A 215934-nucleotide genomic window follows, 5' to 3' on the forward strand; every position below is an offset into this window, starting at 1 on the left:
GTGCACCCCTTACAAACAAGGCACCGTTTTATTCCTCTGCACAGTGCTCAGCACAGAATTGTCTGTTACTGCTCCAGCCCAAAGCCAGCTCCATCTGACCTGCAGTCCCTTTGCCAACAGCAAAAGACCCCACGCATGAGCTAGCGTACATGGGGCTGCACTGGTCGGGTTTTGCAAGGATTTGTAAGAAGACAGTTGCATCTAAAGATGCAACAGCATTGCTTACCTGCCAGGTAACGATTTGCCTCTGGGCTGTTGGAGCCTGCCAGGAGCAATGACTTTCCCATGGGGAACCTGACTGAGTCACCACAGCTGAGCAGGGCTTTGCAGCTTGCCCATGCTGTCGTGGATGGGATATTAGCATCATGTGAGTGTACCCAGGGATGTGAAGAAACACAGAGTGCAACTATGGTCACACTGAGAGATCCCAGTGTGCTGGCCATGCTGGGACTAGCTCCACACCATCCTGGCTCTGAGGTGCTTCTGCCTAAGGAGACAAGTCACAGAAAGAGTGAGGAAAGTAAGAGTTGCTTGGTTTTGACACTCCCTTCCCTTTTTATTGGAAAAGCAAAACTCTTTCTATGCCAGCCAGTCTCCAGGAAGGAGGGAGATGGCCGGAGATGGCCAACAGCTCCCTGGCCGCAACCCGTATGTGGGCAGGGGATACAGGGGCAGCTGTCAGGAAAAACACACCCAGCTGCTGGGCAGGGAGTGCACGAGCAAAGCCTGGGTGCATTCGGCATCAGTTTGCTCTCCTAAGCAGGCTGCTCATAGCCAAACAGTGCTAATGGTCGGGAGAAGTAACTGCGTTATTAACAGCACGAGCTTTTGGCAGTAAATTAAAAATCTTGGCTGCCGCCCTTGGCTCTGCTCTTGCCTCTTAGGAGACATTAATATCACAGCTCCCCAGCATTCCCATTATCACTTCATTAAGGATCCAATAATGATAAATGTGGATGGTTTTATTTTGCACAGAGCCTGATTAATGGCTAATATTTCACTAGGTGTTAATGGGGCCCTTCCTTTATGGAGGGTTTGGAAGGGGGCTGCCTTTCATCTACTCCACAAGCTGGGTAATTTTCACTATTTTCGCTAATGTGACAGATTTAATGCAAACCTTGAAAGAGCTGCTGAGGCCTCTTGAGAAACTTTGAAGAGCATCGTGCTTGGGGCAGCCCTTGCTGCCATGGCCGTTCCCCAGCTCCTTTCTTCTTCTTCTTCCTCCTTCTCCTTTGTCCTGCCAGCAGCCTCCTTCCAGTGCACACACCCAGATGCTTCCCAAGGCTGTCACCCATCTCTCAGGATAGTGGGGGCCAAAAGCAAACCAGGGGTCTCCCCACGGACGACCCCACCAGCACAGCTGCCAGGGCTCTCCACAACAGATGTGGTGCAGAATCAGGCCAGCCCTTGCAAGGGGGTGCTGGCCTCACCCCAGAGCAGCTTGGCACCCCTCATCTGCCCCGCCTCCCCCCCCCCCCGGCCCCGAGAGGGCTGGGGAGCCTGCGATGCAGGACAGAGCCTGGGCTGAGGCCAGTGGCACTCCTCCAGCACCCCAGGGGATAGCTTTGGTGGCTCCTCCAAGGCTGGCTTCCATAGCACAGGGGCTGTTCTCCGCCGTAGGACCCTGGCGTATTGCACGGCTTCAATCCCTATATGAAGTGGGATGTATAATCACATAGGAATAAAAAGCCATACATGACGGCAGGCTGTGAGTTGCTCCACGCTGGCAGGGCAACGGGCCAGTCCCTCTGCAGTGGCTGCCACAGCCCTCACTGGGATGAGGCTGGGCCCCGGTGAGCCCCCAGGACACCCCCCCAGCCCCTGTATCAGTCTGTGGGGAGACAGAGGAGCCCTGCATCAAACAGAAGAGAGGCGACGTTGCAGCCAGGAGAAAGCATGGGAGGCCCCAGAGCCTCGGCAGAGGGACACCCTGCAGGTCAGCACTTGCTCCCAGCTCTCCCAGCTAACAGGGGGCCTCCCACCCCAGGCACCTCCTTGGAGCTGAGACAAGACTTGCCCTGTGGTACACCCAGAACTGCCCATCCCTGTCCCAGAGCATCAGCTCCAGGAGCTCTTCCAAACTGGTGACCCTCTGCTTGCACCACTGTCACCCCCAGGGCTTTATCAACACCACAAAGGCAATGGGTTGTGGTACCTCCAGCACAATTGCAAACACCTGGTGGGGGAGAAAAAGGCACCAGCCCCCTCCCTGTGGTGGCTGGAGTGTCCTCTGCCATCTGACCAGAAGAGGAGAGCCCAGCAGGTGAAGGGAGCAGTCGCAAGGAGCTGTCAGCGGCCGGCTGTCAGAGCACAAATCCCCTGGCAGCCCATTAGGAGCAGCTCCCGGCTGCCTGCAGGAGCTCTTGACAGGGGGCCAGGCACTGGCGCGAATCCTCCGCTAAGAAGGTGGACGTGGGTGGAATGAAACCAGGGAGCTATTGCTCTGGTGAACGCTTACTGGGCAGCACTGGCACAGCCGCTGCGGGCAACCCCATGTACTGGGGTGAGGGGGGCGACCTGGGCAGGCTCCTGCAGGAGCCCACCCAAGCGATGCTGGGGCTAAAGCCAAGTGGTGGCCGGCAAGAAAGGGGGGTTTGTGCTGCCTACTCTGCTGCCTTTCTGCTCACATCCCAGTGGCGATTCTGGCATCCTCAGGATGGGAGACCCAAGCAGCCCCTGCAGCCAGAGTGGATGTGTGGCATGTGCAGGCTCATGCAATGCAGCCCGGACGTGCACCGAGAAGGGAAGAGCTTCCTTTAGCTAAAAAAAAAACCCCCAAAAAACCAAAAAACCCCAAAACAAACCTCAAAAAAACACCCAGCAACAAAAGAACCCCACACAACACTACACAAAGCACGATGCAAACTCTGCTTGCCACGTGGCACCAAAACCCCTCTTTTTTGCTGGCCCGGGAGACTGCAGCCAATTGCCAGCCCCTGGCTGAGCACTGTGGCATTCTTGGGCAGCACCGGAGGGGCTGAGCCACCTGAGAGCCATCACCCCGGGCTCCCCTGAACCCATGAGGAAGATCTTCAAACTCCAGGCTGCCTTTCCAAGCCACATGGCAGCACTGGGGACATCAACACCCTTCAGAGCACTCAGGGAAACCTTCCTCCATCCCCAGGCTCAGGAGCAGCTCAGCAGGCTGGACTCTGCACATCATTCCCCATTGGGATGCTCCTGCCCAGCCCGACCCTGCACAGTGGACGGCCAGGAGTCCCTAGGTGAGGGTCCCCACATGTCCTCTCCCTGGGACAGCACAGGCAGGGGGCTTCCAGACCCCAAGGAGCAGGGGGGAACATCCCTTGCCGCTGCCTCACACAGAACAATCTAAGCAAGGGGCCTTTTTTTGGTGCAAAGCCTGGAGGATTTGGCTTTCCACATCAGTATTTCCTAAACTCTCACCCACCTGCTCCATGAGCTGTGAAGAGCTGAGGGTTGAGCCATGTCACTGCCACATTTTGGGAGGATGGAGGGGTCATCCCCTCCCTGGAGAGGGGCAGCCACGACTCTCCCTCAGCTGGGCTGTGCCACAGCAACTGCTGGATCAGGCACTGTGGCTCCTCGAAAAGCACAAATCCTGCAGCGCGAGGGGCTTGACCCAACCGAGACCTCCAGCAAAAGCCATGCAGGAGGCGAGCGGTGACAGCCATCGGTGCAGCAGGAGGGAGACGCACATGAGCAACCACACCACCGGAGCAAACCGGGTGTGGAGATGGTACTGCCAGGTCCTCGGTAGCTCCTTAACCGCCTCCAAACCAAATCAGCAATTAAGGGATCGTCATTTGATGAATTGTACAAAAAGATGCATTTGTGAATCACCGTACCCAGGCTGGGTAAGAACACTGCCGGTGCTGTATTTGGGAGTAATTACTCTCCACGAGCATGTGAATCATTAGGTATAATTACCCTAATAAATAAAAGGAAGATAACTCCAGTCTCTAGCCTAATCTAGCACAAGCGATTTTCGGGGCAAACTGCGCAAAAGAAAACTGGGAGTGCGAGGCAAAGGGAAAGCAGGAAGAGGAGAGCTTCAAAACCTGGACCGTTAATCCCTCCCGCAGCAATCGAAGCTGGCCAGCAGCGATGGAGCCTGTCCCACAGGTCCTCGACGGAGTTTGGTGGCAAAGAATTTGCCGCAGAGGGCTGAGGTTTGGCTGCAACAGGGTTGTCCCTTCCCAGGACAGCATCCCACTGGAGCACAACTTCTCCTGGCAAAAGTTTCCCTGCTACAAAAATGCAATTGGGTTAAAAAAATATTTATTTTTGAGGTGGCTGGGGGCAGGGGGGCAACGGTTATTTGAGTCTGATGAAACCATTTTGCTTTTTTCCCCTGGGAAATGCTGGAATAAAATAAATAAATAAATAACCCCCACCCCACTCAAAGTTGACATTTCAAAACGAAGCAGCAATGTTCTTCTCCACTTAAAATGTCATCACAGACTTTTGCTTTAAAAAAAAAAAAAAAAAAAGCAGCCTTCTGAGTGACATTTTAAGGGGAAATGTTGACTTAAAGCCAGAAGGAAACCCCCTAACCCATGCAACAAAACGCTTTGAGCTACAGTGAGACTCGCTGCAGGAATATTGATATTTTTTGCAGGGAAAAAAAAAAACCCACCAAATTTGCAAGTAACTGCAGATCTTTTGCAGATTGAATTTCCCACAGGGCTAACCCATCCTCGAGGAAGCAAGACTTTGGACCATTGTACCAGACCTGCATGGAAAAGGATGGAGCAACACCACTGCCCTGTCTCAGAACAAACAGCATCCCCAATTCTGGGCATATTTTCTCAAAAGCGCTGCAAAGCAAAGCAAATAATTGGGAGTGGAGGCTGGTTTTCTCCTAGAGAGGTGGCAGGCGAGTGGCGCTGGCTCTGTGCTGTCCCCGCAGGATGCCAGCACAGGAGCTGAGGCTGGACAGGGGCAGTAGTGGGGAAGATGCTGAGGCCGGGGGATGCCGGCACCAGGGTGGGGAGCACGAGGTTTATCCCACCTCCTCCAGGGTTCCCCACAGGCAGAAACAGGTTTTAGTCTGTGATTCATGGGAATCCCTGCTTGCTCCCCAGGGAGCAAGAGACTTGCAGCTTGTCCCTTCTCCACCTGCAAGAGGGGCTAACCCCTGCCGAGAGATGCTCCACAAGATCCAGCTGTGCCTAGCTGCCTCTGCCTGTGGCTCTTCTGCTGCGTGGGGTCTGACCGAGAGCAATCTGTGCTTGGGCTCTCCCCAGGCCACTGTTATTGCTGCCTGGGTTTGTTTTTTTTTAATAACTCGTAATATGAGAAGCCTGCCCAGGAGAGCAGAGGGATTACTGGCAACTACCACATCCCATTTACTGGGCTTCGAGGGGCTTGAGCCAGGTGGATTAGCCAGGAGCAGAGAGGGGGACACAAACCACCAGGCTGGGACAGACCATGGCTGAATCCTTTTAACACAGGGCTGCAGCAAAATCCCGCAGACAAGTATCTTCCAGCCTCTGAAGGAGAGGGCCAGGTGGGAAGGGCTGTGGAATCCTAATTAGCTTTTTGATATTAATGAATTGGCACTGAAGCAAACAAACCGGCAACAGTGGTTGGCACAGCTCCTGCCACCACCTCCCAGTCCCAGCACCGGGCTGCCTGCACAAGGGGGCTTGGTGGCATAGCCCCTGCCGGGGGGGAACAACTGCCAGGAACATGTGGACCCAGAGAAACAGAGGGGGACACATGCCACTGTGGGAGAGGAGCTGCTTAGGCACAACAGCACAGGGAAGACGCAAAGCATCCAGGACCCAAGGGCACATGGCAGGGCACGCTGCAGTCTCCATCGCCACAGCTGACACTGGGAGACGCCACCGCTTGCACGGGGACACCCACCTTGCCAGGGGCTTTCTGCGAGACCAAGGCCGAGTCACTTTGTCCTCCCCGCCAGCAGCCAGGGAGGGGGCACTCCATCACCAGCTATGCTGACAGGTGCCCACTGGCTTGGAAAGCTAAAAGCCAGCAGCTGGAGACACAAGGCACACAAATAAATCCTCACACTGGACATCCGTGCCTCAGCCCCTATTTCAGGGCTCCAAAAGCCTAGAAGACACCCAGCAGGCAAGCCAAGAGGAGCCACAGGTGCTGGGGACATCCTGCAATATTAATTAGCACTATTAGTTATTAAATTTTGCCCAGGGAGAACCAGAACCAGACAGCTCCTTTCTTGTCTCCAAGACTAATATCTGCTAATGGGGAGGGAAGGGGCTCCCCACACACCACCCCCAGCACCCTGGGTGCAAACCTGGGAGTCACCTATTGGTAGCTGCTTGGATGCACAACCCAGCCACAGCCCCACTACTAACAGAAGGCACCCAAAGAGCCTGAAGGTCCTGGCCCAGCACAGGCTACAGGGGTAAGCCCTGCAGAAAGTCCCCCTCACCCACCCCCAGCTCAGGGTGATACCAAAAGCAAGCAACACCCTGGGCACAGCCCTCGAGCCCATCTCACCTCCTGCCTGCACCAGCAGCTCCAACAAGTCCAGCCTGAGAGGACACCTGAGTCTTGTCCCAGAACACAGCTAACGTGACTCTACTTGCCAACAGACTACATCCCATCCCTCCTCAGCTGCTTTAACCTCTTGTAAGCCCTCCTGGAAAGGCAGGAATCACTGTGTGCTGTGCTGAGCCACCAGAAGTTGATTAAGCCCTAATTAATTGCATTAAGGTCAGCCAATGTACTCTGTTAAGGAAGAAAGCCAATAATTAAACTCCACGTGGGGCATGCTTCTGCCATTAGCTCCCCCGGCTGCAGCAGCAGAGTTGGGCTCGGCAGGGTCACAGCCAGCGCCACTCGCCAGCACACAGTGGTGGCAATCGGGGAAATAATTAAGTGCCAGGCATAAAACCATCAGCACTTCAATGGCTGGTTGACAAAACCCACCCAGCACGGCTGGCAGTAGTGGGGCTGCCTGGGAAGGCTCAGAGTGGAGGGGACCATGGGGGGGACACTGGCCACATGGAGAGCATCCTCTGCAGGGTGCCCTGAGGAGTGTGCAGCCATGTCTGGCCAGGCTGAGCCGCATCCGTGGCAGTGCTGGGGTGAGGAGAGCAGCAGGGGATGGCACAGGTCCCTGTGCAGGGAGGGAAGCCCTGTGGGTGCCGGCAATAGGGTTTTGTGTAGCCCAGAGGAGAGCACTTGCTCCCGCACCGGGTGGGAGGCAGCTGGGGGCACTGTACAGAGGTGACCTGCCCCTTGCTGTAGTGGTGCCATCTCTGTGTGGGGCCAGCCTGGCCAGGGATGTGGCCCCTGGCGTGGAGATGAGCTTGGGTGCTGAGCTGTGCAGGACTGGGCCATGCAAGCCCTGCCTCTGCCCACTGCCAGTCCAGCCTGAAAGTGCAAACGCCAGGCATAGAGGTGATGGGTATGAGCATCAGGTTGTTCCTGGCCCCCAGAAACCCAGGTGCTACGTGCCCTGAGAAGGCGAGGGTGCTGCAGGGGAGCCCCAGCGAAGACCCTCACCTGGCCCTGGGGCTCTGCAGCAGAGCAGGGAGCGACGGGGCAGCATGAGCCATTCCTGGGGTGAGGGATGGGGTCCTGCCACTTCTGGGTAGGGGAAGGAGCACAGGGCGCTTGGGGCTCTGCCCATGCAATCCCTCCCCGGCAGCAAGCTCATTTAAGGCTTTGCTTTGCTCCCAGCTGAAAAAATAAAGGACAAGGTAATCTGCCTGCCTGTCCCTCTTTGTCTCGGGGATAATAGCAGGCAGCACAGTGTGGAGCCCCCCAGGGCTTTGCAGATTACAGCTTTCAGAGATGTCTATAGTGCCTGGACAAAAATGAGAGGTGGTGGAGCAGAGCAGGACAGCAGGGACGTCACAAGGTCACCCGCTCCCTGCCTGCCTAACTGCATCTCCCCTCTTCTTCCCCTGCCACCGGCCAGGCAGGCGATGGGACGGTGGCCGGGCGATGGGATGGCAGCAGAGCTCTCCTCTGGGCTTCCCAGCTCCAAAGGCTGACCCTTCACTGACGGCAGAGTCATGAATATTTCACGGAGGCTTTTTGCTTTATAACTTACGCTTCACCAATTCTGATAATTACACATCTGATCTGGGGGGGCGTGAAACAGAGACAAAACCATGTAACCTGCCACAATAACCACAACAGTGTGAGCTACCGCTCCCATACTCATGATGACTTCTTTGCAAATCACCTACAGACCCAAAATGACTAGCTGGAGACACACAGGAATCACTGCACGGGGCTGAGCTGCAGCTGGCTTTTCAATAACTCCAAGGGTCAAGACACCGGAGGGAAAAAATCCCAAACCAATTCCCCCATTTCCCATTAGTTTTGTCTGGCAGGAGGCGTCCCAACCCCGGCAACAAATATCCGCCCAGGAATGCCTCATGTCTAAAAGCACACAAAAAAAAGGGGAGGTGGGAGGAAACCCTAGGCCTGGCCTTCTTTCCCCCTGGCCGAGTTCAAACAGCTTTGGGAGGGCAGGCAGGGGCAGGCAGGGGCTCGCAGCACCTTGTGCTGGCGCTCGGCAGCGCGGATGCGGGCAGAGGGGCAGGTCGGAGGAAGACGCCATCCCTTGTGCATCCCTCTCCCCAGCTCCTCGTCCCTGCTGCGGCTGCCCACGCCAGCCCCAGGTCGTGGCCAGGCTCCGGCTCCTGCTCATCCCCTGCTCGCCCTCCCTTCCCTCCCGTCACCACACACGTCATCCCTCCAAACACAGCCCACGTCGCTGGCGCAGCGGTGCCAACAGTGAGCCGGAGGGGGCCCGGCCAGCGCACACCATGGCGTGCGGCTCTGCACCTTCACGTGCGGCTCCTGCACAGCCCGGGTTTATTTAGTTTATTGAAACCAGGGGGGGCTGAAGCCGCAACAGCATCCTCCAAAAAAACTTCTGGGGACAAGGCATCTGTGTGGGCATTTTGTAGGCCCTAGTGTGTACACACACTCCGAAACACCCCGCATGCCCTCTGTGTGCCACCCACCCTGACCATCACCTCTTTCCTGCCTTTGAGAGCCAGCCCCGAGACAGAGAAGGAACCAGACAGAGCAAAGGGGAGAAAGGGGCACCAGACAATAAAACCATGGCTAAACCCACAGTCCTTGACATCCCAGTTCTGGGCTTCACAGATCTTGTGGCTCCTCTGACCCACTCTGGCAGGCCCACACCTTCCCTGGGCACCCGGTCCCCTGGGGGTAGCACCCACGCCAGCTGCTGCCCAGGGCGAACTGCAGCATCCCATTGAAATTCTAGCTCCGGCCTCTGTAGCGGATGGAGATAAGGACAAAACTACTCTCCTGCTTATAAACAAGGGGCCAGATTCTGCCGCCAGCATCTGGCAGGCGATACCTGAGCCAGCGAGGCCAAACCCAGCCACAAAGCAGCTCCATGCAGGGATCACAACCAGGATCCAGCAGCTAGCCCACAGTATGGGGAGCGCGGATCAGTCCCAGCTTCTCCTTTTACCTGGGGCCGGCAGTGCAGGAGGAGCGATGTGAAGCAAAGGCAGCTTGGGGAAACAGGATCCCCTCCTGGGGACAGTATCAAAGACACATGCAAAAGGAAAAATAAAAGACCAACCCCCCTGGCCCCCATCCTCGTCCCTGCTCCAGACAAAGGCAAACCTAGGCATAGCAGCACAGACATGAAACAACGCCCCCCCACCCCCTTCCCCCCCCCCCCCCCGAGACCCCAGGCCGGCTGAGGCCCCCCTAGCCCTGTGGGACCCCAGGGACCAGCACCACATACAGACCGGAGTGATGGAGATGCCCAAACCGAGAGACAGGGCCCATGATGAAAATCGTGCCGGGAGAAACACCCACCCTGGGGAAAGCAACGCCAGGGAGGTACCTGTACGATCCCCAGCCAAACCGTCGGTGGCCCCCAACCGCAGGGCATCCCAATGCCGCCTTTCCTGGGAGGTGACAGGTATTTATTGGGGCGAGTGGCTGTCCCCCCGCACTGGGGACCGGGGCTGGAGGGCGGCAGGGGCTGCCATTGGCTCCCGCGCCGCCCGGGCAGCATCGCTCTCCAGGGGCTCGCTCTGCCAGGGCCAACTTTACAAGGGAAGCAATTATTTCTTTTTTTTTCTTTCCCCCAGCTGAAACAAAGACAAGGGCTAGAGCAAGCAAGAGCACAGATGAGAAAACAGGGGGGGGGGGGGGCGGCTGGAAAAAAACCCACACAAACCCACGGATCTTGAAACAAGAGGGAAGGATAAAAAAGAAACTGGAGGCTGCAGAGGTAGACGTCGAGATGGGAGGGTAAAAAATTGCAGAGAGAAGAGGCGGCAGCTGGGAGCTGAGTGGGGAGCTCGGCCGTGTCACACGTTATCGCACCCCCAGGGAGCCACCAGCCACCCCGACAGCCCTGCAAGGCCACCCAGGGGGATGCCGTGCCCCACAGAAAGCCAGTCCCTGGTGGGCCAGGGCTCTGTGGGGCAAAGAGGGTGCAGGGGAGACAAGGGCTCTCCCCCGCAGGGCACAGCTCCTGCATCCCAAGGTTGCTCCCCACTCGGGTGGGCTCTCCACCAGGCCCCCGGGTCCCCACCACGGTGGCCAGAGGAGCGACCGCTGAGCACATGGGGGAACACAACGAGCGGCCAAGGGGTCCCACCGAGTGCTCCCCCGGATCCACCTGCCATCAGGCAGCCGGTGCCCCCAGCCCACGCCCACGCCAGCCCCAGCATCCCACGACCCCGCTTTCCGTGGGCCACCCAAGAAGCCCCCCATCACCCCGAGAGGTCCCCGGGACGACCAACCCTGCATCCTGGGAGCCTTTTCCCCCCGGCCGGCGAGGCAACCGCCTCCGTCCCCGCTGGCTCCCGGCGGCAGGATCCGGCCCCGGCCCCGGCCCCAGCCCAGAGCCCCCGGCCAGCGGCAGCCGCGGCGCGGGGGAGCAGAGCCACGCGGCTCCGCTCCGCGTCCCGGGGGCTGCTCCCGCCACCGTCCCGGGGGCTGCTCCCGCCACCGTCCCGGGGGATGCTCCCGCCGGGGCCGGTACCGGCCGGGCAGGGGCCGGCCCCGCTCCCCGCCCTCACCCTGCGCCCGGCGAGCCCAGCCGGGGCGCACCCGCCCGCCGCCCGCTCCTGCCCCCGCAGCGAGGCCCCCCCGCCCGGCCGCGGGGCCGGGGCCGGTGCCGGTCCTACCTGCGCGGCGCCGCCGCCGTCCCCGTCTGCAGCCGCCGCCGCCGCCGAGTCGCGCTGCCGCGGGGGCGGGCAGCGGCAAAGGGGGGGGCGAGCGCCCCCTCCCCGCCCCCAGCCTCCCCCCGGCACCGCCGGTCCGCCCTGCCCGGCCCGGCCCTGCCCGGCCCCGGCCCCCAGCCCCTGCCGCTGCCGGGGCTCCCCGCCCCCGCCGCAGCCTCCCCCGGCCCCCTCCCGCGCTGCCCGACATCCCCCCGGGACCCCCCTCCGCGGCTGCACCGGGCCCGGGCCGCGGCACAGGGGAGCCCAGCCCGGGATGGGGAGCACGGCCCGGGATGGAGGGTGCAGACCGGGGTGGGGGGCACAGAGGGAGAGCAGCCCGGGATGGGGGGCGCAGACGGGGGTGGGGGACACAGAGGGAGAGCAGCCCAGGATGGGGGGCGCATTCTGGGATGGGGGATGCAGACCAGAGCGGGGGGAACAGAAGGAGAGCAGCCCAGATGTGGGGCACAGCCCAGATGGGGGTTACAGGGGACCCCCAGGCCAGGATGGGGGGCACAGCTTGGGATGGGGGAGCAGAGGGGGAGCGCAGCCTGGGACAGGGATGCCTGCACTGGGAGAAAGACCAAAACCACCTCAGCCAGGACAGAGCATCATCACTGGCCTCTTCCCTGCTTGCCCCGCACTGAGCTGTGGCAGGTCCAGGGAAGGGGCTGGCACTGTCCCCAGGCACTGGGGTGCTGCAGGGGCATCCCACATCAGTGCTCCCCAAAACCATGCAGGTGTGGGCACCCCTCCATGTCCTCAAGCTGGGTACCACCACTTCTGCCGGATGCTTCCAGGCAAGGGAGCTGCTACCCACCCTCCAGGTGATGCCAGGTCAGTGGGGACACTGGGGGTAGTGTTGCACCCCATCCACATTCACGCCTCCTCCTTTGATGCCTCACAACCAATTTGCCTCCCCCTTCATCTCTGAGGGCTGGGGCCAAGCCGGCAGAAAACCAGAGGGAAAGCGCAGATGGCACCCAGGCTCAAGGACACCAGCCTGGAGTGCTCCCCTTCATGCCAGGCAGAGAGGGGATGGTGAGAGGGGGACACCAGGCTGCAAGATGTGGACCCTGGGTTCCCTTTTGCCCATGCCAGTCTAAGGGCAACAACTTCATCCAAAACCATAAGGGAAGGTGGCCCTTGGGTCTGAAGCATGGCTTAAGATGCAGGTGGTTTGGACCAATATCCCTGCTTGGTGACTTCCAAAAAAGTCCCTTTTCACCCTTTCACAGTGTCCCGCCTGCTCCCACCCTCACAGCACTGCTTGCCTGGAGCATGGCACAGCTGCTGGACTCTGAGCTGCGATGGCAGAGGTGGCCCTGGGGCTGTCACTGGAGAAGGATGGGGACAGGGAGTGCGTGGGAGCTGTGTCCCACCCATGGTGACCCCCTGAGACTGCCCTGAGCTTCATCTTCACACCCTGGATTCACCCAAGCTCCCCTACCCCTCCTGTCCATAGCCCCTGGGTGCAACCTGTGCCATTCCTCTAGCATTAATAAAGCCATTAATTAATTAATAGATTGGAGAGACAGCTCAGAAATGCTGCTTTGCAAGCGAGCTGGAAGCGCCTCAATTCGGATCATGGCAATAAGTGGGCTCAAGGAGGCAGAAGACATTTTAACGCCGGGGAGGCTGTTTCATACAGACAAATCCTTCCCTGGTCGCTTCTGACGCCCCGTGCACACCAAGCATAGGCCCACAAAGAAAAAACCCACGATGGATGAGCTGGGTTTCCCAGGAGAAAAGCCCCAACTGGGAGCAGAGGAGCCTCGGCCACCACGCCACAGAGCCGCCTTTCATTACAAAGGGCCGGGAAGCGGCGCGGAGCTGCCAGCAACACCGACACAGTGCAAGAGGGGATTTTTCAGGCTGATGCAGCAACAAAGGCAGTTAAATCTAACCAGGTAAGAGGCTTTCGAGGTTAGCTGGCCATTCCCACAGCACAGGCTTTTTTTTTCTTTCTTTTTTCTTTCTTTTTCTCTTTCTTTTTTTCCCCTCCTTTTCTAGGGGGAATTATTTTTGGTAATCCATGCGTTGCTGCTCATTGGGCGCTGGAGCAGAAGTAAGCAGGTAAGCGGTGCTTTCATCCCCAGCCCGGCTTCCCACCACAGCCGGGACTCCAGCGAGGGGCTTTGAGCCTCAAAGAGAAGCGGCGAGGCTGGGCCAAGGCAGCTGGAGCGGCGCTAAGCTTGTGGCAGCTGGGAATTGCTTATTTTTTTTTATTGAAGTGATGGCAGCAGAAAGCTACCTGGAGATGAGCAGCTTTCACACCAAATGCCTGGCGCACCGGTGGAGGCTGGGTGACATAAGGCATCGCTGGGTGATTTGGGGTGCTGGCACCCACCCGGAGGCAGAGAGCAGGGTGCACTCGCCACCTCCTCCTGCCTGGAAAGGTCGGGGGGACAGGGGCATCTCCGGCACCGGGGTGGGCAGAGAAGTGATCTTGCACTGTAACTTGGACCCGGATGCTGCTTTGGCTGGCACCCACTGCCCAACCCCTCCTGGCAGGGCAGAGGGGTCCTAGGAATGGGAAAGCCACCCATGACACCCATGTCCATCACCCTGCAGGGAACCCAGCACCCTTGTGTGGGGAGAGGTGGGTGCTGTGGTCCTAGGGCAGGAGGAAGCTCCCATTGCCAGCTCTGCAGGGAGCCCAGGTGGTTCAGGCCTGTCAGTGAGATATTTTGGGGGTAGACTAGGATGGAGCCCAGACCCTGAAGCCTGTTGGAGGCCAGGAGGGTGTTTCTGAAGGGATCTGTGTCACTGAAGACCTGCATGCCTGCCCTGGCCCTGCCTGGGGAAACACCCTGGGCCAGAGTGGGCTTCGCCCTGGGCAGCCACCTTGCTGTGGTTCAGCCAGAAGGATGTGCCAGTGGCCCATGACTCAACACCTCCTGGCGCTTCGCATCAGCAGATGGGATGTGAAGTGAACCCAGAAGCTGTAACGAGCCGTGTCGGTGGAGGCAGCACTGGCTCAGTGAGCTGTGCTGCCGTGTGGGGACCCACGGCCCCCTGCCATGCCGGGGTTGTGGCTGTGATGGGGGGTGGCCACAATTCATCTCCCTGATAGAGCATGTCATCTCATCCTTCTTCTGGTGAAAGCCCCTCAGATGTCACCCCACCGGGCCCAGAAGACCCTATACTGATCCATCTGGTGCAATGATGTTGCAGACTCCATCCATCCTCTCGTATCGCCTTTTGGATCACTCCAGGCCACGTGCCGTGCAGGTGCTGTGCAGTGCCGGTTGCTTCCCACAGCCTGCACCCTGCTCTGGTTAGCGGTGCAACGAGAGCACCCACCGCACCGCACCGAGCTGCCCGGCACCCTGCCTGTGGACCTTGCAACCTGCCTCTAGCGTGGGGCCATGGCAGTGGGGGATCCCTCTTCCTCCTGATCATCCTCCTCCTCCTCCTCTCCCTCTGCCCAGCCGGCATCTGCTGCCACAACAAGATTAAACCAATTGCACTGTTATTTGTTTCATATTTAATAAGGGCTTGAGGAGCAGATCTCCCAGCAAGCCCCTGCTATCAATCAAACCCGCGCAGAGTCCCCCTTTGCGCCCGCCTTTCCAAGAAGAAAGAAAACAAAATTGGACTAATTTATTATTCATTCGTTCATTAAGTCTGTATTAACCAGATATATTATAAAGGAAAACAGGATTGCTCCTTTTGATCAGCAAACTCTCTGCTCATGAATATTCATGAGGCCCCACCCCACCCCAGCGCCTCTCCTGTGTGTGGAGCGAGCCCACGGTGGGTGCCGACGGCGGGTGCTGATGGCAGGTGCCGGTGCTGGGCTGGGTCCTGGCACACACTGGGGCTGGGAAGCTGCTCTTGACATTCTCTGCTTGCACAGCACTGGGGAGCGGCTGTGCCACCCCACGGGTCTCCAGAGCTCAGGCCACCCGTGGGTGCCCACGGCTGGAAGGGGGAGGCTGGGAGCAGGGAGCTGACAGGGCTGTCCCGAGGGGCACCGGGGTGATGGGCTCCCCTCCCGCCTGCCTGGGGCTGAGCAAGAAGCCGAGCAGGTGTTGTTTCTGCGGCGTGAAAAAGCAGCATATGTCCCTGGTTCCCCAGTACGCGGCAGCGGGTGGCAGTGCCCGCGGCTCCCCGACGCTGTGGGGAGGCAGAGCGGGACCCCAGGGTGCCAGCCATGCCCTGTGGGACCAGCACAGGACTGGGGCAGCCTGTTCCCCAGCACCCTGGGGCACCATCCACAAGCCCCTTCCTCCAGCCCAGGAAGGATGGGCCAGGGCAGTACTGGGGCCCCAGCAGGCTGTTGTAGGGACCGGCTGGCACCAGGCTGTAAGCTCGCGGCGACGTGTGCCCGAGCCAGCCAGCAGCACCTCAGGCAGCGGCGGAGTGCGGGAGAGCCGTGTCCCAGCCCAGCGGGCGGTGGATCCTGGCCGTGCCCAGCATCCTGGGGCAGCAACAGGCGCACGCAGAGAGATGCCGGGCGGCACATCCGCACAGATGTCCGTGCACCCATGCAGTCCAGCCGGACCCAAAAATAGGTTGGTTTAAAAAATGCATCGCTTTGAAGTTATGTAAATTAAAAGCAGTGGCAAACAGCATGCTGGCGAAAGGTTTCCTATTTTATTCTTTTTCTTTCCTCCTCACCAGCTTCCTCCAGTTAAAATTGGGTTGCAATTCATTAATAAAGGAACAGTTGTACCGAATAAGCTCCCGTGCTTAAATCAGGACAGAGAAGCGTAATTAACCCAGCTCCAGTCTGATGTGGTGGAGGAGGAAAATGCTCTTCTGTTTTGGTCCCTTCTCTTAAAAGCCCGCTGCGTTCTCCTGGCCTCTTGGGAACGGAGTCGAGCTTCTTATTTAAAAATGAAGCTTGCAGCCTGGTGGAGTGGGTTCATGTATATATATAAAAGCTGTCATGATGATATTTTATTCATACCCCTCTTCCCCTTCCCTTTGCTTGGAAAATCCAGGAGCAGCCAGCAAGCAGCTTGGAGAGAGAAAGCAAGAATCCCCTTTTAAAACTAAATTACAGATGCAAGTCACATTAGTTGAAGCCCCACGAGGCGGTGGATTCCCGAGCACCGGAGCTGGCACCGGTGGCTTGGCCGGCCCAGACCGGGCACTGCAGCTTCCCCCCCAGAATGCCAGCCCCCAGGAGCAGGAGGGGACAGGTGGGGTGGCTTCGGCACTGGGGTTACACCTCTGATTTATGCCAGCTGAGGATGTGGCCTTGCTTCTCTAATTGGAGCTAGCACCTAAATTACAGCTTAATTACAGTCAGGGCCACGAGGAGCTCCCGCTGGCAGGTCCCGCGGGTGGGATTCAGCCCACTGTCCCTGGCTCAAGGTGAGAGGGCTCCTTCTCCACCATTATTCTTGGGGCTGAATTTGCCACCTTTTCCCACAGCAGTTTGTCTGGGCGAGCTAGACACCGTCCGGCCACCATCGAGCTGGCACACTGCTCTGCATGTTGATGCAGCATCCCTGCAGCTCAGTGCTGCTCTGCCCGGCCTTGCTCCCCCCTCCTCCAACGCTGCTTTCTCACTCGCCATAAAAATACCAGCTGGCTATTCCCTGCATGGGAAGGCAGATTGTATTTTGGGTGGTCTCGGGGCGGGGGAAAGCTACCCGCAACGAAGGGGTTGGATTTGCTGTGAGGGGCAGTGGGGTCCTGCAAGGCAGAGCCAGCCAGCATGGTCCATCTAAACTGGGGGTGCTGCGGGAGGATCCTGGCATGCTGTGAGAGGCGGGAGCTGCTGAAGTCCCGTGGGAGCAGCCATGGCCCCATCAGCATCTCGTCTGCCCCTGTTAGAGCCACGCTGGTCCCTGTGTCACCTGGGGTGAGCTGGGGTGAACGCCTGGGGGGATGTGCCCAGCCAGCACCAGTGCTCCAGGAGCATCCCCATGGTGGGGACATGCAGGAGAGCCCTGAGATGGGGACATGCACAAGCACCTCTGCAATAGGGACGTGCAAGAGCACCCCTGGGCCAGGGATGTGCAGCAGTATCTGTAGGCCCATGCTATGGGGCTGCCCAGATTCCTGCTGCAGCCTGTCTAATTGCTTTGCCCTGAACATTGAACTGGAGCAGGGATGGCACTGCCCCATGGCACTGCTCCCCCCACCTCCATCAGGGACCTCCCTGGGGACCTTCTCCATATTTCTTCTGCTTCACTCACAGTGTCCTGTGCCTATTTCCTCCCCCCATAGCCATAAGGGATTTCAAAGCTGCAGTAGTTTTGTTATCCATGTTGATTCCCAGTGCATGGGGGATGCTGGACCCTGCCATGCCATGAACCCATCATCCACCCCATGAGCGGATGGGCTGGCACTGCTGGGTACCAGCGCGGAGGAGTAGGAGCCCCACTGGGGCTCATCTTCCCCTGCCACACAGCAGCAAGCCTGGAAATCCTTGTCGGGGCACACTGGGACCCCAGGGCTGGAGAAGGTGCAGGGTGATGCTGGCCAGCCCTTTTGTGGCAGAGGTGCTTCTGGTGGAGGAAGACAAAGAGAAATCAGTGTTTGTTTCTTTTGGAGAAGATTGCTCTCTGCACGCTCCTTGTATTTAGTTATTATTAAAGGGTTGTTTTGCTGTCAGTGAAAGCCTGCAATTACGGGCTCTCTGTTTTTTTCTGGCTGTCACTACTATTCCCCATGAATGCATTGCCCACAATTTTAGCCTTTCTGCATTTCAATGTAAAAACACAAAATAATTTTGTGATTAAGGCCGAGATTTTCATGTGCACAGGGCTGGTTTCAAACTCCCCCAATTGTCATGTCTGTCTGTGTGTCGTGTCGTGTGTCCCCCCCCCCCCCCGAAAAACATTATTTTTGGGGCTCAGAGCAGAGCAGGATATAGCTGTGGACTACTAGGGGCTCATTGCTCTTTTACCCCCACTTGCTCCAGCCATATACCCATAGGCAAAAAGCTCGCAGGAATCCCCCCGATGCCAACACCACAGCCCCGTGAAGCCAACACCACCTTGTGCCCTGCTCCCATGAATGCTGACGGGGAAAAAACATGCACTATTGCCATTGAAGATCCTTATACATTTCCCTTTGTCAAATAAATAACAGCTGATGGCTGGAAATATGCTTCATGCCCTGCATCTGCCTGCAGCAGCTATGCATCATACCTCCTGAGTCCTACGTCCCTTCTCCAGCCCCATGCAGCATGGCACATTCCCAGCCAGAACCAGCATCCCTGCAGGAGCCAGGGATGCAGCAGATGGGGCAGACCCGGCTCTACCAGACCCCGAATCCTCGATGTGCCTGGAGGAATTCCCCCAAAGTTCATGGGGACGCAGCTCCTCTCTCCAAAACCCTCCTCCCCAGCTGTATCACCACTAATCTAATGTGGCTAATTTTAAACGAAGCTGCCCTCCCTTGACATGCATCTCCCCATGGCATTGAAATTAAATGTAGGCTGTAATTTGGCATTTGAGAAGCGAAAGGGATGGTGGCCCTAAGGGAAAAGATAACAGCTTGGCTGTTTGTGTTAAATAGCTGTCTGCGAGCTTCAAACTGCAGCCGGAGATCCAGCCCGCCGGTGGGCAGGCTGCCAGCCGCCGGCCTCCTTTTTGGCTACAGCTTCTTTGCAGCAGGAAGCTTGGGGGGGGGGGGATGTCAGCCCTGACCCCCCGACTGCATCTCACAGGGCATCTGCTTCTTCCCCACCCTCCATGGCTTCTATTAAAACTGTCTGATGGGCTCCTTGCTCCGGCAAGGGTGGGTGTCCAGGGGGCACGGCCACAGGGGAAGCACCAGGGATGGATGCCCTCCTCCGGGGCATCCAGCAACCTGGCATGGGGCAACACAGCCTGGCAGGGATATCCCCACTGCAGGTGGCATATTGCATGTTGCGGGTTGTATTTGCACGCTGCGTGTTGTACGTTGCATGTTGTATGGCCCCATTGCACCTTGCACGTTGCATGTTTCACATTGTACCTTGCACATTGCGTGGTAGTGGCAGCCCGTCAGGGACATCCCTGTTGCACCGTGGGTGCTGTGTGGCCGAGGAGGAGGAACACACAGAGCGACACAGGGTGGGAGCACCCTCGATGGCACTGTCCTTTGTGAGAGCACCAGGCAAAGATGATGGCTGATGTTGCCCTGAGCAGGGAGGAGCTGCCACCAACCCAAGCATGCCTGAACCCTACTTGCCTTAGGAAGCGTAACCCTGGCTGCCACCAAACACCTCACCAGCATGGATGTGCGGCTGGTGATGCTGGGATCTGGCCTCAGCGTGGCACAGAGGTCCCTAGAGTGGCTATAGCCCCTGCACTCCTCAAGGAGGAAAGCTGCCTGGCACCCAAGGATTTTGCTTTAAACAAAACTTTGTTTTGCTCAAATCACATGTTTCTCTTGGCCTGAAACAAAAATTAATTCTAATTTCAAGCTCGTGTTTGTTGTTTTTTTTAATGGATGTTGTTAATAAAAGGGAGACTTTGAGATAGTCATTTCCAGCAGCAGAACATGCCTGTTTGGGGGGCAGTTTGTTTTAAACTGGAGAAATTTCCCAAGCTGGTGGGAATTGGCCTGTGCTCCCTTTGCACAAGGTTTCTTTCTGGCCGGGAGGTGCCTGCCTGGGACAGGGACCCCTGCCCCCAAAAAACCTTTGCAGGGGCCGCTGCAGCAGGCAGGGACTGGCAGTGGATGGGGAAGGGGCAGATGCCCCCACGGCTGGAGCTGGCTGCGGGCCGGGGCTCCGCAATGTGGTGGGTTACCTGATGTATGCCGCAGCCCCTTGACTCTCACAGAAGACCCAACCCACCCACCATCCACCACCCACATCCGTCCCTCTGCCCTTCTCTTCCTCACCCACACCCAGCTGCCATTTCCCAGGAGCCACTCATCCCTCCCAGCCCTTTGTACCACTCTCCTCCATCCTCCCCTTTGTTTAGCATTTTAATTATTTTAATTACCTTGTTTGCCAGCTTATCGCGGCGCTCAAACCCATCTGTGCGTGCAGGCAGACACACAGACTTTTATCTCCAGCCCGCCGTCAGCCCGATTAGCATTTTTTGCTTTGGTGTTTGGTGGAGGAAAAGAGAAATTAGCATTTCTCCCTAGGCCGGTGGGGCAGGCATCGCCACCATCCCTCTCCTCGCAGGGTCACTTCATTCTTCCCAGAAGAATGGGACTAATTTATCTCTCCCCTCCTTGTATCCATTTCAAATGAGAGATTAAAAAAATAATAAATATAAAGCCCAAGTGGGGGGCCATGCCTGCACCCTGCGTGGGGTTTTCCCTCCCCAGGGAGGCAGCGGTGCCCAGGTGAGATGGGTGCTGTCCCTGGGGAGCACTGCTGGGTTGCCAGGAGCAAGGTGTCTTTGGAAAAAAACCTCTTTCTATTGAATTTAGATGCCAACGTGCTGCTTGGTGAAGGAGGTGGGGGTCAAAGGCGGGGATGCCAGACCTGACAGCGAGCAGAGGGCATGGGAACATGGTCGGGGGCTTCAGTCCGCAGTTAAAGCAGCCATGTTGCTACAGCAGCAGGAGTTTTTCAGGTGGGCTGCATGGCTGGAGCCCCTCACTCTCCTTTGGGGCCGAATGACAGATTTCACTGCTGGAAATGGTTTTCCAGCATCCTCTTAGCACTACTTAAATGCGTCTCCCAAAGAGACCTGGCCACCAATAAATCTGTATCAGCTCACCTTCAAATGCACTTCAGTGCCCTAATTTCTCTCCACAACAACAAAATAACAGCCCCAGTTCTGGAAACGACTGCCAGTCCCCCCCGCCGGGCTCCCCTAAGTGATCTGAGACCCCTTTCTCCCGCAGCAAAGCATTGTTATAAGCACCCCACGAGCTGCCCCCGGAGGACCTGCCCATGGGGAGGGGTGTAGTGAGGATGTTGTGGGGGCAAGGCTGGGTGAGTGGCAGTCCCTCAGGGACGAAGGGGTGCCTGGGGGACTCATGGGTGCCTAGCTGTGCCATAGCTGTGCATGGTGTGAGCAGGGTGAAAAATGTCCCACCACTGGGCTGGGAAGCCAGAAGCTCCATCTCAGCCAGGACATCCATGGGGACAGGACAGCTCATGGGGACGGGATGTTCTGTGAGGACAGAAAACCCTTTGGAGAGAGGACCCTGATCCAGGGAAGAACGACCCTTGGGGACAGGACCCCCATCCAGGACAGGATGTCCCCTGGGGACAGAAATCCCCCTGGGGCAAGGACACCCCTTGGGAACAGGATGCCCCTCAGGGACATGATGCCCCCAGGCGACAGGCCAGCCCCTTTGCTGCCAGGGGGTGCTGGACAGTCCCCCCACCAGCGACCCTCAGAGCACTCCCCACTCCTGCCACCTGCTTCTAAACCCTCCTTTAAACACACAACACACTTACGTATGTGAATAAATTAACCAAATTCTGCATCAGAAGAAACCTCCCAAAAGCCTGTGCACCTTCCCTGCCTTCAGCAAAACCCCTTAAGACCCAGGAAAGGCAACAAAGACCAGTTTATTGGTCCTAAACCCGTTAAACAAATGAGCCAGAGGTGCAAAATCATCTGTCAGCCTGGAGAGGCTTGAGGGAGGCAGGTGGGGGTCCCATGGGACAGGGCGCAGGGATAGTGGCTCGGGCAGCTGGGGACCTGCCACAGCTCTGTACCACAGCCTGCACCAGGAAAGCAACAGGCAAGTGATTTGCTGATGTTTGATCACTTAACGAAGAAGAAATTAGAAATAGAAACTTCATTAAAGTAGCATTAGGACATCATCCCACCAAAGCAATAGGATGAGGAGCAACGGAAGGTGTAGGGACAAAACCCAAGGGAAGCTAGCATCTGAGACAGCACTGTTTGCTGAATCTGCTTAGGTGAGGAGGAGGAGGGTGAGGAGGAAGGGCTGCCTGACCAACTTGGTGGAGCCCAGCGCCACTGGCTGACAAGGGTGGGCTTGGCTGTGCGGTGATGGTGGTGGCAGGACAGGTGGGAGAAGAGCACCAGCCCCAAGGCGTCCGTCCAGCTGTGCCATGCCATGCTGCGCTGTGCGGTGGGGGACAGCCACTGCATTCACAAGCACGTCACGAGCTCAGCTGCTCCACTGCTGCTGGAAAGCACAGTGAATTTGATCTATAATTTACAGAGATGTCCGTCTGGGGAGCGGCTTGACGAGCCTGGGAGAGCAGCGCTGCCCTCTTGGCGCTCACTTGTCTTTTAATTTAAAAAATCTTTACATTGAGGGACGGTGTGAATAAGGGCTGGTGACAGGTGCCTCCTACCTCCCTCCGTACCCTGCCACCGCCACCCCACCTTGGCTTGCAGTAGTGGGTTCCCACACCCCACTTTCAGCCTCCCTGGAGCAGAGCATAGTTCGGAGGTGTTGGCTCCTGCATCTTTAACTCAGGCCATCAGGATGCATTTTCTTAGGAAGCCCCCAGAGAGATGTCGCATCTACCAGGGCCAGGCTAGATGATGCTGGTTGCTGTGGAAACAGCAGGGCCAGATCCAGGGACCGCATCCTTCCTGCGCCCAGGACCAGCTCCTCTCACCCATTTTGTGGCTGGAGAGCATAGGATGTGGGAGAGCAATTCTGGTGGCATTGGTCTGTCCCTGTCCCCAGCTTGCTCCAGTCCTGTTTTCCCTGGGGACCAGTGTGGTCACCTTGTCTCACCCCACCTGCGTTGTGCTTGGGGTCTTTCCTGGGATGGTAGACAATGCGCAGGACCTTGGCCATCACCTCTCCTCCCAGTCACCTGGGGGCTGGATCCAGCCATCCCACTGGGCACCACATGGCATAACCTGGCACCTCCAGGCCATAACACCCCCAGGAAAGCTTTTTGCACTGGCACCAACACTTCACTTACCTGGTGCACCACCACAGGTTCTCCTAAATGCCACCCAGAACCTGCGGGAGGTGAGATACAGTCACAAGCCACAGAGGGTCCCCCATCAGCATAGCCAAACCCTGCCACTTGCCAGGCAGGTGCCCACCGGGTGCCAGGCTCACACCCATCCCAGGCTTATCCCTCCTCCGCTTATGGGCAGCTCAGCTCGTTAGGGATGCTGGGATGATGGAGTATCCTGCTGGAGCAGAGGAAGCCAGGCAAAACCTCTCCATCCATCAGGGCCCCCACTTTCTGCCAAGTGCATTAGGGGATAATTAAGTAAAAATAGGCCTTCCGACCAGTGTAGCTCATTAAGGGCTAATTAAGTTAATTAGTGCCAGGTGTGGATTGCAGCGCTTGCGCGTGTGGCTGTTGTTTGCTGTAATTGCATTTTCTCAGCAGCTTCCTCCGCCAGGCTGGAGCGCAGCCAACAAGGAGGGTATTCAGTGCCCTGCTGTTGGTGCAACATGGAGCGGCTGATGGGCACCCAATGATGGCACTGCACAGCGGGCAATTAACACTTCTCTCCCTGCCCCCCCTGCCCCCCCAAGGTGGGTCTCCCACCCCAAAGCCAAGGCTTGGTGGTGGGGCAGCATGTGCAGCTCCTGCCCATCCCTCTCGGTGTGCTACTGCTGCCAGCACACAGGAGAGGGATGAGGAAGTTTGCCATAGCGGTCCCCAAAAGCAGCCAGGAAGGCAGAGGACAGCAGCAGGCACATTCCCCAGGCCCAGCAGCGTCTCCAGGACCGAAATCTCTGAAGACATTTGAAGACAGATACAGGCAGGGATGAAGCAACAGAGACAGCTGAGTGCACTGATCATATTGGTGCTGGTAAAGGAAAAGGGGATGGCAGAGAAAAGGGTGGAGAGGATGAGGGAAAGGCGAGAAGAAAGCATGAGAGGGTGAGGAGAGAGCTGCCGGGCTCTGATCTCTGCTCTCCGCACCCGGGAGCAATTAGAGCTATTCTGCCTGTGCCCCACAGAGACACTGGAGGGATGAAGATGTGACAAAGACCAGGCTATTTTTTGCTGAGGTTACTGTCACTAATAAATGGAGACTGTCCCTTGGCACGTGTTCCTGCTCCTTCCAGTGTCTGGGCATTTGGCATCCTCCTCCGAGCACAGCTCCACTGGTAGCAGCCTTGCTCGGAGCTGACCTGCGCTCCCTCTGGAGAGGCGAGATTCGGAAACAATCCCCTGAAATACAGCTGGCAGACGGACAGGGGACGGAGAGGCCGCACAGGGACCAGCAGCTCTCCCCACATCCCTCTCCTCATGCCATGAATCAGCCCCTGCAGAGGCAGGATCCAGACAGAGAGCCCCATCCATAACCCAGGATGGATGATGGGGAGCACAGCCGGCATCCCGGGGGGCTGCCTTGCCTGCACCCTCCGGCCGATGGAAAGTTACTGCTGCTTGCACCGCTGTGGCAAGCACGATGGAGAAAAGGGGGCTGGAGGCAAGGCAGGAGGAGAGCTGGGTCCTTGCATCCCCACTGTGAACTCTCAGTGCTGAGATAATTGCCTGCCAGTGACAGCTGAGGTCAGGCATGACGGATACCTTGGGAAAAGCTCCCAGTTCCAAGACCTCCCTGCAGCAACCCAGTTCAATACTGGGGTTGAGAAGTGGTTTTCCCCACCTCCCTCCTCCAGCACAGGCTCTCTCTGGGTGGATCAGGGTCCAGGTGGTGATCTTTTGGGCATCCCTGCCTTCAAACCACATGCAGCCACATCAAACAGCCTGATGCATGGCTGTGACCCTCGGGGAGGGATGGGGAGTAGTAGGGTACCAAGCCTGAAGCCCTAGAGCTCACATGGGGTATGGTGAGAGCACCCAGGCAGCAGTGCCCACCTGGGGGTCAGTGGGGCACAGATGGACCGGCTCCTGCCCTTTATCCCTCTATGACCAAAGGAGGCTTTTCCATCTTCCTCTCCCCTCTCCCTGCCACTCCAACCTGATGCACCAGGGATGTGCAAAGCACCAGGAAACCCCATGTCATGTGCCACGGGGAAGGAGCTGGGGAGAGGGTGTCCTGCAGACCCCTCAGATGGCTGGGAGACTAGTGGGCATGTCCTGGCACTGGCAAGGGCTTCATCCCTCCCTCTGTGCTGGGGTTGCTGCAGGAGGATTTTGCTTTCCTGTCCCCGTGCTCCAGCAGTGTGAGCGGGACAGGGCAGGAGAGGTGCATGTTGGGCATGGAGAGGCCAGGATGAGGCACAGAGCATGATGCCACCAACTTGGCACCTGCGGGAGCGAGGATGTGCCCAGGCAGGCAGGAGCAGGCAAGGAAGCAGGCAGGCAGCGTGCACTGAGGCAGCAGCGCAGCACCCTGGCTGCCCTCTCTTCGGAGCCGGGCATGGAGGCTGACAGGATCATTACAGCCGCTATCTGGGCTCACCAGCTCGTCCCTCTCCCCTTTGCCTTTTGCATAATGGATAGGCTGTGAGTAATGGGAAATGGCAGCCCAGCCGCGCTTGCTGGCAGTCCCTTAATGAAGAATATGGAAATCTCATCAGTCCAATCAGGCCAGCAAATGAAACTGCTTTCCCCTGCCGATGTGAGCAGAAGGCTAACGACCCGCACTCCCCGGATCCATCCCTCTCCTAGGAAGCCCCCCCTTCCCCTTTCTGTGTTGACAAGCAAGCTGTGAACTTCATTTTTCCTGGCAAGCAAAGCCCCAGCTCGTCTTCCTTGCCCCCCTTCCTCAGGCCAGCAGGTATTCCTGGCCTGAGCCTTCCTCTGGCTCCTGCAAGGGTTTTGCTCCCCACCCATGATGGTGTTGCTGGATGGGTAACACCATCTGCAGGTGTCACCCATCCCCGTCCCCTGGTCCTCCCTTTTGTCCCTCTGCTGTGCCTGAGCCTCCCAGCATCAACTTTGCCACAGTTGAAGGTGCAAGTCTGTGTTCCATGGTGGGGATGTGGGACACACGTCCTTCCCACAGCCACAGCCACCCGACATTAGTGTGTCTGTGCAAGCGCTGAGGTCTCTGTCGGTCCCCTGTCCAATGAGTCCCAGCACGACCAAGCTCTATGGATTTGTGTCTTCTCCTGCAGGGTTACCTGCAAAGAGCTACAGCATGGAGGAACCACTGTTTCCTCTCTCATCTCCCTTGTCCATCACCCATAGCCTTGAATCTGGTGTAGAGAAGACAGGCCCATCTCCACTTACCACTGCAGCATGCACCATCTCCCAAGAAAGATCTCGAGCCGTGACACCTGCTCAGCGATGCCTCCTGTTTTGTCAGAATTGGAGCATCTTTCAAGAAACCATATACCTCAGGGAACACACTGGTAGGAGCTGGAACCAGCACCTCCCCTCCAAATACTGCCCACTTTGGTGTCATCTGCAAACTTGATGATGTACCTTTTGTCTCCTCCTCCCCATAAGCACCTTCTTGAGCAGCCTGGAAGCGCCTCCAGTTCACGTCCCACAGCTTTTGGAGTTGCTCTGAGCTTCTGAGCTGTTGTCTCCATGGAGCTGTGAAACACTGTCCTTCAACTTGGCTACCATGGTGGCCTAGTAGTTTGGCTTGTGCATGTTGGTAGGACGTTTGGCTGAGAAAGCCTGGCCGTGTCTGTAGTGGGACACAAGATGTGGTCAGTACTGGTATCTCAGGCCACTGCGGGATCTGTACGGGGATGGTCGCCTTGGATAAGGAGCTAAGGGATGCAGGCTCAGCTCTGCTTTGGGCTCCCTGAACTGGAAAATCTGCACCAAACTGGACTTGCTGGGTCCAAAACATGGCTGAAAACAGGTGTTTGCACAGCACCTCACACCGCCAGGTCCTGACCTCCACGGCAGCATCCTCTGGCCTTTGCAGCACTTTGGGCAGGGGAGAACAGCATCCTCCTCCCCTGCACCTGTCTGCTCCCTAGGCAAAGGCAAGAGGCTGGCAGGGAAATGGCTCACTGTTTTGGGGGAATATTTAATTGCTGGCTTTCACAGCCAGCATGTAGCTCCTAAACTGATGGTGTACTTCAGCTGTGAACTTGCCCAGAAGCACTGAGATGGGTATATGTTTTAATAAAGTCCCAAGCTATGTATACACCCAGGGCATTCATCCACGCATAAATATATCCGTAGCGTACACTCTTTGTACAGCAGTGGATGCTAGCTCAAGGCTGCAGGAAACCATTCGTTTTCATGAGTTATAAGTTCATATCTGGAAACACCTCTAACAAGCCAAGATCAGTGCAGTGGCTAAGCTGGCACTGGTCCCCAGTGCAAGCTGTTTGCACACACCAGCAGTGATGTGAATGGGCTGCCGTTCAACGGGCTGATCAATATCAAACCATTGAAATTAAAGGCTGAGGAGAGGCAGAGCCATAAACATTTATTGCAACACTCTGAGTATCATCAGCTGCTGATTTGGAGGCAGTGGAAATGTGCAGCTGAAATAATAGGATTTATCAGAGGCTGAGATGAACTGTCCTTGATGGATGGTTGTGGAAGGGAAACAATGTGCCATCTCCAGCACAAGGCCATTCCTAAAGTAAAGCAAGGGGATGCGGGGGTGTTGCCTTTATTAACAGTAATCTTTCACGATTTTAGAGCCCGCACCAGCCGTCAGACTCAACCGCAGCTGAATGAGAAAGCCAGCTAGAAGATGATGTGCTAGAATATCCCGGAGGACTGGAAATCAAAGTTGTGGTCTCTAAACGCCGAGTGTGTAATTTGCTGGAAAGCTGACACCATTTCTGCTTCATCTCGTTTGATCCCCTTTACATTTTTATCTCTGTTCTTTGGACAGAAAAAGCAAATCTAGGAATTTCTATTGCTGCTAGTGACACAGCTCAAGTTCATTCATAATGACACTGACAATTCACCTTGTAAACCAGAAGCATCTCCATCTCCTGCCACCCACCGAAGCAATGGATGCCCACCTTTGGCAGGGGAGACGCAGCTGCTGTGCTCCTGCAAACAGCAGGTTAAGGCAGGAACCGATGGCACTCAGAGCTCGGAGCTGCTGTAATCAAATTGTCTCCTGTCACCTCGAAGCACCCTGTAATACTCCTCTAGCTAACGGGCTGGGAGGAGGAGAGTGCTGAGAAAAGCAGTGTCAGAAGAAAGCAGGAAGAAAATAATTTGATGGATTTTTTTTTTTTTTTACATTGATCTGAAAATTGAGGTTAAGGATTGTTTTTTAAAAGGGAACTTCAGATAAAATCTCTCTGTCTCTTTCTCTGCTAGAAGTGACCCCAAGGAAATATTTCCATGCAAAAGTCTCTGACTTACAGATCATCCAAGGTGTTTTATGCACATCAAAGTGCCTAATACTTGAAACAGGAGACAAACCCCGTTTGACTTCATCAGATTTACAAATGGTTTAGCTTTGGCTGCACTGAACATCTGCCACAGGCCCTGTGGAGAAGATCTGTCTTGTACCCCTGCACCCAAACTTCTCCTGGGGACCCCGGGCATGGCTGGATGCAGAAAGGCTGCTGCTGCGACCAACTAGCCCTAACTTGACCTCTAAAGAGGGTGGAACAGCACTACCGCCGACACCTTGCCTCTACGCACTGACAGGACAAACCCATCAGGACTGAGGCAAGAGGGAATGCAATGATGTTCCTGTCCCATCTGAGACATCCCTGACAGCCCAAAATTTAGTGCGAGATTCATACCTCATCAGTCTCTTTTCTACCCCCTCGACGCCAGCATCTCTGATAAAACAAGCCTCCCCAGGAGTCTACTGTACCTCATTTTTCTTGCTTGAATGGGTTGCAGAAGGGACTTGCTTTTGTTTCCACCAACACAAAGCCGAAAAAAAAATCCCGAAGGCTACATCAGTATGGGACGTGGGTGGCTGGAGAAAAATGGGTTTCCTGCTGCTTTGTATGTCCTAAAGCCTATTAGCTGGTACTCTGTTCCGACCACTTCTTGTTTTCCCTGACAGATTAAGCCCGCGTTGGCTTGATGGGACATTAGCAGCAGAACGTCTCTTGTCCCAGCCTGCCATGGTTCCTGCTCCTGCAGCTCCGATGTGCGGTGGTTAGCCCTGCTGAAGTCACTGCACCACAGCTCCTCACTCAAACCAACCCCATAGCCCTCTGAAGATTGCTGTGAACTACGCAGAAACAAAATTGGCTTCTTCGAGATGAGGTTGCATGCAGCTAGTGATCAAGGCAGTGTGGGGGTGCAGGGGCATCTAAGTAGAGATTTTCTGTCTGTTTTGCTGCTTTGGGCATTTGGCTTCTTGATGCTCAAGGCCCTGTATGCACAGGGGTGCCCGCAGCATCCCCTCCTCCCTGGGGCATCTCTGCTTCACTGACCTCTCAGAAATGAAGCTGGCCATCCCACCTCTTGGTGAAGGTGAGAAGCAGCCCACAAGATATCCAGAAGGGCTGGGATGAAGTCTGGGCAACCTCACTTTCAGGGAAAGCCTCAGATCAGATGGCCCACGTTTCCCAAGAGGAATCCTGTCTCTGGATGTCTCTAGGAATTACTGGGGAGCCTTTCTGCTGGGCTGTGTGCCGGTTGGAGGAGAAGGGGTAGCTGGAAGTTGACATCTTTCTCTCCAACATTGTCCTGGCTCCTGTGCTGCTACTGGGTGAATAGTTGGAGGGAAGCACACAGGGCCACTTATCAAATTGTGCACCATGGCAGTTCTCCCTGTGCCTCAAAACCTTCTCTATCAGGACTGCTTTTTCCCCTCCCTCTTGTGCTTTAAGGATCCCTGTCTCAGCCTTTGCTTTTCCTCCTGAGCTGGTCTTGCCTCCTCCCAGCCTTCCAAGAGCCCTGTTCCCATCAGCAGTGAGAACTTCAGTCCTCATTCCTTCTTCTCATCCAGAAGCAGGTTTCTTCTGCTGCACTTCCTAATAGAAATCTGTTTCTGAGTGCCCCTGAGCCTGCTTCCTCCTGCCTGCCCTGAGCCCTGTGCAGTCCGATGAGGAGGAAACAAGAAACATGAATGCTACGCACCTACAAATGCAAGAAAAAGGACCTTTTCAGTGTGGCTTCATGTCTCAGAGGTTGTTCAGAAACTGTTTTCAAGCACTTAAATAGTACGATGAAATTTGCAGCTCTGCACCTTTTGAAAAGGAAAATCAGTGCTAAGGTAACCTGCCCAAAAATGAGGGGTTGGCAGGCTGGTGTGAGGGAGGCACAGGTGATGGAGGAGCAACAGGAGAGTGTCTCCAGGTGGTGATCCCTCACTGCAGCCAAATCATTAACCACTGGAACACATATATCAAACCCAGCTCGGGGTTTATGCCTGTGGGAATGCTGTTTGGTCCAGGAGGGCTCACCTTTGCAGCAGCTTTTGGAAGGATCTTGCCAAGACTAGCCTGAAGGGCTGCCATGTGTTTTTGTTTGCGTTGACACATTTGCCCCATTATTCATGCTGGTGTGCAGTTTGTTTCCACTTGGTTCCCAGCTTACTTTATAGCTGGGTTTTCATGCCTTCGAGGCAAGCAGCATTGAAATGATGCCAGAGCGATAGTCCTTTGCTAAGAGCCAACTGATAGTGATAGTCCCAGGAGAAGGTGTCTGTGGTCATCCACTGTCTGTTTTGCCTCTCCTCTGCCCTGCCCAGCTCACTGATCAGTTTTTAAATCTGCCAGCTGATAGATGTGATGGAAGAGTAGGAGTCTCAAAGACAAGTGTTATGAAAACAGGTGTTCAGGTCTTTTTCCTTCATCTTCTTGCAGCACCAGCTGAAGGGAAAGGCTACAATGTATGAGCTCACCTTTAATTAGACAACAGATAATCCAACTGGGAGAGAGCAGTACTATATAAATTCATTCAGGGCTAAAGAAAATCTTCCACCGGTACCTCTCACCAACCATAAGACTCAGTGTCTCTGCCAAAAGTTGCAGGCTTTTTGCCACCAGATCAGCTGGGGCAGAGGCCCCTGGGATGGCTGAGCGCTGGGGGAAGGAGGACAGCCATGGGACATGGCCCACAGCAGGAGCCACTTGCTTCCCAGTGGGTCCTTGACTTGGACTTTATTTGCCATTTATGTCCCTAGAAGAACTGAAGAAAACCCAACGCCCATCCTGCCCAGCATCTCATCTCTGCCCATGCCTTGCGCTTTGCACAGTTACCCTGAAAACAGAGCAGCATGGGGCAGAGTACCTTGGAAACAGCACTGCCTTGCCAGTTACAGGTCCTCAAAGCCTCCTGCCCAGACCGTGGACTTATTTGCCTTCTCCTAAGACACTATGAGGTCTGAAGGCCAGGAAGAGAGTGATGCTATGGGGTCCACCTCTGAAATGAACCCAGGCACAGGTCTGCACAAGACAGGCAAGAGTTTCTCCAGGAGGTTTTGGCTGCTGCTGGAGCTGCTCAGCAGCGCAAGGGGATGAGGTGAAAGACTTGCTTGGCTTTCCTCCACAAAGGCACAACTCAGGCTGCGCCCGCATCGCTGCTCCCCTCCGACACAGTGCCGGGAAGGTGCTGCTGCTCTCCCAGTGACTGGCATGGGGAAAACAAACTGGCTGTCCTCCACATTTGATATAAGGCTTTCCACAAACACCAGCTAATGGGAATTCCTCAGTGGTGTCCCTGGGAGCTTCAATATTGGATGTCAAGGCAGCCTTTTGTCTTCTCAGCAGGCAGTCAGACCTGATGTGCTTAACCCTTTCCAGCCAGAACCAGAGGGCGAGGGACTGAGTGTGGCAGGATCTCAGAGCAGGCTGAAGGTCCCGCTCCAGCTCTCTGCTGTGTTTGCCCACTCCACGGCCTGGCCTCAGCTGCACAGCACTTCTGCTCCTGCAAACTCAGTGCACATACAGCTTCACTTTATCGGCAAGGTGCCTCGGAGGATGGGGATCCGGGAGGATTGAATGTCTTGCAGCTTGGAGCTGGCAGGCACACGGCCATGCTAAAGGGTTTTGTTTGTGCCCAGTGAGAGCAGCTGTAGGCAGGAGTGGGTGAGCGGGGAAGTTACAGAAAGAGAAATGGGGAAACAAAAGGCGCGTTGGGGCAGGGGGGGTATGTTTGCATGGGGGAGGGCAGGAATTTCTTTTCTTTGCCTGAAAGTCTAAAGTGCCTTTCTTTAGTGCCTCTGTCGCTGCATGGGGCCTTGGTCAATAACATTCCTCCCTCACCCTGCGGAAGGAGACGGGCCAAGCAAGACGTGGCTGAATGAAATTCCTCTCACCTCACCCCGTAAACATCCCGAGAGTCTGGCCCCATTATGGCTGGGTACAAAAGTCTGGGTCCGAGGCCGAACAAAAGGATGGGGAAGAAAGTGCAGGTTGCCAGGGCAACGCTGTCCAGGCCTCCTGGTTTTATCAGCAAGGGGCCTGGGTTTTCTGCCTGAGTTACAGGAATCTGAGGCAATTTATTTCCACCACAAGACAGAGGCTTTAGAGGGCAGGCACGGTGAGGCTCCAGCTTTGCTTTTGGTTTTTGCAGCAGGGCAGGTGAGGTGGGAGCAGCCAGCAGGGTCTCCGGGGCAGCTGGGTACCCAGGCAGCACGCAGCATCCCGGGCAGTGAGGGGAGCAGAGAGATGCCCAGGGTGTCTCCTGCAAAGGTTAACACAGAATGGTGACCTCTGCTGGGTCCATCCCGCCTGCCCATTACAGGAGGTGGGCTCTGTCCCAGCCTTTTCTACCACACGTGGAGTCCGTTCATCCCTCTGTTCACTGAGTCCATTCGTCTCTGTTCACTGAGGATGGATTTACCCCTTTCTCCCTGCTTGGGGATCCCAGTGCCCCAGCAGGTTGGATTAAATTGGAAAAGTTGGTTTTCAGTGGCTTGATGGAGAGGGTTTTCCAATTTAACCAGGACACACTTTGTTATTTTCCTTCCGGATGAAGGCTGGTGACTCCCAGATTTAACGTTGTCCCCACTAGAGAGGACCTGGTCTATACCCAGAGAGCACCAGGGCTGCCTCTGAGAGGCCTGGATTGCAGCAGGAATATCTAGGACCCAGTGCCTGAAGGTCAGAAGAAGTGGGACTACCAGGTCCCCTGGTATGGCGTTTAGCAAAGCCAACATAAGACTTTAAAGCATTGACATTGACAAGGAAGAGTTCAGCTACGGGAAATCCAGTTCTACCTGATTCATCATCCTCACCTACCAGTCTGGGTGACAAGAGAGATGGTACTCTAGAGACCTGGAAGCAGTAAGGATAACATGGCAAGTTGAGTTGAGATAAATCTTACAAAGAGTGTTATGACACAGGGGAAAATACCATTCAGGCATCAGTTCAACACAGTCAGTCTATTGGGTGGCAAAGATGTTAGTGATGTGGCCCCCAACCAGTCTGAAGGAGATGACAGTGCTGAGTATAGGGTCAACATGCAAGATAGAGAATGACAGTATAAAGACTGAATGGTATAATAAAATAAGAGACAAAAGTCAGATCCGTTGATGCACTGCAGCCAGGGCAAGCAGGTATTTGTGGTTTCCAAACAAACTAATGTGCCAAACCGCAGGTGTGGTGGCAAGGTTTCCAGAGGCAGAACCTCTTGCAGAAGAGAAAGAACCACACTGCAGACTGTGAATGTAATACCCTTTGTTTTATTTTTTTTACTGTGGGGCTTGGGGAGTTTGTCAGATGGGTCAGTAGCAGGCAAAGACCTGGAACAAAATTTGCAGACCAGTGTGGTTAAACGGTTGGAGAAATAACAGCTCGACATGCCACGGAAAGCGTTGGGCCGAGACAGCCTGTTCATCTCAATTTATCTAGACAAATTTCTAGACAAATGTAGCAAGCTGTGCTCAATGGAGTAACAGGGAAATTGCTAATTAAACTGAAGATGATGGGATTGGTGGAAAAAATAGAAGTTGGGTACAGAAGCTGTACCTCTGGACAGATGCAGTAGCAGGCTAGACAGAGTTCACCACTGGAGTTTCTCCGGAATCGATCCTGGGATCAATCTTGTTTATTCTCTCCATGAATGATGTTGTCATAAGAAGTGGAAGCACTTAGGTTAAGCCAGCTGATGACACAGAAGAGGGAGGCATTGTGAATGCAGAGGAGACGGGACGTCAAACAGAAAGCAGCAGACAACCTTGAGCGCAGAGACACAGGAACGAGTTGAAATTCAACAGCACAAAATGCAAGACTAATCACAGGGTTGGTTTTTTTTGTGCTAGACAGGGAGTGTGTCAGTTGGACATGCCTGAGGAGGAGGTGAACTTGGTTGTAGCAGTCATGAGTGATTATGAACCACCAATGAGCTAAAAGCACATAAAGGCGAACAAGACCTGAGGGGCTTGGGATATTTCCAGTAGAAGCAGAAAATTATTAATAGCATTTGCAAAGTACTGACAAGACCTTCTCTAGCACTGGGTAGAGTCCTGGGCAGGTAGGCTGAATTCACACCAGAGGCAGTGCAGAAAAATTCTCCAAGTATGATCAAAAGACCGGAGGTTGTATTTCACCAGTAAAAGGAAGGCTGGAAGGAGTTATCTCCTCCAACGGTTTGCTAGCCAAGGTGGTGGAAAGAGCACATAGGAGGAAGAAAAGCTGCATAAAATAATGGGTGATGTGGGCAGAAGAATGAGTGATATCCAAGCACACCAGAAAAACTCAGTAATTAGAAAGCAAGGATCTTGACAAGCCCAAAGGCCCTGCATCCATCCCTGTGTTTCCAGCCCACCTGAAGCCACCTGTGCTTGCTCTTGCCTTCCAGGATCTCTTTTGTTGACCTACTGTTTGCCCCCTGCTCCTTCCCCCTCCCCACTTTCGTGTCTGGAAACTGATCCCCACTTCAACTTTAAAGAAGGAAAAAGAAAAGGAAAGCCAGTAGACTGGGCCTTTTGTACAGCAAAGCAGATTAGGGGCCTCCCAGGGACTTGCAGCTTGTGTTCAGAAGAGGGAAGGGCTGGGAGACGGAGGGAGGGAGGGAGGGAGGGAGGGAAGGAGGGAGGGAGGCTCGGCTGGGCTCTTGTCTCGCAGCCAGTGAAATTCAGACCTGCCTTTGGTCTGCTCCCTGCAAACATTTTTGTCCACCTTTCCTCCTTCCCACTTGACACTTTGGATCAGAATTTTGGGGACTAGGATCTTTTCAGTTCCTGCAACAGGTTTAATTCCTGAAACGTGTGTTGTGTTACCCTGCTCCCAAGCTGAATCAGGAAAGCATTTGCCCAAACAAAAGCCAAATCCCTCTCCTAGGGGAAAGCAGGAAAAGGGGTCCCTGCAGTGGTCTCTGGTCTGATGACAAAAGGTTCCTTGGACTATAGACAAGCAGGTTAGTGCTGCAGTGGATTAAAGAAATGGCTGTGGACAGCAGGGATTAGCTACCACCTGTGTAACGAAGGCTACGTGTCTGTAGTCCTAAAGCAAGGAGGACATGCCAGATGCTTTGTGCTACCTGTCTGCCCAAGCTTGACCCTCAAGATTTTTTTTTGTTTCCAACTTGCCCCCCAAAATGCAAAGCGCCTAGGTTAGAATAAGCCAGACTTGCCTAGACCCGGGTTTGGACAATCTCAGTCTCTCTTCATTTGAAATGGCTGATACCCTCTTTGATTCTGGGCTGTAGGAGATGATTTGGCACCAGCAAGCACGCTAAGGTGCAAGCACGCTAAGGCGGTGCAACGCTTGGGTATGGTGCTAGCACAGAGCCCACCGCTCCAGCCAGGCACAGAGCTTCTCCTCATGCAGCAGCTTGGTTAAGCAACCCCTTCCACACTGGTGTGTGCTTCATTTTCCAGGTGTCTGCCACGGGGCAGCTGGCTTTCAGAAAGTCTCCCCTCCTGAAGGAAAGCTGCTACACTTTTCTGAGTGCTCTGTAATGTCCCACCCGAGGTGTGTCCGTGAAGTGCTCCAGAAATCCCATCCCTTTAGCTCTTCTGGTCTCAAGTTTTGTCCTCTGTGAAACAGCCATAGTGCAGACCAATCCTCTGGCAGGGGAGTTGCAAAGCTAAAATCATTAACAGGTTCAAAACATTTTAGCAAACTCGATTGAAAAGCTTTTTAAGAGACTAATAATCTCACCTCCCTAGCAGAGACTGAATAACGTGCAGTAAATCCTGCCTAAGGCTTCATGCACTGAGCCACATGGTGGAAACGAAGTATTGCGGGACTTTTTGCTAACCGTGCAAAGTTTGTCCTGTGTGCAGAATGAACTGGGGTCCTCTGGAAAATAGCTCAACTGTGTAATTCACGTTAAAAATTAAAAAATCTGTGCAATAATAAAAAAAAAAGATCTGTGCAAGTGACTTTGTCCTAGTGTTTCTCATGCTGCAACCAGCATGGCCTTTGGACAATTTGCATGTGTATATGCATGCATGTTTTGTTCCATAGTAGTCACCCATACAGTCCATTTTGCCAAAGAGTTTTTGATTTTGGCCAAATTTGAGTGTTTCACAGGGACAGCAAGAACTTGAAAGAACAAAGTTAAAGTTAAACAAAAAACCTTCCCACAAGGGTGATGGAACACTGGAACTGGCTGCCCAGAGAGGCTGTGGGGTCTCCATCCTTGGAGATACTCAAAACCTGATGACATGCCTCCTGATCAATTTGTTTGAGCTGACTCTGCTTTGAACCAGGTGGTCAGACAACACGGTCTCCAGAGGATCCTGCTAACCTCAACTATTCTACGATTTTTAAGTAGGTGTAGAAGGTGACAGAGTAAATATATGCATACATTTCCCTCAAACTTAAGAAGTAGATGCCCCATAGAGAAAACTCATTGAAAACAATGAAGCTGGGCAAAATTCTAAGTAGCTGAAAAATTGGTCTTATGTTGGGAAATGTTGAGCAACCCTAACTGATACTTAAGACCCTGCTGGCAATGGGGTTGTTTCTCCTGTTCTAATTATTTTCTGCAAACTCTAAGGCTACTTTAGGTGTTTGGAGCTGCGGTCTGCTATAACAAGATAGGCACAGCAACAGAAGCTTGAATTTTGACAGGATATGTGAAGAAAGTAGTTTCACCGATCCTTTTTCAGAAGATCTTAATTGAGTTTATTCACCGTATCGGGTCAGACTGAAGACTCACCTCACCTAGCACCGCTCCTGCTGGCAGCCGTGGGGAGGTGTTTGGAGGAGAGACGGTGTGTGACCCTTCCCTCAGGCTCCTGACAACCAGCAGTTTAGGATGTCAGCAGGTTGGGAGAAGATGATTTAGCTGCTAACCTTCAGGACATGAGGTTTGCCATGGGAACTGACCATGCATGATGCAACGGCACTGAGCCTGCAATCCCATGTGAGCCAAGGGCAAGGTGCTACCCACAGAACACAAAAAGCCTCTTTTTGCTTCTTCCATTCGGTCAGGAGAAAAAGACAGTGGTGGTGGCCTGAATTATGGCACTTGTGGGTTTTTGCTGTTGCTGACAATAATGGGAGGCATCATTAGTTTCCATGCAACTGATCTTGTGGCTTTCCAAGGGCATCTGGCGGGGCGGGGGCGGGGGGGAGGTTCACTGAGGACCCTGTTTTCTTCCCTTTCCCTGGTAAGCATTACGCCTTCACCCAAACCACACAGACTCCACTCTCCTGGTTGCAGGTTTTTTGCCACCCCTTGACTTTGATTTTCAGATCCTCACAGTTCTTTTTGAAATATCAGCCAACACGGGCTCTCCTCATGGACACCCCCAAAGGGGCTAGATCAGGGGCAGAGATATGAAGTGAGGATGGCAGACATTAAAGAACTGGGCTGGTGGGTCTGGCAGAAGAAGACACAGTGGTAAGGTATAGCCCCACATAAGGGCATGTAAGCTTGGTGCTTCTTATAGCCTGGGGTGATTAGACTAGGGAAAGACAATGCACTGGGCTCAGCCCACAGCTTTGACAGGCCTTCATACCTACAAACCCTACAAAGCCACCCAAAAGAGTGAACTCAGCTGAGTCCTCATCTCAGGTCATGGTGCTGCTGCAGCAGGACCTAAGGCAAGAGACGACCGTGATGTTGCTAAATGCCACAGCATATTCCCTGCTAAAATCAGGGCTATTTCACTGCTGAGCCTGCAGCTTCTGAAGAGGAATAAAGCTAAAATACCAGTCTTTACCAAATAAAGCTGAATAAAGCTGGGTATTTCAAGGAACAAGGGAAATCAGACTCTCCATACTGCATTGTAGAAGTGGTGCCCAATGTTCTCTGGCTCCAAAACGTATATAAATGTAGATATGCTTCTTTAAGCCAGAGAACCAGAATGGTGGGCACTTTTTTCCTGGACCTATATTTTTTGTCTTTAAAATGTGAAATACCAGAAGAGAAGGAGAGCTTATAGGTTTCTAGGAACAGGAAGGATCAACTGTTTCCTAACAGAAGGCAAACCAGGAGCCAAAGGTGACCCCAGTAGAGGCATTGCCCAGTCAGGGCACAGTCCCACAGCATCGGACCCTGGCAGGCAGAGTCAAGTGCTGGTAACATGGGCCACAGACAGTCCCAGGCAAGGAAAAATGATGAACCAGCTCCAGGGTCCATCCATGGAGTCCTGTTAGGAGCACAAGGGCCAGAGACAGAATTGGAGACAAGGCTATGACATGGGTCTAAAGTCGACCCAGGAGGCAGGGCCAGAGATGGGGCTGGAGATGGATACACCTGTAATAATAGTTCAGGCAAGAACTGGGGGTCCAGGTCTGAGCTTAAATGGTGCTCTTGGAGCAGAGTGGCAGGAGGGACACCCTAGGTGAGGCTGGTCAGGGCCACTAAAGCCTACTGCTGCCCTCAGGGCCCTAACAATACAAGATTCACAGCCTCACTGGAAGCAATAGAAATACCTTAAAACCCTACAAAACCCAACAGGTAGATCCCACTCATGCCTCTGCTAATGACCACTTGCATTTTTCCTGGTGCCCTCTTGTGTATCATTTGCATCTCGGGAAGGGGGAAAACTGGAGCCAGGAATCAGAGTGTTCAGATCAACCCCAGGGACAAGGCAAACATACCAGACATGCCCAACATGAAATGGGATCTAAGAGGGAACAGGAGAGGAAAGGTGAAGGTGGATCCATTATTCATGAAGGCAACAGTACTACAACACAGCCTCCACAGACCCATGCAGCATCGGGTAAGGTTACTGCAGAAACAAGGGTTGGTAACGGTACGCCAAAGCTCTGCTTCTTGGGTGCAGAAAGCAGAAAGGCGTTGAGTTCCTCCTTTCCTTTCCCTTCCCTTCCCAGCAGATAACACTCTCCTGGAGTGTATGACAGCAGAAATAAGCTTCCTTGGAAAGCGCTGCTTGTGGCCCTTTGAGGAAGAGTTGGGAAGTTAGAAGTCCATACAGCACAGGAAAGGGAGAAGCAGCTCCCCAGAGAGGCGGGAGACAAGTGAGATCAGGGTAGCAGAGAAGCAAAGGAAGTGTGAACATGAATCAGACGGCCGGCCAGCCTCAGAGGATGAGGTCCAAGAGCTTTGGTGCAGGCTCCTGGGTGGATGTAGCAAAGTTTTCTGTCTCCTTGTGTCACCTGTTCCCCTTCTCCACCTCTCACCAAGGCTGATCCCTATTTCTTTGGAAAACCTATCGGGGCTTGGCATTTGTCTCAAATTACAGCATGCCTTTGCTACAGCTCTACTGTTTTTCACAAAACAATGATTTCTATTACATCTCCTAGACATCCTTCTTCCCCTCCCCGCCCCCCCCCCCCATTTGCTGCTTTCTTTCTTTCTTCCCCTTGCAACCAGAGACAATAGCTCCTGTTTGGCAGGCTGGCTACAGGGCACCTCTTATATCTGGATGGGTGAACCAGGTAGCTGTGTAATGCCAACCGTTACAACACAGAGGATACATCCCAGCAGCTGTCTGGGGAGTTAAACTTCCCTGGCTGTTTGGACAGGAGACCAGGCTCTGGCTTTGCACCACTTGGCCTGGGAGCATCCTGAGAGTACGCCAGAGCGTTTGTCACAAAGAGGGGAAGCCACCAGCTCACAAGAAGATGGAGGTTAACCAGCTAGATTGATTTGCAGAGAAAGGGCTGTAGCCTTTATAGCTCATTTCCCCTGGAGTGGCATCACCTGCAGTGGTTTCTTTACCAGGGCTACTTAAATTTTGCACGATGAGCTGGATCTAGTTCCTCTTTCAAGCAGCAAATGGTGATTATTTTCTGCATCACTGTAGCTGCTGGAACTCGATCAAGCCTGTGGGGCAAGCAGAGGGATTGCTTCCTGGGCAGTTGGTGGTGTGTCTATATATAACACAGGTGTTGGGTAGGACAAACATTGAGGCATTTTGCTCAAACCGGTGTGCTCCTGCTCACCTTTTGGGCCTGATGTCTAGGGGAGAGGCAATGAGGAAGAGAATTATATATTAAAAGAACAATCAGGTGCTGAATGCAAATATGGACTATCATCCAGGGGGAAAAAAAATTCATCACTCACTGCAATGCTTTTGTTTTGCCTTGAACAGAATCAGACCTGAAATCCTAGTGGTGATAGAAAATGAAGCATTTCCTACCCTGGGTAGGTTGTGCAAGGCAGAAATGTGTGCAGGCATGAGAAGTGAATGGGATCTCTCAACCTAGCAGGTGAGGAGGCAGCAGCAGCTCTAAGCTTACGCTGATGGTGTGGTGGCCCTGGGACTGCAACACATCTGTAGGGGCCTCTTTGGTGGACTAGAGTGCAGGCTGAATCGGCCCCTTGTGCAAAAAGAGCTCTTATGCAGCTGAGGAAGGCTTTGCAGGATCAGACCCTGTTGGTGTTGCAGGAGGTGCTAATATCAAATCTCTGTGTGTCATCATTAGGCTACGCCTGGAGGGACGTATGGCTCGAGCACGCTGGCTTGGATCATGTCCCAGGTATAGTATTGAGGCTGCCAGACACTGCAGCCAGGAACGCTTAGCTCTCACCTGGAATACGTTGCATGATATATTTAGAAACCTTTTTTTTTCATTGTTTTTAATTACATTCAGCTTTTCTGATATTCCTGCCGGTGGTCGGCCACATGGTTTTGCACAAAAAAAAAAAAAAAAAAGCCACCACCCAGCAGTGTGTGGGCCCTGTGTCTGCCTGTGAGCCAGGTCCCATCTGGCTGTAATTACTAGCTTCACATCAGCAGAATAGGGTAATATTTAAACACAAATGTTCGATGTTTGCATAGCAAACCTCAGGATGGAAAGCTCTTGATAATCAGCCTGCAGGAGAAGAGGTGGGCCTGCTGCAGGTGCGCACGGAGGTGTATGGGTTGTAGCAAGACTTTGTGGGTTTTCAGGAGAATAGTAGGAAAAGCAACACTGAGTCCAGGAGCCCAGGAGGACTTCGTGCCTCACTTCAGGGAGAAGCTCCGTGCAGCCTCATAATCCTCATTTCTTGCTTAGACATAGAGGAGCTGCAGGCAGAGGAGCTCCAGCCACAGGCTACAAGCTGTGCAGAGCGGTGCAGTATGAGGCAGCTGTCCCTGGCAGGGGTCTCCTGTCTCATTCAATACTTGTGAGGTGGTCATCAAAGCTTGCAAGATGGTAGAAGAACTACTGAAACCAGCACAGGCTCCTTGCCCAGAGCAGCAGCCATCAGGATGGATAACAACATCTGGTGCAGCTCAGCAGCTCAGTGACCAGCCATTCCCAAAGAGAAGCGCAGGCTATGGCATGTTCCTTGAGTACCCAAGCTCGCAGAAACACAGAATATGTATTGCACTGGCCTCTAAAAAGTGATACTGAAAGCACAGCAAGCATTAGCTGCTACAGGGTGGACCTTATCTCTGCCAGAGAAGGCGGCTGATGGTGAGCCCCGGCCCTTCCAAGGGAACCTCCCTACCCACACAGGACCCAGTCTGACCTCTCTGGTGTACAAGACTTCACCTCCCTACCCTTCCCTGCTCATCCCTTGGGGAAGGGAAACAATAAGCTAGTACTTCACCCTGCTCCAAGTGGGATGACAAGTAAGAAAACAGCTTTATTCACTCCCAGACACCTCTGGAAGGTGACAGAGACACTCATGCTGTCTGCAACATCCTACTTTTAGCATTAAGGTCCAAGGGTGACCTGGCACACCCAGCCAATGACAGTCCTGGAGCTGCTGGTCCATGGGCCACCTCTGTAGGGTAAACAGCACGCTCGGTTTGCTTTCCTGATGGGGAAGGAAAGGCACGCCTGAAGATGGCTTTCATTCACGATGCCATCGTGTGGCTAGTGGCTATCTTTTCCTGAGCTTGTCAACCTGTTGCAACCTGTCATTTCATATCAGCAGGAGGCTAGAGCAAAGGTAGGATAACAAATGGTTCCTCGTCGTCTCACGGGGGGGTTGAGGCCTCTTCTCTGCAGCTTGTGCACCCAAGGTGAGCCAGCCCTACTGTCGTCATTGCCTCTGAGAAGCATTGCTCATCTCGGCAAACTCTAAAGCCGCATCCTGACAGACCAAAATAAATCAATCAATAAATAAATCGTCCGTCTCGTCTACTGGATTCTGCAGTTTATTTCCTTGGTGCTGATGAAAAATAGTTGGATGCTCAGTAGCTTCATGAGACTAATTATGATAAACGGCCCCATCGCTGCTAATATCCGGCCATTAATTCCCAGATGGAGCTGCAGAAAATGTCAGGAATGGAAATGTCAGCTCTCTAAAAGGACCTGGCAGGTATTGAAGTGGGGACTGGAGCGTCAGCAGAGGAGGGAGCAGGGGGAGAGCTGGGAATTAGCAGGATGACGATACACATTTGGAAGATATAATTCTTCTGACTTGATTGCTCAGTTTCTCCCAGTCATGTCTCTCTAAAGTAATGCCATGACCATGGCTTCCTTCAGATTTTGCCTACTCTGAGCTCCGCTCCCAGCACCAAGGCAAAAGATTTGGCACTCACTACGTGGGTGACACTTCCTTTGGGTAGAAGCAGCTCAACATTAAGCTTCAGCAATCTCCTCCCTGCTGAGATCCCCAGAAATGTCACCCTGTTTTGCAGGATGGGCACACCAGTAATTGCCTTTACACCAAGTGCAGGGTAGGCAGGCTGACTTGCAACAAAAGGTCACACACAAACACAGCTTCCATTCTCCTCTGGGTTTCATATTTGTGTTTGCATTCATATTTACACTGCTACAATAATCAGATGCACACAAAAATCAGATGGAAAACAGCAAAAAGCACTTGGGTTATTTTGCTTTCCACTGATAGTTTTTAATGGTTTCTCTGTGTTGGAGAGGGCTCTTTACAGGGAATATTCACTGCTAAGTGAGAAGGTACTTCAAGAGTAGATGAACCAGCCAGATAAATGATATGAATGCCCAGATATTGACAGTGCTGTGTTAATGATGGCAGGAAGTCAGGCTGGCACCTGGTGCAATAAATCAGCTGATGCACAAGTGTCAAGAAGGTATGTTTTGAAGCCATTCTAAATCCAAAAATGTTGGATTGTCCTCTCGTGTGGAGAGACGCTGCTCTGACACATTGGCATGCTTGAACCTCTGCTTCTGACGGTGTTACGCTTCTAAGGCCTGATGCAAAGAAATTTGTTGATTTTGTTGCTGTGTTCAGCACAGTGGCTCAGGCCCTGCTCCGTACAGCTTCTGAAATGCTGATGTTCAGGTGAGGATCTACCCCAGCTTTTGGCACATGCCTTCTAGCTGTAAAAATCTGAACAGGTTGGGGATCCCTTAATCAAATGCCAGTTGGCTGAAAGAAAGGCTTTTCACAGGAATCTGTTACTGTTTGTCAGCAAAGGATGGAATTTTTGCTCAAACCCAGATGATTTCAATGCTTACCTGCTGAGAGGAGATATAACATTGAGCCTGATGGGTCTGGTCCAGACCACAGATTTGAACCAGAGCTCCCCACACCCCCCAGCAAGTGCCTTTATGGTAGGGAGCCAAGATTTTTCCATCTCATGGAAAGCTTGATGTTCCCCTGGAAGCTTCAGGGAAAATTTCCATCCTTTCTAGAAGCGGCCAAGTAATTTCTCCTCAGCTTATTGAAAAAAAGCATACCCCTGCACTCCTGTGAGCATTCAGAATTAATTGGCTGAGGACCTTGATCCCTGTATGTTGTCTGGGAATGCCTGAGTTGTAAGACTGCTAGCAGCTCTTCAGAAACGGCTTGCAGTTCTTTTAGGATTGTTTTCACCAGTGTTGGGCGATAAATTTCCTTGAAGACAGCAGGCTCTATCTATAGCTTCCTAAGTGCTGTGTTTGCATGCTTGAAGAGTGTTTATATGTGAATCTCTGAAATTTCGGAAAAGTGCCAGGAAATGTCACCTTTCAGGCTACATCCTCCAAGTACAGACTTGGCATATTGTCTTCCTTGTGAGGCAGACCCTGGTACTCTTACCTGGGATGACTCGTGTCCCAGCTGTCAGCGGCCCCCTCTCAGCAAGAGCAAAGCTACAGCCACCTACTTTTATGCTCCTGGGTGCCAGTGTTTAGACTGATAGCTCCATTTTGATGATTTCGCCTAGGAAGATGGGGAAATGCCTGCACCATATCTGCCAGAAAAGCTACAGCGCTCCAAGCCTTCCGTGCATGTCCTGACAAATGACCTATCAACATGTCATCTCAGGCTGCATGAAATCTGGCCATTTATGTGGCTGGGGCTTCTGAGGAATTTAAGAGTCTAACCCCAGGGGATTTGGGAGACAGAGGCTGGGATACTCAGGAGCACGCCTGCCACTAACCCTCTCTGAAATCAAGGTTCCTATAAAGTACATACAGGCTCTTCGAAAAAATCTCTCAGCTCACTGCTGGCTGACAGGTTCTTTCTACCTGCAGCCCCATGGAGGAGATGGCAGCATTGTGTTTGAGACAGTTCTGGCCAATTCAGCTGAACCAGTTGTGTAAAAAATGCCTGCTGCAAGCTTCTCTGCCCACCACTGCTGAGATCTCATCACTGAGGCTTTCTTAGCTTCTCCATCGCCACCACTCCCTGCCTGCTCAGGCTTGTCCCTGGAACCCTTACTGTCATCTTCCTACTTCTGGCCAGCATCACACTTTCTGCACACCTTCCTTGGTGAACCAACCTCTACCTGCAAATTCCATGGGGAAGCCTTCTGGCTGAGCTGATGGTGTGATCTCAAATGTGAAAGAACGCACCCTGGGGAGATGATCCACTGCAGCACAGTGGTGGAGACGAGGAAGAAAGCTAATCAACAAAAATGTCACTATCGGGGTCAAAGCCTTACTCATTTTTTGAGCCTGCAGTGAAAACTGTGGTTGGAAGGCACAGAACTTGCAGCTGGCTGCCACAAACCTGCCTGAATCCAAGGTAACAGCCTTGCAATGAGAGAGATGTTGAAAGTAGTAGGAACATAAGTTGAAACTGGCTTCATATTGCCTTCCCAGAACCAAGCTGCCTCTTCAGGAGAAGGGCACAGGCAACGTGAAGCCAGACCTTGTCCTGACTCTTCCTGCTTTATGACTTTCTCGTGGGTTTGCATTTTGGGGTTCAATTTAAGGAGTTTCTGCCAAATGTTCTGCTAGCATCGTCAACACGTGGTGTTTTACTCTACATTAATGCTGTGTCTTGTGTGTGGGAACACATGTAGGTGTGGAGACAGAGAAATCTAGGGCCTTTTTCTCCAGTGGCCTTGTGCTTTGAGGATCATTTACACCTTCAGCAAAATGTGTGTGGGGTGGGTATAGAAATACTGGCAAATCTGAAAGGGCCTGCCACCCACATCGGGTAGGTGCAAGTGATAAAACAAAACAACCAGCATATCATCTCTGAGGTCCACAGAAATTGGGATTTTTGATATTTTGTTATCACTGCCATAACTAGAGGAAGGCCACTCTCTGTAGAAGCGAGCTTTGGTGAGATACGCTGTCCTGGCAATGGTGTTTTCTCAGCTGTTGGTTTGGGATAGATGCATGAGAGCCAAAGGAGTGAAAGTGGAGGGCAGGAAAGGTGGCTCCAACAGCTCCTGGACAATACAAGAGAAGCTGTGCTCTTCAGCCAGAAAAGCGCCTCAGAGACAGAATGAACCATCAGCATATTTCATGTATTTCCCCTTCCAGTGCCAGCTCACATTCTAACACCTATGAAACTGGTTCGATTCTCATGTCTGGTAACTGGGTGAGACGAGCACTTTCTCCCTCATTGTGTGTGCAGACTCTGCTAAACCCTGCTCATGTTTTCACCATGACAGTGGTCTGGCTGGTTAGATAGGCAGAACAGTGTTTTCCTTCTCCCAAAACAGCCTCGCACTAGGGAAAATCCTGGCTAAGTCACTGATCAGCTTGTTTCAGCACAGCCTTGGGAACCTCTTCTTGGAGAACCGTTTTCTTGGGAACTCAGCATCACATGTAAGCACGGGTGGATCTGTGACCTCAAGAGTCCCTGGCAGAAAAGGAGCAGGAAGAACTGTCAAAGGAAAGACAACCCTAAACTTTTTCTGCTGGCCCAGCTGGGGACAGCATCTCAGCTTGGACTGATACAAGAAGGAGAAAGCACAGAGATGCTCAGCTGTGCCAGCTGCTGCCACTGCCGCTCTGAACCTGCCTTTTGCAAGTGATTAGGTCTTACACTCCCCTGCCTGGCTATCCTGGGGTAAAGGAGCATCTGTGGAAGCAGGACACAGTGTTGGTGCACCCTACTGCAACCCCTGGGAGTGAGTCTCTGGGGAACCAGAAAGCCCTTTTGAAGGCAGGTCAGAAAATGAATCAGTCATGGCAGCACATGGATGGAGACCAGGGTTGCTCACACACCTGTCTGCATTCTGTTCTGGCCTGGTGGGTTTGTGAAGGCCCAGCCAGTCAAAACAGCTCATTTTCATCTCCTGACTCGTTGAAGTTGAACTTTGAAAGCCTGGTCAAAAATGAAGCACAACTAATTTCAGGGACAGCAAGACCTGCTATGAATCCCAACCTGCTGCAGAGGAGACAAAGCCAATATGAAATGTACAGGTATTTTTCCCATGCAAAGGGTGAAGGGGCTCCACCATCCCGTCCTTCTGGCCAGAGGAACCATCTGGGAAGTGACTCTAGGGGACTCCAGCAAAAGCTGAAATTATATCAAACCTAATTGAGGCAAGCCAGCACGGGCTCCTTTCGTAAGTAAAGCAACAGGGCCGGGCAGTACGGCAGAGAACCTACACCTGGGAGTTCCTCCAGCAACCACTGCTTTGAGAAGGGCCAGGGGCAGTCCAGCATGGGGTGCGAATCCACACAAAGACAGATGCTGTGTGCATGGGGCTGACCCAGAGAACACCTTGGCAGGAGTTGAGCATTGCTGGGAGGGGGATTTCTTGTGTGAAGAAGCTTGTGCTTCTTCCCTGAGGCTCTGCCTGCCACAGCCTCCACCCCTCTCTGCCCAAACCTCACATCCCCTTGCCTGCAAATTTTTGGATGGCACAAGCGCCTCTTCCCGCCTTGACTCCCAGGCCCTTTGTACCCAGTGCCAACCCAGCTGCTGGAGCAGGTGCCAGGGTGGAGCAGGTGCCCAGGCATGGAGCAGAGCCGGTGCTCATCACCTGGGCTCTGGTGCCTCCCCGTGGCATGCCCCTCCACCCCGGTGCCAGCCTGCCTGACCCTCTGCCCCCAAGCAAGGCCATGCTGGCATCCCATGGGCCAGCCTGCCGCTCTTTTGTCCTCAGGAAGCCCTGCAGAGCTCTGCTCCTCTGGCCCTGCTTTCCCGGACTCTACCCCTCCTGGGTGCAGAGCTGTGCAGCAGCAGGACTTGCTCTCAGCTCTCTGCCTGCCTGGCCAGGGCCAGCAGGTGTGGGGGGTCGAAGGGGCTGTGAAGCAGCCCCTGCCCATGGGTCCCCTCCAGCAGGAGCCTCCACTCTGGTCTCCTGCTTCATCCTTTCCTCCTCTGCCCTTTGCACTCACTCACACTAGATTTCTTACTTTTATGGCTTTTTTTCCCCTCTTTAAATCCTTTCCTCTCTGCTTCTTCCACCTCCTTCCTCTCCCCCCAAATAATCCAAACCTGTTCTTCCTCACTCCTCTCTGGGGCTGGTACTGCTTGTTCCTTCCCTGCCATCCCCTCCCCAGGGAGAACCTGCTTGTTGGGGCCTTCCCAGCAGGACTCCGTGCCACTTTTCCTTCTGTAGGGCATGACATGTTCTCCAGGGTCAGAGCACACGGTGGCAGTCACCAGCCGACATGACCTCCCAGGTGTGACTGCTCAAGACAAGTACATAAGCTGGGTCATAGACAAGCCATTAGGCAGTTCTATAGCCTGCAACCTGCCTGCCTACGATGGTTTTGGGGGTAGGATGAAGGAGGGATCTGCTGGACCTTCCTGGCCAGCTGCTGGTGAGATGGGAACCGGCTGCCATGGCAGGTGGCACTGGAGCGGCAGGTGCCCAGCCCCTCGCTGTCCCCGCACAGGGAATGGGGGCTGGCAGTGGTGAGGGCCAGCTCCTCGAGGGAATGGCTCAGCACGCACACCCTGGGGCTGGCAGCCCTGGAAGGCAAGGGCTGATGTGGTGGTGACTTGGTGGCAGTGGCTCCACGGCAGTGGCCTTGGCCTCTGGTGGCAGCTCTGCGGTGGCCCTGGGGTAACGGTGGTGGTTGGGTGATGACTCTGAGGCAGCGGTGGGGGCTCTGTGGCGGCGGCTCTAAGCTGCCACTGGGGGCTTCGTGACGGCGCTGTGGTGGCAGCTGTGAGGCGGCAGCAGCAGCTCTGCGGTGGCAGCCGGGCCTCCGCGGCGACCCCGCGCTGCCGACAGCGGGCCGAGGCGAGAGCTCCCCGCCCGGGCCATGCCGCTGCCCGGCCCGCGCTGCCTGGCGCCTCCTCCGGACCAGCCCAAGTGCCCGCGGGGGGAGCCGCCCCCTCCAGCGGGATGGTTGCGCCCGCCCCCTCTTTCCGTAGCAACGAGGCCGGCGTCGGGTACCTGCAGCCGGGGCGGTGCGGGCCGGGCGGTGCGTAGCGCCCGCCGGGAAGGGCCGGGCCGGGGTCCCGCCGCCAGGCTGCCGCCCCCCGGCCCGGGCAGCGCCGCCGCGGCCGGGAGCGGGCCCGGGGCTCCGGGGTCTACGGAGGGGCCGGGGGGGCTGGAACGGGCCCCGCAGGGCCCGGCCTAGTGGGGCGGCAGAGGGAGGCCCGGGCGGGCCGGGGCCGGTGGGCGGCTGCGCGGACGGGCGGTGGGCGCTCGGGTGTGGGTGGTGAGGGAGCCCCCTCGTTGTCCAGACACTGGAAATGTCGGGCAGGGTTTGGATCCCGTTGGAAGTGGGGTGCCCCCCCGCCACTGCTGCAAAGTGGAGGGCCCGGGTAGCTGTCCCCCGGTGCCTCGCCCTGGCCCTTCTCCACAGCTAGTGTGCCGCTGCCTTGGGTGACTTCTCTGGCCCTCCGGTAGCAACAGGAGTTGCTGTTCTTCCTAAATGAAACGAACGTTGTTGGAGTCACGGTCTAAATATTTTGTGTGGTGCCTTGTAACACCCGCCATGGCTATAACCTCAAATCGTGTGGTGTAACCTTGTCGTTAAGGCGCTCTGTGTAATGAGCAGCGCTGTTCACCATCAGTCTTGCTGTTCCCCCCTGCGTCCTCAGGTTCTAGTGGTGGTTGTGTGGAGCTTTCCCATGGAGAAAGGAATGCATTTAAAAACCCAGAGGAAAATCAATTTTAAAACCACGCAAATTGTTGGAGGGAATGGGCTGCTATAAAACTCGAAATTACTTTCAACTCCCTTTCTAAAGTAGAGGAGATTTGAAGTAGAGGATAATGTTTAAGCAGTTTGTTGAGAGTGCATCACCTTGTCTGAGCTTATATTATATGGCTTAAATTACAGGAAGAAGGAATTTCTACGTGTTGGCATCCGGATGGTGTAGTAGTTGGGGTTCTGGCTATTCACAGATAAATAGATTTCCAATAAATGACTACTGGATTTCAATCTGCAGTTTTGCTTAGGGGTGACATTATTTTTAAAGTACTTTTCTCTTTTTCTGTTGCATTTTTCAGCTGTTTTGAAAGAAAAGAGTCCATTTTGTCAAAGCTTTGGATCAAAGAATCAAAGTAGAGGCAGTAGATCAAAAAGCTCGTATCAGATATTGAGCAAGACATGTAGGAGTTTGACTTGGATATGTAAAGCCTGGATTTACCATGAAATTGTAATTATAGTTTTGCCACAATGACACACAGACGCTAGCTAATGTTGTGTCAGCAGTGCCATTAGAATATGCTCTCATTTTGAATAGTTCAATTTAGCATAGACAACGTACCTGGTATGTCTAGGAAACATGTTTTTCAGGTGTGAGAGTGCATGACTGACCTGTTAGAAAGATAGGCGTTTCAGCAGTCGTGAAAAGATTTTGAAAGCTTACTATTGCCAAAGCTGGGATGGCTGGTGCCAGGCAGATGTTTGCCATTGAAGAATGGGGAGGCGCTCCCAGGTGCATAGGGGCAGCGAAGGGTTATTGAGGTGGGCAGAGGATCTGCTTTCAGGAAGACACCTCATCTACTTGTGATGAGTTGAACTCCTTTTTCCCGCACTTTTGAAGCGCTCCTTGTTGAAGGGGAGCTTCAGCCCTGAGGAAAGTGTTCTGAGTAGAAAAGGATCGAAAATTGTGAACATGGCGTGCAGCCGGCCTCCTGCCCACAGCAGCCAGAGTGTGACACTAAGAGGACTCTGGGTGATTTTACTGCTTTTCTTAGAGTTCCTCAGGCAACCAAGAAATCCTCAAGTGTGAGCTACTTCACACCATTGGTAGTTGCTCTAGCGTAGCTGGCTGAAGGCTTGGGCTGCCGTTATGTTTTCGCTGCAAAGAGGAAGGCAACATGGCATTCAACAGCCTTGGCAATGCCTGTCAAGCTCTGCTGCCCAGGGATGAGGGTCTGGGGTCACCATTGAATGGAGGGTGGGGAGGACAGCCCTGGAGTTTACATGCTGCCTGTTGTTTTGTGGGGAGTGGGAAGGGCCTGTTAGTGGAGTTGGAGGCTGGGGAATAGTGAACTGCTCTTCAGTAAAGCCCTTGGCTCAGCAGCTAGGCTGAATAAAAGACAGGGTCTCTTTTGTCATCTTTTAAACCAACCTGGAGACTGTTCTTGAGAGCTGAATGTGAGCACCAAACTAGCTGGAGGCTGGCATAAGAGCAAGCTCCCTACCATGCCCCAGGAAACCAGTTTGCTGGAAACCCTGACCACATCACGACAGCTGGGGTGGCAGGACAGTCGGATTGTCTTTGGTCTTAGCAGTTGTCCCATCTCTGTATCAGCTTTAGCACACTCAGACTAGCTGTTGTACTCATCTGTCTGGGGAATTGCCAGGAAAACTTTGGAGGCCTGGTTTTGTTCTTTTTTTTTTTGTTTGTTTGGTTTTTTTTTAGTTGGTGTGTGTCAGGTTTTTTTGCAGTTGCAAACACTAGACCTTCCCTCTGTGCAGCTGGGAGAGCATGACAGATGGATGGTTTTTAGCTGGACACTGAGTAGGGGTTTGTTTTATTTTGAGATAAGTTCTCAGGAAGGGCTTTACGGAGGTGTGAGTGAGTATACAGGGAGCAAAGTAGTGAAGAATTAGGCCTGCTGTGGGCAGGCTTGGTGCACACTTCCCCCACCACGGGAACTCAGCCATCGTCTACAGCAGACACATTATTTTGGTTTTAGGCAGAGATTGCTAATCCTGCTAAATTGGCAGTGGGCTCAGTCACTCACCCTACTAAAGGTTCAGATTAACCTTGCATCCTGGAGGTAGCTTTTCTGAATCGGATGGGTTTAGGATTCTGGTCCTAAGAGGTAAAACAGCAAGTCATCTTGCCACTTTGCCCCTGCTCCCAGGAAGAGGGTGCTCAGGTGACATATCAGGAGAGCCACCACAGGGTCGTTCTGCCTTGCTGCTGCTGCTCCCTGTGCTGGTGCAGCAGGCACGAAGGAGTCCAGCAGTGATTCATCAGGAATCCTTGGATCTTGGCTGATAGCAATCATTCCTGCTGGGCTGCTAAAATAGATATGGCCAGAGCATAAAATAGCTAATAAAAACAAAATCCTCCATGGAAAATTCATTCTTCAGGGTATGAAGTTCCAGTTGCCACGCCAAAGAGAAGCTGAGAAGAGAAAGATTTGAGATTTTCTATCTTGAAGGAGGGGAGGGGGTGTTATTGATCTCATCTCCCAGGTCTCTCCAATCTGTTCATTTACTCCATTTCGCTTAAAGGATTCGCATCATGGTAACCTTGATTTATTATCTGTTTTCTTTTTTGATTCAACCTCTCAAAATTGTGCACTGGCTTGAACCTGCAGTAATAAACCAGCACAGTTATTCCCTCTTATCTCCGGCATGCATGTAATGCCTTCTGTGCTGTGTGTAGCCAATTCATTCTTGCAGACAGGCAGCAAGGTGAAATATAGAAAAAATTGCCCTCCCTGATCAAGAGTATAGGATGGGCAGAGTTTTCACTCTGTTCAAGTGCGGAACAGAGGGCATGGCAGGAATGTGGTGTTGTCTCCATGTCAGGATGAGACTCCAGACAGGTACCGTGCCAGCTGTGGCCTGTAAGACCAGGCAAGGCCTTTCTAGCACTTAGCTGCAGCAAAGCCGTAAGAATCCCATGTAGCAGCTTCTTGCAAAGGCTTGGCTTCCAGAAGCAAGCAAGGCAGACATGTGGGTCCTAGCAAGGGTGCAGGACACAAACCGTTAGTCGTGTGGGGCTGGATGAGGATTCTGGGTCTAACCCTGAGTAGGAATTGATGAATAAGCTGTATTGCACTTGGAGTAGCCTTGAGAGATGCTATGGAGAGCTTTGACTCATAATTTGTAGGAATAAGCTGTGTGGGTATGTGTACATCATTATATTGGCACATGTGTGTGCAGGCCGGAGGGGCTTGTGTCACTTTAGCTGTACTAATTAGTTACAGTAGTCATCTCTGTGTTTAGACAAGCCTAAAATCAAGGGTTGCATTATCATCATGCCAGAAGTCCAAGGGCAGCTCTTAATTACTATTTCTCAGTGTGCAAAGGTTTTTATAAAATAAAGCTGTATAGCTGTGATGTTTGCCTGGACTTGTGTCTCCCGAGATGGAAGAGTAGAAATTATCTGTGAGCTGACATCACCAGCAAAAATATCCCCTGCAGGAGGAGAGAGAGGGGAGCTTCTAGCTTTATTTTAATATGCGTTAGGCAATGCTTAAACATCTCTCCTGAATTGTTTACATGAAAGAGTCAGACTTTACACCTGGGAGTAGCTGTGTTTGTATCTAGGCTGTAGCCTGCTCCCACTGGAGTCAAGTGTGACGAGGTTTTTAAGGGATTTGGGTACAGCAAAAGTAGCACTTCTTTTGTAGTCCCAGCTTACTCAAATTCTCCTGGTAGCCTTTTGAATGCCGCCACAGATCCGGGAAGCCCCTGCTGCTTCAGAAAAGCAGCTTTTAATGTGTATACTGCTGGTTTTCCCCCTCCAAAATCCATCCAGAGTAATAAAGCACTCCCTTTCCCCAGGGTTAGTGAGCCATCGAGTCAGCCACATGAGACCAATGGCCCCCAGGTTATGAAGGCAGCACTTGGTTTCGAAGCAGGAGATCGAACCTACCTTGTTACCCACTTATCTTTGACTTGCTAAGATACCCAGCACAGCAGGAGGGTGCGGAGGAATGCCAAAGATAGCGTTTAACAGTCTCCAATGTCTTTCCCTTCTAGCCAGCCTAGGGTTGCATCACAGCATTGTCTCCCTAAGAAGATGGATAAAGCAAAGGAGTATCTGAGGAATTCTCTGGGTAGGAGCCCCAGTCCTCCTGGTACCAGCAATGAGGCTTCATGCTGGGACTGCAGTCCAGGAACAAGTTTGTTGCTTCCTGATAGCTGCAACCAGGGGCCAAAAGAATACTCAGCCTTTAGACAAAAGACATCTTATGCTGATGTCCTCACTCCAGGAGCCTCCAACATGTTGGGGGTAAGTGCAAAGAGCAATTCTTTTTCTACCGCTGTCCTAAAATGAAAAGACCTATGGTACACCTGGGTGGAGAAATACAGCTTTCGCCTCAGGTCCTAGCCCTTCATTTTGGTCAGAGATTTTAATGAAGACCTTGACCCGTACAGAGTGAAGCCATAAGGCTCTTCCTGATCATAGTTGTGCTGCCTTCCTCAGCAACCAGTACTACCACTGTCATGGTGTCCACCTTTAGGACATCAGTGTGGCAGGGCAGGTGTGTGGTTGTGACTGCAAATGGTATTTAGAAGTAAAACCCTAATGACTGCCTAATCAGCCCCCAATCTGCATCTTAAACTGCACTCTGCTGACAAATCCCCTGCCTCTCTGTACACTGGGCAGAACTTTGCAGGTATTTGTGTCTCTTTGAGCCTTTTCTGACCATTACTCACAGTCTCAATTGTCCCTAAGGCTCTGGTAAAGTTGGTCTTACAGTCTCACTTTCTCTCCGGACCTCTATAACGCACCCTCCCACTGTGCTAGAACTGTGCTTTGTTATCTCTGACACTTCCCTCACATGCTGCATTTCAGGATGTTTGTGCTGGCCCCCGTATGTACCACGCTTTGCTAAGACAGGCAGACCTTGAGCAGCACACCCCTAAAGGTAAATATATTGAGAGGGAAATTGATGTGGCAGGAAATGGGGCCATCATTCTTAAGGTTGCTTATAGTGAGCATGTTGGGAACTAAGCTGATAACTCTAGGTTAGTGCTTTGCTTTCATTCTCCTCTCGGTGCTCGGGAATGGTGCAGAGCTGCTTGAATGTCCTGTGAAAAGTGAATTTCATGTGGAGGTGGAGCAAAGTGATCTGAATGGGTGGTAAACCAGTGCTCCCTTGTCTCCTTGATATATCCACTCCCCCCAGCGTGTTCAGGGTGGGCTATGTTGCTGCTTATGGGAGTTTTGGTCCCATGAGCCAGGAGAGCACTGAATTTGCATGTGCTGTCATTGAGTATGGAGCCAGCAGTGTCCCTTTCCTAAGAAAACAGGACCTGCCTGAGAGCGCTGTATCGAGTTGTAGGTACCCATAGCCAAAGTCACGGCACTCTTTCATTTATTCATTCTGTATCCAACTGCACCCCAGAGTGGCCTGTTCTCCCTAGATGCAAGAGGTCTGTGTATACAGAGCTGCTAGTCCCACCTGCTTACAAGAGCTTGTTGTATCATGGATACTCAAATACAGGAGCAGAGCATGGCTGAAAGGTTTGCCAGCACTCTCCTGTCCCCTAGAGCACCCCTGGGGATACAGATCATAGACTGGCAGCAGGTGAGGAGAAAGTGTGCATGTGAGAGGATTTTAGTCTTAGGGAAAGATGGGAACTATATATACCACCTTCCTGTGCTTAGAAGTGACATTTATTTTCATGAGTGAGGACAAATGACTGCATCCTCAAGTGAATCTTGACAAGCTAGACTCATCTCTAACAAGTGGAGACAGATCTCTATTTATGATCTGCTGCTTCTTCAAGGGGGAAGAAGCTATCAAGCTGGAAATGTAAATGCAAATGAAACGCTAAGTATTGACATAAATAGTTGATAGTGCACAAAGTGCCATAATGGATGGTGCCATGGATTTTGCAGCAATGAAGTGACAAAATTGGAACAGCTGTGCTCCCTGACAACAAATATAAATCAGGGCCATTTTGTAAGGACCCCAAGCAAGAGATAGACGTGAGGCTAAGGAGCTGCATCTTGGGGATTCCTTGAACTTACCGTAAGCATGCATGTTGGTATGAACAACGCAAATGCTTAGGATCATATTTGTTCCAGGCTAGGTGCCCTTCCTAAGAGAGGGGAGGAGAGAGAGAGAGAGAGGAGCCATTTCAACAGCCATTTCCTTTAGTCCCTAAGCAGACAATGTACAGCTACAAGGGTTCAGTTGGGGGCCATTTAAGAAGGGCAAGGGAATGACCTCTTAGAGGACCCTTTCTGTACCTGATCATCCTGAAATGTGTCTGGATTCAGCATTATTGGCTGCTCTGCACAATTGCTTTGAAATCAAGGGGTTGCATCCATGATACAAGCAGAAGCACATGGAGCAGGGTGAAGGACTGGGTCCAAAGCTTGACGTACAAAATACCCACTTACAAGCCAGAACCTTAAGTTTCTCCTTGGTAGAATGTGAAAGTTCATCAAATGAAAAGCTCTCACTCCACTAAGATCCATTTATAGTTCAATGCTTAGCTCTGTCTAGGGAATAGGGCTTTTTAAAGCTTGCATGCAATTACTTAATTTAGGTTAAGCTTCAAATTCCCAGTTTGCTGCTGTTCTATTATTTGTGGCTTGTTTAGCAATATAAACAGTTTGGTTTATTTATGGGGTAAATGACATAGTTTAATTTCAGCCAATTCTTGGAAATGTATGCTTTCTGCTTAGTCCAAATTCCCATTGAAAACATTTGGCCAGATCGTTAGATTGTTAGCTGTTCAACTAAATTTTTTCTCACACCATTGTTGATGTGAGTGGGAGGTTCGCTTGAGCAAAAACTGCAGAGAGGTTTGTCCCAAGTAAGGTGTGAATAGGGAATTCAGGACGTGAAGATGCCCTGGGCACCTCACTCTCTCCTGCAGTATTCTTAAGCCCTTTATCACCATCTTGACCAAGTTCCTCCCAGCTACAACTGACTCTTGGTCTCGGGGCACTTCAGGAGGGCAGGGAAATCCCATCTCTTTCTGAGAATGAGGGAAACCATATGCTAAGAGACAGTAACTTGCCCATGGGCATGTAGAGAGTCTGTAGCAAAGCTGGAAACGGAACAGAGCTCCATAAAGCCAGGTCAGTGTCCTACCTCCTAATAAGGTGCATGACAGTAAGTCTCAGTGGAGGCTTCTTCTATGCCATCATTTTAATACTGGAAACCCATAATGACATGTTGCAGCAGGAAAAAAGGTCTTCCTTTCTGTTTCCTGTTTGATGTCTGCTTGATTTCTCTCACAAATCTAGTGAAGTGACTTCTGCAGACAACTCGGGAGACAGCACAGTCCTCCTGTGTGTGTGAATGTAAAGCAGAGTGATGTCTGGTGGTTTCAGATGTGTTTTGCTATGTCTCTTAGTCACAACCTTCCAGATGCCTGAGGACTTCTTAAGTGTCCTGGATAAGCAAGTGATTGGACCAACCACTGAGAACCTCATCAAGTCAGATTTCCCAGTACAATCATTTCAGCCCAAAGTGCAGATTCCTTTCCAACGGCTTCCAGGACAATGCCCTCGGAAGGTTGAAGTAGAGAGGTAAGTAACCAGAAGGTGGCTAGAGACATAATTATGGAATGGACACAGCAGTTCAGGTGTTGCTTTTTGCTTTCAAGACATGGCATGTCAAAAATCTCTAGGAAAATACTGTCCTGTAAAGCAATGGTCTCCAAAGTGGGGCATGCGCAATGCAGCTGGTATGCAAGACAACTCACTGGGATGTGGGAAGAAAATAATTTTTAAAAATAGTGTTTTATTTCATTTTTTATCATCCTTTTTTAATTTTTATTTTTTGTATGCTCTATAATGTTCATAATATATTACTACAGTAGTACATGTATATAATTTATAAATTGGACTAGATTATCATTGTAGGTCCCTTCCAACTGAACTATTTTATTCTATAAATGAAGAAATAGAGATGTGTGCAGTGTGTGCTCAAAAACTTTTTTACTGATAGGGGTGCACAATCCAAAAGTGGAGTTGTAGGCGTGGGAGCCCTTCTAGGTGCTTTTAGTGGTTATTTCCCCATCTGATTCAAAACAGGATGAGACGGTTATATCTCACCTTTGATATTGCTGAGCTCTTAGCCAGCGAGGGGATAGACTCCAATCAGCTGATGCCAAGGCACCATGATCCTGACAATATGCCAACTGTTGAGGAGAAGAAAGATCCTATCTTTCCCATCTACCTCCCGTTGAAGGTCAGAGAGCATGTTTGGCACTTGTGATCTGTCTTATTGCTTATACCATGGGATGTTTCTGAAAACTGCGGGACACTTAGCGATCACTGAATCAACAGGCAATAAAAAAAGGAAATGCTTTAAAGCAGGTTTGGGCCCTGAAGGGTCTCTGCAAGATGCTGAGCATCTTCTGCAGGGTGCCCACTACTTCCATCAGAACTAATAGTCCTTGAGGGTGCTCCTCACTGTCATTTGTGTATCCAAAGAAAAGATGTTGTCTCATGTTTCCTTCTGAGTGCAGTAGTTAGCAGTATTATTGCATGAGACCTCTCTAGGTGGTGGTCTGCACTCCCTAGGGAAGGGCTAGATATTGCTGTTTGGGAGAAGATTGTTGATCAAACATCAGCACAGCTTTTGCACCTGGACTGTTTTGCATTTTCGTAGCCCATTTAGGAACTATATGTTAATTTCCCTCTCATGAAATGTTGTATTGGCTACTTCCGTCTCTCTGAAGTAAGACTTAATTTTACTCATGTCCTGGCTTTTTAGATATTTGACAATGATGAGTATGACTGTCGAACTCCAGAAGAGTGGATCTCGCTAGGACTGGAGCCAGGATCTCAGGATAGAAAGCCAGTGCCTGGAAAAGCACTTTTACCTACAGATGATGTACTTGGACACGGTAAAGCTTGAATGAGTTACTGCTCAAGCAAGGCAACGCTAACAGTTACAGGCCCATTCAGCAGAAGAGAATGTGTAGATTCTGATGAATGTGGCTCTGAATAGCAGAAAAGCAATATCTCATTCTGACCAGGCTCAGGCAGTCAGAGCAAGAGACCAGGGGTCTCACTGACAATGACTCCTGCCCTGGACTGACTATTTCCACTGTTTTAGAAGTAGCCTTTTAACTTTTGCCCTCCTCTTTCTGTGCCTGGAAGTCAGTACTGTCAAAATTTTGCTTTATTGATATATAGGTGTCATCATGAAGTTTGTTAGCTTGCACACAGCATGTTCTGCCTGGATTTCACAGCAAGTGCAGGATCAGAAGTCAAGTTCAGACTGCAGTGAAAATCCAAGTAGTAAATCTAGGGCAAATTAAGTGATGTGGGTGTTGTTTTCCTGTCACTTGGAGCCTTTGCAATAAGAAGGCATCACTAGGTACAGCTGATCTGGTGTCCAGTTGTGGCTGCAGGTCATATCAACACATCTGCACTAGCTTTAAATCATAGGAACTGACACGTGTACTGACTGTAGCTCTGGGGCAACCTCCAGAAGCTTGGCTGTCTGCAAAACCTAAGCGTAAAACATAAGCTGTGTGGATCTGCAGGCAGCCAGCACATGATGGCTGGGTTCTGCTTGCAGGTGGCTTGGGGAACACTACACCTGATCACTCTCCAGGTTGAATGGACTGTTCTGCACACAAGTAGTCAGACCCTCTGGGCCCTGGGGAGGGTGAGACCACTGACATCTGTGTACTGCCAGCACTGTTCCAAATTCCTGTAGTTCAGACTACTGTAGTTAACAGCATCCATTTTATATCTATACTGATATTGATACAGATATATACATCTGGGTAGCACCTCCCGGTATTTTAGAGGATCTGAACACTTAAGAGTTAGATGCCCTGGGAATGACCCAAAGAAATAATAGGTCTGGGGAGAAGGTACAGGGTTTTACATCTACTCCCAATTAGAAGAATGAGGACTTATGTGGAGGGTGACACAGGGCTAGACCCACACATGGGAAAGGAGAATGGGAACCCCACAGAGCTCATGTGGGTAATGAGGGTCCTGGATCAAGGGGTGAAGGAATTGGAGGCAGAGGGGTCCCTAGGTATGGGCTGAAAGAGGATGTAGGGGCATATGGGATCCAGATGTAAGACTATGGCTTCAAAGAGTGAGTGGGAGTGCCTGAAGCAGGAGGTAGGAGGATGGTCCACAGGGAACCTATATCGGTAAGAGGAGGGGAATGGAGAGCTTTGGTGTGTGCAGTTGGAAATGCTAAGCAGTAAGACCTCAGTTCATTATTTATTTTATCACAGCAGAAATTATGTGAGATTGACTAAGAACTAAACCAGTAAATGGATTTGACTGTAGCGTCACCCCCCTTATCAGGAAAGTACATTTGCTCTAGCTTCCAGGAGAATGGACTAACTCCATTTTAATCATTGATTCTCTCAGAGGACCCCAAAAGCCAGAAGTTAATCTACAAGTGGATTGATGTTGGTGTTCTGGATTATGACAAGGAGACAGGACTCTACTTGGTCCATAAAACAGATAAGAATGGGCTGGTGCGGGATGAAGAGGGGAGACCCATCCTCAATGGAGGAGTAACTCCAGAAGGTGTGTTTTGAGTAAGGCCTTTTGGGACCTGGCATATACTTTTGAGGGCAGTTCATTTCCCATGCTAGTTGGTCCTAGGTAGAGATTGGAAGGACATCAAGAAGTCATTCAATTCCTCTCCCCGTTACCACCCTTGACATGTGTCTGTTTAACCTGTCTGGAAAAACCTCCAGGGGAGAGAAGTCCACACCTTAATTTGACAACCTATTTGAGGCCTTCCCTTTGGAGATACCTTTCTTTTTTCTGTCTCTCATCTTTCCTGCCTTCAGGACGAGTTAAATGATGGTCTTTCTGGGTCAATGCCATTTTGAGGGGGAATGTGGACATCTTAAGATGAAGTACACCCCTCTTGAAAGGTTTGGAGCTGCTGTTAATTCCATGTTCCTTGTCTCTTGCTGTCCTCAGTTTTGGTCCCTCATTTTTATCTCCAGTAAACCAGCCCTATTATATTGTCCATCAAAAAGCTGCTGTCAGCATTGCAAGCCATTCTGTTTTCCCTGTAGACTCTTGTAAGCTTTACTTTCATTTCCCAGGAAGAGCCCCATTGTTGTCATGTCAGTACTGGGTGCCACGAGTTTGCCTGCTGTTTGTGGCTGAAGATCCCCAGGTGTTTGCACAGCGGATAGTTTCTGCCAACAACTTGCGTAAGAAGACACAGGCGCTGCTACTGTACCATTTGTATGTGGACTGCATGCCCACAGATGGACTAAACAGCATCAGCGAGAAGAGCCTGCAGAGAATGAAGCTGTTGGCTGTGCATACACCCAAACTGAGGAAAGGGAAGAGGTAAAGCATTAAGTACATGTCTGGGTCTCTGCCTTCAGTCCATTAACATTGTAGGACCTCACAGGGCTACAAAACAAGTGCCAATGGAGGCAGATCTTGAGCATCCAACTCATAGACTGTGGATCTGATCTGCCTTCCAGCCTGTGCACATGCACACCACCCCCTGGCCCAGAGTGTCATCAGAAGTAGGTTGGACAGGAGCCCCAGGGGCACGTGTACAGGATGGGTGGTTTGTCAGTGTTCCCAGATGAAGGAGGTGTACTTCATGTGCAGATCCACTGAGCCATGCATATGCCTACAGTTAAGTGGCCTTTGACAGCAGGAAAATTGGACAGAAATGACATGATTGACCTTGTCTTCCTGTGCTTTTAGGGAACAGATCAGTCACTGCTGATATGCAGGCCGCCAGCCATCTCTAGAGAGTTGGCTGTTGTCTGCTGGTGACTCTTCTACCTATTAACAGCTGCTAAAACAAATCAAAAGAAGATCTGCACAGGGTGATGCAAACAGGACAGATCTCCACCTGGATATAATTCAGTGTCTCTTTGAGATGCAGTTCATATCAGGAAGGTGTTTTAAGAGTCCCTGGGCTGGTGAATCATGAGCTGTTGGTGGTGTTGCTGGGAATCAGCCATACTGCCCTGCTCAGAGACAGGAAGGTGTGAAGGGGTGCATGGTCTGCCACCTAAACTAGAGAGTAGGAGAGTATTTAGTTGCTGTGAGAAGAAATATAGGCATAAAGAAAAGTACTCTGCCTGCTTGAGATGAAGGTTGATAATTTCCTAGGACAAACAGCAGGGTTTCAGCACTTATACATGTTGGCTGCCGAAACAAATGTCAAGAGGTGTTCAGCAGGAGGCAGTTGGGATGACAGCTCAGATAGCCCAACTTTTCCAGAGCTGCCAGCTAGCTTCCTAAGTTCTTGCTTATTTCCCCTTCCCTCTGTAATCCTTCTTCCCAGTGGAGATTTTGCTTTGATCTGAAAAGACACTTGAGAAGACTGCAGTCCTACTCCCAGGTCCCTGCATGCCTCTGTTATTAAATGTCCGGTTGATAGCTTTGCTAGCTGCTTCATTGTCTGCACAGCTCTCCTAATGTGTTCAGTAGTAGGTGAGCTTTTGGGTTAGCAAATCCAGAAGGGAGTGAGCAAAGGATGGTTTTTGCAGTAAAGCTGCAAGCATACTTCTGCTCAAACACTATGGGTTATTATTATTTCCATGTCTTGTGGCAGGGTATTAGACCATATGTGCTGCCTGGAGAAAGAAGTAAGATTAGACTATGAACGCACCATGAACAGGATAAGCTTTGACACTGTCGTCACTTCCAAACCTGAGATGTTTTCTTATGTCACCCTGCCAGACAAAGAGGAGAAGAAAGTACCAGAGAAAGGTAGGGACACAGTGAAACAGTCTGAATTAGGCATGGTTATAGGACCTCTTGTCTTTGATCGGATTCAAGCTTTGTTGCAGAAACTCTCAGGTTCACGTTAATTGTTGGAGCTCAAAAGGGGCAGCAGCAGATTATATGAGACTTTTGAGTGTGTCTGCTCTTTGTTAGGCTATATTTGCATGTTCATGTTACGTCAGTATAACACATTACCATCCGCCAGCTAAGCTGCAGTACCTCTGCAAGTGTCCCCTTAATGGCACCAAATGGATGGCACTGCAATTAGCTTAACTGCCTTCCACTCTGCACTGTGCTGGGACTTGCTGCCTTCCATTTGCTGGGCTGGGCTGTGGCATACCTCAGGTGTGAAAGAGGACTCGGGCTCTTTCAGAGTCCCAAAATGGCAGAAAATGACTGCAGTAAAAGATAAAGGGGGGAGCCAGTATATTGTGTACTTGGATCTTCCAAAGGTTGGAATGCCTTGAGGTGGTTCACAAGTGGCTTGTCACAGATGAGATGACTCAGCTGTGCCTTGAAGCCTCAGTGGGAAGATTCTTCAAGTCCAATGTTTTCTCATGGAAACTTCACGGGCCAAAGCTTCAGGGAGGTCAGGCACTGAGACAGTCCCTCAGCCACTAAGGGGAGGCTGCAGAAAGTCTCTGCTGCAGAGAAGAGACTTTCTTTCATCCAGCCATCTGCTGAAACTGCTACATGATAATAAAGTCTGTGCAACAAAGGGGAGTCCCTCTCCCACGTGCTGTCCTGAAGGGAGCTGTAGTCTCCCTCTAAAACAGAAGCTGGGAATAACGTTGCAGGCAATAATGTTGTTGGTGTGTTTTTTTGGGTCAGGTCTCATCTGGATCCCAGACTATCCTTTTGTTGAACGACAGGCAGATTTCAACTTTGTCTCGCTCCTGAGCAGGCCAGAAGTCATCCTCCTCCTCACACAGGTGCAAGATGAGTGTAACAGGGCAGCCACCATGTCTCTGTTTAACTCAACCTTAGCCAAGCACGTCTGCTTGGAGGAGTTTGAACAGATCCAGATACAGACCTTCACTCAGGTGAGCCGAGGAAGCGTGGGGGGATGAACACAGGGAGCAGCAAAGCAGGCTGGCAGTGCGTATTAGACAGTGCAGCAGCTGCAGGTCGATTCCCTGGAAAGGGATGAGCTTTCAAAGGAGACATTGTGGGTGGGGCAGGGAGGAATTTGCATGTGGGTGTCAAATGTATTGGAATGTGGGGAGAATAGGCTGAAAGAGCCATAGGCCCCTAGTTAGCATCAGCTATTGCTGACCATGCTTTTAGTCATGGGTTGAGCAAGTGGCCACATAGGGCTGCAGCCCTTCCTTCCCCATCCTGGTCTCCCTGCAGATAACAGTCCTGGCTGGCACTCAGAAGTGTCCAGGTTTTTTTGGCTTTATTTCCCCATCCATCCAGATGCAAGACACAAGAGCTTTGGTTCCCCCTGAAGCACTCATAGGGTAATGCTTTGCTACACTCTATGTTCTTTATGTACTTAATTAAATTACTCGGCTTGCAATGTCAGCAGACAGACTAGGACAAAAATTTGCAACTCTGTGATAACTCTTGCTGGAAGATCTTCGTGCCCTCTAAGTGAAGGCAGCACATTGCACCCTGGATGTGGCCACATGCAGTAACTTGCACAATTACATGCTAAATCAGTGGCAGAGGGCATGTGCTGGTCCTTCCCAGTCCCATGCTGTTTCAGCTAGGCAGTGCTGTCATCCACTCAGTGACTGAGGTTGTTTTATTACACTCAAACAGCAGCTGCCTGTGGAGCAAAAGTAACACTTGGTGGTATTTTAATAAATTAAAACACTGCAGACTGCTGCTGCCCTTGGCTTCTTCCCCTCTTTCTCCTCACTTGTCAAGAGAAGACAACATTCTGTCCTTTACTTGCTCATCATACTGTCTACACAGCTTTTTATGAGGGACCCTGACACAGGCAGCTCCAGGAATACTGTTCTATAGAAAAGAGAACAAAAAGGAAATGCTGTATATAAAATGAAAGAATAGAGCACTCCTGCTTTTTAATATCAGGCTTTCTTTTTGTAGGTCTTCTGTCAGTGAAGGAGATGTATGGCCAGGTTCACGTGCCACACGTGTGTGTGCATGAATTTGAGAGCTACTGTTTAGCTGTCACAGCTCTGAGAGAACAGTTGCCTTTCACAGCAGAGAAAGGTCCAGCAGTCCCAGCTAGCAGCTAACCTTGCCATACTGCTTTCCCGTCGGCCCTTGGAGGATTACACACCTTTCTTTTTTCTTTGCCCTAGGTTCAGATGTTTCTCAAGAATACTTGGATAAATACTCTAAAGATTGCAGTAAAAAACAACCTGAAAGATGCAGGCAAAGACTGGTACAACCTGCAACAGAGCCACTGGGATGTCTACCAAATGTCCAAACTCCATAAGCTGATGAAGCGCATCAAATTCATGCTTCAGGACTCTGTGCGGTATCTGGTGCAGAACTCATTGATCAGCTTCACCTGTTTTTTGCTGGATGGTTGCCATAGTATCCTGAATTGCTCAGAGGACATGGAATGGGGAGATGACCTCATCAATAGTCCCTACAGGTAAGGAAAGGAGAGGGAGAAAAAAAAAAGGGTGGAAAGAGCAGAAAAGTGCAGTGCCATTGTCTTTCTATAACTAGTGTTTTTGCAAGTAAAATTTGCACTGTATGGCATCTTTTGGCAGGGCTGTTTCCTCCAGTCCTCCCCTTGAGGCATTTGCTTGAGTATGGAAGAATGACACAGAGCTGGCTGCTCTGTTCAGGTTGCTGTTAGAGATAAGAAGCAGCCCGTCAGAACCAAGGTCTGCTACTTTGACATACTGGTCTAAAGATTAGCTATTTCCAGTATGCTTGGGGGAGCAAATAATGACTACTAGCTTTTTTTCTAGAGACTAGGAAGAAGAATACCAGGAGGCATGGCTGCTTAATTCCATTCTTGGATTAACCTCAGGAGTAGGATCTGACCTGGGATCTCTAAGAATACCAAATTTTGGTTGTCACAGTGCCTAGAGTTTTATTCTGTTGGGTATTGATACAAGGATTTTTATTCTTTGTGATATTAAAAAAAAGAGGGTTTAGAAATTGAAAACAGGACAAAAAAGAGGAAAAAAATGGCTACTCACATGAGGCTTTCGCCTTGAAATCAGTGGAAGTCTTAACATTGACTTGAGCTGATCCTGAGCCATGCCGGTAACATACAAGATTGGAAGATATTGAATATAACTTCTAGAAGGTGCATTTTAGGAGTATATTGGAGATGCTGAATGCCTGGTTTGAAGACCATCTGCAATTTTTCTTTAAAGCAGCTCCAGTTCTCAACATAAGGTTATGACTTTTGGGGATCCTGGGATGCCATGATTAACACTTCCTTCACCTTTGATAGACAAGAGTTCTCAATGTCTTTACTGATAAATTCAGAATGCAGTTTGATACCTTCATGTGCATGGGACAGTCCTGCTCTCCTCTGCTTTCCTCTCCTGTCCAGTAGGTGTTTTAGTGTCAGCACCAGAGCGATATAGTTGTGTGCCTTTGTCTCAAAAAACATCCCTGTTCTTCCTTATCTCTTCCCACTGCAGGCCTCAAAGGAATCCGCTCTTTGTAACAGAACTTGTGCTAGACAGCAGTGGCATTCACTTCAGCCCCCCTGTAGAGAGCTTTGAGAAGTCCCTCATTTCTCTGTTCAACAAGGGAATCCTGGTGACTCACACTGTCCCACAGCTGGAGAAGGTGAACTCTTCTGCATCAACAGTCTTGTAACTGTGCAAGTCTCAGTGCATTGCAGCTTGGCATAGACACCCCTGAGCTTGCACTGAGGGAGAGAGTTACAGAAGTAGGTAGTTGGGAATCCAGTTAAATTAATTTGGGCACAGCACTGTGCTAACGCAGTTCTATTCTGACAGGATTTCTTCAAGCTCCCCAACCCTGTAGCTATTTTATCCGGTTGCTATCTCTGTTTAGTGCTGCAGGTTCTGTGGAGACATGTCCTACGTAGCCCGGTTGCCCTAAGTGCATGGCAGCTGACAAAAGCAGACTCAAAAAGGCAATAGCACCTCTTCCAGTGCTGTCAGTCTGGTGCAGATCTCTTCTGTGTATGCATTCTTCTGCCTGTGACTGTGAAAGACCTGTCTCCCTAGATCCTCCTTCTTTGGGGGGGCAATGTAAAACTGATAAAACAATTTCTGACACAATGTAGAAGGATGGACTGCATGACTTCCCAAGGGTGCCACTAGTGATTGTCTTGCCCCTCTCCTGAGGAGTCATGGTTAGCTCTGCTAGTCCTGAAAGACCTCTCTCCTTTCTCTTCCAGTATGTGTTGGAAAACATCGTTATCACAGACACACCCTTGCTGGACTCCGTGGGCTTGCACGAACCAGAAGTGGAAGAACTTCGTGAGGCTGTGCGGTCTGCCATTCAGAAGGCACTGATCCCTCTCCAAGCCTATGCCAAGAGATATGAGAAGTTCTTAGAGCTAAATAACAATGACATCCAGTACTTCCTACGGTAAGTGGCTTCTGACAAAGGCACCTCTAACCCAAATGGCAAGCCTTTTCACAAGCTGTAGTGTGGATTTGTCTGAGAATGCAGGATCTGTTCTGGGACCTCGAATGTGTGTGACATGCCTCAGATGTGAGGTCAGGCCTCCATCAGAGGCAGCCTTCAGCCGTGGGCAATGGTCCATGCTTTTAGAGGACATTGGTGGTAGCAGTGAGAATTTCTTCCTGCCTCTGACAGCAGCCACATTCCTGTCATGTTTGTAAGTGTAACTGGAGATATTAATGGCCCTAAAAATGACTCATCCTGTTTGAAAATCCAGTTAGAATACTTGACACTGACCTCCTTCAAATAACGTCTGCTCAGGCTGATAACATTCTATAGAAAGTATTGTTTTCTTTTGTTTCAGCCTCATTGTTTTCACTGACAAAACTCTGCACCTAGGCTGTCCTTTAGCCTCTGTTGCTTTAATGATCTTCTTTTTAGACCTCATTTTTTCTCCAACCAGTGGGAATGAAGTCCTTTTTCTCTTTTGTTATTCTAGCTTAATCCCATTTGACAAATTCCTGTCTCTTCCCAGAAGATGCTGAATTGCCTGCCCTCCTGCAAGGTGCCTCCTGATCTTGCCCTGTTTACACCAGTGCTTTCATTTTATCTCTCCCTCTCCTCTTACCTTATTATGTCTTTCATCTCTTTCTTCCATTCCCTTTCTGCAGCTGAAGTATTTCGTCCTCTTACTCTACACCTATTGTGCTCTAAAGCCTGTTGTAGATTTGAATCTGTCCTTTCCCTTGCTCCCCAGTAATGTTCCTCAGCTACATACCAGTTCCATGTCTTTTCATATACACGTCTTCTGAAACTGGGGGCCTGTCTACACCACTGCATGGGTGTAGCCTGGCTTCCTCTGCTTGGCATTGGTAACCGTAGCAGTGAAGACACTGAAGCAGAAGCTTTGGTGCAAGCTGGTCACCCAAATAGATGGACTTTACATGATATGTCTTTCCTACTGTAGCTTCCCATGTTCGGTGAAAGCTAGCGCTCATTTATTTGGCTGTGATACAAACCCCCCTCACTTCCTATGTAGGTATATCTTTGGTTGTAAGGTCTAGAAGCTGTTGGTTACCCTCTCAGTCTGTGCTTGCAGAAAGTTGAATATATTTGAATAGATGCATGTTTTAATAACACTAAACATACTCATTAATTTAATGTCTTGATCCTTTGGGTAGACACCTGTGGACATCCTAGGAACAGCCTGGGTGCTCAAATAACATTAAGGTCTACTTTACCTTTTTTTTTGTTGATGTTTTTATTTATAGAGACTATGAAGAGCAATGTCCATCAGCCCAGGAGGTGATGAGTATAGTAAACGTATACTTTTCTGAAAAGGACAACCTGGACAACACTCTACCAAGTTCTATTGTCATTGGTCCCTTCTATGTCAGCATAGAAGGTGTTAAGCGAAATCTGTCTGAAAAATACAAAGTGCTTGCCACTTCCATGTTGGACATACTGGCTAAAAACCTCCATTTGCAGGTGGAGAATGTAAGTTACCTGGTTCAATAGATTATCTGTCAGTGTCTTGTCCTTCTGCTTTTGAAGTCATTGTGTTTGTGAAATGGCCAAGACAGCAACTGAGGCCACATTAATGAGGACATATTAAAGACCTCATTGGAGTGATTATTTAAAAAAAACACCAAAAAAAAACCCCCAAAAAACAACTAGAGGGGAGATACGCAGACTCAACCAAATCAAGTATTAAATTTAGTTAATAAGTTAGGTTCCTGAAAGCTGTATCTCCTGAGACAAAATTTTTCAAGACCTTGCCATCTTATAAAAATGCCTTGGTGGATTGAAAAGATCTGCCTGCTGCAGGCTCTGAGGATAACTGGAACGTAGGCAATTGCTTCTGCTGGGCCAGAGGGTAGTCTGAATCTGTTATTATCATCATTTTGACTACATACCTGCAGTTCCTCTTCCTCTTTTTTTGGCAGTCTCATTCCCTTTGAGCTCAAATGAGATGGATGGAGAAAGACTGTGGAGAAAAAAAAAAGGAACGGGACTGTGGAAAGGAACAGGACTGTGTATTCATCACTTTTGACCACCTTCAGAATGGGAAGTGGGTGGATCATGGCAGGTTTTCCAGTTTGCCCATTAGCAATTAGTGACTTTTTGATGGTCTTTTCTCTGCTGTGTCTTACTGCAGATCTGTGATGCATATAAAGTTGTCAGCTGCAAAATGCATGAGAAACCAAACAGTATCGAGGAGCTGGCTGAGCTGCAGGAGTGGATGAAGGGAGTCCCTGAGCAGCTGGCTGTGCAGGAGGTAGGGCATACCCTCCTTACAGACAGGGGACACCAAGGGAAGTAAGAAGGAAATTTGTCAATGCAATGTGTGGTGTCTCAGAATTTTTTTGCTTGCATGTCTTTGCATGCAATGCCATAAGATTCCTGGCTCTGTATTTGTGTAAGTCCTAAGATTGGTATTTTTAAATACACATATCATGAATCTAAATAACTATGCAAAACAAAATAGCAGTTAAAAATCTTGCCTAAAAGACTTACATATACTTTTTGCTACCTTCATGATCCATTCTGCATTTGTATACTGAATAGCTGTCTTCCACAAATGAATGTTGTTTTCAAGAAAATATTTCTGCTACCAATTGCTCATGTTGCTATTAACGTATTTCTTTTACTAGGACACTCTAGTGCTGGTTATTTCAAAGTTATTTGAAGTGTAGGTCTTCCCAGCTGATTCAATGGGGAACAAAGGCTTGAAGCTGTAAGCTGACTTGTCCACGCCAAGGAAAAAACCTGGAGGATAACCCAAAACACTCAAATTTTGTCCAGCACTTGATCCACTAGGTCACACTTCATTCATACAGAACAGAGGGCAATGATGGCGTGATCCTTCGCAGAACAAGGGGTTGTAAATCCATTCCCACACAGCGGAGGAGCAGCCTACATCACGTTAAGCTTGTGTGACTAACGCCCTTCAAAGGCACCTCATGAAAATGAGGTATACACCAGAGAGTTGGAATTAGTATGGTCTAAAGGTGTCTATTTCTTGTCTCTTTCTTTCACCCTGTGCAGGAACTGATTCGTGAAGTCATGGAAGATTACAAGGTCATGGAGGGATTCCTTTACACTCTTACCGAAGAAGATTTCAATGACAAGTGAGCATCCCACTGTCAAAGTGGGACACTTTGCAGCAATTACCATTCTCAGTGCTTCAGGGGCTATGTGTCTGTCAGGGACTCCAGCAGAACTTCTAAGTGCCTCTCAGGCAATATAAGCACTGAATTCTTGAAATGAAGTTTATAGAGAAGAAGCGTGGGTTCATGCTGCCTTCTGGCCTGGGGCAAGGCAAACTGGTAGCTATTAACCTGTTTAATGTATTAAAGCTCTTTTCTCTTGGTTTTTTTTGAGACATTTACAAGGTCTCAAAGCATACATTTTAGTCTGTGTCTGAAAATTAACAAACATTTGCAGGGTTTTTTGGGACTAGGAAAGAACCTGAACCCTGTATTATTACTGCATTTCTTTTCCATGCAGTCTCCTCTTAGTTTTGTCTTTGGGTCTGTTGTTCAGATTGGGGCCTGACTATGCCCCAGTAGCAGAGTCGGCTCACACACACAGTCACACAGCTTCTGAAGTCAGCTCAGCCCTGGAAGCACCTCTTATATGACATGGGTTTGACCCAGTGTGCAACCTGAGTGAGTTTCTGCAGAGTGCTCCTAAAACTAGAAACATGGGATGCATGCTGAAAAAAAACCCCACAGAAGTTGCAGGAAAGAGCTCAGCTCTAGGGCAGCTTAGCATAGAGGTAGCTGTATGCTTACTGACCAGAACAGGCAGATGCAGAACTAGTAGGAGACTGCTGCATCCCCAGGTGCTGGGAGTGGTGTGATCTAATGCTCCAAAACCTGCGTCTGGCATGGCACACAAGCTAAGAAGTCCAAATGGAGGAATGGGTGGACTATGGCTGAGCAAGAACCAAGAAACCTGCCCTGGTGTGAGCAGTCACTTTGTGCAGCCTTCCCTGTGTCTGCATTGCCCTCCCCAGGGCACGCCGCAGAAGCCTTGCTATCCAGAGCTTCACTGTATCTGGGTTAGCCTGGCCCCTCGCTGCCCTGCTTAACAGGAGACTGGCTTTTTCAGTAGCCCTGAAAAGCCACAAGCCAAGACTGTGACCCCCTTTTTTTTCAGTTCCTTGTGAATGCATTCAAAGACAGACATTCCCTCTGGATGCCAACTGTTATTTTGCTGTCTCCTAGCTTTTCAGCAACATAGTGGATTTGTTCCTTTTAAAAAGGCCCTCCACTTCTCCCCAGCCCTCTCCAATTGAATAGCCTAGTCACAAGGACTGCATATCAACAAGACAAGCTGGAAAAAAAAATGTTTTGTTGAAACCACATGTGTTTCTGTTGTTGTAAAGCTTCCTTGTTTGGTGGGATTTGGCTTTCTCATTCTGTTATTTTCAGCATTTCAAACATATGCTCTAAAAGCTTCTCTCTCCCTCTCCTCTTTTTTTTCTTTTTGTTGGTTGTTTTTTTTTTTTTTGTTTGGTTGGTTGGCTTGGTTTGTTACATCATGTGAGTGCAGGTGGGCTGCAAGTTACTGGCCGCTGAAAATAACTATGCAAGCTGAGTCCGTTCGGCTCCAGCACCTGGAGGATGAAGACAAATTTCGCAAAATCCACATCGTGGATCAGAATGGCTTTCAAGACAAACTGGAGGAGATGCAGGTATTAAGCCCCTGACAATATACTGCCCAGAGAAGGGAGCCTTGAAGCTCCTGTGGTCAGCCAGGTGGGAAACTTTCAGATGAGATTTTAGTCAGATGAGTTTTTAGGTCAATGTACTGTTGGACCAAAAATTACCACACTCCCCCTGGTTTTTATTGGAAGTTGGGCTTTTGACTGAGTTCTGGTTTTGTGTGAGAGACAATACTCTTTGGAGAAATACTGATTTTTCACTGGGAAGTTGTTCACTGAGATACAGTATTCTGATTCTTGGTGCTTGGGCAACAGATGCATCTCCTATTTTTTCTTGTGTACTCAGTGCCCTGCAGAGCATCTCCCGTGATGTGTTGTCATCAAGGGGAAAAATACAGCATTCAGTCATGGACTCATCTTGCATGAAAGACCCTGAAACCATAGCAGAGTTCTGGAGCTGAGATACCTCTGGGTTCTGCTGAAACAGTTTGAGTTTTATTTTTCAGCAGAAACTCTTAAATACAGAAAAAAAGTGCCATCTTGGAAAGGCTGCAATCGGTGACCTAGATTATCTTAGAAGTAGCCTCCCAAAATGATGATACCCCACTGCTGGATTAAAAAAAAGCAACTAAACAAACAGCCCAAAACAAACAAAGAAAACCAAACCACCAAAACAAAACAGAAAGGTTATTAGAGAAGCTCTGGACATGTGTTGTTAAACAATTCTTGAAAACAAACTGAGTGACCTAGTAGAGCTATCATTTTCACTTCACCGGTTCTGTAACTAATGACAGTATAAATTCAGTAGCAAGAAATCTGGGCACAGACTTACTGCTCCTACTCCTCAGGGATTAACTATTGTCAGGAAAATGAAAAGCAGCTAGTCATCACATTTGCACTTTCAACCACCTGACCAGAGCTTATTGCTTCTCCTCACCACTTTCATTGTGGTCCAACAGACGTGGAATTGGACTGGGGGAGGTGAAATTGTGAGGATAAAAATCATGCCTTTGATTGTAACAAAAGAGCACACTGGGAAGCCGAGATCTCCAGAGGCACCACTCAGCTTCAGAGCTACATCTTATGCCTGCCCTTTCTCTTCCAGCTGACTGTAGGTGGATTTTCCATCCAGGCAGATGTTAACCAAGCTCATGAGTTGGCTAAGAAAACAAGGCAGGTCAGGAAGCAGCTGAAGGAGCTTCAGAATTTGGCAATCCTCTACAACAGCAGGGAGAGAATCTTTGGGATGAAAGTTACTAATGTAAGTGTCAGGTCCTGTACCTACTGGACCCTAATCTTTGTTGGGACTTCTAGGTGGTAGGTAGAGCAAGTAACGAGACACAGTTCCTCAGGAAGGAGTCCTTCAAGCTCCTTTGGTTTATCTGGTGAACTGGTCCGTGGTCCTGTAGTGTGACACAGTGCTCCGTTACACCACTGTGCTGCAGAAGAGCTGATCCCAGGTGGATGTGGAAGGCTGCTCATGGGCCTGAGCTTCTGTGAGAGATTTTGTGTGCCCACACTTAGATCTGAGTGATGTTAATGAGGAGGAATTGGATGGGGAAGGTCTTGAAGCAGCAGTTGAGATGCATCAGTTTCTGTAAGGCTGTTACTGCAGTTATTTAGACGTGAATGAGACTGTTTGCACAGTGGTGTGCAGCAGCTGCCTGGGCTCCGAGTATAGCCTGCTCTCCCAAGGCAAGAGTTTATGTAGTTGCAGACACTCGTTTTGCCTGTAGCTGTTCAGCTGCCAATGAATCCTTGTCATCCATGTCCAGCCTAGTCTGGATGCAGAGTGGAAGTAGGAGTTCACATGATCCTTTCCTGCCTCTCAGTCGGTGGTTACTCCTTCCTGTAAGGAGCCAAGTTTCAGCATGATGTGCCGTGTGTGTTTTCACTGATTGTGTGTGGACTGCTTATCAAAATCTCCCCATTCTGCAGCAGAGCATTTGTAGAGGCAAGTGGGGAGAGTGCTTTCCATGCCAGACGTGGTGCAGGCACAGCTCCAGTGGATGCTTTCAGGCCTGAATGCATAAAGCTTAGCTCTGCTAGTTGCTCTCCCTTGGAATCTGTGTTGTGGTCCCAAGAGAAGGTAGTCTGACACACCTTCTTGAAGTACACGTCACATTGCTCGCTTGAGATTCAAAAAAAGATTTGTGCCTTTTTTGGCCTTTTGACATGCAAGCTGTCATCCAGAGAAGAATACGCTTGCTGCTTATGCTTCCTTTTTCTCTTTTTCCAAAGTACAGTAAACTATCCAGGATGGTTAAGGACTTCCAGCCATACTATGACCTCTGGACTACAGTGTCAGACTGGATGCAGTGGTACGAGAACTGGATGAATGATCCTCTCGTGCAGATTGAGGCTGAGCAGCTAGAAAAGAATGTCAGTGACTCTTTTAAGACAATGCAGAGATGCGTGAAGCAGTTCAAGGATTCACCAGGTAGATACGCAGTCTGGGAAAGTTGGTGCCTATCAGTATTTTGATGTGAGGCATGTCACAGAGTGCTCTGAACAGGGATTGTTAGGTTGTCACATGGATGTGTTGTGTATATTAGAGCCAGCTGAGAAAATGCTAGCAAAGTTATTTTCCACTTTTTTTTCTGGAACTATGATGATTCACATCTAGATGCTAGTTTGCTGCTTGAAGTACCAGTTTGGCATGGAAACAACCAGGCTGCAAATCCCTTTTATACCTAATTCCCAAGACAGTACTGAAATAAAAGCCACCCTCTTATGTTGCCGTTAATATTTACTCATTTATATAAAGTAAAATGATCCAGACTAGTCATAGAGAATTACTATCTAGCCCAGTGGCTAGACATGTGGGTTTAAGCCCTTGTGCAAGTCAGGCAGCAAAGGAACTTGAATCTGCGTCTTCCAGGTGCTGTTTTCTTGGCCAATCTTATTTTCTCTATTGGCCAATGAATTTAATGGAAAACCAGAAGAGATCTTGATTCTGTTATGAGTAAAATGAAATTGCAAAATCTGGAAATGATCTGTGGAATGTAACAACAATTTTCCTTCCTGCCTGAATGTGTGTGAAGTTTAAATGATCACATCCACCCTTGCAATTCATGTGAAGGTCTTCTCATCATGCCTCCTAGTAAAGCTGGAATTGAGACTTCATTTGGAGCTTAACCTCCCATTCCACGATTCTCAGAGATGTGTTGGTCATTCTTTAGAGCTAATTCTAAAATCTCCTGCCAGATGGCTTAGATTGAAATATATTTTGCAGTGGGAGATTTTTGATTCATCCTTTTTAACTTGAACTTGCTCTTAAACAATGCCATGAATCAGCCCCAATGGAGGAGGTGATGAGTGGATGCGTGAGTAACTATGAATCATTATGGTAAACAGAAATACTAAGAATACCTGCTCATATTCATTGCAATATTCCCTGACACCTGGTAAAATATACGCTTCGTCCTTGAGTCTGCCTTGTCTTTGCATACCACCCGGCAGGGAGTGTGAGATGGTCACATCCTTGCTGTGAGTGTGCAGTGTGACCACGCAGGGTGCAGTAAAAGGAGGCACATGCTGTAGCTAGATTTTGGAAAGGAAGCAAGTCCTATGCTTTTTGCCTGTCCATTGCTTTGCTTACAATAGCACAAGCTGAAAAAGGGCAGGATGTGAACAGTGCAGAGACATGGGCTTCCAGGGCGCCCCCAGAGAGCAAAGCTCTTTCCTTGACTTTGTCCTTCCTATGAGGCAGAAGTACCTTTGGCTCTAATGCGGCCACAGGCTGGCAGAGTCTCTCCTGCACTTTCCATTTCCACAGCTGGCTATGATCCTAGCCTGCTTCTAGCTCCTTTGTGCAGTGTCCATCCGTTTAACATGGCCAGAGCTGGGGCATGAGATAACTCACAACCCAGTCTTGTTAAGGAAGTGTGAAGATCTTGTAATGGTGACCAGAGCTTCTAAAATATCTGTTGGCAGATGGAGCTTCAAATAATTAAATTAATGCTTCTCCTTTTCCAGGGAGCTCTGGGCTAAGGAGCACTTAATCTTAGCATGGAATTACCTCTTACAGACTTTTGGCTAATGGGTCTGCTTCTGAGAGTGGGCTTGAATCCTTGCTTAGTAGCCACGTAGAGAGTGCCTTTGTGTCCTCATTACTTCAACCTGCATTCTCTAGTGCTCTCTCCTGCTGCTTACCTACCCCATACCATGTGTCTACAAGCAAATCAGGCTTTAGACAACTTCTTGTAAGTTCCTTAAGGTGACTTCCTCACGCACTGTTGTTGCTGATGTTCTGTTTTTCTCCCTGAAAGCCTGCCAGGGTGTGGCAATGGACTTTCGAGACAAGATCGAAGAATTCAGACTATACATCCCCTTAATTCAAGGGCTGTGCAATCCTGGCATGAGAAACCGGCACTGGGAAATGCTGTGGGAAGACACAAACGTCGATATCAAGCTAGAACCCAGCCTGACAGTTGGCCACTGCTTGGACATGAACCTGCTGGACCATTTCAAGAGCATTACCAAAGTAGCTGAGATAGCTGGCAAGGAATATGCTATTGAGAAGGTGAGGGGAATGGGACTTGCTGTGTCTTTGGTTGCTTCTCAAATACGTTGAGCAGGCAGTCATTGCCCTGGGTAATGTTCCTGTTGTTCCAGAGCATTAGACACATTCTGCAGCATAAGTAAAAAGGCTGCTGCCCTTGGAGAGGGGAGCAATGGCCACGCAACTGAGTTCAAACACTAGAAGAAATCATTTTGCTTTGTGTGGAATTTCAGTGTTCAAATTCAGAATTTGATAACTGCGCTGCCTGACAGTTATGCTAATCCACTGGTTGGCTCTCACACCACACTGTGGGATTAGTGACTGTTTAATTTAAAATAAATTGATTGTCTGCATTCTGTTATGTCAGGGAGAGGAGCTGTGACTGGAAACAGAGGTAGCAAATTCTTTAGCACAGTAAATGTGCAGGGAAGACTTGCTGTCTCTGGAGGTTCATAGGTTAGATAGTCTTTCAGCTTCAGTTCACCAGTTCAGATGTGGCCTAAGATGGTCCTGATTGAAAGTCATTACCTTCTGGCAGCTTTTGTTCTCTGAAATCTTAGGTGAGTTCCTAATGGACAGCTACACCTTTCACAAAGCCATCATTAACCATAATCATTAATAGGCACTTTACTGGCAGCCTCTGTACATCTAGGAGCATATATGGGCCTGGGGATGAAATTGCCCTTTTTTCCCTCCAGGTGTTCCTTTCAGGACAGCATTGAGGTGTTGAGTCCATAGGCAATGCGGAGGAAACATGCTGTTGCTGAGTATGTCATGTATAAAATACCCAGCTGCAGATTCCAGTGGAATCAAAGAGCAAAAATCTGTCACTTGCTAGAGAGGGGCATTAAGAAAGTTGTGGAAACTGAGATAACCATTGTACAGTTGTATCTGAAAATTAAATTGTTTGTCCCTCTGTTTCAGGCACTCGACAAGATTGAGAGTGAATGGAGTTCTGTCTTATTTACTGTGGTACTTTACAAAGACACAGATACCTTTATTCTGAGAAATACTGATGAAGCTTCTCAGCTCCTAGATGATCACATTGTCATGATTCAGAGCATGTCCTTCTCACCATTCAAGAAACCTTTTGAGGAAAGGATGAGCACGTGGGAAAATAAACTGAAGATGACACAGGTATCGGTTTCTTAACCGCACATGGTGAAGGCAGGCAGCTGGGCTGCGCTGGGCAGCCATGCTTGAACATGGGCACTGTGTAGTTGCTGCTAGGGAACTGGGAGGACAACGATGAAGAAAACATCAGTCTTTAGTGGGGAAAAGGGCCTGTCAAAAGCCCTCTGACTCTAGTAGAAGAGGGGGTAGACTCAGAGCCTTATTCTGCAAACAGTAGTGATGAAATTCCAGCTCTTTTGCTGCCTATTGCAACACTTTTTGGTGGGGCCATGACTCTCCCATTGTTGTGAATAGTCCTGTTCTGGCGTCTGTAATCATATTAAACTAAGTGGACCTTACAGATTGTTACAGGCCCAGTAAAATCCGTGCTAATCATTCACATCTCAGTGTAGGAACGCATGTGGAAGACTGCTGTTTAGGGCAGGATCTGGCAGACCGTGCCAGCACTACTTCATCAAACCAGAGACTGAGTGCTCAGCACCCAACAGGACTCAGCCAGCAAAATAGCATTTTGCTGCAGGAGGAGAATTCCAATACAAGCATCTGTCTGGAGAACTCTGTGTAGATGCTGGTGTTTGCACAGCAGCATTGTTATCTGTTATTCATAACTACCTTATTCTGTTTATTGGTGCTTACCATCTGGGTGTGCTTGGGCCTTGGGCTACCAGATGCTAGCCTTGCCTCATGAGGATACAGAAAATCTACTCTAAGCCCTAAGATGGTAGGTGACATGGGGGAAACCCAGTTATTTACTTTGTGGGTTTGGCTGTGGTGATGTCCATGTATTCATCCTGCCTTTCCTGCCCATTCTTTTGATTTCATTCATTCCTATCACTAAAGGCCCATGAATCAGCTTCTGAGAAGTGGCTTATCAGGTTAGCCGATGGAGTATGGCAAACACTGTTGTCTGTATTGCTGGAAAACCCCACCTTTTGCTAGGTCAGGTGGCTGCCTGTGCTCAAGGAACTGTAGTGCTGTGTGACTAAGGGAGTCAAACACTTGCACTGCTTTGCAATGCTGGGCAGGTTCTCCGTACCTTCCAACCTCCCATGCCTGAAAATGGAGGAGGAAGATGTTCTTCCAACCTAATTTTCTTGCTCCTTGGAGTGCCTGACAAACAGGATTTCCTGTCTGATGTCTAAATTAAATGTTTAGCTTTTCATTCATGCTCTTATTTCAGAGTGCTGTTCAAAGATCTTTTCATGGGTTATTTCATAGTCAAGACTGAGGCTGAGGTACATCAGGCAGGAGAAAGGATATGACAGAACTGCAGAGTCTGGCATATTTTATTTGTCATTATTCTTCCCCCAAAAAGCTCTTTTAAAATCCCCATCTTAACTGTGTGCTCACGTTGTGCCATCTTTTGTAAAATGCAGAAACACTAGCCACAGCAATTTGACTAGCACCACAAAGACCCTTTGAGCTTTAGTATTGGCTTGCACATGTTTCTAAACTACCCCCATTAAACTAGTGAGTGTTGATTTTGGTGCCTGCTGACAACAGTTAGCAAAGGAGACTAGGAGATTGCTAGGAAATTGTTAATTATTTGGGAAGGAAATTCCAGCCTCTGTTGCTGCAGATAGATTTTAGAATTATGAAAGGTCTTAAGTGCAGCATCACCTCTTCCCCCCCTCCCCCCACTCCCCCTCTTTATTTTAAATCCATTTTAGTGCACAGTTTGAATGGTTTTATTGAACATCTTCATAGCGTGGTGTCCTGATACGCTTTTCTTGCTTCCCACTAGGATGTCCTAGAGGAATGGCTGAAGTGCCAGCGTTCTTGGCTCTACTTGGAGCCAATCTTTAGGTCAGAGGACATCAAAAGACAGCTCCCATTGGAAAGCCAGCGCTACCAGGCCATGGATAGGGACTGGAGGAACATCATGAAGAATGCTAACGAAAACCCTGAGGTATGTGCTTTGATGAAAGCCAGTGCAGGTATCCCAAACTCCTTGGAGTTGTGCTCACACAAGGACTGCCTTTGAGTCATCATTTTTGTAGTGGTGTGGGCCTGAGCAGCACTGTATAAACCATGCATCCTTGCCCAGGGCAGTGTGCTAGGTCTTTTCTCTTGGAACTTGGCCTGTCGTTCCGGTGTCCAAATGGACAGAGTCATTCCCTGAGATGCCTTGCGCCAAGCTGTCCACCCCACCAGATACCTTCTCCTCAGCACACAGACTCCCTGCCTCCTATGACTCTTGTAACCAGCCCTGTTACAATCATAATCCATAAGGTAACTCCTTCACCTCCTCAAGACTGACTCTTTAAATTGAGAGCCATTGTTTTCACAATGTTCTGCTTTCCTCTGTTCTCCAGTCTCTGCTTCCCAGGACTCCATCACCACTTATATTCCATATTACACATTTTGGTATTTAGGAGAACCCAGAAATGTGCTTGTCGCATCCATAAACACTGTTTCCCCCCCTTGCCCACAAAGCTCACACCTCTCCAAATCCCTGTGAAAGTACTCCTGTGAGTGACTCATTTAAATCTTATCAGCAACATCACTGGGCAGCCCAATTATCTCCACTGCCCTATCTCCCACATGCTCAGAATAGTGATTCTCCCTCTCTTCTCCATTCTGTTTATAGGTGATTTCTTTGTGCCCTGATCCTGTGCTACTGGAGAACCTGCAAAAATGTAACAAACTACTTGAACTTGTGCAGAAAGGGCTGAGTGAATATCTGGAGACTAAGAGAAGTGCTTTTCCCAGGTAATCCCAAATTTTAGTGGGCTGGACCACATTCTCTGGTTTAGAAAATATGAAACGAGAGGCTCACTCCAGTTAACTCTGCCAAGAAAGAGGAAAACAATCTAAGCTTAGGATATTGTCACGAGACTGCAAATATAAGTAAGGCTGTGCCTTTCAATGCTGCCATCTGATGGGGAGAAAACGAGGCAGACACAAATGTGAGTTAAGGGCAGCCTGGTAGCATCGTTGCGTATCTGTGCCTCTCATTTTTGTCTAGAAAGGATGGGGTGCAATAAAATCCTCCATGTAACTCAGTCCCTTGTTCCTGAAGGAATGCTTCTGTTGTTTGATACTCATTTAAACCCACCCTGCATGGGAATAACTGACTTCTGCAGATGGAGAAGTCTGTCTCTACAGAAAGGTAGATGGCTGGACTGTGTCTGCTAATCTCCTACACAAATACAAAGAGATCAGTGGGCAGTCAGAAACAGTGTCTCTAGCCATAGTCTTGTTCCTCAGCTTGCCAGCACGTAGCCCCTGATGCTGCAGTGAAGAGAGCCTCCCCTCATGGTTCCCTCTTGTGTTTTTAGGTTCTACTTCCTTTCAGATGATGAGCTGCTAGAAATACTGTCTCAGACGAAAGACCCCACGGCTGTACAACCTCACCTCCGCAAATGCTTTGAGAATATTGCACAGGTAGGCAAAGCAAGCATGCTAGGGCTTGGGCCATCTTTGAAAAGCTGGTGTCATGGGAACTTGGAGGTGTTCTGAGGTCTGGAGGAGTGTTCACATTCTGCTGTGTGGATGTGTATTTCCTGGAAACCTGTAACTGTATGTAGGCATTGAAAGGTACTCCCTGCCCTAAAGTGAGATTCAAGCAACCTTACTTTAGACATTTCAAACCCAGATGTCTGCCCATGAACTGAGCACCCTCAATTGCCCTTAAGACAACGTGGAGGAAATGGGCATCTGCAAAGGGAAACTTGGAGAAATTCCCTGAGCTACCTATCTTAAGAAGAGAGGACACTCCCTCTGGACGTGTCTGTCCATCTCACCATGGAGGCCAAGAGAAGTAGCTCAGACTTAGCTGTCTACTCACAGGCACCTGGTTGGGATGGAATCCCACTCTTGCTGAAAGCCTCAGGAGGGAGAGAGCGAGCAAGCCTGAACTAAATTAAGTTTCTGCCTTCATCCCTACTTAGGAGCTGGGCTTAACCCGGCTATCTTTCCTCTTTATTATTCCTAATAGACTTCAGACTCCATGGCTAGTCACAGATCACACCACCACAATACTCAGACACTAAAACCAATCTCCTAGTCATTAGCTGGGAAAATAGAAAGGAAATTGAGCTAGAAACCTGGTGCAAAGCCATTGGAATAAATAAGGAGACTTTCAGTGATATGCTGGGGCACTGAAGAAGCTGTTAAAATTTTACTCTTAAAACCAGGCACTGTGACCTCAAGGGAAATGATTTGAATCTACAGAATTGAACAGGAATCAAGGGTTTGAATGCTAGACAGGCAATGCGAAATGCTCATCCTACCTATAATTTGATTTGCTTCACTCAAGTTAAACCAGTGGTGTGAATTTCTGTTTTCATACAATCATCCTCCATTTTTTGGAGAGGTCATTTTGCACATCTGTCGCACACTTTATTATCACTACTGACAGCCAAGTTTAGCAGTGGATTTATAATGTGCGTACACCGCTATAGCCTCGCTGTCCTCCAGTGGCAGGGAGGCAAGGATAGAAAGGAAATCCTCCATTCACATCTCCTGTTGTGCTTCTTCCATTAGCTACTGTTCCAGGAGGACCTACAGATCACACACATGTACTCTGCCGAAGGAGAAGAGGTGAAGCTCTTTGTTCCCATCTATCCCACTGACAATGTGGAGGACTGGCTGCTGGAAGTGGAGAAATCCATGAAGGCCAGTGTACGGGACAACATAGAAAGATCAATTGGTGTTTATCCAGAGGTAAGAGTTTTTTATCACAGACTGATAGGTCTCTGATGGTTCCAGGCTTGCCATAGAGGTCACCAGTGATGATGGGGCTGGTGAATTTGTGATAGTCTATTAGTTTTAAAATACAATCTTCAATCCAGTTGTGTGTGGGTCCAAGTGCAGAATGCGCACCTGAGCAAGCACCTAACTGTCCAGAAGAATGCACACTCACTCAGTGGCCACAGAGCACTGCCCAATATCATAGAACAACCCTGTACAAATCCACATCTATTTCTCTCTCCAGGCAACTTCCTCGTTATAAGGATCTTCTTCTTCTCTCATGTCTCACACAGTGTGCTAGGGGCTTCTAAAAGTAACCAAGGCACATGAACTATTGGTTTCAATCAATGCATAGGGGTTGCATCTTGGCTCTGGTTTCTGTGTAAAAGCTATGCTGCTAGAAAATGTAAATTTTTCTTTGGGTCTAGGAGGCAGAAAGGCTAAGAAATGAAAAGGCCTCAAATATTTCTGTTACTGTTTTCTACTCGGTCTGAAAATTTGAAACTAGGAAAGTCAGAACAGGTCAGAGGAGGGGAAACATTCTTTTGGGTCTCACAGATTCCTGTTCTTCACCTGCTGCTGGCCACTTGTTACTGGTTACTAACCTGCAGATGGCACAGTGGAGAGAAGGTACCTGCTGTACCCAGTGTCCAGAGAGCCTCTGCCTGAAGATTTCTTCACAGCAACTGGAGGAAAAACAAAGGAAAGCGTCTCAGACAGGAACTCAGTTCTTATTTGTGAATCACGCATCTCAGAGCAGGGAGATGTAGATATAAAACCAAAAATCATTGTCTTACCACCTTGGTGGGGGGGGTTGGGTTTTTTTTTCTTTTTTAAGGCTCCACGTACTACATGGGTCTTGCAATGGCCTGGCCAAGTGGTCATTGCTGGCTGCCAGATTTTCTGGACAAAGGAAGTGTCTGAAGCTCTGGAAGCTGGAGATTTGTCCAACAGGCTTTTCCCACAGCTGAGTACTCAGGTATGAAAATGAATATAAGGGTGAGATTTTGCCAGATGGAGATTTTTTCAATCATCAGACCTCAGATAACTTATAAATGTAGCCAGGACAGTACTGTGGGAGAAAGAGACACGCAGTTCTGCATAGTGCAGCTCAAAACCAGCCGAAAAAACAGGTTATTTATCATCTTAATCATTAGAATATTTGTCATCATAAACCTCCAATAAACCACAGGACTCCTAATGTGATCATTACTTGAAGACAGAAACAAGGTGAAAGGTAACTTCTCCAGGGTCACCGAAGAAGTCAAAGGTAGGAGAACTGAAGTGTTGGACAGTAGACATCAAATCAAAACTGCATCCTTCATATCTGTTCTGTACATCTAATCACATCTAATACCTGGGAGGTATTAGCTCTGGGCTTCATGGTGGCTCTAACTCTTTCTTTTCACCAGATCATGGTAACAGTGTAGGTAAAAGTCAGCTCTGAGCCAGCCTTGAGCAGTGTTTGCTTTCTGAGCAGTCATTTGTATCTCTGACAAGAGAAGAGGCAGAAGTTGCCTGGACATAGCCTCTGATCTGGACTTAGCATGCCATAAGTTTGATTGCATTGTGTTTGTACAGCCTGGGTCTTTGGGATATGGATTGCTTCAGAGCACTTTCTTTTCCTTTCCCAGCTGGGCGATTTGGTTGCCCTTGTCCGTGGAGAATTGTCCAAGATGCAGCGAGCAGTATTGTCAGCTCTTATCGTGATTGAAGTCCACGCCAAGGATGTTGCAGCAAAGCTCATTGAGGAGAATGTGACAAGCGTGAATGATTTTGAGTGGATCTCCCAGCTCAGGTAGAGAGCGTAACTGTTGAATCTCATGTAGCTACCCTGGCCAGTCTTCATTCTCCTTACCCATCAGCTGTGTCCAAGACATATGGAAACAAGAGTTTCATAGTCTGTAAACAGTATTCCTGAGTCGCCTCTAACATCCCTATGAGGAGTGGGATTGAAGTCTGCTAAGGATGCCAGGATACATCCGAGACAGACCATGCTCCTGCCCAAGGAGTGTGGTGTTTGATACAACACCTAATTTCAGGTTCTGTGAGATCTCGTCCACCCTGTTGTGTTACCTTACCCTTTCTTCTCTCAAGAGGGAAATCTCTTGGCATGCAGGTCTCCAAACCTGGCTGTAGTCTTATGAGCTGCTGTATTGTCGCCAGCCAGGGTTTATCTTTCTGATGTCGTGTTCACTCATCATTAGATACTACTGGGAGCGGGAGGATCTGTACATCAGGGCGGTCAATGCTGAATTTATCTACGGCTATGAGTATCTGGGGAACAGTGGCCGTCTGGTTATCACACCCCTCACTGACAGGTAAGGGGATTGTTTTCTGGGTAAGAAGTGTATCTTTTTTTTCTTTTTTCTTTTTTTTTTTTTTTTTTCTTTTTTCTTCTGGATGAACAAACCTCACTGAGGATTAAACCAAGGATCTGACCATGCCGGTCTTACTGCTTAATGTATGTAAATAGAAACCATTTGTACAGTGAAGGACTACCTGAGATGAGGGCATAGAAACACCTTGGCATTGGTTCTACTGTATTCCTAGTGATCAGTGCTTGGACTGATTGCTTTCACTCTCCTAATTCTTAATGTTGTGCTCTGACTCTTATAAAATGCCCACCTGATACCTAAGGAGCTGTTCCACAAACCAGTAGACAGGGGCATCTAATACTCTAGAATATGCAGCGGTAATAACAGTTTTACCCTTTTTCAACTGTCCTTTTTCTGGAGAGTGAATTTGTAGCCAGTGGCAGAAGGATTTATCCATGCAGGCCCCCATGAATACTAACCAAGGCCGCTTAGCTAACTCCTTTGCAGAATGCTGCATATCTAAGTGCTTCTGAAGAATAATAAAGGATGGATTCCTGCTTGTCTCCAGCTGGGTAGATCATATGTCTCCCTTACTGAAATCAGTAGCAGAAAGGCTTTTCATCATCTGGTCTCTTCTTTGTTGTAGGTGTTATCTGACGCTTGCAGGAGCTCTGCACCTGAAATTTGGAGGAGCACCTGCAGGACCAGCAGGAACAGGCAAAACAGAAACAACAAAAGACCTGGGCAAAGCACTAGCAATCCAAACTGTAGTGTTCAACTGCTCTGACCAGCTTGACTTCATGGCAATGGGAAAGTTTTTCAAGGGATTAGCCAGGTATAAGGAAACGCTGTGTATCGTTATCAAGGAGTGGGTAGGATACAGGGATGCTGGCCACTGGGAATTGGTGGATATGTTTTGTAGCAGCCCAGAAGAACAAGCAAAGCCCTAGTAAGGGGGTTACTGTGTTCCAGAATGAGCAAAGTTACAAAATTCCTGCCAGAAGGGAGGAACAATTGAGCCAATTAAAAAAAAAAAAAAAAAAAGGATTCTGTTCATTTAAGGCAAAATTAAAATGCTTTGCACCAATCCACTATGCAGTAATCCACCTGTGCAAATGTTTGCAGCTCTGGCCTTTGTTTTAATATCATACACATTGGACTGAGATTCAGCCCACAAGCTGCTTAATCTTGAGAAGGAGAGAATCTGCTGAGTGTATCCAAAATTGAGCAGCCAAGAGAGACTGCTCTAAGCCCTGAGGGATCCTCTCAGAGAAGCTTCTCTCTTCTCTACATTTCAAACAGAGCTGGTCCAATTAGTCTGTTGCACACTGGTGAATCTGAATTAGTTACTCCAACAAAAGCTGTTACTCTTTTCTCAGATGTTTTCTTTGTAAGTAATTTAACTTCTTTCTTAAACTGTGCCTTGTGGGAAGATCACCTTCCTCATATACATGCTTCCAGCTTTATACATAGTCTTCCAAGCTCCAAAAAATGGACTTAAGAGGTGTCTAAGTTGTATCTGCTACACTTACAGCTCAGGTACAAAACAGGAATTCAACATGACAACTCTTTCAAGCCCGAATTTGTAACATGCGGAATTTGTCCCATACTGTAGGATCAGACATTGCCATCATCTTGCAGGGACCATGCACCTTTTTACTCATCACATGGCCTGTCGTGCATAGTCAGGGCAAGGGGCTGCAGCCCTTTCTGCTCTACCAGTACACTGTAACTGTGTCTACCTGCTGTGGGGCATTAGGGGCCTTTTAGGTTCGCTTCTTGTCTCTGTGCTGCCTCCCCAGTGTATATATATTTAAGTTTATATATATATATTTTTTTTTTTATATATATATATATATATGTGTAAGTTTTCTCCTGTGTGATGTTCCTGACTCACCTCATTTTTCCCTCCTCGCTCAGCTGTGGTGCATGGGCTTGCTTTGACGAGTTCAACCGCATTGATATTGAGGTGCTGTCTGTGGTGGCCCAGCAGATCACAACCATTCAGAAAGCACAGCAGCAGAGGGTATGTAATGAACATGTGAATGCAAAGACAGACAAACAAATCCTCCACTTGAGCTAGTCAAGGCAAGTCCTCGTCTGCGTGCATCTTCATGGAGGACTAGCTTCACTGCTCAGGGGCAGCTCAGACAGACATACTTGAGCTGCAGGGCCATGAGTAATGCCCTAGCTGTGGTGCATCATATCAGGCCATTACATAGTCGGCATCCTGAGTGGGTTTTGTAATTTTACCCCAGTCTGTGCTGCCACAGTTGCCCACACTCTTGCAGGCTGAAGTACGTCTCAGCTTGAGCTGCAGTGCCAGCAGACTTTGGTGTGGGAGACGCTCTGATACAGATCCACTGAGCTGATGCAAATTGGAGCTGTGATAAGGCAGCCAGCATTCTGCCATGAGCTGCTCAGCACCACATTTGTCTAAATGTGTTATCTAAGCTTTAGTGGATTCACAAAACCCAATATGTGCAAAAAAATGCATACTCATGCACACACAGGGTTGCAACGTAAAGCGAATTGTTGGTTTTACACAGAGACTTAGCTAGCAGCCAGTCTAGCAGCCAGCCTCTGCTTTGTTCTCCGGAGACTCAGAGGGGTTAAGACCTGAATCTCCTTGACTTTGGCTTGGAATTAGAAACTTGCTCTCTGTGAATTCTTCTGCATTGCTTTATCCCCCATCTGAAATCACTACCTACACAGCTTTAAAAAGGATTTAGGTTTCTCTTTGCCCTCTCTGCCATGAATTAATTCAGGTCCAAACTCTACTGCAGAATAAATGGAAAGATGTTGTTTACAGCTGGAGGGATAGAAGTCTGTCCAAGAGCCAAAAAAAAAAAAAAATTTATCAGTAAATCTCCCCTGAGCCCAGTTTCTTAAACAGGGAAAAATATTGCTGGTAATACTGGATTCCTGTATAATCCTGGACCAGATTGAGTCACTGCAGTTGTGGGCAGCTCTGTGTGTCCATGCTTTATAATTTAACTACTGAAAGCCATTGTTTTCCTCTTGGAAGATTCTGCTACATTATTTAATTTGCAGGTCAGGCTCTGTTCTTTGAGGATGATCATGGTTTTTTTATTTTCTAGGTGGATCACTTCATGTTTGAAGGCACAGAGATCCCACTGGTCCCATCCTGTGCAGTCTTCATCACAATGAACCCAGGGTATGCTGGGCGTACTGAACTGCCCGATAACCTGAAGGTAAGGAGCGCAGACTGCCTAGACAAAAAGAAGGGCAACACAGGTGCTGGATGCTGCTCAGACCAGCAGTGTGTCCATGACAAGGGTTGGGATGTGATGCTTTTGGAAAGTTTCTAGAATAGTTTTGAGATTTGAATCACATCTGTAAGCAACCGGCGCTCTTCAGGTTGCAGTCTGCAGGGATGCTACCCTGAGAGGTGCCAGGCACACTCATGCTGGTGTCCTCTGAACAGTCTAGGATTGATACTTAGTGTTTTCAGTTTGCTGGAAAAAGCAAGAAACAACAGTGTTTTGATCTCATGTTGGAACTGCATGTTTCAGGCTCTTTTTCGTCCCGTGGCTATGATGGTCCCAGATTACTCCATGATTGCCGAGATCTCACTGTACTCCTTTGGGTTTAATGAAGCCAAAGCCCTTGCAAAGAAGATCACCACAACATTCAAACTATTGTCAGAGCAGCTCAGCACCCAGGTAGATGCCTTAATGTCCATATTGTTTTTTGAATGTGAGGCTTTCTCAACACAGGCACAAAGTACCTGGATGATTCTCTTGGTGCCTCATGATAACGTATCACAGAAAGGTCACAGTAGCCATTCTTCATCTGCCTCCCTCCTTTCTAATTCTCATTTCTCCTCCTGTGGCCAGAATTTCATTCACTTGCAGTCCTAGTTAGATTACAATGGCAGAACAGTTGAGCCAAGCAGCCCTGCCTACTTCTCTCTCCATCTAGGATTTTTTGTCATCCAGTTATTCCCCTCTTCCTCACCCATAGTCTGTACAGCTGAGGACTAGTTAGCTGTTTGAAGGATCCAGACAGCAGACTTGGATGGAAAGGACAGTTGTTTTGAAGGCATAATTCCCTCATTTTTCTTCTCTGCTGAGTGCATGTGTAGGTTCAGTCTTTTTTAGGTGATGCTCCTGTATCTGATGACATTGTTTCCCCTGTGCCTTCTCCAGGACCACTATGACTTTGGGATGAGAGCTGTGAAGACTGTTATCTCAACAGCTGGCAATCTCAAAAGAGAGAATCCTACTATGAATGAGGTAAATGTGCTTATACTTCACACTGTCATAGACTTCTGTGGCCTTTTCTGCAGCCTTATTAGAGAGGCAGGATCTTTGAAGTCTGAGTTCTTAAATCTTTGCAGGAGCTGATCTGCCTGCGGGCTATCAGGGATGCCAATGTACCCAAATTCCTGCAGGATGACCTCAAGCTCTTCAATGGTATTGTCTCAGATTTGTTTCCCAAGATCAGAGAAAAGCCTGTTGATTATGGTATCCTGGAAGAAGCCATTCGCAAATCCTGCATCAGAGAGAATCTGAAGGATGTTGATGGTGAGAGGAAAGGCTCTCTACCAGCTCCTTCTGGGCCTGGGCTTTTAGTCCAGTGCCCTGCCCTAGGAAAAAGACAGCTGGTCCCAGACCCACTCTGTATCATCTTCCTCTACAGGTTTTGTGACTAAGTGCATCCAGCTCTATGAAACCACTGTGGTTCGTCATGGCCTTATGCTGGTGGGGCCAACAGGTTCTGGGAAGACAAAGGTATGGATGAGACACTGTGCTGGCCCCAGAAAACCATTACCTACCTAGTGATGCAGAGCACTGAGCTTCACGGAAGACTCACGCTCCAGCATTTCCAGCTTTTCTCAGATAGAAGTCAGGGCACCAAGATGCTGCCTTTTAGTATTGATTTATAGCCACGGGGAAGTATATTACCAGCTCACTCTTTTGAGTTGGAAGATTAGACTGAGGCTTATTAACTCTGCTGCAGATTTCTAAGGCTGAAGCATACTTTGACATCTTGAGATGCTTCAGGCCTCTTGCATGGGAGATCTAACCTCTTCCCCTCCTGCATCTAGAATGCTTCATTTCTGTGAATACAGCCAGGTATCTCCTTACTATGACATTATCCTTCACTGTTTCCTTTCTTACTGCCTTTTGAGTGCAGTTGCTGTGAGAGCAAGTGGCTTTGTTGTTACGGAGCCATGCCAGTTAACTCTCTTGCTTTCCTGCTTTTGCAGAGTTATGAAGTCCTGGCAGCTGCAATGACATCACTGAAAGGTCAGCCTGCAGCCAGTGGTGGGAATTACGAAGCAGTCAGCTACTTTGTACTGAATCCCAAATCCATCACAATGGGCCAGCTATATGGAGAGTTCAACTTGCTAACGCATGAGTGGTAAAGTACAAAACCTACTTTCCCTCCTCCCAGATGGGAAACACTTTTCTTCTGGTCTTGAGTGTCTTCTCTTCAAGGCTGAGAACTGTTTAGGATAGTGGCATAAAACCAGAAGCGATCAAGTCCTTATCCTCACCAAGCTACAATAGCCAGTCACAGCGATTTAAGCTGACATCTTTTATTGTGTGCTCGGCCCGGCTGCCAGCACATGCCCAGACAGTTACTGCAGCTCAGCTTGCAGCATTAACTGTGTAACAATAATTCAATTGCTTTGGAGCCCATGCCCCTGCTTTAAGATACAGCAGCTTAAAAACACTTGCTTTGCTTCTAAAGAAAAGTGACCTCTGTACTGCGCACTTGAATTGTTCTGTATAAATACACTGGTGGCCTTGACTGATGAGGAGTGACTTTCAGGCATAAAGAGGCATTTCATTCCTGTTACCAGGGCTCCTGCTTGCTTACATGGTTTGGAAGCGAGAACCAATAGCCCATTTGCCCTCTTGACAGCCAGGTCCTACTGCTTATGTTTCCATATGTGACCGAAGGTTGACTTGGCAGCTCACTTTATGCAGAAGCTAAGGTGCGAGAAGCAGCGTGAATCTCCCTTTGGCCCTGTCACCCACCATTTGCTCAGGGGCAAAGCTAAAGACTGTGTTGTATAAAACAAGAGAAACTAAATGAATATGAAACTAACTGCCTCTAGGAAAAGTGCAACCAAGTAAGCATTACTGATGCTGAGACCCAGAGCTTCCCAACCTGGGCTCTAGTGCATATTTACTGAAGGACATTTTATAGGATATTCCAGCTAAGCTCTGACAGTTTATTTATGGTGTGACTCTATCCAGGGGCAGCACACAAGCACATCAACATGACAAAAAGAAAAATACAGCAGCCATGTAAAATGTATTTACAGACAAATCCATCTGTTTTAATCAGCTGAGCTTTAGAACAGACTGTTTTCCCTTGATCTCAGTAACAATACCCTGGAATTCACTAGCTCTGTAAAAACAACGGACAATTATTTAATAATAGGAGTAGAATCCAGAGCCTGAATGGAAATTGCACTCCAGGTTTCCATGTACAGATTAAGTTCGTGCTGTCAACAGCCAGTAAGTATTTCTTACGTGTCTGCTCTCCTGCTCACCAGTGCCAGCACCACCTGGGTTCACAGGCATCTGGGGATGGGGAGCTTCAGTTATAAAGAGGGGGTAGAGTCATGCTCTTTAGCCTGGATTCATCCTTGTGACCTATAGTTACCCAACTGAATTAGCAGAGTAGCTGTTCTGTCTCCCTTTACGCTTGGCAGAGAAAAAGAGGCACCTCCAGAGAGCAGATAACCTGCCTATGACCCAAACTGGATGCTAGCAAGGCCTCTTTGCTTTTCACTGAGGACAGAGACGTTAAAGGGAAGCCTGGCATTTTATAGTTAGTTGACATGAAACCCAGATCCTAATGCCCAAAGAAATTGTTTCATGGTGTCACTCAGGCTGAAATATATCTCAGTAAAAGAACGAGATGGACTTCTATGTAGCTCATCAGCAAGTGAGGTATAGGTATCCTTGGGCATATGAACCAGAGTAAGATTTTGGTTCTGTTGCCTTATACGGTGGAAGCTTTGCCATTGATTTCAGCAAAACCAGAATGGGCCAAGCCCTGCCTTCCTCCTACCTTTCAGGACAGATGGGATCCTTTCCTCACTCATCCGGCGGGGAGCTGCAGCCACTGACACCAGCAAGAAGTGGTACATGTTTGATGGGCCAGTTGATGCTTTGTGGATTGAGAACATGAACACGGTGCTAGATGACAATAAGAAGTTGTGTCTCAGCTCAGGGGAAATAATCAAGCTGACAGAGGTAACTCATCCCTCCTGCTTTTGCTACCTGTTGTTTTCCTTCCCTTTTCTTGGAACAGATTTGCCTTTTATTTTCCACTTGATGTCGGTGATGGCCTTGTATGGAAATTTGTGTCTCAGTAGCATCCCTGTGTTGTCCAGACCTCTGCTGCACTACAGCAAAAAGAGGGCTTCTGCAACAAAGGAAAAGATTTCAGCTCCACCAAATTATGCTGAAAGATATATCAGCAATGATCAAATCCTTATCCTCCTTTCTTTCCTTTTGCAATTTCCAGAGCATGACCATGATGTTTGAAGTCCAGGATTTGGCTGTTGCTTCCCCTGCCACAGTCTCCCGCTGTGGCATGGTTTACCTGGAACCCAGCATCCTGGGACTAGAGCCCTTCATTGAGTGCTGGCTGCAAAAAATCCCAGACATCATGCAGCCCTTTTCACAGCAGCTAGCATCTCTCTTCAGGAGATTTCTTAAGGTGAGCTACCATGCTGTTCCAGCCTTTCCATGGCTTGGAGCTTGTCAGCTCAGATATCAACCAGCCCAAACTTGTCAAGGCCTGAATTTAAGTGCCATGGTGGGAATACTTCAGACTACTAGTATACAAACTGCTCTGTGAATCTCCTGGGTTGAATAGAGGTTATTCACTGATCCCTATAGATGTGGCTTAGTCTTACTGGTCATTATAGTTTGTTTTGTTTCATTTTAAAATTATCTTCTGGACAAAATCATCCCTGATGCAGCTGCATTGCTTACAGTGGAGTAACTCCAGGGAGAAGGTTGTAAGAATAAGTCTTGTTATTTCTACTCTGCTCCTAAGCCACTATTTTAATGAATAACCTGGAGCTGCAAAGGATGGCTCTGAAGGGAGCAAACCGTTTAACAGCAGTGATGGCACAAGATGCGCAGAACCAAAAGGCAGGCCTAGAGGTTTCTTGGGTTTAAGACTGAACCAAGGGGTTTGACTTGCTTCTCTCCAGTCAAAACAGTGGTACTTGGGATGCATTCTCAGTCACACTGTCCCTGCTAAACATACCCTGCAGGGAGGCAAGGAGAAAGCAGAACCGTAGAAGGTAAAAGCAAAGTCACATGTGTTAGATGGTGACGCTGAGCTGTTCCTGCCTTTCCTTACAGGAGGCCATTGGCTTTGTCCGGAGGTTTGTGAAGGAGATAGTTGCCTCAACGGACAGTAACCTCACAAGGAGCCTCCTTACGCTCTTGGAAAGTTTGTTTCAGCCTTTCATTCCCATTGAGGTAGGATTTTGCTACCTCTATCACTTGTGCCGGTAACTTCTAAGGGCACTAAGTCATGCAGAGGTTTAGTCACCAGAGAACAAGGTGTGGGTACAGAAAGGTCATGCTACAGCTCATCTGTGTGGAAGAAGGTAATACAACATCCTGCAAAGCACAGGTAAACCTGGAAGGATTATGCTTTGCCCACTGAAAGAGCAAAAGATAAGCTCCGTGCCTACCAGGCTGGAGGGAAGAGGTTCACTTATATTTATAGCAGAGGGGATTGGAGAACGAGTGGAAAGCAGAGATCAGAGCTAAGCAGTGATGCACTTCAGATTGCAGGTCCTTTGAGAATTAGTATTGAAGAAGGCTGGACAAGTTTCAAATTAAAACCAAAGACTAAATTCTTCTCCCAGCTCCTGTTGAGTGATATTAGTTCAGCAAGGGGAGTCTCTCAAGTACACCAATGAAATAGCAAGTTTTAATCCACAGAATACATTAACAAGGCCTGTGAAAAACTGGCTGGAAAAAGCTACATAGAAGCTGAATAGAATTACAAGCATATTAAGAAGAGTCTGGATTTTGTGTATCTTAACTGTATCTGAGAATTTTACTTCCGCCCTTCTCTGATTCTCAGGGAATTAGGATGATTCCCAAGGAGAAAGCAGCTCGTATTGGAGAGCTGATTGAACCCTGGTTTATATTTGCCCTGGTCTGGAGTGTGGGTGCTACTGGAGATTCCCAAGGTCGCATGGCCTTCAGCTTGTGGCTGAGGGAGAAGATGGCAAAGGAAAAGGTGAGTAAAGGAAAAGCAGATCCTCTCTCATTATGGAGGAATGGGGGTCAGAGCTGTTTGAATGCCATGGGTGGGCTGCTGCACCACATCTACCTCAAACTTTAAGGGACCCCTGGAGCTGGAAGATCTGGGAGAGAGACCTGAGCCCTCTGGCCTGGGCAACATCCCATTAGTAAAATTTTCCTTGCGGTAGTGCAGATCCTCCTGTGAATTCAGCTGAGTGGCAGCCACATTCACCACAGCTTTATTCTCACAGATCCAGCTACTTTTCCCAGAAGAAGGACTGGTTTATGATTATAAACTGTACGATGCTGGACTTAGCAGTGCTGAGGATGATCTGGATGAGGTCGCTAGGGAGGTAAAATATTTCACTTTCAACTCCAAGCTGGGAAATTTAGGGGGAGGGACCAGGAAGCAATACAGTCCTGCAGGATTTGTAGGATTTCCTCATCAAGGGCAAATAAGAAAGGCCTACAGGAACCAAGTGAGAATGTTTAAAGTGAAATCAAGCTTTTCATTAAAGGAAGAAGGCTGTTTCGTGCCCTCGGGTTTGTAAAGTAGATTATTCATGTCTGAGCCAAGGGCTGGTCAGTTCAGACCCAAGTGCCTGTGCCAGTGCTCAGGAAAGTGGGAGGGCTCTACAAGTGTGGCAGCTGGAGGAGGACAGAGAGAAGCTCAGATGGAAAGGTCTGTGTTAGAAAGCAGTGCACAACAGCAGAAGAGCTGCATGCAGTAGAGGCTGGAGGAGGAGCAAAGCAGACAAATATGCCATCTTTTCACAGGAGACAGCAGAGCAGTAGGGTATGGAAGGCCCATCTGGTTGACAGTCACCAGCCCCTGGGCTGAAAAAAAGGGAAAAAAAAAAAGAGGAAAATGCTTCCCCTTCCTGAAATCAGAGCAGAACAAAGAGCCCTACATGAGGCTTAGCAGAAGCTGCTAGAGTTGCCTCTGTGGGAAGGCCACATGGGGCGGTCAGGAATGCACATTTTCTCAGTGTTCTCCAGCACATCCCTGACAAAAACCTCCATCTCACTTGTATAGTGGCCCCTGGGAGTTTAGTTTGTGACTTAATTCTAGCACAAGTCGTCCATGTCTTATACAAGTACAAAAACCTCCATGTGCCTCTGAGTGCAACACAGGTAATAGCACCAAATGTGAAGACAAGATCCCAGCTAAGCCCTCTGCCATGGGGGCACCTAAAGGGTGGGTCAGCTTAGGACAGAATTCCAGTTCTTCCAAATATCACGAGTATTCCATTCCCTTTTGATCCCAGTTTTCAGAAGGGAGTGCAAGTGTGTTGCTGCTGGGGCAATAATCTTATTCTTGAGCTACCTCGCTCCTGAAAGAAATGAATCAGACACTCACAGCAGTGCCATATAGAAAGGTAAGGCTGGCAAGACTAGGCAGAGGGGCTGGAAACCTGAATTCTTCATCAGAATCTGAGGGAAGACACAGCAGAAATAGTTTTCCTTTTCCCACAGGGGATAGCTACAACTGCTCCCTCTAAACACACCCATACCTTTCAGGTGTGCTGGGAGAAGTGGCTGGACTCTACCGCAAAGTTCACCATGGTTCCTGACACCAACTTCTGTGACATTATTGTGCCCACGATGAACACAGTCCGAATGGCCTATCTGCTGGAGCTGTTGCTCACCAACCATAAGCCAGTACGTGCCCAGCTTTGTCTTTGATGTCTCACTTCAGCCTTGGTCTCATCAACAGGAGCACCTTTTCCTCTCGCACTGCAGTCAGAACCTAGTTTGAGATTATTTCCCATTCCCATGGATTGGTATTTCTCTGCTCAGAAGCTGTGCCTAAGTGACAGGAGTTCTACATTCAGTCCTCAGACACCATGCCAGTGCCCCAAAGGAATATCAACGTTCCATTGTTCAATCAAAATGCAGCAGTTGCTAGATAGCCCATTACCATCCCTCTTTACCCATTTCTTACGGTTCCATTTCATACTTCTCTGGTCTGATTCCTTCCACACCAAGAGATCTGTTGAACAGCTGTCCTGTCCTTTCCCAGCCTTTGAATGTCTAAGTGAGCAGTAACCTGCATTTCTTCCAGCAAATGTCAGGGAGCTGGGAAACAGACTGTATGCCTATGGTTATGCTGCATTGCTGATTATGCTTCTAGGTTCTCTGCATTGGTCCCACTGGCACAGGGAAGACTCTCACAATTACAGACAAGCTTTTGAAGAACTTGCCTCTCAGATACATCACCCACTTCCTGACATTTTCAGCACGCACCTCTGCTAACCAAACCCAGGATCTCATCGACAGCAAACTGGAAAAGAGGCAAGTTCCTTTTCTATGTTTGAGAAGGCAGTATCCCTACGCTTAGTGTGTCTATCAACTTGGCCATCTAGTTTCATCCCAAGACCTGAAGGGGCCCCAAAGACACACAGCTGTGGATAGCAAATAGGACACACAGCTGTGGATAGCAAATAGGACACACAGCACATCTGAGCTGGGGTTGTGAGAGCCAGTAATGACTTCATAGAATGGCAAGAAAGTGAGGATCATTAGTGAGGGTCTGTAAAAGTTGCTCCAATTCTAGTTATTCCAGAAATACTACATTTCACAGCACAGGTGTTTGCAAACCCTGGTGTGGGATTTTTATAGAAACTGATGAGGGGAGAAAATGTGGCTGCTGACTCCCAATCCTACTCCCCATGGTTAACAGTTTCCCTCTTGCCTCCCTGGTCAGCCACTGTGGTTTGAAGTTTCCAACAGATTCATGGGCTCAAGCTTTGCTTTTATTCGTATGCATTTATTCATTGACATTGTGCATAAGTAGGCAAAATTTCACTTGTGTTTGGAAAGAAGCCAGTGCCTCAAACATTTCTCTGAATCTTTTCTGTGCAAAGGCCCAAATAAAGGGGTATACGGAGTGTCAAGCGGAAGGATAGGTGAAACTGCTGTCCTAGGAAGCCTCTGGAGAAAAAACTGCTTTGGGATCAAGTTAAGAGTATCTTTGCAATAGGAGTTGTCCTGCATCCTTACACGGCTTCTGTCTTTACAGGCGGAAGGGTGTGTTCGGGCCTCCAGTTGGGCGGTATTTCATATTTTTTATTGATGACTTGAACATGCCCGTGCTGGAGAAATATGGTGCTCAGCCACCTATTGAGCTGCTTCGGCAGTGGATGGACCACCAAGGCTGGTACGACAGGAAACAAATAGGTAGGATGCAGATCCTTTGCCTAGTACTCTTGGCAGAATTGGCCCTGTTAGGTAGATGTGCATACCTGCTGCGGAGATTTGTGGCGAGGGTTTTTAGCTACAACTTCACATTCATTCGTGATTTTTGACTCTTCAAGGTACTTTTAAGAAGCTGGTAGATATTAATTTTGTCTGTGCCATGGGACCTCCTGGAGGGGGAAGGAATGCTGTCACTCCACGCTTCACTCGCCATTTCAACTACCTCTCCTTCACTGAGATGGAAGAAAGCAGCAAGAAGATTATCTTCTCCAGCATCCTCAGCAGCTGGATGGGTAGGTTCTGCAGACAGCTGCCGCCTCCTCATGCTGCGAGTCAACCTGATGATAATGGAGATTGGAAGGGGAGCAATTAATAGCGATGGTCTGATCAAAGTGTTGGAAGCTGGAACTTGCAGTAGTTGCTTGAAGATGCTTTTGGGAAAGTTTTGTTTGAATCTTGACAAACAGAGAATTCATGCACTGTTTAGACTCGGGGCCAAACTGCTGGTGCAAATCAGCAAACTTCAACTTTGGCTCTCACAGTTCCATAAGGTATCCTATAGCCTCGGCCTTTCAAAGAGGATTTTGTTTGTGATGAATGACACAGATATCTTTCATCTCAGTATGTAAATCTGTAACTCAGTTTTTTTGCCTTTTTCTAGCTGGACTCCTAGGAGAAAGAAGTTACAGAGTAACTGTGCGTAAGTAAGAGCAGAAAGATAAGAGAGAGAGGGAGAGACTGTGAATGGAACAAGCTGATGGGCACAGCATGGCATAGCTTACCTGTGCTTTCAGCAGGCAGGCACTTGCCCAGACAACAGCCTTCTGTGGAAGCAGAGCCTTCTGTTACTCTCCATCTGCTGCTGCCTGTGGACAGCTGAGCAGGGTGGATCTAAGCATGGTGCTAGAGCCACCCAGAAAAAAGGGTTCATTTGGAGTGAAATGAGTCCTCTCATAATTGACAAGGTGGGAATTTAGGATCATCTTTGCAAATGTGCTCTCATCTGCAAACTGCCAGTAGGAAGGAATGAGAATAGTGAGCTATGAGAGAAGCAAAGCAGAGCTTTCTGAGTGCTTCCAATATTCACAAGCATCAGTACCTGACTATGAGCTTAGGGGCATACTGAGGCATCTAGCTGTGATTTAAAAAGAAATTAAAAGAATTTTGGAAATAATGCAGAAACATACAAAATACTAAGTCACAGGGCTCCAAGTTTGTTACAGACACTCCTTGGGAAGTAATTGAGGGGGGGGGGAAGTATTTTATGCTCTAAAACTGGCAGCTGTGTTTAAATCTTGCTAGACTATTGCATAAGAAATTATTCCTCAGTGACTTTGCATATGCTAAGCAAAATGAATTGCGAGGTGGTTTAGCTAAGAGGGCACTCACACCTTCTAGCTTAAAACTATCTGAGACTCTACTGTAGGAGTACAAGGAGGGAGCAGGAAAGCTTGTCTGGAATATTTCAAGTAGGCACCAATTACCTGTCTGGCAGTGTTTCCTCTCTCCTTGGGGTGCATGAAGTCTTAACACTGCAGAACTGTTGTGATACATTCTCTTCTCTCCCCAAAGTTGATTCCTTTGGGTTGGGAAACTCATTGGCAAACTGTCCACTGCAGTGAGCAGGTGCTTGGTCAGGTCCCCACAGTCTCTGCATAAGTAAGCAGAAGAAAAGTGTGTTCCTGGCCAAGCCCTAGCAACACCTCTGCCACTCAGTGCCACCTGTCTGCACTGCTAGGACCTTCTCAACCCAGAGTCACCACCTTGACATCCTCTCCACCTTCCTCTGTCTCTACAGCAGGAGCATTTGCAGTTAAAGACTTAAACGAGCCCTTGGTTGATGCCAGTATCCGCTTGTATTTGACCATCACATCCCAGCTGCTGCCCACACCAGCGAAGTCACATTACACCTTCAACCTGAGAGACCTCTCCAAGGTGTTCCAGGGCATGCTCATGGCTGAGCCCAGCAAGATTGAGGTGAGTCCTTCCATCAACACAGCCATGCCACTCGGGGGAAGACCAGAAATGTTCCAGTTAAGGGTCTCATTGACAGGCCTGCAAACAGGCCTCGATTTCTTGTTGAAGCTGCATTTTGGTACTGTTCAACGAACGTGGTGATCTTCCCTTTGGCTATATTGCCTAGTACCAGTAGTGAACAGACCTGTCACGCCACCCCAGCCCTGCCTTGGCGTGGAAGCAAGCACAGGGAGCCAGTATACACAGCCTGGCCATTCAGAGCTGGATGGAGTCATAGGGGACCAGACAGGAGGCCACACAGGAGCAGAAGTGTTTTCCTGTTACCAGCTTGTAGCAATGGAGGCTTCTGCCCCTTCAGCTCTCCTGAGGGACCTTGTTCTGGCTCCGGTCTAGCTGGTAGACATTGTCTTATCACAAGAAATACTTGGGACCCTGGTTCTGTGCTACACTGGAATAAAAGGATCTTTCCAAAAAGAGACAAGAACTTCTGAAAACAGTAAAAATTAAATCAAACTGGGGGAAAGATAAGGACAAACAACATGAAATTAAAATCTCTCAAAGAAAGCCTGACATATGGACAAATAGAAGGGGGATTAGCCAAAGCTGTAATGAGCTCCCTGCAAAGCAGATGTTTTGACAAGAGTTGATTTTGAGAAGGAGAAGGGAATGCAGTTTCCTCCGCCCAGTTCTTTCCCCACTCCAACAGCTTTGTAGCAGGAGTGGAGCTGGCCCCACGCCACGCAGGAACCAGCTTTCCTGACAGCAAGGCTCTTAATAATTCTCTGCTTCTCTCATGGGGGCTGTTTTGCTGGGATCTCTTAACAGAACAAACTGCACCTGCTAAGACTGTGGTACCATGAGAGCTGCCGGGTCTTCTGTGATCGCCTGGTCAGCAAGGAGGACCGGGCTTGGTTTGACAACCTGATGAAGAGTATGATGGAGGAGCTAGGCAGCACTTTTGATGAGGTTGTCCCCTCCCAGCCAGTTCTGTTTGGAGACTTCATGGAGCCAGATGCCGATATCAAACGGTACAAAGCCATTGACAGCCAGGAAAAGGTAAGGGCCCTGGGAATCGTGATGTAGTGAACTATGTTCGCATCTTCCAAGTCTTCTGTAAACAAAACAGTTAATAGCAACCATGGGGCTGCTTGAGTTGAAGGTGTCTGGAATCACAAACCCTCTCAGGGCTCTCCTGTGAAATCCTACCCCAGATATGGATACTGGCTGCATTTGGTGTGATGAGAAGTTGAGGTGGAACAAGCTGTCTCTGCATTGCCATCCTGGGGGCAGCCTGCTAGGCCAAATCTCCCAGATGAGCTGCTCTTGGGACTGAAAAGTGAAATTGGCTGGAAAGAAATGGCACATTACTCCCAAACAATACTACTTTTGCTATTAAAGACTTCACAATTGACCTTTACAAGTAATTAATGTTACTGCCAGATTCCCTGTTGAAAAAGATACTGCGAGTACTTTGGTAGTGATAATTAAGCAAAGGCAATGAGCAGTGCGTTTTGCAGTCATTATCAGAAACAGATGATTATCCTGTCGTCTCTCCTCTTGTGATAGCTGTGTGACAAGGACTGGTAATTAACTGAGCTTTCCAATCTCTTCTGCAAAGTAGGTAGGCCTGTACCCCACTGAGGTGAGCACAGCTGAGGCAGCCAGACTTACCGAGCTGCTGTACAGTCCACTGATGCGCATAGGACTTTGGCGTCTAGGCAGGGATCTCAGTACTGTATGAATGCCAGCTGATGTTGCTTGCCCAGGTTCACAGTGAGATTGCTGAGGGGGTAGGACCAAATCCCAGATGCCTTGGTGCTTCATCTCATGCTCTGGCCCAAGGTTACTGTTAGAGAGCCCTGGAAAAGGCAGGAGATGCTGCTCCTGCAGCTATTCTGTGTGATGGCTGGACTGGGAGAGGAACATGCTTCTCTACCTGTCCACAGCCAGCAGTATTTTCTTCCAGCACTTGCCCTTTCCAACCAGGATCCTAGCTACAGCATGCAGCGGTCAGCTATAGGGCAAGGAAGCTTGCTCTCCCAGAGGGAGGCCCTGGAACAGTGTGGATCAGGCAGCCATAAACTACTTTATTTTGAACTATGCCTTGCTGTTTCTCCAGGCAAACAGCACTGTTGGGAACAGCAGACCTTAGGCACTTGCCTGAATTAGTTTAAGATCACCATCCAGCAGCTGCTGCCACCACCCCTACCTAAATTCAGCCTAGTGCAATGGCAGCTCCTATAGGAGCACAGAGTAAGGAGAACCATCACCTCACCACAGGCAGCTGCTCCCAGACCCTGCTGAGCACCAGGCTCTGCCCTCCTAGAGCCTTAGGTGTGCTTACAGGCAACCGCCCCCTTCCTCACAATTGCTTTTATCTGGTAGCCACAATTGACTGTTTCTGCCCACAGCTGAAGCTTGTGATTGAGGATTACCTGGAGGAGTACAATCAAACCAACACCCCAGAGCTGAAGCTTGTGCTCTTCATGGATGCGATACAGCACATCTGCCGAATCAGCCGGATTCTGCGGCAGGCTCCGGGGAACGCTCTTCTGCTGGGTGTTGGGGGAAGTGGGAGGCAGTCTCTCACCAGATTGGCATCACACATGTAAGTAATGCACCCCTATGCGCATAATGTGGAACAGCTCCACTGGAGCTGCCTCCAGAGAATCTTTTCCTGCCCTTCCTGCTACTGGTTACATGTTTTTCTGGTTGCTGACTTCAGATTTCACACTCAAGAGCTAGGGCTCAGTTAACATGGACATCTACACTGGAAAAATTGGACTCTTTCACCTGCTAGTAGCTTGGGTTACTTCTCCCAGTTTCTAGCTAGCTCAGGTATCTCTGCCTTGAGTAAAACATGCCCTTGGGTTGGTGACCGAACATGCACAAGGGCAGGTGTGTGCTCAGGACTCATTGCAGGAACACAACTTGTTTGGGTTGCCTGAGTCCAAAACACATACTCGGGAATGACAGAAGAGGAGATTTTAGTTCAGTGTAACTCCACAGGCTTCTTTTTCCTTTAGGGCAGATTATGAGTGTTTCCAGATCGAGCTGTCCAAAAACTATGGCATGACCGAATGGCGAGATGATGTGAGGAAGATCATGATGAAGGCAGGCCTTCAAAGTCTACCCAAGACATTCTTATTTGTAGACACACAGGTACAGGAGTATTAGCTTGGTGGACTCCATCTCAAATGGAGTCAGAAACACATCTCTAAGCTCAATAAATTGCCTTAAAAGGGATTGCGGAGCTTGATACAAACCAGGCACCACTTGTACTTCTGAAGTAGCCCACCTTCATCATCTTATAAAAAAGTCCCCGGGAAACTAAAAGTGGTACATTTGTTGCTAGAGGGACTGTGGAGCTGTGAATGGGGTGATTCTTCTGTTGCTCGAGGAAGACTCTTTCAGCTCCATCCAAGGGTTTTGTGGGATCAAAGATTTTAGACCCAGGTGCCTGAAGCTAAGCACTACACTGACCGCTGATACTAGTAGTCCTAAGTCACATCATTCTCTTTCTTTTCAAAGATACCCATAGATTTAGGACCTTATGCCTGCTGGTTCCACAGGATAATGTCGGCTTGTTACTGTGAACTGTTACTTGCTAATGACAAGGCCAGCTTCTGGAATTCACAGTTATGTTCCCCATAGGCTTTTTGACTGCCTTCATTATCATAGGAACCAAGTCCCTTCTGGCAGTGCCCTAAGCAGTGAGATGAGCATCTGTCAAATGCTGCTTGCTCTTGCATCCTTTTCCCTGCAGTGAGAAGCATATGTGGGAGAAGAGGAGCATGGGAGGGTACATTTAGGCAAGTAGATGGATTCTGTGTATCTCTGATTTAGCAAAGGTGGAGAGGTGAGTGTAGCTCTGGAGGGATATAATCCCACAAACTGTGACACATCCCTACGATTACTCTGTCTCCCACATCGATGAGATTTATCCTAATAGTGAAGTGCTCTGTGCTGGATGAATGAAGACCCAGAGCAACCTGGTGTCTGGGATCTGCTTGCAGATTCACTGCAAGGCAAGGAGCGAGGCCCTGAGCTCAATTTGTCTGTAAGGAGACGGCGAATGGGCAGAAGGATGTTTGTCCCCAGACACACAGCCTCATCCCTGAAATGGCTGAAGATGGCTGTTCAATTGGAAATGCTGGACAAGGGTCAGGGTGTGCTTTGGTGGAGCTGAGTGATCACAGAAATTATTTCTTATAACAGAGGCAGAGGGCTGTATTTATCCAGAAGTGATCTCTGTGGTATGTGGAGACATGACTGTCTTATGACGTACAAAACTGCTTTATTTCCTCCCCTCCCCCCATCCCCATCACCTACTTAGATTAAAGATGAATCCTTCCTTGAGGATATCAACAACCTGCTCAACTCAGGTGACGTTCCCAACATTTACGACCCTGATGATCAAGAACAGATCATGACGGCTATGAAGCCCATTGTTCGAGATCTAGGGCAGCAGCCCACCAAGGCCAATTTGATGGCCGCATACACAGGACGAGTTCGCAGCAATATCCACATGGTCCTGTGCATGAGGTATGGTTCAGGCGTAGGACTCCGTACTGTCAATGTTAATTACTCCCTCCTTGTCCTTTGCCTTGCATCACTTTGTCATGGCACCTTTGTTTCCAAGCCCCTGACTTTGGAGAAGGAATACCATTTGCATACCACCTTCCCATAGGACTGGATACTTTTTTTTTAATGCTTTGCTGGTTTCAAGATGAAATTTGAAAACTTTAAGAGTATGATTGTATGTGATAAAGATTAAACATAAGCTTCCTCCTCCCTCATGCACCATTGAGCTGTTTGTTACAAAAATATCTTGCTTGAATTTGGGGCTCAGTTGCACCATGTTTACTCATGAATCTAGTGCATAGTCCATGGGCAGCTTGCTTGCTTGCAGGAGGGCTGCCAGAAGGTATAGGGCATTCTCAGTGCAAGTGGAAGCATCGGGGCTGTGATTTTGGTCGGGTGATGGATGCAATCTCTGAATTCACCTTGAAATAGAATTCAGATCACATTTATTTCTTATACGAGAAGTGTTCTTTCTAGGGAAGGACTCGTAAAACATCACCCCACTACCATCTTAATATTTCCAGAATATACCCAGGACTTCCACAGAGTATGTTGTGATGTGTGCCTTAGGACATGCAGCTCACTGCCGCAACTTTCATTCCCCATTTCCCCTCCCACCTTCTTCCTTGGGTATATTCCACTCCTCCTTACTCTGTTAAGAGTTCAGGAGGGTTCTAGGGAACTAGGAAAGCTATTTTATCCCTCTGTTTATAGCTAGTTGTAACATCTCTTTTCTGCATTTTTCCCTCAGCCCTATTGGAGAAGTCTTCCGTGCACGCTTGAGACAGTTCCCCTCCCTTGTGAACTGCTGCACCATTAACTGGTTTAATGAGTGGCCTGCTGAAGCCCTGCAGTGCGTTGCCTTCTCCTTCTTGCACGAGATCCCCCATCTTGGTGCCCGTACTGAAGATGTCAATGGGATGGTAGGTGCCACACTCAACACACAAAACACAGCTCCTGTATGCTCAACATGCCATGTCTCTAGATGCACGTAAGCAATAGATGCAGGGCATACCTGCAGAAAGGTCCTACACTGTAGCAGAAACATTTAACGGCAGGATCATTCAAATACAGAACTGGTTAGCCTTTGTATGCCTTGAAATGAGCATGTCCCTTTGTCACCCTCTCTGTGGCACTGAAGCCCACATGCATATATAAACAGTGCTGTGACTGTATACTTAGGCTCTTTGTAAGCCTTTTGTGCTCTCTATGGGCATCACATAGACTTACCTACATGTTCAGTAACGAGTAAGATTGTTTCTGTCCTTTCTCCTTGTAGGTTGAAGTATGTGTAGAAATCCATCAGAGTGTGGCAAAGAAGTGCCAAATGTACCTAGCAGAGCTGGCCAGACACAACTATGTCACTCCCAAGAGCTACCTTGAGTTCCTCAGCGTCTTCAGTTCCCTGATTGGAAAGAAGAAACAGGAACTAGAGATAGCCAAGAACAGGATGAGAAGTGGCCTGGACAAGGTTTGTCCCTCACACCCAGGAGAGCTTTGGGCCCCCCTTATCTGCTCTGAGCAGTGTATTTGTAGCTGCAGAGATACAGTGAGATGCCCTACACATCTCCTGTGTAACAGGAGAAAACTCTTGCTAAAGCAAATGAGAACTATGCCTTCTGCCAGGGCCAGTCTTTCTGAAGGTCTGAGACTGTAACAGCTCGAAAAGAATAATGGTCCCCAGTCTTTGAGGACCACAGACCTTTCCTGTAGCTCATCATCTCTCAGGATGTTCCTTATTAGCCTTTTACTTGAAAACCCTGTAACAGCAACGTTGTTCTGCTGACTGATTGCCACGAGCTTATGTAGTAATGCCCATTGTGTGCAGGCATTACCATTAGGTACTACTGTCTATAAGCACACCCAATGCCAGATGGTTGCTTAAACAGGGGCCAGGGCAAGAGCTGGTTTGTACAGCCTGACACTGCGCAGGGAGCACCTATCAGGGCAGCGCAGCCCTTTCCTAGGGCTTTCCGTGGCTGCTGTCGGTCCTCTTGCTCTGGTCTGCTCCCACAGCTCCTGCAAACGGCAGAGGATGTAGCAGGGATGCAGGAGGAGCTGGAGTCTGCCCGCCCTCTCCTGGCACAAGCAGCCAAGGACACACTGGCAACCATGGAGCAACTGCAGGTACAACTTGCACTTTGCAAGTCTGACTGCTCAGACTGAGGACAGCTCAGGGAGGCCGTGCGGGGACTGTACAAAACCTGCTTGATGTAGCAGTAAGAAGGTCTCCGATTAACACAGCAGGTATTTATGCAGAGCAGCACTGCCAGCAAGAATGGCCTTCTGCTGGGGTCCCTGGTGTTGTTGGGGGCTAGTCACAACCAACCAGCCAGTTGCTAGCAGAAGTGATGGCTCACATGCTTCTATCTGCAACCACAACCCAGGGATCAGTCAGGCAAGCTACCAGCTCCCTTTTCTCACTGGTTTAGATCCTTGCATGAACTAGCATCAGTACTACACAATCATTGGGTGGCCCGAGCAGCTCTTAAGCCCAGACTGTTGTTGCTGAAAGGAATCATTCCCCCACGTCCCATTCCCAGTGAGTTGATCCAGCTGCAGCCTGCCCCTGCTAGCCCAAACCTCAGGGATCACCACACACAGTCACTCATGCCATTGCAGAAGAGGGAACTGTCCTGTGTTGGTTGTCACTACCTTCCCTCTTCATTGTGTCCCTTCCTGCCCATCTACTGTGGGATGGCCAGACTGAGACAGAGGGAGCAGCAGAGGCAGTAACATACAGCTCTGCAAGCAAAGGGGAAGGAGTCTGTACATAGCAGATAAAGATTTGGCTATATACCACATTCCCTTTACACCTCCTAGTAGTGTTTTAACCCTGGAGTTAGGCAAAACCAACAGTTTTAGAAACAAAACCATCAGCATATCTTCTTATTCCTCCATCTCCTTATGGATTTCCATCTCTGGGCATCCTCTCCCTGTGCCAATAGGGAAAAGGGCTAGAGCAGCTAATTCCTGCAGGACTAACACCATTCCAGACACAGCCAGGGCTTGTGGATGATCTCTACAGGCTGACAAAAGCCTCCTGCTGGTATAACACATGAAGGGAATCCACTCCAGCAGTTAGGCCCCAGCATGTCTCTGCTGGAAGAAAGCACATGACCTGCCAAGGCAGTTGTGATATTTACCTAGCAGTGCTCAGCCAAGCCAAAGGTGTGCTCCAACTCCAGCATGCTTCTGAGGCTGTCTCTTTGCTGCAGGTAGACACAGCTGTGGCTGAAGAGACAAGAAGTGCTGTGCAGGCTGAGGAGATGAAAGCCAAAGTGAAAGCTCAGACAGCCCAAGCCATTGCAGATGATGCTCAGAAGGACTTGGCTGAAGCCCTCCCAGCTCTTGACGCTGCTCTCGCCAGCCTGAGGAACCTCAACAAAAGCGATGTTACAGAGGTAACTGGGTTGAGGGGGAGGGTGGCAGAGCTGGGTCTGGTCTTGGACAACCTCTCACTTTGCAGCAATTCCCCTTCTACAGGCTTGCAACATACCCAGCCTTTTCCAGTATCTCCATCCATCCCCCTGGGCTCACAGTCTGGGCAGCTGCCCACGCAGCTTCTCAGCTCCAGTCCTTCAGAAGCAAAGAGCTTTGAAGGGCAGAGGCAGCAACTGGCTCCTGGGTGTTTCTACATGTTGTTTCCAACTTGTGCCGGAGAGGTTATCAAAGAGGGCTCACCCCACAGTGCCTGTCCATGGGAGTAGAAAACAGGCAGTACCACAATGCAGCCATGAGTACTGACCGCACAGCACAGGGACAGATCTAGCAGCCCACTGTCTGAACCAGCAGGTTCTTTTGAAAGGGGATCCACCACAGGCAGAGAACAGGCAACAGCTGGTGGGCTGACTTCAAGGAGTACTGGCTTGGAATAGTATAGTCGGAGAAAGGAGGGCAATTCTGAGCCTGGCAAGTATCACAGCCCACAGCTAAGAAAGCAAACTCGGCAAGTACAGGACTTCACCACACAGGGGCAGGCTTATTGCTCTACAGTTGTGAATGACAGACCTTTTTATTCCCCACAAAAGATACAAAACTCCTTTCCCCAGAAGGAATCAGTCCTCTAGCCCCCAGCACCCATCCTCTTGTAGAATTGGCATGAAAAGTCTCCTGTCTATACAAGCCTTCCAGTGCCAGCACACAAGATGCATCGATTTCTTAGACGTCATTTAACCCACCCACCAGCTTTGGGCAACTCTTCCTTTAAGAAATGAGCTCCGTGCGTCTTTTGAGTTCAGCTGCTGGGCCATGTCCCAAGTAACCTGTCACTGGAGCCAGGACCACCAGAGTTCTCTCCCAGTCCAGTATTGATGACCCAGCCCAACCAAAAGAGGACACCACTTCTGTGGCAGGGAGCGAGCATCCCTTTGACCTACTCCCTTTGCGCAGGGCAGCTCCATCAGCGGTCCCTTGGAGGAAGCTGACACCTGCTTCTCCAGCTCTTCCACCACCTGTCTCAGCTGATCCTCACTGCTTCTAGGTCCATATGAGCCTTCCTTAAGTCCTGCTTCACCACTTGCTCCTGCTCTTCTGAATACCTCAGCTGCTGCCACAGTTTGGCTGTCCAAGCCTGCAGCTTGCTGTGCCACCAGAGCTGACGGTCACGATAGTCCTTCACCTCCTGCTGCAGGGCCTCCAGAGAGGGACCCTCATCCTCCAGTATCATGCTTAGGATCTGTGGGACCCGACAACACATCTGCAATGCCCGCCTAAGGGCTTCTCCGTCCTGGATGGTCTTGCCTGCAGCCAGCAAGGCATCATAAGCCTCCACCTTAGCTGAGCTCAGCGCTCATTCACTGCACTGCAGAACGACTCAAGGAACTGCTTTGTCTGAGGGCAGTCAAAGTCCTTCTCACAGAGGGTGTCTGCATGAGGGTAGATCAGCCTCAGCGTCACCATAAATTGTGCTCCTCTGTTGACTGTGTCCAGTGGGAAAGTCTGGGAGTGTCTCTGGCTGAGCGTGGCAAGGACAGTCAGCACCAGAAGGGAAAAAGCAGGAGACATCCTTAAGGGTTCTGACACCCACAGCCATCTCAAGGGTGCTGCAGCAGCACCCCTAGCTGCCTGCTTGAGGAAACACTCAAGCAGTCCCTCCACAAGAGCTGCAGCCCGGCTCATGGGGTGTAGCACTGCTACAGTAGGGTACAAGACAAATGAGAGCCCACAGAGCAAGGGAAAAAGCCTGCCCATACCCCATTTCCATACAACCTCCTCCGCCGGGCCATACAAATCTAGCTGCTTTGCTAAGACATCTTCAGCCTGTCAGAGCAGGCTTTTTCAGCCTACCTAGTTTGTTCCATGCCCTTTCTGATAACCAGGTTTCCCTTCAAATACCTCTGTCCTTCCTGCCTGTGCATTGCATCCTCTAAATGTCCTGCCTGTGATCCCAGTCTCCCCTGAGCCAGCTGAGGGAGGAGCACCCCATCTCTCCGAGAACCAGGCCAACCCACTGTCTCCATTTGGGTTTTGAAGGTACGTGCAATGCAGCGGCCTCCCCTCAGTGTGAAGATGGTGATTGAAGCAGTCTGCATTATGAAAGGAATCAAGCCCAAGAGGGTGGCAGGAGAAAAGCTAGGCTCCAAGGTGGATGACTACTGGGAGCCAGGCAGAAACCTTCTCCAGGACCCAGGGAAGTTCTTGGACAGCTTGTTTAAGTTTGATAAGGTAAGTGGTGGCAGAGGGAGGCTGCAAACAGGGATCAGGTATTGCCTCACAGAGATCCTTCTCACAGCAATGAAGCCTAAAGCTCCTTGTGGGCAACACCCTTCAGCAACACAGAGGATAAGGACATGTTTGGCCCGGAAGCCCTCGTGTCAGCTGGCTACGCTTCATTGCCTTGAGCGATGGGACCCAGATGTACAGGTCTTGCCCCTCTGCCCTTTCCATGTGGATGGAATGTGGGCTGGATGGCAGTGGTATGGGAAGGGATTTACCCAGTCCCACACCCATGCCTCCCAGGCCTCAACATGCAGCAATTTGACCTGTCTTGCTCCAGTGCAATGCCTTAACCACCCAGCCAGATCCTGGGCCAGGCTGCAGCCACTGGGGAAGCCCTTTGAGACCCTCCTCAGTCAAATCTCTAGCACCCTCATTACCAAACTCCTTTGTCCTACCATTCCTTGCAGGACAATATTTCAGACACTGTGATCAAGGCCATCCAGCCCTACATTGACAGTGAGGAGTTTCAGCCACCTGCCATTGCCAAGGTCTCAAAAGCTTGCACCTCCATCTGCCAGTGGGTGCATGCCATGCACAAGTACCACTTTGCAGCCAAGGCTGTGGAGCCCAAGCGGGTAAGAAGCAGTGTGACCCAGTTGCTGTAGGTGTTAGGGAACACAATACTAGCAGCCCCCTTCTGCAGGAGGTGCATGTTCTGCAGGTCAGGACAATGTTCAGACCAAGCCTTAGCAAAGCCAAAGCCTCAAAACCCATTAACATAATAAATTAGTAGAAATCAGCTTAGAATATGCTGGGCCGGAAGTGATACCTTGTTCTTTATGCTGAGTTCCTGGCTCAGCAGAAACTGTGCTTGGAGAAGCATTCCCACATCTCACTAGTGTTTCAACCTGAATCCTCACCAAGCCAGGCTATTTACTTACTATTGTTTTGGGACAAGCAGAGGAACTTTTCCTCCTGTTCACCAGTGGGCCACATCTTGAAAAGCCAGAAGGCTCCTGGCTTTTTGGAGTTATGCAGAAATGCCCTCTTCACCCTTACTTTTGTTCCTGGGCTTGCAGAACATCCCCCTGGAGTTAGGCAGGTCAACCTTTGTCATACTGGGACGGATCTCAGTATCACCTAGTGCTTTTATGGAAAAACAACTCTTGCTCCAAGGTCTGTGTCTTTTTGGGGAAGAGTCTGGCCACCTACCCCACATACCCACTTTTTCCTTGTGCATCTCCCCAGCGAGCCTGGCAGGAGGCAGAAGAGGACCTGCGTGCCACTCAGCAGGTCCTTGAGGAAGCCAAAAAATGCCTGAGAGAGGCTGAAGGTGGCATTGCCATGCTGCAAGCCAAGTACAAGATCTGCATAGCCAAGAAGGAGGAACTGGAGATGAAGTGCGAGCAGTGCCAGCAGAGACTGGGCCGTGCCGATATGGTAAGGGACAGAGCTGGGTTCTCCCTGCTTACATGAGACAACCTGATTTCAGGTCAGGCAGCACAATGATGAAAACATCTATGTGCCTGCAACTCATGACAATCCTCAGTTGAAGCTGCCTGGCCAGATCTCAGCATCACAACAGGGCTGGGGAAGCTAAACTAGCCAGGCACTGGCGTGAAAAGCAGCTGTCCTGCGCACAGCTTCTTCAGCCAGCAATGGGTCCCCAGGACAGCTGAGAGCAGCCCACTAATCCCAGGATTAAGTGCTCAAAGCTGGGGACAGAATTCAGGATACGGCAAGGGCCACCCTGCAACCTCTGATCACCAAAGTTACCTGCGGTATTACCCAGAGACCAGGTCCAGGACACAAGGTTAGACCACACAGCAGCTCTCATGTGTACAACCTATCCCACAGCTCATTAACAGCCTGGCTGATGAGAAGGTGCGTTGGCAGGACGCTGTAGAGAACCTGGATTACAAGATCAACAACATCACTGGGGACATGCTGGTTGCCGCTGGCTTTGTGGCGTACCTGGGCCCTTTTACAGTAAGTGTTCAATGTTCCCTGCAAGGGGCTCAGTTAGCTGCTCCGCTCTCCTGGCTTCTTGCTGTCGCTGGCCAGATCCACTGGGAGAAAAGAACAGGGCAGAAGGGTGCAAGACCCTCCTGAATCTCTCTCCATTTGTGCCAGAGGCTGCACAGGATCCCATTTGAATTAGAAAGCGGAGGATTAGATGCTCGCAGCAGACTAGCTGCAACTAGAAGAAAAGCTATGATGGTGCTTCTCTCGGCAGGGACACTACCGTGTAGCACTATGCAACGAGTGGCTGAGGCAGCTGTCAGAGAACAACATTCCTCACACCAAGGAGCCAAACCTTATCAGCACCCTTGGAGACCCCATGGAAATCCGCTCCTGGCAGGCAAGTTGCAGAAAAACCTAATGCTTCAGGCTGAATGTGCCTCAAGCAAAGGCTAAAACACTTGGCTCACCACTCACTGGGACCAAAGGACAGACCCTGAACCAAACGGCTCAATGATGACCAAACGCATCCACACTGCGAGAACAGGAGTTGCTGCCAGGACTCCTTGTGGCATGAGCAGGAGAGGACCCAGCAGCATCCAGGGCCACGGCTCTGAGGGCATCAGCCTTAACCCATAAGGCTTCCCCTTTACAAGCCACAGGCTTAGAGCAAAGCCCTGGCCTTAGCCTGGCCAAGCCTAACTGTGCCAGCACAGCTCTGTCCCATGGCTCAGCCACTCGAGGCAGAGCTGCAGCTCTGGGCTCAGCTGCTGTTGGAGGGAGGTACCCTCACCACCATCCCTATCCACACACAGGGACCAGGGCAGCAAGGGCTTCTCTCTGGTCAGCTGTGTTGTGCTACCAGGTGTTCCCAACAGCTTTTTCTATCCCATTAGATTGCTGGTTTACCCAATGACACCTTGTCTGTGGAGAACGGGGTAATAACACAATTTTCGCAGCGCTGGACTCACTACATAGATCCCCAAGGACAAGCAAACAAGTGGATCAAGAACCTGGTAAGAGTTGTGTGGGGTAGAGCTAGGTCTGCCAGGGTAGGTGAAGCAGCTTTCTGTTAGGAGCTGCACAGAGCAGCCTCAGGATTTGGACTCTAGAGCTGGAAGACCCCCGCGCTGTCCTAGCCCGGCCTCCCCAGCACCAGACAGGCTCCACATCTGTATTCAGCCCAGCTGGATTTCCCTGCTTAGGGAGATCAGCACAGGGCAGGAGGAGCCCTACTGTAAGCGAGGCATCAGGTTCCCACGCTGGTTCTCCACTAGTGTCCTAGGGGCCTTGCATCCTTCACCACAGCAAACACTAGCATCCCCCCTAAGAGCCTTTAGGGTGGCCAGGGCAGAAGAGATCCACGGTAGCATTACCTGGGTAGGGAGCTGCCAGAGCACTAAGAACACAGACCACCACCTCCTCCCTCCGGGAGGCACCCACTGCCTTTTTTAAAGGGTCAGGTGGGAGGCTCAGGCAGCTGCTCCTGTTTTGCTCCCCCAGGGCTTTTCCCACCCACATGCTCTCACTTTGCAAGCAAATGAGCTCTCAGTTACCAGTGTGGGGCTCCACCAGGGCTATGGAAGTTTGAAGGAGGTTCTCTCTGTTCACCTCCCTTTCCTGCTGCCTCACTGAGCTGTCTCTAGTGCCTGGTGACATAGACTAAACTTGCCAAAATAGCCAAAAACTAGCCAAGCAAGAGAAGGTATTATTTCTGCTGCGCCAGGGAGCTAAATCAGCCCAGTAAGAGGTGTGCTATGCCCCAGAGCTGCATGTGAAGGTGGGCAGGACACTGCAGAGATCCTGCCCTCCTCTGCTGCCTTTCAGGAGAAAGTGAACAGCTTGGAGGTGGCCAAACTGAGTGACCGGGACTTCCTCTGCAGTCTGGAAAATGCCATTACCTTTGGGAAGCCCTTCTTGCTGGAGAATGTCAGCGAGGAGCTGGATCCAGCCCTCGAGCCTGTCCTGCTGAAACAGGTCCTATGTCTTGCCTTGGCAAGGAGGAGCAGTGGGTACCTGGTTGGGCTGTAAGGGGGCATCTGATCAGGGTGCAGTGGGGTCTAGTGGCTTTGTAGGTCTCTCGGAGATGCTGCCTGTTCTGTGCTCATCTTGGTCGGGGCTCCAACATGCTGGCAGCCTCCTGCGTGACCCAGTCTCCTGCCAGCAGGTGTCTTTGCCTGGGAGGCAGGGCCATGGAATACAGCTGCTCTGTCCAGGTTCAGGCCTTTGGGTCTGCCAGGCAGCTGTGAGTTCCTCTGTCCAGAGACACTTGAGACTCTGCCCTCACGGCAGAGCCCAGGGCGCAGCAGGATGCCTTTCCTCACAAAAGGTAGCCGTCCCAGCCTTCTTGTGTTTGTCCCTTGCGGGTACAGACCTACAAAGAGCAAGGCAACACTGTGCTGAAGCTGGGGGATACGGTGATCCCCTACCATGAGGGTTTCAAGATGTACATGACCACCAACCTGCCCAACCCTCACTACAGCCCTGAGGTCTTCACAAAACTCACCGTCATCAACTTCACCCTCTCACCCAGGTACCTGCTTACCCCATTAGCTGCCAGTGCTGCTCAGCCTCATTCCTCGCAGTCCTCAAATCTTTGGGCCTGTTGTCCCCACCCTTATCTCCATGGCTTTTGTTGTAGTGGCTTGGAAGACCAACTGCTGGGAGAAGTGGTGGCTGCAGAGCGGCCTGACTTAGAAGAAGCTAGAAAGCAGCTAATTGTTAGCAATGACAAGATGCTACAGGAGCTGAAGGAGATAGAAGACCAGATCCTGTATCGGCTCAGCACTTCTGAAGGAAACCCTGTGGATGACTTGGAGCTCATCAAAGTGCTGGAGGCATCCAAGCTCAAGGCAGGAGAGATCCAGGTCAGAGGTGGAGGTGCTCTCCCCCTGCAGCTGTGCATCCCCTGCCAGCACTGCACTAACCATAACACCTCTTCTGTCCTCCAGGCCAAGGTGACGGTGGCAGAGCAGACAGAGAGAGACATCAACATCGCCCGCCTGCAGTATGTGCCTGTGGCTGTCCGTTCGCAGATCCTCTACTTCTGTGTCTCAGACCTGTCCAATGTGGACCCCATGTACCAGTACTCACTTGAGTGGTTCCTCAGCATCTTCCTAATGGGGATCAGTAACTCCAAGAGAGCAGGTACCTGCCCAGAACAGCCCCCTCCTATCTTTTTCCTCACCCCACATTCCTGGTCTAGCGGCAGCAGAAGCTAGGACACCTGCACAGTCAAGGCACATGTGGACACTTGCATTGGCTCTCAGCATGGTCCAGAGCTGCCCCTAGTTGTGTCCACACAGAAGGTCGCAGCCTGGCCTCCGTTCTCTTCCCCACGGCTTCTCCGCTGCCCTGCCTGACCGGGTGGGCGGGATGGTAGCGCAGCGCCCAGGCACATGCCATCCTGGTAGTGGGGTGGCCCGGCTTGTCACAGAGCTGCCTCCACACAGGTCCTGGCAGCCTTCCCCGCCCAACAGCACCTCAGCCGGGGTGGTGGGTGGCAGGGCCCATGCGGGCTGCCATGGTGCAGTGGGGACTCGCTCCCAGCGCTGGGGCAGCATTTTCTGCCCTGTGCTGTCTTGCGGCCTTGTGCTTTCCCAGGGGTTTCTGTGCCAAGGCCGCATTTGACAGCGGCGTCTGTTCTTCCTGAGCAGGGTGCGGGTGCACCCCTGTGACCAGGACCCACAGCTGCCGTGGAGAGCACTCTCCACCCTCGTCTGGTTGTTGCCTTTTTTTCAGACACCCTGAAGGACCGGATCACGAACATCAACAGCTACATCACCTTCAGTCTCTACAGCAACGTCTGCCGTAGCCTCTTTGAGAAGCACAAGCTCATGTTTGCCTTCCTGGTTTGTGTCCGGATTTTGATGAATGATGGGCAGATCGATATGGTGAGCAAGTCACCTTGGTTCTTTGATGGGATATGTCAGGGCAACTCAAGACCAGCCTGTTCAGCCCCCTGGAATAGTGTGCCAGGGTGGAAAAGGAGCCTTGTTCCCTGGGGCTGAGGGCAGGCTTGGCAGGCTGGTGGGCAAACCTGGGGCCTCCCTCTTCACTCAGATCTCAAACAATTCCCTGTGTCTATATGGAGAGCTGCATAGCCTGAATCATCTGCAGCTTCTGCCAGTTTGCTGCTACGCTGCTGCAAAGTTTAGCAAGTTTGGAGGGAGCAGGCAGGGATCAGAAGACATAGAAATGCTAGTGGCAGCTGAACAGCGGTGTAGATCTCACCAGACCCTCCAGTTCACTTACTCCTTGACACACACACCTAGCAGGAGAGGCACTACAGCATTTTAGTTGGATATGGCACAAATCCGCATGCCTTAGGTAGGCTGTAATCCGTCACCATGTCCCGTCTTGTTCCCAGGACGAGTGGCAGTACCTGCTGTCAGGAGGGACCATAAAGGAGACCAGGGAGAACCCAGCTCCGGCTTGGCTGTATGAGAGAGCTTGGGGAGACATCCTGGCCTTGAGTAGCCTGAAGAACTTCTCTGGCTTTGCCAATGATTTTGCAGCCAACCTTGTAGCATTCAGGGCCATTTTTGACAGCCCCAAGCCTCACAGGTAAGTGTCCCCACTCTGTCAGTTTGTCTGTACTGCACCTGGAAGCTAATGGCTTCCCTGGGAGAGCAAGAGGAGCTGATCTAGCCACAGTGCCATGCAAGGGAGAGGACGAGGCATTGCCTTGTCTCCTCAAGGGTAGCCCTTGCCTGCCCATGTTGCTTGCCCAAGGCAGAGCCCCACAATGCCTTAGCCCAGCAGTATTTGGTGCTTCCCCAGAGGAAGCAGCTCTGGTTTGCCTGCTGAAGATTTCAAAGCCACAGGCAACAACCTCAGCCAAGTGACTGGAAGGTCCTTGTCCCTTCTGAAAGCCCAGCGGCTGCCTGCAGGTGCCTTGGGTGCTTCCTGGGGAGCTTCAGGATCTGCCACGTGCCCCCAGAATGCACCTAATTGCTTTGCAGAGAGCCCCTCCCTGGGAAGTGGGAAGCTGAGCTTGATGCCTTCCAGAAGCTGTTGGTTCTTCGGTGTCTGCGGGGAGATAAGATCACCAACGCCATGCAGGACTTCGTGGCGCTGCACTTGGATCAGCGCTTCATTGAGCCACAGGTAACCAGCCAAAGGGAAGCACTGGTGGGGCCAGGAGTGGAGCGGGAGGCCTCGAGCTTGCTGCAAACGGGTCGTCAACATTTTCCAACTGCAGTGAGGGTGCTCATGCCTCTCTGCAGCCACAGTATTCCCACAGTTGGGGCAACAGTTATATCTTAGACAAGGGACATCCTGCCTAATGTCCACCAGTTAAACACAGTGGAGAGGGGGCAGATAGTGCAGGTGTATGAGGGATGAATTTGTATGACAAATGGGAAAGTGATGACTGCTCTGATCCTAACGCTGCCAGAGGAGAGCTGTCCTAGGCCCTTACTGAATGTGGTTTTGGGCTTGGCACCCGAGCGCACCGGTGCCTTGTAGAGGAGCTGGAGGCCTGGCAAGGTGAGGATGTGCAGCATGGTGCCACTGCGGCCCCTCGTCTCTGACCAGCATTCTGCGTTGCAGACCACAGACCTCTCAGTTGTCTTCAGGGAGTCCACTGCCACCACCCCCCTGGTGTTCGTGCTGTCCCCAGGCACTGACCCTGCTGCCGACCTCTACAAGTTTGCTGAAGAAATGAAGTTCTCCCAAAAGCTCTCTGCCATTTCTCTGGGCCAAGGCCAGGTAAGCTGCTGTTACCCACCTGCAGCAGCACTGTCCTGCTGGCACTCCCAGTGATCTCACCTAGCTCCAAGCAGATCAGACACCCTTGCAGCGCAGTGAAAATGCCCTGCTACCCCAGGACCCTTACTCACCAACATTCTGTTAGCTGCAGAAGCCAGTTCGGGGCAGCTGCAGCGGTTCCCTCTGTAGTGCCTTCTAACTTCCCAAATCCATCCCCAGTTCCTGGGCTCCCTCCGCCCTCCCACACAGGCTTGCAAAAGCTGTAAAAGGGCCTTGGCTGTGCCACCAGACAGCAAAGATCCAATTGAGCCACGGTGACAAAGCCAGACTAGCTCTGGAAAGCTGTCCTTCCACCCAGCAGCTGTCTGCCTGTCCAGCTGAGCAGGGCACACCCTGCAGTGAACCAGAGTCTCTGAGTTCTTCTCATCTGCCTCCTCAGGGGCCCCGTGCTGAAGCCATGATGCACAGTGCCGTGGAGCAGGGCAAGTGGGTCTTCTTCCAGAACTGCCACCTGGCCCCCAGCTGGATGCCTTCACTGGAGAGACTTGTCGAGGGCATTGACCCCAGCAAGGTGAGCTGTTCTGCTGAGCAGCCTGCCCACTCTGGGGACAACAGGCAGGAGGCTGGAGCCCTGGGAGGAGCCCAGATCTAGTTCGATCCACAGGTTCCCCATAAAACTAGAGGATCAGTGCAGGAGCAGCTGCAGTGGCTGTGCCTGCGCTCTCTAAGCACTTGCTGCCTTCTGGCTTTCCAGGTGCATCAGGACTTTCGCCTCTGGCTCACCAGTCTACCAAGCAACCACTTCCCTGTGTCCATCCTCCAGAATGGCTCCAAGATGACCATCGAGCCCCCCCGCGGAGTCAAGGCCAACCTGCTCAAGTCCTACATTAGTTTCAGTGATGACTTCTTGAATTGCTGCCTCAAGGTAAGACTCAGGTCATGCTTTGGTTTGCTGTACCCAGCCCATGCCTGCTCCAATGTATGCTTTCCACCTGGATATTGCTTCTCTCAAGACATAGGTCTTCTCTCCGCTAGCACTCTCACATTTTAGAGAAGGGCTGGTGGTATTTCTCGGAAGCTCGTATCTACTCTGCGAGCCAATTAAGTTTCACTTTGGGAAACAGAAGCAGCAGGATTGTGGAGGCCTGGGCTAAGACACTTGCAGCTTTCAAGCAAGGGGTTGGGCCACAGCCTTCACCTCTCCAGGCTCCAGCTGGAACTACTCAACTGGCACGTGTCTGCCAGGTCCCAGCAGGAGCTGACTCCATCCAGGGATGCTTCCTCCCAAGCTGAGCACCTCTTATACCCTGCTCCCCTGCCCACAGGTTGCAGAGTTTAAATCTTTGTTGCTGTCACTTTGCTTCTTCCATGGGAACATGCTGGAGAGGAGAAAGTTTGGGCCTCTGGGGTTCAACATCCCCTATGAGTTCACAGATGGAGACCTCCGCATTTGCATCAGTCAGCTACAGATGTTCTTGAGTGAATACACAGACATCCCATTCAAGGTAAGTGTGTGAGCCGGCCCCTCCTGTCAGCAGGAACAGGCTTGTGATGCGTGTGTGGGTCAGAAAGCCACAGCAGAGTCCTTCACAGGTTCTGAAGTACACGGCTGGGGAGATCAACTACGGTGGCCGTGTGACTGACGACTGGGACAGGCGCTGCATCATGAGTATTTTGGAAGATTTCTACAAGCCTGAGGTTTTAATTCCTGAGTTTGCCTATTCCGAATCAGGGATCTACAAGCAGATCAGTACCTCTTCTGACCTTGACGTAAGTACTCAAGTAACAAATTGCAGCTCATAGATCCAGATGGGTCATCATAGTGCAAAAGGGATCTACTCCTCCCTGAAACCCCCTGCATTTCCAGTGCCCTGAGGGAATGTAAGTTTGTAAGAAAGTGGGGATCTTCAGCTGTGTTCAGGAAGCTGCAAGATAAGGAAAATCTTTTCCCTGTGCTCAGGAGGTGGTAGCAGCTATACCAGAGTTCCCCAGCTGAAATCACTCTAAACCATTTTGGTAACACCTACCTAAAGTACCTGAGGAGCTCTGAAGGAGACACAGCAGGAGGGTCACTGCCAAGCTGCCTGTTCTCACAGCATGTGTTTCCTTCCGCACAAGTGCAATTTAACTCCCCAGCCAGAGCACAAACCACGGCCTCCACTCAGACACCAAACCTGCCTCAGGGGAGCTGCCACCCCGCCAGCCTCTCCAGCAGCCCAAGTCCCGCAGCAGCAAGCATTGCTCTGGGCACACATAAACTGTCCCGAAGTCAAAGCCACAAGTTGCATTTCCTGGTTGTGACGGGACAAAGAGCTGTGTAACAGTCAGATGAATGAACCCCAAGCACCAAGAGGAGGAGGATCTCCCGAGTCTGTGATCTGCTGGGTTTAGCTTATCCAGCAACACTGGTTTAGTAATCTCGTTCAGGCCAGGCCTGTAGCAGCCTGATGGGGCACTGCAGCTTTATCCCTGCGCTTTTGGCCTCACAGCCTGTGCGGGTTCCTCTCCAGGGCTACCTCCAGTACATCAAGAACCTGCCGCTCAATGATAGCCCAGAGTTTTTTGGTTTACATGACAATGCCAACATCACCTTTGCTCAGAAGGAGACCTTTGCTCTGCTGGGAGCCATTACGCAGCTGCAACCCAAGACCTTCAAGCTGGGAATGTGCAGCAGGGAAGAGGTGGGTGCCCTGATCCCATCGGTGCTCTGGCAGCCAGTGCCCAGCACAGGCAGCAGCACAAACGCCAGCTCTCAGCAGGTGCCACCCTGCCTGCTGGGTGCCAGCAACGGCACTGCCATCCAGGCATTAGCTCTCCCCTTCCCAGCAGCCATGGCCAGAAGGATGCTCACCCACTTGCTGCCTTCCTTCTAGCTGGTGGAGGAGACCTGCAAGGACATCCTGGCAAAGCTGCCAGCCCCCATGAACCTGCAGGAGGTGATGCACAAATACCCGCTGCTCTACGAAGAGTCCATGAACACAGTGCTGGTACAGGAAGTGATCAGGTAAAACCACTGCGGGATCACGTCCTGGGCCAGGAACCAGCTGGTCCCTTGGTGAACAGCAGAGATGTGCAGGCCCCTGCCCCTCCCTGCCCCCCACCTTTGAGGAACTTCATTGCTGGACATGGCAGTGGGGTTGGCAGACAAGCTAACAACTGTCTTATCCCCACCAGGACCTTCAGCTGATCCCTGTCCTGTGGGGACTCATTGGTGTCTCCATCTGCTAACATCGGCAGTTCAGGGCTGGGACAGGGGTCAGCTATGAGACCCCGTTAAAGAGGAATGGGGCTGGCGGAGCTTCGCTCACGCAGCAATCCATACTCTCTTTCTCGGTAGGTACAACAAACTCCTGGAGGTGGTTGCTCAGACACTGAAGGATTTGCTGAAAGCTCTCCAGGGCCTGGTTGTGATGTCCTCTCAGCTGGAGCTGATGGCCAGCAGCTTGTACAACAACACTGTTCCCGAGATGTGGAATGCCAAGGTACGTGTCCCAGCCAGCCCAGCTGCCCACAGGAGCTCACCCCAGCCGGGGAACGGGTCACTAGTCACCACAGCTGGACTGGGCTGCTTCACATGGAGCTGCCTCTTACTCCCCTGCCTTGGACGTGTCTCCTGCCTAGTGCAGCTTGCGCTTGTTTCCAGCTCCAGGCTGGATGAACCTCTGGGCAGCTGTCAGCAACTGGGGCACAAGGTCCAGGATGTCCTTGATTGTGTTCAACACCTTCCTCTGTGACTGCCCCGCAGGCCTACCCATCGCTGAAGCCCTTGGCATCCTGGGTGAATGACTTGGTGCAGCGGATTGAATTCCTGCAGAATTGGGTCAGCCGTGGGATCCCCTCCGTGTTCTGGATCAGCGGGTTCTTCTTCCCCCAGGCCTTCCTCACTGGGACACTGCAGAACTTTGCCAGGAAGTCCGGCATCCCCATTGACACCATCTCGTTCAGCTTCAAGGTCAGTGAGCTGGAGGCTCTGGATTTTTCTGGGTTATTTTTGCAGTGTGCTGCTAGAAAGCCACAAAGGCAGCAGTTCTAGCCCTGGCCTGCCCAAGAGGTGAAGCCACTAGCTGCACTGCTGCCCACAGAGCCCGTCATCCCCTTGGTGCTCAGATACAGCCACCCACTGTCAGACACCTCCACAAGGCGAGCAGGGGCTTCTCCGCCTCCCCAGACCTGCTCGCATCCCCTGCCCCAGGCACGATGCAGGGTGCCCGAAAACCCAGCCCAGCCCACGGGAGAGCTGGGGCAGGCGCCCCTTCGGCAGCGCTGACTTAACCAAGAGCAGCCCAAGGGGGTCCCTGGGGCTGACCAAGGGAGACGCCTCGCTGAAGTGCCCTGGGCCCGCTCCCCTCTGCAGGTAATGAAGGAGTCGGTGAGCCAGCTCACTCGCCACCCTGCCCAAGGCTGCTACATCCACGGCTTGTTTCTTGAAGGCGCCCGCTGGGACCCTGCTGCCTTTCAGCTGGCAGAGTCGCGCCCCAGGGAGCTTTACACAGAGATGGCCGTCATCTGGCTGCTTCCCGGCCCCAGCCGCAAGCCTCCAGCTGCTGACACCTATCTGTGCCCGATCTATAAGACTCTCAATCGTGCAGGTAGGTGCCCTGAAGATGGATCTCCAGGATAAGCGCTAGGAAGGGCAGCCCAGGAGAGGCTACAGGAGTTCCTCCTGCCACACACTGGCATGGAGCGAGGCAGCGTTGGCTGAGACCATCCAGGAACAAAAAAAGATTTCTCCTGCTGTGGTCGTGGAGCCTGAGCAGCCAGGCACCCTGGCTCTGCGAGCAGTGCCTCTGGCCAGGGGATCGCACATGGGCTCACGGGTATGGGGCAGGGGTCACAGGTCAGCGTGGTGCAGCAGGGTCTGCAGTACCACCTCCTGCCGTTGTTTCCCCCATTACAGGTACGCTGTCAACAACAGGCCACTCCACCAACTACGTGATTGCTGTGGAGATCCCTACTAACAAGCCCCAGAAACACTGGATCAAACGGGGCACAGCCCTGATCTGCGCCCTGGATTTCTAGCCAGAAAACCCACCAGCCCAGGAGGGGCCTGGCAGCCGGAGCTGGGGGCTCTGCCATCCTGCGCAGAGGTGTAGCGGGTGCCAAGTGCCAACTGCCAGCAGCTGCTGCCCTCTCCTCCTGTTCTCTGCGCTGTGTCAATAAATTAACTGGACTCCACCAGTATCACATTCACCCGGTGTTGCAATCCCTACACTTACCTGTTTTTTAGCACCACAGAAGTGCTGCTGGCAGGGACAGCACGGCCCGGAGCCACGTGCTCAGTGCTCCTGCCTTCCCTCGCACACCCCTGCCTTCCCTCGCACACCCCTGCCTTGGCTGGCTGTTACAGGATAGCTTTATTCCTTCAGACAGATCCATTATTTACAGCACTTGATACTAGACACAGCAAGAGATGGGATTTTCTTCCCTTCAACAAATACCGAAAGAACAGCCTCATTCCATAGTCAAGACCTGTACAAACTTGCACATTTGCAAAATTCAGTCCTCTCCCATGACAGCACCCCTCGGCCCAGCTCTGCCTCAGGACACCTCTGGAGGGGTGCTGACCTCTGGCTTCTCAGTTCGGCTGGGTTGCTGGGGACAGGCCCAAGACCATGTGCAGGAGGTGGCAGGCGAGGGCCAGGCCAGGCGCTGCGGCAGGGAGCAGGCTGCTGCCCACACCAGTGAGCTCTGGATGAGCAGCTTTGTGCTCCCGCCACTGCTTCCACCCTCCCCTGCAGCCCCCATGCCACCCCGAGTGTTGCAGCACCCAGGCACCTCTCCCCACGCTGCAAGGCTTCACCAAGGGACTCCACACCCAGCGTCCACCCCGGCACAGTGCCCAGCAGCACCGAGGCCACCTGATGAACTTGGTCTGTTCGTAATTGACAGGGATTCAGAACTGGGCCTGGAGCAACCCTGTGTGACCCACCAGCACCGCCAGGGCCAGAGCTGGTCCCTAGGAGAGCAGCCATGGCAGCAGAGCCACGCGCCACCCCCCAGCACCACCACCGAGGGCTGGGCACAAGGCCCAGCTCCAGGGACAACCCCACCCCCCCTCCCCTGGCACTGGGGGTGGCACCAAGCCCAGAGCTGCGAGGGCTGGGCAAGGCAGGACCTGCACAGCCACCCAGGGGGCGGTTCTGGAAACCAGGTAGCAGGGAGGCAGGTGAGCGCAGGAGAATGGGCTCTGCCCAGGAGCCACCTTGCTCGGCAACGGCCAAAGCAGGGGTCAGAACCAAAAATAACTTGGGGAAGGGAGGGAGAGGGATAGGAGACAGACATAGATGGCCTGGGGAAGCGTAGAGCTGAAGGCCTGGACACAGGAGGACACAAGCCACAGCCAGCTGCAGCCAGCACGACCTTGCATCAGCATCGCCGGTGTTCACCATCGGAGCCGACTCGGGCCAGGTGGGCTCTCCCTCTCCTGCTGCAGTCCTTGGCCACAGTGCCGAGACACAGGCCCACAGCATGTGTGTGCTGCCGCAGCACGCTCAGGCAACTGGGCACGCCAGCTTGCCTTCTGCTGCGGCTGCAGGGACTTCCCTCAAGACAACATGTTCCTGCCTTTCACAGCTCAGGCTCAGAGGAAAACCCGATTTCTCTTTGTCCCCAGGCTCCACGTCAGCTGAGGGCTTGTCACTGTGGTCCGTCTTCCTTAGGCAAAATGTAACGTAGATCCAAGTGCCACTGCCCAAAGCCACAGAGCCCAGCTGCTTCTCACAGTCTTGACTCCCAGGCTACTGACGCTTGGCTTTATACGGGCGGGAGCGTTTCCGGCGATCTGGCTTCCTCTGCTTGTGCAGCCGGCCGATGCTGACCCCCTGCCGCCTGCGGACCGAGATGTTCTGCTCCACGAGGCTGGCCAGCATGCCTGCAGGGTGAGGCAGACAGATATGCCCACACTGGAGCGCTGCTATTGCCCATGCAAGGGTGCAGCCCTCCCCCTCTCGCCCCAAACCCATTAGTGGGCTCCTCCTGGGACTGTAAAATCAGAAGAACATAGACCAGAGATGCGCAGCTCCCCAGACTGAGCGCTACCCTCATGCCCCAGGACAGGGTGAGCTTCCCAGGCTCCCAGCTGCTGCTCTGCCACGCTCAGCATGGCTCCCGCAGCTGAATCGGAACCCTGCGCTCCACCCCCTCGGCCGCACAGCACAGCTCACCTTCCTGGGCCAGCATGGAGATGAAGGTACATATGAACTCATCGTAGTTGTGGGTTCTCCTCTGGTCGTCGATCTACAAAGAGAGGAAAAATTCACAAATAATCCACAAATGGGTGGCACGGATGAAGGAGAGCTCAAGGCTAACAGTGAGACCAGAGCAGGCAGGGACCCACCTCCCAGCCCTGTCCTGTCTAGTGCACGACTGAGACTGTCCTCATCCCGGTTCAAATGCCAGCATTTTCCACAAAGTGCTGCTGGGGAGAGGCGAGGGTGGGCAGGGGAGAAATCCTGCCAGGCCTTGCAGCAGAGACTGCCCCCCCCTGCTTCCTCCTGTCAGTGCTGCTGTTCAGCGGTGGCTCAGCTGCAGCGCTCCCCATCCTCCTCAGGCTAGTCAGTGCTGCCCAGGGGCTTCAGTCTGTCCTGGCGGAAGCTCTGCCCCGTAAGGCTGGTTGGTAATGGGAAAGGGACCCTGAATACTTCCCATCGCCATTCTCAGCTGAACCGCTCTCCCTTCTCTTTGGTGTAAAGGCAGAAGCATTCGGGGAGCTAAACTGGCAATGCAAACAAGTCATCAACAAACAAACCTTGAATTTCTTCCTCTTCTCCACCTCTTCCTTCAGGCACGCCTCATAGTTTGCAATCTCTGCCTCCACACACTTGAGCAGTGCCAGCAGCTCCTGTCAGGATCAAGCAGACCAAACATGAGCAGACAGACCCCTGCCACAGCACAGGAGCGAGCTGGTAAGTGGCTGGGAAAGGGAGGATTTGTCAAAGTAAAAAACACTTGCCAGGGTAGGGGGGTGGGGGATCAGTTCACTGTAGGGAATTTCTGAGCCAGGGGGTGATCAATCAGGCAGCACTACGGCCAGTCCCAGAGGAGGAGCTGGGTTCTGCTCGAGCCTGGCCCAGCCCCGCGTATCTGGTTCTCTGGGACAGGGGGAAGGGTTGTGTGCATGCCTGAGGGACACCCCAGGGCCTGGTTATTCTCGATAACAAAATCTCAAGACTTCTCTTTCGAGTAAAACAGTTTCTAGCCCAGGTCTCTTCCAAGAAGCTCTTGATGTGCTTGTGCTGCCTGAGCCTAGTCCTGCCTTTGCTGGCGGGCACAGGCAGTGAAGGTACCAGCAGGCTGGGATTTGGGGGTGCAGGGTCCCACCAGCCTCTGGCTCAAAGGAGAGCAGAGCACAGCACGCCCAATGTCTCGGCTGCAGGAGACAGCAGCTCTGCTCGCTGCCAAGGCAAACGTCCCTGCGATGACGCAAGGCACACCACCTGCGCTGCCCTATGCCTGGAGGCACAGCTGCTGCGACACGTGAGCGGGACAGCGTGCACACGCAGTTCAGTCACTGCCAGCGCTGCTGCATCTCTGGGTGAGCGCAGGGAGCTCCAGGCTCCCAGGGCTGTCACAGCACAAAACTCACCTTGGGAGAATACTTTTCCCCCCCAGGGTGATCACTGGTCCTGCCAAGTCCCACCTTCTCTTTGCTGTCACTGGCCTCACTGCCCTCCTTCTCGTCCGGTTTGATTGCGACTGGGGCCTCTTCACCGGGTTTGATGGAAGGCGGGGAGCTTTTACCCCCATCTGTGGGCACAGGAAGGAAGCATTAGGAGCCATCAGCCACCGTAAAGGACCAGGATCCACTCCCGAAGTCAAAGGACACTATCCCACCACCACAGGGGAAATGCCACCCTTCCAAAAGTTGGCAGGCACCTACCTGCAACAGCCAGCGGGCAGAACACACCGTCCTCCGTGAGGTGTAGCAGCCCGGTACTGATAACGGGCCCCAAGTCCCTGACAGCCCGGTTGTAGCGCATGCAGTCAACACGCAGCAGGCCGTCCTCCTCGCCAAAGAGCACCTTGGAGATGTGGGAGGTGACGGGGCTGGAGGGGCGGGTGGGGTTGGCCGAGCGGATGGGAGAGCGCAGCGGGGAGTTGAAGGCGCTGCCAATCTCCGAGGCCGTGTCCGTGCTCTCGTTGCTGGGGGTGGGAGAGGGCTGGGAGTGGGTGACCACCGCCACGGCAGTGCCCCCGCTGCTCGTCTTGATGGACAGGGGAATGGAAAGATCCTTTTGAGATTCCTTCAGTTTCTCAGCCAGGACATTGATGGTATTGGGCTGGAGGACGGAGAGCTGGCCATCCGCAGCCCCCGCCACATGCTCTTGCTTTACCTGCCCTTTCCTTTTGTACCTGCCCGGGAACACAGCGGGGAAGGTGAGTAGCTGGTAGAAGGAGGTGGGGGCCCAGTGCAGCCACTGGCAGCTCTGCACTCAGCAGTCCAGGCTGTCTGCTGGGATGAATCAAGGCCTGACACATTTCTAGGTCATCCCCACTGCCACCATCTTCTCTGGCAGCACCCCAATACCACTGAACCGCTCAGCTGCGGGTACCTGTACGCAGCTAGGGGGGCACAGCGCGCTGCATACCCCTGCTCTTCTTCCAGAAGCCCCAAAAGCACCCTCTCTGCGACCCCACCTTCCTGACCTTGGCAGCAGTCTGAGCACACCACCACTGTCACCAGGAGCCGATCTGGCAATCAGCACTAGGGAACTGAGGTTCCCCAAAGCTGCCAATACACAGAGCCAAAACCGCGGGCTGGTTGTGAACAGCTACAGCAGGGCTTCACACGGTCCAGCAAGCGAACAGTAAAACGGCAGGCAAAGAGAACAGCCCTGACGGCACACGCAGGTGCAAGCTCTAACACAACTATCAGCGCTCAGGAAAGAGATCTGGAAGTCACCCCCACTGGTTCTGCAAACGTCAGCTCCCTCCCCGCCTCCCTCAGCTCAAGCCGTCACCTGATGGCCGAGCTGGTGTTACGAACTTCATCATCGTCATCGTCATCATAGTCATCCTCATCATCTGAGTACTGCTGGTGCTGTCGGACTGGGACCCGGCTGCGACCCACTCCTGCTGCAAGGTCTTCTTCTTCCTGCAACACACAGTTGCTGATGGCCTGCCAGCAGCAGGGCAGGGAGGAAGAGCCCAGCGGTCACATCCTCAGTCCCCCTGCCCCTTCCAAGAGGAGATGGGGGACTCTTCCCCATGCTTGCTCAGCTGACCCACATCAGTGCCAACCTCTTTTGCCAGGACAGCCTTTATTTACCCTCTCACCTCCCAGCCTGGGTGAGTACGAGGGCAGGCAGGCTGAAAGGGCAGGGGAAGGGCTCCGACCAGCTGACAGCCACAGTCCCACAGAGGTGAGGGATGGGAAGTAAAAAGCTCAGCTCGAGTCAGGCATGCTGCTGGCCTGGAGCTCCAGCTTACCTGCATGGGGGACTTGGCGTAGTTGTGATTATCCAGGAAGGCTGGCAACCTCTGCACGATGGGGTTGGGGTTTCCTGGAGGTGCTCCATTGATACTGCTCGCTGACGTCTTTGCTGCTGGTTTGGATTTGTTGGGTGGGCTCTGCGTGGCCACAGGGTGGCCCTGGCTGGTGGGCTCGTCGGTGCCGTCTGCCATACAAGCACAGCACAGCCTTTCATGACCAGCACCATCACTTTCTACTCAATGTCCTCTGCCACCCTTTGCCCACCCCATGTAAAAGAAGAGCTCTTACACTCCACCAGACCATCACACCCACTTCCCGTTCCACCTCCAGCTGTCACCACTGCCCCCAAGCTTAAGCTCTCCTGTTCCCAAGCTCCATGTCTCTCCAACACTGCTCCCAGGCACAGAAGCATCTACCACACCCCAGCACAGTGCATACAGAGCTGGGCTTGGAGAAACAAAAGCGAAGCTGACCATAAAACAGCCTCCAGCTACAGGTCAGCCAACCGTTGTCACCGGCCCGTGCTCACTCCACTACAAGCCAAGCTGGCTGGCAGGTTCCACCACTGGTACAGGGGTCTACCTGGGTGGGTGCTCTCCGGAGTCACAGTCTTTATGCTGGCTGGCTTTGCCTCTTCAGGAGGCTGAGACTCCTGAGACTTCTGGGTCTGGATCAGCTCAGGCTGAGTTACTCGGATAAGCTTGAAGGCAAATGACAGATAAGACACTGAGTGCTAGACCGAGACAACCCAAACCACATCTCTCCTGTTCAAGCACCGTAGAACAACTCATGAGGGTGGGCCAGCTGCTGACCACCTGTATCAACCAATAATGCCATGGATAACCTCCCAGGTGAGCAGCAAAAGGCCAAGCAGAGAGGCCGGTTAATTCCTGTTCCCAGAGATTTCCCAAGGCCAAAAAAAACCCCAAAATCCAGGGCCCCCACAGCACAGGGAGATGCCCTGAAAACAGCCTATTCCTACCCCAGGCTCACAACTCCCTCAGAGCTTGGGCTGTCCTACCTGCTGCAAGGCCTCCAGCACAGTCTGGCGGTTCATCTTCAGGATGTGCAGTTTAGACTCATACTTCATTCTCCGATCAGGCACCACCGCCATCAGGTTGAAGCGGATGTCGTGGTACGGCTCCCTGCAGGAAGGGACAGCAGCCGTCAGGCACGAACTGGCAGGGAAAAGCCCGTCTCCCAGCAAGAGGGGCGAGCAGGCTGCCAGCCATACCCTGCACAACCCCCGAGGGCTCCTTCCAGGCAGCACCTCCCCTGCCCTGGAGTTTAACACCAACACACAGGAGGCTTTTCCTCCAAAACCAAGTTCACACTGGCTGAAGAAGCAGGACAAAGCTGCTTCAGCCACAACACAAAACACCCGTCACAGAATCACAGCTTGGTTGGGAAGGGACCTGTGGGGGTCATCTGCTCCCAGTCCCTGCTCCAGCAGGGTCACCCAGAGCCGGTTGCTCAGGACCATATCCATACAACCTTTGAGTATCTCCAAGGATGGAGACCCCATAACCTCTCTGGGCAACCTATGCCAGCACTTGGTCACTCCCATGCCCCAGCATCCAAGAATCCCAGCTCAGGACCAGAAGCACCGTTCCATCTCCTATGGACTCGAGCTAACAGGAACCTGATCTGGCCCCTCTTAATCCTGCGTGGCCATTTGCAGGGACTACCCTGCATGCTCTGAAGGCTGGCAAATTACATGCAAGAGAAGGCGAGGAAGCAGCACACCGGCACCTCTCCCCAGGCAATGTTCTCCACCCCCCACTTCCACAACTTGTCACACAAAGCCCACAGTAGAAATAACCCAGGGACGAATGGCAAGGGGCCAGTGCCTGCACCATGGCCTGGGTCATTACCCTGCAGTGGCCAGGCCGATGCGCTCCATGATCACTCTCCTGGCTTTGTCCGTCCATTCCTCATCGTCAGCCCACGGCCCTGTGATAACGAGACATTAGCTGGACTGAGCAACGCAGGCCAAGGCTCCTGCTTCAGACTCACAGAGCAGATCCTGCCACCTCCAACAGAGGCAACGTCGTGGCTCCCTTACATACCAGGGATCAAGCCAAGAAGGGGCCCAGGAAGCAGAAGGACCGTGCTGTCAGCCCATACATGGAATCCCCTGCTTCTGCCTTCCAAATGGAAAATGGGAGCTATGTGCTGGGCAGAAAGGTGAATTTTGAACCCTACAGACCACAAGCGATTCAAGGCTCGGGCTTATAAAGTCCAAGGAAATCTCAGCTCTTGCTGGGATCCACCTGCTGCTGGATCTGGTGCCATGCTTAAGTAACCCAAGCACACACAGCGGGTACCTTACCAAAGAATCTAACAGACAGAAGCAAAGTCCTAGCAGGGATAACTAAGTGTCTGAAAGAGAGAACTGAGTGGTCAGGTTGTAAGAGATGGGAGTAACCTGAGCGGCCTGCTGGGATCTGCGTTGGGATCCTGTGCCTCATCACACAGTGGTTACTTGGCACAAGGGAAGAGTAAGGAAGAGACAAGTTCTGCTTGCAATACTGAGTTATTTCAGAGCTGCAGAGGGACCTCATGACCCTGAGCAACCAGGGAGGAAAATACAGTGCAATGCATACAGAAATAATTGCCTTCTAGACAGTCCCCAGTGCGTAGGCTCCAAAATGAGCTGTCAAAACTCAGGATGAATCTGGGAGCCATTGGAGTGATTCTCCACAAACATCAGCTAATGCTTAGAGACAATGAAAAATAATACATACATTTGGACATACCAGGGTGTCTATTCAACTCTGTCAAAAAGTAGGGACAGGCAGGTTCTTACCATGGTCAATGGGATAGACCTTCAGCCCATCCAGCTCAAACAGCCGTCCCTTGATAGGGACATAACTGACAAAATGAAAAGCCTCCATGGTTCGCACAGCACTGATACCGTTCTGCTTTTCTGGCAAGTGGCGTGGCTCCGGCCTGCAAAGGCAAGACAGGTGAGAGGTCAGAGGAGAGTCTGCCGCCTCCGGCGAAAGCGAGCTGCGTGACACCTGCTCACTCACCTGGCATGGCTGTTATGGGCCTTGGCCAGCTCTGGGGCATTGCCGATGGCATAGCCTTTGCTCTGCAGCAAACAGCAAGAGAAGAAAACAACTGAGAAGCATCAGGCAACAAACAAAATGCTTCACCCACCAGCTCCCTGCTCCCTCTCTCCCTCCCTCGACACACAGCACTGGGAGAGCAGCTTTCACGCACACCCTCTGCTCTGCTGAGTTACAGGTAAAAACCACACAATTTCCGCTGCAGAAATTACAGTTGGAGAAACACAGACTTCAAGATAGGTCTGAAGGTAGGAGAGAGAACTTTTGACCATAGACTGAGCTAGGGAATAACATGACAGAAGGCTCAGAGCTACACCCAGAGTAAGGGGACCAAGGCTCTGAGCAAGGCAAGGTAGGAAGATGAGTGAGAAGAGGCAATACTGATGTAGCGTGCAGCCACAAAGGCCTGGAGAGGAGCCAGCTTGTTAGAGCATCATCCTGAGAGGGGAGCGAGAGGCAGATTCACATGCACCACCCATGCACAGCCCTGCACACCCCTGCCCCTACCTCAGGGCTAAATCCTTTGGTGAAATCCTTCATGCGGCTCAGCGTGGGGCCCAGGTCGACATTGTTGCAGTTCAGGAGGACACTCAGCAGGGCGTGGGTGGCACAGGAATTGGGGATCAGCTGGAGGGTGACATAAGGACCATCTTAACCGGCAGGAACAAGGAAACCCTTCAACAACCCCTCAGTATCAACAATAATCAATGAAAAGTATTACCAAGAACCAGATGTGAGAGCAGCAACCTGACCTCAGCTCTCAAGAGAAGGAAGGTCAGTCAGTGCTGTTTAGCAAGCCACACCATGTCCCATGAGCATCTGCTCACAGTGCAAGCCACAGACAGGCTCGCAGCGCTCAGGATGCTCAGGGGAGAGACTCCCAGGAAAGAGGAGCTGCCTTAGGACCATCAAGAGCAGTACAGCCTCTCAGTACCATGTTGGTTCCTTGAGGTATCACATGAGACACACACATACACACACGCACACTCTCCCCTTGCCTCTAGCCTACCTGGTGAGCAAAGAACATGTTATTAACGATGTCATCATCAATGACCGACGTCTCATCCACCAGGGTAGAGACCTTTCGGCGTGATCTGCGCTCCTCAATCCACTTGAACAGGAAGATGAACCCATACACAGGGCTGCAGAGAGAAGTCAACAGCTGCATTGTTTTGGATGGACCACATCAGTGGGGCTGCACTGCCAAGCGTCTGTTTCAAACCGTGGGCACAGCAAAGAAAGAGGAAAAGCAGAACCACCAACCCCATCTTTCTGGAAGTGACCATCCCTGCCACAAATCCCCCCAGCCTCACATCACCGAGGACACTCTCCTAGGCTAATGCTCCAGGCTCAGACAACAATCAAGCTTGAAAACTTTGGGATTTGAGAGGTCTTAAGAGGCTCAAGACAGAAAAACGGGAGGTGAAATTCACCTCTGGACACTGACTGACCTGCAGAACAGTACCTGACCACCCAATGACCTGTCCTTTTCAATGTATGTTGTATTCATCTTCAAGAGGAGTTCAGACAATGGCTTTTAAGAAAGCAACAGCCTCAAAGCCACTTCAAAGCAGCGAGACAGGGAGAAAGCCCCCAGTGCAAGCACGCTGGTTGGCACTGCAGCTCTCCATGGGGAAAGGGAGATGAAGCCCTTAGAAGTATGCCCCCACCTGCCCCCACGAGGTCTTTCTCAAGGCAGGAGATTACCTGTCTGCCCCAATCCTGATGAGGCACTCCTGGTTCATCACTTCCAATGCTGACCTCCATGACCAACAAGCTCACACAAGCCCTTCTGAATGGCCAGCAATGAGTTCCCAGGCGCACAGACACATTCTGCTTAATAAAACTCGTACTTTCATGCCTGTGACTTACCCTTGGCATTTGCTCTGCAGGTCATAAATCTCTTCAACCTGCACTCCCTTGACCCCTGCAAACAAAGGGTAGAAGCTGGTGTAAAGGCACCCAGAAAGGACTAGGAGTAATGCTGCGCACAAAACAGACATCCCAGGAAGGTTTCTTGCACTCACCAAAATCTTCAACCAGGAGTGTGAAGAGACCTGGAAAGGAACAAAACCAACAGGTAGGCTACTTGTAGCTGAAGAAAGCAGAGAGGAAACTTGCTGCCACCAGCCCCTGGAAGGTTCCACATGGTCCCAGACCAAGGCACAGCCAGAAAAAATGCAGCACAGCAGCACCAGGATCACACTGACTCCCCAGCAGCAGAACTGTTGAGCCCTGGCTTGCTGCAGAGGTGCTCTGGCTCCCTTTATCCCTCCATCTCTGTTCACCATCCTCTTCCTCGAGAGGACCTGAACCAACCCTCCCCTGCCAGAGCCCAGTGTAGCCAGATCCACTTTCATCATCCTGACCCACTGCAGATGACCTGCCAAGAAGTAAATCCCCACCATGCACAGCAACAGGGAGCACCTAAATGACATGCATGCTTCTAACTGGAGGGAAACAGAGCTAGATTCATCACAGGATATTTTAAAACAAGGCAATTTATGTCCTTGTTAGTGAAAGACAGCCAGTGAAGGGAAAGCCAGCTCACAGCAACAGGGCTGCGGGGAAGTCCGAGTGTCAAAAGGCTCATCTTCATCTCCTTCTCTCCTGGGGGACCAAATCCAAGAGCCTGTCTCCAGTGTCTACAAAATTCCCATTACAGAAGGACATAACCAGAGATACAGAGACAACAGCAAAGAGACCAAAGGATTATTAGACATCAGCAACTGAGCAGCAGCTTCCACTATGATGCCGTAGCAAAGGCAGTTGGCCTAATTTTCAGATGGTCCCCCTGCACCCGGAGTTAGCGAGCTCGAGACTGGAATAATAAATAAATCTGCTTCTTTCACTCCCATACAAAGGCTGCTGAAAGCCTGGGAGGAAGTCCAGGGAATATCAATAAGAAGGATTCGATCCTGAGAAACATCCCTGTAAGCAACAGATTTAAGGAACTCGATGTAAGTGGCTCAGTCAAGAAGGGAAGAGCCCAAGGGGCTTCCACACTGAAGTGAAAATTACTAAAACAGGGAGGAAACTTCTGGGAGCAAAAAGTCTTCATTAATTTAGCAGAAAACACTGTATTTCTTACAAAATTGTCAGTGGGTAGAAACATGCTACGGAAATAACATGCTTTGAACCAGTGACAGCCTCCTCACCCACGCAAGGCCATTACACCAAACCCCAGCACCTTTCTGACAGAGATGGTTTTGCTCAAAATACTTGATGCTGTGGAGGGCTGTGTCGTACAGGTGACAGCTACAGAGACTTCAGGCAGTGCCACAGCCTCGCTGTGTTCTTTGCAGCAAGGCGCTTAGGGCAAGCGGTCCTTGCAGACCATAAGAGTCTTCAGATGCTCATTACAGCCATGGCTCTTGTTCCCTCTTTAGATGGCATCTGTTATGGAAGCAGGAGTCACAGCTGCTTACAGGTAGAGTCTCTCAACTGTAAAAGCTTCCGCAAAAGTCAAAGGCCTCACTCCTCTCCAGTTTCAGCAGTTACAGTCTACTGATCACAGCAAAACACATGATGTCAGATGTGAACCATATCACAAGCTCTGCCTTGCAGCCAGTGAAGATTTGCATCAGCACAAGGCCTTGCAAACACAAACAACCATAAATGCCGAAAGCAGCACTGTTCCTACGGGTACCACCAGAAGGAGAAGACCAAGCAGGACTTCCAAGCTCGCTATGGCTCAGCCCAGAGCACTCCCACATCCCTGCAGCAGTCCTCCAGGACCATGCACTAGACCGGCAGGGCTGCACCAAAGGAGACGGGAAGCCAGCTGTTGCATGCTTTCCTCCAGTCTGATCAACATCGCTGCGTAGTCAGAGAAAGGATGAAGCCAAACTTCTCCAAGCGTACCATGAAAGGACAAGAAGTGATGGGAACAAGCTGCAGCAACAGAAATTCTGCCTATACACCAGAAAAAAAACAATTCTTCACTACCAGCACAGTCAGCCCTGGGACCAGGGTGCAGAAATCTCCTTCTTGGGCATATTCAACCAGACATGGCCACAAGCGACCTGAGCTACCCTTGAAGTTAGCTCTGCTTTGGGCCAAACACTTCCCGGGGTCCCTTCCAACTGAGTTTTTTTCTCCACTTCATTTCAATACTTTGTATTACCTCAGCATCCATAAAAGGCATGATCCTGCTGCTGCCATCCCTCCTGGAACACCCAAACCCCTGTCCCAAATCATTTGGGTCAGCTGGGAGAAACGTTCTGGTGTCCACAAGCACACATAATATTATGCCAGCAGCCTGGAGGTTCCCAAGGCTCCCCTCTCTGCCCAGCAGCCGTGGCAAACAGCCCAAATCTGGATCTACCGACCCTTCCTGAGCAGCAAAGTTTCAAGACCTTCAATCCCAAGCCCCGTGTCAAGGGCCAGGCACCTTATGGGATGTGCTGAAAGCCAAGAGTAGCGCGTGGTTCATTCCTAACTGCTGTCTGAGCTGTCACCTCTGCATCCAAATCTCCACATGTCCAAAGGAGTACAGCTGCAGTGTTCTGAGAGTCTGTCTCTGCCCAGCCAGATTATCTTCCAAGCAAATAACCTTCCCTCCCAGGTGCAAGAATCCAACCCATGTCCTGTCTTTGACATCATCACAATGAAGAAGGAGGAAGATGGGAACAATTTCGGCAATTCCTGAATACCAGTAAAAAGAACATAAAGAGCAGCAAAACCTGGGGTGACGGGAGGCTGACAGCAGATGGAATGCTTCGCTGAGCACAGGAAGATGGGTATAATGCCAGGGGTCCAATTTCCTCACTCAGCCTCAAAACCACACCACCACATCCCAAAGACCGGCTCTCAGCCTCCCAGGGGATGATCCCACATCGCACTACAGCAAGTCAGAGACGTTAAAACAACACTCAGCCAATGCCTCAGCTGACATTGGCTTTGGCCCTCAAATCCTATCCCACAAAACAAAGTCCAGGACCCCACCACAGAAACCACCTTCTCCAATGCAAAGGGAAGGGGACAGCTGTGACCATCCTGGTGCTGGCTGCTCAGGCACCATACCAGGCTCTTCAGCACCTTTCCTGGACTATCTGGGGGAGAGGCTTTGATCCACCCACTCAGCTGCAAAGTGACAACAGTATCTGACACACATGGGATGGAGATGCCACCCTCACATGCTCCCAACTGACAAAGGTTGTCCTCAATCACCCATGTAGGTCTGGGGCAACCACCAGTCAGAGCTGCTTCTGTAGCAAGGGGCATCCCAGATGCATGCCTCTCCCTGTATTTCAGCGATATTTCAGGGTATATTTGCAAAAACCAGAAATGCTTCATGCTACACCCTTGCAGCATTTCAGATGTTTTCCACAGAGACACCTGGCTTTATCACATCACACGCACACAGAGGTGTCTGGGGTACCTCAGACCTCATGTACAAGTACTACCAGAACCCAGGACCTACTCTGAGCCTTCACCACGCTCCTGCAGCCCTCTTCGCCCCATCCCTCTTCATCACCATCATCACGCATCTCAACCTCCATACCCCCCGTCCTGACATGCCCTTTCCTGCCTGCCCTACACGCTCATAACCTCTCCCTACGCCCCCATGGGCCACGTCCCATACACCACAACCCCACACACTCCCCTTTCCCCCCAGGACTCACACTACCCCTGCCCCACACACCCCTCCGTGCTCGCCTGCCCTCCCAACCCTCTGCCCGCACCCCCAGGCACCCCCCTGGCGCCCCCAGCAGCCCCCCCGCCCGCCCCAGGCCCTCCTCCCCCCGCACTCCCGCAGCCCCTGCCCCCCTGCACCCGCACGCTAGGCCTGCGCCCTGTAACCCTGCCCACGCACCCCCCACCCCAAGCGCCCCCCCGGCCCAAGCTTCATCCCTGCACCCCACACCCCCCGCCTGCCCCTCAGGGTCCCCCCGGCCTGTTCCTCCGGGCCCCCGGCCCAGGCCCCACCCCGGCCTACCCCTCCGGGCCGCTCCGCCAGCCCCCCGGGCCCGCCCCCGCCCCGCCGCTCACCGGGGTCGCTCTCCAGCTCTAGCCAGCCCTTATTCATCTTCCCGCGGGCCGGGCCGCGCCGCCATGTCCGGCCCCACCACCCGCCCCGACTCCGGGCCCCGCCGCCGCCGTCGCTGCCGCCGCCCGCCCCTGCGCGTCATCGCTGCGCGACGCTGCGTGACGTCATCGCGCCGCGCCACGGAGGTCCCGCGGAGGCGGGGGAGGTCTGGGAGGGCCGGGGGGACGGGGCCTCTCCCTGCCCCGCCCCGGGGCTTCGGGCCCCGGAACCGGAGCGCTGCAGGCCCTCCAGGCCGCGCATGGGGCTCGGCAGCCTCGGCCGCCCCGTGCGGCCTGTGGTGAGGGGCTGGGGCCGGGGCCTGTGGTGAAGGTCCCGGGCCTGGAGCTGGGCCTGTCGTTAGGGGCTGGGCCGCCCCGGCTGGAGGAGTGAGGGCTCCCGGTGAGGCTGAGGCCAGCCGTGTTGGCCCTGACCCTGCCAGCAGCTCTGCTAACGCCGCCTCGGAGGCTGGAAGGCGCCCAGGGCGAGCGTGCGCCCCTGTGCTATGCTTCCTTAGGAAGTGACTAAAAATAGGAGCCGGATCCGTGGCGGGGCCTGTCCCCCGCCATGGCTTTGTTCTGTGGCCGTTCCCACGCGCACCCCATCCCCCAGCACTCCCCTCATCCTGCTCCTGGCCCTGGAATAGGGCTCAGCCAGCTGCGCCAAGGCCCAGGTAGGGCTTGTTCCCTCGTGCAGAGCAGACTGGGGGCAGCGATGCTGTATCTGCCCACTGAAGTTGTCTCCTTCCACCCCCGGGAAGGCTGAGGATGTTCTCATGTTCATTCAGCCCCTGGCAATTCCTAGGGACCCAGGTCGCCTCCATTGGCTGGTCATCGTGAGAGACAAGGCTGGAACTTGAACACTTTTAAAGCCCTCCTACTCCAGCCTTGCTGATGTAAACCTACCCAGGAGTGTCAGGCTCGGCCACCCGAGATTTTCTGGGGGAGAGAAGGGGGAGGCCCTTTCAGGGACTGGTTTCTTCTGTATTCTGCCGCAGCTCACCTCAGGGCCAGGTCCTGCACACAGCAGAGGCCCCGGGACCCCCTCTCTTGCTGCCTCCCCCGGGGTGGACAGCCCAGCACCTGCTCTGCTGAGCGCAGGAGGTCACTCGGAGTGAATGGGGGGTGCAGACATTTCAGCCATGTGGCTCATTGCAAGCATTTCGGAGCCATTAAATCCAGGCCCTGAGGACTGAGGCTTCTGTCTCTCATTTCTGGCTTTACAACCATGTCCCTCCTTGCCTCTACCTGTTGCTTATCGTTCTGTTCCCCCCAGGCCTGCAATTAACTAAATCCATGTACTCGGCTCCAGCCTGGCCCATAAATCCATGCTACTGGCTCCACTCCCCTCCATGCAGGACGTGTCCCAGCCTGCCAGCCCCACCACAGCTCTCCCATCCCAGGAGACACCCCATGCAGGCACCCTGAGTTTGCAAGAGAGGTGGATTACGGAGCTGGAGAAGAGGGTCAGGACTCACAGCTCATCTCCATGGGCACGCCGTGGGACAGAGCAGTGCTGCCAGGGGACTTTGCTCCCATCAAAGGCACCACAGTGAGCTGTGGTGCTCTGCAGCTGCAGCACAAACACACACATGCGCACACACAGAGGGAGGAGCGATGATACCATGACCTGGCTTTGCATGAGCTATTTAGGGGAGTTAATTATTATTATTATTATTTTTCTTTTCCGTCCCTCCGCCTCTGAACAATGCCTGTCCCAGCAGGGCTGTGGTTCACACCATTGTGTGGGGCAGCCCTGCCTCAGGAAGGGGGAGATCTTTATCACCCCGGGCTGACCAGGCGAGGCGAGTGAGCTCATGTTGGGCAAGGAAAGCAAAGGAGCACCTTGCTGGCAGCCTGGGACAGTGCCGGCAGCCTGTGGGTGCTCTCCATGCACCTACCCTGTCAGCCGCTGCATTTGGGGGAGTCCCTGGGTACTGGTTTACCTCCACCAGCCACCATCAAGCCCACCAAAACCATCCTTGTCCCCCACAGTCCTGCAGGGCCACCAACCACCAGAAACCAGCGCAGCCCCCCAAGACTGTGCTGGGGCCACCCTTCTTCTGCATGTCCCCATCCCCTCTGCCACCCAGGCACAGTGACGGCAGTGGTATCAGTGCCTCTCCCTTGTTTACCCAGGAATGGGTCTAAAGTGCTGGCAGCCATTTGCTTTTCTCCCTGCCCCTGCCCAACCCTAAAACAGTCTGCCTGGGGGTGGGGGTCGGAGGGGGGGGGGGAGGAACTGCACCCAGACACAGGCTGGCACTGCTGAGTGTGCCCTATGCCGCAGGGAAGGTTGGAAGGAGCCCCGTCCCCCAGGGTATGCCCTGGGTGGTATGGCATGGCTGTGGCTCCCCAGGCACAGGGCTCATCCTGGGCACAGAGGCTTTTAGGGGTGATGCTGTTTTTCCCCCGCTGTGAGAGCGGGCATCATCTTTCCTAGGCCCCGTGTTGGTATGGAAAGCCTGGAGCCATCAGCCACTCCCCACGGTGCCGCGCTCGGCCCCTTTATTTGCGGAGAAAGCCAGCCAGCAAGCTCCCTGGGGTGATGGTACAGCAGTGGCACTGCACGTGCCAAGCCCCAGCCTGCCCCAGGGACCATGGCCCCCCACCTGGCACAGCACCCAGCAAGAGCAAGGGGGGGCCAAGGCATCCCACCACACTGCCCATTTTGGAGGTGGCCCTGCGGCCACTGAAGGTGACAGGGACCCGCCCAGGAGCTGGCCCTGGCATCCCATCCACCACAGCTGGGGGGACTGGGCTGCAAGCCACCCGCCACAGCAGGAGGTCCCCAGGGCTGCCAGCAGCACGGGGAGCTGGTCCTCACCCACAGCCACCCCACGTCCATTACACAGCCCTCTCTAGGTGGACACTGCTTGCCGGGGCACACGGTTCCTCTCGCCGTGGGGTTTGGCTGTCTGTCCCTTCTTGCCCATGTCCACACCAGCCAGGGCATGCTTGGACTGGGCCAGCTTGCTCTTGCGGTGGTGAGGGCGGCTGCCACACCAGAGGCGAGTGCAGTACTCCTCCACCCGCCGCAGGTTTTGGGAGCTGATGAGGTGCATGATGTCCTTGAACCAGGTTTTGGGAGCCTGTGGTGCCAGCTGGGGCTCGGGGCAAGGCAGGCGCGGGGGGTCATCCCCCCACTCCCGGCGGAAGGTGTGTGCCAGCTGCTTGCTGGCAATCACCTCCAAGGCTGTCTTGGCCACCGTCTGGGTGAAGCCATGCTCCAATGTTTTGCAGTAGTAGACACCGGCATCGTGCCGGTGCAGCTTGCGGAAGAGCAGCCCTTGCTCCGTCTGCAGGATCCGCTCGTCCATCTTCACCTGTTGGCCACCACGAGGTTGGGGGGGGGTGGTCCAGGTCTGGCCCCATATCCCTCCCGTGTCCTCACAAGGGAAGCAAGGCAGGTGCAGGGGAAACCTCACCTCATCCCGCTGCTCGTCAGGGGGCCTCTGGACAAACCACTGCACAGTGGCCTGCGGGGACCTGGGCACGCACTCCAGGAAGGTGCTGTTGTCCTCCGCGCCATAAAGCACCTTCTCCTCAACGCTTTCAAAATCGTCCACTGAGGTGAAGACAGACATGGGCTCACAGGAGGGGCAGAGCCAGGCTCCCACGTGCGTGGGTGTCAGCTCCCCTGGGCCACTGAGTGTCTTCAGTCCCTTTCTCCCCCCCCTCCCTGGGGACAGACCCAGGTGGAGCACCCACCTTCTCTCAGGGCACCCCTTGGTCTACAGGATGGGGAGACGAGGGTGCCCCAGCCCACCTGGGGTGGTCGCAAGCCCCTCTGTATGCTGAGGGCTGCGGATGCCAGGACATCTTGGGGCACCTGGACAAGCCCCTCAGCCCTGTTGTGCCCCCCTAGTCTCTCACCGGTCAGGTTCTGGTCCAGGCACTGGTGCACAGGGTTACTGTGGCGGACATCCTGGCGGCGGTAGCGGCGCTTGCCCGAGGGCTGGTAGCGGGTGCAGGCGGTGCCGTCCCAGGTGCAGTAGGGATCCCTGGCCAGGCAGCACTCAGCACAAGCTGTACCATAGGTCTCACACTGGTGCAGCCGTACCTGGGCCACCCCCAGGCTGGAGCCCACGTAGAGCATTTGCTGGGGGAACAGCACCAAGATGGTGATGCTGGCAGCCCCCACAGGCACAGTGCCCAGGGTCCCCAGCTGGGACTCACCCAGGGCAAGCACCATGTGGGCTTTGAGAGGCTGGTGACAACAGCTCAGTCCCTCCTGGTCACCTGCCCTGTCCCCAGCCCCGTGGCCAAGCCACGTCTGTACTCACGCGCTTGACGGAGATCTCCATCTGGGTGATGGGCACAGGCACCTGCAGGGGAGGAGAGCAGACGTGAGGCTGGCAAAAACCTCTCCATGGAGAGCCTGGCTCATTCAGAGCCATCAGGGCTCTGAAGGGGCACCAGGAACGTTTTTGGGGAGGGTGAACACAACCAACCTCTCCCCTCACAGCCCTGAGACCTCCCAGTGCCCAACAGTGTGGTGACAGCCCTGATCCTCCATCCCCATGTGTCCCCAACCTGAGCTCATCCCACTGCACTCCTCCTGTGCAAGTAGGGTAGCGAACAGCACCTTAAAAACCTGCAGCTCTTCCAGGACGACTTCCTCAGTCATGGCTGAGCTTGTCTTCTGCAGGACCACCACCTTCAGCACTGAGCCAGTGTCTGTGGGGAGGAGGAGGAGGATGGAGGTGTGAGCACCCTGATATCGCACACCCCAGCTGCGTGCCCACCAGTAGCCCCAGCACCGGGGCTCTTTCCTGCACGCCCCTCCTGCTGCTCACCTGTCCCAAGGAAGAGGACGTCGTGCTGCCCATCCTCAGCCTCCACTCGGTCCACCACAAGCTGGCGCAGGCGGTAGGGCAGGTTGGTCTTCACTAGGAGGGGTCGGCGGTGCCGGGGGTACACGGGCTTGAACATGAGGGGGTGAGCACGGGCAAAGTGCAGCACCTCATCAGGGAAGTCCTTGGTGGTGCCATACTGCCGCCGGGGCTCGTTGGTGGTCTTGCTGGGACACTGTGGGAACGAGAGGGGACAAGCTCAGCCCAGCCACCCCAGCACCCATCCCTCTTTTCTTCCTCCATCCTGCTGCAGAGCTGGTTTGGATCCCTCCCCACCTTCCAATCTGGGATCCATCTTCTCCACCTCTTTGACAGACCTCGGTCCCCAGCTGTCCTGGGGTGGATCCCATAGGGAGCCCATGCCAGCAGGTGAGAAGATGGAGGATTGGCCTCACCACCACCCCCAAAGATTAATCGGAGGAGCAGAGGGCATCCAGAGCTCCAGGGAGTCACTCACCACACCAGGCCGCGGGTAGGGCACCCTGCCCTCGTAGGCACCCCACCGGTGGTGGGGGCTCTCCCGGTGGGCAAAGGGCCCATTGAAGACCTCCCGGATGTCAGCCATGCGGTACACACAGATGGCGGAGCCCTGGAAGACATGGCTGAAAGGGCACATTGAATGGGGTGAGCAGACCCATGCTCTGCACTGGTGGCATCAGTGCGGGACATGGGAGCACCAACATCTCCATACACATACGGACAAGGGTAGAGTTGGTGGAGGCTGGGGAGCAGCCAGTCAGCCACATGGTGATGGTGACGGGGCAGGTCACGCGCAGCTGCAGCTGGACGTCCCCAGAGGCTGAAGCTGGCCACCCACCTGATGGTGCTGAAGAGGGCATAGATCTCTGGGCTCTTCCCATCCTTCGTCCTCAGCAAGAAGACATCCTCTAGGGATGGAACCATCGGGTTTCTCCTGGATCTCAGGGGCTTCCCGAAGCCGCTGACTAAGCAACCAGCCCTGGTTCGCTCCCCAGTTCCATGCACCACCCCTTACCTAGCTCATCAAAGTAGGTGTCGATGCCACCGGGGCCGGGGACAGAGCACACCAGCCGGGCTTTGTTGAAGGTACTCCACTTGTTGACCAGCACCCTCTGGCCACCAGCATCATTCTGCAGGGACAGGGAGCATCAGGGGCACCATTGTGACTTGGTACATCCCTGTCCCCCACGGTCCCCACCAGCATCTTACCACGCAGACCCGCACCACCCGGCTGACGATGGTGTGTTCCTTGCTGTCTGCCTCCACCACCTTCTCCGTGAAGAAGAAATAGGCTTTGTCGTTGTCCCGGTCATCGTTATCTGGGATCAAGTGGGCTGCCACAAATTTGGGGTCTACAAGGAAGAGCCAGCCATGTCAGGTGGGTCAAGAGGGCATGGAAACCACCTCTGGACCCCCACACCATGCTGGGGCTGGATGCTGGCCAGGAGGACCCCCAGATCTTGCTGCCCCGGTGCCCTTCCCTGTTTGTACCTGGCATGGGGGATGCTGACCCATGGCCAGCAGATGCCCTGGCCACCACAGGGCTCACGGTCCCTGACATTAGCCCAGCTGGAGGGGATGGAGAGGCAGAGGGGAGCCCATACCGTTGAGTAAGCGCTGGTCCACCTCAGTGCGCAAGGCGGAACGGGTCCCCATGCTGCGGAAGATGCCGGGATCACGGCCCAAGAAATCTGCGGTGAGGCCGGTGTACAGCTCCCCACCTGGCAAAAACACCCCACCACGGGGCTGAGAGCCAGTCCCGGCTGGCACAGGGACCATCCCTGGTCCCTGCACCCCAAAGGTTCTCAGTTCCCAAGGAAGACAACCTACCGATAACAGTGCTGGCAAAAGTGCGGCTGGGCTCATGCGGGCACCTTCCCCGGCCGGTCTCCACGCTGGCAGGGTCCAGGCTGAAGGTGTGCTGGGCAAGGGGGAGCAGGCAGGTGAGCCCTGAGCTGTGGCGGGGCCGTGCCTGGGCATGCAGGGGCTGGGGCTGGTCCCTGCCCCGCTTGCAGGCACCTTGCTGCAGGCATCCACAGCCCCAGCGCTCCCGAAGGGACCATCTGGAAGTGGCAGCCGTGCTTTTTGAGGCAAGTCGGATCCTATGAGGATGCGAAGCAGCCAGGGGGACCAGCCAGCCCCACCATTTGTCTGTCAGCCTGGCCGGAGGCATTGTGGTATGGGCAGGGCTCCTGCTGCCAGCACAGTGCCGGGCTGCGAGCAGGGGGTTCTGCCTTTCCATCCCAGCCAACCTGATTTATGAGCAGCGAGCTGGGAGGGGGGGAAACACCACCCATGCTGCAGCCCCTGGCAGGACACCAGTCCCAGGGGACATGTCTGGAAAGGCAGTGCCAGGCCAGAAAGGTGGGGGAGCTGGGAAGGGGGTAGTGCAAGGGCAAAGGGGCAACAGGGAGCTGGTTCCTGATACCCCCTAGTACTCAGCGTGAGGCAAACACCACATTCAGCATCCCCATGCAGTCTTGAAGCCCCCCAGAAGGGAAGCAGATGATGGCTATCTACCTCCCAGGGGTGTCCCACCAGGGACGCTCAGGATGGGCACGCCACTGTGGTGCTGACCTACCTCACCACGGTACCCCACGTAGACAAAGGCGCAGACGGGGTGGAAGGCGCCCGTCCCACAGGCCAGCAAGTGTGTCCGGTTGTAGGGGTGCAGCACACGGACGTAGTTGGCGCAGTCAGTCTGGGGGAACAGCGGAGGAGGGGAAGGTCACAGGGGGCTTGGTGGTGCTTCACCCAGCCCCACTCCTCGCCTCTGCCTGGGGCCCTACAGTGATGGGTGAGCCCCAGCCCTGGCTCCCTGGGATGCACCCAGGCTCTCTGCCTTCACCCCAGTGCCAGGGGTGCGAGATGGCATCTTGCACCCACCAACAGGGCTTGCATAGGCTTCATCTGGACTGCACAAGGACAGGGCTTTTTACTGGTCGTCCTGCCACAGAGAGCATCCTGGGGAAACCACACGTGATCCAGCCATCACCTGGGCATCTCCTGCCCACAGGCACCCGTGCACTCACCCCATCACACAGCCCGTGCCAGCCGGGGGAGCAAGGTCACCTGCTCAGCAAGCTCCCAATGTGACTGGGACACAACACATTGTCCACAATTGGGACACAAAACAATGGGCTCCTACACCCAGCCCTGAACACCTGAGGATCCTTCTCTTCCCGGCGCCCAGGACGTGACCAGAGGCAGGGACGTCCTTCCCCATTGTGTTCCTGCTTGCCGGGGATGAAACAAAAGAAGGAAACGTGGGAGACAGACGGATACCCACAGGCATCCTCAGCTGCCTCCAGGACAGCCCTGATTGCTACTGTCTGGGATTGTCCCCTTCTACCAGGAACAAGTAGCAATGACGCCCCTGGGGCCACAGACCTGCCACCTCAGACCTTGCGCGGTCTCTCCTGGCAGTTCCAGCTGGAAAAGGGCTCCCATCCTTCTCCTGCTCAGGCACCACCACCGTTAGCTCAGCAGCTTGCCCTGGCCAGCGCCAGCCCTGCCTGTCCCCCCATCGTCCCCCTTCGGTGGGATGCGAGGCCCCTTGTCTGCTGGGAACACCACCAACGGAGCTGCCCCGGGGGTTCCCAGCCTCCCTGCTGTTTATTTTCCCTTTGCAAAGAGCCTCTAAAATAGCAAGTTGAAAAAAAATATACGTTCAAGAAAAATAAGAAATCGAGCCTGCCCTGGCTTAGATCTGTCGGTGAGAGCTTGTAAAATAAACACACAGAGCGGGACGGGGCTCCCGGGAGCAATTTGTCTGGGCCAGGGGAGCCTCAGGGACTTTCTCCCCGCCACAGTCCTCTTTCCTATAGGGGCAGGAGGGATGCAAAGAGGGGTGAGGTTTAGGGAGTGAGGTCACTGAACCTGAGCAAGTTACAGATTTCCCACCATCAGGGATGGCCAGGACGGGCCAGACCACATTGCTGGGGACTGGAGCACAGCACAGGGCTCTTGGTGCCTCTGAGCTCAGGTCTTGGAGCCCAGATACCCCTGCCCACTTTGTGTAGCCATGTTTGGGGCACACTGGCCACTGCTCTGTGGCCGTGGGGCTGAGCAGAGCCCCCGAGACAGCATTTCCAGAGCCCAGAGCAAACGTGCCAAATGGCCAGGCTTGGTCACCAGCTCCCTGCCTCAGTTTCCCTCATGCACCAGGATGGTCCCTTGCTCTGCCCCAGCATTAACTGGCCTGTGAGCCCCACAGGTCCATCCCCGGCAGGACGACACAGCACAGCCCTGGCAGGGGGGAGCCGGCTAGCACCAGGACACAAGGGGACCCCCCCAGCTCGGGGCAGAGCACGCATTGGGAACTTACCCCTGGGTCCTTCCCCTTCCGAAAGCATTCCTCAGTCTGCCCAGGGAGGGGTGGCCAGTAGATCTGAAACACAAAGGACCTGTTGGAGCAGGGAGGGGGGACAGCAAGGACCCAGCCCTGCAAATACACAACCCCAGGCTGCCAATGGCATAGGGACGGAGAGAGGGACAGAGAGAGGGAACAGCTCCCCAGAGCTCACCCAGCCCAGGGGTCTCAGGGCAGGACCCTTCCTCCTGGGGAGAAGCACCCTGGCAGTCACAGCCTGCAGCCGGGCTGGGTGTGGGTGCTCACACTGGGGATGGCCAGAGCTGGCCTGGAAGGGGGTGGACTTGTGGGTGGCCCGTGGAAAGGGTGCTGGGGCACAGCAGGGAGTGGTGGAGCCCAGGTCTCCTGCAGCCTTCGGCAGCTCTCGGACCAAGGGCAGCTTGGGTACACAAGCCCTTGACCCCATTGCGGTGACCCAGCACACCAAGGGGCACTCCATTTCCTTCTCCACTTTCTTCAGCTAGAAACAGCCCAGAGCCATGTTTAAAAAAACAAGAAGTTGAAATGGAGAGGGTGAAGGAGGAGGGGAGCCACTACCCAGCATTGTTGCTCTGGTCCATCACCTCTCCCACTGAGGAGCCAGGAGAGGTCTGATGTCTTTGCTAGCTGAGCCCTGGCACAGCTCGCTGCAATGATGGATGCTTTTAGCTCCTTGTCTCTGCAGGCTTTCAGCTGTATATTTGGCCTGTGAAGGGGATGCCCAGATGAGGATGGGCAGCACCCGCTCTCCCGATGGCAGCTTTTTAGGAGAATGGGGTTTGAGACCCTGCTCAGAACCCAGAGAGCACCAGTGGGCTGCACCGCTGATCTCCTAGGCTGCCAGCCACAACTACCTGGCTTCCAGGCACCACAGCCAGCCCACCCTTGCCAGGCAGTACAAGTTTTCAGATGCATTTTGGGGCACTTGAGATGGGAACATCCTCAGGGCAGGTCCTGTTTCAGGGTGACTTTGCCTGGTTTGGTTGGGCAATGTCCACTCAGAGGGGCATAGGGTGCACAGGGGGCCAGGGTGGGGTCGGAGACCCCAGGGTGCTGAGCAGGACTCAGCTCACCCCAGCTCACCTCCTTGGGGTCTGCACTGGCCCTGTCCAGGAGCAGGGAGTAGAGCACATCCTTCCCCCCGATGAAGAGCCGGTCACGGTACTCATCCAGGTAGAGGGAGCGGAAGCCCAGGAAGCCTCGGTGGCCAAAGAAGAGGATGGAGCGGTTGGTGCTCAAAAGCTCTGTCAGGGAGGGAAGGAAGGGTCAGGACCAGCCATCCCAGCCTCAAAGACCCACAGGGCTCTGTAAGCACTGCTCACCTCAAATGTCCCCTCCCAGCCGCGGCCACAAGTGCTTGCCTTGAGCCTGGGGGATGTCCTGCTCCCCGGCGGTCCCCACAACATCCCTCCATCTGCCACGCATGCTGGGGCCTCCAGCACACCCAGCTCACAGCCTGCCCTGCTGGGACGGCACAGCCCTGGGGCCCCAAGCTGTCACCCAGCACAAGGACAGGAGGGAAAAACAATGGATAACACCCCACAGCTAAATGCCCTCTCACACCCCTGGGAGCACACACACACCCCCGACCTGGGGGCCAAGCTGTCAGAGGGGGCTGCAGCAAAGGGGCATCACAACCAGGAAAACCAGAGAGGGGCAACACAACTGCAGGTGCCATGCAGGCTTCCAGCTCCCAAACACCCTTCACACAAGGATCCATAGACCCCTACGCTGGTGGCAGCACCAAGGGGTCCTGGCTGTTTCAAGGGGTGACCAGATGACTGCGATGGGCTCAGAGGCAGGAGGGTCCCTCCGAGCTGCTGTTCTGAGTATCATGGAGCTGTCCTTGGGCCACCAGAAGAGCTGCCCCCAGCCACTGTGAACAGCAGCATCCATCTTCATCCCACCCTGGAGGTGTGGGCATCCAGGCCTCACCCTGCCTGAGGTGCTGCTCTCCTGCCCAGCCAAAGACAAAGCTGCAGAGCCAGCAGGCAGCAGGGTCTCAGGCAAGTTTGCCATCAGCAAGGTTTGGTTTATCCACTCCAGACTCCTCCTGTGGCCATGCCACAGCGCGCTGGGGTGCACGAGAGCCTGGCAAAGGCTGTGCCATGCTGTCAGCCCCAGGCTGGGCTCGCACAGAGCTTGGGAGGGTGGTGAGAGCAGACACGGGGTGGGCAAAAAGCAGGTCCTTCCCCCTCCCTGGTGCCAGTCAGGGACACAATAGCAGGCACCCAGCCAGCGCCATGGGGAAATGGGCACACAAAGCCCGCCGCCGCCACCACCAGACCTCACTGTCGGGGAGGCTTCCTCCCCACCATGGCATGAAGATGGCACCTGGGGAAAGGCAGTATCATGGGGATGCTGTGTCCCTGGAATGGATGTCACATCCTAAAGCAACAGGGTCTGATGGTCAAAGTTCCCAAAGCAGGTCCAAGCCTGAATCCTGTGAGGTGCCAAGGGGACCCTTGTGGTGATGACAATGCAGAGGCAGTGGTGTGATGGATTCTGAGCGGGAAATAACTTTCAGGGTCAGCAAGCTGAAATCCCCAGCATGGTGGGCCCACCCAGCTGCTGCCGAGGGAGAGGGCAAGAGGGAGCAGCTCAGCTTCACCAGCCTCTGAAACCCCATCCCAGCGGCTGCCCCAACACCAGGCCAGGCGCCCCAAGCGCCACGACCGCCAGATGGAGGGGGAGGAGGACAAAGCGCCATTGATGAACGCAGCAGTGTCCCCAAACACCCTCCACTGGGGAAGGCTGCCAGCTGCCACTTCTGACCCCAGGGAAACCCCCAGCCTAAGCATCCCCCACGCATGTCCCTGTGAGAGGGGAAGCTGGCACTGGGACAAGCCCAGCTTCCAGCAGCCCAGGACACTGGGGTGCCAAGCTCTGCTCTTGCTGGGGGTACATTTGTCACCCCTAATGAGAAGGTGGCCAACGGCACAATGCCACCATCCTGGTGGGGAATGCCTCTTCTGGGACCTGCAAGGGAGACACATCCACCCCATCACACACAGCTCCCTTCCCCACCAAGTCGCTCAAGGGCAGTTCCAACACCCTAACTGGTAATACAGGCAGCATGGAGGGATACAGTTCCACCAGCTCCATCCTCACTGGGAAGACCCCTGTGCCTGCAAGCAGAGCTGGCACCAGGCACCGAGGGTCCTTCCACCCCATCTTTCCAGGGGGTACCCTCCTTCCCATGACCTCCCAGCATCTCCAGTCCTCCCATATTGCCAGGCCCAGCCCAGGAAAATGCTGTTGTCTCCTTCTATTCTTGCCCAGGAATATTTCCCCAGCTCAGAATAACATTGCCAAAGTTGTCAGGCTCCTTTTATTGTTTCAGGTGAAGCTTCCCCTTCTCCCCCAGCTCCGGCAAATTCCTCTTGCACCTCAGGTTACACCAGCTCTGGGTGCCTTCCCCTTCCCTGGCTTCATCTCCCCAGGGAGCAGCACCCTGCCATGCCCCATCCATCCCCAGGACCCCTTTACTCCAGGGTGTGGGTCTCATAGGAGCCATCCTCCAGATGGAGGGGTCCTTCAGGTGGGACAGCGGAGAGCTTGGAGGGCACCGGGCTGTGCTGTAATGCTCCCAGTCCACGTAGCAGCAAAATGCTCTTTCGCCTCTCAACACAAGCCACTGCTGGAAGCCAAAGCAAAAGGAAAAGAGTGGCTTGAAGTGAGAAGGAGAGCTGGGGACACGGCCACCCCTGCACCCATGGCACAGCACATTCTCCTATCACCCTTCCAAACATCAACCCATCACCAGAGCCACCAGCCATGCACAGCCCAGACCAATAAGCTAAGCACAAGCAGCTTCAGTTCACCCCAGTTTTCTTTCAGAGGTTTCTAATGGCTTTAATTGAAATTTCAATTTTCTTCTTTTTCCCCCTGGGGAGAAGGCGGTGGCAGAATTTGTTTCATGGGAAATTTCAGTTTCTGTTTCCAATTTGGAAGAGGAACAGAATAATCAGCTTAAGAAGGGAAAAAAAAAAAAAAAGCTTCAAAAGGTTGCTCACACCCTGTGGGAGCCTGAGGAGCTCATGTGGCCCCGGGGAGCCCCTCGCACCTGGGGGATGGCACAGCCAGGCTGTGCTGCAGGGGATCAGAACCTGAGCCCTGTGACCAAGCTCTGCTGGGACCCCAAACCTCCCAGCCCCACTGCCAAGCACAGCCCCAGGACAGCAGAACCCACCACGGGGCAGAGCCATGAGCCACCCTGGGCGCCTGCTGCCTCCCGAGGAAAGTGGGGCCACCGCATGCCTCAGTTTCCCCTTTTCAACAGAGAGGGAACCCCTGTGGCTGTCCACTCTGCCCAGGACAGAGCCAGGGATGCAGTCAGCCATGCCCCCAGGCCAGGGGACCCCCAGCCCGGGCAGCACAAGGGCAGCCAGCAGCTTTCCCCTGGCACAGGGACCTGCTCCACAGCTCCCAGGGCTCCCTGAGGGCTGGGCTGCCCCAGTCCTTTCCCCTCTTTGGGAAGGGAAAGATCTGCATTACACCATTTATTTTATTTTGCTCTTTTTTAGAGCAGGTTCATTGCTTTTAGGCCAGAAGGAGGAAATCAGGGCGCTCCGGACTCCTCTGTCAAGTTTGGCTGGCAGTAGCCTGTGGATTAAGCTGGCAGAGGAGGGGATGCAGCGGGCCAGCGCAGGATCACAGGAGTTTTAATTAAAACCAAGCGCTCCCAGCGCAGCACCCCGAGGGCCCCCCAGCACCCCAACACGGCGGGGCTCAGAGGGTGCCCGTGCTCAGCAGCACCCTGGGACCTGCCGGGCAGCCCACCCAGCCGTGGGCCCAGCGCCGAGCACCCACGGGGGGTGATGCCCACCCACGCACCGCAGCACCCACCCGACCCCCAGGGCGTGCCGGTGCCAGACCAGCGCTGTGCCTCAGTTTCCCCCCACTCCACGTGGGAGACCATCCCTCGTGGGAAGCGGCGGGGCTGGCGCGGAGCCCGGCGGCGCATCCCCTCGCCCCAGCACCCGGCTCCCCCCTTCCTCCACCTCCTCCTCCTCCTCGGGGCCCCCCACGTCCCGCGTGCGGGACGGGACCGCGCCGAGCAGCCACCCGCCGAGACCCCAGACCACACCGAGCCCCAGCGCAAGGTGCCCCCCCCAACCCTCCCCATAAACCCGCACTTGGGGCGCAGCGCCCACAGCCGAGGCCCCCCAAGCCCCCCCCGCAGCAGGTGCCCCCGGCCCGGCTCACCGCGGTAGGGCAGGCGGAGCCGGGGCAGGCTGCGCCCCGCCGCCAGCAGCGCAGACCCCAGCCAGCACACCGCCACCGCCGACCGCATCCCGCCGCTCCCGGGGCTGCCGGTGGCACCCAGCTTTTATGGGGCCGCCATCCGACCGCCCCCGGCCCGCCCCGGCCCGCCCCCGCCACCCCCCCATCCCCCGGGGCGGCGGGGATGCGCGGGGGGTGCGGTGCGGGGCGCAACAGCCTCAGCCCCCGGGGGCAGCGCCCAGAGCTCACACACCCCTAAATCGTCGCCTGCCACCAGCGGTTTAGGCTTTGCCGCAGCCCCCTCCCGCAAAGAAGTAACCCTGCCGGCCTCTCCGGCTCATCCCTGAGGATGGCTCATCCCTGGAGGCTGGGGAGCAAGGGGGGAAGCTGGGGTTCCCCAGCCTTGCCTTCCTGGAGGGGTAGGACACGGCACATTGGGCTGTCCCCCATGAAGGATGCTCAGCGTGGGGTGATCACCAGCAAGCACCTGGCTCTCATCTCAGCAGCCGGGCAAGCTGGGGACACCAGGCCGGTTGGAGAAGGGGGCTGAGCAGGATCAAGGGGAGCACGGGGTGCTACATGCAGCTTTGGTGCACCTACAGGGCAGGGCGGCAGGGGGGATGCACCACTGTTTGCCGAAAAGGTGCCTGCTCACCTGCACCCTGAGCAGGGACCCTAGCCAGCAAGCAGGACCCCATGGTACCCAACACACCACTCCCAGGCCACCCTCTCCCGGGGCTGCAGGGTCAGGGGACATGGCCATATGAGACATCAGAGACTCCACACAGAATTTTCTGGGGAGCCTTGGCATGGAGGCAGGCATCCCTCCCGTCCAAAAGCCTTGGATTTCCCCGTGCTGGGTGGAGGAGAAGGATGTGGGAGCTGACGGCTTCTGCAGCACCCCATCACCACCGGCCTCATCCCTTCTCCCAGCCTGGCACGGGGGCAGCCTCATTAAGCCCAGCCCCCAGAGGGCTGCAGCATCTTTATTAATTAAAACAGAAGGCAGCAGGATAGGGGGGGCCTGGCTCACCCCCAACCTTTTTTAGTGGAGCAGCCCTACAACTTCCGCCCCCGGCCAGGGTAAAACCACCCCAGTTTGGCTCAGTGAGCCCTCAGCTGGCTCTTGCCGTGGTTTCCCCGGGGAACAGCGTGCCTCTGAGACAGATCCAGCACCCCTGGGTGCTGGGAGCCATGCGGGGTGGGGTAAAAGCAAGGAGGAGATGCAGCCCGGGGCAGCTCTGGTAGATCAGGTCGGCTGCCTGCTCAGACCCGCACGCTGCCTGCCCAGGCCTGGGGGTCTGGGGGAGCGGCACTATGGCAGGACCTGGTGGGAGCAGGATGAATCCCAGCACCGCCAGCTGCTCTAGCCCCGAGGCTGATCTGGAGCAGAGGCTCCTGAGGAGCAGTCCCACAGCCTGCCTGGGCAGGATCGGCCCACAGCACCATCCCCCAACCCAACAAACCCAGGGGAGCAGGGAGCACCCCAGTAGACGCCACCACATTGAGGAAATCTGTGGTGCCCGGGCTCCCCAAGACCCCACAGGCAGTGCCACAGACAGACAGACAGACCCCTCTGCTGGCCATGCTTACCAAGGAGATTTATTGACTTGCACAGGCAGGACAGGTGGCACCGGCCCCAGCTCCCCTGGCAAACGGGCAGGGAGGCAGGATGAGGCGCAGGCAGGCAGAGCAGGGTACCAGACAGCCCCTTACCCCACAGCCAGAGCAGCTGGAGGTGGCACAGGGACAGGGGGAGGCACCACCAGCACCAGGAAAGGCAGGAGGCACCCAGGCACAAGGCTCTGCTGGCACCCGGGCAAGGGGGACACAACCCCCAGGGGTGCGGCTGGGACCCAGATTTCGAGGGCACAGCCAGGACACTGGGTACAGGCATCACCATCGGGCAAGCCCTGAGCACTGCCAACGTGGCATGATGCCATCTGTGTCCCAGGCACACTGGTAGGCATTTGCTGTGCTAACCCCCTGATCCCTTTTTAAAGTCTTGTGTCCTGCTGCTTGGCTCGGCCCCATCCTGCCCCTCGCCAGGGCGCTCAGCCCTCAGCAGGCAGCGGGGGCACCGATGCCAGGGCAGCCAGAAGATGTGCATAGATGTCGATGCCCCGCAGGAAGACTTGCTCATTGAGGAATTCGTTGTGGTCATGGAGAAGCACTGGGGTGCGGTTCATGGGTGAGAAGCCAATAGCGGGGTGTCCTGCCTGGGGATGGTGGGGTACAGGGTGAGGCCAGGGATGGGATGGGCACCACATGCCCCGCTTTTCCTGGGCATGGCTCTTGTTTGGGGCTGCAGGTCTCACCCCGGGTGGGGGACCCACAGGCAGGCTGGCAGGGCACTCACCGCTCGGATGTAGCGGCTGTCGGTGGCAGCTGGGAAGATCTCAAGCTTGAGCTGCAGCTTCCTGACAAGCGAGACCTTGCATCAGCATGGGCATGGGGGCAGCCGGCTCCCCTGCCCCCCTGCCACCCCACAGGCAAAGAGCTCACACCAGGAAGGTCCCTCAGTCCTGCAGGACACGCAATCCCATCCCTTTCGGAGGGACGCAGGGAAATGCCTTGGCACAGCACAGGACAACCCCTCCCAACGCCTGCCATGACCCCAGAGACCCCCGGGGACCACCTGCCTCCCACCAGAGGATGTCCCCACCATGGTCCCGCCCTTCCTGGGGACACTACTCACATGTCCCTGCAGACCCCGCTGAAAGCTTTCCACCACGGGTCTGACTCCTCAGTGGAGGTGACGTGTTGGTCCATGCATTTCTGATGGAGGGAGAGGGCAGGTGAGGGGCAGGGGGTGGGCATGTGGCAGGGGAGGGACAGGTACGATGTGCCAGGTGGCTGAGACCCCTCACCTGGTGAAACTCATAGGTGACACCGTCCCCAGCACCCCGACACCATGCAGCCACCTGCTCCTCAAAGGCCTGAGGCAGAGATCAGAGGAGAAGTGTGAGCGGGGTACCCCCAACGCGCTCCCTCCCAGGTGGGGCCAGCATGGCACCCACCTTCAGGTCCACGGTGGGTGGGATGCGGATGTCGAAGCTGGCTGCCATCTCAGAGGGCACCACGTTGAAAGAGACGCCCCCCTCCAGCATGGTCAGGTTGAGTGAGGTGACATCCCCTAGGGTCAGGCTTGAGTCGGACTTGAGCCTCGGGGGACGCAAGGGAGAGTCAACCTCCACCACCCAGGGAGGAGGAGAAGTGCTCCCCCACCCCACCAGTACCCCCAAATGTGGAAACTGAGGCACGGAGCGGCAGCGCCGGATCAGAGCCTGGCTCGGGATCCCAAAGACCCCCTCCACGGACTGAAATGAAGCCACAGCCATTCCCGCTGCCTGTCTCCTACCTCTGCTTCTCGCTCTCCCTGAAGGTCAGGAAGGAGTTGATGACTTTGTGCTGGGGAAGGAAGGGCAGTGGGTGAGGACCAGTCCTGCAGGCAGCCCCAGGGCAGGCAGCAGAGGGCTGCACCTTCTCTTACCATCTTCTCGGCCGCTGTGTTGCTGATGAAGCGGGACCCATGCCCGGGGCTACCCATGCACTTCACTTTTATCCCTGTGGCAGCAGGGGAAGAAGGAGGCATTGAGCAGAAAGCCCAGGGCAGTATCAGTGCCCCAGCGCCCAGCAGAGCCAGGGACAGGGTGCCACGCGTGCGGTTACTTACACCATGGGCTCTTCTCGCCATAGAAGACACTGTAGGTGTCAGACGGGCTGGCCAGGCCTGCAGCAGGCACAGACAGGGGGTCAGCAGGGCACAGAAGTGCCATGGCATGCCCCCTTCTACTCTGCCCTGGCAGCATTTCCCCTCCAGGCTGGCACCGTGTGGGTCACTCCCCGGGAAAAGGAGCCCCCAGGGGGGTCTCTGGAAGCTGTGCTGGGTGCCAGTGCCCAGGGGACGATGCCAACAGGCAGAAGGGTGCATGCCAAGAGGAGACACGTCCCCATGGCAGCCCTGCTACCACTCACCCTCGTCCAGGGCAAAGCCCACGTTGAGTGCTCTGAACTCGGGGCGCTGCACAAACATCTCCATGCCTTTGTGTCCACCCACCTCCTCATCTGTGGGGGAGAGGCTGGTGTGGAGGAAGGAACTGGGGCATCCCCCAGCCCACCTTTCATGCCAGCCTGGGTGCTGCCAGCACACCCGATGTCTTTGGACAGGGAAACCCCTCCAGCCTTGACCTAGGTTGGCTCAAAATCTGGAGAGACTGGCAGGAGGGTGCCCAGCTGCCATGCTGTGGGGAACTTCAGAGCATCACCCAGCTGCCAGCCCCTCCTGTTCCCCTGAGAGGTGACACCCTGGGGACTCACCAGGCACAAAGGTGAGGTGGATGGTGCGGGCAAAACACTTTCCCTCTGCCTTCAGCCTCCGGATGGCCTCAAGGTATCTGTGGGGAGAAGGTGGTGCCTGGTCATCATGGAGGAGAGGGGCTGGTGTGCTCTGAGACACCCCAGGCAGGGTCAAGGGGTAGCACCTTCAGCCCCAGAGACTCTGGGGATGGCAGCATCCTGTCGTGCATCATTCAGAGGCACCCCCACCACCGTGCCCACCGTGCAAAGCCCTCCACTCACTGGATGGAGACACACTTCATGTCCTGTGCACCCCGGGCATAGATGTTGCCTTGCGAGTCCTTAACAGCCTCAAAGGGTGGGTAGGTCCAGTGTTCCTGTGGGGAAGAGTGGCTGTGATGGCATAGGGGCACAGCAGGCACCAGCTCCCATTCCCCTGCCACCCACCCCATCCTGCCCACCCCTTGCCCTGTCCCAGCACCTCGAAGACAGGCACGACGTCGGTGTGGGAGTTGAGGAGGATGGAGCGCAGGTGGGGCTTTGTGCCTTGCCACGTCAGGATCAGCACCACGCGGCCCTGGCACACCTGTGGGGCAAGGGCAGGATGTCACCAAGGTCGAGGCTGAGGGGCTGGGACTGGCAGGCTGCAGCCAAAAAGCATCAGACTGGGAAAAGTTTCTTGATGCCACCCAGCAGGTCACCCCTTTCTCTGCTGGGAGAGGGCAGGCAGCAGGAGCAGGCATGCCTGCACTCCCCCAAAGCTAGACGGAGCCTGGACGAAGGCACGAGACCTGGCTGCAATTCAGACGGAGGAGGGGAGACAAACCCAGCATCTTCCCCGGGTGCCCGGGGACACCCTGGGACAGCTGGTGCCCAGCAGGAAGGATGTCCCCAGCCAACACGACCCTGCCAGGTCCCCAGCTAATCATAGCACGGGCGGCTGCAAAGGTCAGCAGGGACTAGCCGGAATACAGGCTTAAGGAAGGGCTCAGGTCAGCAAAGGATTACAGGCAGAGGGGATTCACTCCTACCCAGCTCCAGGGTGGCAGGCAGGGGAACAGCCCAGTCACTAAGGACCTGGCACAGATGGGTGGATGGGTGGATGGATGGACGGACTGGGGGCTGCTCCTCGCCTCACTCACCTCCACTTTCTGACAGGCCAAGCCCAAGTCGGTGCCAACACGCTCCAGAAACTGGACAGCCGCATCTGGGGAGGAGCAGGGATGCCCAGAGTTATGTCAGGATCTCCCACCCCTCACTACAACTCACAAGGCTCTCCGGGGCTCCCAGGCCAAGGAAAGAGGTGACCAGAGAGGGCAGGTGATGGAGGTCCTGGGCACAAGAGGTGGCTGGGAGTGGGGACAGGAGCAGCTTGTCACCATCCCTTTGGTGCAAGGACTAGGGGAACAGGAAAAAATAAGAATTGAAGGAGGCAAGTTCAGGGAGGACAGTCCTCCACAGAAGTTTCGGGAGCTTTCTACCAATAAAAAAATCTTGATGTACTCTAGTGGGAGGATGAAAATTTTAACAGAAGATCTGCACGGGGTTACCACAATCACCTGTCCCAGAGCCAGGGCAGCATGGAAACAAGGACCCTGAGGCACAGGGCTGGAGGAAGCAAACAGCAGCTCTGGGTGCAGTCAAGACATCCATGGATGTCCTCGCCCCAAACAAAGGCACCAGCAGAGATAAGGCACAAAGGTGCTCGCTCCTTAACACCTCGATCAAAACAGCCCCAGCCCAGGACTTGGGCATCCGGGTCCAAAGACCGGAGCTTCAAAGCCACATTGCTGGATCCCTGCATGGCTCCCCGTCCATTTCCCCCCATCCTCACCATAGTCAGGTTTAGGGTGGACGGTGTCAATCCTCAGGTACTCCCGAAAAAGTGTAACCGAGGGGTCCTCCGAGGCCCCGGTGCTCTTCCCGGGCTTCCCGGGTGCCATGTCAGGGACTGGGGCTGCAAAGCCCTGGGGGAAGAGCGGTGAGATGGTTAATCACCCACCGGCCCCTCCAAAGTCCATCGGCAAGCTCGGTCGTCACAGAAACCAAAGCAGGATGGGGCAAAGGTCTCCCAGTTATGAGTCCTGGGATGCTGCCACCACCAGAGAAATTCCCCCACCTGGGTGCAGGGGCAGGATGGGGTGTGCCCCCCATGCCATCCTTTCATTCTCCCCCCAAAAGCACATGTTGTCACCCCAGACGCAGTGCCAGGGCAAGCAATGGGGTGAGGGTGTGACCCACAGAAGGGCTAGCTGGGGCATAGGGGGCTAGCAGGGAGGAAAGGGGGGCAACGAGGCAAGGGAGGGGGTTATGGGGGGGAAGAAGGGTGTGTAGGGCAGGGGCACATGGTAGCTGGGGTTAGTCAGTGGTTAGAGGTCCAGCAGCATGCTAGGGGAGTGCAGGTGGGGAAAGAAGGGTGCTGATGTGAGGAGGTGCAGGTAAGGAAAGGGGGGCATGGCTTGCTTAGGGGGTACTGGAGACGTACAAGGGTGGACACTGGGGGTGCAAGGAAATGGGGATGGTGAAGGGGGATTGAGTGCTTACAGAGGACGGGGGGGCTGGGGGGCCTACAGAAGGGTGACAGGCTACTGGGTATTTGAGGGGTGCTGGGCAGCTGGAGGAGCAGGAGGATGTGGGGTGCTTAGGAGCACGTGGAGCTACAGCAGGAGGGGTTGAAGGGGAACACTGGGCAAGCTATGGGAGCAAGGGGTGCAGAGAGACTCTGAGGGGGGCACAAGGGGACCGTGGTTAGGGGTGCAGGGGTACTGTGGCTAGGGGTGCAAACGGGCACAGGTGGGGTATAGGGGTACCTGGCTGAGGTGCAAGGGAGGGTGCACAGTGGGGTGTAGCGGTACTGCAGTTAGGGTCCCACGGTTAGAGTTGTGGGGAGTGCAGCGTACCATGGGTAGGGGTGCAGGTGTATTGGGGGGGGGGGCAGGACACCATGTTTGGGAGTGCAGGGGTGTGCAGGGTACCGTGGTTAGGGGTGCAGGGTGCTGCATGGGTTAGGGTGCAGCGGCTGTGTTGTTGGGGTGCAGGGGAAGCACAGGCAAGAGGGCAGAGGGGTGCTGGATGCCATGGTTGGGGGTGCAGGGGGGTGCAAGACACCATGATTAGGGGTGCGAGGGGGTACGGGGGGCTTTCAGAGTACCGCGGTGAGGGGTGCAGAGGGGTGAAGAGTACCGTGGTAGGGGGGGGGGCAGGAGGGCAGGGTGCAAGGGGTACCGCGGATGCAGGGTACCGTGGTTAAGGGTGCAAGGCAGTACGGGGTGGGGAGGGAGGTGCAGGGTACCTCGGGGTATATACCGCGAGGGGTGCGGGCTTGCGGGGGGACGAAGGCACCAGGGCAGCCCCCCACGGGCTGCCGGGCGCTGCCGGCCCGCCCCAGCTCCTCGGACCCCCGCCCGGCCCGGCCCTACCTCCGCGCTGCTGCCGCCGGCGCCTGCCCGGCCCGGCCCCGCTCGGCCCCGCTCCGCTCCGCCCCGCAGCCGGCAGCGGGCAGGAGGCGGGCGGGGGGCGGGCAGGGGAGGAGCGGGGCCGCGGGGTGGGCTGAAGGCAGGGGGCAGGGAAGGGGAGGGGGGCAGGAGGCAGGAGACAGGCAGGGGCCGGGCCGGGCACCCTCCTGCCCCACACTAGAGGCCGAGAGATGGGGCTGGAGCCCAGGGAGCCCCGCGGCGCTTGGGGACACACGCAGAAACCAGAGCAGCATCAGTTTATTGGCCTCCTGACAGAGGACACCCTGTCCTGCCAGACAAGGAACACCCTCAGTGTGTCCCCCGCAGCCACCCTGGGGACACCCCAAAAGAGAACAGCACCTTTCACGCCAGCCACCTGTGTGTCCCAGTCCCACAGGATGCCCCAGCCTCTGTCCTTGCTCGGCAGCGCTCACTTTAGCTGGTGCAGGAAGCCCAGCAGGGCCCGGTGGAAGTCGTCTGGCTTGTCCAGGTAGCAGGCATGGCCGGCATCAGGCACCACAGCCACACGGTGCCCAGGGAGCTGCCGGAGGCTCTGCAGGGCCTGGGGAGCCAGGATTGTGTCACGGTCACCATACAGGATCAGGGTGGGCGTCTTGGTAAGGGCAGAGAGAAAACCAGAGTGGTTATCAGAGGGGGAAATGGCCACCACACTCCTTTTGTGCTGTGCCCACCTCCATCCATCATCATGGGGGCTGCAAAGCTGAGGGAAGGCAGGTGCCAGCCCCGCCACGAGCTGAGGGGAGCAAAGGTCCCCCTCACTGCTCCCCTCGCTCACCCCAAAACAGGGCCACCCTCCATGCCACCTTACAACCAGCTAGCCTACAAGGTTTGCCAGTACCCAGGGATATCCCCAGAGCCCACCAACCCAACTCACCTGGACCCGCCGGTACTGCTCAGCAGTGTAGTCCTTGGTGCCCACGGGTGCAATGGGCACAAAGCCAGCCAGCCGGTCCCCCTGCGCCAGGAGGAAGGGTAGGGCAAAGCGGCCGCTCATGGAGGGGCTGACAAGAACGGGCCTCCGGATGCCCAGCTCCTGGAGGACATGGTCCAGGAAAGCCACACGGTCCTGTGCTGTGGCCATCTCCGCCGGGGGTGAATCCCCATAGCCTAGGGCAGAGGGCATGGAGTGGGTGTGGGGTAGGGGGAACTGTGCAGCCTGCAATGATCTCTCCCCCTGAGGCTCAGCTAGCTTGGCAGAAAATAGGCACCCAGTCAAGCCTCAGCGGTTGTACAGCCACAGCCGTGCACCAGCCAGACCAAGCCAACTCCAGCCCAAGCGTTTGGGTGGCCACGGAAGTCAATGCCCTGGGGCAAAGCCAAATACCCATGGGGACCACCATTAGCTGTCTAAAAAGGTCCAGAGCCCTCCCTAAAGAGGTCCAGACCCCAGCAGTGGCTAAGGTGATGGACTGGAGCTGACCAGAGGGATCAACTTCAGGGCAATGCCGTGGTCCTACCAGGCAGATCTATTGCAACTGCACGGTAGCCTTCTCCGGCAAGCAGCGCCAGTGTGCCCAAGGCCTCCCACGTCTTGGAGGTGAATGCCTGGCCATGCAGGAACAGGACATCGGGCCTGTGGTGGGGAAAACAGGTGGGAAGGGGTTCAGGGAAGACAGCATGCCTACAGTCATCCATTGGCCACGAGGGCTAGGGAAGACCGACCACCTTCCTCTGCTACGGGAGCCGGCGGGCTGACCCACCTCCCGGGGCTGGCAGCGCCGCTGGCCTGGGGCCCTGCAGAAGCCTCCCTGTAGAAAACGGGGGGCTCTCCCGCAGCCATTCCGCTTCGTGCGGTGGTGTTGGCCACCCGCCGGCCCCGCTTCCCCTCCTCAGGCCGGGTACCCGCCAGGCGCCGCTCCTGCTGCGTGGCCGGCAGCAGCAGGTAGAGGAGGAAGGTGAGGAGCACCCCGAGGAGCAGCAGCCCCAGGCGGCCGCGGCCGACCGGCATCTCTGCTCCTCCTGGAGAAGGAAAATGGCAGCGAGGGGCTAGAAGCCCCAAACCCCACTGCTGCGGGGCAGGGTAGGCCTCAGACCGCGGTGCTCTCCTCTCTCCGGCCCGGCCCGCGTCTCCCACGCCCGGCGCTGGGAGCCCCACTCGGCTCCAGCCCCCCGAGCCCCCGCTGGCTCCGGCCGCCGCCCTCGCCGCCCCTCAGGCCCGGCCAGGACATGCAGCCCGCCCGGCCCCGGCCCTCACGGCGCCGCGCCCGCGGCCCGAGGCTCCGCCTGGCGGGAGGCCGCAGCCCTGCAGGCCCCGAGGGCTGTTAGCCGGGGGCCTGCCCGCCGCACCGACCCACCGGGCCGGGACCGAGGTCTCGGGAGAGAACGGCCGGTGCCGGGAGAGGAGCCCCGGCTTGGCGGGGCTCGGCTAGAGCTCGGCTCGGTTCGGCAAGAGCTCGGCAGAGCTCGGCCAGCTCGGCTAGCGCTCGGCTAAGGCTCGGCGGCGCTCGGCTCGGTTCGGCAACAGCTCGGCTAGGGCTCGGCAGCGCTCGGCCAGCTCGGCTAGGGCTCGGCTCGGTTCGGCAACGGCTCGGCGGCGCTCGGGAGAGCTCGGGTGACTCGGCAGAGCTCGGGTAGGGCTCTCGGCTTGACTCGGCTAGAGCTCGCTGGGGCTCGGCTCGGTGGGGCGGCGGCGGTTCCCAGGGCCGCCTCGGGCCCTGCGCTCCGTGAGGCGGTGCCGCCGCTTCCTCTGCCCGCGCCCCGCCGGCCTTTGGACCCGCGGCGCGGCACCGCCAGCCCCGTGGTGCGGCGGGGAGCGGGCGGCGAGCGGCGGCCGGCAGTGGGGCGGAGGAGCAGGTAAGGGCCGCCGGCCCGGTGCAGGGCGGGGAAACTGAGGCAAAGGCAGGACCGTGAGCCTGCCTGCCGCGAGCGAGCGGCCCCGCACCCACCCCGGGGCCGGCCTCCCACCCGTGTCCCCCAGAAGGAGGGTGGTGCCAGTGTAACCCCCCCTTCCCAGTGCCAGTGCCACAGCCTGCCAGCCCTCCTGCCGCCGCCGGGCCTCGAGGCCAGGACGAGGCCTGTGGCCCCTTCTGCTAGGCTGCACAGGGCCACCGTGGGCCCCGGGCCCACTTCCACCTCTCAACCCCCGCAACATCCCTCCCAACCCCAGCCATGGCCGCCCCGCGGCTCACCGAGAGCACCGTCACGGTGGACAGCCAAACCCTCTTCTACCGCCAAGCTGAGCCAGACCAGCAGGCGCCAAAGCTGACAGTGCTGCTGCTGCATGGCATTCGCTTCTCCTCCGACACCTGGCTTCAGCTGCAGACGCTTGCCACACTGGCCGAAAACGGCTACCGAGCTGTGGCTATTGACCTGCCGGGTAAGGGATGGTGGCAAGTGCAGCCCCGGAGCAAGGTGGGGGCCGGGGGGAGCTGTCACAGCCATTTGAGCTTGTGGTGGCAGGATGGCAGCCCCAGTGTCCTGCTGTGCTGGCTTCTCCTGGTCATCAGGCGGCAGGGAATATGACAGGGCAATTTCTGTCTCCCACGGCTCAGGGCTGGGGCTCTCGAAAGATGCCGTGGCGCCAGCACCAGTGGGCCAGCCAGCACCGGGGGCTTTCCTGAAAGCAGTTTCGGAGGCTTTGTGCCTGGGTCCAGCCGTCGTGATCAGCCCGTCGCTCAGCGGCATGTACTCCCTGCCCTTCCTCTTCCAGCACAACCACCTGCTCAAGGCGTATGTGCCCGTGGCACCCATCTGCACTGAGAAATTCACAGTGGAGCAGTACACCCAGATCAAAGTACGGCCTGGAGGGAGATTGCGGGAGGTCAAGGAACTGGGAGGGGATAGTGAGGAGGGGACCCTGGCACTGCATTTGGGCATGGGAAAACCCAAACAGGCCAGAAGCAATGTTGCCACTGGAAAAGGGGAATGTGATGGTGAAGGAATGTGACCGTAGGGTAGCAGGAGGGAAACAGGGAACGTGGGGAGACCCAGGATTCTGAGCCTGTTTCCCCTTCTCATGGTGGGTGGGGGAGAAGGGCAAGCACCTCCCCTCCATGTCCTGGTCCCAGGGTGTCCCTCGACCAGGAGGACCACGTGCCTGGGTGCTGTTGGCAAGCTCAGGGTGCGTTCCCCCTCTGCAGACCCCCACGCTGATCGTGTACGGGGACCAGGACGTGGAGCTGGGGCAGGCCAGCCTGAACAACCTGCGGCACCTCCCCAAGCACCGTGTGCTGGTGCTGCAGGGTGCCGGACATGCCTGCTACCTGGACAAGCCAAATGAGTGGCACCGCGAGCTCCTGACCTTCCTGCAGCAGCTGGAGTGAGCAGGACAGCTGTGTGGAGGGGCCCACAGGGCAGGGGGACATGGCCAACCCACCCGCCCCGCACCTGAGCACGCACCCTTGCACCAAGCCAGCTGCTCACCTGGTGTCCCCGCCCAACCCTGCCATGCCATGCCAGGCCCGTGCCAGCACCACAACCTTCCTTGGGACCAAATAAAACCCCAGCTCTGCTACCACTTTCCTGCCACCTTCCTCCTGCTTCTTTCCATCCTTCCCGCCTCCGTCCCTGGTGCCCACCTCCTCCGTGGCCCCCATCCCACGCAGATTTTTGGGGGGTGACAGCAGGGGAGGTACAGCCCCTGAGGGATGGAACATTCGCAGAGTGTTGCCCTGTGGGTGGGCAAGTACTGGCTGTGAGGCCTCTGGAGCCCACCCATCACTTCTGGCAGGATCCCTGGGAGCCTTGGATGGTGTCCAGGGAGCCCTGGGGCTGTGTTCAGGAACAGGTAGGTCCCCTGGGGTAGTGGCACCTATGTCTCCAGCCTGCCCGCTTCCTCTTCATCCTCCTCTTCCTCCTCCCACCCCTCCTAGCGTGCATCCAAGTCCAGGGTAATCCACAGGGGCTTAAAAGGGAACTGCCAGCCTTGGCTGGCTCCCGCCCGTATTGGCCACAGCCTGGTGCCCCCAGGGAAGGTGGAGGGCGATTTACTGAATGAGTGGCTACCAAGAACAGATGAGGGGGCGGGTGGGGAGGCCTGAGAGATGGGGGGGACAAGCCCCCTGGCCACCACCTGCCTTTCTCCATCTTAGTGCTGCTGCACCAGGCACTCCGGGGCACAGATGGAGCCGGCAGCAGGGTGCCTCCCCAGTGCCCCCCTTCACCAAGGCTGCCTGGGCTTTAGCTGCTTACGCCAGGGCCCAGGAGGATTTAGTGGGGGAGGTAACAGCGGGGGTGGGGGGGTGGGGTGGGGGGGCACGCGTGGCTGCGGGTGGCACGGGGCAGTACCAGGGGGACAGAAGTTGGTCCCTGCCCTGGCAGTAAGGCAGGACCCTGGTCCAGAGCATCCCTTACCCCCCACCCGGTTCAGGTCACCTGTTGCAGCCACAGGGGTGCCTCCTGCCCCCCCAGCCCTCCAGGCGCTCCCCCCTAGCAGCAGCCCCGGGTGCCAGCGGGCCCTGGGGTGCCAGCTGCCCCGTCCCTGCCCGCTCCGGTGTCCTTGAGCCCTCGAGCCCTGCCAGCTGATCGGCTTCCAGGAAAAAAAAAAAAAAACAAAAAAAAAAAAAAACCACCACACCACCGCAATTACAAAGAGGGGTGATGTGTGAGCCAAAGGGGGGGGCAGGGGGGCCAGGAATGTCCCCAGCGGTGGCAGATGGCCTTACCCAGGGTGCATTGTTCCTTTTAGTGTCTCTTATCCGCTGTAATAGGATCCCGGAGGGAGGGATGTGGGAGAGGGGAAGAGCGAGGGGGGCCCCGGCGTGGACCGGGGTGGGGGCCGGGGCTGCCAGCCTGGCCCTGGCCTGTCAAGCGGCTCATTGTTCCTGCCCCGGGTGTCACTGGGCGCTGCCGGGGACAATGTGGCACTGAGCGGGGTGGCCGGCGGCGGAGGGACGAGGCGCACGGAAAGGTACCCGCCAGGCCCCCTCCCGCGGGGACCGGGGGGCTTGGGGCGGCCGGGAGGGCGAGCGGAGAGTGGTTCCCCCTGGGACGGGGTGGGGGCTTCCTCCTGTCCCCCCCGTCACCTCCCTTTGCCCCCCGAAGGTGCCCCGAAGGACGGGCGGTGCCCACCCTCGCGGCTGTCCCGCCGCCAGCCGTGGCACGGCGCCGGGGCAGGTGGCCTGTGCCCATCACCGGGGCCTTGGGCGTCCCTGCCCGCCCGGCTCACCTGGGGCAGCGCACCCCCCTGCCCGCCGCCCCCCGCACCGCCTGTGGCAGTGGGGGGACACTCGTGGCCCTGCCGCTTCCCCGCCCTGCCCCACCGCCAGCCTCATCCTTCTCCCCCGGCGGTTCTTTTGTCCCCGGCGGGTCCCCGCTGCCGTCCGTCCCCGGGGGATGGGGGACCCGGCAGGCTGCCGGCACTGCGCACGGCTCCGGGCGCTGCGGGGAGGGGGGATACAGGGGGGTACACCGCCCACCCCCACCCCCATTTCAGGCTCTTCTCCATCGGCAATGGGAATATCCCCCTTCCCCAGCCTTTCCACCTTTCTCCAGGCCCCGGTAACGGGGGGATGAAGATGGGGTGTCCAAATCACGCCGGGGGTGCAAGCCACAGCACTTAGGGGGTGCAGAGGCGACCAGCCTGCCCTCCTACCCCTCCACCCTGATGCAGGAGATGTGCCGTAGTGGTGGCGAGTCCTGCCAGCACCTAAAATAGCCGCCCCCCCGCCGCCATGTCGGCAGACACGGGCCCCAGCCCCAACACGGGTGCTTTGTTTCAAAGCCGCTTGGCATCGGCCAGCTTGCCGGGAGCCAGCAGCGCCGCAGCCGCCCACCCGTGCCCGGACACACGGCGATTGTCCTCCTCCCAGCCCCGCGCTGGCACCGCAGGGCCCGGCCACCCCCGGCCCCAGGCACAAGGTCTGGGGGGGTGCTCGGGCCGGGGGGACAGGGTGCAGCGGCGTCGTGCATTGGGCATCACCGTGCAGTTCACGTCAGGCTGGCACTCCCCGTCAGGGAGGTTGCCTCAGTTGCCCTGGGCTTTGTGCACAGGCAAGGGAGGGGAAGAGGAGGAGGAGGAGGAGGAGGAAGGCTCACACAGCCTGCAAGACCACCCAGGCCACCTCTGCTCCCCCTGCCCCACGTGCCACCACCCCAGCAAGCATCTGCAAAGCAAACCCCATCCCACAGCCATGCTCCCCACGTTTTCCACCCCACCCCGCCCCCAACACCCACCCAGCTCCTGGCTTCGGGAAGGTGCGCTGCCAGCTCCAACCCAGGCTGTGTGTGGGCCAGGTTGAAGGCAGCTGCCTGCAGGCTCAGGCAGACACATGGCGACACATTCATTTTGGGGAGCTCCTGGAAGGTGTGCAGGATGCCAGTGGGGTACCACGGGGCCGTGCAAGCCTCCCCTGCTGGAGAATGGCACTGTGCTGCCCCTGCCTCAGTTTCCCCACTTCCCAGCCATAGGTGCTTTTCGGGCTGCAGATTTAGCAGGAGGGTTTGTTGGTGCCTCCCCCCTCTCTGGAGACCACTGTGTCCCACAGGCTCAGCTCGCCCTCCCGCCATGGCATCGCCAGACAGAGCCAGCGGCATGGGCGGCAGCCCTGAGGAGACAGAGCTCAGCATCACACTGACCCTCCGCATGCTCATGCATGGCAAGGTAACAGCGGCGGGTTCGGCACTGCTTGGGGGGTTGGTAATGCCCGGGGTAGGGGGGCCCTGCTGGAGAACCAGCTCCTCACCAGCACCCTGTTCTCCTTCCCTGCTCCCAACCCCCCATCCTCCCCGGGAACAGCATTCCCAGAAGGATTTCTTCCCCCATCCTGAGCCATGGAGTGGCTTGTTCCCATGCTGCTGTGTCACCAGCAGGCCACCCACTGTCCCAGTGGCCACGGGGCAGGGTCTGGCTGTTGCCCATTGGTCTGGCTGTGGGCAGAGGAGGGATGTGTCAGGCAGGGAGCTGCCTGCTGACAAGGCCACCCCTCTCTGCCTTTGCAGGAGATCGGCAGCATCATTGGCAAGGTAAGATTTGGGGACCAGGGCGCTGCCAGCCCCAGGCTCCCCTGGACCTCACCACCCACCCTGTTCCTCTCCCCGCAGAAAGGAGAGACTGTTAAGAGGATACGAGAGCAGGTAAGGGCATGCTGGGGGGTTGCCAGGTCCTGCTGCTTGTCCTGCATGTACCTGGTGGCTCCCACATGCCCAGCCTTGGCCCCCCTCCAATCCCAGGTGGACCTATGGGAAACGTGGCTGCACCCCAGGGAAGGCTGCCTGGGGCAGGTGGGAGGGGGGAAAGCCCAGGTCTGCACTCATCAAGCCCCCCAGTGAGCCCTTCTCTGGGGGGGACACATGGAGCACAGGGCCTGTGATGTCCCTGATGGGGTGTCACACTGTCCCCAGAGCAGTGCGCGCATCACCATCTCGGAGGGGTCCTGCCCTGAGCGCATCACCACCATCACCGGCTCCACTGACGCTGTATTCCGCGCTGTGTCCATGATCGCCTTCAAGCTGGAGGAGGTAGGCATCTCTCCCCCCACTGTGGGTGCCCCCATGCCTACAGGTTCCTGGGGGTCTGACACTGCATCGCCCCTCCCCTCACAGGACCTGGGAGCAGGGGGTGATGGGGCAGCAGGCAGATCGCCGGTGACACTGCGCCTCGTCATCCCGGCCAGCCAGTGTGGCTCACTCATCGGCAAGGCAGGAACTAAGATCCGGGAGATCCGGGAGGTGAGGCTGAGGGTGCCCTGGGTGCAGGCTCCCCTTTTCCCCTGGGGGGCACAGAGCCGTGGGCATGTGGGCTGCCACGGCTGCGCAGGGGCTGTGGGAGTTGATGCAGGAGTGGAGCATCATCCTGTGGGTCCTGCAAAGGTCCCTGTGGCCCAGGGGAGATGTGAGCTACTGAGCCCTGGAGGGGAGTGGCTGAGGCACCCCAGCATCTCCCTTTGCCCCCCGCCAGAGCACAGGGGCGCAGGTGCAGGTGGCCGGTGACCTGCTGCCCAACTCCACCGAACGGGCCGTCACCGTCTCAGGGGTGCCGGACACCATCATCCAGTGCGTGAGGCAGATCTGCGCCGTTATCCTGGAGGTACCCACTGAACCCCATGCCCAGCCCAGGGGGTCATGAGCTGCCTGCCTCCCCCCTCCCCAGGGCTTACCATGCCCACCTGGACCCAGGCACTGAGGTCCCCCTGCATGGAAGCCCATAAGAGCACCCTGCCTTGGCAGTGTTGGGGGCTGTGCCCAGCTGCTGGGGGCATGAGAGGGCAGAGGAGGTCTGGGGGGACCCGTGGGGCTACGGGGACATTCAGCCTCATCTCTCATCCCCTTCACCTCCTTCCCTCCCTCTCCAGTCGCCTCCAAAGGGGGCCACCATCCCCTACCACCCTGGCCTCTCCCTCGGCACCATCCTGCTCTCTGCCAACCAGGTAAGGGGTGCAGCCCCCCCAGGGGCATGGGGTGGCCAGAGGGCCCGGCCTCTGCCAGCAAGGGGCAACTTTGGTGGGCTTGGGGTGGCCTCCCTGCTCTGGGGGGGGGTGGCCTGAGGCAGGGGTCTGCACCTGGCTCCCCACTGATGCCCCTTCCTTCCCCTCTGCCCCCAGGGCTTCTCCATGCAGGGCCAGTACAGTGGGGTCTCTCCCGCCGAGGTGAGTCTGTCCCTGTGGCAGCCCACCCCTGCTCCCAGGGGCACCAGATCTGTGCCCACCAGGATGGGTGCTGCTGGGGATGCCTCTCCTGGGAGGTGCTGGGTGCCAGTGTCCGGCCCCAGGAGGGACAGGGGACCCTCTGCAGTCACCTCTAATGCCTTCTTCCTCTTCCTCCCACTGCCTGGGCAGGTGACGAAGCTGCAGCAGCTGTCGGGGCACACGCTCCCCTTTGCCTCCCTGGGCCACGCACCCTCCATGGTGCCAGGTGAGCACCTCCCGTGCCTCCGCAGGGCTGGCGGTATGGAGTGCCCCTCCTGACCCACCCAGCCACCTGGCCCTGATGGGGGGAGGGCATCCCAGTCCCTTGCACCCTCTCCGATCCCAGCACCCCTGGCATGACTACCTGACCCCCAGAATTCTTGATTTCCTGGGGTCCCTGCACCCACTAGAGCCCCTCAGCCCTGCAGTGGGGGAGCACTGGCACCAAATCACAACTGGTGCCTATGTCCCGTCCTCCCTGCCTCTCCCCAGGTTTGTCCCTGGGGTGACTGACTGTCCCAGCATGGGGCTGGTATGGGGGCACGGAGCTGCTGGAGACCCACCCTCCCACCACTAACATCCCTGTTTCTCCCTCCAGGCCTGGACACCAGCTCCCAGAGCAGCTCCCAGGAGTTCCTGGTGCCCAATGACGTACGTGTGGGTCCTGGGGATGGCGAGGCAGACCACAGCGTGCCCCCACCCATGTGTTCCACCCCACAGCCTCTTTGTAGGGGCCAGCACCCACCACCCTGCACAGGGGAGGTTCTGCCTCGGCTGCCAGAGCTCAGGGGCAAGAGGGGCTGCTGGGTCAGAAGCAGTTGGAGTAAAAGGGAAACTGAGGCACAGAAGGGGGAAAGGGCTTGGTCAACACCAAGGAAGAGCCTTGGGATGTGGCAGCCCAACAATGCCAGCTTGTGGGGGGGTGTGGGGCTTGAGTAAGACCAAAAAGTAGAGTCTGCCCAAGGAAAGCAGCACCCTGCCCTCACAGTGTCTGCCTCAGTTTCCCCAATCCTCCCAGGCACAGAGCGTGGCCAGGTGAGCCCCTGGGAGCTCCCTGCTTGATGAGGCTCCAGCTGCCCCCAGCTCACCCTGGTCCCTGCCCCTCCAGCTCATTGGCTGCATCATTGGCCGTCACGGCAGCAAGATCAGCGAGATCCGGCAGATGTCAGGTGCCCACATCAAGATCGGGAACCAGACTGAGGGCTCCAGCGAGAGGCATGTGACCATCACGGGGACCCCCGTCAGCATCACCCTGGCTCAGTACCTCATCACAGCCTGGTAGGTGCCAGCTGGGGGGCACGCAGGCTGGCTGCTAGCAAGGAGTGGCACCTCCCCAGTGCCCCAGCACAGCTTTTAGGGGACACTCACTCCAGCATCCTCAGGAAGGATGAGCTGGGATGGTGCTGTGAGGTCCCCAGATGGTGGGTGCAGGACCTGAGACGCCACAGGGTTTGAGCCCCAGCTTTTTAGTCCTCACCAGATGTGCTACAGAGATGTGTGCCAGAAGGGATGGGGTGTATGGTCCTTGCACCCTACGATGGGCACATTGCGGTGGGAGACTGTCTGTCACTGTGGTTTTCACCTTGTTGCTTGCTTCTCCAGCTTAGAGACGGCCAAATCTACCTCCCAGGCGTCACCAGGCCCTGGCTCCATGGACCTCGGTATGGGCTTCTCCCAGCCCCTCGCCCCAGGCTCTGGTGCAGCACTGCCTGCCGTCGCTCCAGCCCCCCCAGCCCTGCTGGGCACCCCCTACACCATCTCCCTCTCCAACTTCATCGGCCTGAAGCCGGTGTCCTTCCTGGCACTATCCCCATCCTCTGTGGCGGGTCCCAATGGTGGCACTGCCACCTACACGACCAAGATCTCGGCAGCCAATGGCACCAAGAAAGCTGACCGGCAGAAGTTCTCACCCTATTGAGCCCCACCAGTGGGTGGGCAAGGGGGTCTGGTGTGCCACCCCGTGCCAGGGACACCTCCCCGCTGCCCACCCTGTCCTCAGCTGCTGCCAGGTGCCCCATGCCCAGGTGGACCCCCTTGCTCCCCACCCCAGGGAAGGGAAGGGTCTTCCCAGCAGTGATGCCTGCTGGAGGAACGAGCTGCTCCGCTGCCTGCTGCCTGTTCCAGCAGTGCTGTGCCCCCCTCCCTGATCTTCCTGCATGGGACCATGTGCCCTGGTATTGGCGGGGGGGCTGTCTCTGCTGGCTCAGGGTCCCTTCTCCCATTGCCCTGTGCTGAGGTGGGACCCCCACCTCCTGCCCCTTGCCCTGCCCACCCTGCTGTCCTCCTGCTCACCCCCTGGCTAGCACCCAAAAGCCAGGTCCCACTGGATGAGGGGCTGCCTGGCCTCTCTGGGGGTCCCCCTTCCCTTGGCTCTGGTGGGGCCCCTCCCTGGGCCACCCTGGGGCACTCTCCTCCCAGCAACCCCATCCAAGAGCCAGTCCCTGCTGGCTTGGAAATGCTGTACATATAAGTATATTTTTTCCTCCTTTGTAACTTATCAATGGTTTAATAAAAAGATAAAATTTACAAGAAAAAAATAATAATATACCCCACCCTGGGTGGAGACACCCCTCCATGTCAAGGGCATGGGGTGGTGGCTGGAGGGGCATCCCTGCGGCCAGAGGGGTGCTGGCCCTCAGCCGCAGTCTTTCTGGGGGTCTTCCTAGAGCCCCCTCCCTGCCATGAGGCAGTTTGAGAGGCCATGGGGCAGTTCTCCCCCAGCCCCCCAGTTATCACTGGGGCAAGGGCATCTCCAACCCACTGTGCCAGCACCAACCCTGGGACCTTTGTGGGTGGGCTGGGGGTGATGTGCCCCTCCAGCATCCCTCAACAGGGTCCAGTCCTTTTTCTTGCACTAGGGACCCCATGAGGGGGGCCTCAAGCACCACAGAAGCGATGACACTGAAGGGGGACAGCAGGTCCTGGTACCCTCCAGCTGCCGCTGCCCAGGGGCACCCCACATGCCCACCCACCCACTCACCCCTGTGCCACCACATCTACCCCAGCGCACCCCTGGCTGGCAGCCCAGTTTGGCTGGCACGTGGCACCACTGGCTGGGCTTCAGCTGGGCAGCTGTGTCCATAAACAGCCTGGCACAGACCCCCGGCCGGCCAGCATCCCTCCCTGGAGGGGCAGCCCCTACCAGCTGTGGGGGGACAGAGAACACGGCTGGGCATGGCCACGGCACCACATGCTGCCGCACCAGCCCAAAAACCAGACGTGGCCAGAGCCAGCCCCATGGGTGCTTGTCCCCCTGATAAGTACCACAGGTGACAGGAGCTTCTCCAGCCAGAGGTTAGTTTTGGGTTAAAGAGCTAAGGACAGGGGGCTCCACATAATCTCAGCAGGGTGCCCCGCGCCCTGGTGTTACTGGTGTTAGTGGTGTTAGCTGACCCACTGCTCCTGGGTAAGGTGCAATGGACATCTACTTTTCCCCACTGGCCACAAGTGGTCCCAACAGGCGATGGATATGGAGGTGCTCCCTCCTCTGCCCTGCGTAGGAGCCCCTTAGCATCCTGTGTCCTGGGGAGAGCCCATCCATGCAACTGGACTGAGCTGGTGGAGCCAGAGACAATCCCAGCCCATAGAAGGGAGATGAGGCTTCCCCAGATCTGCTGCCTTCTCCTGAACAGAGAAACTACCTTCCACCATAGGCTCAGAGAAGAGGCAAAACCTGAACAAGAACTCCTCCAAATCCAAGAGACTGAGCCCAAGCAGGTCCAATGGGGGTCCCTGACAGGTCCCCTGCCCACCCTCCTTCCCAGCATGGTGGGACAAGGCCTCTTGCTTCTCAGGTGCTTTCTTCAGGAACTTGACCTGGGATGGGGAAGCCCATCTTGGTCTGGTCCAGCCTGTTCCTGGGGCTGGGGCTGATGCAGCTGGCATGGGTCTCCAGCGTGCAAGTCGCTCTCTGAAGGAACTGCAAGAAGTTTTCCTGGATGGAAGCCTCCGAGACAGAAAGGCAGAGCTCCTGGCCCAGCGGCCGGTTGAGACAGCTGCGCCGGAGCCGGGCCAGCTCCTCCCGGATCTGGCGGTTCAGCAGCCCATAGAAGAAGGGATTGATGGCAAAGGAGGAGTAGGCAATCCAGGTGACCACCATTTCCCCATGCCCACCACCCACTGTGCCAGTTGTGACAGAGGAGTGCAAGTGGAAAGCAAAAAAGGGCAGCCAGCAGCACAAGAACTGCCCCACAATGAGGACCAAGGTGAGGATGGCCTTGTTGCTTCCCAGAAAGCGCTCTGGCATCAGCCTGGGCAGTGGCAGGTTCCTGGTGGTGATGATGGTCACTTGGCTGGCGATGGAGTCAGATCGGTGCCTCGGTGCAGCTGCCTGTGCTGGTGCAGGCATGTGCTGCAGGGATGCCATCCGGGCCACGCGGTAGACACTGCAGTAGACAGCCAAGATGATGATGGTAGGCAGAACAAAGCAGACAATGCTGAAGATGATCATAAAAATCTTCTTGTGAGCCCCAGGGCTCCAGTAGACTGTACAGCGGCTGGCACTGGTGGCCCCGTTGCCTTGAGGCCAACCCACCAGTGCCAAGACAGTGATGAGAACAGACTTGACCCAAATGAAGATCACTCCGGCCACCGCCAGCCTGATGGTCATCTTGACCTCATACCTCATGGGGTGGACAATGTAGTAGTACCGCTCCACGCTGATGATCGAGATGGTGAGGATGGAGGCACTGATGAAACAGATATTCAGGAATATCAAGCCCTGGCACTCGGCAATGCTGTAGATCACCCTGTTGAAGCAGGAGGAGCTGGAGATGATCCCCAAGGGCATGAGGAAAATGGCAGAGAGGAGGTCGACCACACAGAGGTGGCAGACGAAGATGAACTTCCTGAGAAGGGGGGTTTTGAGAATGACGACCATCACCACCGTGTTGGCCACCAGGGCGGTGAGGGTGAGCAGGACCATGCAGAGGAGGCCCACCACCTCCTGGGCAATGGACTGCTCGGGGACAGAGAGCAGCTCTAGGCTGTCCGTGGTGTTCAGCCCCATTCGGCTCGCCATCCCCACCAAGGACTAAGGCAGCAGCTCCAGTGCCTGGGCAGCAAGGGCTCTTCTCCTGCGTCCCTTAGAGGGAAACCCCACCACAACCATGGCTGCTGTCTTCTCTTTGCCTGTTGGGGAGGGGAGCAGGATGTGAAGAAGAATCAAAATGAGGAAGAGCCACAGAGAAACCCAGAGACGACCTGAAGCCCTCCAAGATGCTGGAGCAGGCGAGGTCCTGCCTACCCCAGAGCAGGCATCTGGGCTGTGCCCAACCTGGCCAGGGCTGGCACTGCTGGGACCCGCTGTGCTGTGCCAGGCTGACGCCCTGTGCCCCTGCCCCAGCCACACCAGCACACCCCGAGGGGGGACAGCATGAACCCGCCTGCTCCATCCCTGCTCCTTGCTCTGGCTGCGGGGGACCCTGGGGTGGGGGCGGGGGACCCAGCGCACCTTTGCTCCTGGGGAGGTGGGTGATGCTCCCCTCCTCGCTGGGGATCCTTCCTGCCGGCGTCGCTCCTGCAGCAGAACAGGGGCTGCTGCCCCCGTGCAAGGCCACGCTCCCCCTTCCCCGCACCCGTCACCCGTCACCCGCTCGTCATCCTGTTTGCCTGCAGCCTGCCAGCTGCGGATGGCACCAGCTGTCACTCCCGGGCGCTGCCTGCGCTGTGCGGTCCCACGGGGACAGCTGCTGGGTCCTAGCAGCCGGCGGGGGCTCAGGAAGGGGGGACTGGGGTCCCCGAGCCCTATGCCCCCCCAGCATGGCCACCCACTGCTCCAGGCCCGGTCCTGCTGCAAGGACAGCTTAGCCCTGAGGTCCCTGGGGCGTGGGGGACAGACCTCCAGGCAGGTCTGTGGCATCTCCTCCCCCACTGGCACGCAGATGGTCTAGAACTTCCATGGGGCAACCAGGGTAATGCAGCTGGGTGTTGCCCTTCCCTGGTACCCTGGGGACCCGGACTTGTGCTCAGGGGGCACACATGGGCGTGGAGAGGGACTTGGCATGGTCACCAGGCTGGGGCAGGGCAGCAGGCATGGCAGCAAGCATGGCACCAGAGGGAGGGCAGGCACTCACCCCCAGGACAGATAGATGAGCTCCTCCGTGCCCAGGCAGGGCAACGCATCTTGCTCATCCCCTGCAGCCCTGATGCCACGGTGATGGGCATGAGGCACACAACTTGCTAGGGTGACACGGGCAGCTGGCTCACAAAGCCACCAGCTTTCACCTGAAGGCTGCCAGCACCAGGTGACCACAACAGGCTGCAGTCCCTCCACAGCCACCCACTGCCATCCCTGCAGGGACCTACCATCACCCTTCCCTACTCCGCGCTCACCTCACTGGGCAGGAGAGCATGGGAACCACTTGGTACAAGGCACATTGGTTTTATTCACGGTCAAAACAAGCTCTGTCCCCATGCCAGCCTGTCTCTTGCCCAGCCTCAGGTAGGGTGGCTGGAGAGTCCGGAGCACGGTGCTCCAGGCTGGGGAGCATCACCAGCTGGTGCTGGGATGGGGCTGCTGGGTGCCCAGGCACCCTCAGAAGCGGAGCTGGACAAGGTAGCGGATCCGGCACTGGCTTTCCTGGTAGATGAGGTACTCGCTCTGGCTGAAGGAGGAGTTCTTGTAGGCAGGCATGGGGATGGGCTTGCCCTGGCACACCAGCACCTTCCTGCCGTCCAGCAGCACCTCCTGATCCTGCGCAGGATCTGGGTGAGAAGACACCCACACACACTATGTCAAACCTGAAATCTGACCTCTCTTCCCCCCACCCTGTGCCTACCCCAGCCCCACAGACCCCACACTCCCTCCTGACCCAGGCTTACCCGGCTCTGTCTGGCCGCAGGCCAGGACACTGTCGTATCCGGTGGGTGGCTGACACAGCGTGGGGTCATCACAGGTGATGCGGTAGGGCTTGCCCAGGGCCACCTCTGTCAGGAACATGATGCCAACCTTCTTGGACGTGCAGCCCACTGCCATGGGAGAAGGCGATGGGGATGATGTCACCAGCCCTGGCATTCCCACCTGGCTGTGTCCAGGCCACCCCAACACGCAGGGACTGGCTGCCATGCCAGGGAAGGGGCTTGGCCCACACACAGCTGTCTGGCAGGAGGTACGCAAAGGCAGATGGACTCATACAGACCCTGCAGACATCCCCCAGCAGCCCTGCCCGTCCCAGCACCCTCACCATAGCAGGCTGACTTGCTGTTCTCAGAGGCAAAGTAGATGCCCCTGCCCACACGCCCGCCTGAGTGGGGCATGATGCGCAGCCCACTCTTCAGGATGGCTGCGATCACCGCCACGTTGGTGCCATGCCAAAGCAGGCGCCGGTTCTCCAGGAGGTCATGGGCTTTGAAGCGCTCATCCTGGAGAGATGCAGAGGTAAGAGCTGTCCACGGAGGGAGATGTGGGTGCCCAGGGGTGAGGGATGGACCCAACCCCCCCCAGCCCAACCCCAGTGCAAGGCTGGAGGGGCAGGGGAGCAGGTGCCTTTTTGCCCCTGGCCAGCTGGGCTGAAGCCTCCCCTGGGTGGAAAAGCCCAGAGCCCTAATGCAGCCCTGGGGTGCAACCAGGGCTTCCCCACTGCAGGACAGGGATAATCATCTCCTCACCTCGCCATCTCAGGCCACCTGCCAGATGTTGAGGATGTGGAGCTTGTGCCCAGTCTGTGTCACGTAGTTTTGGATCAGCTGCCAGGGAGGAAGGCAGGAAAGCGGTCACCACAGGCAGCCATCCCAACAATGCCCATGGTCCCCCTGGGACAGTGGAGACCTTTGGGGTGCCCACAGGCCTGGCACGGTTGCTCCCTGTCATGGGGCACTGTGGCACAAGCAGCACCTGGTATTCCCAGGAAGCTGGGTCCAGGAGGGAGAGCTGGCAGCAGAGCAGGGCGTAATCCTGATCCAGTGGATGGGCAACTTCCTCCTCCTCCTTCACCTTCTGCGCCTGCAGGCTCTGTGCCACCTCAATGTCAGCCAGCACCTGGCAGGCACAGACCGAGGACATCCTCACCACCAGTGCTGGGCACTGTGCCAGGGGGACCACGGCAAGCCTAGACCCCTGCCTGCACCCCCCTGCCCCACAGGCAGGAGCACTCCTTGGGGCAGGATGCCACCTGCCAGGTGCCCTGGCATCTCACCAACAGCATGTCCTTCTTGGCACGCAGCAGGTCGGGGGAGTTGATGGGAGGTGGCCGTGCCCGCCCAAAGTTATGCGGGATGATGGTGTAGAATCGGGAGGAGAGGTCCTCCAGCAGGGCAGCCTGGGAGGGCTGTTCCCGCAGTGCTGCCTCCAGCTCCTCCAGTACCTCAAAGCCCCTCGCAATCTGCTGCTTGCTCAGCTTTCCCAGCGGCATCTTCTTCACATCTGGCCAGAGAGACAGGGGAGGACACAGATGAACCCACCTGCCACACTTGCCCCACAGCTACTTCTAACAATCTCCAGCATCACCACAGGCATATGCAGGCACCTGGCATGGAAAATCCACAGTCCCACCAGGTGTCAGGCTGCCAGTGAGGATGCTCTAAAATCCACCAGCACCTCTGCCCTGTTCACCTCCCCACCTGCACCCCCAGCCACAGCCCCCAGACCCACCCCATGCCACTCATCACCCCCTACTGATATTCATGGTCTGCATGGCATCCTGGAACATGTCGCTGCTGAAGATGAGAGACACCAGGTCCTGTGTGGCTTTGTCCAGGGTGCAGGGCAGCACCCGCTGCTTGCAGACCTTGTCCCTGTCCACGCCATCCACCTGCAGACCCAAAATATCACTATGCCACCTGTGAGCCCGTGGGAGGCTGTGGGAGCATGGCAGTGGGGCTGCCTGTCTCAGTGGGGAGTGCCTGACCCCCACGCAGCAAGGCAACGGGGAGGCACTGCCTCCGCTTTCCATGACTGATGCCACTCAGATGCCAGTGGCTCTTGCTTGGGACGCCCTCCCACTCCACCTCAACCCATCAGCACCAAATCTCTGCCCATGAGCTGTTTCAGCTCACATCCAGACTTCTCCGGAAACCCAACCCATTCTAGTGACCTGCTTGAATGTCCTGGTGCTCAGTGGGCCAGGGGTGAGATGTAAGGACCACCCCACCATGGTGACACCCCAGCAGTCTGACATACCTTGAGGGCAACCTCCATCTCCTGCCCAGCTCCTGACTGCACCTCGATGAGTGTGTACTTCCCCGGCTGGGCAATGAAGTTCTCCCTTGCTGCCCAGCTGTTTTTGGTCTTCTCGTGAAATTTCTTCTCAAAGTCCTTCTTGGCAGCCTCCAGGGAGGCGTAGGGCATGAGCTTGGACTGGCCCACCTCGCCCTGGCAGTGGACAGCAGTGGTCAGGACCCCCCCTGCATCCCTGCTTTACCAGCCCCATGCCAGGAGGAGCAGCCTGGGCGGGGGGGGGGGGGGGGGGGCTGTGATGGCAGGGCTGCAGGGCAGCAAACAGGAACATGCCAAGCCGTTAGTACCAGATTTGGGGGTCCCTCCAGCTCAGGGAGGCGGCCCAGGACTCCTTGCTGGAGTGTCATGTTCACTGTCACTGCAGTGACATGTGCCATGTCTCCCCAGCCAGGCTCACCCCATTGTGTGGGGGCAAGTCCTTGAAGCTCCCCCAACAAGGGGCTGTAGCAGGGCCACTTGATTGCTTGCTTTGGGACCAGGAACAAGGGACGGGGACCACCAGGTTCATCCCCAAGCTCTGGAGGTCCCAAGACAGGGTGGGGACAACCATGGGGAGGGGGACAAGTGGTGTTGGGGTGGACTCACCACACGGCCCCAGCGGGTCCAGACACTGTAGGCACCATCGTGCTCGATGAGCTGGATGATATAGAATTTGTTGTTGTTGGCATTGATGTTGGTCTGGTTCAGGGTGCAGTCATAGTCTTCATAGACCTACAGCGAGTGGCATGGCCTGGGCTGGCACCTGGGCAGCATTTGGGGATGGGAGAGGGTGCAGAGCTTTCCCAGTGGGAATGCAGTGGGGTCTGCAAGGGTAACTGGGGCCGCCCCTGTACCAGCAGAGCAAGGGGAGCCCTGGGACTCCCCCACCCCCCTGCCCACGTCCCCCTATCCCAGCCTCCCTGGTACCCCAGCCCCGCTCTCACCAGGGCACCCAGTGCTGTGCTCAGGGGGCAGAGCCCATCAATGATGGCAGGGGGCTTCTCCTTGGGGGCAGTTTTCAGGGCTGCCAAGGTGGAGCTCCAGGTATCTTCCTCCTCTCCCCCCCTCACTTTCTTTTCCCTGTGGTCTGGCTGCTTCAGGGCCAATGCATGGCGCTTGAGGGCCATGGCTGAGCTGCTCCTGTGGGGCCAGTGCAGCCTTAACCCCCCAGCAAAACCCTTGGGGAGAGCAGAGCGGGAGGCGAGAGACACTGTGCAGCCCTTCCAGGACAGTCTGGCTGGACTGTGCCTTGCTTTCCCCACGCCTCCAGCCCACAGCCAGGCTGGAAGAGGAGATGGGGCCTCTGCCCCAAAAATGTCCCAGCCTTGTCCCTCTACTCAGGGTGGGGGACAGAGGCCCTCAGCATCCTCCAGCCCCTGAGGGAGCCCAAAGGGGAGACATAGCCCAGTGACACAGAGCCGAGGGGGAGCGTGGGGAGGAGCACAGCCACTTACGCAGCAAACTTGGGTCAGAAGAGCTGGAAGAGGGTGAGGGTCTGCTGGAGGGGCAGGGGGAGCTCAGAGAGCCCTGCCTGGCCCCCATGTCCCCTCACCTGGGACTGCCAATCCACAGCAGTGTGTCCCCAAGGCTTCCCCAGCCCTGTGCCCCCAGGGTTGTACAGGAGAGAAAAGCATGCAATGCCCCCCCATCAAACAGGCAGTGCTCCCCCACCAAGCCCAGTGAAGGGGTGCTTTTATTGGGGCACAGCGGGGGCTCAGGCAGCCCCTCATTTCCTGAGCCCCCCCGGCTTCCAGCCGAGCAGGGGGTGCCAGGGGCAGCAAAGGATGCAGAAGAGCAAGAAGCAGCCGTGTCCTACCTGCTCCGACTGCCCAGGGCCAGCGAGCCTGGTGCCACGCACAGCTGCTCCCTGCCAAGGAGCCTTTGGCCTTTGGGAGCCTTCAGGAAGGTCGGGCAGCCTGCCTGGAGGCAAAACTTTCTCCTTAGGCAAGAGCAGGCAGGGACAACAGCGGAAACAGCTGTCACACCCTCGATAGCACATGCACACTGTGGCAAGCCTGCCTGCCTCCTGCCTGCCTGCTAGGAGGTCCCTGGGTGCGGGGTGACCCTGCTGCAGGCTGCCCCTCCAGCCAGTCCCCCTCTGCCATGCTCTGGGGCAGAGAAAACAATCTTGAAAAGGTTAAAGCCTGCGTCATGTTGCATGTTAAATCTCTTTTCTTGGTTCACTGCCAAAGAGGCGGTCTAAGGGTCAGGCAGGGAGGAGGACCTGATTCTGGCATTTGAACATGGCTTGAAGGGTTCACAGCAATTGGTGCCTTCTGCATGCAAGCTGCCTCGCTATGAGGTGCCGATCCCAGGCAGGAGGGGCTGGGCAGCCACTGGGAATGGGTGGCACGGGCAGGAGGCAGAGCTGCCCATCCTGCTGGGGACATGGAGGGGCCTGTGCTGCTGGAGCCAGAGCATCGGCGGCTTGGTAGCCCCTGGGCTCGGCCACGTCAGCCCCAGGCAGTGCAGGCTGCTCAGACAGTGGGTGGCAGAAAAAGTCATTTATTCCGGCAGCGTGGCCCTGGAGAGGGGAAGGAAGGCATTGCTTTCAAGTTCTGCTTCGGCTCCACCTTGGGCTTCTCCCCTCTGCTTCACAGCCCAGTGGAGCAGCTGGCACTTTATGGCAAAGGCGAAGCATGAGGGCACGTCTTTGCCCTGGACCACTGGAAAGAGCAGTTGTCCTGCTGCTCTCCAGAGGACGCCAGCTCCTCTGGGGCTGAGGTGTCTTCTTCCCTGTTAGCCCTCAGGAAGAGAAGCCTGCAGAGCATCCTGGGGCTGGGGCTGCTGCTTCGTCTCTGCCTGAGCAGAGCCCTCGCTGGGGGTCGAGTGCCACCTCCCCCATGTCCTTGGCAGCCATAAGCACAGTAGTCATAGGTTAAACCACCCCTTACAGCCTTCGTCGTCCAAGGATGAGGAGTGTCTGAGTTGCCAGGGAGGAGACCAGGGGGCTGGTGTCTTTCATTGCGCCTTTAAGCACTGTGGGGACAAAGCAGCAGAGGTGAGGTGACAGCCCTGTGTCCCCTCCAGGCAGGGCACACTGCACCCTGTGATTGCCAGGGCCAGGAGGCAGCCAGGGGACAGGTGGCTCGGCTGGAAGCTGCTTCTCAGGAATAGCCCCCTGCAGAAACACCCCGTCCCCCCTAGGCACGCTGGGAGCAGATCCCCCCTTGCCCAGCTTCCGGGGGTAGCTCCGTGCTAGCTCCTTCCTCCTCCCCACTGCCCTCGCTCACCATGTCGGATGTACTCCATGTGCTGCTGCTCACGCACGCACCGCCCAACGAGCCCTGGAGCGACACAGTGTGTCAAGGATGCTGCTGCCGCTCAGAGACCCTTGCAGCCAGCCCACCTGGCTGCACGGTCCCCCCGGGAGGGCTGACCCGGAGTGCAGCATCAGGGAGGGGATGGATGAGCCTCCTGCCAGCCCCACCTGTGCAGGCAGGGGCAGGAGGGGGTGAAGGGGTGCCCCATAGGCCCTGTGCTGGGACACAGGTAGAGGGTGCCCAGGGCCAGGTGGCCTCCGCAGCCATCAGGGACCTGGGCACAGGCACTGTCATGTGGGGAGGCAGGGAGCGTGGCATGGGCTTGTTGTGCTCATCGTCTCCCTGCCCCTTTGCAGTGCCTTGACGTTGCAGCTAGTCCAGGCACTGCCCCCCACCAGCGCAGGGACCCTCGCGCAGCACTCCAGCTTAAGATCCCTGGCACCGGCTGCCCAGAGAGGCCTCTGGAGACATTCCAGCACCACCTGCACAGGATTTTGTGCAACCTGCTCTAGCACAGCCTGCTTTTGCAGGGCGTTGGACTAGATAATCTCCAGAGGTTCCCTCCAACCCTTGACCATTGTGTGATTCTGGGACTCCTGGCACTTTGGATGAGGAAGAAGAGGTCAGGATCTTCAGGCAACACAACACCTGACTGCCCTCCCAGTGCCTGTCCAAGAAACCTGCCAGTCCTCCCTAACAGAAGTTGGACCTCCACACGTGGGCTTGCAGATGTGCATGAGCACTGCAGGGCAACAGCCTTCTCTCTCTTCCCCATCCTCCACTGCAGGGCGAGTGCAGATGTTCTGTGGAGGAAGCACCAGCCTGCACAGGCCCTGCTGCCCTCCCTGTCATGCAGCAGCTCTTCTACCCCGGGCTCCCTCTACTGTGTCCCAGACCACTGGCCTGGTGTGATGGCAGAGCCAGTGGCACTGCCCGGCACTGCACCTTCCTGGTCCATCAGGGCAACCTGGGTGCCAGTGGGAAGCTGGGAATTGCCCTTGGCCAGGGCCTCTCCCTGGAGCTGCCAGAGCAGGAATTCCTTGTGGATGGCAGGGATGCCAAAGCATGAGGAGTTCCCCATTGGATGGCAGGGACAGGGCGTAGAGCCCCATCGATGTGCAGCCACCCCCGGCAGCCCCTCAGCCATGGCCACGGTCACACAGAACCTCACTGGGGAGCTCATCCACATCATCCAGGGCACCCTCATAGTGACCAGGCAGTACCAAAAGTTTCTGCAAGTAATGATGGCCAAGTGGCAAGAGGCGGTCTGTAGTGGGACACACACCACGCACACCACCACCCCACAGTTGTCTCCCTCCCCCCCGCCAGGAAAGAGGAGCAGCAGGAAGGAGGAGCAGCTCTAGCCAGGGCTGCTGGAGCCCAGAGGGTTTCCCCAGGGCCTTAGAGTGGAGCTGCTGGGGGCAGATGCGCACATGGAGAAGATGGCAGATGGGGACAAAGACCAAGGGGAGGACACGGGGCCAAGCAGAAGCAGCCCTGTGCAGGTGGGCAGAAGGAGCCCAATGGGGATGAGGAAGAGGAGCCCCATGACTCCAGACAGAATCAGCTCCATGGGCCTGGGCAGCACCATCCACGTGGGGCCGGGCAGGAGGACCCCAGCAGACCCCAGTCCCCGGCACCATGTCCCCGTGGGCAGGGCACGTGGGCAGGCAGCCTCAGGACCGTGCTGGGCAGGACTGTGCCTGCAGGAGGGCTGCTCCCACCTGTGGGGCTGCCCAAAGGCTTGGTGGAGATGCGACTGCCGGCTCCATTGTGTCTGTTTCTGCAAGCCCCCGTGGTGGCAGCGCTGCTCCCACAAGAGCAATGGGTTCCCCTGCCAGTGAGCAGCTGGTGGGGTGCAGGGCTGGGACCCCCCTGGCCTGCCCCATCATCTGAAATGTTAAATCTTTCCTCTATCCATGGATCTATCTGTGGAGCTCATCCATCCATCCCGCAGCTGGGGCTGCTTCACCCTCAGTGCCTGAACCCAGTGGGGATGGTCTGGCATTGGGCACTGCTGGCACCCACAGAATGGGGGGTGGGGGTGTCTGGTACCACACTGGTTGTGCTGGCAGGTGGGGACCGGGCTGGGCTGGAGAAAGGGGCCAGCAGGAACCTCATGAGGTCCAACAAGTGCCAGCTCCGGCCCCTGGGGAGGAGCAAGCCCAGGAGGAACAAGCACAGGCAGGGGCCACCTTGCTGGAAAGAAGCTTGGCAGAGAAGGTCCTGGTGGGCCCCTCAACGAGCTGCCTACTGGGCAGGGGTTCTGTGCCCCTTGCAAAGGGGGGAACTGGTATGTATTGAGACCCCACGGTGAATCCATACACCACAAACAGAAAGTCATGTTATCCCCAGGTTGGCATATTCAAATGGCTAATAAATGGGGTATAGCCTTGGTGCCTTAAACATTTTTGTCCAAACTAGATAACAGAGTTGAAACATGGGAATAAGTCCCCCCACCCCATCAGAACACTGCGCTCAGGAATTGTTCGTGAGCCATTTGTTGTGAATCGTGGAATAGAACCATGGTACACCCCAGACTTGCGAACCCTTATTCCAGGCATGTGTCCTTGTTGGGGTTTTCAGGCACCAGGGTTTAAACTGCATAACACGTTTGCAGAACAGGTTTGCAGGTTTGGAGATCCCACGTGTTATGCAAAAACTACCAATCAAGGAAACACATTGCAATATGCAGTTTTGCTTACCCACAAAACAAAACGAAATTTTGTGTGAGAAGGAAAAAAAACATGCCACGACCCATCAACGCACTCCACCGTTCAATATCCAGCCCCTCAGGGTCCTTTCTGAGCATGTTCAGATGGGAAGATGTACTTTGCACTAACTACTTCCTCAAAATTATTTACATATGCATAAGGCACTTGCATGTCACTTTGTTCCTGGGGGCCTTTCTTGGGGTCTTTAGAGATCGTTGGTGGTCAACAGCCTGGTGAACTTCAGCTGAACTTTCCTGGGGCACCTGTACTCTACGTGTGGTTATAGAACTTCATTTATTCTCTGTGCTGTGTGGTCTTGAAGGCAACACACCGTTACCCCACTACCCTCATCTATCGGTATAGCCCAGGTGCCTCAGAAAGCTGCCACCCCTTACTGAGCTTATTCAATAGGTCGAGTTAACCACTGCTTTAGCTGCAGCCTCTCCAAGTGATTCTTTATAACTTAATCCTGTCAGCGAGGAGAAGCGTCCAGCTCTCTGCCACTGAAGGCAGCAGCCTCCAGTCACCAGGCTGCTCCTTATAGGAAGCAATCCCGACTGCCTGGATCTCGCCGCTGAGAGGCTGTATTTAAAAATGAAGTGTTTTCCAGCCAGGGAAACAAGGCTGGAGCACTCATACTCTGGCTGGTGACTCTCCCAGGCAGCTGCATATTCCCAGTCCCTCAGCAGGGCAGGTGTAGCCAGAGCCCTGTCGGAGTCAGCAGAAAAACACGCTGGCCCTATTCCTGCAGGACCTACAGACGCCGGGGCGGCTCCAGGGGGCTCTGCGAGTCGGGGAGCCCGGTGCCTGTGCCCGGGGCACCTGCCAGCGCCTCTTTCCCTCCTTGGCTCTCAGCTCACACCCAGGGCTGCCCCAGCCAGGCCTGACTCCAGCTGCCCCGGGGCCTGGCACAGCAGGGGGCTGGAACCTCCCCACAGAACCCCCGGGCAGCCAGCAGGCAGCAGACACCCCTGTGCCAGCCCAAGGGGCATCCCTCGCCCCACGGCCGGCCACAGGTCCCCTCAGCCGGGCCACAGCCCCAGCACAGGCTGTGCCTGCCCAGCCCAACACGGCTGCCAGGAGGCTGAGGGTGGGCAATGGCAGCTCCCAGCATGCCCCGGGAACAACCTGGCCATGGGGCGGCCCTGGGCCTACAGCTCCCAGCATGCCCCGGGAACAACCCGGCCATGGGGCAGCCCCGGGCCTACAGCTCCCAGCATGCCCCGGGAACAACCTGGCCATGGGGTGGCCCCGGGCCTACAGCTCCCAGCATGCCCCGGGAACAACCTGGCCATGGGGCGGCCCCGGGCCTACAGCTCCCAGCATGCCCCGGGAACAACCTGGCCATGGGGCGGCCCCGGGCCTACAGCTCCCAGCATGCCCCGGGAACAACCTGGCCATGGGGCGGCCCCGGGCCTACAGCTCCCAGCATGCCCCGGGAACAACCTGGCCATGGGGCAGCCCCGGGCCTACAGCTCCCAGCATGCCCCGGGGCACACCTTCTCCCAGCAGGCCATGGGACATCGCTGCCCTGCAGTCGGGCCCTGGGGGGACACCAGCCCCCCGCCCGGGCCCTGTAGGCCCCATGGCCCCTGCCTGGAGCTGCCCGAGCACAGGCCCCGGCCCCGGAGCCCCCGTGGGGCAGGGACAAGGGGAAGAGAGGCACCGAGCGGCAGGGAGAGGTGGGTTGAGGCGGAGGGGTTGCCGGAGAGGGACAGGAGGCGGCCAGAGGGGCAGGGGGAGCGGGAGGGGATGGGCAGGGATGGAGAAAGGACAGGGACTGGCGAGGAGCGGGATGGAGCGGGACAGAGACAGAGGTGCAGGGGGTGCCGCAGAGAATGCAGGATCAGCAGCAGGAGAGAGGGCTAGGGAGTGGAGCGGGGGAGCGGGAAGGGGGACAGAGGCACAGACCAGCACAGGCAGGGTGAGGGGACAGGATCTGTGAGCGGCTTGTGACTTTGGCAGTGGGCAGCAAAGCTGCTTCTGTGGGTCTTTCCTTTCCCCCTCTGCCCTTATCCCCTCCCCACCCTTCCCCTCGGTGAGGCTATGTCTGTGGTGTGCCTGCTCTGGTGAAAGGAGCTCCTGCACCAGCCTGAGGGCAAAAGAAGAGGGGCAAGGAGCGAGCGGTCGCAGTCCTTAGTTTGCAGGTTTAATGTATCGGCCCTGTTCAGAAAACACAGCGTGTCTGTGTGTCAGTGGTGCCGGCAGATTTTTATTCTTTATAGCAATTTCTTTAAATACCGGGCTTCATGCAGAAGGTTCACACGGTGCTGTGCTTGTAGTAAACGGAATTGCTTTTATGCATGCTGCAGTCTGGAGGTGGCAAGTGCCAGGTTAGAGATGAAGATGGAAATGAAAGCAAGTGACGCACACGCAGTGGTGATCCTGCCACAAGCATGCTGTGTATTGACCTGGGAGAACGCTGCAGGGACTCTCAGAAGTCAAGGTTTTCAGTGCTGTTTCTGTGTTTGATACCCAAGGGATGGTTTCCCTCTGCATGCGTTTCTGGGCAGGCGTGTGCATGGAACATAGGTGTGTCTCTATGGTGCGGTAAGTGGGACTGCTGGTAGCTTTTCATTTCATTCCAACTCAAAAGTAAAGAAAGATTGTACCTGCAAAAGAATTCAAACGGCCGTCTTTGTTTCCCAGAGCGAGCATACAAGCATGGGGGAGCGGTTTACAGGTTCAGAACTTCAGCCAGCTCTGGATGGTAAACTCTCAGGTGCGGCGAATGAAGAGACGGGACGCAGCTTGATGCAAGCAAATGTCAATTTATTGTACAGAAGCACGAGTTTTTATACACTTTCAGAAGCTGCGCGTTTTAAACAGATTGCTTCTTGAAGCTAAGCCTTGCATACTAGGCAATCCCTGATTGGTGGTTAACTACCAGCAATTAACCGCAAGGTGTTACCTTTCCTTGGCGCCATCCATCTCCCACTCCCCTGTGCTCTGTAAACATGCCTCATCATGTTAATTGTCTAGACAAGCTCGAGCACATTCCCCTCAGCTAACTGATTGCCACGCGTGGTCCTAGTTTCCAGCCCGCTCCTGCACTCAGGAGAGGAAAGAGAAGCCCCACTTTTTTAACTACAGCTCTGCTTCCCTTAATGTGTCTTCTTGTTAGATTGTGTCGGTAGTCAGATTAAAAGCACATGATTAAACTGTGCTTCTTTATGAAGATATTTGAGGGTAATTTACTGTCTTCAATCCTCTTACGAGTGGGGCACTCTGTTGCCCTGTGGGCAGTACAGTGTCGTGACTGGTAATTTTCCTTTTCTTGCCTAGTGTACGGATGCATTTATGAAGGCAAGCGTTGGGTCTTATTGGCGCCGCACAAGAAACCAACGTGTGAAACCCAGACATTCACTGTTAGAAACAGGAAGAAGCTGTGGGCCCTTGCTTCAGATTCTGCAAAAGATGTACCAAGGCTGAGGAAATTGGCAAAAAGGGAAGAAATGCCGTAGCATAACTTTGGGATGGCAGGTGAGGTTTCCATCAGTCTTCCTCAAACGTAGCAGCCTCATTTGGTTTGCGGATGTGGTGTTGAACTCAAACTGCGAGACTAGTTTCCTTTATTGTGGGTGGTACTGTAGCACACGTACCTTTCATGTCCCAAGTGAAGTTGCCAAGGCTCTAGTTAAACTTCTGCAGAACCACCTCAAATTTTCCATAGTGCGTGATTTCCTTCAACAGTCAAGTCCAGGTCTGTGGCATACAATAACCCCTACCCCATTTGGGATCTGGATGTGGTTGATTTTTAATTCAGACTTATCTGCTGTTAGAGATGTTCGGGTTTTGGTCCAAATAGGGAAATGCTGATTGTTTCATTCTTTTGCTTTTTCATAGTGTTGTTCCATGTTTAGTCATTTGTTCCTTACAAAAATAATGTATGGGTGACTATGGAGCTGGAGGTGTTTACGTTCTTGTGGCTGAATGTAGCAGTGGAGCTATCTTGCTGTATTTAAATCAAGAGGAGCATAATGTAACTTCACTTAAAATCTGGTCTTGGTAGGCAGATCCTACCCTGATAAGCATTTAAAACAAAAAATATCAAAAAAAAATCAAATCTGTGACAAGGTATAGGTGGAGCACCTGAACTGGTGCAAGGCAGCAATTCTCTCGCTGATATCCACACATTGCAGAGCTGTTGCCATCATGACCTTGAAATAGTGAGCCATTAATGTTACCTACTAGCAGCTTGTGAACCTAACAGTCAAGGTAGAAAATAATTTCCCACTGCCACCTTTTTTTAATTTTCTTGTATGTTTTAAAGTTTCTGATTTGATACTTTCTGATGTATTTGAAACCTGTGTCATATCCTACAAAGTTTGTGACAAGTGTGTGGCAGATGGGACTTTTCTGCTTGGAGAGGTGGTAAGATGGAGAGTGGAGAATGGTTTTATGGCACAAGTGTAGAAGTATAACAAGGGATTAAGAGGCTTGTGTACCTTGCTGCCAGTTCAGTGGCATGAGAATTCCTGTAATGACAGATTCCTTCTGGCTCTGAAGGAATGAACGTGCCAGCCTGCTGAGTTTCCACCCAGAGCAACACTAGCAACAGATGTCGTTCCCAAATGGTGAGGTGGTTGTAAGCTTCATCAGTAGTAGAAGCTGTGGAGAAAGTCACGAATCATCTGCCGTTCTGCAAGTCAAGTGCTTGGCTCTTTTGTCACTAGTGTTGATTTAAGGGTGCATTGCTTATAAATAGCACTTGACCTTTGTAATTCTTCATACTGCTAAGTTCTGGGTGCCATCAGAGAACCACTGTGCTGTGAAGGCCCTGTAAACATACGGCGATGTTTGTGTTTATCCATTTTGCCTTCCCTTAGATGATGTTATTTTGTCATTTGAAACCTTAGTGGCAGGATTTGGGGCTTTATCCTGATCAGCCATCTAAGGGCCAGCTCTCAGCTGCAGCTGCAGCATAAGTATTCAGGTGGTTTGAGCACCAAATGAAACTTCCACTTGGCTGTCATTTTGGCTTTTCCCTTCCTCTTAATTTTCATATTTTAATTAAGAGTTTTAAGTATTTGGCTTCCTTACAGAAAAAAACCCCAGTGCTATCCTTGTCCTGTTATGATAAGGCCCTAATCTGGAGGGCAGAAAGCTGAGACCACCAGGAAGATGTTGAGAGGAAGGGGAAGAATGTTAGAGCCATGAGCTGGGTGTTCTGAGATCTGAGGAGATGGAAAAGGTGCCTCCCAGGTAGCTAAAGGGAAGCACAGGAGAGCAGCTGGGAGCCAGAAGTGTGGTGTGGGCATACGGAAGTGCTACGCTGTGGTGTGTTAGGCAAATTATTTTTAGGAACTTCCACATTTGTTGTCATTTCCCAGGCTCCTGAGGTGCAGGAATGCTGGAGGCAAGAAGCTGCCAGCATCAACTACGTGGAGAACGAACACCTCTATCTCCATTTCACTTTCCTCACTTCTGTGTTGCGGTGGCAGGGCAGTACAGACCCTGACCCGGACCCGGACCCTGACCCTGACCCTGCGAGTACGCAGGCAGCTTGTGTGGCCAGTGCCGGTGTGGTTCTGGCACAGAGGATCAAGCTCTTCATGCTTCAGAGCTGTCAGGCTGACACTCTTCAGCACTCAATGAAGCTCTAAATTACAGCTGAAGGAAGACAGAAGTTTTGCTTCAGAGCTTGATAATGTCGTTCTGATCCATCCTTTTGCTTGTTCAGTGGCTACAGAAGGGAACCACTGCCTTGGTGGGAGCATCCATTGAGTTCTTCATGTGTGATATTAGAGGATCATTGTGTCTGTTTATGCATGAGACCATTACAGTAGGTGTTTTGAAGATGTTCACGTGTGGTACATAAAACCTTTGCCAGTAAAACAGTAAATCCACGCAGTGGGGTCTAAAGCACACAGATCCAGTGCGATCCTCCAAAGAGCTTTGAAAGTGTCTCCCCAAGGGTACAGACCTGGCTGTTGGTGATTCTGTTGACCTGCCTTTTATAGCAGGTTGCTTGGAGAAGTTGCTATGTCAGAAGTCTTCTTCTGGGGGCCGAATGCTGCAAATGGTAGGAAGTTTAAGGAAGCAAATGAGTAACCTTCAGACTTGATTTTACTCTTTTAACAGATTGTACACAAATGGGAGGCCTGAGCAGGCTGCCTTTAGCAGGGGAACATGACCTGACTGCACAGGAGGCAAGGAACTCTCTTCTCTCGCTGACCATGAGCCCTCAGTTTCAAGGCAGATGTGAAGAGGAATATTTGACCCGTGGGAAATGCAACTTCAGATACGTAACCCAGGTGGGACTGCCATGTGAGCCCTGTGATAGGAGCCGTGTATCCCAACCGTGAACGTAGAGGTTGGGCCCAGTTTTTAGCTTGGTTCAATATGAACTCTGCTGACTGGTTCTGTGATCAAGAGCAGGCAAGTCTGCCCCCTGAGAGGATGTTGTCGTGGGTGGAAGGGTTGAAGTGCAGTGACTGCGTCAACAGACAGGTGGTTTGAAAAGTCTTTTGGGCAAGGATCTGGTACGCTGGTGTAATGCCTTTTCCCTTTACAAAGGTGTCCAGTAAACACAAGTGTTCCTGCATGTGTCCAGTAGCGCAGAGACCTCTGTACTTTCTTTGGACTGATTGTTGTGTAAGATCTGGGGGTTTGGGGACAGTTCTGAAAATTGTTCAGAAGGTGTCTTGAATGTTGGGTGAAATGGGTCATCACTTCCATAAACCTCTAGCCTGTAAAGAAGAGCCATGGATGTAAGGAGATTTTCTTTTTTTCTCTCTTTATTGTTACTGGGAGGAAAAGCAGTGATTAACTATTGACCTGTGATACCCCCAGGTGCAGACTGTGCAGTGCATTTGAGGTGGATCACTCCTGTACTGCCAGGACTGAGCCCAGACTCCTCAATGCTTTGCACACTGGCAGTGGAAGTCCTTGTGCAGCTGTGGGTACTGGCTTTCTGTGCTGTAGCGTGAAAACACTGGGGTTAAGTTTGCAGAGAAGTAGGAAAAAATTGATTATTTTGTGCTAGGAAGAGAATGTCCTGTAGTTTTCAAGCTTTGAATGTCTCCACTTGGAATTTAAAAACAGCTTTTAACTCTGCTGCTATGTTTCAATGAGAGGGAAGGTGTCTGGTTGTCACAGATGATGCATGCCATCAAGAAGGATCTTTGCTTTCTGAGTTGAGCTTTCTTTGCTTGCCGTGGAAAGTGCCTTAAGCTGTACGATTTCAGATGGCAGTGAAGGAATTACATCGACATGGGGATTTAGAGACAAATCCAAAAGTATGTTGCCCTATCGTTTCAAAATATGAACTTTCTAAACAGGATTTGCTGGGTTTTGAGCAGCAGACCCATTTCACATGTGCCTACATAAACCCCATTTTCTCAGACAGACACATGCATTATGGTTTGTGATGCAATATTTACTTGACCCGTAAGCCGTACTGTGCTGTGCTCTTCTGGGCTTGTCGTAGTCCTTTGAAACGCAGCCCTGCGCATCAAAGGGGCAAGCTGTGTCATCTGCTTTCCCCCACAACATAGAGCAATGTAACTGTCCTAAGTGCAGGCTGAACAAAACTAGTTGAGGGATTTGTGGGCTGCTGTTCAAATCATGGTGGGCCAGGAATCAGCCCATGCTTACTAAGAAGTTTAATTGTCCTATGCCACCTGAGAGGCAGGACAGTGTCAGGGCATTTTCCCAGGGAATAAAACTGGATGTGTCTGCTTCTCTCCAAGGGTCCCCTATGTAAAAAACATCCTTCAGCACCATCTGGGTGCTTGGTGTTCTCAAAAGGACCCAAAGGGATGAAGTTCACTCCTCCTGCCTGCGTAACAGCAGGAATTATGTCTGCAGCTGTGCTTCTGCGCACTTCGAGACTGCCTCCGTTTCTTTGCTTAGCCAACCAGAGAAAAAAGCCAAAAAACCCTAAGCTGAGTTGGCAAGTGTCTTGCTGTCCTCTCTGAAGGAAGTAAATTACCATCATCCTGCAGCTTGCCAAACGTGCACCAAGTGTGAAGAAGAACATGACGTGCACTGTCCTAAGCTCTCAGCAGGTCAGGTTTTGCTGTCCTCTGGAAACTGTCTAGCTCTTCAGTTTTTCTCCACAAAGGACACATTGTTTGGAGTAGTGATGAGGTGGCCCCCAGATGCCCCAGCTTTGTTTCTAAGTGCTATTGAAGTATTTTGCCTCCTGAAGAGACTGTGTTCCTCATGAGGAACGGTTACTTCGAAATAAAGTGACCCCCTTTCTGTCTAAAGGGGTCGAGCTTGAGACTGTGGAGGTGGAGGTGCTTGGTGAGGGAGGCAGTCAGGCAGGGCCAGTCTGGGGTGCGCAGCTGCGCAGGGCAGTGACGGCACCCATGTGCCTGGCGAATGCTTCTCTCGCAGTGTCGCAGGGAGAAGGTGTGAGGGTGCTGGGAGAGAGCCGGCGCCCCTGGGAATGACAGCAGCTAAAGGTGAGGGCTGGCTGCGTGGGCAGCAAAGGGTGAGCCAGCCACTCCCTTTGCAAATGCAGTGGAGAGGGAGGGAGCCCCTCCATCAGCGCAGCAACGTCTGCTGGGGCAGGGCCGGAGGCACCGGCACCCAGGGCAGGGCTGGCAGGGGGTCTGAGAGAGCCACTCCGCCACCGCCTTGCTTACTGACCCTGTGGGGAAATCGCTTTGGGGGCAGCGATTAAAAAGTGCGTGCAAAGTTTTTAGGTCCAATTGGAACACTGAGAAGGGGTTCGGGGCCTTTCTCAGAGCGCCACACGTTGCATAGTCATGTGTCATACACAGGTTTGGTGGCTGGTTTCTCGCTTCTAATGCAAACGCGTACGCATCCTCAGTAGCACTGCTGAAGGGTTTTACGGACTACGCATGCTCCCCAAGTGGGATTTTGGCCTCTTTGGGGCAGAACTATTTCAGTTAGAGGTCCCCATCTCCCACTGCCACCATTATCTTTGTCCTATTTTAAACTCATTTTCTGTTGATGTCAGTGGATCCCAAGACCTGATCAGCTTGTGTTCTCTTGCAGCCAGAACTTTCCTCATTGGAAGTCTTCTTCCTGCGCAACTTAGATAACGGTGCTCTTTTCACTACCTGCTCTTTGTGTATCACGCCTGCCAAGGCTGCCTCCCTTGATGAGAAGTCCCTTCATTTGTAAATACTTTAGAGAGTGGGTCAGCTCGGTGGAGGTGTCGCCTCGACAGAGGGGAAGGTGGAGCGTCAGATCTCTGCATGTGGCAGGGGCTGCATTAACCCTCATCTCCCGCTGCGTGAATGACCGCAGGCAGAGGCACTGTGCAAGGAACATCAAACCTTTAATGAATTAAGACAGACAGATCTGGTAGAGGGCCGGGGCTGCAGTGGGCAGGTGCAGGTCACACGTCAGAGGGATCTGTGCTCCACACCTTCTCTATCAATATATCAACGGCGACTGGGGCAGCGTGGAGCACCTTGTCTCCTGGTGTTCCTCAGGGTTCTGGCTCGCTTGGTGGGCACGTAGTCGCTATTGGATGGCCTCTGCTTGCTGCTGCCCCCCTGCTCCCACTACAGCCCACCGCCGTGGCATCCCTGTGTGGCTTCCCCTCCCAGAGGGTTTTGGAGCTTTTTGGCACCGGGCACACCACCATCTTCTTCCTCTTCTTGGGTGGCATGCTGCCCCATGGGGACATCTCTGGCATCCCGAGGGTGTCAGCCAATGTGGGGCGCTTGGCCTGTTTACCAGCAGCCTTGCCTGATCTGGGCACCACCCGGCAGGAGGAGATGCCCGGTGGTGGTGGCAAGTGGGTCAGAATGACCCGGGGCTGCCTCCGCAGCACCTCCTCCACCAGCTGGGCCATGCGGGGCGGATGATGCTGGGGTGCAGTCGGGGGGCTGGCCAGGGGACTATTCAGCAGGATCTGCTGAGGACCCTCTGGGAGACCCTGGTGGGCACCCTCTGAGCATCCCTTCAAGGGGCTCTCCTCTGAAGTGTCCATAGGACCCTCCTGAGAGGGCTCCATGGGGCTCTCTGGCAGCCGGGTGGGGAAGACCGCTGCCAGCCCACCCTGCTTGCCTTTGGCGTCCAGCAAGGGGGATGTTGCCACCCTCTGCCAGGAGGGGTTGGTGTCCTCCTGCATTGCGGCCACCACTTGGTCCTCGGGACAGTTGCCCTCCATCATGCACTCCAAGAGGTCAGGGATCCTGTTGAGGGTGGTGGTCAAGACAGGGACATCAGGGACACCACGGTCGGTGTCCTCGCTGTCCCCCAGCCCTGCCACCAGCGATTGCTCCTTGGAGCAGCCACCCTTTGCCACGTACTCTGAGAACTCCGGGAACTTGTTGAGGAGGGTGGTCAAGCAGGAGCCGCTGAGAACTTCAGGGAGCTCCAGGATGCTGTCGAGCCAGGCGAGCGGGTCACTGCTGTCTGTGGTGGTCGAATGCTCATCCTGAAACTGCAGATTGTCCTCTGCCAGCTCAGGGAAGGCCTCGTTGAAGGCATCTGGCCCCAGCTCGGGCAGGTCCAGGAGATTCTCTGGGCTTGACGGGGTGGTCACCACTTCTGAAAAAGCAAACGAAGCCAAGCCACCCCCAGGGTGATGCAAGCCTTCCTTGGTGCAGGTCACCCCCTATGGGCTCTGCCACCCTGCAGACCTCACCTTGGTGCTTGGTCCTGCTTCTGCCAGAGAGCATATCCAGGGCGGGCTGGCAGGGGGTGGCAGCAGGGACGCCATCCTCACTGGCCACCACGTCGTTGTTAAAGGCCTCCAGCAGCTTCTGGGCGCTGCCAGGATGGGTGCGGAGCACAGGGGAGACCTGCACGCAATGCTGAGCCGCAGGGTGTTGGGGTGGCAGGGGCCCAGCATGGGCAGGGACGTTCAGCACAGTGCAGCCCGTAGGGTAGAGGGGCTGTCCCTGGCCCACGTCCCATGGGCCCAGCCCCACTGGCTGGTGGGACACAAGTGTCCCCATCACCACTTGCTGTCCCCGGCCATAGGCAGGGGGACAAGGAGCAGGCAGAGGGGGCAGCTGCACACCGCTGGGGAGCTGCAGCACGTGTGGCAGCTGCACGACCTGCCCCGAGTCCCCCAGGGGCCCCTGCACCCCCTGCCAGGTTGCCAGGGCGGGCTGGTGGGTGACAATGTGGAGCTGGGAAGGCCGAACGGTGATCAGCAGCCCCGGGACAGAGGGCAGCACACCAGCAGTGACCGGTGGCGGCATGGTCAGGGTGGTGAAGCTCATGCCGGGCACCTCTGGTCCTGTCGGCAGCTGGAGGGGGAACCTCTCTGTGGGCAGAAGCGAAGGGGGGTGATGGGGTGAGATGCTGGCCGGCACAGCTGGTTGGGGGTTACCCGAAGGGCAGGAGCACCACGAGGAGCGTGCTGCTCTGTGCCGCGGCAGTTGGCCAGTGTGGCGTTTGTTGGGGCAAACAGTGTTCTGGGGTTCCGTCTCCATGGCGATCATTATGCCAGCACCCGGGTCAGCCAGCATTGTGACGGTTTGACTTTTAATGACAGAACAACTTCCCAACTCAATGGTTTCCCATCCTGCTGATGCTTTCCTGCCCTCAGCGCTGATTTCCCACCCCCACCATAGTTTCCCATCACAACTGTTTTTTGGGTTGGGAGTTGAGTTTCATGTCAAAGGGGAGTTTTCACCTAAATTTCTGTTGATGTCAGTGGATCCCAAGACCTGATCAGCTTGTATTCTCTTGCAGCCAGAACTTTCCTCATTGGAAGTCTTTTTGTATTTTTGTCCCATTCAATACCTTGTCTGTGTGATTTGCCTTTAGTCTGTCCTGTGCTTTCCTGCTAAAGATTTATAGGCTTCAGTCTTCTGATACTGCTCCAGCTCCCGCATCTAATGCTCCTTATCTCTATCTGCTCCATCAAGGTGTTGCTGAAACAAAGAAGTCCAAGAGTACCAGGGAGTTGCCTCCCCTTCAGGAGGAAGGGAAGAAAAACAACTTGCCAGATGAAGTGCTGATCCATTTCACCTATGCAAACAGGAAAGGAGTGAAGAAACAATGAGAATGTACGTGAGATGCAAAGACGCAGGATTTCCGGATAATATTGCTGTATTCTGGTGTGTCGTGTCCGTGTCTCCCCACCCTCCCGCCTTTCCCTTTTTTTTTTTAAATTCAAATCACTATTCTGTTAACTCTTTTTTTTTTAGATCAAGCTTTAACGTTCAGATCTGTAACAGCAGGGTTCCAATACGCCCTTGGTTTTTTGCCCCACAGAAAAAAATGCACTACCATTCTACAACCACACACTTTTCCCATCTGAGAGGCGAACAAAACATCATGGCTATTGGAAAAGAGTAGCATAAAGATAAAAGAGCCTAGGTGATATCAATTTAAGCTATCTGCGTTTAGGTTAAAAGAAAACTTCAGGCTAGGAAGAAAAAAATATTTCACACGTGCATAATAGAATGAGCTTAACTGGAGAACTCTTTAGGGGGACCAATGAACTGAAAACCATTTAAGGGGTGGTCACAGCACTTGCTAAAGGGATCCTTTCCAGAAAAAAAAAAAGTTGTTGAGCAAGTTTTTCATCCAATGAGTTTAAAATTCAATGGAAGTAAGTACTCAATCTGAGTGAACATTAGTCACCGGGCATGCCTTTTTATTTTCATTACGTCATCACAAGAATACATGCAATAGTTATAAATTTCATGCATTTGCAAACCTGTTTTGATGCTGCTGAGGACACAGTTAACATTCTAGATTGGGGTGCAAATTTAGTGATGCTGGGTTTGCGTTTCTGTTGGACACTGTATTCTTCCAGAAGACATTAATTCTTCTCTTCTGTCTCCAGCAATGTGCTGCTGACAGAGTACAGTAACTGAGTCAAAAACAACACAAGTTTTTCCTCAGCTTGTGTCTTGGATGGATTGTTTTGAATCAGTAAGGAGGAGTTCTACTCTACTACCTGTAAGTAGGTGTCCTAGGTTTTCTAGCACAGATCTATACAGTTCTTTAAATATTTCTTTATATTTTTATATATATATATTTCTTACAAAACTTAAACAAGAATGATTTTTAGGGTGTCTGCTCTATGACTACAGTAACGGTCTTTTTCGAGAGGAGACTCACTATTTGGTCAGCTCAACCAGTCCTTATTTCAGTCAATTCCAGTCAGCTCAGCGGTCCTTATGCTCACCAAACACACCAAGAAGTAGCAGGACTACAAGGCTGGAACAGGGGAAACGCGAGACTTGCCCTTCAACTGTTGTATCGGACAACTAGTTTGCTGTTGCTGCAGCTCAGACACTTTTCCCCTGGGTTGCGGGACACTCACCCACACACAGTAGTATACTATGACTCCACCACTTGCTTCAGGAGAACGACTTCATATTCGCTAGCTAACCAAAACCAGGCTTACTCAGCTTCAACAAGAATGTTGGTCTGTTGTATTAGAGATGGGGGCTCCCAAGCAGCAGCGGCCTTCAGTGCCACAGTCAAAAAGCACAGGAGAAAACGAAGGGAAGGAAGTACTCAGCAGCCTTTCCCTGACCTGCTATAGGCTAGACTCACCATTTTACTCAAGAAATGCCCTGGGGCTTTAAAAAGCAGCACACAGAATAGAGATTTGAACTCGATCTCCTTCTTCCTAGAATAAAATAAAAAAAAAAAATCTGTCCCAGGCATGATAAGAATATGTTAAGGGCAAGGGGTAGAGGGGCAGAATGTCTTACTCTCTTCCCCCCCTCTCCCAGCAGACAGCAACATCATTCTCGCTACAGATGTGTTACCAAATCAACGGCTTTACCTTTGACACACATCCTCAGTTATGGTTAACATGCTATGGCTATGCAGCATTTTATAATATCTCTGTATAAGTTACATTCTACAAGCTTAGTGAAAAGTGACAAAAGGAACCCTTGTTTTTTGCATCATCCCACTTTTCATCCAGCCATCATAAAAACTTTTAAGCATTTAGTCCTTGAAGTATTTTCAAAAGCTTAAATGTCCTGATAAATTCATGTGATGCCATCAAGTTGCACTGTGACTTAACTACTGCTTTGCTGTAATCTCCCCCTGGCAATGAGGCACGGATGGCCCATTAGCAATTACAAGGTGCTCTCTGGAAGGCCTTCAAGAAGGAGACCCAACACTGCCTGGGTCTTCATTCACCTATCAGAGCCTGCAGAAGGACACAGCAGTCCCAATTAGAAGGCATTACATGATGACTGAAAGGTGGGAAAAACCCTTTTCCTGATGTAATGTGTGTAGAAAGTAGAACATGTAACTCTTACTGTCCCACCCATCGTACGGATCTCAGCTTGCTTTCTAGGGCTAGCAATGCTTTAAAACACTGTCTAAAAGTTTATTCACGTTAACCATCTCCTCCTTCAGTAACCTGTCCTTTCAGGTCTGCTTGTCTTAAGAGTGAGACACCAGATGTTTATATACATGGATGAGTTTGTAAAATAAACAGATCTGCAAAATCCTTGCAGAAGCTGTGACATCCTGCTGAGTTCTCCTCAGCCACAGTGAATAAATGCCTGCCCCATCCTTCCAGTGACTTTGGCCTTGGGAACTGGTGGGTCTCAGCTGTGTCGGAGTTAGGTACAACAGAGTTACACCCCGCTGAATCACATCAACCCTGGGATGTCTCACCAGAGCAATCCCACCTGTTCTGCCTGGATTCTGGTACTGTCTAGAGGATACAGTTCTCCTCAAGTCACACCAGGATGAGATGCTACAGCCCTACCAGGGTGCATTATTTGAACGCTGGAGGACCTGCACACCTTACTTTGAGATATATTCCTAACCACAACTTTAATCAAAAGCCTCTGTTAACTTCCTCACTAAACAACATTCCCATTTAACAGTAGTCATAATCCAACAAGGAAAAGGGAGTTTAATGGTACCCGCTGCTCCACAGGAGGCAGTTTACTCCATTCATTGCCCAGCATCCTGGTGATGTGAAACATTTGAACATTTGAAAGATGGACAACAGGCTGTGCTACACACCTGGGCTCCTCGTTCTTGTCTCCTTGGATTTCCTCAGTTGCCCACCCCTGAGAGCTCTCCAACTTTATCCTCTTCCTGCCTGGCTGCCCACCCCTCCCCTCTTCACAGCCGGGTTTTTGCTTTCTGTTTTCTCGTGAGAAGCCTGGCAACCTTTCCATTCAAGAGTACTGTTAGACAGGTAAAGCCACAATGAACTTGAACCAGCTCTGCTCTTAATCAAAGCTAGCTCATCTTCCCTTCTCTCCTCAGAGGAGTTCTTCAGGTGTTTGCACTCTGGAGTGACTGGAGGCACCTGCACTGGAAATGTGGAAGTGAACAGGTGGCAAGGACCGACCTGCCCAATGGCTACCTTAGCTCTGAAAGGCAGGTCCCTTGGATGGGTTTGCTCAGTCAGCTGAGCCAGTTCTGGCTGGATCACCGCACAAAGTGCCACGGCCAACCCGCATCAGCCTTACTCTGCACTTGGGCAAGGTGGATGACCTTGCTCATCCCTGCGGCAGCAGGGCCACTTTCAGCAGGTGGAGGCCTTTGTCAGCACGCTGGTTTTGGACCTCACATACCTCTGTGGTTTCTGCTTCTGCCCCCGGGGCTGGCAACTCCTCAGCTGATGTGCTGGCCAGACCAGCCACCTCCTCTCCAAAGAGTTCCTTGTGGTGCTGTGTCATCTGCACACAAGCAACCACCGTTGGTTTCCACCTAGGTGGCTGAAAAGTGGCCTGAGCAGCCTTTCGCACTCCTGACCCTCGCTTCTGCGCAGAAAGCTGCAGCTGTGGGGCTGCTCTGCCCAGCAGCTCCCCCACAAGCGTTTGCTCAGGAGAGGCAGCAGCCAGGTACCTCTGGGCAGCAACGCTCCGGTGGGGACGGAAGGCTGTAGCGGGCTGGTAAACAGAGCGTAGCTTCCCCATCACCTGCCCCAGGACGTCCAGGGGGAGCGTGTGCCCGTCGGGTGGGCTGAGGAGGTTTGGCCCCATGCAGGTGGCCAGGTTGCCGGTCGTAGAATAAATAGCCACAACAGCTGAACTCTCCTGATTTACTCTTCTTTTTCTTTGCCCTAGAGTGCACTGCACTATCTTAAAGTGATGCGCCACAGGGATACACCACAGACTCCCCTCCCCTTATTCCAGCGTGACTCATCCAACATCTGGCTTGCTGGGAAAAGCTGTTTTAAAAGCCATTTTTTAAAAATCCCTAGGATGGAACGCACTAACATTTTTTAAAAGGCAAAGAACAGCAGGGCGTAAGGTCTACTCTAACAGACTAGCAGTCACTTTTGATTAGGGTATGCAACGGAAATAGGCTTTAGGTTACCAGATAGATCATTCACTTCTCCAGAATTTGATACATGGCTCTCATCAGAGCTGCTCTAGAGAAACGGATCTCTTAATTCCCATGTAAACTCCAGGCAAACAGTAGCAAAGCACTAATGTCCTGAAAATAAGTTTTCATGATTTGATTTTTTTTTTCTTCTGTACCTTATGTAGCTCATTTTTCTTTTATGTAGGAGACCTGTGAGGCTGGGAGGGAAGGCTATGGGTAGGAGGGTTATTTACATACCAAAGGAAGATAAAATAAATACCTAAGTAAAGGTAAGCTTAACTATTCTGAGTCGGAGCTGTTCAGATGTTGGCCTGAACTTTTAGTGAAATGGATTTGCTTGTGCTTTTCTTTCCTAGTTCATGTGTGGGTACAGGAGAGAAGGCAGCAGGCATACACACGAGATAAAGCCCCTTTTTATTACCAGCCATAAAGGTGCCTCCTGGCTGGGAGCCTGATAAGGACCCCGTATTTCAGTTCTTGATTCCTTATATGCAATCTTAAGGCTGCTCACCTATTCACCTTCACAGTCTATTAGTTTTGGCCACGAGATTGCCTGTTGCCATTCACTTTTGAGTATGTGTTCACATGAACCCCCTGTGCAAGGACACTTTATGCATATTTGTTAGCTGAGTTTGCACTATGTTGTTGCAACTTTACCCCGTTCAGCTGGTTTCTGTCTGGTTTCATCTAACAATAAACCCACTTGTATAGGCAAGGTCAGTCGATCGGGTCCTCTGGTGTCTGTCTTTGAAGCATCTTCACACAGGAGCTTTTTCTTATGTACCGCAATCTGCTGATCAGCTTTTCACCAAGGCTAGTTCAAAGCCTGCACAGCAGGATGCAACTGCTGCCTGACAAGTTTTCTTCATATCCCACCGGAGCTCGATGGTGATAACACCATTTCTAGCTTTCCGTGGGAGCGAGGGAGGAGCACAGCTCTTGTATCACAGCTTGGCGTGGTCTGGGAAGGCAAAGTGAAGAGCAGGTGGGAGTCACAGACACTTCTGTCCAGGGCTGTGAGCTGTGCAAATGCCAGCAGAAAGCTTTGGAAAGGTTTTTCACATGCTATAAAGAGTGTTATTCCGCTAACTGTTAGTGTGAGTCCTTTGTGGGCGCTAGTGGTTACCAGCAGCAGGTAACACATTTAAACAAAGTGGGCAGACCCACTGGGGGGTCCCCTAATGCTGCTGGCATGTTTCCCTGAGCAAGTCAGTCGAATTGCCCTCTGATCCAGTGGGACTGTTCAGTGAAGGGTCCCTGTAACGGGACACTGGCAGACTGGTCAGGCACAAGGGTCTGGGCTTTCCTGTGACACTATAGACAGATCAAACACCTGGGCTTGAGAGGATTTCCACACACACCCTCCTTTTTCACGTGACACTTATACTCTTCGTCCCCTTCCTCCCCCTCCTGCCATTCACCAGTTCCTCCTGTTTGTCCTCCTGTTCATTCTCTGTGATGGTGTCATCAGAACCTGGTCGATTGGGTGCCTGGGACTCCGTGGTAGATAAAGGGATTCCCCATTTAGAAGCAGGTTTGCGTATGCCCTTTCCTGATGTCAACGAGAGAAAAATGACAGGTGGACAAGTGGGGGTTTTAAAGGGTGCCTGGGTTGGAGAGAGCAAGAAACTGAGCTCATTCCACCGGGCATCCAGTGGGTACCTGCCCCTTATTAAAGTGTCATTATTTAAGTGCTGTTAGTTTTGGGTCTGTAGGGCAGGCAGAAGACCCTGGTGATTCCACGAGATTCACGCCATTCCTGTACAATTTTATGTGTATCAAGGCAGAAGACTTGTGCCCTGCAGGAGGGGAAGGTGCCATTTGTCATTTCCTCCACCAGTTAGCTATTGGAGGAGGAGTGAAAAGTGCTGCTTGATTTTCTAGACAGTGCTCTGTGCGCTGCTGCACTACCCTGTTTGGTGACAGGCTCATCGCAGCCTGGTTAGCTGGGTGCCTGGGACACTGAAGGCCCGTAAGCAGGGAAGAAATCGGCCTGGTGCCCAGGAACCTTGAGGCCAGTGGGGAGGGTAGAAGAAGTCTGCCTGGCACACAGGACCTTCAGGTCCTGATGAGAAGGGGAAAGGGGTGGATAGGTGACCATCTCGGTCACAGAGCATGGCCATTTGCCTGATCAAATGGCATTCGCCATGCCAACCGCATTACCAGGGGCCAGGAGAAGGGGCACCGGCCACAAGTGCCATGTTAATTGCCTTTCTTAAGCACTGGGATGGCAGCATTGCAGGGCCCAAAGAGCAGGTTAAGCTCAAGGCCACTGCTTTCATCCTCGTTCTCCCTGGCAGAGCACAAGCAGAGATGCATCCCTGCCTGCAGCTTCTCTGAAGGGAGTGCAGCAGCTCTTGCCCATTGCCAAGGCACTAGCTGGCGCTCAGTTTCATACCACAGTTTCATGCTTTGCAGATGAGTTGGTACAGTAGTTTGGGAATGTCCCTTTCCTAACAGTCCCCCCTTTTCGTCTGACCATCAGGGTCACACTATACATTCATTAATTTGTATGTCGAGTTTGTAAGGCAATATAAAAGTCAGGAGGTTAGCTAGCCAGATATATTTAAGGGAGATCCCAGACTTACTTCATGTAATGTTTTTTAATGAGTCTTTGTTTCTGTCAATTTCATTTTTCAGGGCTTGATTTACATATAAACCCCAGCGGCTGTTATTCAATCATGCACACACTCTGTCCTGTAGTTCTAAAAGGGGGTGTGGGGCTAATCAATCCTATGTTACCATTTATGATAGCAATTTGATTTCTTCTTTTAGGGCTGTAATACCACCTGGGGTTTCATTAATGGCTTTTTCTAATTCTCTTGATACATCTGCAATGTTTAGCAGCCCCTGACTGTGGGATGAAAGCTGTTACAGACAGGTGGAACTCGGTGCCACATACTATCAGAGGGCTCTAATGATTTTTCCCATAGATATCACTAGTGAGGAGCTACAGAGGCAGAAGATAAACTGTTTCTAAGCAGGGGGATGGCATTCCTGCACCTAGAAGACACATTTTGGCTCAGGCTGAGGCTAAATCCTCAAATGCCCATTCTCCATTTATCTGACGTTTTCCTGGGAGTTGTGTCAGTGGGTAGTATAATCTTCAAATATGTCTGACTCCTGTAAATTATTTCCTGTAAATAGGTTTGCATGTGCCTGATTGGGTTGTTTAGGTAAACCAGTGAAGGTTCAGACCCAGAGTAGGTGACGCACAGAAATCGGGATCCTAGAGGCCTGTAGTCGCAACCAAACTTTTGACATTGCCTTCAGTTTGATTATGGCTTCCTGCAGAAGACCAAGTTAACCTGTCTGGGAATATCCCCATTGTCTCAGAGTCTGCAGGGCTGATAAACTCCATCCTGGAAGACATCTACAGCGTGATGGCTTATGAGAATAGGTTTTATGTAAGGGCTTCTGCAGAATCTTCCTTCCCAGTTCAGTGGATGTGTGGTATGTAGTAAGGTGCTGGAAGAATCTGTGGAGTGATAGCGTTTGCCTCTGGACATAGGAACAGATCTATGGAATGTTCCAGGCATAAGACTCGCCTTTTCATCTGTGTGGCCCTCGGATCTGAATAGTCCATTTGCAGCCATTTTAAGGCTTTATTGGCATTTGCAGTTCCCTGTCCCTACAGAGTGAGTAAGCTGGCCAATGTGTTTGCTCTCCAAGCATACCCAGGAGTCTCCTTTCAGACGAGTGATAAACCTTTCTTGGAGCAAGGGTGGTACGCTAGCTTTCCTCAGTGAAAATTCCTAATGTAGATGCAGGTTCTTGTACCACTGAGAATTCAATGGGACAGATACCCAGGGGAATTGATTCCTTGGAGCGGGGGGCTTTTAGCATATGTCCAACACCCGGGCTTGTTTGCCTCTGCTGCTGTAGTATGAACTATGGCCGTGGCTGGATTATGGAATGAATGCCTATAATCCATGTTCCACCACCGGCTTATTAGCAAGGCTGCCATATTAAAATGTGGGCTTCCAAATCACTGTTAACACTAAAACCAAACGGACACAAATAGCAAAAATAACCGTCCCTTGGATATGGAGGACAGCATGGAAATCAAAAGGCTTTCCTGACTCTAGAAAAGCAGGAGGCATTTAAAGATTTAAACCAAGCAAAATGGTTTAACGTGGAAGCTGCTCATCAGCCCTGCCAGACTTCCACAAGCCCTTTCTATTTTATTTACATGACCCAAAAGGCCAGTGGGCCAGACAGCCTGCAAGCCATAGCCTACTACTCATCCGAGCCAGAGCTCATGATTCCCGGTGGGACTGCGTGGGCTCGGGCTGTTGCAGCAGCAGCGGGGCTGGCTGAGAAAGCACAAAGCTGCCCTGGGGCCCCTCCTAACGCTGCCGGGTCGTTCCTCACCAGAGCTCAAGCAGCTGTGGATGTGCCGCAGTTGGAAGGACACTGGTTGGTGGCAATGAACAGGAACGGGTCACTGGCTTCTCTGGCCGGGCTTGCCATACCTGCAAGGAGAGACACTGTGACACCCTGAGATGTCTGTTACGTCAAAAGAGGTGGAGTAATTTGGCTGAAAGTAAACCCCCTTGCTTTCTATCTCTCCTCACTGGAATGGGAGGTTAGGTGTGGCTAGGTTTAAATTCTGAGTGATATCCAATTTGCCACTACCAGTCCAGTCGTGTCTAATTTGTAAATTAAACTACCACGATTCTGGATACATTGATAGCGGTCTGCACCTTCAGTCCAGTCGTGCTCATGAACTAGCACAGCCGTGCTCTAGGGTGCAGCCACATTCAGTGAGAAACTGACAACTGGCTAATTAAACAGTGCAGTCTTTATTTGTGCAACTGATGTACAGGTTCTTTGGATTGCTGGTGGTAGTGACTGTCTGCAAGAAAGCACATGCAAATATGATGTTATTAAGTACAAAATGCATGAAAAGGTTATAAATAATACAGCCCGGCTATAAATGTTAGGGAGTAACTCTCTATAGAGATATTTTTAATATTCCCGAGAAAAGTGCTTGGTCTAATCTCACCCAAGGCGCCCCAAGGAGGGGAGAAGCAAGGCTCAGCCCGTCGGCCGATGCCGGTAGTCAGAGACAGTCTGAGATGGAGTTTCCCCTGACTTGCTCACGGTGATATCTTCTTCCCAAAATTCCCCATTTCCCTGGCTATTTTATATCCGTTCTACCTTTAAGGTGGACTTTGAGTGACTGTAGTCATACCTACCTTTTATCACGATTGGTGTAAATTTCTCTCACTTCACGTTTAAAGGGCTGTGAAGAATTCTCCCCCAGTGAGCTCTCACACCCTCCCACCTCACACTGCCTTGAAGCTCTCCCTGCCACGCTCCTGTGCCCTGGGTGCCTGCAGGCAGTGCCTCAGCCCTGCTGCGCTTTGCAGAGGAGCTGCTGGTGGGCAGAGCTGTCTCTCTGCAGCGCTGCCCGCTTGCCATGAGCTCCCTCCATGGCAGGAGCCCGGCCCAGCTCGGCAGCAGGGAGCAGCCCAAGGCAGCCCTTGCCCTGCCCCTCAGGGCTCCCTCCAGGTGCCCCTGGGGCTGCCGGGGAACCTGCTGGGGAACAGGCTGAAGGAATCGCCGATGTTCCCTCCCTCAGCTGGGGAGAGACACTGATTTCAAGGAGAAGCATTTCTCCTATCAGAGACATGTCTAAAAATCACATTTTTCCCTCTGATTATTAGGCAGGACATGCAGACAATGACAGGCAGGGATCTCCTTTACCCCTGATGATGGAAAAGGTTCAGCTGAGTCCACTGGGGCATCTCGTTCTGGGTTTCTGTTCTTATGACTGGAAGGAGACTCAGCTGCACCTCTCCCTACTCAGTCTTTTCTTGGCAGCCTACGCTTCCCTCGGACCAAACGGTGCCCTGTATCCCAGGGAGAGATAAGTTTCTCTCTGTCCTTTCCATCAGCTGGCTTGACTAGAGCTCCATTGACTATAATGACGGTTTCCATCCCTCTATTGCCTGATCAGATTCTGGGCGGTCGCTCCATTGAATGTCCAGACAGAGGCCTGCAGCGTTCTGTGGGATGCCCAGGCTCTCACACAGAGCTGCATGTGGCTGGAGGGTACAGCACAGGAAAGCCACCCCCCTTGACAGAGAGCGTGTGACACATTCACTGAATCCCAAACGAGCCAGGGCTGGAAGGCAGCTCTGGAGATCATCTAGTCCAACCCTGTGCTAAAGCAGCTTCTCCTCGAGCAGGTTGCACAGAGCCACGTCCACATGGGATTTGAATGTCTCCAGAGAAAGAGACTCCACAGCCCCTCTGGGCAGCCTGTACCAGCGTTCTGTCACCCTCAAGGTAAAAAAGTGTTCCCTCTTATTCAGAGAGAACTTCTCTTGCAGTTTGTGCCCGTTGCACCTTGGCCTGTTGCTGGGCGCTGCTGAAAAGAGCCTGGCCCCGTCCTCTTGGCGTGCCCTTAAGGTATTTATAGACATGAATTGACCCCCTCCCGGTCTTCTCTTCTCCAGGCTGAACAGTCCCAGCTGTCTTGGACTTTTGTCTAAGGGAGATGCTCCAGCCACCTCATCATGCTTACAGACCTCTGCTGGACCCTCTCTAGGAGCTCCCTGTCTCTCTTGCACTGGGGAGCTGTTGTGGTTTAACGCCGGCCAGCAACCAAGCACCACGCAGCCGCTTGCTCGCTCCCCCTCACCCAGAGGGATGGGGAGGAGGATCAGGAAGGAATGTAAAACTCAGGGGTTGAGATAAGAGCAGTTTAATAGGTAAGAGCCGCGCACACAAGCAAAGCAAAGCAAGGAATTCATTCACTGCTTTCCCTCGGCAGGCAGGTGCTCAGCCATCCCCAGGACAGCAGGGCTCCATCACACATAACGGTTACTCGGGAAGACAAATGCCATAATGCCGGTTGTACCCCCCTTCCTCCTTCTTCCCCCAGTTTATATACTCAGCATGATGTCATATGGTATGGAACACCTTTTTGGCTAGCTTGGGTCACCTGTCCTGGCTGTGTCCCAGTTTCCTGTGCCCCTCCAGCCCTCTCGCTGGCAGGGCCTAAGGAACTGAAAAGTCCTTGATTTAGCATAAACATCACCCAGCAACAGCTAAAAACATCAGTGTGCTATCAGCATTGCTCTTACACCAAATCCAAACCACAGCACTGCACCAGCTATGAAGAAGAAAATTCACTCTGTCCCAGCTGAAACCAGGAGAGGAGCCCCGCACTGGACACAGCACTGCAGGTGCAGCCTCTCCAGGCCAGAGCAGAGGGAAGCCCTGCAGACACACCGGGTGCCTTTGTGCAAGCCACAGAGTGCCACCACTGCAGTGCGGTGAGCTCTGTCCTCCCTCTGCCTGGCAGATGCAGAGCAGCCCAGCAACACAAGGCACATCACACCGTGGTCTCTATTCGTGTGCCTGCATTCTCTGGCTGCTGCGTTTTCTCTCCACCAAGCTGTGGAGAGAATCACCCCCTCGGTGATTCAGTCAGGGAACACACCAAGCAGTTTCACAGTGGTCCTGTAAGCACCACCTTGTCATTCCTGGAGATCTCCTTCACCAAAGGCCCTCAGGGGCAGCAGATATCTTCAGGCATGAAGAGAGCTTTGCAAGCTGGTGTTTCCAATGTCTAACGAGGGCAGACAGGGTCTCCACAGGTCTGACAGAGCTTTCTGGACCCTGGAAGCCCTGGCAGCTGGTGCCGCTTGGGCTCCTTGTTGCCTTTACTAATAAAAGCGGTGAAATTTTGTTGGGTTTTTTTTTGTTTGGTTTTTCCTTTTAAATATTTTCTTTTTGCTTGCCTTTAATCTTTTTTTTTTTTTTTTTTGTCCCCCAGGCATCTTCAGAGCAGTAATGCAAGTCAGATAAGGAAACACTCTGGCCAGGTCATCTTAGAGACAAGATGCCTTCACAAAAGGAGCCTCTTGGGGCACAGGGATTCTTCAGCCACATTCACCCAAGCAAGCCTGCTGACTGCAGCGTTTTGAGAAGCATAATGGAATGCCATGTGCCCAAGCACAACAGCTGTTGCTGAAGCGTGTGAGTGAGGAACGGGCAGCAGAGGCACACTCTGCTTGACATCCAGCTGCTGGGATCCTTCATTCCCAGGGTGGCATTGGGTGCTGCCAGCTCCTGCGGCCTAACCCTGCAGCCAGCTCAGCCAGGAGGGAACTTTGCACCTGCGCCTGTTGGATACCAGCTGCAGGAACAGCGCTGAAGGAGACTTGGAGCAAAGCTGACTTTGTCCTGGATGGCGAGGTCATGGTGTGACATTGAGATCAGCACTGCACTGGTAGCTGGTCCAGGGAAATGGTGCTGGAGCCCCACTGGTCCTGCCATGGCAGGGGCAAAACTGGCTGCTCCCAGCAGGGCAGGGGCAGGGCAAGATGCCCTGAGCAGGGCAGGGACAAAACTCAATGCCCCAGGCCAGGCAGAAGCAAAGCTCACCACCCCGATTGAGGCATGGGCATAAAGAGCCCCCTGCACGGGGCAGGAGTATATCCAGGTACCCTGTGCAGAGAAGGGGCAAAAGCAGCCTCCCCAGGCGAGAGAGGGGGAACAGCAGCCGTCCCCAGAGGCACGTGATGATAAAAGCCACCCAAGCAAGGCTGTGGCCAAACTGGATGCCCCATGCAGAGGGTGCATCTTGGGGGACAGATGAGATTCTTTGACAGTGAACCTGTCAGAGCCCAGGTGCTTTGCTACACGAGCATCACAGACGCCGTCCTGTACCTGGGATGAGTGGCAAAGAAACCCTGCGCAACGCGACGGTGCCAGCCACAGCTGTACACGGGCAGCTTCCAGCCCTGGGCAGGCGTTGAGTCCTCTGGCTGTGCGGAGCGGGGAAGACGTGGGAGCTGTGCCGGCGGCCGAGCAGCCCTTCGCCAGCAGCACGTGGGGAAGCCCAGCGGCACCGGCTGCTGGCTGCAGGGGAGGTGCCCAGGCTGGGGCGGCTGCCTGGCTGCAGTGTGTTGCCGTGCGGCCCCGTGTCACAAAGGGGCAGTGATGGGGCACCCACCCGGAACTTGTGACCTCACCTGGCCAGGGCTGGACATCCTGAGCAGCAGGCTAGTGAAAGCCAGTTGGGCTGAGCTGTCCTTCGGGGTAGCTAGGCTCATTTGTTGGCTGCTTGTGTGGTTACCTGTTTCCAAGCATTTATCGTGTAGTGCTGACTGCTCCTTGTCTTCCATCCTCTTTCAAAGGTAATTATGGTCTGACTTTGGGGAGAGATCCTAGAGGAGGTAGGTAGGGGATAAAAGTGTAGGCTGGTCTCTACCTCCCGAGCTGTGTGCTGGGGTCTTTCTCCTTTCTAGGCTGGTCAGACAGGTGCTATAGGTAGAGTTCCTCTTTGCTAATTCTTATTTCTTTGCCATAGCCTAGTCTAGGGAAGTAGGGAGGTGGCAGCCCGAGGCATTGAGCTCAGCCTAGACTGACCAGAAGCCCACCTTGAACTGAAGGAGCAGGAAGGAAGAGCGAAAAAGGAGCCCAGCATAGGCAGCCGTTAAAGTAGCAGCCAAAAGCCGGTCACTCCTGCAGACAAGGTGGAAAAGGATGGGCTGGAGAGCTGGAGGGCTCTGCTGCTAATGGTAGCCACAGGCAGTTACCACTGGAACACTTTTGATGGCGAGTGCTGGTCTGTGGGTTGCATTTGTGGTTGGTTTTAATGATTTTGTTGAGCTCCAGTGATTTCATTGCAATCAGGTGACGGGATTGGCGCTGATCTTCTCTTTCTGGAGCGCGTCGTGGCATCCTTGGTCACCCAAAGCTTTCCCCTCTGTCCCTGGGAGGAGCGGCGGCTGGAATGGGGAACGACTCCCATGAGTAACGGCTTCACCAGCAGGCTTGGGCTTTGTGAACCCCCAAATGCAATGGGCACGGCTGGTGCTCCATCCCTGAATACTGACGTGGGGACAACCTCAAGGAAATTCTGAGGCGTTTCCTGAGAGCAGCCAGACCTACCCAGGGGGTTTCAACTGGACGCAGGAAAACACGTTTGGTCACTCCTCTGCCATTCTATACAAGCCTTTGAATGATGACATTGCTAGTAGAATGACCTGAGGTCAGTAGGGTTCCCTTCTGGGCTAGGTGCTTGCTTGTTTTCATCAAGTTACAGCCAGCAAAAGGGAAGACTTGACCTGATAATGCAAAACTCGAGGGAAAGACAGGTAGTGCAAGCCCAGAAATCAGAGTGTGGGTTTGTTGGACTTCCAGCAAAGTAAGCAGGTGAACAGGCTATTTTCCAAAATGCTTTCCTCACCAGTAAATTCCAGTGGCAGTGTTGAGCTTCCCGCAATGTTTCTGGCTTGGGGGTTGGAGCTGGTTGTCCCGGGTGCTCCTGCAGACAACTCAACTTTTCAAATATGCTTTTGTGCAACAGTACTGTCTCATCTCTTCTCAAACATCATTTCCCTGCAGTGGCTGCCGAGGGAATGGCTCAGCCACAAAGGATCCACTTGCCCCCAGAGAAGATTCACATGGAGTGGCAGCAAAGGCAGAGAGCTGGAGCAGGCCTCTACAACCCAGGCACTACGTGCTTTGTCAACGCCGTCCTGCAGTGCCTGACGTATACCCCGCCTCTTGCCAACTACCTGCTCTCTCGTGAGCACAGCAGCTCCTGTGAGTATTTGTAGGAACATCTCCTTGTCAATCTGTCACGCACTTCCCAAGGACCCCCAGAACCTGGAATTAGAGGCAGGTGAAAAGTAGCCTTTCTTTTTCAGCTGCTCCCAAGTTAGTGTTCTTGGACACTCAAGCCTGGAGGCCGCTTGTCCTGTCGAGGTGTGTGCACTGTCAGAAAGAGGCCTCCTTCAAGTCCCAGGTGTCGTTCCCTATTCCTGCAAGTTAAACTCTGCTGATTGCACAGCAAACTTCTGTCAGTGAAGCATCCCTCTCAGGAAAGTCTGCTGTGCACTAAGATGTCCTGGGCTTGCGAGGCCATTGGCACCTTGGGAGGAGTGGAGATTGTTCTTAGAATTCCAAGGTCTACATTAGGTTTCCCATCGGTATGGGTATTTTTCTAACCTGAGAAGCTTGTTCCCCTTCCTCCCTCTTCAGGTCGCCAGCACGGCTTCTGCATGATGTGCATTATGGAAGCACATGTTAACGATGTCTTGCACACATCAGCCAGTGCCATCATGCCCACGGCCATCATCAATGCCCTCCCACGTAAGTCATCTCAGGTGCTTTGACATGTTATCCTTTGTTATTATAGGACTGAAGTACTAACAACTTCTTTTTTAGGAGACTATTTCAAGCTTGGCGTGCCAGGGGACGCCTATGCATTCTTACACTGGACTGTCACTGCCATGCACAGGGCTTGTACGAGTGGACACAGCGAGTAAGTACAAGCAAATGACCGTTCAATGTTCCCAAGCCTTTTGGTCTCCTTGAGGTACCCCCATCAAGGAAACCCTATGCACAGGGCTTTCAGACAAAGGAAAACTCTTGGAGGAGGTAACTCTGCCTTCCCATTTCCTTCCAGCTGGGACATCTCTACTCAAGCAACTACCATCATCCATCAAATATTTGTGGGCTTTATGAGATCCAGAGGTATGTTTCCACAACCATTGCTCTCCTTGGACTCATCTGTGCCCTGCTGTCTGCCTGTGAGAAACAGATGAGCATGTGGCTGGTGTAGTGGGTATAAAGAGCATGAACGGTCACGGTCGATTGACTTCCCCTGTCACTGAGCATTTCCGTTTGCCTTCCAGTCACGTGCTGCAGCTGCAATGCAGTTTTCGATTCCTGTATGTCCTTCCTGCATATTCCTTTGCATATCAAAGTAAGTGGGTTTGTCACTGTGCTTCATGACGTCCCAAGCCCCTTGTAGCTTTCTAGAATCAACACAGTTATCTTAAAAATGTCTGCTGTGAACACAAGAGAGCTCGGTGAGGGGTGAGAAGTGGTATGGATGGTGTCCTTCTGCAAAGGCCATGGCAGTGCTGTCCCTTGGAGCTGCTGGCTTTAAGCTGCACAAGCACGCATTATCCCCTCAGCACCCGTGAGGGACTCTCAGCCTTCTTCTCTTTGCCCTCCCTCAACACCCACCTGGCTCCTAGGCTGATGGGTTGTGTTGTTTTCATTACTGATGACCCTGCACACCGTCAGTAGCTGAACTGAGCGGTGGCACGGTGAGGTAGCTCTTCGTAATGCCGGGAACCTCTGGGAAAGGAGGGAAATGTTCGGCGTCATACCCTCTTTCCGTCTCCCTCTGGCCAAGGTTTGCAGGGTGACAGTGGGTCTCCTCAGCGGCAGCCACCTGCGTCTTGTGGGCAACTCCTCCTGAGTGCTTGGGCGAGGGCATTTCCCCCAGCTCAGAGCTCTCCTTTCTCACCCCTCCAGGCAGCCTCATCTGTCACCGCAGCTCTGGAGAACTTTGTGAAACCTGAGCAACTGGGTGGTGAAAACAGCTTTCGATGTAGCAGGTAAGATGATTACTGACAACAGATTAATACTTGTTTCTGCGTGAAAGTGCTGCGTGTCATCGAGCAGAAGTAGCTTCAATGCACAATCATGAGACACAACTTTTTTTTCATATGTCCTTATGGTACTGAAGTCTTAGCATAGCGTAAGGATGTGTGAGACAGGAAAGGTTGTCTGGCCGCCTTGGGGAAAGACAGGGTGCTTTTCAGCGCTTGGCTCTCTGTTTTCAAGGTGTGACAAGACGGTTACAATTCTCAAGAGGGTTACAATCGATTGCGCGCCCAGGGTTCTCACGCTGCGACTGGGAAGGGGTGATGCCACCGGCAAGAAGATCAACAAGGTGTGTACGCAAGTGGAGGGCAACTCGTTCTCTTCCTGGAGCAGGAGATTTGCCAGAGCAGGGCACTCTGTCACAAGCTATTCAGGTTGAGCTTCTCACGTTCCCTTCTGGGGAGAGGAGAGTTCCCGTGGGAAGGCAAGCATATACTCTGCCCTGACCAAGCTGTTTCGGCCAAGAACAGTTTCCTGCCACCAATGCCACCAGCACGATGTCTTGCTTCAGGAAAAAACGAGTGTTGATGAGCCCCAAGGATGTATTTCTACACCGCTGGCCCCTGGTCTTGGCAGGCTATTTCATGTAGTATTCCAGGATCCTTCCTGAGCCCTCTTGGTCTCTCCGCAGTTTTTCTCGTATCCCCTATACTTGGATCTCGGGCCATACATGTCTCAGGCAGCTGGAGAACTGCTCCACTACACCTTATATGCTGTCCTGGTGCACAGTGGTGAGAGCTGTCATGAAGGACACTTTTTCTGCTACATAAAGGTAAAGAGCCACCTCCTTCACAGCGGGGCGGAATGTGTGCTGGGGAAGGCAAACTTTGATGGCGGTGGTTTTGGTAGCCAAGGTTTTGGGGGAGAAGGTCTCCTTACTGGCTGGATGGGACTTGGTTGGGTGGACTCTTGCTTTTTTGTAGTTTTCTGCCTGTGTTGTTCTGGAGAAACCATGCAGTTCATCCCCAGATGTCCTTGCCTTTCTTTGACAGGCCAGCAACGGGCTGTGGTACCAGATGGATGATACGTCTGTGACCTGTTGTGGCCTGTACACAGTTCTCGAGCAGGAAGCCTATTTACTGCTTTATGTCAGGTAACAGCCAGTACTAAAATGTGTCCGGGATGCATTTCCTTTTCCCGGTTTTGCTGTTTTTCCTCAGATCTATCGAGTCTGTCTTTCTTAGGAGACAGTGACTACCTGTGTCATCCAGTGCTGATGCACGTGAACTACCCCTCACCAGTCCTCATCTTCCCTTGCTGGGCTTTAGGCTGCTGCCCTGATGTAAACTGCTACTTGTCTGCTATCGGTAGCTGGCCGATAGAAGAGTACGTGGAGGGGGCCTACAGGGAAGATGGAGAGGGACTCCTTATCAGGAAGCGTAGTGGTACGGTGAGGGGCAGCAGTTTTAAACTTCAGGAGGGTAGATGTAGAGTCAGTATTGGGAAGAATTTTTTTACGGTGAGGGTGGAGAGACACTGCAAGAGGTTGCCCTGAGAAGCTGTGCATGCCCCCTCCCTGGAAGTGTTCAAGGACAGGTTGGATGGGGCTTTGAGCAACCTGGTCTTGTGGAAGGCGTGCCGGCCCATATCACGTGGTCGAAACTAGATGGTCATTAAGGTTCCTTCCAACCCAAACCCTTCTGTGATTTTATGATTCTATGAAATGGAGGCAATAGAGGGTAGGAGGACAAGGTCTTGCTGTGACAGGGGTCGACCTGGTGGGAAGACCCCAAATGAATTTCCCATTTGTAGACTTGACATGACTTCTCACTGTCATAGAAACCGCTCCAAGTAAATGAGTGAACCCCAGTGAAAGCTTCAAGAACAGCCCTAAGCCAACATCTTTTTTTTTTTTTCTTGGGGTTTTTTCCCCTGTCCCCTAGGTGCTCTGATTTGAAAACTGGTCAGCAGACTTCATCCTCATCTGTGCTATCATATGCCTGCTCCTTCCACAGTCAGTGGGAGGCCAGCAGCCAGCTGGCAGGTCCTGTGGGACCGCAGGATCGGCCTTGTTGGACTAAGGTAAGTCTGAGGAGGTGGACCATGGCACCAGATGGACAGTGGGTTTCTTTCTGGGGTCTTGGCATTGCTCTCTTCTGCCCTTCCCCCCCACCCCCCCCCCACCCCCCCCACCCCCACCCGGCTTTCTTCACAGCCGCAATGCTGCTCCCTCTCAAAGCATCCCACCTAGATCCATCCTACTTGTGTGCCTTCGGCCCGTCTACCTTCACAGCCCTCCAGAAGGGCCTTTGGGAGGTCTTTAGCTGTCCCCTCACAGAGATTCTGGGGGTTCCCCACTGCTCTGTTTCTGTCAGGAGGAAAGCACAGGAGCTTTTCGCATCTCTCAGCAGGACATGGCGATGGGCATGGAGGACTCTCCAGAGAACAGCAGCTCTCCACTAGAGCCAGCACCAGCCAGCTCACCTGGGCAGGTGTGCGAGAGGCAGCCGTAGGTTGGCTGTGGCCCATCTTGTCAAGCAGGCTCAGCATCACCGCCTGTGTGGGCTTGTGCTTACATCGCTGCTTCTGCAACTGTAGAAGGCTGGTGTCTGCATGCCCACACTGGGCATGTGCGCCTCACGCTGTGCAAAAACACGGCAAGAAAGGGGAGCACAGATCCAGCCCTTATTCCTACATACAGAGGAGTGGTGCCAGGAAGAGAACCTGAAGCAGATCCCTGTGGTGGGGAAACATTCTCCGCAGCTGATTTGCGCACCCCACAGACTATGACCACTCAGCAGGGAAGCGGAAGAGGAAAACTAGTCCATGTCTTGACCAGGGATAATGCAGCTCCAGGGCCCTCCAATGGCAGCTCCCAGTATTCTCCTGCACGCAGGGCTGCTCGGGAGCAAACCCTGCTGAGGTAGAGAGAGCAGAGCAGACCCTTGCGGCATGGCTACGATCTCCACAACCGGTTTGTGAACTACACAGAGTACCACCATGCAGGTAGGAGGAGGAAAAGGAGGAGAGTTTTGGTGCACTGGAGATGCGGCTCAGGGAAATACTCAGGGTGCTGCAGTGGAGACAGGGGCAGGCTGTGACCCTGGATGAGGGTGGAGCACAGCATCTGACTCCTGCAATGTCAGAGAGGAGGAGGTGGAAAAGGATCCAGGAAGCACTAGAACTGCCCCCAGCAGGGACCAAGCTGCACAAAGGGCACCAGCAGCCCACCCTGCCCCTCCTCTCAGTGCTGCCTGTGGCCAGGAAGAGCTCACAGGGAGCTTCCAGAGACTCGGACAGCTCTGCTGGCTGGCCCACCTGCCCATGGGTCCATCAAGGAAGAGCTTTGATCCCTGTTCTGCTTTGGGGATCACCTTGCAAAAACAACACACATTTGGAACCCACAGGCAGAAAAGCCAAAGCCAGAATTGAAAGCAGTTGTTGACCTTGCACGTGTAATTGATGGGGCATTTACTTCTCTGTAGGTTCTGGGGGAACTGGTGGAAATACCCAGTGTGGGAAGTTTATGCTATGGGATTTTGAAAGCTGTGTGCTTGCATGGGCCCTTCTTGCAATCTTTTTAAATTTGGGGTTCAAGTCACTGAAATGGAAATGGGCTGGATGAGCCACCAGTGAGCAGGGCTAAAATGGACTGAACAGCCGGGCCCAGCGGGGGCTGCTCAGTGGCACCGAGAGTAGTGTGAGGCCAGAACTAGCAGTGTCACCCAGGGGTCAGTACTGCGTCCAGTCCTCTTTGACAGCTTCCTTAACTAACAGTCTGCATGACGGGGCACGGGGCACCCTCAGCAATTTGGTAGATGGTGCCAAAGCGGGAGGAGCGGCGCTTAGGCCAGTGGGCCGTGCTGCCATCGCGAGGGACCTGGGCAGGCTGGAGAGGTGGGCTGACAGGGACCTCGTGCAGTTCAGACCTGCTTCAGCACACACAAAGCAGCCCTGTGCTTGATGGCAAAGAGGCAATGTACCATGAAGCCTAAAGAGTGAACGAACAAAGGAGGGGAGGAGTTAGGGAAGACTCCATCGTAACTTCAGGGATCAGTCAACAGGCTGAACTTGTCTCCTCCCACACAGGGACACCTACTGGGCAAGAACTTTATTCTGTGACTTAACTCATGCTAGCTATTGTTAGCCGTATGGTTTTCAGCTTGTTTTACAGTCAGTGTGCTATCACCGGCAATCATTGAACCTTATTCTGAGAAAAACTTGTGTTTTTTGGATAATAAACATCTTCAGCTGAATCCATTTCTTGTATAAACCTCTGGATATTTGAGTAGTTGACTCCGTGATGATGTCACCAGGGGTCCCCGAATAGGTTGGTCAAATCACCTCCCTGATATGGAGAAATAGTGTGAGATGGGGACAATGGACACCGACTGTGATTGTATGTGTCTGCTCAAGGAATGCGGGTATGGTGACTGGTCATGGGTGCGGTGTCTGGTCACATAGGCACACAGCTCTGAGGAGACAACTACAGTTTTGAGGAGACGCCTGCCCCTCTTCCTCTATCAAAGGGGCTATTTAAAAGAGAATGAGAAAAGGATGAGAGATATTCCAATGCTATCTAGAGGGAGGGAGTGCTAAGTCTCCTTGCTGGACAAGATCGGATGGTCACAAGGACATGAATCACCTTTCCTTGCTGAAGAAGATCGGATGGTCACAAGAACATGAATCACCTACAAACCTGCAAGACCACCACAT

The 215934-nt window shown here is 53.5% G+C and overlaps 10 protein-coding genes and 2 long non-coding RNA genes across 22 annotated transcripts; 4 read left to right on the forward strand and 8 right to left on the reverse strand.

Annotated features, from left to right (window-relative positions):
- The first annotated feature begins 53331 nt into the window (after nucleotides 1–53331).
- On the forward strand, nucleotides 53332–121382 carry DNAH1 (dynein axonemal heavy chain 1). Its single transcript, XM_037386948.1, has 78 exons — nucleotides 53332–53544; nucleotides 54112–54184; nucleotides 56634–56808; nucleotides 57316–57472; nucleotides 58001–58133; nucleotides 59632–59793; nucleotides 60327–60579; nucleotides 61811–61968; nucleotides 62815–63026; nucleotides 64260–64558; nucleotides 65571–65721; nucleotides 66302–66495; nucleotides 67803–68028; nucleotides 68690–68809; nucleotides 69580–69662; nucleotides 71092–71233; nucleotides 72309–72464; nucleotides 73445–73643; nucleotides 75475–75728; nucleotides 76632–76844; nucleotides 78586–78750; nucleotides 79432–79553; nucleotides 80123–80228; nucleotides 81330–81509; nucleotides 82375–82515; nucleotides 83171–83334; nucleotides 83744–83857; nucleotides 84501–84689; nucleotides 85775–85880; nucleotides 86956–87069; nucleotides 87391–87540; nucleotides 88027–88113; nucleotides 88218–88404; nucleotides 88520–88611; nucleotides 89091–89245; nucleotides 90921–91098; nucleotides 91373–91567; nucleotides 92224–92343; nucleotides 92960–93118; nucleotides 93375–93476; nucleotides 94645–94785; nucleotides 95258–95418; nucleotides 96146–96303; nucleotides 96441–96614; nucleotides 96983–97021; nucleotides 98120–98298; nucleotides 99124–99354; nucleotides 100710–100906; nucleotides 101325–101460; nucleotides 102635–102843; nucleotides 103634–103805; nucleotides 104162–104353; nucleotides 104899–105009; nucleotides 106101–106286; nucleotides 108358–108549; nucleotides 109011–109178; nucleotides 109792–109983; nucleotides 110401–110532; nucleotides 110780–110905; nucleotides 111402–111521; nucleotides 112333–112482; nucleotides 112878–113038; nucleotides 113147–113372; nucleotides 113457–113652; nucleotides 114247–114398; nucleotides 114875–115071; nucleotides 115470–115614; nucleotides 116059–116217; nucleotides 116657–116788; nucleotides 116972–117142; nucleotides 117543–117722; nucleotides 117811–117987; nucleotides 118728–118898; nucleotides 119091–119221; nucleotides 119555–119699; nucleotides 119963–120169; nucleotides 120572–120806; nucleotides 121115–121382. Exons 1-78 carry the CDS (start codon nucleotides 53332–53334, stop codon nucleotides 121234–121236), a joined length of 12672 nt encoding a protein of 4223 aa, XP_037242845.1. The 3' UTR covers nucleotides 121237–121382.
- A 170-nt stretch (nucleotides 121383–121552) lies between these two features.
- Nucleotides 121553–135845, reverse strand: BAP1 (BRCA1 associated protein 1). Of its 4 annotated transcripts, none has more exons than XM_037385738.1 (17): nucleotides 135718–135845; nucleotides 131751–131780; nucleotides 131596–131650; nucleotides 130733–130865; nucleotides 130231–130350; nucleotides 129685–129746; nucleotides 129459–129601; nucleotides 128524–128602; nucleotides 127671–127794; nucleotides 127232–127349; nucleotides 126646–126833; nucleotides 126177–126310; nucleotides 125096–125568; nucleotides 124856–124962; nucleotides 123965–124057; nucleotides 123381–123453; nucleotides 121553–123088 (listed from the first exon to the last, which is right to left on the reverse strand). In XM_037385738.1, exons 1-17 carry the CDS (start codon nucleotides 135752–135754, stop codon nucleotides 122955–122957), a joined length of 2103 nt encoding a protein of 700 aa, XP_037241635.1. In that variant the 5' UTR covers nucleotides 135755–135845; the 3' UTR covers nucleotides 121553–122954. The 4 variants fall into 4 exon arrangements, with proteins under 4 accessions (XP_037241635.1, XP_037241633.1, XP_037241634.1 ...); XM_037385736.1 differs by having other exon boundaries at nucleotides 124802–124962; XM_037385737.1 differs by having other exon boundaries at nucleotides 126646–126836.
- Nucleotides 135846–138249: 2404 nt separating this feature from the next.
- On the reverse strand, nucleotides 138250–150238 carry SEMA3G (semaphorin 3G). Its single transcript, XM_037387084.1, has 16 exons — nucleotides 150145–150238; nucleotides 146020–146180; nucleotides 144913–144975; nucleotides 143167–143286; nucleotides 142416–142506; nucleotides 142190–142306; nucleotides 141795–141937; nucleotides 141601–141715; nucleotides 141424–141493; nucleotides 141064–141208; nucleotides 140550–140781; nucleotides 140339–140430; nucleotides 140037–140078; nucleotides 139627–139852; nucleotides 139179–139318; nucleotides 138250–139076 (listed from the first exon to the last, which is right to left on the reverse strand). The coding sequence occupies exons 1-16, from the start codon at nucleotides 150230–150232 to the stop codon at nucleotides 138612–138614; spliced, it is 2310 nt and encodes a 769-aa protein (XP_037242981.1). The 5' UTR covers nucleotides 150233–150238; the 3' UTR covers nucleotides 138250–138611.
- Nucleotides 150239–151739: 1501 nt separating this feature from the next.
- ACY1 (aminoacylase 1) lies at nucleotides 151740–157929 on the reverse strand. 3 transcript variants are annotated; one of them, XM_037387105.1, is made up of 15 exons: nucleotides 157881–157929; nucleotides 156296–156428; nucleotides 155604–155668; nucleotides 154943–155047; nucleotides 154744–154838; nucleotides 154483–154559; nucleotides 154141–154230; nucleotides 153839–153895; nucleotides 153656–153729; nucleotides 153524–153573; nucleotides 153183–153327; nucleotides 153033–153086; nucleotides 152861–152940; nucleotides 152522–152582; nucleotides 151740–152381 (listed from the first exon to the last, which is right to left on the reverse strand). In XM_037387105.1, the coding sequence occupies exons 2-15, from the start codon at nucleotides 156402–156404 to the stop codon at nucleotides 152217–152219; spliced, it is 1227 nt and encodes a 408-aa protein (XP_037243002.1). In that variant the 5' UTR covers nucleotides 156405–156428; nucleotides 157881–157929; the 3' UTR covers nucleotides 151740–152216. The 3 variants fall into 3 exon arrangements, with proteins under 3 accessions (XP_037243002.1, XP_037243000.1, XP_037243001.1); XM_037387103.1 differs by having other exon boundaries at nucleotides 153033–153101; XM_037387104.1 differs by lacking the exon at nucleotides 157881–157929 and adding an exon at nucleotides 157754–157858 and having other exon boundaries at nucleotides 153033–153101.
- Nucleotides 157930–158158: 229 nt separating this feature from the next.
- Nucleotides 158159–160255, reverse strand: ABHD14A (abhydrolase domain containing 14A). Its single transcript, XM_037387110.1, has 4 exons — nucleotides 159638–160255; nucleotides 159395–159510; nucleotides 158812–159044; nucleotides 158159–158529 (listed from the first exon to the last, which is right to left on the reverse strand). The coding sequence occupies exons 1-4, from the start codon at nucleotides 159883–159885 to the stop codon at nucleotides 158347–158349; spliced, it is 780 nt and encodes a 259-aa protein (XP_037243007.1). The 5' UTR covers nucleotides 159886–160255; the 3' UTR covers nucleotides 158159–158346.
- Nucleotides 160256–160393: 138 nt separating this feature from the next.
- On the forward strand, nucleotides 160394–162395 carry LOC119147738 (protein ABHD14B-like). Of its 2 annotated transcripts, none has more exons than XM_037387114.1 (4): nucleotides 160394–160507; nucleotides 161044–161253; nucleotides 161429–161670; nucleotides 162017–162394. In XM_037387114.1, exons 2-4 carry the CDS (start codon nucleotides 161046–161048, stop codon nucleotides 162197–162199), a joined length of 633 nt encoding a protein of 210 aa, XP_037243011.1. In that variant the 5' UTR covers nucleotides 160394–160507; nucleotides 161044–161045; the 3' UTR covers nucleotides 162200–162394. The 2 variants fall into 2 exon arrangements, with proteins under 2 accessions (XP_037243011.1, XP_037243010.1); XM_037387113.1 differs by lacking the exon at nucleotides 160394–160507 and adding an exon at nucleotides 160543–160730 and having other exon boundaries at nucleotides 162017–162395.
- A 1190-nt stretch (nucleotides 162396–163585) lies between these two features.
- LOC119147731 (poly(rC)-binding protein 4-like) lies at nucleotides 163586–170037 on the forward strand. 3 transcript variants are annotated; one of them, XM_037387100.1, is made up of 13 exons: nucleotides 163587–163785; nucleotides 165362–165477; nucleotides 165816–165839; nucleotides 165918–165950; nucleotides 166218–166334; nucleotides 166419–166544; nucleotides 166774–166902; nucleotides 167168–167242; nucleotides 167417–167461; nucleotides 167651–167726; nucleotides 168099–168151; nucleotides 168609–168778; nucleotides 169103–170037. In XM_037387100.1, exons 2-13 carry the CDS (start codon nucleotides 165382–165384, stop codon nucleotides 169416–169418), a joined length of 1260 nt encoding a protein of 419 aa, XP_037242997.1. In that variant the 5' UTR covers nucleotides 163587–163785; nucleotides 165362–165381; the 3' UTR covers nucleotides 169419–170037. The 3 variants fall into 3 exon arrangements, with proteins under 3 accessions (XP_037242998.1, XP_037242997.1, XP_037242999.1); XM_037387101.1 differs by lacking the exon at nucleotides 167168–167242 and having other exon boundaries at nucleotides 163586–163785; XM_037387102.1 differs by lacking the exon at nucleotides 163587–163785 and having other exon boundaries at nucleotides 166223–166334.
- A 460-nt stretch (nucleotides 170038–170497) lies between these two features.
- Nucleotides 170498–173179, reverse strand: LOC119147733 (probable G-protein coupled receptor). The gene is made up of 2 exons (XM_037387106.1): nucleotides 172953–173179; nucleotides 170498–172630 (listed from the first exon to the last, which is right to left on the reverse strand). The coding sequence occupies exon 2, from the start codon at nucleotides 172518–172520 to the stop codon at nucleotides 171291–171293; it is 1230 nt and encodes a 409-aa protein (XP_037243003.1). The 5' UTR covers nucleotides 172521–172630; nucleotides 172953–173179; the 3' UTR covers nucleotides 170498–171290.
- A 687-nt stretch (nucleotides 173180–173866) lies between these two features.
- LOC119147729 (protein mono-ADP-ribosyltransferase PARP3-like) lies at nucleotides 173867–178722 on the reverse strand. 2 transcript variants are annotated; one of them, XM_037387094.1, is made up of 11 exons: nucleotides 178471–178722; nucleotides 177599–177832; nucleotides 177261–177386; nucleotides 176619–176810; nucleotides 176115–176250; nucleotides 175636–175862; nucleotides 175335–175478; nucleotides 175109–175186; nucleotides 174685–174862; nucleotides 174323–174469; nucleotides 173867–174205 (listed from the first exon to the last, which is right to left on the reverse strand). In XM_037387094.1, the coding sequence occupies exons 1-8, from the start codon at nucleotides 178651–178653 to the stop codon at nucleotides 175118–175120; spliced, it is 1311 nt and encodes a 436-aa protein (XP_037242991.1). In that variant the 5' UTR covers nucleotides 178654–178722; the 3' UTR covers nucleotides 173867–174205; nucleotides 174323–174469; nucleotides 174685–174862; nucleotides 175109–175117. The 2 variants fall into 2 exon arrangements, with proteins under 2 accessions (XP_037242991.1, XP_037242992.1); XM_037387095.1 differs by having other exon boundaries at nucleotides 174640–174862.
- Nucleotides 178723–179143: 421 nt separating this feature from the next.
- On the reverse strand, nucleotides 179144–179992 carry LOC119147740. Its single transcript, XR_005104136.1, has 2 exons — nucleotides 179888–179992; nucleotides 179144–179633 (listed from the first exon to the last, which is right to left on the reverse strand). It is a non-coding gene; the product is annotated as an uncharacterized LOC119147740 (long non-coding RNA).
- A 4171-nt stretch (nucleotides 179993–184163) lies between these two features.
- Nucleotides 184164–198826, forward strand: LOC119147739. Its single transcript, XR_005104135.1, has 5 exons — nucleotides 184164–184313; nucleotides 185917–186114; nucleotides 188716–188888; nucleotides 194445–194585; nucleotides 195371–198826. It is a non-coding gene; the product is annotated as an uncharacterized LOC119147739 (long non-coding RNA).
- LOC119147734 lies at nucleotides 191769–194235 on the reverse strand. Of its 2 annotated transcripts, none has more exons than XM_037387107.1 (2): nucleotides 192873–194235; nucleotides 191769–192755 (listed from the first exon to the last, which is right to left on the reverse strand). In XM_037387107.1, exon 2 carries the CDS (start codon nucleotides 192731–192733, stop codon nucleotides 192044–192046), a length of 690 nt encoding a protein of 229 aa, XP_037243004.1. In that variant the 5' UTR covers nucleotides 192734–192755; nucleotides 192873–194235; the 3' UTR covers nucleotides 191769–192043. Both variants share the same exon structure in this region; 1 of them encodes a protein (XP_037243004.1).
- Nucleotides 198827–215934: the final 17108 nt, after the last annotated feature.

The sequence above is a fragment of the Falco rusticolus genome, chromosome 4, assembly GCF_015220075.1.
Source record: "Falco rusticolus isolate bFalRus1 chromosome 4, bFalRus1.pri, whole genome shotgun sequence".
NCBI lineage: Eukaryota > Metazoa > Chordata > Aves > Falconiformes > Falconidae > Falco > Falco rusticolus.

Excerpts from the sequence above, each read along its gene's own strand:
- DNAH1 (XM_037386948.1), top strand. The coding sequence starts at position 53,332 with ATGGATAAAGCAAAGGAGTATCTGAGGAATTCTCTGGGTAGGAGCCCC. Across the intron at positions 82,516-83,170 it reads TCCCACAGCTGAGTACTCAG|CTGGGCGATTTGGTTGCCCT; the intron begins GTATGAAAATGA and ends TTCCTTTCCCAG. Across the intron at positions 100,907-101,324 it reads ACCAGATTGGCATCACACAT|GGCAGATTATGAGTGTTTCC; the intron begins GTAAGTAATGCA and ends TTTTTCCTTTAG.
- BAP1 (XM_037385735.1), bottom strand. The coding sequence starts at position 135,754 with ATGAATAAGGGCTGGCTAGAGCTGGAGAGCGACCCCG. Across the intron at positions 129,602-129,684 it reads GCCCATAACAGCCATGCCAG|GCCGGAGCCACGCCACTTGC; the intron begins GTGAGTGAGCAG and ends TTGCCTTTGCAG. Across the intron at positions 124,963-125,095 it reads CTGCCCGCTGGCTGTTGCAG|ATGGGGGTAAAAGCTCCCCG; the intron begins GTAGGTGCCTGC and ends CTGTGCCCACAG.
- SEMA3G (XM_037387084.1), bottom strand. The coding sequence starts at position 150,232 with ATGCGGTCGGCGGTGGCGGTGTGCTGGCTGGGGTCTGCGCTGCTGGCG. Across the intron at positions 142,507-143,166 it reads ACGTGGGGTACCGTGGTGAG|CACACCTTCAGCCTGGACCC; the intron begins GTAGGTCAGCAC and ends CCCCTTGCCCAG. Across the intron at positions 141,494-141,600 it reads CACCTACTTTGATGAGCTAG|AGGATGTCTTCTTGCTGAGG; the intron begins GTAAGGGGTGGT and ends TTCCATCCCTAG.
- ACY1 (XM_037387103.1), bottom strand. The coding sequence starts at position 156,404 with ATGGCACCCGGGAAGCCCGGGAAGAGCACCGGGGCCTCGGAGGACCCC. Across the intron at positions 152,583-152,860 it reads AGCGGGGTCTGCAGGGACAT|GAAGCTGCAGCTCAAGCTTG; the intron begins GTGAGTAGTGTC and ends CTCGCTTGTCAG. Across the intron at positions 152,382-152,521 it reads ACAGCCGCTACATCCGAGCG|GCAGGACACCCCGCTATTGG; the intron begins GTGAGTGCCCTG and ends CACCATCCCCAG.
- ABHD14A (XM_037387110.1), bottom strand. The coding sequence starts at position 159,885 with ATGCCGGTCGGCCGCGGCCGCCTGGGGCTGCTGCTCCTCGGGGTGCTC. Across the intron at positions 159,045-159,394 it reads AGTTGCAATAGATCTGCCTG|GCTATGGGGATTCACCCCCG; the intron begins GTAGGACCACGG and ends CCTCTGCCCTAG. Across the intron at positions 158,530-158,811 it reads AGCAGTACCGGCGGGTCCAG|ACGCCCACCCTGATCCTGTA; the intron begins GTGAGTTGGGTT and ends GCCCTTACCAAG.
- LOC119147738 (XM_037387114.1), top strand. The coding sequence starts at position 161,046 with ATGGCCGCCCCGCGGCTCACCGAGAGCACCGTCACGGTGGACAGCCAA. Across the intron at positions 161,254-161,428 it reads TGTGGCTATTGACCTGCCGG|GGCTGGGGCTCTCGAAAGAT; the intron begins GTAAGGGATGGT and ends CCCACGGCTCAG. Across the intron at positions 161,671-162,016 it reads AGCAGTACACCCAGATCAAA|ACCCCCACGCTGATCGTGTA; the intron begins GTACGGCCTGGA and ends CCCCCTCTGCAG.
- LOC119147731 (XM_037387100.1), top strand. The coding sequence starts at position 165,382 with ATGGCATCGCCAGACAGAGCCAGCGGCATGGGCGGCAGCCCTGAGGAG. Across the intron at positions 166,903-167,167 it reads TCTGCGCCGTTATCCTGGAG|TCGCCTCCAAAGGGGGCCAC; the intron begins GTACCCACTGAA and ends CTCCCTCTCCAG. Across the intron at positions 167,727-168,098 it reads CGCACCCTCCATGGTGCCAG|GCCTGGACACCAGCTCCCAG; the intron begins GTGAGCACCTCC and ends TTCTCCCTCCAG.
- LOC119147733 (XM_037387106.1), bottom strand. The coding sequence starts at position 172,520 with ATGGCGAGCCGAATGGGGCTGAACACCACGGACAGCCTAGAGCTGCTC.
- LOC119147729 (XM_037387094.1), bottom strand. The coding sequence starts at position 178,653 with ATGTGCTATCGAGGGTGTGACAGCTGTTTCCGCTGTTGTCCCTGCCTG. Across the intron at positions 177,387-177,598 it reads GCACAGCACTGGGTGCCCTG|GTCTATGAAGACTATGACTG; the intron begins GTGAGAGCGGGG and ends CACTCGCTGTAG. Across the intron at positions 175,479-175,635 it reads CCAAGAAGGACATGCTGTTG|GTGCTGGCTGACATTGAGGT; the intron begins GTGAGATGCCAG and ends TGTGCCTGCCAG.
- LOC119147734 (XM_037387107.1), bottom strand. The coding sequence starts at position 192,733 with ATGATGGAGGGCAACTGTCCCGAGGACCAAGTGGTGGCCGCAATGCAG.